This window comes from Triplophysa dalaica, chromosome 5 (assembly GCF_015846415.1).
Source record: "Triplophysa dalaica isolate WHDGS20190420 chromosome 5, ASM1584641v1, whole genome shotgun sequence".
In the NCBI taxonomy this organism is placed as follows: Eukaryota; Metazoa; Chordata; class Actinopteri; order Cypriniformes; family Nemacheilidae; genus Triplophysa; species Triplophysa dalaica.
The window spans coordinates 24,876,846-25,122,296 of NC_079546.1; the positions used below are offsets into that span (position 1 = coordinate 24,876,846).

The following is a 245,451-nucleotide window of genomic DNA, read 5'->3' on the forward strand; positions in this document are numbered from 1 at the left end:
TTTCACCTTTTGAAAGTTTGGCTCCCGGATACAAAGGCTGGTCACCATCATGGATAAAGGTTTGACCTGTGTTATTTCCATCCTCAGGATCGACTGACTCGCTATTCTTGAGATGAAAAAATAGAAGAAATTGATGTATGACTAATGAATGTGATTTCGTCAGAATACGATCTCCATTAAACTTATGATTTAGTAGAAATTAGGAATTAGCTTAATATAAATTGTAAATTCATTTTTTTAATTTCATTCATTCACTGGCCTATGATTAATGCCTATAACTATTAATTTCAGAGCTAAAAGCAATATTCTGCTGGTTTAAAAGTTAGGTTACTAATTGAGGGGTCTGCTCAGGTTCTAGAAAGAATTTAACTGGACAATGTGTAGGCATCAATATGATATAAGACAGTTTTGCTTGTCTATCAAATGAAATTTACTTTGTCAATGTGTATGAAATCATTAGTATGTACTAAATTGCCTTTGTGTTAAATATACTTTCTCCTGATTTCCTTCTAAATTCCCTATTTCTTGATAAATACAGATGCATAAAGAACAAATCTTTACATATGAATTAATGAATTAAAAATAAATATTGTAAATATTGTTTTTTTCAGAGCAAGCATACAACTGCAAGTCCACTCGTAATAAGTTCCCTAGATAAGAACACTTAACTCCTCATTGCATCAAGACCTGCTGTGTCATCTGGCTACATGGAGAAATATTTAAATGACACACAGCTTACAACAAATAGCTCACTACAGTACATGTTATAATGGCAAAATGTAAAGTAATTAGAAAAGAAAATACAGTACAGACAAAGATGTAAAGTAAACAATTAATTCCAAGAGAAAACTAAATTCATTTTCAGTGCAGCACTATTACCTCTTCTCTGTATAGTAATTGTGTGTCTTCAGATTCAGAGTCAGTACCTTCTGGTTGCTTTTCTGTATGTATCTTAGACAATCAAATCAAATGACCATTAAACTTGTTTAAATGTCTCCAGTTTTTATATGCATATAATTGCAAAATGCTAATTACAAAAACTATATAATATAATTATTATACTAAAGGAGCTGAATTAAACATAGACTGTTTCTTTTATTCGTATACTCAGATGACAGGCTACCACTTTCTCTGGTATATCGCACACTGGTGTTAGAGGAGTTTCTTCTTCGTCATCTTCCAAAAATATTTTGTACTTGTTTCTTCTGCTTTTTTTTATTTGGAATTACGCGGTCATCTTCTAAAAGGATTTATATTTTCGCCCTTTGGACATGTTTCACGTATATAGAAATCGTGACTAGATTTAGTTTTTCGCGCCAATGCAACAGTTGTCCTGACAACAAGTCTCGAGCGCTGCTATTTCAGTCAGTCCACAAACAAGCGTCTACAGTATCCTGCAGGATGGATATAAAATACGTATTAGTTGATTTCTTCACTGACAACACTATTCATATATGTGAACTATCGCAATTAAAACACAGATGTATGAAAAAACTGAATCCCGATGCCATTCACAAGTGGGACAAAAATGAAGAGGAGTACATTTTCTGGAAGAAGAGTTCTTCATGCGAGCTCCAGCGCTGGCCTTGTCGAGTCATCCAATTCAGTGGTGAGTAACGTTATAAGTGTTGTATCGTGTTCAAAACATTAGTTATAATTTTAGCGAAATGTGAAATATGTTTTTTTTTTGATAAAAATATTACAAATAAGAGAAATAAGCTTACCCAAACGGATGAAAGTGAGTTAGTCTGAGGAGCGCGAACTTAAAGAAACAGTTCCAATACAATTCTGAATGAAACGATGGTGATAGAGAATATTACTTTTTAAAGTGAACTATCCTTTCATGCGATTGAAAGACTACAGTTTAATTCACTAACCATGATTAAACTTTGTCATGTGATGCCCAACGAGGGATTTCTCCGTCAAATTTCATGCAACCTCAGACTGTAGCTAAAATGATGTCGGTGTTCACACAAAAAACCTAAACTGTCCACACTCAATGGACTGTCAATTGTAACTGCAGTTGCGGCATTACGCCATAATTGGGGCGCTGTTTCGTTATCAGCACAGACGCTGGAGAGTAGCAGAAGGAGCTGTATTAGCTGTATTTCACGGCTGTTCAGGTTTTGTTTCTTTTGCATTCAAGCACGTTCAATTTCTTGAAAATGTTCCTTAAATTAATGTGGCATACAGCATTGTAATGTTTCAGTTGTGCAGTTGGCTCGTTGAATCAGAGTCAAACTGTACACAGCGTTCGCCAATATGAACGCAGAACGAATCGCAAACAAATGACTCATTTGAACTGATTCGTTTAAACTGTTGAAACTTTTCAGTCACTAGCGGTTTTAAGAGATCAATTAATCATTCAAAGGACCGGTTAATTCAGTTGCCTGTCAATTGTAGGCTGAAAAGTTGGTTGAAAATGATAGAGCTTAATTTTTTTTGGTTGAATTAAAGTAATGTTTTAAATAACTTAATAATTGTCATTTTCATTTTATTCTAGAACTTGTTATATGTTGTTTTTAAAGTGCTTTGTTAATCCACTTAAAGGTACGGTAGGCCTACATGTGCGTTTGTGCACAAGAACAGGATGGCACCACCTCCGCCTCATTTTGACCAAGGAAAAACTCTGTATTATTAATCAGTCCAACCAGCTGTACACAAATTTAATTATGCAATTATAAATATGTTATGAACCTACACTGAATGTACTGTGTAATTTCTTTCAAGGAGAGCGCCAACCCCTAATTGACACTAGGAAAAAAATTGAAAAAGGGTGTGCCTTTGACAGAATACCCCTCTTTGCAAAAGAAGAATCGTTGGGGAAAGGGAGAAGAGAGAAAGTTAAAAGGAACTTCCCAGATGTTGGTGAAACTTCATTCCTGGACCAGGTATATATATTTATTGCTCCCTAGATTTAGTGATTCTAGAGCTATACATGTACACCTGATTTTAGATGGTGTTTAATCCAGATATTTATTTTACTTATATTGTTTGGTGCTTTCAAGAAAATGCACCAGTTACAGCTAAAAAAAGACCAAGAACAGTATTCAACAAAAGATAATGGGAGCTGTGAAAGAAAGTTGTTCTCAAATTGTGGTGAGCAGCAAGCTACTTTATTCGTTTGTTCTTATTATAGTAGTTTAGAATTCATAATTGATATTGTTCTTCAGGAACCAAGAGCTGTGAGAGGGCAGGAGGAATCATTTTCATCAAGTCCCCTGTCACCTAAGCCATGTGAGAGTTCGGACAAGACTGAGAAGATTAAAGAATTAAAAGATGAAATAAAAGAACTACAGGAAGATTTAAAATATGAACGGCGCTTCACGATAAAAGCAGAGAGAGAACTGAGGGAGTGAAAAGGTAATGAAATCTATAACATCACAACATTTTTTAATTTCTAACAACAATCTAAACAATTATTGTGTCCTACTTAAGTTATTAACATGTCCAAAGTAAACCAAATTTCTGATAATTCAGCATATTCAAAGTAATCATCCTTTCCCGGTAGGTTGGTAGTAGAGGCGCAGCTCAATCCCGTGCGGGGTTTCGTGAAACACGGAAGAGTAGTCCCGGGGCGTCAGATCGAGTTGTAGGAAAAAGCCCCACAGATTAGACGAGGAAGGCAGATGCCACCGGTTGGTGTACTCACAGGCAGGCGTGGAAGCGTGGAGAGAAGCTCGAGAAAAACTGTGACAAGGTAGTACACGACAGACTAGGCAGGAACAAAATAAAGACTTCTTTAGACGAGCCGCAGCTACGTCTAGGGCAGTCTGAACTGGCAAGATACAATGCAACGGCCAGACAACGGACAACAGATACAGAGGGATAATATAGGAAACTTAACGAGATAACATGGTTAACAGGTGCGATGGAGTTAATGAGCTAGAAGTGAGATTCTAAACAGGTGTGTGAGCATGAGTGGAAAATCACCCGTGTTGGGGAATCCTAAGGAAACACGGGGGCGGGGAGAGAGACGTAGACACTGAGCACGCGGTTAGCGGGTAGCCAGCCTCGTGCTCAACAAACAACAACACACCCACGTGCAGAAGAAGTCCCGATCCGACCTGGGTCATGACAACTTTACTGTAGCAAATTCTTAGCAAACAATACTGAATGGCTGTTTTTTTCATTATTAAATCATCCAATTAAACAATTGCCACAATGTTACATTGACCTTTACAGAAAAATATTCTTTCTTCCAGAAATCCATGCTGTTGTGCAGGAGCTAAAATGTACAGTTGGGGAAATTATGGTGATGTGCAATTCAAAAAAGAAACCCGACATAATGCATTTGCCATCATCTTTTGAGGACACTGCTGGTCAAAACCAAGAACCACGCATTGCTCAAGAAAGTGGGCAGGTAAGTGAGTCTCAGTGTGTGTCTCAGTCAGCTCCCAGTTAAGTAGTCAGTGCATTGATCAGGGAGTTGGCCATTTTAAGGGCTACACACACCTTACTATGTGTCACTGTGTGTCAAACCTTCATAATAATTACTGCAAACCTGATATTTCCTGAAAGGTAACTGATTACATCAACTTAGGAGAGGTGGTGACAATAAAGAGAAGCCAATTTGGGAGGATCAACACCCAAGATTTAAAAAAAATTACAAGTGAGCTTCTCTTGGTGACCTTTGGGAGAGAAACTCTTGCCACACACTCTCTAAATGGAAGAAAGGCGCCCAATGCCGATACCAGCAATGAGGCACTTCCGGCTAACAAAGTGTCTGTCTTAATAGGTGACTTCTGGTTTAATTTTTCAGAATAAATGGGTTATTATTTGTTAATTCAGTTTGTTTCTGTTTCTTTTTTTTTACAGGCTACATCCAAAAAGGGTTTTGTGTTTCCACATCGGAGATAAAGGCAGTCATAAGAACAAAGCTAAACAATGAGGACAAGCTCTTAAAAAAACGAAACCTCGCTGATTGATGCGAGAAAACAAACATGCACAATTTGTTGATATACACTGTTATATAATGCATGTTATTTAAGGTTAAAAAAGCTATTTACTCACATCTATTGTTGCAGTTTCTATGTAAATTACATGGATTATATCCAGTATTGGGGGGCACGGTGGCTTAGTGGTTAGCACGTTTGCCTCACACCTCCAGGGTTGGGGGTTCGATTCCCGCTTCCGACTTGTGTGTGTGGAGTTTGCATGTTCTCCCCGTGCCTAGGGGGTTTCCTTCGGGTACTCCGGTTTCCTCCCCTGGTCCAAAGACATGCATGGTAGGTTGATTGGCATCTCTGGAAAAATTGTCCGTAGGGTGTGAGGGTGTGAGTGAATGAGTGAGTGTGTGTGCCTTCTGCTTCTGGCTACTCAATGGTTGTATTTCAATGATTAAGCAGTTTACTAGCATTTTACTTCACTAGCAGTGTTATTGAATTGCAGCTGTATTGCAGTAATACTGCACTTGTATTTTAGTTGTACTTCAAATGTATTGTAGTACTATTGCAGTGGTATTTTAGAAGTACTTTAAACGTATTGCAGTACTGCAGTAACTCCATTAAAACTCTTCAAATGACATTTATTACTATATACTGCAAAATTGATTTTTTTTTGTGTCCAAAAAACAGCATTTTTCTACATGTAATAAAAACTGTAGTGTTACTTATAAAAAACTTCAGTTTTCTTTTGTAAGGGTAAGCTTCAATCGGTTCAGAATTCTGCAGCTCGTGTTCTCTCTAGAACACCTTATACTGAGCACATTTCTCCAGTTCTCCAGCAATTGCACTGGCTTGCGGTTAAACATAGAGTTGAATTCAAAATCTTGCTTCTCACTTATAAGGCACATCATAATCTTGCACCACAATATCTTACTCAACATCTTCATGTTTACACTCCTATACGTGCACTCAGATCTTTATCCTCAATTTCTCTTGTGGTACCTCGGATTCGATTTACTACTATGGGTGCCAGATCTTTTAGTAATGCTGCTCCCCGCCTATGGAACTCTCTTCCTCTTGATGTTCGCAATAGCGAATGCTTGTTGACTTTTAAAAAGGCGTCTTAAGACATATATTTTTCAACAGGCTTTTTTATAACTTTTTAATATGATTTATTGAGACTTTATTGCACTTTATATGTATATGCTGTTTGTTTGTTGTGTGTTTTGTTTTATGTAGTTACCTGTATATTGCTTGTGAGGTGACCTTGGGTGTTCTGAAAGGCTCCATGAAATAAAATGCATTATTATTATTATTTAAATCTTTCAATTTAGGATCTCACAATTTTCACACATTTATAAAACAGCCCTGAGCAATTATTGAAATAACCACACAAAGATTATAGTCACCAATCACCTGATTGCAGGGAAACATAGCTTTCCTTGCCTCAATAAATGTCTTTTAAATGAAACTGGAAAAAACCTGAGATTCGGAGGCACCCCTGGCCGGTTGTCAAGGCACCCCACTTTGGGAACCACTGCTCTAAACCTAACATTTATTTGTTTTGCTAAATACAAAGGAAGATATTTGGAAGAATGTTACCAAATGGGGAATGAGATCTGAGATCTGGTTCAACGATTCAAGTGTTTCCTGAACCAATCGTTCCAACGACCAAACGCAAGCAGCATCTTAAAGTTGTACAAATTTAATTTGACAGCCCTGGGTGGAGTGACTTATGAATTAATGAAATATCATGAAATAAAATTTTGGATAACAAAAGTTGACGTTAAATGCATTAATGTTATTTACAGCAAGAATTTTACATTAATTTGAGCTGAACGTTTTATTAGTAGACGTCATTACTCCATCACCTGTATGGCCTCATAAACTAGATTGCTGGGTCAACATGGTTGAAAGGATTGATCTCTGACAGAATTACTACAGTAATTCGGAAACAGTCGTAACTACGTCAGTAATTTCCCAATGATGCATCGTACTATGGTGGTTAACCAGCGAGTTATGTCATTGTTCGGGAAACACACCCCTGTTTGGTTAATGATATTCTAACAAATATCTTGTGGCTAGAACCAAGAAATGTTTACAGGTTTGGAACAACCTGAGGGTGAGTAAATGATGACAGAATTCTTTCCCTTTAAGTGAGTTGTGTTATTAATGTGTGAGTGTTTTGTGATAATACAGTGCTCTGACATCATAGTTTCAACTAATCAGTAACAAACCCTCAGGGTCCTCTAGACCCTCAGAGATGACCAAAACTACGTAAAAAACGTTTTCAATGAAAGTCTGTTGCTTTGCCCCAATAGAACAGGTCTGTTCCACCTCCTGCAGTGCTGCTCCGCGTATGACTGTAAAGTATCATGAGAGTAGTAAGGGAGCAGTCTGCTCTCGTGATACTGTGATGTCATCCGCTGAACAGTCACTGCTCTGACGTAGAGGTCTAGCTATGAATGAAATAATGACCAAGCCATAGTAAATCAATAAGAGATTCATTTTAAGTGACAGTGAAACTAAACAATTGTACGTTCTTTCTAAACAGGGGACAAATTTCAGCTCTCAGTGGACCGTCAGCCTAAAATATTTTTGAAAGCATTAAAGATCTCATAATAATTGAATATAGATTTACAGTAATGTCTCTACGACATTTAAATCAAACGTAAAAGCAGAAACACAAACTCACCAATGACAAGAAGACTGAAATACAGAATCTGAGCCATTTCTGAGGAAGAAACACATTGAAAACCTCAAATGTTAAACTTCTGTTTGTAAAATCAAATAAATCTGTGTGTATGACATAAAAGTTTGCTTCGTTTCTGCCATGTATAAAAGTCATTGAAGTTATGAGTCAACATTTCTATCACTACTGTATCTCTTCAGTAAATCAGTTCTTGATAAAGTTTCATTAAAAGTTATTTTCAGATCAATTCACAAAAACAGAGTCATATCAAAAGGATAATATTAATAGAAATGAGAATGTAAATAGTTCTTAGTCTTCATCTCTTGTGTGTTTCTCTCCTGAATCTGCTGCTGTTTCTCTCTCTCTCTGTGTTCATGTGTTGTTATATTACTTCTGGTCTTCAGCACCTCCCATCTTTTGGTTATTTCTGTAGAAAGACTCATTCTCATACTTTACATCCTGCTTATTTGTATCCTTGTTCACTCAAATGAGAAGAAACAAGGTGTGTGTTCTCTTATTTGCATGTGTGATGTGTGTCAGCCAGCGAACACAAGATAATAAGAGACACAGCAGAAGTTGATGTGGTGAGTTACTAAATATATATTTAAAACAACAAACTTATAGATTTTAGGCATGACTTTAAAAAAACAGGTCTGATAGACTTTTGTACTACAGTCAGCGAGCTGTTCAGCTGTTCCCTTTTGAGATCGATGATCACACTATGGGGAACGCCTCTGCTCTGGGGGTCTCATGCTTCCAGAGGGACGACTTCCTTTGGCCTAACATCAGGTCTTATTTAAAGAAGGAGGTCACATTGATGTACGGCCCTGCGTGAGAAAACAGATTTGTGGTGTGAGATGTCAACATTTGCTCTTTTGTCATCTCATGTGTGTGATATAGAAAAATAATCTTGAATTGAATGAATAAGATAAAGTTAAACCTTAATTCTAGATTATTTTTCTTACCCCATTTGCTTGTTTTAAGCACAAATTCACTGAAATTTCATGTTGTTTTTTTTACTAAAAACAAGACTTATTTTTTAAGGTCATTTTGCTCAACAAGAAAATGCAAATTGATTTAAGAATGTTAAGACATTTTTACTGGAAAACAAGAAATAAAGACTAAGTAAGAAAGTCATTTTTTGCAGTGTGACGTTCAGGAAGCAAAAGGAATAATTCTAATATGATGAGGCTCTCATATCTTGTCTCCATACTCACTTAGCTTTATTCCTCTTTATTCCATCAGTCCATTGTTATTATATTAATAGAACTGTGAGTTTTCATTATTTCTTATGACGATAAATATACTTTTAAACGTCTTACTGTGAATAAATGTAATGCACTGCAAAAAATGACTTTCTTGCTCAGACTTTTTTTTTCTTGTTTTCAAGTAAAAATGTCTAAAAATTCTTGAATCAAGAAGCATTTTCTTGATGAGAATACTGACCTAAGAAAATAAATCTTGTTTTTATTAAAATATATGAAATTTCATAGAATTTTTGTTAAAAACAAGCAAAAAAATCTGCCAATGGGGTAAGAAAAATAATCTTGAATTGAGCATCTAAGAAAAAGGTCAACCTTAATTCAAGATTATTTTTCTTACCCCATTGGTAGATTTTTTTTGCTTGTTTAAAGCACTAATTCACTGAAATTTCATATTTTTCCCCAAAAACAAGACTTATTTTCTTAGGTCATTTTACTCATCGAGAAAATGTATTTTTATTTAAGAATTTGTAGACAGTTTAACTGGAAAACAGGAAAAAAAGACTAAGTAAGAAAGTCATTTTTTGCAATGTGGTTACCAAGTATTGCTATACCACCCATTAAATCCTCCTCAGACCTTCACTACGACATATGTGTGGCTTAAAAGTGTTTATAGGTTCAGGTTTGACTATATTAAATGCAAGTAGTTAAATGCGTTTTCTAATAATAAATTCTAATAAAGAAACAATTTACTTGTTTATTTGTTATTTTAAAACGATATGTTCACGTGTTCAGGTCTCTTTCTGATTTAAATGTAGTTTGCATGCAGCTCTTGACCAATAACTCTCTGTATCCAAATGTTGATGTCACAGGGGTCCGTTCATGCTTATTTTTGTGAGCAGTGTTGTTATGGTGGTTAAAATTCAAATCCATACAAATGTTTTTCCAAACAAACAAAGCGCACATGTTTTTTCCTGAAGTAGGAAGATAATCTGTGCACAGATGTCTAATATTGTGGCCTTTTGTTGTTGTACACTGTAAAAAAATCCCTTGTCTTACATTTTTTTGTTATCTTGTTCCTTTGACTCAGTTATTTGTGAGGCACAGAAAGGCTAAAATCTGTCAGAATCTGCTTCTTCAATACAAACGTTGTGTCAGTAAATGATGATTGTGTGGTGTCAGCCCACTCCCGCTTAGATCAGCTCTGAGTGAATGTGTTTGAATAAAAATTCTGTTAAATATCTAAATGCATACAGCACCGCTATCACTATATAAACATGACGATGAACTAGACTGAAGCTCAGAGATACTGCAGAGAGAATTACACAGATCTGGCCACAGTCAACAACATCAATGACATGAACGAGCTGAAGAAGACTGTAAATAACAATCAGAAGGTCTGGATTGGACTGAAGAGAACAGGTGTTAATATATGGAAGTGGTCTCTGGGTGATCCTGTGAAATATATGAACTGGGAAATTTAACAATCAACTGACAATTATATACTGGCTATTATAAGAAATGGAAAATTGCATCATCAGGACTCTAATGTGCCATCACAGTTCATCTGCTACAATGGTGAGTGACAGCAAACCTTCACTTCACAAAACATGATCATAAGAAAACAATAATAAACATCACAGTTAAAACACAGAAGACAAGTGGGACAGATGAACAGGTTGGAGCTGAACCCTGCAGGATTAGAAGGGCCACTATCCCAGAACAATGTGATGTCACATTGATTACGCCCGCCCATGAGCGCTCACAGACTCCGCCTTATGAGTGCTTAGGTCCATGTCATGAAATGTGGGGAAGAACCCAATTGCAGACAGCAGTTTCAGGGGGTTAACAAAAAGGATTTGTTAACATAAAACACTAAAAGTTTATAGCAATAAGCACAGGTAAATAGAAACGAAGACTAACTAAACACTAGACTAACCAAACACTAGACATGAACTAAACTCAACACTTACTGAGACAAGACGGAAAAATCCTACAACAGGGACACGAGCTTGAGGAACAGGTAAGTGTAATGAATACAATGAAGCACAGTAGTACATAAATCCACAAGTAAGCACAATGAACGAGTACAGGACATTGAACACGAGGGTTATAAAGGGGATCAAATCAAGTGGGGACAGGTGTGGGGCATGAACTAATAAACAATCAATAACGAGAAATACAAGAGGGCGGGAACAAAGAAGAGACCGGAGAGAGCATAAGGAACAAGGGATGATGACAGAATCATGACAGTTCTACCTTCTGCCAGAAACTGATTGTTTAGAGTGGACCAGTACCAGCTGTTCGCGATCAAGCTTCATCTCTGCAAGATGTAAATATATCTAGACATTTTGTAATGTATGGTTGAAGTAAGTATCATGGTTTTCAACGAGGACCCAGGTGCAGACAGGAAAATACGGGGTTATCAGAAAACTTTATTTAAAAGGGAAAAATGTAAACCCTCGATGAGGGAACAAAAACAATAACAAAAAGACTTCTCCAAAACGCACAGAAAAACGTCCCACTATGGGGCAAAACAGTAACTAATGCAAAACTAACAAAACATACTTTAAGGGGCAAAACAAGGCAAGGCAGGGCAAGACAATGCAGGGCACGAACAGGAAGGAAGCATGAACACAAGGTATCACAAAACGAACCAGCACAAGACAGCAAATACGAGGGCTATATATAGGGAGACTAACAAAGGAAAATAACAACAGGCAGGTGTGGGTAATGGGACACAGGTGGAAAGCTTTACAAGGCACGAGAGGGGTGGGCCAAAGATGAGAACAGAGAGAACACATTAAGTCATTATTGACAATAATATAATTCTCTCCACACAAAACCTAAGACTTTGTCATGACTCTGCACCACAAGATCAAGATAGACATTACATGGAGAGGCAGAATCATGACATAAGCAGTTACTGATCAACATTATATCAATTTAAACTCCACCAAATACATGAAAAAACAACTGAATTAAAACAATGGTTAGGGCAGGCCTATTCTAATTCATAGATTCCGCCCTCATTTACACATTTTTCATTTGTCAGTTCTAACTTATACATAACATCATTTAACAGATCACCAGTGATTTTGGCTTTGTTCTTTCTCACAACTTCCAACTAGGTAACCATTTGCATATTTACAGACGAGCTGTGTTCATGTTTGTATATCAAAACAGTTGATAAAAGTGACAGGTTGTTGCAGGTCCGGCGCTATGGTGGGCCATTTGAGGGCCGTGCCCACCCCCCCCCCATAGTTGTCACTGATGCCCCTCCTGTCCCTTTTAGTTATTCTTTTAATATTTAATGCGAACAGTAACTTAAACGAAATAAAATGAAATTAGTGGGGAAAACACATAGTTTTATTTATTCATGATATGTTACTAAGCTTGATCATCATTGGTCAATGCTTATTGGTCACTGAGTAGACTTTTACACTTGATTTGTAGCACAAAGAATGCATTTCAAATTGTTGTCTGAATCGTGTATTTGAATCCATGCCCAGTGTGCTGACTGCTTTCAAACATGCATTAACATTTGGCGCTTCCACAGCAATATGTGAGAATTCATTCTACACTCTGTTCCGAAAAAACATTTTTCACAGACGCACAATGCTACACGAGAGAAAGCCAAGGTTGGTGCGGCTTGCATTTGAGAAAGACTTGACACGCATATGCACAAGCGAATGGAAGGACAAAGTCATCTGCAACTCTTCTGAGGGTAAGTCGTTTGTTCATTTCACTTATTGCAGCCAGCCCTGGCTTCAGGATAAGGCCTACTAAGCAGATGAATTGTTGATGAATGTTTGCTGGCTCTATCTGCATTTGTGTTTTATACTTGGCTGCCTGTAAGATATGTCAGCTTATGTAATTTCTGCCTGGTGCGTGCCTTGTCCAATAGGCTTCTTGATGCCTGAATGCATGCCTCAGTTATGTCAGCGGTCATGTCATGTTACTTCTATGTTGTCCAGGGGTGTTTCTGATGATGGTGGAGGCTGGTGTTGTCTAATGTTTATGACCTAGGTAGGCCTACTTAATGGTTTTCTGGAAGTGCATAAACTGTTGAGAGGTAAACAAACTATTTCTGACATGTGTTGTGGGAATATGGGCATTGTCCCTTTAAGAAGTTTTTTAGTCCTGGCTGTACTGAATGATGGGAAAAAGTAGTGCGGGTGCGGGGTATTCACATGTGTGAGAGAAAAGTAGCAGACAGAGAAAAAGAGAGTAAGCTGCTTTAGAGGTTTTGTTGTTTTCTTTGTAAGTTCGTGAAACCACCCGGGAGTTCAAGTGATTGTCAAATGGTATAGTGATGGATGGAGCTTTCGCTGACGAGATTAAACAACGTGCGTCGTAATAACTTTGTCGGGTCATCATTGTGAGAAATAGACCAGAGAAAACTGACACGGTAACATTATCTGTGACCGGAGTGGCGGATTAACAAAAAGGTAACACATGTCAGAGATGGGTAAACTGCATTTATTTGTGTTTAGCCTCCACAAAAGGAGTATAGAGAGTGTTCGATAGCAAAGTTTGTGAAGGTTGGACTGTATTAGGTGAAGGTATGTATCTAGCATTCCTCAATGGGGTGCCGATTAGAACACAATAAATCCAATCAGTTCCATGAAAAAGGTGGCGTTTATTCGAGAAACTGGGAGGTACACAACCCAGCAGTACACAGGCTAGTTGTTCAAATCTCTGTTTCTGTGTGGTCTACAAAGGAAAAATGAAGTTATATATTAACATATGTAGTAAGCATTATTACACAATATGATTATAATAACAAGCCACAAATAAAGAAGTTCTCATGCTATGCTAAGAGTAAAATAAAGAAACCAAATACAAGCATTAACATTAACATTGTATTATACTGCCACCCTTTGGTATAATCGGAAATACACTTTAAACCGTAACAATGATTAAAGGATTTAGACGTCTGTGCGCAATCTGAAAACATTGCATACATGAGCAATAAATTCGCTAGCATGTCAGCGACCAATGCTATGTTTATACACGTACTAAGCAGTAGTTGCAAGATACAAAATACAGATGGCAGGTAATACTGAACATAATCAACACATCCACGTGCGCTCAGAAGCACGCGATAAATGGCATCAACACGCATAAATAACCGTCAGATAGAAACCGGATGACATTCTATAGATGCTCAACAAACAATAAGAGTAATATTTATCTTCCGTTGATTAAACAAGAAACTTACATTTGTTCATTAACGCACACTTTGCGCACACAGTCCCGCTAGCATCCAATGCTTAGTCACTCTAACCGACAAAGAAGACTGACGCAATCAGCGCATGCGCACAGGACTCAGCCTTTCTAACAGAGAGCATAACTTTACCACACCCCTTTCGGCCTTTTATTATACATAGCTTCGACTAAGAGACATGATATGGAAATGAACAAGAACAAGAATAAATGAAATTAGCAAATTATTATTAATAATGTAATTATTAAATCGTTTTTTAAAGAATTCCTGCTGTGTTGGACTATGATTTCGCTGTCACCACTGCGTCAAATGCCGCCAGTGACCCAATGCCTCTCCAGTAGACCTGCTCTGGCGCTGACTCTGTGTTGTTGGGAAACGCTGTTATGCTCATTCCATTTCAAATGTATAGATTATAAAAGGGAGGAACAAGACCAGTGGTATAATAATAAACTTAACTAAGCTGTGGACATGCTGCTTTTAGTCATTTCAGGTGACATTATGGCATAGTTTGCATCTCTGCATGTTCCCAGACACAAGGCTTTTTTCCAGGACTTTTTTAACCGCCCTAAATAAGCGAACAGGCTGGTGATATTTTTTTGTGGTAAAAAAAAAAACTTAAACAAAACTTAAAGGGACCAAAGTACATAAAAAAGGCAACAAGCCACTTTTGAAAATTCATGTAAATTCATGTAAATTACGTTCAAACTGGCATTCTGTAAATGTACATTTTAGTGGTGAGTCCACAGGGACAAAAAAAAATAGCACATTTGTTACCTGTTATTACAGCTTGTAACCCCTGCTGAAAAAAACACAGAACCATGGCCAAGAATAATAGACAATGCCGTGGTTATAATGGTCATTGTATTGGTTTTAATGGAAAGCATAAAGTTGTTTACTGGTATGTGATGGCATCTATTGGCGGGGTGTTATCTAGCAGTGAAACACACTAAGTATCATTTTTGTAATGGTTAAAAATAGAAAAAGCTACATTTCTGCAATGTTTCTATTGTTTTTCAGCAGAAATATGCAAATTATGTTAATCGTGTGAAACAACAGCAACTGAGCAATATAAAACTGGCATGTGCACCTCATTTGCAGCTTTAAACTGAGATATCGGGACGTGACAGGGGTGATAGTGAACAGGGCTGACAAAGTATGAGGAGATGGGTGGAGAAATTCACAGATACTTGTGGAAGACTGGAGACAGGATCTTCAAGAGGTCAGTAATAGCAGGCTAGCATTCAGTCTATAACCCAAAGAGAGACCAGACAATGATCGAAACTGTAGCTGATTGTGGTTCTGATGAGTTTATTGATTGTCCTGTAGGCAAGCATTAGTGACTTGAATCTAATACGGGCTTCGACCGGTAGCCAGTGGAGTGAGATGAAAAGGGGAGTCACATGAGCCCTTTCGGGCTGTTGGAAGACGTGCTGCTGCGTTCTGAACCAGCTGAAGTGGTTTGATAACTTTTGGGGGAAGACCAGCAATGAGAGCATTGCAGTAGTCAAACCTTGAGATCACCAGGGCCTGGACAGTGAGTTGTGCTGCATGGTCAGAGAGATAGGGTCTTACCTTTCTAATGTTGAATAAGGCGTATAGGTGTGACTGGAAGTAGTGAACAGCATACGGCCCCTTTAAGGGGGCGGGGGAAGTAAATGGTCCAGGGTTTTTAGTCTCGCGGTAGTAGACAGGCTATCGTTTGTTCTCATCTCTGCGAGTGCACGCGGCAGTTGTTCTCCCCTGGATTGGCGATTGGAAGAGCTGTAGGTGACTTCTGTTTGAGAACGTATGTGTGGGATTTGCATACTTTTAAAGTAGTTTTATAAAAACATCTTTTAAATACACTGTAAAAAATGCCTGTGAAATTAACGGTAAAATCCTGTTGTTTTCACACAAAAAACCTGTTATCAGAAAGTGTCCGTAAAAAATACAGAGAAACACTGTGAAATTGTCTGTAAAATTAACAGCAAAATTCCATTGTTTTTACGGAAAAACCCTGTAAAAAATGCCGTGAAATTAACAGTAAAATTCTGAAGTTTTCACAGAGAAAACTGTTGTCAAAAAACGTTTATAAAAATACGGATGACACTGTCAAATTCTCTGGGAAATGAACAGTGAAATTCCAAAGTTTTCACAAGGAGTTTTTTTTCAACCCCACAAACACTTTTATCACCTTCACTTACAGACACCACTGTCACTTTATTTCTGTTGCACGTCTACAAAAGTTCTAATTGAAAATGAACACAAGTTTACATGTTGATGGTTTTGTTGAGTCACCATTATGGTGAAGAGTGTTTGCTTTAGTTGTGGTCTTGACCCTTTGCTTTCCATGTGAAGAAGTCTTTCCCCAGTATTGACATCTATGAGTTGAAACACACTGACTCATGTGGGTGGAAAGCTCAGATAAAGCTAACGCATTACATTATTTGTGTTGGTGAGTAAGTACATGTTCAAGAGTTTAGGTAGTGGTTTAAAGTTACTTGTTGTCCTCATTTATGATATTGAATGAAATTAATTAATATACTGAATGTATTTAACAGCACATCTAAGGCATAATAAATGTTCTAGCATACATCTAGAATACAACAGTTTGTCTCAACAATGGTGACAACAGAAAAAACCCTGATACAACATGCAGCTTGACATCAGAATATCTTTGCCTGACCGTGAGTTAAACACAGACTCCACTCTTCAATGAAAAGCTTACAGCCGCAATGCATGCTGGGAGTCATTGATGAGTTTTGTGCTTTGATGATACCCAGAATGCATTGCGTTTATCTTTAGAGGGTTTTTTCTGTTGTCACCATTGTTGAGACAAACTGTTATATTCTAGATATCTGCTAGAACATTTATCATGTGTTAGATGTGCTGTTAAAGACATTCAGTATATTAATTACACTCAATATCACAAATGAGGACAACAAGTAACTTTAAAGCACAACCTAAACTCTTGAACATGTACTTACTCACCAACACAAATAATTTAATGCATCAGCTTTTTCTGAGCTTTCCACCCACCTGAGTCAGTGTGTTTCAACTCATAGATGTCAATACTGGGGAAAGACGTCTTCACATGGAAAGCAAAGGGTCAAGACCACAACTAAAGCAAACACTCATCACCATAATGGTGACTAAACAAAACCATCAACATGTAAACTTGTGTTCATTTTCAATTAGAACTTTTGTAGACGTGCAACAGAAATAAAGTGACAGTGGTGTCTGTAAGTGAAGGTGATAAAAGTGTTTGTGGGGTTGAAAAAAAACTCCTTGTGAAAACTTTGGAATTTCACTGTTCATTTCACAGAGAATTTGACAGTGTTATCCGTATTTTATGGACGTTTTTTGACAACAGTTTTCTCTGTGAAAACTACAGAATTTCACTGTTAATTTCACAGCATTTTTTACAGGGTTTTTCCGTAAAAATAATGGAATTTTTTCTGTTAATTTTACAGACAATTTTACAGTGTTTTTCTGTATTTTTTACGGACACTTTCAGATAACAGGTTTTTTATTTGAAAACAACAGAATTTTACTGTTAATTTCACAGGCATTTTTTACAGTGTAAATGATTAATAAACTCTTTGAATGCACATTTATGCATCTTATTATTCTGACATATAGTAACAGTTACTTAATTTGATAATAAATGCTTTTTTAACAAACATTCCTGCTGTAATTCATGATTAATTAAGGTAATTATAAAACATACTAGTTGTTAGATACACTGTAAAAAATGCCTGTGAAATTAACGGTAAAATCCTGTTGTTTTCACACAAAAAACCTGTTAGAAAATGTCCGTAAAAAATACGGAGAAACACTGTAAAATTGTTTGTAAAATTAACAGCAAAAATTCCATAGTTTTTACGGAAAAACCCTGTAAAAAATGCTGAAAAAAAAAATGCAAAAAACGTCCATAAAATACGGTAACACTGTCAAATTCTCTGGGAAATGAACAGTGAAATTCCAAAGTTTTCACAAGGAGTTTTTTTCAACTCCACAAACACTTTTATCACCTTCACTTACAGACACCACTGTCACTTTATTTCTGTTGCACGTCTACAAAAGTTCTTATTGAAAATGAACACAAGTTTACATGTTGATGGTTTTGTTGAGTCACCATTATGGTGATGAGTGTTTGCTTTAGTTGTGGTCTTGACCCTTTGCTTTCCATGTGAAGAAGTCTTTCCACAGTATTGACATCTATGAGTTGAAACACACTAACTCAGGTGGGTGGAAAGCTCAGATAAAGCTAACGCATTACATTATTTGTGTTGGTGAGTAAGTACATGTTCAGGAGTTGAGGTAGTGCTTTAAAGTTAATAGTTGTAATCATTAATGATATTGAATGAAATTAATTAATATACTGAATGTCTTTGACAGCACATCGAACACATAATAAATGTTCTAGCAGATATCTAGAATATAACAGTTTGTCTCAAAGATGGTGACAACAGAAAAAACCCTCTAAAGATAAACGCAATGCATTCTGGTTATCGTCAAAGCACAAAACTCATCAATGACTCCCAGCATACATTGCGGCTGTAAGCTTTTCATTTGTTAGTCACCACTGTTGAGATTCATACACTGATTCTTGATGTCTGAGTCAAAGACAAAATGCAAGCTTTTTAACGGTTCAAATACTTTTTAGATTGATTGTTGCATGAAACATGAATTTTAAAACTAAATTCATTGAGGCATTTGTAACAAGAAATACAATAAGTAATTAAACAACATCCCAGATAAAGAGTAAATACCTAATCACACTTTCATTTGATGTGATTTTCTACTAGACTATGTTTTATATAAAACAATGTCATAGCAGCACAAAGATAACTGTAAACTTATTTATGACGGCTGAAAGAGGCCAACTAAAGCAAACCCTGATCACAATAACGGTGACTTTGAATAAACCAATAAAGCATCATGTCATGGCTGTTATGCTGCAGTCCCTGTGAAGCAGAAGTGATGATCGACTTCAGTATTCTGATGTATTTACAAGATGAATAGTGGGTGTGGCTCATGTTTTCTACTGTGAATTGATTGGATGAATAAAAACAGGATGTTCCCGTAATTTTACGGTAGTTTGCTGGTAACCACAGCTGCCGGTATTTTTCCGTAAAAACTACGGGATTTGTATTTTCTCTTTTCTTTTCTGATATTAAATATTTTGTGGGTCACCACTATGCTGAAGAGTGGAGTCTGTGTTTAACTCACGGTCAGGCAAAGATATTCTGATGTCATGCTGCATGTTGCTTTGTTTAAAAGTGACTTTAATAATGAATTACAAAGAAATAAATTAAGTAAATGTAATTTTATCACTTTTATGCATTTGGACCAAGTTTTCATTTTCTATAAAGAAATGTTGTTGATATAAAATACTCAAATGTATTAAGTTCATACACAGTTTGAAGTTTGTGCCCTGAAGTTTTAAACTGCAAAGCTGTTTACATTCTTTTCCTGTATTTTTTACAGAATTTTACTGGTAACCACAGCTGCCGGTATTTTTCCGTAAAAATTACGGAACATTTTTACAGTGTAACTATTTTTTGTGAGCTCATCTAAAGTGAGGACTGTGTATGCCTTGTAAAGCATTTACAAATGAGAGTTGCATATCACTTCACAGTTATATTTTTTCTGGAGGTGTGCAGGAATTAATTTTTTTTTCAGAAGTTTATTTTTCATTTTATATCAGTTCATTTAATGTTAATTTATATGTGCGGTTGTACAATTTTAATTTTGCAGAGGTTTATTATTTATTTTAAATTAAATCGTTTTATATTCATTAATATGTACAGTTGTACAGTTTAATTTCTTTTGCATCTTGAAATAAATATTTATTCTTTATCTTTAAACTTTATGTTCTTTATCCCTCGGTGTTGTGTTTTTCCTATTTCTGTTTAGAAGATAACTGAGCCTTTAACTCTCATTTGTAAATGCTCTACAAGGCATACATAGTCCTCACTTTAGATGAGCTCACAAAAATAGTTAACTAACAACTAGTAAATGTTTTATAACCACCTCACTGTAAAAAATGCCTGTGACATTAACGGTAAAATCCTGTTGTTTTCACACAAAAAACCTGTTATCAGAAAATGTCCGTAAAAAATACGGAAAAACCCTGTAAAAAAATGCTGAAATTAACAGTAAAATTCTGTAGTTTTCACAGAGAAAACTGTTGTCAAAAAACGTCCATAAAATACGGTAACACTGTCAAATTCTCTGGGAAATGAACAATGAAATTCAAAAGTTTTCACGAGGAGTTTTTTTTCAACTCCACAAACACTTTTATCACCTTCACTTACAGACACCACTGTCACTTTATTTCTGTTGCACGTCTACAAAAGTTCTTATTGAAAATGAACACAAGTTTACATGTTGATGGTTTTGTTGAGTCACCATTATGGTGAAGAGTGTTTGCTTTAGTTGTGGTCTTGACCATTTGCTTTCCATGTGAAGAAGTCTTTCCACAGTATTGACATCTATGAGTTGAAACACACTGACTCAGGTGGGTGGAAAGCTCAGATAAAGCTAACGCATTACATTAGTTGTGTTGGTGAGTAAGTACATGTTCAAGAGTTTAGGTAGTGCTTTAAAGTTACTTGTTGTCCTCATTCATGATATTGAATGAAATTAATTAATATACTGAATGTCTTTAACAGCACATCTAACACATGATAAATGTTCTAGCAGATATCTAGAATATAACAGTTTGTCTCAAAGATGGTGACAACAGAAAAAACCCTCTAAAGATAAACGCAATGCATTCTGGGTATCATCAAAGCACAAAACTCATCAATGACTCCCAGCATGCATTGCGGCTGTAAGCTTTTCATTTGTTAGTCACCACTGTTGAGATTCATACACTGATTCTTCAAATACTTTTTAGATTGATTGTTGCATGAAATGTGAATTTTAAAACTAAATTCATTGAGGCGTTTGTAACAAGAAATACAATAAGTAATTAAACAACATCCCAGATAAAGAGTAAATACCTAATCACACTTTCATTTGATTTGCTACAAAACTATGTTTTATATAAAACAATGTCATAGTAGCACAAAGATAACTGTAAACTTATTTATGACGGCTGAAAGAGGCCAACTAAAGCAAACAATGATCACAAAAACGGTGACTTTAAATAAACCAATAAAGCATCAAGTCATGGCTGTTATGCTGCAGTCCCTGTGAAGCAGAAGTGATGATCGTCTTCAGTATTCTGACGTATTTCCAAAATGAATAGTGGGTGTGGCTGATGTTTTCCACTGTGAATTGATTGGATGAATAAAAACAGGATGTTCCAGTTATTTTACGGTAGTTTACTGGCAACCACAGCTGCCGGTATTTTTCCGTAAAAACTACGGAATTTGTATTTTCTCTTTTCTTTTCTGATATTAAATGTTTTGTGGGTCACCACTATGCTGAAGAGTGGAGTCTGTGTTTAACTCATGGTCAGGCAAAGGTATTCTGATGTCATGCTTGCATGTTGCTTTGTTTAAAAGTGACTTTAATAATGAATTACAAAGAAATAAATTAAGTAAATGTAATGTTATCACTTTTATGCATTTGGACCAAGTTTTCATTTTCTATAAAGAAATGTTGTTAATATAAAAAGCTCAAATGTATTAAGTTCATACACAGTTTGAAGTTTGTGCCCTGAAGTTTTAAACTGCAAAGCTGTTAACATTCTTTTCCTGTATTTTTTACGGAATTTTACTGGTAACCACAGCTGCCGGTATTTTTCCGTAAAAATTACGGAACGTTTTTTACAGTGCAGCTGAACCCTGCCAAGACCGAACTACTCGTGTTTCCGGCACACCCTACGGTCCAACACGATTTCAACATCCATCTTGGCAATACCACGATCACCCATTCCAAAACAGCCAGGGACCTCGGAGTCAAATTTGATGAACAGCTGTCCTTCAATGATCACATTGCACAGACAACACGGTCATGCCGATATGCCTTATTCAACATTAGAAAGATCAGACCATATCTCACGGAGCATGCGGCACAACTCCTTGTCAAGGCCCTGGTAATCTCAAGGTTGGACTACTGCAATGCTCTCCCTGCTGGTCTTCCTGCAAAGGCTATCAAACCACTTCAGCTGGTTCAGAACGCAGCAGCACGCCTCGTCTTCCAACAGCCCAAAAGGGCTCACGTGACTCCCCTTTTCATCTCTCTTCACTGGCTACCGGTTGCAGCCCGTATCAGATTCAAGTCACTAATGCTTGCCTACAGGACTATCACTGGATCTGCACCGGCTTACTTCCACTCTCTCCTGCACTCCTACACCCCATCAAGATCCCTGCGTTCAGCAAACCAGCGGCGTCTTGTATTGCCTTCCCATAAGGGCAGTAAATCGCTCTCCCGCTCTTTCTCATTCACAACTCCTTCCTGGTGGAACATTCTTCCTATCTCTATCCGTTCAACCACATCTCTCACAACATTTAAAAAAACTACTTAAAACCCATCAGTTAGTGGTCTAGCTTTTGTTGAAACCAGTAACTCTGTATTGGCACCTAATGTATTATGGCTCCTGTATGAACTATCGCTTATTGCTCCTGAACTCTTTGTAAGTCGCTTTGGATAAAAGTGTCTGCTAAATGTCTAAATGTAAATGTAAATGAAATAATACAAATAAGACTAAATGGTCCCAAAGATATACCCAAAATGAATGATATCAAATCTTAATAACTGCTAATATACAACTACAAATATCAGATAAGGCTGTTTTTTATATAATAAATATCCTTTTTTTCACAGTGATGGTAGAGGATGTAAGCCAGTCCTGTTAAAGCTCAGCGTTCACTGCCAGTTTAAGGGATCTTTACGGCACGGCCAGACTCAGACCTGCAGCTGATAAAGCTGAGCAAGACACCTCACCCCTACATGCTCCCCGGGCCCGTGTCAGTGCTCTTTGTGAGGATGTTAATGAAATGTTTGCACACATTTCAAAAAAGATTATTTCTAACAAACGTCTTTGAGATTCATGTGTGCAGTGGTGAATATTTCCACACACTGTTTAAGCTTTGAGGCTTTCATTCAAATAACGTTGCAAAGTTTAAATGGAAATGAGCACCTGTTCCAGTAGACTGGGAACACTTTTGCATAAGGATGACCCATTAACATTAGTGTAGGTAAATAAAGGCAATGAAGGACGTACTGACACAAACTAAATATATAAGCTTTGAACAAACAGAGACACTTCATGTTGATCTTCACCTCTGACTGTTGTTACAGGTAAACTGAACTGCTTCATACTATCATTTATCAGAGTGTGTCTTGTTCTGTACTTCCTTTTACACTTGCAATCATATTTACTTTTTTATTCAATATTTGTACTGTTTCAGATTCATTTCATACTGTAAAAGCCGTCAGCAATGGAAAGACTGATACATGTGCTGCTGTTCTCAGGTCAGTGTTTAACTTTACACAAGTCTAAGGTTCAGTAATGACTGTTGAAGTATTCGCAGTAGTTGGCAGCGTTTTCTGAACTCAATCAGTGTTTTCAGAGAGAGAGAGAGAGAGAGAGAGAGAGAGAGAGAGAGAGAGAGAGAGAGAGAGACAGAGAGACAGACAGAGAGAGAGAGAGAGAATTTATATTTTCTATTTGTCAGCCCTCGTGTTCAGCCCCCTCGTGTGAAGACCGACGAGAGTAAAGACCTGCGACTCTACCTGCGTGACTCCACCGAGCAAAGACACCTGCAAAGCACATCAGTATATTTTACATTTATACATTTTGCTTTCATTTAATTGTCTGCTAACATGTTGTAGTGTATTTCGGGGAAACTATGAATTCGATCACAGTAAAAGACGTATAATTAATGATGATTAACTATACCTATTTTATACACTTTGTCGGATTCGGCAGACCAAATAATAGCAACGAACTTAATGCACTCGTCCAGCGTACATCGTACATCGTACATCAAATCTAAGAAATATTACTTTTCTGGCCTTGGATAACCAAGGCCAGGCTCATCATAAGGGTCAATGGGGAAGATGTGTTTCCTCACTGAGGAAACGTGCCACAGTGACCACTTCCTACCGTAGGGAGGAGTTCAGTGGAGACACCAACATGGCCTTGCCGGTAGGGGAGAACTCATGGGAGGAATGTGCGGACTGAAGGAAGTACACTGTATGTATTCGTCCAGAAAATGTCACCTCCCTTTTGTAATTATCCATTGTTAATTAATCCCTATTTCTATCCCTTTAGTGTCATAAAAAACCTTAGTTCTTAACACTTTTCCAGATGCCTTACAGAGACAGATGATTAACGGAAATGGACTTACGGAACAGAGACTTATGGAGATGGTGGTCTAGTGGGTTAAACCACTGAACTGGTAAATCAAAGGTTGCTGGTTTGATCCACTGCCACTGCGTCTCTGTTGGTCAGGAAGTGAGGTTTACCTTGCAGAGCACTCTCTCGCTGGCCTCCATTACACAGGCAAGCCCCTTACTGCTGAAAGGCTACAAGTTTGTTTTGGTACTCGCCCGACTTAGTTTTCTAAAGTGTTTTTTGAGAAAATGCTAACCCTGCCTTTACTGACTGGATGTCTGCTGAACCATCAAATCTATCCATCTATGTACTGACATTTTTGCCGTTATATTTCCAACATTTTGTCAGTAAAATAACCACAGAGTAAAGCAACCAAGATGTTTGTTCCATTGTTGTGCTCTTTTTGTTTCAGACTTCATGCATTCATAAAAAGGTTCAATATTTTAAAATTGAAAAAAAGAATTAATAGAGCAATTATTTGTAAATTATAAGAGAAATTAAAATAGCACTGTGGAGGGATGCCAAGAAATTACTATAGAAATGGCAGTTAAGTACTAACAGTGTACTTTACCACACTGTTAATTCTTCCCTGATTACCCAGTCAACACTGTGATGTCACAGCAATCTCACAGTGATGTCACAATGAGTTTACAGAAAGCTCACGATGAGGTCAAACTGTAACCTCACATCAAACTCACTGTGTTCTCAAACTGTGATCTTAGAGGTTTAGATGTGACTCTGGTTTGTCATTTGAAGTCATCATTATGATGAAGAGTGTTTGCTTTAGTTGAGCTCTTGACTCTACAGTGTTTGACTTCTCTTCCTCTGGCTGCTGTAACTGTGTGTTTACTATGGTAGAGCACATTTGTTATATCGAGTTATATCAAAGGAGTCTTGGATGATAATATAATAATTGGTAAATGATTGTGAGAAATCTGTCGGTTTGTTTGATAGTAGAGAGTGAGATTCTACTAGTTTGATATGTGCAGATATTTTAAAGGTCTTTTAAATTAATTATGCACATATACTCTGTCTCTCTCTCTCTCTCTCCCTCTCTCTGTCTCTCTCTCTCTCTCTCTCTCTCTCTCCCTCTCTCTGTCTCCCTCTCTCTCTCTGTCTCTCTCTCTCTCTCTCTACAGTGCTCTGTCTGTTCATTCAGAGCATCTCATGTGAATATGTTCTGATACGGGAGAAGATGACTTGGAATGAGGCACAGGTTTACTGCAGACAGCATCACATTGATCTGGTCACCGTTCAAAACACTGAAGACTGGACGAATGTACAGAGAGAAGTTCAACCAGCATTGACTTCAGACATCTGGATTGGACTCTTCAATAACATTTCAAGCTGGCAGTGGTCATATCAAAATGAATACATTTCATTCTCCAGATGGTCTGGAACTGAACCAAACAACGCTTATGGAAAGGAGGAATGTGGCGCTTTATGGTCTGATGGTGGATGGGATGATAGAGACTGCTCTGCTGAATTTCCCGTATTTTGCTACAAAGGTATGACATAAGACCGACACATGTCAATCACATGAATATTTTAAGTAGTAAATGTATTGTTTTTGCATTAAATTCAACTAAGTAATATGATTCAATCCTCTCATTGACCAGAATGCCTTTAGCAGACGCTCTATTTTGAAAGATTTGAACTTACAAGAATTAATAAACAATAAAGTGATATGTTGTACAGAGACCTTTGCTTAAACCAATTTACAAGGAACAAAACTTGTTGAGAGAAAATGTTTTTCAGTGAATGAAAAAGCTAAAGGAAAGAGATTAAGAGTGATGTCACATGAGATGTTTTAAACTTCTGGAAGACACAGAAATGCTGTGTTTTGATTTACAGTTTTTCTCAATTGTTTACACACATTCTGTGAAAGCATGCCTCATATTCACAGAACTCTACACACAAATCCAAAAAAACACACACAATGGGCAAAACTCCTCAATTTTCCTGCAAAATGAAACTTTACATTCAAAACAATGTTATTTCTTCTCAAAATGGGATTTTGTTTTCAAATGATACACACAAGCCATCATATGTATAGACATTTATAAGAACCAGCTGAACACTAATGTGCTCAATGTAAAACACTATGATGAATGTAAAACACTTCTTCTCCATTCATCATAATGACTTAGAACTTTTTGTGGTTCATTGTTACACTTACTACAGACAGTACAAACATAAGCGTGTTGTAAAATATTTGAGAATATTGTTTTTATACTCAGAACACACAAATACACGGTACACAGTGTACAACCCATTCCCAACCAACACAAAGTTGGACATACACTACATACAAAACAACAGAAGAATCTACTACAGTAAAAGTAAAAAACGTTACAGTAAAAAAAAAAAAATATGCTGCATCCTCTCTTCTGTTGCGATCTGGCCACAGCACCTCATCCACATCACAAGCAATGTTTTCCCTGGCCAAGCAGCGGGGGAAATATCGTCTAGCATGGCGATTCCAGCCATGAAAAGCATAAGCTGCTATATCTCCACATATGTCCTCCATAGCTTGGAGAAGAGGTATACGCGTTTGTGGATTTCGATCATACACTTTTCATCTCCAGGAAGAAGAAAATTCCTCAATAGGATTGAGGAATGAAGAATATGGAGGGAGATACAAACTTAAAAGCGTGGGTGGGCAGTGAACCAGTTACGAACCAGAGTAGCCCTGTGGAAACTTACGTTCTCCCAAATGACAACGTACCTGAGCTGCTCTGGGCCATCTACCTAATCTGGTAGATCAGGAATGTAATTTCCCATAGACTTAACATTGGGACAAACTTTGACGGCTCATAACTCAAAATAAGGATGTCGTAGAAACTTACAAGTTACCACGTTTGAAAAGTCTGGCAGCCTCTATAAGAACATAACTCACAATGGGGTGTCAGTTGCACCCCTGGGGTGTAAGAGCCCCCCAAAATCCCCCTATACTTATAATGGAATAGGAAATATACCCATATAAGGCGCTATAACTGTCCCGTGTTCATTATCTTTGCAGTACAACCACTTAGAGACAAGGGGGTGGGCTCATTTTACTAAGGCAACAAATCAGTATCCCAGACACTTCATAAAGTTACGAAGCCACGCCCATAGCAACCATTTATAGCAACCTATCAACTGCTCCCATAGACTCTCATTATAAAAAGTCCAGATGCATATCTTTGCAGCACAGTGTCGTAGAGACAAGCGGGTGGGCTCATTTGACTAAGGCAACCAATAAGTATCCCTGAAACTTCATTTAGCTACGAAGCCACACCCACAGCAACCAAACATGTTAACTTAGCAACCATTTAACAATTCCTGTAACTCTATATCAGAACATCGTTGAGACACAGGGGTTGGTTCTTTCACTCATATATTAGAGTATCATCAAGTGACAGATGCTAAGCCAGGCCCATAGCAACCAAACAGGTTAGCCTGGCAACCGTTTTGCAATACCCATATCTCTGCATCAGAACATCATAGAGACACAGGGGTTGGTTCTTTCACTTATAGCTTAGAGTATAATCAAATGACAGATGCTTAGCCACGGCTGTAGCAACCAAACAGGTTAGCCTAGGAACAGTTTTGCAAAACCTATATCTCTGTATCAGAATTTCGTGGAGAGACAGAGGCTGGTTCGTTTCACTGACAGCTCAGAGTATCATCAACTGGCAGATGTTAAGCCACGCCCATAGCAACAAAACACTTAAGCCTAATAACCATTTAACAATACCTTTATCTCTGCTTCAGGACATCGTAGAGACACAGGGGTTGGTTCGTTTCAATCATAGCCTAGAGACCTATCATAATCTGTAAAATGATAAACCACGCCCATAGCAACCAAACAGGTTAGTTTAGCAACCGTTTAGCAATACCTTTATATCATCATCAAAACATTGCAGAGACACAGGGGTTGGTTCGTTTCACTCATGGCTTGGAGTATCATACTAGCAACATGCTAATCTTCACAAAATGAGGTCACATTATTTTTTCCATCATGTTAGAAAAAGTTTACCAATAAAACCTTTCAAACTATTTCAAACTCTTCAGGACAGGCTTTGTCAAGCCAACATATAGTTTATACTCGAACTTTCCAATCTTGTTTTATTTTATTATTTGTTTATTAAAAGTGAGTAATAACATATTTCATCATGAAAGATAATTAGTTGTAGTATCATCATATCCTCATGGCTCAGTGTTAACGGAGCTCTTATGAATCTGGTGCCTGGTTAGTTCCCAGTGTTAGTTGCTGTAGTAACTGAGTTTGAACTATTTCAAGTTTGCTCTATTTGTCATGATTCCACCTCTTCTTGTTGGGTAATTCTTGGTCTTGAGGTGGAATCGTACAGGATCCTTTGTTTTATGTGGGGAGATACATTTTTGGCCTTTTGGCTTTCCATACTCTCTCCCGAGTCTCGTCTGTTGCCGCCTTTTTGTCTCTCTAGCTTTCCCTTAGTGTTTGATCTGTGTCACCTGGTCCCTACCAATTATCCTGTGTTTGTTCCCCTTGAAATTGTCCTCATGTTTCATTTTCCTGTGCTGGTTCATTGTACGTCTTACCTGGCGTGTTTGATGTCCCTCGTTCCTGTTCTTTGAATGTACATGCCTTGTTACCTTGTTCCTGTCCCTCGAGTTATAGTAAGTGTCAGTTTAGTGTTTTGTTTCCAGTGTTAATTGTTCTAGTCTAGTTAGTCACTGTCCCTGTCTATTTATATGTCATCCTGTTTTGGTTTTCCCCATCGTGGGATTTATTTTGCTTTTTTGTATAGTCTTGCTTTTTTGTATAATAAATATGTGTTACTACTTCACCAAGTTGTCTGCCTGCATTTGGGTTCATACCTCTCCCGTGGCACAGTGGTGGAATAGAAGACTTTCACGCCAGAGACCTGAGTTCGATTCCCCACTCTTACACTATGAAACCGAATCCACTGACAATAAGTCCAACAGACTCAAATCAGCCTGGTTTATTTTCTAATCTTGTTTTATGAAACAGCCCTCAGAAAGACCAAGAAGACGAGCATTGCATTAGTCCAGTCTAGAGATTACAAAGGTCTAGACCAGAAGTTGAGCATCATGCTCTGTCTACCAAACAGTTCTTTAAGCTAATTATCAAATAATCAAAAAAGATCAATTCAATTGTCCAGCTTGTTTAGTGATGTTGAGTGTTGATCTGTTGATATGAATAGTTTGTTGATCGTCACCAGTGATGAGATTCATAAACTGATTCTTGGTGTCTGTCTGTCTAAACTATGAGATGAAAATGAATAGTAAAAAAGGAAATTAAACTCACATCAAAATGTTATTTCTTTGATGTTGTTCTCTAATGCTGTTTATCAATCTCATCTTTCTACAGAGAATGAAACAGAAGCTGACAGGTTTGTTTTTGTTAATATCCCAATGAGCTGGCATGAAGCTCTGAGTTACTGCAGACAACATTACACAGATCTGGCCGTCATTCACAATAAAACTGAGGATCAAGTCCTGCTGCACCAGATGTCAATGCTAGGCATTAGTTATTCATGGATTGGTCTGTTCAGAGACTCATGGAAGTGGTCAGATGATATAAATGTTGTGGACGTGTCCTCCATTAACTGGATGACTGGACAACCTGACTTGACGGGCGTGAACCAACCTTGTGGTGTTATACATCCTGATGGTCTTATAGATGATCAACTGTGTTCAAATACTTTTCCATTCATCTGCAAGACACGTAAGTTTTTATGTGTGATCATAAACTACTCACAACACAAACATCATAAATACACAGAATGAGAGAAGAGACGTTAGACAAACAAAGCTGTTGATAGTCAAAATAAATAGTTTGACCAAAAATTCCATTCCATTTTCTACCGCTTATCCGAACTACCTCGGGTCACGGGGAAAATATTGATTTCCATTTTGTATTAAACATCAAAGACAGTGAGAAAAACTGATGAAAAAGAGTCACATTGATGATCATCTGATGTTAAACAGTCAGGGTTTAATAAAGCAATAAGTCATGTGAAGCAATGGGTTACAGTGTATTTTATAACAGCTAAGGGCGTTGTTGTACGAAATGAAGCGGAGTCATTAAAACCACATTAGCTGTTTTAAAATGAACTGTAACCCACTGCTTCACGTAGGTTTACTGCTTAAATAAAACGGTTAATCCATATGTGTGTCAAGGTTTCAAAAAATAAAGTAAATAAATGATATTAAGGCTATGTAGTGCAGTCAGCCGTTATAAATCGGGGTATTTTATAACAGTTTAGAACTGGGCTCAGCCAATCAGAATCAAAGACCAGAAGTGTCCATTTAATAAATAATAATAATGTGTTGAGACTTGTCTTTTGTAACTATACCAGTTTAATAAGAAAGTCTCCTCGAACAACAAGTCAGCACAAGAGAAGAAAATCCTGTTTTAATGTCAGATGTGCAGCTATTGTTAGTGTTCTACTGTCTTGATCTGATTTGTTCTTCTGAAATGTATTTTTGGTTAAAACGTTGAAGGATTAGAAGGAGAATATGACTACATAAAGATTTATACATGAGCTCTGATTTTCTTAATCTGGTTGTTTTTTGGGTCGTGGAAGTTCCACCAGAAACACTCTGGAGACAATATGATGAATTAATGATTATTATTTATTCATTGTTCCTTAGTGTATCATAAAGAACATTTGCTATGAAAGCAAAATGAGAAGTTGACAAATTATTCTATTTGTGTTAAACACATGCAGCTGTTGTGTTAGAAAGATTGACTGTAGATGTGTGTAACTGTTGTGATGTTGTTTTCTTCACACTTTATATGAGTAGAAAATAAATACATCTTTTAATATTCCAGAGACCAAGAAACAGATTGTGAGATTTGAGCTGAAATCTGGTCAGAATGTCAATGATCCTGCAGTGATGAAGACCATCTTACAGTCGGTGAGTATTCAACTATTTGTGTTGAAAGTGTGTCCTACACAACACAATGAGCTGACACACATATAGTAGAGTTTTTCAGACTCACTCAAACATGTTTGTTACTGGATTAAGACACAATCACACTTGACTTTTTGTTCCATTGACTTCTATTAATTGTCATGCAAATTTGTTTGAAACACAGCGAAATGCAAAATATATTCTAAGTTCAAGTTTGGTGAACTCTGACCTATGAATTCATGTCACGTGAGTGCGTGAGACCAATAGAAGATCAAAATGTCACAGCGTGACCTCTCTGTACTGAAATGTAAAAGATGGAGGAATCACTGACACATTTTCACACCGTCTGTGTTATAATGTAGTCTGGTTTCCACTCTGGTTTTATGCAAATTGTGAACTTTCATATGAGAAATGAGTGATAACACAGAAGAGATTCTACAATCAGTCCTGGCCTACAGGCACATAAAGAGACATCAGGGCGGTACACTGACTTCATTGATCTATATGTGTGTATTTTAAGACTTTTACAGTTTAAATTAGATAACAATAGCTAACAGATAACCATGTGTGTCCTTTCATTATTATCAGCATCAATAAAAAAGTAAACTCATGTTCAACAAATATTATACAATCTATGTTGTCACAAAACTACAGGAGCCATTGAACAAATTGTTTATTTATTACAATTGTCATTCAATAAAACAATAAAATAAATTAATATTAACATAAATTAAATTAAATAGTTATATTATTAGACGATAGCCAGACTGATAAACAAACACAGACCGGAAGTTAACTCCAGTCCAAGCACAAACAGAAGATAAAACAGTCGATTCATGGCTCCAGTGAATATTTAACCCCCAAAACTTTAATTCTGTCATCATTTACTCACGTCAGATTGTTTCAAACCTGTTTAAATGTATTTATTCTGCTAAACACAAATGAGGACATTTAGAAGAATGTCAATCAAACAGATCTCATCCCACATTGACTCCTGTAGTATTTACAGAATGTTTCCTATTATGTCGATAAATGTGGGATGAGATCTGTTTGTTCGTATTTGGCTCTAGTTTGTCTGGTGTCTCTGAATTGTTATAAAAGGACACTCAAAATGATTGACGGATGTGAAAAACGCAGAAACAGGCAGTGTGTACATGTGATTGAGAACGTGAGGTCATATTTATGTTTTTAACGACTCAATGTGCAATGGGCTTAAGAGTGTGTGTCATGATTGTTTGTGTTGTGTAGATTCAGGAGAAACTGACAGATTTGAGCGTACACAATGACACAACAGTGACCTGGAGAGTGCAGCCTGATGGAAATGTTTTCACACCAAAACATGAAGATGAAGAGAAACAGAAAGTGTGTTCAGACTTCTGACCGATCACGACACAGTCGTTGTGTTTAAAGACGTCATTTTCATCATTTGAGAGAAACTTTGAAATACATGTTTTATAAGATTTGCAATAACGTAGACGTTTATAATAACTTCAGTTAGTCTCATTATTTTGTTATCCAGTCAAATATATTTAGTTATTCTTGATTGATCTTATAATTCAGCTTTGAAGATGTGTGTTATTAATGATATTATAGTGATAGTAGCGTGACAATCTATTAAACTACAATCTAATGATTACAGATTAACACAATGACATGTGACAATGTGAGTTAAATGTTTATATTCTGTGTGTTTAATCTTGTGTGTTTGTGTTTGGTGAGGTGTGTAGACTGTAGCAGCTGAACATGTAATGCTTTTAGATCAAAACTTTTACAACATACAGTAGTAGTATTCACAACATATAGTAGTAACATGTGTGATGAATCTATGAAAATGATCTATGAAAATAATTGTGTTGAAGTGAACTGTGCAAATACATAAATAAATAATAAAACATGTTAAACATATTGTTGAATGATGTGTTTCTGAGTCTCATCAATCGCTTCTGTCTCTCAACAACACAATAAGATATTTGTATATTTTGTGTAGCCGACTCTGTGCTGGTTTGTATTGGCCGCCTCCAGTTTTCCTTTGGTTTTTCCTCCAGCTAATGCTGTGACATAAGTGTGACGTTGACACTAAAAGGGTCTTTGGTTTACAATCTGCAAACTTAATAACTAAATAATAAAATAACAGAATAACATAATTATATTAGTGAAGGTTTTTAACAGGTCCCATATTAGATGAAAAGATAATATTCGTAACACAATTATACTTATCATGTGAGGCGACAAGTGTATCCCAAATAAACACCTACACAGTGGTCTTAATGTTTAATTCAAATCATTTCATGTGTGATTTAATCCACAACGTTTTCCATTAACATTTAACAAAGCAATCTTAGGTTTTTCTTACAATTTTTCACGTTAACAATAAGCTTTAAGATGATCGAATTTTCACGGGAAATCTCTTATGATGAGGTGTTTAAACTAAACATTTCCCCAAGCGCTTTATTTTTAATTAAAAGCTGTTGCATGTAGGCTCAAATTTTGCATGTCAACTTTTGATTAACTGTGTCTGTTAAGAAAAACATTTACTATTGTTGAATTGTTGTGTTGTAAGAAAAATTGTGAATTCATCAGACCACATAACAACTCGAAGTTTGCTTATTTTAAAACAGCATTTGAATGGAAAATGTCAAAACACATATTTTATTTGAAAAAAAGTGTATCTATTGACAACGTGTCCGTAAATATTTTTCACACCAGATGGGACGTGACAATCCCATTAGAAGAAGCCACGTGTCATGTCACATGGTAATGAAGCTAAATTACTAACTGGGCCTATATGTCGAAATAAGGACACATCCCCGGTTGAAAAAGTATGAAAATAATGTGTTATGAAATAACCCAGATTTTTTTTATTTAATTTTTTATTATTATCATGATCTCAGACTTTAAGGTTTGTGTCAAGGATTGCGTGGACGAACCCAATTGCAGGCAGACACGAGGGTGAAGTAAACAGATATTTAATCACAAAAAAAACAATACAAAAAGGCAAAACAAAACCCACGATGGGGGAAAACAAGACAGGCTTAAATATAATAGCAAACAAGGAGACGGACTAACTAAACTATAAAACAACACACTTGAACAACAATGACTAAACTCACTAAGACTGGTGAACACAAACCAGGAACAAGGAACATCCAAATATGGGCAGGGCAGGGCGAGGCGAGGCGAGGCGAGGCGAGGCGAGGCGAGGCGAGGCGAGGCGAGGCGAGGCGAGGCGAGGCGAGGCGAGGCGAGGCGAGGCGAGGCGAGGCGAGGCAACACTTACATACACACGGGTATCATATACAATGAACGAGCACAGGACAATGAAACATGAGGACTATAAATAGGGAGACAAACACAGGATAATTGATTAGGGGCCAGGTGAAACAGATCAAACACTAAGGGGAAGCTAATGAGACGGAAAGGGCGGGAAAACAGACGAGACTCGGGGAGAGTATGGAAGGCCAAAAGGTCAACAAACGTCTCTCCCCACATGAAACAGAGGATTCTGTTTCGGTTCTGCCTCAAGACCAGGAATAAATCAACCAAGATAGGCAGAACCGTGACAGTTTGCTTTTGTTAAACTAACACTGAAATATATGACTGCAATACATGCAGGATTTAAATGATTTAGGATGTTAAAAAAACAGAAAACACGCATTCATTACTGAAGACTAAAAGATTAAAACAGAAATAATTATTGTTGATTATAGTCCTTTATATAGTAATTGTGTGTGTTTGATTTTACTGATGTTTTACTCATTAATAAAGCGGTTATGTAAACTGGACATAAACAGAAGCCTGTAAAGTGGGCTCAGAACAATCCCCATCACTGGACGATCACTGCACAGTAAAGTCTCTGGTGTAAAAATGAGTCCATACCTATTAGTGTTAAACTTACACTGAAGCAGAGTCTTTCTGGTGTGAAATGTTTATTTATTCATTCAGTTAAATAATCAATTGAGTTCACATTACAAGTGATGATTGATGATTAATGATGAACACCTGCTGTTAACAAACACAATCACTGAAGAAACATCAACAATAAGAATTCACTCTGATAGTGTTTAGTGTTTTCTTCAGTGATTGTGTTTGTTAACAGCAGGTGTTCATCATTAATCATCAATCATCACGCTCAACAGGTTAAAATGTCGCCTATTGCAACCAAATAATAGCTGTTTGTTAACAGCACAAAACAAAATAAAACTGCAAAAGCTCCAGATATAATAAATGAATCAGACTTTACTGTACAATTATGTGTAAATGTTGTTTATAATAAACTCAAAGCAAGTGTGCAGTGCGTCTAAACATCCTTTGCACAGTATTTTTCTTTCTTATGTAGCTTCTCTGTTACAAACTAAAGCCGCTGTGTGAGTGAAAAGTGACGTTGATTCCAGTCAATAGACAAATACTGAATTTTTGGTGTTATTATTTTAATTCTCATTGGGTGGGCAACACATACGTTTAGGGGGTCTCATCTCACCCCTGCCCATGTCTGGAGCGTCTCTGTTAACACAATGAGTTTGTGTCACGGGTCCCGTCTGTGGAACTCGTAGGCAGATTAAAAACCTGAAATTTCAGGAGAAATAAATACAAGAAACACTTTGTGTCTTTCTTCAGATGCGTCTGACAGCGTCTGTTTATTAACATATTTAAACAGTTCAGTCATATGATCAGTTCTCTTCAGTTCATCTGTTTCATTTTTAACATATTCTTAAAATAACAAGAATAGTGATTCTTAGTACATATATCATCTACATGTTTATATGAAAAATAAGGTTTGTATTTAAAACCCTACATTACATTGTCCATAAATCTCTTCCTTGTGCAGCAACACATTGAAACGTTTCTTTAGTCCGACAATCTGTTTTCTGTATAAAAAATAAACTATTAACATATTCATCAATTTAACATCAATATGACCTGAAATACAACCCCAACTCATGTGACTAAAATATCCATTGTATCAAATACACACTTTTCTTATTAACGTGAACACAATATATACAAGTTTGAGCCCTTTTACCTGAAGAGATTTTACTGACATACATAAGTTAACTTACAGATGTTTCTATTAACAGTCAACATTTAAGATTCACAATCTACACAATACAAATATCAAGTAAGTAAGTTAAGTTATTTAATACCAAACACATAAAAACACATTAACTTACTCGGTATTACATGAATGTTTGGAAAACATATTTACTATTATAATAAAACCTGAAATTTCATGAGAAATAAACACAAGAAACACTTTGTGTCTTTAATTAAGATGCGTCTGATAGTGTCTGAGATAAACACACACACGTCACCATGACAACACATAGGCGCCCCCTTATGGCAGAGGCCGGTATTACACTGTTTTAAACTCAGTGTGTTACAGTAATTATTTAAACAGGCTCAGAACACACATTAATAAAACATAAATATTTACAAATACACATTATAATGTAGATACGAGTGTGTATTTCACATGTGGTTGCCACTTGTTCAACATTAGTTTGTTCTTCACCCACACTGTTAAATAATTGACAGGTTTTCAAAAGATTTGACTAAATATTGTATTTATTGTTAACACTAACATTACAGTATATTCCTGTGAAACAGTCATCTTGCTTTTGAGTTACGTTACACAGTAAAGATTAATGAGAGTGAATAATGAAGTGAAGATCCTTGATGAACATTTACTGATAACAAGCAGAATCACTGAAGAAAAGATCAACAAAACACAACAACTACAACTGACTCACAGTCACACAACTTTAGATGAACATCAAGTGTAAATAACAGATGAACACATGAAATCTGTCAAGATCTCACCAGATAATGAAATAAAACACCATTAACATCTTCACAGACACCACTTTCACTTTATCTGTCATTTATGTATACAAAAGCTCTTTTTAAAAATGAACAGAACTTTGCTTTTCAGAAAATGTTGATCAGTGTTTTCTTAAGTTAGACACTTGATTCTTAAAACTTGTTTATTTGTACATTACGGTTCTCAGTAACATCGGTGCTATGACGCTTTTGTCACAGTGCTCTACTTCGCCATCTGGTGGACAATAAAGATCCCTACACCGACTGTGTCACTCAGATGTTGTATTCATTGAATGTTATTATAATCTTTATTAGTATATTTAATTTATAATTTAACAATATATAGCTTTAGAACTCAGAGTAACAAATAAAAATAAGCACATACAGTTCTTAACATGAGTAACATGAATAATAATTTAATATATATGAATACTTCAAAAAAAATTCAATGGTGCATTCCAAAAAATTTAAAAAATACATCAATCTAACAGAAAACAATATGATTAAAAAAGTTTGAACCAATCTCTTCATATATATATAAATAAACAATGTATATATATATATATATATATATGATAAGTAATAAATTATTATATAGTGTGGATGTGGATACAATTTTAAAGTGTTTGGTTGGTGTTGCCCTGAAATCCAATTTTGCCTGTAAACGTTAAATACAACAGATTAACCCACAAAACTAACGGATACTAAAATACTCAGCGTTCTTAAATAGTGTAAACTATAACAACACATAAAAATGTAATAGAATATGAAAATCTAAACTTAAAACAGGTGACTTTTATTAGCATTTTATATACTTTAATTATCAATACAGTACGTAAATAATATAAATTAAACTAGATTGTAAAGTTCGAGTACAAACCTTATGTTGGCTTGACAAAGCCTGTCCTGAAGAGTTTGAAATAGTTTGAGAGGTTTTATTGATCAACTTTTTCTAACATAATTTAAAAAAAAACAGACCCAAGTGAGTAAAAACCGGGCTTAGTATGTTGTAAGCATGATTAGCATGTTTGCTAGGATAATTAGCATGCTGCTAGTCTGATACTCCAAGCCATGAGTGAAACGAACTAACCCCCGTGTCTCTATGATGTTCTGAGATATAGGTATTAATAAACGGTAACTAGGCTAACCTGTTTGGTTCCTGTGGGCTAGCTTAGCATCTGCCAATTGATGATGCGTCAAGCCCTAAGTGAAATGAACCAATCCCCATGTCTCTACGATGTTCTGATGTAGAGTTATAGGTCTTGTTAAATGGTTGCTAATTTAAAATGTTTTGTTGCTATGGGCGTGGCTTCGTAGCTTAATGAAAAATTAGGGTTACTGATTGGTTGCCTTAGTCAAATGAGCCCACCCCCTTGTCTCTAAGTGGTTGTACTGCAAAGATATTCAACACGGGACAGTTATAGCGCCTTGGGTATATTTCCTCTTCCATTATAAGTATAGGGGGGGATTTGGGGGGGTTCTTATACCCCAGGGGTGCAACTGACACCCCATAGTGATATATGTTCTCATAGAACCTGCCAGACTCTTCAAATGTGGTAACTCGCAAGTTTCTACAACATCCTTACTTTGAGTTATTAGCCATCAAATTTTTTTCCCAATGTTAAGTCTATGGGAAATTTGGTGGTTTTGAAAGTCCGGTTTTCAAAACCAGAACCTGGATCAGTTTAAAAAGATATAGCAACTCAACTCAGACCAGTTTGAAGGTTTGTGGAAAGTTTGGTGGATGTTGCTTGAAAGCTTAATAATAATAATAATAAAAATAATAAGCTTAGATCAAAGATCTCTGTCAAGTCAACGCAATAATGCACTATATGAATACCTCATTCATTCATTCAACATGAATAGATCAGTAAAGTGTTATGGTGGGTAGGGAGGGAGGACGGCACCATGGATAAAAGCAGGTGGGGAGAGTGAACGAAGGATGTTGAGATTACAGGGTGAGTTACAGTGAAGTGGATAAAGAAATGATCAGAGACATGAATGTTAGTAACTAGAACATGTAGAGGGAGAGGCTGTTCTGAAAGTGACACTGACGTCTATGTGCGCTCACAAGTGCACTTCCCAGCAACTTGCCACAAAACGGTTGTCGTTTTAGGTTTCAAATTTGGTGTTATAAATTAATATTTACTAATTTAAAAAGAAAAAGAAGAATAAATACGTTACCACGGTATTTTAAGTGTACGTTAAAACAATATAAAAATAGTATTAACCCACTTTATTATTTTGTTTATTGTTCATTAAAAGCAACTACTTTTTTACTTTAATTTTTAATGGGTAAATAAAATTTGTCACAATGTGAGCACCAAACCGAATCTTCATGTGCTCTCTTGAGAACCAGATAGAAAAACGTATTTGCACCCCTGACTATATTGCAAGCATATACTTAAATGTGGATTCCATGACTGCAAAAGTAGCATTTTAATCAAAGTTCTACTGTAGTGGGATTGCCCCTTTAAGAGTAGTCTGCTTGGCCCCTTTAAAAATAGTGGGGCATTGAGTGGGTGGGTACGTCAGGTAATCACGTACCTATGTAGACTCAGGTAAGGTAGGTGCTTCATGACATTGTATCGATGTGATCTGTTGGTGTAGGTCTTGTATCTCCTTCACTCCTCGAGAAAGTTAGGCTCTTTTAAACTGGTGGCTTATAGACGGGAGGGAAATATAAATCTAGAATATGGGTGTTCGTGGGAATTTAACTTAATTCACATGTTTGCTTAATGTGCTTGCTTGATGTAATTTTAGATTAGTCGGGTGCGTCCAGACATTGTTAGTGAGCATGTGTGAGTGAGTGTCTTGCACGTGAAAGGTAATATTGTGTTTCCTTTACCCGGTTTGTGTGACTATAAATCCGAGAGGAGTGGGGAGGGAGCAAACGAAAATGTCTATTTGTTTTTCAGAAGTACCAACTGCTGTTTTGCTGTGGTTAAAATATCGTTTCCAGTTTTGGACGCGGGATTCTCTTGTTGAATGGAATGCTCGTGATTGCCTTGAACGTCTGTACAATGCTCACGTTGGTTACTACGTCTGTACAACGCTCACGTTGGTTACGCTCTAAGCCCGTGGCCGTTGACTCGTGCGCCACTGTGTTCACTCATGTCACTGGCGTAATTTCATTTTTTTTAGTTTATTCGTTGTTTGTGTATTATTTAGAAGGATATGTAACCGAGTGGAATTGAACTTATGTTTAGTTACATTGCTTTAGTGTATTATTATTACTTTAGGTATTTATTTTTATTAACCAATTTATTTAGTTTGTTCATTTCGTTATTTGGGTTGGTTGTATCCTTTCGTTGTCTTGCTTTACATTTATGCTGCTCTATTACGGAGTTGAGTAATTATGGTTTATCTGTTCTGTTGCTCTTTTGACCTTAGTTTAAACCCACTCAACACCCATCAGATAAACCAAGTATATCTTTTGGGTTTGGTTGGTTTGAAGTGTTTTTGATTTAGATTTATTTTGTTTTCCGAATGGAGTGGTGAAATGTTGAACCAAAGACATCATAACAAAGGAAACCAACTTTTATTTTGTTGTGAATTATTCCTTTGTTAGTATATTTTGTTCTTTTTGGGTGCGTTTGGCCCGTGTATGGGTGGCCGGCCCAGGGGAACTGTCTAAACGCAACCCATTGGGATGATTCCTTCACATTGATTAAATTGTATCATTTATGTTGAGCTCCAGGTGTTTTTTTATAACTTGAATAAATGCATTTTTAGTCTGTGGTTTTGTCTCTGCTCGTCCTTTTCATTTGGTTGAAAGCCTGTAATTGGGGAGGCTCGGAAATTGGGCTTTACCATTGTAAGTTAATGATCGTCATTAGTTCACACTAATAACTATTCGATAATGAATCGAATAGAAATTGAATCCAATCGAAACCATAAAAACAAGAATCGAATCGCCAATTTGGTCGTAAAACCCAGCCGTACTAACCCATACCTTTCCGTCAAAGTCACCTGACATTATCAAGATGGTTTAGTTCTGACACAGTTTAACTCTGAGTTCTTGTCATATTTCATTACTGTTTTTTAAACTATAGTGGCTAAACTGTGATCATGTGAAACATGAAGACATTTCTTCTTACAGTAGCCTACATTCCTACTAAATGAGCACAAAAAATGTAACAATTAAAATGAACTATGTTTTGGTCTAAGAGACATCACTTCTCAATTTGTTGAATATTATTGCTTCTGGTTTCACAAAAGTACAACAATGTTGTCTTTCGAAAACGTGCATCATCTTTTTCACCAATTCGTTAATTTGTTGTTTTGCTGTTATACATCAGAAGACCAGTATAGCTCAGTGGTGGTGTGTTGTTGTGCAATGCATTGTTAAGAGAGAGTGATATACATGCACAGTGTCAGCTGAAGATCTTGAACACATCTTTATTATTTTGCCATATTTTCAGTATGATCAATAAAGTTATAAACCTAAACGCTTTCGAGGAAACAATATAACATCTTTCCTCTATTGAAGACTCATATAAAGACTGAAGTTTCCTGGTGTCTGAAGTCTATCATCAGATGTTTAGTGAATCACCTTGGTAATAGTGGAGTGTATAACCTTGTTTACAGGAAAATGGGAAAATTGTGTTTGATAAACTGTGTGATTGTATCAGGATTACCAACTCACACACATTTGCAGTGAGAGACACGTTATAAAAAGTGTTCTGGGAAAGTTGTGTTAGTCACTATACTAATGTTACAGGAACACTTTGTGTTTGCTGGAATCTCACGTTTTCACCAACTTAAATACAACATAACTAAACTGAATATACAGTGAGGAAAATACGTTTTTGAACACCCTGCTATTTTGCATGTTCTCCCACTTAGAAATCATGGAGGGGTCTGAAATTGTCATCGTAGGTGCATGTCCACTGTGAGAGACATAATCTAAAAAAAACATCCAGAAATCACAATGTATGATTTTTTAACTATTTATTTGTATGATACAGCTGCGAATAAGTATTTGAACACCTGAGAAAATCAATGTTAATATTTGGTACAGTAGCCTTTGTTTGCAATTACAGAGGTCAAACGTTTCCTGTAGTTTTTCACCAGGTTTGCAAACACTGCAGGAGGGATTTTGGCCCACTCCTCCACACAGATCTTCTCTACATCAGTCAGGTTTCTAGCCTGTCGCTGAGAAACACGAAGTTTGAGCTCCCTCCAAAGATTCTCTATTGGGTTTAGGTCTGGAGACTGGCTAGGCCACGCCAGAACCTTGATATGCTTCTTACAGAGCCACTCCTTGGTTATCCTGGCTGTGTGCCTTGGGTCATTGTCATGTTGGAAGACCCAGCCTCGACCCATCTTCAATGCTCTAACTGAGGGAAGGAGCTTGTTCCCCAAAATCTTGCAATACATGGCCCCGGTCATCCTCTCCTTAATACAGTGCAGTCGCCCTGTCCCATTCCATTTTCCATTCCATTTTCTACCGCTTATACGAACTACCTCGGGTCACGGGGAGCCTGTGCCTATCTCAGGAGTCATCGGGCATCAAGGCAGGATACACCCTGGATGGAGTGCCAACCCATCGCAGGGCACACACACTCACTCATTCACTCACGCACTCACACCCTACGGACAATTTTTTCCAGAGATGCCAATCAACCTACCATGCATGTCTTTGGACCAGGGGAGGAAACCGGAGTACCCGGAGGAAACCCCCGAGGCACGGGGAGAACATGCAAACTCCACACACACAAGTCGGAAGCGGGAATCGAACCCCCAACCCTGGAGGTGTGAGGCTAACGTGCTAACCACTAAGCCACCGTTCCCCCCTCGCCCTGTCCCATGTGCAGAAAAACACCCCCAAAGCATGATGCTACCACCCCCATGCTTCACAGTAGTGATGGTGTTCTTGGGATGGTACTCATCATTCTTCTTCCTCCAAACATGTTTACATTTACCTTTACATTTAGGCATTTGGCAGACGCTTTTATCCTAAACATTTTACACAGGCATTTGCAATCCCCTGGGATCGATAGTTATAAAAATAGTTAAAAAATCATACAATGTGATTTCTGGATTTTTTTTGATTGTGTCTGTGGGAGAGTGGGAGAACATGCAAAATAGCAGGGTGTTCAAATACTTATTCTCCTCACTGTATAATTGTCTTTCTGTCAGGATTGTTATCTCTCATATTTTCAGTGAAAGAGTAGCTGGACTTATCAATGTATTTAATACCTGCAAAACCAGTGAAGTTGGTCATCAAGTTTTGAGATAAAATCTCATCAAAATATTGCATGTTTAGGTTATTTGAAGTTGAGCAATTGTTTGTCTATCATCAGTGGTATCTATATTTAAAGACATCTTCAAACCATCTTTAAATTAAATACATATTATCAAGATTATCTGCAAGTCAGAACAATGTATACATTTGACTTTTAAAGGCTTCTAATTGAGTTTGATTGCAGTAAGTTTTACATTAGTGCCTGTAATGCACCAAAATAAATTATAACATTTTTTTAACTTTGTCACACAAATTAAATCCTTATGAAAATCAACAATTGCTATTTTATCTAAGTGAAACCAACAAATGTAAACATATTTGACATTCAATTTTTCATATGAAATCATCTCACTATGTCACATTTATACTTTATAGATCAATAGAATAAGAGTCAGTTCTGCACACGACTGTGTTTAGTTTTGTATGAAGATCAAACACAAGAGCAGTGAAGAGAGATGTTGATCATAAATACTATAGATGACATGACTGTGTGTGATGATAAAACACCTCTATGTCTTTAAAACACTACAAGAATCTCAACTAGACATCAAACACTTTCAGACTTTATTAAAGTTTCAGATAGAAACACAAACTGATCAAATCTGCAGACTGACACAGACTTTCTGTAACAAGTCCAGACTGAAAACTGAGCAAAAGTCTTGTAGTGTATTTCAGCCTTAAAACAGGTGAAGACCGAACTCTGATAGTTTATATCCGGTACAATACCGTCACCTTCTGCGATAATCGTCCAACAATAACTAAAGTCAAACCTTATATTTACTTTAAAACATGATTTCTTTATGATAAAACGATTGGTTGCCATTTTATACGCGTCATAATTTAAATGATAATACACATACACAGTAAATGCTTACAATAACAAGAATCTCTTTTAAAGGATTAAGTGTGTGGCTCTTAAAAGAGCCTTTGTGTGCGGCGGATGAAAGCGGCGCTTTACTTGGAGCTGGTGTACTTGGTGACGGCTTTGGTGCCCTCGGACACGGCGTGTTTGGCGAGTTCACCGGGCAGCAGCAGACGCACGGCGGTCTGGATCTCTCTCGACGTGATGGTGGAGCGCTTGTTGTAGTGCGCGAGACGAGACGACTCACCGGCGATGCGCTCGAAGATGTCGTTGACGAAAGAGTTCATGATGCCCATCGCCTTGGAAGAGATGCCGGTGTCGGGGTGGACCTGCTTGAGCACTTTGTACACGTAGATGGCGTAACTCTCCTTCCTGGACTTTCTGCGCTTCTTTCCTCCCTTAACGGCGGTCTTGGTGACGGCCTTCTTAGAGCCCTTCTTGGGCGCGGGTTTGGCTGGTTCAGGCATGATGCTTCTTCAAAAGTTAGTAAATGCTGAATGTTGAAGAGTCTCGTCGCTGTGGTATTTATTCACTCTCACATGCAAATGTTTAGCGTAACGGAGCCTGTTGTCTGATTGCGTGTCTTCATCGGCCGAACCCATAAAATGTGTTTATTGGTCAGCTCATAGTTTGACGGGTTGGATAGAGAGCCAATGAAAGCGTTTCCCGCCCACAGTCTCGTGTTTGAAGGTGACCCTCCCACAAGCGATTCAGTTTCCTTTGTTTGCACTTCCCGCTCTTTATCGAATTTGAATAAAACGTTTATTTCTGTATTAACTCTACACTAGAAAAGAATTACGTCATCGTGTCATCAAAGTCACTTAAAGAGTTCGAGCAGAAAATCATTTCACCCTTTTATGATTTATTCACCAGCTTTGGGCGTGTTTACGTTTATATTGTTGATATGATGGAGTTTCTTCTTCGAGCGAGAGAAGCGTTTAACACAACAGATTAATCTCATCAGTTAATAAAGAACGAGATCTCAGAAACAAAACCGGGATAATAAAACGTGACTTTCACAGCATTTCGTTTGATGATAAAACTTCTGAAATTAAACTCCTCGAGTGAGACAGTGGGTGGCTCTTAAAAGAGCCGTTGTGTTCAATGTTTTACTTCAGAATAAACGCGTTTAACCTCCGAAGCCGTACAGAGTGCGTCCCTGTCGTTTCAGCGCGTACACGACGTCCATGGCGGTGACGGTCTTTCTCTTGGCGTGCTCGGTGTAGGTGACGGCGTCACGGATAACGTTCTCCAGAAACACCTTCAACACACCGCGAGTCTCCTCGTAGATCAGACCGGAGATACGTTTCACTCCGCCGCGTCGAGCAAGACGACGGATGGCGGGTTTGGTGATGCCCTGGATGTTATCACGCAAAACTTTACGATGACGCTTCGCGCCTCCTTTTCCGAGTCCCTTTCCGCCTTTACCTCTTCCAGACATGATGTGCGAGAGTACAGATACAAACGTTATGCTTTAACAAAGGACAGCGGATAAAATTTGTATGTACCTACAGGACCTATTTGAAACACACGCGTGCGAGGGCGGTGCTAGTGGCACGTCACTTTTTTATTTTCCTCACCGCTCCTTCAGTAAATCAGTAAATATACATTTATGAATTTAGCAGATGATTTTATCCACAGTGACGTACATCACATTATCTTATACATTTGTTTCTGAGTGTTTAATCCCCTGAGATCGAACCCATGACCTCGGCGTTGTTCTATTCTACCCGAGTACAACATAATCTAATGTACAAAGAAGCGTGACTTTTAAGATTTTATAAGAAACAGAATAAAATTGAACTATAAATATTTCTCCTGACTTCTTATTTTATACTCGTGTCATTTTATCTGAACAGAAATTTGCAACTTTTGCAGATCAACAAACGTGACGTCACGATAAAAAGATTATCGCCTAAGATTTAAAATAACATTTCTTCACATCTCATCACAAGTGCAGCATGAACACATTTACTGACACAAGCGCTCAACTTGTATATATGAGAGCCGGTTATACATGACTCGGGAGACTACAAATATTCTTCAGCTGTTTGACTGACTCGATTAGTCGTCTCTGACCAGTAATAATCCAATACAGGTTTATGAATTGAAAGCAGAATGTGCAGTTTTAATCTGTAATTAACCGGCATGGAGACACAGGAATCGCATCGTTCTTTTATAGGTGAAGTGGGTGGCTCTTAAAAGAGCCTTTGGTTTGAAACGAACTGTCGCCCGTTTACTTGGTCTTGGCGGGCTTCTCAGTCTTCTTGGGCAGCAGCACGGCCTGGATGTTGGGCAGAACGCCACCCTGAGCGATGGTCACTCTGCCCAGAAGTTTGTTCAGCTCCTCGTCGTTGCGCACCGCCAGCTGCAGGTGACGGGGGATGATGCGAGTCTTCTTGTTGTCTCGAGCGGCGTTTCCGGCCAACTCAAGGATTTCGGCCGTCAGATACTCGAGCACGGCGGCCAGATACACTGGGGCGCCAGCACCCACACGATGCGCATAATTGCCTTTACGGAGGAGTCTGTGGACGCGGCCCACGGGGAACTGAAGTCCAGCTCTAGAGGAGCGAGTCTTGGCCTTAGCTCTCGCTTTGCCGCCGGTTTTGCCTCTGCCGCTCATTTTCTACAGCTGTGGAAGTTTACTTAGTCTGTGAGAAAGAAAGATGAAGCTTAAGCGCTGCAGTTCTCAATATTTGAAACCCTCTGCCTGTCGACTATTGGTTGGAGTCGGTAAAACTTTAAACCAATCAGTCAACTTCCCTCCAAACTCACAGCCCAACCCCCTCTTTCTCCTCACAGATGCTGTGTGACGCGCAACAGTTTTGATATAATGAGAAAACTTAAAGTGATAGTTCATCCAAAAAAAACTAATTTGTCATTATTTACTTACCATATGATTGTTCCAATGGGGGCACGGTGGCTTAGTGGTTAGCACAATCGCCTCACACCTCCAGGGTTGGGGGTTCGATTCCCGCCTCCGACTTGTGTGTGTGGAGTTTGCATGTTCTCCCCGTGCCTCGGGGGGTTCCTCCGGGTACTCCGGTTTCCTCCCCTGGTCCAAAGACATGCATGGTAGGTTGATTGGCATCTCTGGAAAAATTGTCCGTAGGGTGTGAGTGCGTGAGTGAATGAGTGTGTGTGTGTGCCTGCGATGGGTTGGCACTCCATCCAGGGTGTATCCTGCCTTGATGCCCGATGACTCCTGAGATAGGTGCAGGCTCCCCGTGACCCGAGGTAGTTCGGATAAGCGGTAGAAAATGGATGGATGGATGGATGGATGGATGGATGGATGATTGTTCCAAAATTAACACTAGACTAAACGCAAAGAAGGCTATTTGGAAGAATTTGAGTATTCAAACAGATCTCATCCCCAATTTGGTGCCACAGTACATCAAATAAATTCAATGGGAGTCAAGGGGGATGAAATCTGTTTGGTTAGCGACATTCTTCCAAATATCTTCCTTCATGTTCATCAGAACAAAGAAACGTACACTGGACAAACAACCTGTGGTTGGGTAAATGATGACAGGCTTTTCATTTTTGGGGTGAATTATCACTTTATGTTACATCTCTCCTTCTCATACAGAAAAGTATTTCCTCATTATCATTTAAAGACCCATCTCTCTTTCTCATTAAGTCAATTATTTCCTGATTATCATTTAAAGTTGAATCAAATCTTTCACATTTTTACACTTCTGCAATCTCAAGGCAGCTAAAGAGATGAAGGAAGTGAAGTTTATTGAAAAGGGTAATATAAATTTACAAATTGAAATGTACAATATTTGTAAGGACTATAAAGAAATGCCACCACATGCTTTTTGTCTCAACACACATAAAAGGGGAAATTCAATCAATGTCACACATCACTCCTCTCTTCATTCAGTTACATTGACTCCTGTAGTCGCTCTCATCAAACTCAAAGCTCTGCTCTCGGCCTACAAGACCACCACTGGTTCTGCAGCTCCATATCTTTACTCGCTCATACAGACTTATGTACCCGTCAGATCCCTGCACTCTGCACATGAATCACGTCTTGTGCTGTGATCACAAAAAGGTCAAAAATCTCTCTCACATACTTTCTCTGGATCTGTTCCACATTTGTGTAATGATCTGCCCGCTGCTACAAGATCATCAGATTCTGAGTCCATCTTTAAGAATCATCTGAAAACACATCTCATCTGTCAACACCTGATCCATCAGTTCTGACTTCTGTCTCTTTTCTACTATTTCAATCAAAAAAACAATCTTATCTTTGTGTTAGGCTATGAGCAGTGCCGGCCCTACCTAATAAGCGATATAGGCAGTTGCATGGGGCCTCCATGGCCACTAGGGGACCCCTTTACTTGCTCGTTGTGTCATTGTCATTCATCATGTGCGTTAGCTTTAAACTGTGCAAAGATTAAAAATTTAAGGCGGCAATATCTGTCTGGTGCAGAGAAGAGGAAGAAGAGGAATGAAGAAGAAGAAGAGGAAAGAAGAGTAGAAAATAAAGGATCAAGAAAAGGGTAAGCGTTCAATCCCTGTGACCGAACCCATGATCTCAGTGTTGCAAGAACCATGCTCAAACCACTGAGCTACAGGAAAGCTGTAAAGGGATAATAATGTGTTGTTAATTTGAAATTGTCAGATATGATTCAGTTTAGGGCCCCCAAAATGCTAGGGCCGTCCCTGGCTATGAGACCAGTTTTACTGCACATATGCTCTTTGTCCTGATGTTGTTTCAATTGCTTCTGTTGTTTACCTCATTGTAAAAGTGTCTGTTAAATGATTAAATGTAAGCACATTTTTATAAAAAGCAATTTACAATACTGGTCAAAAGTTTTCAAACACTTAATCACTCATTTATTCGTATTTTTTCCACATTTAGAAAAAGGCAACTGTGGACTGAAGATGTTGTGACTGAAAAAATCTTAACAATCAAATAAAAAATGTTATGTATCTGCTATAAACCTGTTATATACATCTTCAATGTAGTCATTGTTTGCCTGATATTTGCAGAAATTAATTTTATCATCAACTGCTTGAGGTTTCACCTAGAAGATTCTTTTCAAACAACACTAAACAAGTTCTCATGTGAGCTCTTATTGGTTGCTCTTTTGCATTATTTAGTCAATTCATCCATTTCAAACACTGTTTTATATACATATATACACAGATATATTAGTTGATAATGAAGATATTTAAATTAGCACATTTCCTGTCGATGTATAATTTCAGACATTTAAACACCTTCAGATTAAATCCTTTTTAAGACCACGAGAAACATTTCATTCAAGTGTTCAAACACGTTTGACTGGTAGTGTATAGTGACTGAATAAAGCAGTTTAATTAATAAAAGATTAATCTTTAAAACAAGTCAGTTTATGTACACATGCCAAAGACATCCAGATTCACAGTTTTCTTCTTTTTTGTTACAGACAGACTCAATAAAAACAATAAAAAGTACTTGTGTTCAATATGTCTGCGAAACAAAAAAAAGAATTTACAGATGATAAAACACTAAATAAAAGTAATAATAATAACTGCTTTAACGTTTCAATCATTCAGAACCCAAGACTGACTGCAGCAAACTTGCTTGTCTGTAAGAAAAAAAAGAAATAGATAAATACAACATGTCAATATTGGACAAAAATATTTCGTTTTTATTATATTTAATACATATTTATTATCAGTTTTATCGTTTGGTCAGTCTGAATATAAAACATTTACACATCAGTAACACAAACAGCCTTGTGTCATTCACACAAATACCTCGAGAGTATTCGTGTGTTTCAATCTGATCAAAACAACTTCTGTATGAAACACTTTACAAGTCCCTGAATGACATTAACTTAACTCAAGTCATTTATTACATGTATGTTAAATAAACAGAAAACATGTTTAATGTTTCATCAATGTTTACACAAACAAATCACATGAAATTCATGCGCAGCTTTTCTCCAGAGATCGATGCTGGTCGTGTTTTTAATGTAACAGTGAAATAATAAACCCTTTACTGTCGTGTAGTTTAGTCTGTGAATAAAGCTCTGGATCTCTGCTCTGTGTTCACGCTGTTTTCACTCCGTCAAATGATTTTAAAACTCTGATATTTACTCAAAATGTCTCAGGAGAAAACACAAGAGTTTGCGGCTCACAGAGGCACTGACAGGTCGAGCTGAGTCTATATGGTTCTCATGTAGTGTTTAAGAGCGCAGCGCCGCATTATTGATCAACTGTAGTGTGACAGTACAGATCTGAACAGAGAAATGGCAGAAACCGCTCCAGCTCCAGCAGCCCCGCCGGCGAAAGCGCCCAAGAAGAAATCTGCAGCCAAACCCAAGACAGCGGGTCCAGGCGCGAGTGATCTCATCGTTAAAGCCGTGACGGCCTCCAAGGAGAGAAACGGTGTGTCTCTGGCCGCCCTGAAGAAAGCTCTCACCGCCGGCGGATACGATGTGGAGAAGAACAACTCCCGCGTCAAGCTCGCCATCAAGAGCCTCGTGACTAAAGGCACACTGGTCCAGACTAAAGGAACCGGTGCTTCAGGATCTTTCAAACTCAACAAAAAACAAGTCGAGACTAAGAAGCCAGCGAAGAAAGCCGCTCCTAAAGCAAAGAAGCCCGCAGTGAAGAAGCCCGCTGCTGCTGCCAAGAAGCCGAAGACCGCAGCGGCAAAGAAGACCGCCGCAAAGAAATCTCCCAAGAAGGCCAAGAAACCTGACGCCACCGCCGCTAAAAAGGCAACGAAGAGCCCCAAGAAGGCGAAGAAGCCAGCGGCCCCCAAGAAGGCAGCCAAGAGTCCGAAGAAAGCAGCTAAAAGCCCCAAGAAGGTCAAGGCTGCAAAACCCAAGACGACAAAACCCAAAGCAGCGAAGCCTAAAAGGGCCTCCCCGAAAAAGAAGTAAATTACTTCTCCAGACTTTCTATTACAAAAGGCTCTTTTAAGAGCCACCACCAGCCCACTAAAGAGTTGTGTTTCAGACATATGTTGATATTATGGTTGTGTTCTCACATTTAAATCTATTTATTTGGCAGACGCTTTTATCCAAAGCGACTTACAGTGCATTATCCTTTACATTTATACATAGATATCTGGGCTCGAACCCACAACCTTGCTCTTCTAAGCTACAGGAAAACTCTTTATATATGAATATGCTGAGAAATCTGGTTCAAATTAAGAACACAAGTTATGATCGTCAGAGCATTTAATTCATAATCGGCACAACATCTGAAGTTATGTTGTCAGTATAAATGTTTTCTTTTGTTCATACTGTTGTTTCCTATAGACGTGTCTGTAAAGACCGCAGATATAAGATTTAATGTAGTGAAAGATCACGTGATCAAAAACTGAAACAAAACCAGGAAGATGGGAAGAAATGGGCGGGCTTTGGTTTTTGGAGGGAAGTTCAGTGATTGGTTTGAACTTTTCACAGACTCCAACCAATAAGCGAACGATAGGCACGTATGAATGCTGAAAACCAAAAACTATGTCTCACATTTCCTTCGTGTTTTTATAATCGTGAGGATTTTATATCTTAAGTAACAATGAGCGGAAGAGGTAAAACCGGCGGTAAATCAAGAGCGAAAGCTAAGACTCGGTCATCCAGAGCGGGTCTTCAGTTTCCCGTCGGCCGTGTTCACAGGCTACTTCGCAAAGGTAACTACGCACAACGCGTCGGTGCCGGAGCTCCAGTTTATCTCGCCGCTGTCCTCGAGTATCTCACCGCTGAGATCCTGGAGTTGGCCGGAAACGCCGCTCGGGACAACAAGAAGAGTCGGATCATTCCCCGCCATCTTCAGCTGGCCGTGCGTAACGACGAGGAGTTGAACAGACTTCTAGGCGGCGTGACCATCGCTCAGGGTGGTGTGTTACCCAACATCCAGGCGGTCTTACTGCCCAAGAAGACCGACAAACCCGCTAAGACCAAGTAAACGGGGGACAGTTCGTTTCAAACCAAAGGCTCTTTTAAGAGCCACCCACATTATCACTGAGAGAGCGACGAGGTTTCTGATTTAATCCATCGAGTTTGTATATTAATACATTATCATAGACCTGATATAAATGAGGTCGCATTCGAAACAGACCCCTGCCCCAAATATTGTACCAGATATACTTATGTTTACTCGTACGGTAGCTAACAAGATGTCTTTGACGTTTTATCAGAGTAAAATAATAATTGTTCAGCGTCTTGTTTTAACGGGTTTAAATTAAGAAAGGATTATTTTTATTTGATTTGTAGTTAAAGTCATTTCTATGTGAACTTTGTTCAATAGCAACGTGCAAACGTTTGATCAGAGGAATATTACACGATTATAAAATAAAAAAGCGTCAGCTAAATGACTAAATGTAAATAAAGAGTATATGATGATGATGATCTTGTCTTGCGTACGTAAAGCGTGATCTGAACAAAGGAAACTCAATGTCCCGCCAATTTCATTAGAACGTTATCCCGCGGCCATTGGCTCATTGTCTCGAGCGGACGTCACAGATCAGCCAATCGAGTGTCTCCGTGTCATTGACGCGCTGCGTGTTCTAGCCTTTAAAGCCAGGCACATCGCAATTGCAGACATATTCTGTACTGAACGCAGAAGAGAGCAAGTACCGCAGCAATGGCAAGAACCAAGCAGACCGCTCGTAAGTCCACCGGTGGCAAAGCCCCGAGGAAGCAGCTCGCCACCAAAGCCGCCCGTAAGAGCGCTCCCGCCACCGGCGGCGTGAAGAAGCCTCATCGTTACAGGCCCGGCACCGTGGCTCTGAGAGAGATCCGCCGCTACCAGAAGTCCACCGAGCTGCTCATCCGCAAACTGCCTTTCCAGCGCCTGGTGAGAGAGATCGCTCAGGACTTCAAGACGGATCTGCGCTTCCAGAGCTCCGCCGTCATGGCTCTGCAGGAGTCTAGCGAGGCTTATCTGGTCGGTCTGTTCGAGGACACAAACCTGTGCGCCATCCACGCTAAGAGGGTCACCATCATGCCCAAAGACATTCAGCTGGCCCGCCGCATCCGCGGAGAGCGCGCTTAAGTCCCGCTTTAAAAACAACTCAACGGCTCTTTTAAGAGCCACCACATCAACTGAACGACACGATTTCCACCGTTCTCCACAAACATAAATAGTAACGCAAGTTGTCAATGATGAATATTATTTTAGAAAACGTGATTGCTCAATATTAAGAATGATTATCTTATCAGTCTCTTAAACAGCAGATATACCCGTGTGTTTTTATTCAGTCTGCACCAAATCATTCCTCTTAAGAGCGTCTGATCACATGTAAAGTACACTCTCCTTCCTCAAACACACTTTTAATGCTCAGTTTGCTAGTAGATAAAAACGAAGTAAAATTTGACTAGTGGTCGTCTATCATTTCTAACTAATCTATTATTTTCTGAAATCAGTTTAGGTTAGAGGTTAGTTCACTCAAAAAGTAAAATTATATAATTGTCTTTCATTTTCTTCTGTTATGAATGTTTGCAATTTTCAGTTCTGTGACATAGTCAAATACCATAATATAAAAATATTTCTGTTGTACACAAAGTGAGATATTGTGAAGTATTTGGGATAAAAACCCTTTAGTGCACCTTTAACTACCATTGAATTGTTCCTATTGTGGGAGTCAATGTTGTAACAGAATTAAAAATGCTGACATTCTCACAAATATCTTTACCTGTGTTCGTCAAAACAAAGTAAATTAAAACAGGTTAGAAATATAAGGCTGAATAGATGATTACATCATTTTATTGGGTGAACTATCACTTAAAGTTTATTGTTTAGTTTCTTATAAAAACTTAAACATCGTGTTTTATGTAAGTTAAACTATAAAGAGATTTACTGAGAGCTTTGTGAGGGCAGAGGCGAAAAGAAAAAGCGTCTAAATGACGTGGGCTGGTCAAACGCACCTTCAAACACGAGACTGTGGGCGGGAAACGCTTTCATTGGCTCTCTATCCAGCCAGTCAAACTATGATCAGACCAATGAACACATTTTATAGGTTCGGCCGACGAAGACACGCAATCAGACAACAGGCTCCGTGACGCTAAACATTTGCATGTGAGAGTGAATAAATACCACAGCGACGAGGCTCTTCAACATTCAGCATTTTCTCATCTGTGAAGAAGCATCATGCCTGAACCAGCCAAACCCGCGCCCAAGAAGGGCTCTAAGAAGGCCGTCACCAAGACCGCCGTTAAGGGAGGAAAGAAGCGCAGAAAGTCCAGGAAGGAGAGTTACGCCATCTACGTGTACAAAGTGCTCAAGCAGGTCCACCCCGACACCGGCATCTCTTCCAAGGCGATGGGCATCATGAACTCTTTCGTCAACGACATCTTCGAGCGCATCGCCGGTGAGTCGTCTCGTCTCGCGCACTACAACAAGCGCTCAACCATCACGTCGAGAGAGATCCAGACCGCCGTGCGTCTGCTGCTGCCCGGTGAACTCGCCAAACACGCCGTGTCCGAGGGCACCAAAGCCGTCACCAAGTACACCAGCTCCAAGTAAAGCGCCGCTTTCATCCACCACACACAAAGGCTCTTTTAAGAGCCACCCATGACGTCACCAAAGAGCTTCTAATATTGGGTTCATAGTAGTCGTGTTGAATCTTTGCACGTCTCCTTGATAAACATTTATATTCTTTAATTATGAGAAGTACATATTCCGTCTCGTGCTGTATCATAAATGAGGAACACGAGTTTGTTTAAATCCTGACTATACATCAACTCTTGCATTGACAATATAGGTGCAGAACAATTGAATGTTCATGTGTCTGTGTAGGATGTCAACAAGTGGCAACCAGTCTCGTTGTTTTTAATCTCAACATATAGGCCCAGTTACTAATTTCGTTTCAATTCTTTTGTACAACTTCAAACTTATAGTTCCAGGAGCCAAACTTTGGCATCTTTTGTTCTCACATTTTTCATTCAAAGGCTGTTTGAAAACGATGAATATACAATTTTCCTTAGAACAAACAATTTGATTTTACATATTTTTCTTTATCTAATTCTCACTTTTGATGAATTGTGTCTAATGTAAAAGCTATTTTGTTCACGTCAAAATTATAAGAAAAACCTAACATTGCATTGTTTAAATAAACGGTTAAGGAAAATGTTGTTGATTTAATAACACATACAATGAGTATAAATAAACATTCAAACCACTGCGATCATTCAGACAACAAACTATTTTCGAGTTTTAAGTGTTTTTTTGGGATATATTTGTCACTTCATATGATCAGTACAATTGTGTTACAAATATTATCTTTCTATCTAGTTCAATTATTTAGTTTTAAGTTTGCTTCTATTTATCAAGACAATGTCACAATTACGTCACATCATATATAAAGGGAAACTGGAGGCGGCCAATACAATCCAGCACAGAGTCGGCTACACGAAATATACAAATATCTTATTGTGTTGTTGAGAGACAGAAGCGATTGATGAGACTCAGAAAAAACAATTCAAAAACTTGTTTAATATGTTTTAATATTCATTTAAGTATTTGAACAGTTCACTTCAACACAAATATTTTCAGAGATTATTTTGTCTATTCAGTGTTTATAAAGAAGCTTTAATTTAAATTCATGTTCTCAAACAACCAAATGATTCAAAACAGTTTTTAAAATGTTGATTTGCCCTTCAGACACGGTTACTAGTGTATGTAGTGAAACAGATTAAAAAGTTTTGATCTAAAAGCATTACATATTCAGCTGCTACAGTCTACACACCTCACCAAACACAAACACACAAGATAAAACACACAGAATATAAACATTTAACTCACATTGTCACATGTCATTGTGTTAATCTGTAATCATTAGATTGTAGTTTAATAGATTGTCACGCTACTATCACTATAATATCATTAATAACACACATCTTCAAAGCTGAATTATAAGATCAATCAAGAATAACTAAATATATTTGACTGGATAACAAAATAATGAGACTAACTGAAGTTATTATAAACGTTTACATGTAATTGCAAATCTTATAAAACTTGTATTTCAAAGTTTCTCTCAAGTGATGAAAATGACGTCTTTAAACACAACGATGTGTTGTGATCGGTCAGAAGTCTGAACACACTTTCTGTTTCTCTTCATCTTCATGTTTTGGTGTGAAAACATTTCCATCAGGCTGCACTCTCCAGGTCACTGTTGTGTCATTGTGTACGCCCAAATCTGTCAGTTTCTGCTGAATCTACACAACGCAAACAATCATGACACACACTCTTAAGCCCATTGCACATAACAATTCAGAGACACCTGACAAACATGAGCCAAATACGAACAAACAGATCTCATCCCACATTTATGGCCATTATAGGGAACATTCAGTAAATACTACAGGAGTCAATGTGGGATGAGATCTGTTTGATTACAGACATTCTTCTAAATATCCTCATTTGTGTTTAGCAGAATAAATACATTTATACAGGTTTGGAACAATCTGAGGGTGAGTAAATTTTGGGGGTTAAATATTCACTGGAGCCATGAATAGACTGTTTTATCTTACGTTTGTGCTTGGAATGCAGTTAACTTCCGGTCTGTGTTTGTTTATCGGTCTGGCTATCATCTAATCAAATAACTATTTAATTTAATTTATGTTAATATTAATCAATTTATTGTTTTATTGCATGACATTTGGATTAAATAAACAATTTGTTCAATGTGTATACTCATTTTACACAATCCAGACCAGCAGTCTCAGGACAGAAGGTGTTTTCTGACAAAGTCAAACACATTGACAGCATGAAGGGGAGCAGAGTGAGTTCTGACCAGTTTTTGCTTAGATTGTGAAAAATAAATGTATATATTAAGGTGTTTATCACAACTATAACGTGCACGTCTTTCACATGTCAATCTTTTTATTGGTTATTAATTCTTTGTAATTTTTATTTATTTAATGCATAGCTCTTTTATTTATGGTTTATGTGTTTGTAGTATGTTATTTTAAGGCACTTAACTGTTAGTTACTTTGTCAGTTTAGACAGTGAGTATGTGTGTATGTATTTTCATTTCATTTATTGTAGAGATAAACAACAATTCTAAGAGAGAAGAAAAGCCCTCAGCTGCAGCGCTGTATGACCTGTTTCAGTCTTTAACAGAGCTCCTTTAGCACAGCATTGACAGTGGATGAAGAGGAAATGATCTTCACAGTCTCATCATGAAACACCTGGAAGGTTCAAGTGAGCGCTTCACATTTGTGTTTTTAAGTGATTGTGTTTGTTAACAGCAGGTGTTCATCATTAATCATCAATCATCACTTCATTAATCACTTCATTATCTCTTTATCTTCAACACTGTTTCAGTGTTACTTTAACACCCTATAGGCTGGACACATGTAGACACCCAGCAATGTTCATTTGACACTGGCCTATTTGCTGTCTAAATGAATATTCTCGTTCTGTAATTCTGTTTAATTGTTACCTGTTTTAAATCATTAAAAATAGTATCTGCAACTTTTGTAATTTGATGTCTATGTTATTAGTCAAAAAGTTAAAGGGATAGTTCACTCAAAACTGGACATTCTGTTATCACTCATTTACTTTCATGTCATTTCTATCCCAAATGTTCTTTCATGACACATAGATTGTATAATATTTGTTGACCATGAGTTTACTATTTTACTGATGCTGATAATAATGAAAGGACACACATGGTTATCTGTTAGCTATTGTTATCTAATTTAAACTGTAGGAGTCTTAAAATGCACATATATAGATCAATGAAGTCAGTGTACCACCTTGATGTCTCTTTATGTGCCTGTAGGCCAGGACTGATTGTAGAATCTCTTCTGTGTCATCACTCATTTCTCATATGAAAGTTCACTATGTGCATAAAACCAGGATGAAAACCAGACTACATTATAACACAGAAAGCTGTGCCGCTTTAACAGTACACCCACTTCTCCAGGAACCACTACACAACTGATGGTGTTATTTAACTGTATATGTCATGGATGTAAATTTAAAGCTTACACATATTTTCCTTCTTGTTGGTAGTTTGAATTGAAAAGAACCAGTAAAGTCAGTGAAGTCACAAGACTGCTTTCTGGAGTTCTCTTTGTTCACTATCTGTAAACTCTTTTCTTAAGTAACGCACTGGTGACAACACAATAATCACAGTGACACAGTAATGTTGTGGTCACACTAGACTTGTGCATGTCTAATTCCTTCAGACGGTGTGAAAATGTGCGTCAGTGATTCCTCCATCTTTTACATTTCAGTACGGAGAGGTCACGCTGTGATATTTTGATCTTCTATTGGTCTCAGGCACTCACGTGACACAAATTCACAGGTCAGAGTTCACCAAACTTGAACTTTGAAACACAGCGAAATGCAAAATATCTTCTAACAAATTTGCATGAGTATGTGTGGAAGTCAATGGAACGAAAAGTCAAGTGTGATTGTGTCTTAATCCAGTAACAAACATGTTTGAGTGAGTCTGAAAAACTCTACTATCTGAGTGTCAGCTCATTGTGTTGAGTAGGACACACTTTCAACACAAATAGTTGAATACTCACCGACTGTAAGATGGTCTTCATCACTGCAGGATCATTGACATTCTGACCAGATTTCAGCTCAAATCTCAGAATCTGTTTCTTGGTCTCTGGAAGATTAAAGCTGTATTTATTTTCAACTCGTATAAAGTGTGAAGAAAACAACATTACAACATTTACACAAATCCACAGTAAATATTTCTAACACAACAGCTGCATGTGTTTAATATAAATAAAACAAATCATTTGTCAACTTCTCATTTTGTTTTCATAGCAACTGTTCTTAAGAAACCGAGACACAATCCCGAGTGTTCCTGGTGGAACTTCCAATAGCCAACAAAAACAGATTAAGAAAATCAGTGCTCATTCATAAATCTTTCTTATTACACTGGGATAGTTACAACAGGCAAGTCTCAACACATTATTATTATTTATAAAATGGTCAGTTCTGGTCTTTGATTCTGATTGGCTGAGCCCAGTTCTAACCTGTTATAAAATACCCCGATTTATAACGTCTGACTACACTACATAGCCTAAATATCATTTATTTACTTTATTTTATGAAACCTTGCTATACATATGGATTAACTGTTTAATAAAGCAATAAGCCGTGTGAAGCAGTGGGTTACAGTTCATTTTAAAACAGCTTATGTGGTTTTAATGATTCGGCTTCATGTCGTACAACAACGCCCTTAGCTGTTAAAAAATACACTGTAATCCACTGCTTTACACAACTTATTAGTTTATTAAACCCTGACTGTTTAACATCAGATGATCATCAATGTGACTGTTTTTCATCAGTTTTTCTCACTGTCTTTGATGTTTAATTCAAAGTGGAAATCAATATTTTCAACAGTACACTTGAGATCAAACTATTTATTTTGACAGCTATGTTTGTCTAACGTCTCTTCTCTCATTCTGTGTATTTATGATGTTTGTGTTGTGAGTAGTTTATGATCACACATAAAAACTTACGTGTCTTGCAGATGAATGGAAAAGTATTTGAACACAGTTGATCATCTATAAGACCATCAGGACGTATAACACCACAAGGTTGGTTCTGGTTCCTCAAGTCAGGTTGTCCAGTCATCCAGTTAATGGAGGACATGTTGACAACATTTCTCTCATCTGACCACTTCCATGAGTCTCTGAACAGACCAATCCATGATAAACTAATGCCTATCATTGACATCTGGTGCAGCAGCTCTTGATCCTCAGTTTTATTGTGAATGACGGCCAGATCTGTGTAATGTTGTCTGCAGTAACTCTGAGCTTCATGCCAGCTCATTGAGATATTAACAAAAACAAACCTGTCAGCTTCTGTTTCATTCTCTGTAGAAAGATGAGATTGAAAAATACCATTAGAGAACAACTTCAAAGAAATAACATTTTCATGTGAGTTTAATTTACTTTTTTTACTATTCATTTTCATCTCATAGTTTAGACACACAGACACAAATAATCAGTTTATGAATCTCAACACTGGTGACCATCAACAAACTATTGATATCAACACTCAACATCACTAAACAAGCTGGACAATTGAATTGATCTTTTCTGATTATTTGATAATTAGCTTTAAGAACTTTGTTTGTTTGACCGGTTCTTATCTCACAGAGCATGATGCTCAACTTCTGGTCCAGACCTTTGTAATCTCTAGACTGGACTAATGCAATGCTCGCCTTCCTGGTCTTTCTGAGGGATGTTTCATAAACCAAGATTTAAGAAAATAAGCCAATCTGAATTGAGTTTGTCAGACTTATTGTCAGTGGATTCGGTTTCATAGAGCAAACTTGAAATAGTTCAAACTCAGTTACTATAGCAACTAACACTGGGAACTAACCAGGGACCAGATTCACAAGAGCTCCATTAACACTGAGCCATGAGGATATGATGATATAACTCTATTAGTGAGTAATAAAATATTTCATCATGCAAGAATCACTATAATATACTCACTAGTCATTTTGACACTTTATCAACGCTGGTTCAAATCTGCCTTTTCTAATCGCTTTTCTACATTTTCACATCACATATCATACATTATAGCTGTTTATTTTCACTAAAATGAAGGAAATGTTTGATGAAAGGTGTTTAAGAATAAATCATAAGGTTAGGGGTAATATGGAGGTTATTACTGTTCCAGTTGGCATCCATTAAATCATTTGTATAAATCACTTACACAACTATTATTGTATGTTATACAGTAGGGCTGCGTTCAGCCCAGACAAAAAGTGTCAAAACTTTATCTTTACAACAGAAACGGTGGTGCAATTAAACACCTTGTTCTTATGAAGCAAGAGTTGAACTATGGCACCTGAGAAGGCAATTTTTTGTGTTATTTTTGAAGAACTTTTGGAGTCTGTTGAAATCGGTGTAAATACATGGTTAATACTGCAAAATACATGTCTTATATATTCAATTGTTGCGTGAACCGAGCAGCAGTGGACACATTTATATACGACTTGACTTGGACCCATTTTGCGAGCTGTTTCTTTAATACTGTGTGGGTTATATACAGCCTGTTGGGTGGACGGACATTCTTGACAAACACAAAGAGAAAACGGCTCTCACACCATGTTACTGCTTTAATCACTCCGCCACTAAACTAACTCTCAACTGCAACCCTATGAAGAAACTGGACAGCCAGCTAACAACAAATACACATGCAAATAGTAAATAAACTTGCAGACAGACTATATCTTTCTCCAGAGCAAAGATTGTTTGTGTGCTGATTTGAAACTGATGCTGCAGGTCGAGCGAGATCTAAATCAACACTGTGCAGTGTACATGTTTAACAGAGACTGCGGTCTTTAGTGTCCTTGATAGAGCGCCCGACTCCCATGCCGGACCGGCCCGGTGCGGAGCGTATCGGTTACACATGTATGGAATAACAGAGTTCAATACTGGAAAATGGGCTCTTGGTGGCGCCATGACACCAGATAATGGACGTAACACACATTTATAAAAGTGAAACTGTTAGCAGTGTCTCCATCCAGTGTCGAGCGTCTCGATCAAGCGCTTTAGAGAACAGAAATTGTTATGTCAACTTTCAACACTAAAACAAGGGCATGAGCAAAAAGAGCAAAGTCTCTCCCTTTCATTTCAACTATTTATTATATCGTTAAATGCAATAACAATACATTAACTACTTAAAATTTTCATCTGATTGACATGTGTTGGTCTTATTTCATACCTTTGAAGCATAAATTGGGATATTCAGCAGAGCAGTCTCTATCACACCATCCAATAGATGATATAAGGCCACATTCCTCTTTTCCATAAGCGTTGTTTGGTTGACTTCAAGACCATCCGGAAAATGAAATGTCTTCATTCCGATATGACCACCGCCAGCTATAAATGTCATCGTAGAGTCCAATCCAGACGGCTGAAGTCAATGCTGGTTGAACTTCTCTCTGTACATTTGTCCAGTCTTCATTGTTTTGAAAGGTAACCAGATCAAAGTGATGCTGTCTGCAGTAAACCTGTGCCTCATTCCAAGTCTTATTCTCCAGTATCAGAACATATTCACATGAGATACTCTGAATGAACAGACTGAGCACTGTAGAGAGAGAGAGAGAGAGAGAGTTTTAATACACTTTCTTAAAACCACTGAGTCAAGAGAGGTGATGGGAAGACTCAGGTGAAACACAAGATAATTCCCATAAGGAGTTTTATTAAGGCATATAAAGAGGTTTGAGGTCACAAGTTCATAAGTTATAGGAATCACATAACTGTACATCCAGGCTTCTAGATACACATTTTCTCAAACTGACTATGAACAAAACATCTGCTGTAACACAAAACCAGCACAAGGTTTAACACACTGACACCCTCCTCCTCTCTGGAGTGACTATAAGAGAGACTGACTCTAATAGACCAGATTCACCAGGTGAAGCACCAGAGCAGATCATTCTACCATCAGATACAATCCAAAAAGAGAAGAAAACATTACATAGATTGAAATCAGGAAGAATAAAGCATGTTTTAAAGCAATATAGTCTCCTAACCACTTATTCCTCAAACACATTTCCTGCCGCTTATATAAGAAAAAGGAGAAAAGCACCCCCACTGTGTGGAATAATGGTTTCCTCCAGAACTTTAAACATCTCTGAGAGCACCAGACCCCCTTAAGAGAACACACCACACCTGAAGCAGATGTCACTGGTGCTCACATCATGAGAACACAGGTGTAAACCAGCTCAATATACATCTGTCTGACTGCACAAATCAACACAATACATTGTCAAGTTAAAAGTGTTTTGTCATTATTTGATGAAAACTAAGACAAAAGCCAAAATCACATCTCATCATCAAGGTCCACTCGAGAGGCTCATGTTTCATCATGTGTGTAGTGATAGAAACACAGCCGCACACAATTAGTTTTGTAATTGAACAAACATAAATTCAAACATTTAACATTTAGATGAAAAGTGTCACACTGACCTGAGAACAGCAGCACATGAATGAGTTTTTCCATTGCTGATGACTTCACAAGTATGAAATGAATCTGAAATGATGAAAATAGCTTATGAATCATAACAAACACATGAAAATGAACAAAGTGACTCAAAGTGAAGTGACTGGTTTGAATTATAAGAAGAAAACACAAGTTTACCTGAAACAACACTCAGGAGTGAACATCAGACTGTCTTTGCTTGTTCAGTCTCAACATTTCAGCTTTAGTTTCCTTAAGGTTAAATAATCTTCAGTATATATGAGTTTAACTAGTAGACATGACAGGACTTGAACATCATAGTTTCCATTAGTGTCCTCTGCATATCATTTGTTTTTAAAACACGACGCTGTTTTTCATACATTAAAGGTCTTCGTGATCAGTGTCTGTCACGCTCAATTGAGTTTTACTCGCGTCATTTAAGATGCATATTAGACACATCTGTGAGTTTGAACCCTGATCTTCTCGTACAGCATTTGAGTAAAATAACTTCAGTTTAAAATAAAAAAAGTTTACTTATCAGACAAGTTTATATTGTGTCTCGTGTGACTTGACTCAGTCAAACTTGACTATAGGAGTACACAATACACTAAAAATAATTCTAATTATTTATGATATATAATATAATATGATGGAATTAAAGCCTATAAATAGTTTATTTTAATGAGTTGTGCCGACTAAAGCATGTTTTTTTTACTTCTGCTTCGCTCCTTCACCGTATCCCATGAGGTCTTCAACCTTTTCTTTGAGATTCCAAAAGTATAAATAGGAATTGGGTCAAATTTTTACCATATCCTCATTTCTTCTGTTATTTTGTACTTATGTTATTTATTGCATTTTGTTCATTTTATACTTTACTTATAGGTCATATATTAAAACATGCACATAAATAATGCATCCGGTATTTGTGGCTTTTCAAGATATTTAATTGAAATGGATATTGTCTTTTTAGATGTATTTTATATTCCTTGTGGCCTTAGTTTACTCAAAAATAACGTTGCTGTTCATTTATTCACCACATTTCCACTCAAGATGTGGGTGACATTGTTTTTTCAAGAAGATAACCTTTTTATGAAGATATTTGATTAAATTAATGAAAGTCATAACTCAGCCAGCTCAACAACATTCAGCACAAAAGTTATAACTTCCCCTTGATGTTTAACTGCAGGATTATTATGCAAATCTGTGTAGAAAACTGAACGCTATTATAAATTCTTAGGGGGATTCCAATTGCATTCATGTTCCCTACACACTTAGAAGGGCAGATCCTTTGAAGTAAGAGTTCTGCAGGGAAATGAACAGCTGTTTTTTGTAAATTTGTCCGTTTTAATGAATTCAGTAATAAAAACAACACAGTTTTCTCTTCATCTGAGACAACAGTTCACATGGAGAACCCTTCCTGCAGTTACTTTCAAGGGCACAAGACACATTTTGGTAAGTGGCCTATCCTTTGGCCGAACTGACTGCCTTAGGATTGCCTGTTATAATGTTGTAATTAAAAAAAAAATGTTTATACTTGAGTGTTGTTATCCGCGTCAACAAGCAATTGTCACTGTATATCAGTGTCCAGAGGCATGTCGCTTATTTAACCAAGACAAGAGCTGAAGAAGAAGAGGTTTGTTCTGTACACTGTCATAGAAGCATTTAGCAGTGAAAGCGACAGGTAAACAATGACATCAAGTTTTTAAATACAGAAAAGCATGGCATTTATTTAGAAAATACATTTGGAAATGCGTATTAGTAAACCCGCTCCATTGCTTTTTAATTTAAGGGAGGGAAATCAAGGTGACCAATCACAGGGCTGGCTGTCCACATTGATGCTGTTACATTTATGGAGAGTTGCGCGTCAGGCTACAGCGTAGAGTACATGTCTCAGCGTCTCAGCGTAGGTCTGATGCAGAAGTTTTTATTTTAATATGAAGTTATTTACCTCAAATGGTGTACGAGAAGATCAGGGTTCAAACTCACAGATGTGTCTAATATGCATCTTAAATGACGCGAGCAAAACTCAATTGAGCGTGACAGCGGTGATCACGAAGACCTTTAATGTATGAAAAACAGCGTCGTGTTTTAAAAACAAATGATATGCAGAGGACACTCATGGAAACTATGATGTTCAAGTCCTGTCATGTTTACTAGTTAAACTCATATAAACTGAAGATTATTTAACCTTTTAATTTCTTTAATACCATCAAGTGAATGGAATTCAGACTTTCACTTATCTATGCAAATGATGTATCACGTAAGTGTTTTTCCTAATGTCTGTCATTAGATGCATTTGCATTGACTCATAACGCAAATCACTTGCTTCTGTGTCTATAAAGATGTGAGATTATTTCTGGGAGAAATTGTTTAGTGATTATAAAATCTTGTGACAGTGTGATCATAAAAGCATCATTTACTTGATTCTCCTCAAGAGACTTCTGTAGGGTCTCCATTAAGAGATCTTTTAAATTATTATCTAAAAATAACATTGAAACAATTCATATTTAGACAAAATCTACCACTTTTCATTTTACGGCCACATTTTACGGCCACTGCCATAACATTAAGAGGCAGACAACACAAAGCTCGTTCTAGGGTTTTATTTAAATAACATAAGGTAGGAACTAACATTGAAAGGGAAGAAATTAATCAGGTAACAAAAATATCCAAAGGAGCACTGCTCTGCCAGGACGATCGCTCCAGTCTCGCCCTTGAGTTTAACGAAGCGGCTTCCTTTAAGCACACCGTAAAGGGTCCACAGCTGTAAGGAATTAGTTTAATCAAACAAACAGGTAAACGCCATGCCGGCCCCTAAGGGCAGACAGAGCGTTACAACCAAAATAAACATTAAATGTAACACATGTAACACAGAGTAAAATCATTTTCACAAAATTAATCAGTTAGACATAAATAATCAGTGTATGAATCTCAACAATGTTGACAATCAACAAAAGAAAGCTTCATGCTGCAATGCTTTCTGGGTAACATCATAGAACAAAACTCACTCATGACTCCCAGCATGCATTGCAGTTGATCTGCAGTCAATAGTGAAGAGCTCAACTGCCAGCACAAGCTTGTTTGAAGGGTTCACCTGTTTACATGCATCTTAATGCTGAAACAGATGTACACAGACACATGTGTCCCAGTGAAATCCAGGCTTAAGTTTCACTCCAAACTAAATACAAACACGAAAAGAGCCAAAAGAGGTTGTGCATTGAAGCAAATGCTTATATTTGAGTAAGAAATCAAAGCTGTGAGACTGTTGAGACTGAACAAGCAAAGCCAGTTTGATCCTGCACTCCATACTGTTGATGCAGGTGTAATGGGTTGAGGCCGATTATCTTGTGTGGGTAGAAGGGAGCGGACGAATGAGAAGCTTACGGCCACTTTAAAAAGGGCTCAACATCTTTTACTTCCGTTCTTTCATCCGTTGTGGTGGCTTGTATGTAGCAAGTGGTGCAAAGACTCTCCTTACCTGTTTTGAATATTGAGCTCATAGCAGCAGATTTTGTATCGTAGTCCGGCGGCATCTTGCGTAAATCGGGTACGCAAATTAAACTGTGGAAATCCGGACAAGGCGAAATCTCTCGGCCTGGGCCTGAAGGTGCTCGATCAGAGTAGCACATCAGTCTGGGTACGACGCAGATGTTTGGCGCTGTGTCGCGTTTGACGTTTTACTGCTCTGTGCGGTGCTGTGGAGGAGCCTTCAATCTTCTCTCTCGTGTGTGTGTGTGTGTGTGTGTGTGTGTGTGTGTGTGTGTGGAGAAATGTTGTTACAGAGGTTAGGATTTGAAGTCATGAAATTGAGTAAACCCACTGGGTGCCGGTCAGAGCACAAATAATGAAAACACAGGTTTGTGGGTGTTATGTGGTGTATTGAAGTCAGATGAATGACAGAGATATCAACAATCAAACTGTATCCTCACAGGCAGAGGTCTCCGTTTAGTCTATGAATAAAAGTACAATAAATAATGAATAAACTAACTGGGTCTTAATAATGTGTCCACATTTAAATCAGTGCAGTTGTAATAAATGATACTGTTATGTGCACAGTTCTATTATCAGGAGTTATCAAAAGATTATCTGAGTAACAATATCTTACAGTTTAATGCACTGAAGCTATAGTTTCACATTTATCATAAATAACATGCGAGTTATACATAATGAACAGAATATATAACAGAACGCAACCATTACAGTATTTATCTGTAATATCAATATTATTCACTGTAAACATCTGTATAATGAACTGAATTAACAACAGTTTCAATTATATTCCAGACCGAGAAAATATATATAAACCGATCAGCACATGTCCATGCGAAACGAAAGTAGGTAATATAACATCACCAAGAAGACATAATAATAAATTGACTTACTTCTTCTTCAATGACTAATACCTTCAGGATACACTTGTGCAAAACCATCAGATAATCAAAATATAAACTTAAATACGAACTATAAACTTCTGCCCCAGCCGACTGCCGCAGTAGAATAGATCCGCCACAGCAACACTGACTACCGGATAGAGCCCAACTGTTACCATAGCAACGATTTCAACGTAAGAGTCCTCTGAGGAGGCTTTACCACAAATGTGTTTCTTTCTTTGTGAGTGTGGACGGTTTCTTGTGTAGTTGCGGGTATTAATTTGTTGTTTTGCGTGAATGTGGATTATATTGGGTAGATTTAAATTTTGAATACATAGTTTGCTCGTTTTTATGTATTTATATATTATTTGCGGTTTTTATACCGCACATGACTCCTACAGACTCAATTTCCTCTGGTGGTCCATCTTCCTTGTTCGTAGATATTACTTGTTGGGTGGGTTTTCATTCATGAATCATTTTTTCTTTTGTGTTTTACTTTGTGGAGGTTGGTTTTAAGTTACTGAAACTCGATTGAGATTATTTCGTTTTTTGTTTATTATAATGTTTCTGGGGTTTTCATGCTTGAGTTCTTTTTGTCCTCATCCAATATATAAAATCTTTGTAACACCTTGAGGTTGACGGCCGTGACATGTTTGTCTAGTGGGTAAATGTGTGAAGTGGTGACTGTTTAAATCATTATTTGTATGTTATATTATTGTGAGAAATATTGTGGACCCTTAAAGGTGAACAGCTATAGTGTAAAGCACAGTTTGAGAAAATAAAGTGTAAAACACACACCTCTGTTTATTGTCCTCTATTTATTTGGAGGACCTCCAGTGGGGAAATCGTAGTAGCGTGAGGTTCTATGAAGGATTGAACTAATAACCTTCCCTCTGGCCCGGTCACACAGGTAAACATGTGTTTTCATCATATAATTCAAAAGAGTTTCTTCACTTTGAGTCACTTTGTTCATTTTAATGTGTTTGTTATGATTCACTCTGATATTTTCATTGTTTCAGCTTCTATAAATCCATCAGCAATGGAAAAAAAAACATTCATGTGCTGCTGTTCTCAGGTCAGTGAGAGACTTTACACAATGTGTACATCTTTGTATCTGAATGATAAATGTTTGAATTTATGTTTGTTCACAATATAATTGTGCCAACAACACAATAGAAATACGGATAACGGAAATATAAAAAACTAATACAAAGTAAATGTCAGATGTGTGTTTATGTCTTAAACAGTATTCAAAATTGCACACAGTTAAAGGAACAATAATGGGTTTTTAGGACAATCTATTGACAGAAATGCAATATAATATACAAAACTATGTCTCTAGAGGAGTATAAAGACCTTACGTAATGAACTGTTATATTTCTAATACCTTAGAATAAGTTGTTTATATCTACATACATTGAATTCGCCGCCATGTACAGCAGCTCTAAACGGACAAACAACTCTACAACACGCGTTTCCCCTTCCTCTCCACTGCGATATCGAACATGATCCGTATGGATTCAAACTCTACGGTTCAGAACGCATACACACTAACTCGTGAGCACGCAAAAAGTTTCGCGTGCGCACGAGAAAGTCTTCTGGTTTTTTTTTCGCCAATCTGTTTTTTTTCCCGTCAATGTCCCTTCAACGGCTCCGTACTTGGCTCCGTCTGAACATGTTAAACAATGATTGTTAAATGAAACAACAATATTGTCGATTATAAATTCAAAATAAATTTCTACTTTTTTCAAAACGCTACAAATCCATCCTTTTTTTTTTAAATATTGGTTTATTTCTTTTTAAAAACAAACAAACAAGAGAACATGAAACATAAGACATCAGGGACTCTAATATAGATCAAATAAATGCAAATGCATGAAATAAACAACAGCCAAATAAAATAAATAGTAACAAACTAAATAGTCCACTAAATTAAATATTTTCAATTTAATGTTTCAATATGTTCCACCACATACAACAAACAATTTAGAAATAAAACATACAAATACCACTAACGAGCGAATTCTGAGGACATATCGCATTTAGGCTAAAAACAATAGCGTTTTGGAAAGAAACTGCATCTTGCAGTACATTTTAAACGAGGAAATATAGCGATTTGGCATGAAACATTGATGCAGTGATTAGGTTTAGTACAAACCAAGATGGCAATACAAACTAATTTTTTTTAAATGTGGCGTTTAATGCATTTTGGAAGAGAGCTCTTCATATCTTGGTTTTAACAAACAGAAAAAACAATGTTACTCACATACTTATCCGAATCAAAGCAACCTCACCAGGGGTGATTTTAGGACAATCTTTCTCTCAAATGCTCTCTGCTGGAAATTATCTCCATAGATATATGTGAGTATATCTGCTAAAAGTCAGCAAAGACACATGGGGCCCAGATGGGTTTGATGTGGACTGTGTTCTGGGTCTCAGCTGGTTTTGACCGCGGGTTCCATGTAGGCCCCACATGGGTTACCCTAGATGAAGTGAACACTTCCTCATTTCCGAGCCTTTGAGTTGACTTCTTCACCAGGTAAGATGTTGCCCTGGTTCAGCTTGAGGAACTGGTAGATTTCTATCCACTTGTGGCCTACACAGTTGGTTCCAGACGTTTAGTTACCCTGAAGGGACACATCCCCATCAAAAGATTTGTTTTGCTTTCAATGTAAGTGATGAGCAACTTTACCATTTGAGATTTGTGTTTATTCATGTTTCATTAATTAATACATTTATAAAGTGGGATGACAGCACAAGTCAGCTTAAAAGCACTTTTTGGATGTGAAGATGATGCCAGAAATCTGACCATTTCACCTGGAATGCCGGCATCTGTGGATCAGTTGGCTCTTGAAAGTAAGACTTTCTTTGGAGAAACAAAGCCATCTAGGCTTCATTTCAAAGATTCTTTGATCAATTTCAGACATTCAAGATCACAGTACTTTGAAAGTGGTATACTTGCCTTGTGAGACAACCAGCTCTTTAATATCCTCAATTAATGCATCTTCCAGCACCTCAAAGCATGAACCAGGGCCTCATCTGTAACCGTTGCGTACGCACAAATCATGGCCTGAAAGAGGCGTACGCCACTTCCCTCACAAAAGATGAGATTTGTAAATAGAAACTTAGTGGAAAAATTTTGGGCACCTGCACGCAAACTCTGGCCCTTGCATACGGACATTTTGGAGACAGAGCAGTTTGGCGACACCGATGGTGAGTTAGTGAACTCAAGTTAGATTGCAGAAAGTAAGTGTGATAAAAACGATTATAAGCATTAATGCCTCTCACACATTTTATTTTAGCTTAAATATCCTCACTATCACAAAGATTAAATCTGCAGAGGTATTTGTGCTTGTATTGAGTGATATTTGTTTCATGCACCTCTTGTAAAATCTAATTTAAATCTTCAATAAAAATTAAATCTAAATATTTAATGTTTAAAAGTGATTTTAATGAGTTGTTTACGATCAGTCTCAATGCTGTAAACATGTAAATGTTGCAGAGATCTTCTTTGCCTTTAATATAATTATTATCATAATTATAACAATTATTAATATGGAAATCTCAGTGAATCTCATGTGTGGCCATTTTTGATTTTGTTACGGAGATAAAGGATGGGATCAGGGTTTACATTATTCTATTTTATTTTTCTATGGCATCTGATAGATGTTGAACCAGAAACGGTACACTTCCATAATGGTGCGTGACGTAAAGCTTAAGGGGACTGGATGGCAGACTTATTAAATACGAATAAGCATTCATGAGGTGCTTTGCATTGACTATTTATTGGTACAAAATGGGTGTGTACAGGGCGGGATATGAGGCTGATTCACGTACGCACACTTGCAGGTAATCTGTGATTTATAAAGGGAAAATTGCATTCACGTGTCCTTGCACAAGTTTTATAAATCTCAATTTTTGTTTGCATACGCCCTTTTCAGCATTCTGGCGTACATTCACATTTTAAGGTTTTATAAATGAGGCCGCAGATGATTTGCCATCTGTTGACTCATGTAGCAGCAATGATACCATCATATTGTCATCTCCTGAGTCCTGGTCTTGCACTTGGCCTCAGGTATTCATAGTGACACGCTTTTCATATTGTGCAGATATGCAGCTCCAGAAAGGAAATGATCAATTTCTTGTCAATGGAACTCTCCTTTCTCTTACCCCGAAAGGCCTCACAGAAGAAATAATTAAGTACAAAGTTTCTGAGGCCTTGATTCAAAACATCCATGTTTGCATGAGAAAGGAACTCAGACTGGGTGTTGTGGATGGACGCACTACATTAAGATTAAAATGATGAACTTCCGCACAAAACTTGGCCGAGCTGGACACCCAGAAGTCACTGTCAACTCACTTAAGAACAAACAGAAAGATCAGGGGAAACCAGCTGCACACATAAAAAAGTCCAGAAAGGCAGAGATTCATTTCTGTTAAACCATCCAAGCAGTGAAACCACAGATAGTCTGGAGGAGGAAAGAGTTTCTCTATTGAGTGAGGTTAATAAAAGAATAAATAAGCTGTGATACAGGAAAAGATGCTTCATACTTTCTCATACCGTACACCAGGGCTAGTCAAGAGGCCCACCAATCATCTTTACCAAGCCCACCTTAACATTTCTAATAACTGGAGAGAGTTTAAGAATGTTGTGCTTTAAGAAATCCACGTCCTGAGACGCCACGACTTTAAATCCAAAACGCTGCTATAATCAATACGAAAGTAATTTCCGTGGCTCGATTTCCATCTCATAAAGCGATTTGATCGAAGAAACTTAGTAACGCAGGAAGAGTACTACACCACGTGAACTGTTGTCTCAGATAAGGAAAAACGATATTGTTTTTATTACTGCATTCATTATGTATGATTTAACAACTTTGTTTATGAAAACAGCTGTTCGTCTTCTTCCAGAACTTACACTTCAAAAGATCTGCACTTATAAATGTGTGGGGCACATAAATGCGATTGGCATTCACCTGAATATTTGATAATAGTGTTATGTTTCCTGCACAGACCGATTGATTCGCTTTATTAGACGCCAGCTTAACATCAAGGGACAGAGATAACTTTTCTGCTGAATTTATGAGCATTTTTTACTTTCATTAACTTTCATTAATTCAATATCTTCATAATATCTTCCTGAAAAAAACAATACCACACATATCTTGGAAGTATCGGGGGACTGGGGGTGAGTAAATAAACAGTAATTTCATTCAGTGTATTAGTCAATATAAAATACAATTATAAAGACACTATCCCTTTGATTAAATATGAATAGGTATATACTGGATGCAATATTTGTGTGCATACTTTAATATATGACCTGTAAGTAAAAGCAACAAAAACAGTATAAAAGGAACAAATGCAATAAATAACAGAAATACAAAATAAAAGAAATTATGATATGGAAACTGGCCCGCATCCTTTTTATACTTTTGGAATCTGGTCCTCAAAGAAAAGAAGTTGAAGACCCCTGATGTACACAGTCAGAAGTACACAGTCAGTGCTCATAGACTAACAAACACATACAGCCAGACTGTGTATAGTTATGAAACTCTGACTGACCTCAGTCAAAATGATAAGTCTTGTAAACTTCTTATGTCCCCTTGTCTAAACAATATTCTACGGTTGAAGAGTCTAATCGACTGAACACACAGAGTTTCAGGCCTGGAGACAAAGTTTGACACAGACACAAGTGCTTGTTCAATCAGAGTCCAATGTTTATTGTATTAAGGACTAATATTTATAAGTTTGCACCAGGAGGCGTCATATAAAACCACCAAAACAGTGGAAACTCACCAGACTTTCTGTTTAGTCTTTCCTCCTGAATAATCAGATATGATTACATATTTAATATTACAATAACAAAACAATTGTCCATAGGCATCATTAGGAACCTTGAGATGGAGAACAACAGATGCTTATATCAACATAAGACAGCATAAGATACGATACAACTTTCAACGAGGTTAAACAGCAAGAAAGTAAGGCACATCTTATGTGAATAGAAGCTAATATTAATAGGATTGAATACGAATGAATACATATGATATATGAACTTTGTATTAAACACAGATTCAATATTTGTAGAGGACAGGACGAAATCCAGATTCTCACAATACAGAAAACTAAAACGTATGATACAGTCAGTCGCATAGCACATACAAATCAGGAGCAGGTTCATATTTTTAAATTAAAGAAAAAAAAGTCAAAGTAAGAAATAATTTCTTATGCAACCCCAATTTGATCATGCAAAGTATTAACACGACCTATGGAAATTCATTAGACATGTTAGAATCCAATAACATCAAAAAATAAACAAAAAGACAACTAACAGAAAACAAACAAACATTCAAAAGCTGACCAAAAATACATCAAATAAATCAAATCTTCACTTGAGTTTGTTTGTCAAAGGAAATATAAGTCACTGACTGAAACCTACTAAATTTGTGTTTAGTAGGTTGTTTAGTTGTGTGATTTGTATAATTATGTGTGTTTGTTTTTTATTTGTGAGTGGTTTTGTTCAGGGAGGATTAAACATCTCTTCAAGCGTCTTCAGGTTCAGTTTTTCCTCCTTTGATGACGGCATAAGTCACATCACCAGCAGACTGAACCTGAATGAACATCACAGAAACCATCACACATGTTTAAAACCCACATAATTTATTAAAGCAAGATGTTACATCTACATATTACGGCAATATCTCTGGATCAGGAATGTATATAGAGCTCTTATATCAGCATGGCTGTGATTAGGCCAGAGGCACGAGCTCAAGGACAGGAGACAATCACACTCGCTGATACAAGAGCACTATATACACAACTCAGAGAGCAATAATGCATTTATACAACAGCTTGACAGCACACGTCTGTAGGTAAATCAGAAATGACAAAGGAGTGTCTTTAAAACCCTCTGGTTTCTGTATATCATGAAGATATTAGATATGAGTAGTTTCTACTCACAATGTTGTTCTTCTGTTGTTTTTTACTGCCAATGGTCACCTCAGAATAAACCACATCATCTTTCTGCTCCTAAACATCAACACAGATATAAAGATGTGATAAACTCTCCATTCAGTGTTCATTAGACAGACTAAAGTGAGTTGTAGTGGTGACCAGTGTTACCAACATGGTGACTTTGTCACTAGATTTAGTTACTTTTCATGCGCCTTTAGCGACTTATATTTTCACAAAGTTAACTTCTAGTGCCCCGTGAGAGCAAGTTTTGTTTTCCGTGTGCAGCACCGCCTCTCTCTGTTCTGTTCACATCAGACCGCACTGACATGAGAATGAGATCCGCAAGTGCAAACAGTGTTTTCAAGAACTAATCACTTATTGGCTGCATGGACGCATAAACAAAGATGCATTTTAGCTGTTCAACAAAAGTGACTATTGGTGTGTAGTTTTAAGTGGTCGAGTTCACTCACTATTAAAACCTTTTTGTTTTCTATCAACAGAAACATAAGTAATTAAGAACCTATATATTGTGCATTTGGGTGTATTGTTTTAATATAACACTGTATATGACAGCTCAGAGAGTAGATATATCTGTATGAAGTAGACCTGAAGAGTTTAGCTCTTAGACAGATACGTCACTGATATGCAAATGAGCGAATGATGTCATCTGGCAACATTTTGTGACTTCTCAGGCAGGCTTAAGCTACTTTCTATTGAAAATATTTGGCAATATGATGGTGACTTTTAAAATCACTGTATGTATAACTCCGGAGAAAAAAAGTCTTCAAAGATTGACATTAAAGCCTTGTTTTGAGAACTTTTAAGATTGTATAAAACATATTAAACTTATACCGATACAGACCAAAGAAAAATGACCACAGTGACTGTAAATATTCACAAATCTCATGAACCTTTGAGTTTATAACAGATGAAGGAAACTGTTTACTAACGTTTGTGATAGGAGCAGGAGGAATTATGCTGATGGTGTCATATGTTCCATTATTGTCATTCTTAGATGCGACCTAAAGGAAAGGAAATGTACAACAACACAATGTATCAGATTATTTTTATCCGACATGAATAAGACGCCAGTCTCAATGGTGATATCTCACATATCAGCCTGTTACTATACTAACACTTGTACTATACAGACAATCTTTGATCTGAAAAAATAAACGTGTCTCATTGCATTTTAGTCATTAAATTGGTCAGCAAAATACATTATGCTTTAAAGGCATACCAGTTAGTCAATATTGAGTGATGGAAAAATCCATCACAAACAGCAGACTACGATTGCAGGTAAAGGGAAAAAAATTGAAAGTCATCAGCATAACAGTGGCAGACTATGACAGCCGATAATGTCACAAACATGACCACTGAGTGCTGCGACTTCCCTAAATGGACTTTGCTCTCAGCCGTTCTAACAGCTATGAATGACCAAAGACTAACAGTATTTGATGTAAGTAGAGTGATTGAAGACCAGTCACAGGCAGGTGCAGAACAAGGCCTCTTGAAATCATATTCAAATAACATAAAACTGATGTTGTAAACTCACCTTTTCTTTTTCTATAAATCACACAAAGAACAGCAACAGTAAGTAGAAGAAGTAAAGGAGCGATCACAGCAATAGTCACTGTATGAGAGCTGGTCACTGAGAAGGACAAATAAGAATATAAATAAATGAATGAAAGTCACAAATAGGTGAACTATGACTTGAGTTTGGGATCAGCCCCAGAAAAATAATCAATTAGATTTAGAAACTGATTATATATCACAATCTGTGACAGACACTGCAACACATTGACAGAAGATAAATAAAAATAAACATACATACCATGTGCTTTATAATGTGGTGATGGTGAAGAGCTTGAACTCTTCTCTAAGCTTTGTGTTGTTTTAGCTGATGATATAAAAACAAACTTCAGATTAGCTCATCCTGGAAACAACACGCACACACTGAAGTGAGACAGACAGTGATGATGTACCTTGTTGTTGTGTAGTTTCTGGTGCGTTAAGAGTTGAGAATCTCTCAGGGTTTGTGGTGGTCACTAGAATCTTGTTTGAATCTGTAGAAGATGATGAATGTTCAGAGACATCATACTGTAGAACATCACAATCATATTTCATGTTTATGTCATTTCTTCATCATCAGTACAGAGTTTAATGACTGAAGTCACTTTGAGTTCAGGACACTCCTGTCAGAGTGATGTCTTACCTGTAAATCTGACAGTATATGTGACTGAGGTCTTGATGTCATTCTTGTGTTTGAGCACACATCTCAACTCTATGTTTTCGTCTTCATTCACGGGTGTTGTAGTCAGAGAGATGAGACAGAGTTTATCTGATCTAATCTGATATCTGGAGTCTGTCTGTAGATCAACATCAGTCTGATTCATCCACACCAGCTGAAATCCATAATAACTGAACAAATAATCACAGTCATATGTAAACAGCTGACAGGAGAGAGTGACAGATGTGTTTGCTCTTATCTCAGTCTGTGATGATGATGATGATGATGAAGACACTGAAACACAAATCACACAACACACTCTCAGTACTCATGAGTTTCAGTGAAAACACAAGAGATAAAGAGAACTGTGATCTGAAGTTAAACATGTGTTCATATAAATGAAGAGAAACACTGACCATGAAGAACATGTAGATAAACATGTGAATCAGGTTCATGATGATGTCCATTCACATATTGTCTGCAGGTGTAAAGTCCACCATCATGTTGTGTTGTTTTATAGATGTTGAGAGAGCAGTCAGATGTCAGACTCAGTCTCTCATATCTCTCTGTGTTATTCTTATTTATTCCTCCAGTAAACACTTCTACTGCAGATGATCTTGTATAATTATTGTAGATCCATGTAGTTGAGGAGCATTGATGAAGAGCATCATTACAGGACAGAGACACACTTTCACCAGAACTGATGAACACATCTTGTGCTCCACTCACACCTGAAACAGCAGATGACATCATTTATATTAATACATCACAATATACTAAAACAGTTCAATATTTATCTCTTAAAGGCGGGGTGTCCGATTTCCGAATTACGCTTGTTTAGCCAAAATTGGTCCGAGTACCAAAACAACCTTTGTAGCCAATCAGCAGCAAGGTTCACAGTTCACAGGACGGACATTAGTCGAGCCGAGCGCTGAAGAAAGCGAAAGATAAGGGTAGGTGTGTGTCTGTTTTGGTGATTTGAACACCAACAACGGCTATGAGAAATTTGACATCCTGCCGTTTATGACGGATAGACTTTTATTATTTTTTCATCACATAAATCAGAAGATTTGACAGAAAAAAATGTTATCTAGTTCCTCTATCATTGTGTGCATTTATATTTGGCATTATTATGTGATCTCGGTGATCCGAACAAGAAGATCTTCAGACAATCAGGACACAGTGTGTTTACACATGTCAACATCAAGTGTTCAACATCTGGCTATCTGATAGTATCTCTATAGTTTCCTGCCCATTATTTTAATAAGCCTGCAATTTAAAAAGAGCCCAGGTGCGGTGATATTTCACACAACATGAATAACAGGAAGCATGTTATAGATTTGATACACTGGAAACTATCTGCTGTAGCCATGTAGAAATCAAGGCAGCGGTGGGAAGTAAACCACCATTAAGACGATTAATGATCTTATATGTGAAAGTATAAGTAGAGGACGTTTGTAAATGTACACAAACTTTCTGACTTGAGCTGTGGTGGGTTTCAATCGCGCACTGACACACAAACACACACACCTACACATGCGCGCACACACACACACACAGCCTCTCACTGTGTTTTTAAACACATCATTTGTTTATTCATGTCACAGACACATAAAATAAACACATAAGTACGCCGCAGTTACAATGATCAAAAGTGACCACTTACATCGTTCTCACACAGCAAAGTCCTGGTGTCAAATGTACACCCGCTGGTGTATATATGAGTCTTTAGCTACGAGTGTACATATTTACACTGAAGCAGAGTCTTTCCGGTGTGATATGTTAATTTATTCATGCAGTTAATGAATCAATTGAGTTGACTTTACAAAAGATGATTGATCATTAATGATGACACCTGCTGATCATAAGTCCACTTAAGAAGTGAAGAAGAACAGGAAAATAAAGACTGTAGCCACACAGACTCATGTCATATAAATACACAATCAGATATGCTAATAAAATATATATTTACATGTAACTAAATGAAACTCTTGTGACGAAAATTAGTGTAAATTATTATAATAGATTCAGCTTGAATGATAAAATGCAATTTTAAAGATTTGATCAGACAATCCTTAAACATTTCTCACACATTTTAAGACTTCAACACTCATTCTACAAAACTCAACAGTGCTGGTAAAAATACCAAAATGCATGCTAGTCTATTACCCAACATGCACTTGTAACCCGCATAAGGGTACTGGAGTTTAATTCTCTATTCTGCCTGTTGGTGGCGCATACACCCTAGGACATTTCCCAAATGAGTAAATCAACACACCTTTCCGCCGGAAAAGACGCTGTTAGGAAGAATCACGGACTGGTTGGAAGCTGTTGAGGAACAACTGTCAACAATTGTTAAGCCGTGTTGACACTGCGAACCCTTAAGATACCTCCGATTGGTTTTAAGAGAGGGATAGATCATCTGAATCTGACCCTTATGAGGGTCAGTGGCGAGCCAACCGCAGAAGTCAGAAAACGGACCAAGAGCCTGGTGTGGCCAGCCGTGGCATCTTTGGAACCATCATCATCCCGTGCCTTCGTTTGAAGTAAAGATAAGAACACACGTAAACCTACCCGGGTAGTGAAAAGAACATACATACTCCAAGAAAAACACACACACACCAAGAACTTTCATGGACTCTTCCTTTGTTTGACGTTGTTTATTTTGGGTTTTATTGTGCGCTTGTGCACTCAGGAAGCCGGCTTAGGTAGGCAGGGATTGTATATAACTGTCTTTAATTTTGTGTAATACACTTCTAAAACGTATCTGTTTTGTGGTATTTGTTGTCTGACTTTTTACTACTTCAGGCTCCGTAGTCGTACCTAGATTTTCTGATTTTAGCCCAGTTTCAATTTATAGCTAATTCAATTAGTTATCGGTTACACTAAAGCGAGCAGAGGGTTACACACTGCAGCATGTGCGTTTTATTGATTGTAACCGTTATTATGTTGGCTTGACAGAGCAAACACACTGTTCTTTGTTCTAAGCTTATTATTATTATTATTATGATCCCCAACATTTCTGACTGCTACTCTTTTAAGTTACATGAACCGAACTTTCCACAAACCTTATTTTTTAACTGATCCAGGTTCTGGTCTTCAAAATCAAGTCTCTCAAAACCACTAAATTTCCCATTGACTTAACATTGCGACAAACTTTGACGGCTCATAACGCAAAGCGAGGATGTCGTACAAACTTGCAAGTTAACACATTTGAAGAGTCTTTGTAGGCTCTTTAAGAACATCACAATGGGGTGTCAGTTGCACCCCTAGGGTGTAGGAGCCCCCCAAATTCCCCCTATACTTATAATGGAAGAGGAAATATACCTGTAACAAGGTTCAAATTATATAGAAGAAAGGAGGCGGGTCGGCGTGGACTGGGTGACAAGATTATTTATTCTCGTATCTCACAAGACGTAGCGTCAATACACATCTCTTAACACAAAATAATAATAACAGTTCTGCTTCAGCTTTCTCGGCTTGCAGTCCGTACAAATCACTTCCGGGTTACAACCCACGGCAGTATCGGCTCCCAGGCTCCCAGGCTCCCAGGCTCCCAGGCTCCCAGGCTCCCAGGCTCCCAGGCTCCCAGGGAGCCTGGGAGCCTGGGATGAGGGAGTTATGAGTTATGAGTTATGAGGCTCCCTCATAACTTTAATGCTGCTATTACATTGTTTACACTGCACTACAGGGCTGCCATGCATGACTGAACTGTACACACCAGTACTTCATGTTATCTGCTCTACCGGACTGTTTACACACACACAGCATCATTTGCACTCTATACTGCTCACTTGCACACCAGGAATATTATACTGAATGCTCATTTGCACTAATGGACTACTCTCATAACTGCATTACCTCATCTACTGCACTGTAACTTCAATAACTGCACCAACTTCTCTACTGTACTGTAACTCATCTATTGCATCACTGCATCTATTGCATAACTAACTGCATCTACTCATCTATTGCACTATAACTTCAATAACTGCATTAACTCATCTACTGCACTGTAACCTTAATAACCGCATTAACGCATCCACTTTACTGTAACTTCAATAACTGCACTAACTCATGTACTGCACCGTACCTTTAATAACCGCATCAACTCATCTACACTGTAAAAAATGCCTGTGAAATTAACGGTAAAATTCTATTGTTTTCAAATAAAAAACCTGTTATCAGAAAGTGTCCGTAAAAAATACGGAGAAACACTGTAAAATTGTCTGTAAAATTAACAGCAAAAATTCCATTGTTTTTACGGAAAAACCCTGTAAAAAAATGCTGTGAAGTCAACAGTGAAATTCTGTAGTTTTCACAGAGAAAACTGTTGTCAAAAAACGTCCATAAAATAACGGAAAATATTGCCAAATTCTCTGTGAAATGAACAGTGAAATTCCAAAGTTTTCACAAGGAGTCTTTTTTCAACTCCACAAACACTTTTATCACCTTCACTTACAGACACCACTGTCACTTTATTTCTGTTGCACGTCTACAAAAGTTCTAATTGAAAATGAACACAAGTTTACATGTCGATGGAGTCACCATTATGGTGAAGAGTGTTTGCTTTAGTTGTGGTCTTGACCCTTTGCTTTCAATTTGAAGAAGTCTTTCCACAGTATTGACATTTATGAGTTGAAACACACTGACTCAGGTGGGTGGAAAGCTCAGATAAAGATAACGCATTACATTATTTGTGTTGGTGTGTAAGTACATGTTCAAGAGTTTAGGTAGTGCTTTAAAGTTACTTGTTGTCCTCATTTATGATATTGAATGAAATTAATTAATAAACTGAATGTCTTTAACAGCATATCTGACACATGATAAATGTTCTAGCAGATATCTATAGAACAGTTTGTCTCAACAATGGTGACAACAGAAAAAACCTCTAAAGATAAACGCAATGCATTCTGGGTATCATCAAAGCACAAAACTCATCAATAACTCCCAGCATGCATTGCGGCTGTAAGCTTTTCATTTGTTAGTCACCACTGTTGAGATTCATACACTCATTCTTGATGTCTGAGTCAAAGACAAAATGCAAGCTTTTAAACAGTTCAAAAACTGTTTATATTGACAATTGCAGGAAATGTGAATTTTAAAAGTAATTCATTGAGGCGTTTGTAACAAAAAATACAATAAGTAATTAAACAGTGTCCCAGATAAAGAATAAATACCTAATCACACTTTAATTTGCTACAAGACTATGTTTTTATATCAAACAATGTCATAGCAGCACAAAGAAAACTGTAAACTTATTTATGACGGCTGAAAGAGGCCAACTAAAGCAAACACTGATCACAAAAACGGTGACTTTAAATACACCAATAAAGCATCAAGTCATGGCTGTTATGCTGCAGTCCCTGTGAAGCAGAAGTGGTGATCGTCTTCAGTATTCTGACGTATTTCCAAGATGAATAGTAGGTGTGGCTCATGTTTTCCACTGTAAATTGATTGGATGAATAAAAACAGGATGTTCCTGTAATTTTTCGGTAGTTTGCTGGTAACCACAGCTGCCGGTATTTTTCCGTAAAAACTACGGAATTTGTATTTTCTCCTTTCTTTTCTGATATTAAATGTTTTGTGGGTCACCACTAAGCTGAAGAGTGGAGTCTGTGTTTAACTCACGGTCAGGCAAAGATATTCTGATGTCATGCTGCATGTTGCTTTGTTTAAAAGTGACTTTAATAATGAGTTACACAGAAATAAATTAAGTAAATATAATGTTATCACTTTTATGCATTTGGACCAAGTTTTCATTTTCTATAAAGAAATATTGTTAATATAAAAGACTCAAATGTATTAAGTTCATACACAGTTTGAAGTTTGTGCCCTGAAGTTTTAAACTGCAAAGCTGTTTACATTCTTTTCCTGTATTTTTTACGGAATTTTCCAGGCAACCACAGCTGCCGGTATTTTTCCGTAAAAATTACGGAACATTTTTTACAGTGTATCTTTAATAGCTAATGTCTGTAACTAATGCACACTCAAGTCACTTGCACTATTGTATAGTCTATATTGTTATCTGTTCATAACCTCCTGTACATTAATGTTCACAGTATATAGCCTTCTGTTTATATTGTTCATAGTACATACCGACTTTCATATTTTCATAGTACATGCCCATTGTATAGTATTTTCCTAATATTGTATTCTGTATTTATTCACACTGTATATCCTGCACTTGCTAATTGCACTTCTGGTTAGACCTAAACTACATTTTGTTACACTGTACTTGTATATGTGTTATGACAATAAAGTTGAATCTAATCTAATCTAATCTAATCTAATCTAATCTAGCAACATGGCAATTATGCTAGCGAACAACAACATACTAAGCCCGGTTTTTACACACTGGGGTCATATTATTTTTTCCTTCATGTTAGAAAAAGTCTAGCAATAAAACCTTTCAAACTATTTCAAACTCTTCAGGACAGGCTTTGTCAAGCCAATTTAAAGTTTGTACTCGAACTTTACAATCTAGTTGATATTTGTATTCTGAGTTTTGATGTCTGTGTGTTACAGTTTAAAACATCTTACAGTGGGTCCATTCATTCTCATAATCCTTGATATGGTTCTACACCTTCATTTGAGTCCAGCTGTCTTTGAATATACTGATTGGACTGGATTAGGAAAGCAACACACCTGTCTATATAAGACCTCACAGCTCATGAGGTCAAAGGACCTGCCTGAAGAACTCAGAGACAGAATTGTGGCAATGGACAGATCTGGCCAAGGTTACAAAAAGTTCTGCTGCACTTACGGTTCCTAAGAGCACAGTGGCCTCCATAATCCTTAAATGGAAGATGTTTGGGACGACCAGAACCCTTCCTAGAGCTGGCCATCCGGCCAAACCGAGCTATCGGGGGAGAAGAGCCTTGGTGAGAGAGGTAAAGAAGAAACCAAAGATCACTGTGGCTGAGCTCCAGAGATGCATTCGGGAGATGAGAGAAAGTTGTAGAAAGTCAACCATCACTGCAGCCCTCCACCAGTCAGGGCTTTATGGCAGAGTGGCCCGACGGAACTCTCTCCTCCATTGCAAGACACATGAAATCCTGAATGGAGATTGCTAAAAAACACCCGAAGGACTACAAAATGGTGACAAATAAGATTCTCTGGTCTGATGAGACCAAGATAGAACTTTTTGGCCCTAATTCTAAGCGGTTTGTGTGGAGAAAACCAGGCACTGCTCATCACCTGGTCAATACAGTCCCAACAGTCAAGCTTGGTGGTGGCAGCATCATGCTGTGGGGGTGTTTTTCAGCTGCAGGGGCAAGACTACTGTTGCAATCGAGGGAAAGATGAATGCGGCCAAATACAGGGATATCCTGAACGAAAACCTTCTCCAGAGTGCTCAGGACCTTAGACTGGGCTGAAGGTTTACCTTCCAACAAGACAATGACACTAAGAACATGGCTAAAATAACGAGTGAGCGGCTTCACAACAACTCCGTGACTGTTCTTGAATGGCCCAGCCAGAGCCCTGACTTAAACCCAATTGAGCCACTCAGGAGAGACCTAAAAATGGCTGTCCACCAACGTTTACCATCCAACCTGACAGAACTGAAGAGGATCTGCAAGGAGGAATGGATCCCCAAATCCAGATCTGCAAAACTTGTTGCATCTTTCCCAAAAAGACTCATGGCTGTATTAAATCAAAAGGGTGCTTCTACTAAATACTGAGCAAAGGGTCTGAATACTTAGGACCATGTGATATTTCAGTTTTTCTTTTTTGATACATCTGCAAAATGTCAACAATTCTGTGTTTTCCTGTCAATATGGGGTGCTGTGTGTACATTAATGATGAAAAGAATGATCTTAAATGATTTTAGGAAATGGCTGCAATATAACAAATATTGAAAAATGTAAGGGGGTCTGAATACTTTCCGCACCCACTGTATTTACAATTGTTTACAAAGGCAGTATCTGTTTATCTTACACACCACTGTTTACAAACATCGACATCTCTAGCTTGAATAAAACATTTCCTTACATTGTTATCATTTTCTGATGACTTCAAGCAAAGTCTCGTAAGCAGTTCCGTCGCTCGTCCTATTATGCTCCCGATTTCCTCCGTGAGATATGCGGAACCGGTGTGCGCACAGCTGATTCCAACTATCAATCCTGTCACCGGCCCCGCCTCATGGCTCTCGTCACACCAGTGTCCAAGCAACACACATCTTAAACCACAGGCTGTGTGTCTGTTTAAGTAATCTTGCAACAGCAAAAGAAACAGGTACCCCAAGTACCCCACTAAAGAGAATCCTTATCACCCTAATGATGACGTCACATCTGAAATATTTCAAACTTATTCAAACTCCAGCAACAACTATAACTCTACATGAACAACTTTTACACTCAAACTTCTTCGAATAAGTGATCTTTGGAGCATTTTGTTATTTTGTGATATCAAGTGACCACATTAGTTGTACACATAGATTTGCTGTATTTGGTTTACATCAGCTGTGTATCTAAACACTTCATCAACAGCAGATGTCATCACTAAAGATCAATCATCACTGTAAAGTCAACTCAATTGATTCATTAACCTCATGAATAAATGAACATTTCACACCAGAAAGAATCTGCTTCAGTGTACATTTAAACATCCATAGGTATGGGCTCATAGATACACCAGCGGATGTACATTTTTCACCAGGGACTTTCCTGTATTACTTGTGTTGTTTCAGCTGAAACTGACGTTGTTTCTTTGGTCTGCACCCTAAAGAGTGTGTTTACTGACATCAGCTATAAGGAACACTATACAATCTTGTTTCTGTATGTAAGTGTTATATACGGTGTATTCAGAGCTCCGTTTCAAGCTGCGCGCCAGCCGCTTCTGTCTTCCGGGGACGGGACGCTACACCACAACAGCCCTCAGGACAGCAGGAAAATGAAGAGTATTTACACCGTAGACTTTACAGTAAATAAACACAAACAAGTAGACTATGTTGGAAACACGCTGGTATAGTGTTGCTATTCGTTTCTTTGGCATAAAAATTAAATATTGACATGTTTAAAAAAACAGTGGCGCTGTGTGTGCCAGTAAAACCCATTCATGGCAGTCAAAAATAGCCTATGAGAAGTATAAACCTGAAGTGGTCAAGTAAAAGATCTTGTGTGGTTTTGACATACTCTTGACATCATACTTTTAAATGTGAGAATTTAACCATTGTGTTGTGAGGACCATTGTGTAAATATATTAAGATATATTAAATAATACATAAGGAATTGCCGCTTTTCATATATTGAAAAATATTATGACCATAATATATTTACCTATATGTCCCAATACATGTAATTTTATAATCAATAAAATACTTTATAATATAATGATCCACACGTGATAAGATAAGGGACTGAATGTGTACAAATATATTGAGCATAATATTTCTTATGTTAAGAATTACAACATACATGTTTCATATTTTTAAACATAGCCACTTCACAACAGCCTAAGCACTCCTGTTCAAACTGAAGCACTTATTGAAAATTGCTTTACTGAATAGCGCACAATAAAGTAATATATGATCTTCAAGATGTTCAGTCAATCGCTATCCTAACCACAGACTCTTCATCACCACGGTAACCGCACATATTTACATACTAGAGACCCTTCTACATTTCAAAGTAATACAAATTAAAACACTATATGTGTAAACTATACAATCACATCTATATGTGAACATTTTTAAGGTTTATTTTTGTCTTCGTTTCTAAATATATTTTATGTTCAATATGTATACATATATTGTCAAGGTATATATTTCTTTATATCAAAAACGTTAGCACCAGCTTCAAATATATGGAAATGTATGATGTAAAATAATTTATTATATTTGACAGTATATTCATAAATTTTTGTTCCATAAGTGAAGACACATGAACTCTATGATAAATGTGACATGAGATGAAACTGAACATGTTTGTCAGAATGTCAGTGAGAGTAATGAAATGAAATCTGATGAAATAAATGTGTTGTATAGTTTACCTGTGAATAGTGAAGAGAGAAGGATCAGTCCCAGCAGACATATATCACTCTTCTCAGTCATGTTGTGTTTCTCTTACTGAGTCTTTTCTCATCATCTACTTATATTTCTTCATGACAACATTTGTAGCTCTTCCTGTGTTTCTCATTTCCTCTTTTCTCATCGACTGAGTCATGACACTATTATAGACTAGAACACATTCTGTAGTTTAATGGTCTTATTTGTAAAATACTTCTGTTGTCTTAAAATAATTGGACACAGTGCTCAGTTATGACTTTTGTTATCAGAGACTTTAACAGGACTAACATGATGAAGGTTTTCTCCAAATTCATTCAACACAAGACTTTCCTGCTCGAGCAGAGCAGACGCACAAACTTCATTAAAGCTGATCACACCTCCGTTCTTCTTCTGTCTCCACACACACACAAAAGCAGGACATGAGTGAGGTCACCTTCACACTTCTTACAAACCAGAGATTAGCAGATTATCCATGATGCAGCAGTCACAGACATTAATAAACACACTAACTCTGTCACAGATTATATAATGTATGTTCACTGCAGTGGTAAAGACAGAGTGTTTGTTTTTCCATTAATATGACAATGAATACAGTCAAATTTCATTTATATATATTATATATACATATATATATATTTCAGTTAAATATGTCATTTATTCATAATCATGCAAAATTCTTCAGTTATGCTTAATTATGAAGTTACAACACTGGAAAATAATAATTAGTAGTAATAATTTTTTAACACGTTCACATACACGGGATTAAGTAAAAACATGCAGGATTTAACTTTGTACAGATAAGGTTACAGATGAAGACTAACTGCCAACACTGACATCTCTGTGGGAATAATCGACAAAACATACTTGATATAAAGTCGACTTTATTTTAAATGTAGAAATGAATAAACACAATGAGGATGTTAAAAACAACTGCAGCTTGGAAAACAAGCGAGTATATTAAGAGTACGCTAATATAGATCTTTAGAAGTCGTTATACACAAACAGCGCTGTGAAAAAGAAGGCAATGTTATACGTGCGTACACACACACAAAAGCAGGACATGAGTGAGGTCATCTTCACACTTCTTACAAACCAGAGATCTGCAGATTACCCATGATGCAACAGAAACACACATTAATAAACACACTAACTCTGTCACAGATTATATCATGTATGTTCACCGCTGAACCCAAATGACCAAATAAAACCAAGTGTTTGATTTTCCAGGAACATGACAATTATAACAGTTAAATATGACATTTATTCATACAAAGAAACCTTCACTTATGCTTTAAATATGAAGTTATAACACTGGAAAATTATAAGTAGTTGGAATGATTTTTGACACATTCACATGTGCACTTGTGCTGTTCCGGCAGAATTGTGTTTCCATTGTTACAAATAACATTAACGCAAAATCATAAAATATATTTATTTTGTTGCTTTGAAACTAAAGTGTTTCAATAAATTCATTTGAACTGTAATGACTTGTGACTGTTGGTGTAAAAGCAGTCGGGGTCTATCAGCGGCGGAGTCTGAGGTGCGGTCCAGACTTGCGGAGGCTCTGCTCCAGAGGTCTTTTCTCATGATGGCTAATTTTTTTAAGGGGGTCATAGACGAGATGCAGTTGTGTTGGGGTTGTGCAGACAAGAGACGAAGGAGATCTTGCGCTTAAAGCATTGGTCACATATAGGCTTCTGATACATTTTGTTTACATTCACTTGGATGTAGTGACTGCGCGAGTTATTTTGAGCAAGACGTAAGTGGGAACGGCACGCTATGAAGAGAACTCATGCACACTGAATACATGATACAGACATGTTGTAGTTAACCAGCAGTCGCTATTGGAAGCGTCGTTTATACTTTCTATTCTCCAGTAAGCTTTCAGTCGTCTGACTGCCACTAACTAAACAGTACAGATGCTTAGAAAAGTGCACACCTGCTGGCAAGAGATATTTCAGCTCAAATGCAGCAGTGGTGACGTGAAGTCAGAAGATCGAGCTAAATATATTTTTTAAATTTAGAGAGATTGTACTCACCCAGCTTCTGCTCCTGCAGTTAATGTGTGAACTAATGTTTACGCTTAAAGAGAAAAGTAATAACATTACAAATTGGGGTCAGCATTATGTGTACTGTTGTATAAGATGCACATGTTAAAAAGGGATTGACAAAGAATGTGTATATGTCCTTTCACCATGAACCCATAAAGTATGACACGCATGATTTGATTGTTCAAGGTCTCCAAAGAAAACAGGAGAAAAAGGAGGAGAGGAAGAACAAGCGTAGAACCAACCCTTCTGAAATCAATGAGTGATATGATTTACAAAGCTACACAAATGATAAGGTTGATTCGTCACCAAGAACGTATCAATAAAAACTTACTGAAGCTTACAAGGGAAATATTAATAGATAATAACCTTTAGATTAGAAGTGACCACAGCCGAGGTTGATTCATTGGCTTCGCCTGAAGAATTTTTGCTTATGCTTCTGCAACATTTAGATAGATGCAGACTATTATCTTGACACCTCCGCTCAGAGGAATGAGGGTGTAAAGGTCAGCGATGAATTCCTTGGAACATAGTGTGTGTGAAGCCATTTATATGTTCATTTATGGGGGAAACAGATGTCAACTGTGATAAACCAGAGATCTTATCTCCATTGTGGTTAAAAGGTGTCGCTGCTTCATGAGATCTGTTTATGTTTAGGTAAGAGATGTGTGTCAAAGTGTGTAGTGTCCATATAAGGGATGTATATCCTGGCACACGACCCCTTTGTATGACGGGGACGGTATAAAAGAGGAACTCACATGTTGTACGAGGCTGAACCTTGTGATGAAGACTTATCGCTGTTATGTTTGTATGATTACTTTTGATAATTTATCAATAAACCAAAACCATATATTATTGTGATGGTCATTTTTGGTAATTTCATGACTTACCAGCTGACTGGCATGTCCCAGGCACATCATTTCATTACCATTAAATGACCAATTCATGATGTCGCCTGCACGAACACCTGATGATACAAGATAACCAAGGATGGGACATTCGTACTATATTCCTAACGTATTGATAATAATATGACCTACAGGTAACATAAGTGGCACATAATGTTATTACCAATACATTTTTGATTAACATGAATGATTAACATGCCATTTAGTATTTAAATATGCATGTTTAAAAAGTTTACAGTCAGGACAGTAAATTTATTGATTAAATAAGCCAATAAATATTTAATTGGCTTCATGCAGGCAGGTCTCTGTTGGGAATGTAACAGTGCTCTCCTCCTGCGCGCTCAAGTTCAGAAGAGCGTGTGCCCAGCAGAGCTGCGTCTAAAGGTGCGTTCCCACCAGACGCGAATGAAGTGTTAAGTGCCAGTGATTTACATGTTAAGTCAATGCTAAGACGTGATAGACATCCGGTGGAGTGAATTAAGTGTTTCGGGCGTTTGACGTGTGAGTTGAAAAATCTGAACTTTGGCGAATATTCGCGCCGCTCTAACCAATCAGAAGCTTGCTCTAGTAGTGACGTGATTACATTGTATAAACAACAATGGAGGACTCACCAAGATGGGTGAACCTCAAAAGGACCCATTGACATAAAGCTCAGTCTTCCATATGACATAAAGCTCAGTTACCCTCTCAACAAAATCCATGTCAGCCGTTTCGCAACTGGCAGAAGCCCCTCTCATGACATTAATTCACATCTGTAATGAAGAGAATTTCACACATGAATGAAGTGCAGAAAATTACAGAAATACTTGAGGACTGCTCGGATGTTTAAGAATGACCATAACAACATTTCTGATGCTTTGTAACAAGATCAGTTCTCTGGTTAGTCAGGTTAAATAAAACATCTCATGGTGTATGGAATTGACAATTTTTTTTATATTGAAAAAAAAAAAATGTAAAAAAGCAAAAATAAATGAGTATTTATATTTCCTTATTTATGTGTAATTAAATGTGTAAAAAAAACTCCTTATTTATGTGTAATCCCGGATCCCTAAATCCAATAGATAAATCAGTATCTAAGAGCAGCATCTATGAAATATGTGTTATATTTTAAGCATTTGACACGTGTTATTCAGTGCACAGTAATGAAACATGAATGTAAACTGTATTTGTAGATGTGTTTCAAATGCGTTGATCATAATTCATGTGTAAGACTTCAGTAAAATTACAACTACAACACAAAGTGACAATATGCATTAGGTTCATATGTTTATCATGCAGACTTGAAGTCATATTATAACTGAACTGAACTGTCACATACTGTAATACAACTGAACAAAAAAGCTTTTTTACATTTATGTATTTTTTTTGTCTCTGTTGTGAAGAAAGGAAACAAATATAAAAACACATTTACATTTAGTCATTTGGCAGACGCTTTTATCCAAAGTGACTTACAGTGCACTTCTTACAGGGACAATCCCCTCTGGAGCAACATGGAGTAAAGTGTCTTGCTCAAGGACACACTGGTGGTGGCTGCTGGGATCAAACCAGTAAAAATTGTGGCAATACCACAATCACCCATTCCAAAACAGTCAGGAACCTCGGAGTCATATTTGAGGAACAGCTGTCCTTCAATGATCATATTGCAAAGACAACACGGTCATGCCGATATGCCTTATTCAACATATCAGAAAGATCAGACCCTATCTCACGCAGCATGCGGCACAACTCCTTGTCCAGGCCCTGGTAATCTCGAGGTTGGACTACTAGAGCTGTCGCGGTAACCGCTGTATTGTACTACCGCGCTACTGACAAGCGAACCGCAGGGACAGGAACACAACCGCAGACACCGCGGCAACCACCTTTTTTTCAGTATGGCATCAGGGTATGCTTTTCTTTTTTACACCTTTGCATTCGGCAATGAATGTTTAATAAATCAATGATGAATACAAGAGTGTTACGTGTATCATTGTCCCGCCAATTGTTCGTAACGGTTGTTTTTAAAGATGGACGCAATGCAGGCTCTCTGGTCCCAAAACCTAATGTAACGTCGCCAGTTTGGGAATACTTTGGGTTTGAACCGAATGTTAAGGGAGAGCCAGCTAATTTAGATGAGCCGATATGCAAAATTTGCAGAAGAAAGGTGCTTGTAACACACAGCAATACGTCGAATTTGAGGTCTCATTTTACATACAACCTCCGCATCAGCGTCCGTACCTAGGAGAGTTTGCGCAGATAACGAGCTCATGTGCTAATAGACTCTAGCGCAAATCCACTCTCCTGGTGGCCCAAAAACCAGGGCAGATTTCAGATTCTCGCAAATCTGTATTTGTGCGACCAGCACACCATCAGAAAGAGTCTTCAATGCCGCCGGAAAAATTATTATGGCTGTGTTCGTCCCTGAAACCACATAATTTTTATACGTTAGTTTTTCTAGCACGAAACAAGGACAAGATAACCCAGGATTAAATCACATTTCTTGACGCTCAAGTGAGTGAAGTCACATTTATTTAGTTTTTATTATTTATTTGCTGTATTTTCATTTACACTGTTTTCATGTGATACTCGAGTTCTTTCGTTTTTCAGATTGAATGCATGTTATTGTTATAGCTTATTGCTGTGTTCGGCAGTTAGCATTGGACAAAAAAACATTTTATAACCCATCTCTCTTTCATTTAAAAAGTTAATGCTCAAGTGAAGATATAGCCTATTTATTATATTTTTATTTGCTGTATTTTGATTTAAACTGTTTTTATGTGATAGGCTAATTTAGTTTTTTCGTTTTTCAGATTCAAGGCATGGTTCGTGGTGTTCTGTTCTGCATTTAACAATAAAAAAATATATAACAAAAAATATATTTACTTCAATGTAACAACTGATCAATAAATATTTAAATGCACTAAAATAATGATAAATCACTCAAAAAATGTGGGTGGGTGCGGTAATACCGCCTACCGCGCTATTGTGCCACCCATATTTACCGCAAGGGAAATTTCCTAACCGCGACAGGACTATGGACTACTGCAATGCTCTCCTTGCTGGTCTTCCTGCAAAGGGTATAAAACCACTGCAGCTGGTTCAGAACGCAGCAGCACGCCTTGTCTTCCAACAGCCCAAAAGGGCTCACGTGACTCCCCTTTTCATCTCTCTTCACTGGCTACCGGTTGCAGCCCGTATCAGATTCAAGTCACTAATGCTTGCCTATAGGACTATCACTGGATCTGCACCGGCTTACTTCCACTCTCTCCTGCACTCCTACACCCCATCGAGATCCCTGCGTTCAGCAAACCAAAGGCGTCTTGTATTGCCTTCCCATAAGGGCAGTAAATCGCTCTCCCGCTCTTTCTCATTCACAACTCCTTCCTGGTGGAACATTCTTCCTAACTCTGTTCGTTCAACCACATCTCTCACAACATTTAAAAAACTACTTAAGACCCATCTCTTCTGTGAATACTTGACAAACAAATGAAAAAAAAAAAACTTGACATTTACTCTTGTCCTTTTAAAGTACATTTGTAATAGATATTGAAATGATGCTCTGATCAATGGTGTTGGTTGATGGACAGTGAGATATCTACCATGTTTACATTTGAATAAAGTGCATTTAAACATCTGGGAATTTGATTAAATTGTCAGTCTACAAAAATTTGTTAAAAAATTAAATGCTCAGAATTTAGACCCACAGACATGAAGAATCAGTTTATGAATCTCAACAATGGTAAGAATAAACAAAAGAAAACTTCATGCTGTGTTGCATGCTGGGTAACATTATAGCACAAAACGAATTTATAATTCCCAGCATGCATTGCGGTTGATCCGTTTATCTGAGTTATTTGGGTGTTCCTCACCATTGCTGAGATTCATACATTGATTCTTGATATCTGTGTGATTCTAAAATGCTGTATGATAAAAATACATCTGTTTTTCACAAATCTTTCTAGATATGTTAATACAGTCAAACCCTAACTCTAACCCACCCACATTCAGCAGATCAAACTAAATTTTGCTCAGGGTTCAAGACCTCAACCCAAGGTCTCTAGCGACAGCTGGACATCAGGTCCACTTTGCATGGGATGTTTTTTCCAGTTTATAAATTCTACCACTGCAGGATGTAGCGTTGCTAAGAACTCGTCGAATGTTGTGACACATGACACTTCCTCTTCAGCTAGATGGACGCTTGCCAAAACAAAACAAACACTCACTTTCAGTCAGCATGCCACACACTTGTACCACCAGTTTGAATCTGCTCTTTCTGAAAGAAACTATCTTCTGAATCGTCTCTCACAAATGTCTCCATGGTTGCAAGGCTCATTGTGCAAACTGTTGGTCACGTTGAATATGACAATATAGTATTGCGAGAGTGATTGTAAAGCATACGGAGTGGTCTGGACTTGAATCACACTCACGTTACTTAACACAATCTATCTGCAAGTCCTTGTTTACTTTTGTTCAGATGTGTTTTAGAGTAACACTGAAATAACATTCTAAACATTAAGGGGCGGTTTTCCCGGACAAGGATTATCTGAAATCAGGACTAGGCCTTAGTTAAATGAGGATATTTTAGTCAATTTAAAAAAAGTATTTTAAAACAACTTTACAGGCCTGCATCTTGAGATAAAACAATGGGTGGGTGTCCTGGAGGCCAGTGCAGGGAGCACAGGACATGGTGGGATGGGAGATCTCCAGGACGATACGTCCAGGTCAGGGACCCTGGAGGGCGCCGGCCGCACTGAGAGCCCGACGACCGGTCTAGACGATCGGGCTATCCCTCCCATATGACTCCCCCAAAAAAACTATTTTGGCTGCGTCCAGGAGCTCGTACGGAGGTTGGTTAGCGGGACGGGCTTGAAGGGGGCAGGATTACTGCGGGCTCTGTCTCCGGTGGAGGACTCCAGGGTGAGGTGAGTTGGGTTGCTCGACCCGTGTTTGGATGGGCTTGGATGATCAACTCCTCCCACCACGTTTCCAAATTAGGTTATGGTTCCGACCAGATGCGTTGAATTGATAAGATCGTTGCTATATTGAACCCATGTTTTACTTCCGACGTTAACATCGATGTACAGACAAAATACTGAACATTGATTCAACATCGATATATGATTGACGACCGATACTGACCACTCTAACCAAAAAATCAACATTGATTCAACGTTAGTTTGCTATCTGAGATATCACAGGGTTTTAAATACATTTTTTGTATGTTGTCTGGGATTGAGTGTAAACCATTCCACATTCATTCCACATCCAGGGTTTTTTCATGATGATATTATCAGTGGACCAGTTGTGAAGTTGGGGCCACACGCACATATACAACATTTGCATACCTTTTCCAAAGCGCTGTTTGTGTATAACGACATCTAAAGATCTTAGCGTGTATCCTTCCTATGCCCGCTTGTTCTCCTGCTTAAAATGTCTCCAAGCTGCAGTTGTTTTCCTCATTTTCCTTTTTAACGTCCTCATTGTGTTTATTCATTTCTACATTTAAAATCAGATCGATTTTATATCAAGTATGTTTTGTATTCCCACAGATATGTCAGTGTTGGTAGTTAGGCTAAATCTGTAATAGTATCTGTACAAAGTAAAATCCTGCATGTTTTAACATAATCTCGTTTATGTGAACGTGATAAAAAATTACTACTACTAATTATTTTCCAGTTTTATAACTTCATAATTAAAGCATAACTGAAGAATTTTGCATAATTATGAATAAATGGCATATTAAACTGTTTTAATTATCATGTTACCTGAAAACAAAACTGTCTTCTTTTGATCATTTGGGATCGGAGGTAATATCGTTGTTCACCACTTTTTTTGGTAGGCCTACACCAGTGGACATTTTGATATAATCTGTGACAGGATGAGTTTATTAACGTGTGACTGCTGCATCATGGGTAATCTGCCGATCTGTGGTTTGGAAGAAGTGTGAAGATGGCCTCCCTCATGTTCTGCTTTTGTGTGTGTGTGCAGACAGAAGAAGAACGGAGGTGTGATCAGCTTTAATGAAGGCTGTGCGTCTGCTCTGCTCGGGCAGGAAAGTCTTGTGTTGAATGAATCTGTAGAAAACCTTCATCATGTTAGTCCTGTTAAAGTCTCTGACAACAAAAGTCATAACTGAGCACTGTGTCCAATTATTTTAAGACAACAGAAGTCATTTACAAATATCACCATTAAACTACAGAATGTGTTCTAGTCTATAATAGTGTCATGACTCAGTCGATGAGAAAAGAGGAAATGAGAAACACAGGAAGAGTTACAAATGTTCTCATGAAGAAATATAAGTAGATGATGAGAAGAGACTCAGTAAGAGAAACACAACATGACTGAGAAGAGTGATATATGTCTGCTGGGACTGATCCTTCTCTCTTCACTATTCACAGGTAAACTATACAACACATTTATTTCATCAGATTTCATTTCATTACTCTCACTGACATTCTGACAAACATGTTCAGTTTCATCTCATGTCACATTTATCATAGAGTTCATGTGTCTTCACTTACGGAACAAAAATATATGAATATACTGTCAAGTATAATAAATTATTTTACATTATGGGTCAATGACAAATAAGAAAATGTCAGGTGGTGCGACCATATATTAATTTAAAATAATATACATTTAATGTATTTAGCACTGAGTATTTTTCCCCTCATATATAAGAAATTTAACATAAAATCATGCCAAAATATTTTATTAAGAATTTTATTGAGAAAATTAACATTTATTTCTTAGTTTTGTTCTCTGTTTGTATGTTCGGACGGTCGCACCACCTGACATTTTTGGTCTTTCAAACACCAAAACTCAAAAAATCTATTGAATTTCAATAAAATGAAAAGGGTTTCTTATAAAGGACATATTGTAGATCCATTTGATAAATGACATGCATTTATTCAAATTCTTTTTAGGAAAATAATGAATTTGGACACAAAACACGTCATTGACCCTTATACATTTCCATATATTGGAAGCTGGTGCTAATTTTTTTTTGATATACAGCAATTTGTGCATTGACAATATATGGATATATATTGAACATAAAATATGTTTAAAAACAAAGACAATAATAAACCTAAAAATTTTCACATATAAATGTGATTGTATAGTATACACACATATATGAACACGTTCACAGAATGAGTTAAAGCAGATTTATATTTCCCAGCATGCTTTGCTTCTGACTGTTAAAGAGAGTAAAATTGTTTAAATGTAGGTGTTATTTTATGTCTTTTTGCTGGATATTAACATTGGTGGAGATCTGTGAGTGTTTAAAGTTGTATTACTTTGAAATGTAGAAGAACTCTAGTGTGTAAATATGCGGGGTTACTGTGGTGATGAAGAATAGAGTCTGTGGTTATAACGATTGAACAAACATCTTGAAGATCATATATTACTTTATTGTGCGCTATATTAAAATGTGAAACGTTGAAACACATGTAAAATGTTGTAATTCTTAACATAAGAAATATTATGGTCAATATATTTTTACACATTCAGTCCCATATCTTATCACGTGTACATCAATATATTATAAAGTATTTTACTGGTTATAAAATTACATATATTTTGATATATAAATGAATATATTATGGTCAATATATTTTTCAATATATGAAAAGCGGCAATTCCTTTTGTATTATTTCATATATTGTAATATACACTCACCTAAAGGATTATTAGGAACACCTGTTCAATTTTTCATTAATGCAATTATGATGGTGGTGTAATGGTGTGGGAGATGTTTTCTTGGCACACTTTAGGCCCCTTAGGACCAATTGGGCATCATTTAAATGCCACGACCTACCTGAGCATTGTTTCTGACCATATCCATCCCTCTATGACCACCATGTACCCATCCTCTGATGGCTACTTCCAGCAGGATAATGCACCATGTCACAAAGCTCTAATCATTTCAAATTGGTTTCTTGAACATGACAATGAGTTCACTGTACGAAAATGGCCCCCACAGTCACCAGATCTCAACCCAATAGAGCATCTTTGGGATGTGGTGGAACGGGAGCTTCGTGCATCCCACAAATCTCCATCAACTGCAAGATGCTATCCTATCAATATGGGCCAACATTTCTAAAGAATGCTTTCAGCACCATGTTGAATCAATGCCACGTAGAATTAAGGCAGTTCTGAAGGCGAAAGGGGGTCAAACACACTATTAGTATGGTGTTCATAATAATCCTCTAGGTGAGTGTATTTACACAAATAATTATTATATATATTTTCTCATATACCATCATGTCATTTAGTATATTTTAAATTCATATATTAGGAAATATATTTTCTTCCCGTAAGGGTTAAAAGTGTGATGTCAAGAGTATGTCAAATCCCACGAGATGTTTTAATTAACCACTTCAGCTTTATACTTCTCATAGGCTATTATTGACCGTCACAAATGGGTTTTACTGGCCCACACAGTGCCATTGGTGATGGTTAACGTGTCATTTGTTTATTTTTATGTCACAGACACGAATAGCAACACTATACCAGTTCGTTTCTAACGCAGGCTACTTGTGTGTGTGTGTATATTTACTGTGAAGCCTACGGTGTAAATACTCCTGCTGTCCTGAGGGCTGTTGTGGTGTCTCGCACCGTCCCCAGAAGACAGAAGTGGCAGCCACGCAGCTTGAAACGGAGCTCTGAATACACCGTATATATCATTTACATACAGAAACAACATTGTACAGTGTTCCTTATAGCTGATGTCAGTAAACACTCATTAGGGTGCAGACCAAAGAAACGACGCGCTGTCACTTTCAGCCGAACCAACACAAGTAACACAGGAAAGTCCCTGGTGTCAAATGTTCACCCACTGGTGTAAATATGAGTCGGTACCTACGGGTGTACAAATTTATTGATTCATTGATGATTGATAAAAAAGATCAATCATCACTTGTAAAGTCAACTCAATTGATTCATTAAATGCATGAATAAATAAACAGTTCACACCAGAAAGACTCTGCTTCAGTGTACATTTGTAAACCCGTAGGTACAGACTCATATACAGTATACACCATTTTCTGTGTCTGTGACATGAAAAACCAAATGATGTGTTCAAAAACACAGTTAGAGGCTGTGTGTGTGCGTGCGTGCGTGCGTGCGTGTGTGTGCGTGCATGCATGTGTGTGTGTGTGTGTGTGTGTGCGATTGAAACCCACCACAGCTCAAGTACAAAAGCTTGTGTAAATTTACATGCGTCCTCTACTTATACTTTTACATTTTAGCTGTGGTTTACTTCCCACCACTGCCTCGATTTCAACATGACTGAGGCGAATTCTTTCCAGTGTATCAAATCTATAACATGCTTCCTGTTATACATGTTGTGTGAAATATTCCCGCACCGGAGCTCTTTTTAAACTGCAGGCTTATTAAAATAATGGGCAGGAAACTATAGAGATCCAATCAGATATCCTGATGTTGAAGCCACATGATGTTGACATGTGTAAACATACTGTGTCCTGATTTTCTGAATATCTGATGTGCTTGTTCTGATCACCCAGATCACATATTAATATCACATATAAATGTACCCAATAAGAGAAGAACTAGATTTTGTTCTGTCAAACCTTCTGATTTATGTGATGAAAAATAATAAAAGTCTATCTGTCAATAAAAGCGCGATTTCCGATTTATATTAGCCATTATTGATGTTCAAATCACCAAAACAGACACACACCTACCCCCATCTTTCACTTTCGTCAGCGCTCGACTCGACTAATGTCCATCCTGTGCCCTGTGAACCTTACTGCTGATTGGCTACAAGGTTGTTTTAGTACTCGGCTCGACTTTGTCTAAACAAGCGTAATTCGGAAATCGGACACCCCGCCTTTAAGAGATAAATATTAAACTGTTTGAATATATTGTGATGTATTAATATGAATGATGTCATCTGCTGTTTCAGGTGTGAGTGGAGCAGAAGCGACTCATGTGTTCATCAGTTCTGGTGAAAGTGTGTCTCTGTCCTGTAATGCTTCTCTTCATCAATGCTCCTCAACTACATGGATCTACAATAAATATACAACATCATCTGAAGTAGAAGTGTTTACTGGAGGAATAAATAAGAATAACACAGAGAGATCTGAGAGACTGAGTCTGACATCTGACTGCTCTCTCAACATCTATAACACAACACAACATGATGGTGGACTTTACATCTGCAGACAATATGTGAATGGACGTCATCATGGACCTGATTCATATGTTTTACTACATGTTCTTCATGGTCAGTGTTTCTCTTCATTTATATGAACACATGTTTAACTTCAGATCACAGTTCTCTTTATCTCTTGTGTTTTCACTGAAACTCATGAGTACTGAGAGTGTGTTGTGTGATTTGTGTTTCAGTGTCTTCATCATCATCACAGACTGAGATAAGAGCAAACACATCTGTCACTCTCTCCTGTCAGCTGTTTTCATATTACTGTGATCATGTGTTCAGTTATGATGGATTTCAGCTGGTGTGGATGAATCAGACTGATGTTGATCTACAGACAGACTCCAGATATCAGATTAGATCAGATAAACTCTGTCTCATCTCTCTGACTACAACACTCGTGAATGAAGACGACAACACAGAGTTGAGATGTGTGCTCAAACACAAGAATGACATCAAGACCTCAGTCACATATACTGTCAGATTTACAGGTAAGACATCACTCTGACAGGAGTGTCCTGAACTCAAAGTGACTTCAGTCATTAAACTCTGTACTGATGATGAAGAAATGACATAAACATGAAATATGATTGTGATGTTCTACAGTATGATGTCTCTGAACATTCATCATCTTCTACAGATTCAAACAAGATTCTAGTGACCACCACAAACCCTGAGAGATTCTCAACTCTTAACACAACAGAAACTACACAACAACAAGGTATATCATTGCCATGTGTGTGTGTGTGTGTGTTTTCACATTACGACTCATCTAAACTAAACTTTGTTTTTTACAGCATCAACTAGACATCAAATAGTTTATGTGTTGCAGACGCAGAAAAGCTTATTCATGCATTTGTGACCTCACGGCTTGACTATTGTAATGCTCTACTTAGTGGTTGTCCTGTATCATCGATAAACAAACTACAGTTAGTTCAGAATGCAGCTGCCAGAGTTCTTACTAGGTCAAGAAAATACGATCACATAACCCCAGTTTTATCATCGCTTCACTGGCTACCCATTAAGTATCGCATTGATTTTAAAATTATTTTAATTACTTACAAAGCCCTGAACGGTTTAGCACCTACTTACTTAACCGAGCTTTTATCACGTTACAACCCATCACGCTCGCTGAGATCTCAAAACTTAGGACTTTTGACAATACCTAGAATAACAAAATCCACCAAAGGTGGACGAGCTTTCTCATACGTAGCACCTAAACTCTGGAATAGCCTCCCTGATACTATTCGAGGGTCAGACACACTCTCCCAATTTAAATCTAGATTAAAGACACATCTTTTCAGCCAAGCTTTCACTTAATGCATAGTTAATGAACAGCAGCTACGCTAATTATTCTCTTTATTCTCTTTCCGCCTCTGCCTCGGGATGCCCATCCCGAGGTAGGAAGAAGTTCCACCATGTCCAGACGACCGACAGATGCCCATCCCGAGGTAGGAAGAAGTTCCACCATGTCCAGACGACCGACAGATGCCCATCCCCAATTTGAGATTACACCAGATACAGCTGCAGACTGACTGACCATCCCAGCTCCATCTAAGGCAATTCCACCAGCTGCCAAGAGAAATATGACCATCGGACCATCCCAGCTCAGACCACTACATCCCCAACCAAGAGCAAAGACGGACTATTTGTCTTATTAATGCTGAAGTTACAATATTTGGTATTAAATGCTAAACTAAAATCACATGTCACCAGTCTGAGTGCAGCTATGACACGTCAGAGGGGATCTGGCCCTCCCGGTTGAGCCTGGTTTCTCCCGAGGTTTTTTTCTCCATTAATCAATCATTGGAGTTTGGGTTCCTCGCCACAGCAGGGCAGTGTTGGCCTGCTCACCGGGAGACTGCATTCATTCATTTATTTATTTAGAAATTAGATGTTATTTATTAGAATGAACTTACTCGTTGTATAAATACCATGCACTGTGCTGTGTTTTAACTTTTCTGTTTTTCTTGTTTGCCCCTGTAAAGCTGCTTTGAAACAATACACATTGTGAAAAGCGCTATATAAATAAACTTGAATTGAATTGAATTGAACTACAACATCAATAATAATAAGAGGTATGAAGTGTTGATTGTGATCCATGTGTCCTGTTACATAAGTACATGAGTGAAACTCTCACTGAACTCATCTTGTGTTTGTTTCTCATGTGTTTGAGAGTTTGATGGATTTAATGGTGTTCTTGTGTCTTCTAGTGATTCTAGTGATTGTTGAGGTGTCAGTGTTTGCTGCTCCTACTGTCATTCTTCTTCAGATCATCTGTGCAGGAAGAGCGCGTGAGTTTTCATCATCATCATCATCATCATCATCATCATTCACCTGAAACAATCCAGAAAACAAACAGCAGAACTTCATCACTTTTATTGACTTTTATCTTCTCAGAAAACAGAAGAAGGACTCAGAACGCTCATCCAGAAGACACAGTGATGTCAGCAGTTTAGGAATAAAATCTCAAGGGCACCTCAGTTGTTAGCCGCCGGCCCTAAGAATTGAACCTGCAACCTTCTGGTCACAAGTCCGACTCCCTAACCATTAAACCACAACTGTCTATAATATCTTCTTTTCTATATTAATGTGATAGTTCATCCCCAAATGAAACATCTGTCATCATTTACTCACCTTCAATAACCTGTATTTTTTTCCTTTATACACAAAATAAGTTATTTTGAAGAATGTGGGGAAGTAAACAATTCTGGGTCAACATTGACTATAGTAATCTTTTGTTTGGTTACACACATTCTTCCAAATTCTTTCTTTGTGTTCAGCAGAACAAAGTATTTTACACAGATTTGAAACATCTTGAGGGCGAGTAAATGATGACAGAATTTTCATTTTTTCCTGAACTATTACTTTAAATATGTTAACAGAGTCTGACGGTTTGTGTAACTGCATGTGTGTTACTGCATTTGTGTAACGTAGTTAAATTGTGTGTTGATTTATATCTGTTAATTCTGGCTCAAACATGTTTTGATATTGCATAATAGCTGAATAAAATGTCTGATAATGATCTCTGTCACGGACTCAGATGCTCTGTTAGCCACGCCCCCAGCACCAGACCTCACCGCACATTTCAACATACTATGATGACACACAAACTGTTCCTCATTCACTCATTGTCAGGACTCAATAACTGTGTCCCAATTCTCAGGCTGTGACCTTATATTGTAAGCAGCTATTGCAGAGTGTTTTGCCACTCAAGGGGGCGTGTTCTGGCATGGTCACATGGGAAGTGACATCACTTTTATACCCTCTATTGCAGTGCTTCTCAAACTTTTTAGATCTTGTACCACCTTTAATAAAATTAGTTTCAAGGATCACTTCATGACCGCCATAGAAAATCACATGAAGAGATGAAGAGACACAAATACTTTTCAGTAGTGCACAGTAAACACGGCTCTGTAAACTCTCATGGGGGATTTATTATCCCCCAATTTGTGGGGACTTCCAGAAAGCCTACAAACTTATATTAAAGACAAACAATGTGGAAAGAATATGTAAATGCAGCCGGTATTTTGAATATATTTGAAATACTCATGTACTTTTATTTTGACATTCCGAAAACCGGAAGTAAGCCCCGTAACCAAAGCGCAGGGACCAAGCGCACATGTAGCGATTCATGCTAGTTTAATTCTTTATACTCCCTGTTTCAACTGCGTATAAGTTTAAGTATATTTGACTTTGAAGATTGCTTCTGGGAAATGACTCTGCCGTTGGTTGAGAAGCAGGCTAAAGTGGTCAGTATTACTGTATTCTTTATTTGTCATTTATGTATTGTTTTGCAATATTTGATGTCTTTTATTTTGTTTACTTGAACTTTTAGTTCTACGGTGTTAAAGTGTTAATAAACATCTGTGTATGGAACCGGAGTCTCGCATTCAATCGATGGGCGGCATAGTAGAACACTTCTGCAACGGTAAAGGCTCTGAGCGGACGAATACGGGCTGGCTGCGACCGCGTGCGGTAAACGAGAGGTCACCTTGTGAATGGTTCGTGTGAATCCAAAGGGGCAAGTGGACAAGGCTACACAAGCAAGCACGTCGAAAGGAGTGTGTCGAAAGTAGCGCAAGTACTGCCATGATAGCACACGGACGTTTCATTTGTGTTTTTTCCTCTTAAATCAGCAGTCGTCATTATTTTGTGCTGCAGTTTGATTATCTAGTAAGAAACAAAGAAACTTAGCAGATATGTAAATGAACCATTCTCCCAGTTGAATCTAAGAAGTTCTAAGTTAAATTCAAAGTTTGTTCCAACAAGTACGTTTTCATATTTAAACTGTGACGAATTATTATTATTTCTCACTTTGTTAATTGCCTTTTATTGCTCATTTATTGAAGTGTGTTATTATAAGACTGTAGTGTGTTGATGTGCAATATTCAAAGGTTAAGCTAAGGGAAGCAAAGAGATTAGTTTTGCATTTAATTTTATTTCATATTTGCACACATTAGACAACAGAATACAGTTTAATCAAATACATCACATGCATTTAATATGTCACACTCAAAGGAAATCACCTTTCTTCCTACTGAAGAGGTCACTCATGGAGACTTTCAAGAAGATAGTGACGCAGAAAGGACTACCCTATCACAGCAAGCTGACGCTGATGAGCAAGTTGAAGACACATCGCAGGCCACACAATCTCAGGTTGGTGTGGATGACACACAAATGATTCCTGGAATTAGGAAATCTGGACGCATACAAAAGCTCACTGAAAAGGGCAAAGCTCTGTTAGATGACAAATTGAAAGATCTAACTGTAAGTTTTGTAAAGATGTACAGAAGATGGAAGTATCATATCAATGGCTTAAAACGGTCCATTAAGAATAATGATGCTGATGATCTGATTGAGGAGATTGTAAATGCAATCAATACCGCACAAGTGGACATGGACATTACTTACCTCAAAATAAGAGCAATTTCAACTCCTGAACCAGACATTCGGAGAATGAATGACACATGCCAGGCATTTACTAGGATTGCAAATACAAATGTTCAACATTTCCGCAGTGATGATGATACACAAATCATAACTTGGCCTGATGCTAAATCAGTATTTGAAAGCACAGTGTCTAGTGTTTCCTCCGTTCAAACCGCTAAGTCAAAGGTTCCTTCCCAAGTATCCAGACACTCTTCTATCCTGTCCCTTAATGCAAAACAGGCGGCAGCCGAAGTTGTGGCTACGCAAGAAATGATGAAGAAATTCAAAGACTTGAGGTGGAAGATCAAATCTTGAAGGCTGAAAGAGAAGCTATAGAAAAGGAAATTGAAGCAGAGAGTGCTAAAAAAAGAGCTCAGTTCATAGCAGAAAGTGCTGATAGAAAAATGAAGCTGGAAGGAAAAAAGAGAGAAGTACAAAGGCTAGAAGAACTTAAAGGGCATGTTGCGGCTCAAGCAAGACTGCAGGTTTATTCAGAATCTGTCGATCCACCACTAGCACTTAACCCTTTAATGGATCAATTTTTTCCCTCTCAAGCACCAGTCTCACAAGCTCTACTTGCGCAACAAGCCAAGCCCAGTCAAGTCCAGCACCCTCATGAGGTTACAGCCACTAAATCCCCTCTCCTATATCCCTCCATGTACACCTCATGTTCTGTTCCACAGCCAACCACTCAAGCCTTTTTAACCTCTCATGAAGCTACCAATGACCTTGTGAGAACTCTTGCTGAAGCAATCACAGCTAATCGAGTTCCAATCCCAGAACCTGAAGTTTTCAAAGGAGATCCTCTCAAGTACAATGATTGGAAGCTTTCCTTCTTTACTCTGATTGAGCGCAAGAACCTGCTAGCTCAAGAAAAGCTCTTCTTTCTACGCAAGTACGTTGGTGGCCCAGCCAAGAAAGCTATTGAAGGCCATTTCCTTGTAGGAACAGAAACCGCTTATCGTGCTGCCTGGGACATACTTGAAGACAGATTTGGTAATCCATTCATAGTTGCCAAGTCATACCGTGACAAGATACATACATGGCATAAAATTGCCCCCAAGGATAGCGAAAATCTTCGTGAGTTTGTTGATTTTCTGAGCAGTGTGGAATCAGCTATGCCATATGTTCAAGGTCTACAAACTCTCAACGACTGTGTGGAAAACCAAAGGATTACTGTCAAGCTCCCGGATTGGTTGAGCTCACGCTGGAATAGAGAAGCAACAATCTATCAGGATGGACACAAAATGTTCCCGGACTTTAGATATTTTGTAAGATTTCTCAATATGGAGGCTCGTATTGCATGCAACCCCATCACATCATTGTATGCTGTGAAGTCAACTGACCAAGAAAGATCAAAGCCAACAGAACGAGAACAGTCTAAGTATCAACGAAATCAAAACTTTAGTGCTAAGACTTTCACCACTAATACAATTGAGAAGGCAAGCAGCACATGCATGTTTTGTAAGAAGAAAGGCCATACTCTCCATAGGTGTCTCAAGATTAGGGAAAAACCTGTTGAAGAAAGAGTTAAGTTTGTACAACTGGAGAAATTGTGTTTTGGCTGCCTTAGGATAGGCCATAACTCCAGAGCGTGTACATCCAGGAGTGTGTGTGACTTATGTGGAAAACATCACCCTACTTGCCTACATCAAGATCGTGGGAAGAAAAACCAAGAACAAGCTGTAAGAATAAAACCAGAAAGGCCAAATGAAAACGGAGGACACACCAACCAACAGTCTGAATCAATTGAAATACAGCAAGCTACCTCTAACAGAGTTGTTCAAGAGAAAAGCAGCACTCACACTTCATCTATTGTTCCAGTCTATGTCTCCACGGCAATGGAACCAGACAAGGAAGTTTTAGTGTATGCGTTACTTGATAGTCAGAGTGACACAACCTTCATCCTGAAGGATGCAGCTGTTACATTGGGTGCCAGGAAAGAGTCAGTAAAACTTAAAGTGTCCACAATAACATCAAAAACAAAAGTGGTGAATAGCCAAAGGGTGCAAGGACTACAGGTAAGAGGCATCAGCTCTGACACTAAAATCAAACTCCCAACAACTTATACCAGAGATTACATACCAGCAAACAGATCCCATATACCCACAAGAACTACCGCAAAGTCTTGGCCTCACTTAGAACATTTGGCAGATGAAATGTCTCCTGAGCTTGATTGTGAAGTGGGATTGTTAATCGGCTATAACTGTCCACAAGCCTTACTTCCCAGAGATGTCATCTCGGGCAATGAAACCCAGCCATATGCACAAAAGTCTGTGTTGGGTTGGAGCATTATCGGCTACAGCAGCACTGGTGTGGATTATGATCATGAGGATGAAATCGGTGTGAGCCACCGTATCATCATAAAGAAAGTTCAGCCAGCTACCAAGGCTTTTACTGAGCTCAAGTCTGAGGTACATTTTGTTTATAGAACTCAAGTCAAGGAAATGATCACTCCAGCAGATATACTCAAGGTCTTTGAGGCAGATTTTACTGAGAAGTTCAGTGAAGAAGTTCTAATATCACAAGAAGATATTAAGTTCTTGGTGAAGCTGAAAGAAGGAATCAAGCAAAAGCAAAATGGACATTACAAAATGCCATTGCCTTTTAAGGAAGAGAAACCAAGCCTGCCAAACAACAAAGTGTGTGCACAACATCGACTCAGATGTCTGGGAAAACGTCTTAAGAAAGATAATCAATATCACAAGGATTATGTGGCTTTTATGGAGGACATCATAACAAGAGGTGATGCTGAAAAGGTTCCAGAGTCAGAGTTAAACGATCGGACCACGTGGTATATCCCTCACCATGGGGTTTATCATCCCCAAAAGCCAGGAAAGATTCGCGTGGTATTTGATTGCTCGGCTAAGTTTCAGAATACATCGCTGAATGAGCATCTACTCACCGGGCCAGACCTTACAAATACCCTTGTAGGGGTCTTGTGTCGCTTCCGCAAAGGACGAGTAGCCATCATGTGTGATGTAGAGCGGATGTTCCATCAATTTCATGTCGCACCAAGTGACCAAGACTATCTCAGATTCCTGTGGTGGGAAAGAGGCGATATGGAGGCTCCACCTTCAGTGTTCCGCATGAAGGTTCACTTGTTCGGTGCTGCATCGTCACCTGGATGCGCAAACTTTGGGCTCAAACACCTGGCTGCAGAAGGTGAAGGCAAGTTTAGTGAAGCTACAGTGAGGTTTATTCAGCGCAACTTTTATGTTGATGATGGATTAACAAGTTTGGACAGTGAAGAAGAAGCTATCGAGCTTGTTAGAGAGGCAAGAGACCTCTGCAACACTGGTAAACTCCACTTACACAAATTCATTACCAGTAACAAGAAGGTGCTTGCCACAATCCCAAAGCAAGAACTTGCAGAAGTTGTAGCTGACCTGGACATGGCCTTGGGTGAGCACAAGATGGAGCGGGCTCTCGGGGTCCAATGGTGTATTAGCTCAGATAAGTTCCAGTTCAAAGTGAGGGTAAAGGATCATCCTTTCACCAGAAGAGGAGTATTGTCAACAGTGGCCTCAATTTTTGATCCTCTTGGATTTGTGGCACCTATCATTCTAAAAGGTAAACAGATTCTACAAAGGATGTGCCAAGACAAGGTGGGATGGGATGAGCAGCTTCCTGATGATCTCAGGCCGCGTTGGGAAGCGTGGCTCCAAGACCTTCATAATCTTTCAGTGGTAGAGATACCACGGCACTACATGCCATTGGCAGCTAAGGAAGTTCAACAGTGTGAGCTTCACCATTTTTCCGATGCCAGTGTTTCCGGCTATGGAATGTGTTCTTACCTTAGGGTTGTTTCGAAGTCTGGAGAAGTCCAGTGTGCTCTTGTTATGGCAAAGGCAAGGGTTGCACCGACAAAGTTAACAACGATCCCAAGACTGGAACTCTCAGCTGCAGTCGTGGCCACAAGGTCGAGTGACCTGCTAAGGAGAGAAATGGAGATGGAAAATCTACAGGAATACTTTTGGACCGATTCCAAGGTCGTCCTTGGTTACATTAACAATAATGAAAGGCGATTTCATGTATTCGTAGCCAATCGGATCCAGCAGATCAAATCGAGCACAGAACCAAGTCAATGGCGATATGTTTGCTCAGAAAATAACCCGGCTGACCATGCCTCTCGCGGACTCATGGCAAAGGAGCTTGTAGAGTCTAACTGGTTTACGGGACCTCGTTTCTTGTGGCAAAAGGACCTCCCTAAGGAGGAAGAGTTTAAGGTGAGAGAACTCAATGAGGATGACCCAGAAATCAAAAGAGCACAAGTTCACACAACTGAAGCAAATGAGGAAAAGTCCCTATTAGACCGACTTCAGAAGTTTTCGGACTGGAAAAGAGTCGTAAGAGCCATAGCAAGACTTAAGCGTCTTGCAAAGGAGGTGAAAGGTCTAAAAACAAGATCCAATGAAGTTACGACACTTGAAGAAAGAATGGAGGCTGAACAATTCATAATCCATGCAGTTCAAGAAGAAGCGTTCAGTGATGAAATCAAGGCTCTTAAACAAAAGAAAGAGGTACAAAGGAACAAGTCAACCAAACTGCACAAGTTGAACCCTTTCAAGGACAGTCAAGATATCCTGAGGGTGGGAGGTAGATTGACGCAAGCAACACTCCATCCTCATGTCAAACACCCAGCTATCCTCCCCAAAGGACATCATGTGTCTCGATTGTTGATAAAGCACTATCATGAGAAGGTGAAGCATCAGGGTCGTGGAATGACCATCAATGAATTACGCTCCGGTGGGATTTGGATCATGGGGTGTAGTAGTGAAGTTTCATCACTCATTTTCAAGTGCATCAAATGCAGAAAATACAGAAAATGTAATCAAGAACAAAAAATGGCCGACCTTCCCCCAGAGAGAATGGAAGCTACCCCTCCATTTACCTATAGTGGTATGGACTGTTTCGGACCATTTTATTGTAAAGATGGAAGGAAAGAACTAAAGAGGTATGGGCTTCTATTCACCTGCATGTGTTCACGTGCCATCCACATTGAGGTATTGGATGACCTTTCCACTGATGCTTTCCTAAACGCGTTGCGCTGTTTTATTGCTATAAGAGGCAATGTAAGTCAACTACGAAGTGACCAAGGCACAAACTTTGTGGGGGCACGCAATGAATTCCAAGAATTAATGAAAGGAATGGATCAAGAACGTGTGAAAGAGTTGGGATGCAACTTCTTCATGAACACACCTGCTTCCAGTCACATGGGTGGGGTCTGGGAGAGGCAGATTCGGACTGTGAGAAATGTTCTCACAGCCATTCTAGACCAGTCTTCTGGAAGATTAGACAGCTCTTCATTAAGAACATTCCTGTATGAAGTGATGGCTATAGTGAACAGTCGACCATTGACCACGGAACATCTTAATGATCCTTTAGGTCCTGAACCCCTAACTCCAAACCATATATTGACAATGAAGTCGTCAATAATCGCACCACCACCTGGTGAGTTTGTAAGGGAAGATCTCTATCTTCAGAAAAGATGGAAGAGAGTTCAGTTCTTGTCTAATGAATTTTGGACCAGATGGAGAAAGGAGTATTTGCTGAATCTGCAGCAGAGGAGCAAATGGAACAAGGACAGGAGAAATGCTAAAGTGAATGACATTGTCCTGTTGCAAGATGATGACGCACCAAGAAATAAGTGGAAGCTGGCGAAGGTAGTTGAAGTCTTCCAAGGATCTGACGGAAGAGTCAGAAAACTCAAACTGTTACTTAGTGACACAGCACTAGACATTAGAGGCGCACGCTCACATAAGCCAGTTTATTTAGAAAGGTCAATACACAAAACAGTACTACTGCTTGAGGCCGAATAAGTAGCCTAGTTCTTCATTGTTTTGTTTATATTTGAATGTATATGCGTTTATTTACATCATTGTTTTAGAATGTTCTGTTTAGAAAGTCTATTTTTGTGATGTGAATCACACATTGTGTGATGGTGGGAGTGTAAATGCAGCCGGTATTTTGAATATATTTGAAATACTCATGTACTTTTATTTTGACATTCCGAAAACCGGAAGTAAGCCCCGTAACCAAAGCGCAGGGACCAAGCGCACATGTAGCGATTCATGCTAGTTTAATTCTTTATACTCCCTGTTTCAACTGCGTATAAGTTTAAGTATATTTGACTTTGAAGATTGCTTCTGGGAAATGACTCTGCCGTTGGTTGAGAAGCAGGCTAAAGTGGTCAGTATTACTGTATTCTTTATTTGTCATTTATGTATTGTTTTGCAATATTTGATGTCTTTTATTTTGTTTACTTGAACTTTTAGTTCTACGGTGTTAAAGTGTTAATAAACATCTGTGTATGGAACCGGAGTCTCGCATTCAATCGATGGGCGGCATAGAATATTTAACACAGAAGATAAATAAATACACATATACTTTAAGAGAACAGATGTATATAAACAACAGAATTACACTTTACTGCAGCGGCTTTTGTCAATGTTGCGTTTCCAAAGAACATCTCAACGCACGCTTCATTGATTTAACCTCGAGTAGATGCACACATGTTGAATGAGCACTTTACAGCAATAACAACAGCTTTAAACAACGCTTCAAGTGCAGAAATACACAAGAAACTTCATTTACACGCAGCTCATCTGAAGAGAGAGAGTCAGATACTCACAAGCGTCTGTCTGCTCCCGCTCAGTGTTTGAGCTGCCCGTCACATCCACCAATGATAAATAAACAACAATAATACATACTATATAACTATTTATAATTACACATAGGATGAGATGTATACCATATTTATCAATCATGGAGGCTTGTTAAACAACTGAAATTGTATTGTAGTTTTGCATTTTCTGCTGTTTCACATCACGTACCACTAGTTGTATAACCACAGTTTGAGGAGACGTGTGAAACCTTAAAGCAAATAAAACTTTTCCTTCTTCAATTTTGTAGAGAAAGGACCTTTAGGACAAAAGGCTACATTCAAAGGATTAGAGTGACAGTTTATCTACTAATTCTCTGAAAACGTCTTGATCAACAGCACAGTCAATCTTTGTAAATATATCATCAACTAACTTTGGAACATACTGAGTAGATGACGTGCAAATAAACTGAAGCTGTTCCACCAGGTCATCAATGCATTTTCCAGAGACGTTATAGATGCTTCCCAGTTTTAACAAGAGAGAACCAATATATTTTTCGCTATTTTGCTTGAAGCATCCCTTTCACAATCCAATTATTCGGTGTTATCTATGTCCACATGGTCATGTGACACTGGAGAGCTGATTTCATAGTCAGTAGAAGCTGGCTGTTTTGCAATCAAATCAGTCTCAAAATCTTCCAATGACCAGGATTTGTGATTTCTGTGTGTTGCATAAGCTGCACATATGTTTGTCTTAAAATTGCATCCTTTGAAAACACATTGTACAGTTTCGTGACTTCAAATGGGAATTGATGTGTTTAAAGTAGTCTTTTGTGTTGAAATAAAGTGAGTCACAAAGTTTACATTTTAAAGATTCCACTGATAGCACTTCACAATCCTTAGTTTCCTGTTAATTGTGACATCGATGCAAGTGTATACGCAGGCCACCCCATGTCTTAAAGGAGCATGGACAGTTTAAATGAAGACACGGTACTGAATATCCACGACCAAAGGTACCATGATTCAGCCGTTAATGCTTGAGAATAGCACCTTTACGTGTAGCCACAAAAGTGCAGAGCTTACATTGCCATCCCATAAATCACAAACTAAAGAAGGGATGAAAACAGTGTTACCAAAATTTCACATGCTTTTGTGCAGATGCAAGTTGTAATGTTACCCTTATTTTGTGTATTTAGGATATCCAATTATTAGTCAAAAAAATTCATAAAACAGGCTTCAGGGCTGTAACCAATTCTGAAATCGAAATGGCTTCGAATCTGTGTTTTATGCACAGCTCTTCCGTAAACTACATTTGGTTGATCAGTAGGAAGTACTGGACAATCTGAAATCACTAAGAGATTGAACTGTTTATTATGTGCAGTTGAAAAAGCAACTGTTGTCAAACAAAATCATAAATATACTGAAATAAAAACCTGAAAAGGTTTAAAGAACAGCTATACAACATGCACTTTTGCATTTCCTAGAACTACGTGTGTAAATTGTACTAATTCTGTGACCCATATTTGGAGTTTCTGAGTGAGAGTGCCCACATGCTTTCGGGTTTCACAAAACTCTGTTGTTCGTATGCATTAATTACAATAAATATTTCAAATGCATTGAAAGAATTACATAACTGCCAAAAGCCTCAATAACAGCTGTCCATTTGTCCTCATTTCTGTACGTTTCGGCAGTGTGTTTGGCCATTGAATACAGTGGCGAATCAGAGACCTGAAGCCATTAGTTTTAGATTTTTTGTAGCAACATAACCCCCACAATTATTATTTTCTTCAAGAATATGACATGCAGCTGCATCATTAAGTACAACATTTTTAAAATTCAATGTAAAATCAATTAATCAACAATAATAATTGCTATTACAATATTGAGGTAATAATCAACACTTGTTTTTTGTCATAATATAACAGCCCCTTTTCAATGTTTGCACAATAATATAATATATATAATAAAACATGAATGACACTTACCTCCAATGTTTGAACTCTTTGGCGTAGGTGCTGTAAAAGAGAAATTTAATATATTTAATAATACAATTAAAATTCATAAGAAAATGCAAGTAAGTTAGCTCTTGAATTAACCTCTATTATAAGATGACTATCTACGCCACCATAGCTGCATCTCAATCTACTCCCTAGGTTGTGAATCAGAATATCAGGTACATGAATTTGGGAAATGGATAGGACCCTGACTCACTACAGAATCAAAAAATAAAATTTAGGGGCACACCTTAAATCACCCTAGAATTTAATTATTAGACTTAACTCACAGAAATTATGATGTGCAGTTTTATTTTCATTTCAGTGGGATATTACATTACTCAATACGACGGTCATACGGAATCTGTATATGTTTTTGTTAATTATGTGCTTAAATTTTGGAAAATTTGCAGAATTCTGTGGAACAGTTTTAAATGTGTTTAAATTTGTACAGAAATGTAAATATGTGTAAATGTGTTAGAATAGTTTTAAAATACTACCTGTCTTTGCATTAAACTTCAAGTGACAGCGGTCTGGGTTTCTAAACATCATTTAAAAAGAGGCAGAGCCTAGAAGCTTTAAGAGCGAAGTAAAGAGACTGTTTAAACTCTGAATACACCGGACCAAATTATAACTGAATTAATTTGAACCAACAGAAAACGTCCATATCCTTTTGTATGAAAAGCATATGTATTATTGTTCATAGTGTTCATGCAGAATAAAGGGCTCATATTAAGACTTCCTTATGATGATTTGACTGTGTATTAAGGACATTTACATTTTGTTCACAATGTTCTGGCAGTTTTCAGAAAGGTTCGGTTTCACTGGACGGGTACTGCGTCTGCGTGTGGAGGAATTGTCAAACAGTATAGAAAACACCGCGGTTTTGAAAATATCGTCGTTTGTGTGTTCGCGTCCCCATAAAGGTTGAGACGCACACGATGAAAACTCCACAGCGCCACTAATCCTCGGAGTCCAGTATATCACACGAATATCAAACGGGCCCTGTTATGTAATGTTGGCCTATACAGCTGATGAGACCCACGTCTAGTTGTAAGACCATGATAAACAGGACGTTATATAATCAAATATCCTGTATTTACTTTTGTCGGTTGAAATAATAAATATAAGGTGATTCAAAGAGTACCAAGTTACCCATTAAAAAAATATGTCACTAGTAGCTTACAATACAAACGGCTGCGACAACATTGTGAAAACTATCGTAACACTGCTGTGTAACTTATACACGAACATGAAGCCACAGTTGATTTATATTTTGATGATAGTTTTCCTAAAATATGCAGCTGATTAACGTAACTTACCAGGATTTTCAAGAGAGACCGTTCAGCTCGCTCCCGCTTAGCCGCGAAGTGGAGGTAGTCGATGTTCCTTAGCTGAAGTAAAATACAAAAACCGTTAATAGTAATTTCTTAATATTAAACTATTTGAAAAAGTACTACAAACATTCGTATAATTAACGTTAGCCGACTAATTGTTACTTACCAAGATTTCCGAGGCGCGGAGAGCAGATGTGTAGACTTGTTGCTGAGGAAAGCGCGCAGACGTGTAGCGCACGTGATCACTTTAGCCGCGAATGTTACTCGATTTTATTTGTTGATGTTAAATCAATAAGATCATTTATAGGATTTACTTAATATATTTAGATTTTAACACGGATCAGTACAAGTAAATGATCTTCAAATATATCTATTAGATTTCACCTCAATATTAATGGTATATTAAAAATATAATTTGTTAGTTAAATACTAATTTATTTTCATTAAAAAAAACATTAAAAATCCAACAGTTATTTTTTCTAAAATGTACATTTATGTTTTTTTAAATATGTCCTACTAAAAAAACACTTAAATGATTTTAAAAGATTTTAATAAATTAATATAGCTGTTTTGTGAAATTTACATAGCAACTGGATTATTTTTTTCACAAGAATCTCAACTAGACATCAAACACTTTCAGACTTTATTAAAGTTTCAGTTAAAAACACACAAACTGATCAAATCTGCAGACTGACACAGACTTTCTGTAACAAGTCCAGACTGAAAACTGAGCAAAAGTCTTGTAGTGTATTTCAGCCTTAAAGCAGCTGAAGACCGAACTCTGATAGTTTATATCCGGTACAATACCGCCACATTCTGCGATAATCGCGCAACAATAACCAAAGTCAGACATTACATTTACTTTAAAGCATGTTCTTTATGATAAAACAGTTGGTCAAATTTTCAAACGCGGTCATAATCTAAATGATAATACACAAACACAGTAAATGCTTACAAAACAGAGAATCTCTTTAAAGGAATAAGTGTGTGGCTCTTAAAAGAGCCTTTGTGTGCGGCGGATGAAAGCGGCGCTTTACTTGGAGCTGGTGTACTTGGTGACGGCTTTGGTGCCCTCGGACACGGCGTGTTTGGCGAGTTCACCGGGCAGCAGCAGACGCACGGCGGTCTGGATCTCTCTCGACGTGATGGTGGAGCGCTTGTTGTAGTGCGCGAGACGAGACGACTCACCGGCGATGCGCTCGAAGATGTCGTTGACGAAAGAGTTCATGATGCCCATCGCCTTGGAAGAGATGCCGGTGTCGGGGTGGACCTGCTTGAGCACTTTGTACACGTAGATGGCGTAACTCTCCTTCCTGGACTTTCTGCGCTTCTTTCCTCCCTTAACGGCGGTCTTGGTGACGGCCTTCTTAGAGCCCTTCTTGGGCGCGGGTTTGGCTGGTTCAGGCATGATGCTTCTTCACAGATGAGTAAATGCTGAATGTTGAAGAGTCTCGTCGCTGTGGTATTTATTCACTCTCACATGCAAATGTTTAGCGGAACGGAGCCTGTTGTCTGATTGCGTGTCTTCGTCGGCCGAACCTATAAAATGTTTCTATTGGTCAGCTCATAGTTTGACGGGTCGGATAGAGAGCCAATGAAAGTGTTTCCCGCCCACAGTCTCGTGTTTGAAGGTGACCCTCCCACAAGCGATTCAGTTTCCTTTGTTTGCTCTTCCCGCTCTTTATCAAATTTGAATTAAAATAAAACGTTTATTTCTGTATTAACTCTACACTAGAACAGAATTACGTCATCGTGTCATCAAAGTCACTTAAAGAGTTCGAGCATTAAATCATTTCACCCTTTTATGCTTTATTCAGCAGCGTTGGGCGTGTTTACGTTTATATAGTTGATATGATGGAGTTTCTTCTTCTTCGAGCGGAGAAGCGTTTAACACAACAGATTAATCTCATCAGTTAATAAAGAACGAGATCTCAGAAACAAAACCGGATAATAAATCGTGACTTTCTCATATTTCGTTTGATGGATAGAACTTCTGAAATTCATCTCCTCGAGTGAGACAGTGGGTGGCTCTTAAAAGAGCCGTTGTTTCAATGTTTAACTTCAGAATAAACGCGTTTAACCTCCGAAGCCGTAAAGAGTGCGTCCCTGTCGTTTCAGCGCGTACACGACGTCCATGGCGGTGACGGTCTTTCTCTTGGCGTGCTCGGTGTAGGTGACGGCGTCACGGATAACGTTCTCCAGAAACACCTTCAACACACCGCGAGTTTCCTCGTAGATGAGACCGGAGATACGTTTCACTCCGCCGCGACGAGCAAGCCGACGGATGGCAGGCTTGGTGATGCCCTGGATGTTATCACGCAACACTTTTCGATGACGCTTCGCGCCTCCTTTTCCGAGTCCCTTTCCGCCTTTTCCTCTTCCAGACATGATGCACGAGAGTACAGATACAAACGTTATGCCTTAAAAAAAGGACATCGGATATACTTTGTATGTACCTACAGGACCTATTTGAAACATACGCGTGCGAGGGCGGTGCAAGTGGCACGTCACTTTTTTATTTTCCTCACCGCTCCTTCAGTAAATCATTAAATATACATTTATGAATTTGACAAATGATTTTATCCACAGTGACGTACATCACATTATCTTATACATTTGTTTCTGAGTGTTTAATCCCCTGAGATCGAACCCATGACCTCGGCGTTGTTCTATTCTAGACGAAACGTACAACATAATCTAATGTACAAAGAAGCGTGACTTTTAAGATTTTATAAGAAACAGAATGAAATTGAACTATAAATATTTCTCCTGACTTCTTATTTTATACTCGTGTCATTTTATCTGAACAGAAATTTGCAACTTTTGCAGATCAACGCAGTAACGTCACGATAAAAAGATTATCGCCTAAGATTCAAAATAACATTTCTTCACATCTCATCATAAGTGCAGCATGAACACATTTACTGACACAAGCGCTCAACTTGTATTTACGAGAGCCGGTTATACATGACTCGGGAGACTACAATTATTATTCAGCTGTTTGACTGACTCGATTAGTCGTCTCAGACCAGTAATAATCCAATACAGGTTTATGAATTGAAAGCTGAATGTGCAGTTTTAATCTGTAATTAACCGGCAGGGAGACACAGGAATCGCATTGTTCTTTTATAGGCTAAGTGGGTGGCTCTTAAAAGAGCCTTTGGTTTGAAACGAACTGTCGCCCGTTTACTTGGTCTTGGCGGGCTTCTCGGTTTCTTAGGGCAGAAGCACGGCCTGGATGTTGGGCAGAACGCCGCCCTGAGCGATGGTCACTCTGCCCAGAAGTTTGTTCAGTTCCTCGTCGTTGCGCACCGCCAGCTGCAGGTGACGGGGGATGATGCGAGTCTTCTTGTTGTCTCGAGCGGCGTTTCCCGGCCAACTCAAGGATCTCAGGCGTGAGATACTCGAGGACAGCGGCCAGATACACTGGGGCGCCAGCACCCACACGATGCGCATAGTTGCCTTTACGGAGGAGTCTGTGGACGCGGCCCACGGGGAACTGAAGTCCGGCTCTAGAGGAGCGAGTCTTGGCCTTAGCTCTCGCTTTAGCCGCCGGTTTTGCCTCTGCCGCTCATTTCCTTCAGCTGTGGAAGTTTACTTACTCTGTAAGAAAGAAAGATGAAGCTTATGCGCTGCAGTTCTCACTATTTGAAACCCTCGGCTTGTCGACTATTGGTTGGAGTCGGTAAAACTTTAAACCAATCAGTTAACTTCCCTCCAAACTCAAAGCCCAACCCCCTCTTTCTCCTCTCCTCACAGATGCTGTGTGACGCGCAACAGTTTTGATATAATGAGAAAACTTAAACTCTCTTTCTCATTAAGTAAAGTATTTCCTGATTATCATTTAAAGTTTAATCAACTCTGTCACATGTTAACACTTCTGCAATCTCAAGGCAGATAAAGAGATGAAGGAAGTAAAGTTTATTGAATAGTGTGATATAAATTGTGTTCTTTACAAATTTAAATGTACAATATTTGTAAGGACTATAAAGAAATGCCACCACATGCTTTTTGTATCAACACACATAAAAGAGGAAATTCAATCAATGTCACACATCACTCATCTCTTCATTCAGTTACATTGACTCCTGTAGTCGCTCTCATCAAACTCACAGCTCTGCTCTCGGCCTACAAGACCACCACTGGTTCTGCAGCTCCATATCTTCACTCGCTCATACAGACTTATGTACCCGTCAGATCCCTGTGCTCTACACATGAATCACGTCTTGTGCTGTGATCACAAAAAGGTCAAAAATCTCTCTCACGTACTTTCTCTGGATCTGTTCCACATTTGTGTAATGATCTGACCGCTGCTACAAGATCATCAGATTCTGAGTCCATCTTTAAAAATCATCTGAAAACAAATCTCATCTGTCAACAGCTGAACCATCAGTTCTGACTTCTGTCTCTTTTCTACTCTTTCAATCAAAAAAACAATCTTATCTTTGTGTTAGGCTATGAGCAGTGCCGGCCCTACCTAATAAGCGATATAGGCAGTTGCATGGGGCCTCCATGGCCACTAGGGGACCCCTTTACTTGCTCGTTGTGTCATTGTCAATCATCATGTGTGTTAGCTTTAAATTGTGCAAAGATTAAAAATTTAAGGCGGCAATATCTGTCTGGTGCAGAGAAGAGGAAGAAGAGGAAAGAAGAAGAAGAAGAGGAAAGAAGAGCAGAAAATAAAGGATCAAGAAAAGGGTAAGCGTGCAATCCCTGTGACCGAACCCATGATCTCAGTGTTGCAAGAACCATGCTCAAACCACTGAGCTACAGGAAAGCTTTAAAGGGATATGATTCAGTTTAGGGCCCCCAAAATCCTAGGGCCGTCCCTGAGACCAGTTTTACTGCACATATGCTCTTTGTCCTGATGTTGTTTCAATTGCTTCTGTTGTTTACCTCATTGTAAAAGTGTCTGCTAAATGATTAAATGTAAGCACATTTTTATAAAAAGCAATTTACACTACTGGTCAAAAGTTTTCAAACACTTAATCGCTCATTTATTCGTATTTTTTCCACATTTAGAAAAAGGCAACTGTGGACTGAAGATGTTGTGACTGAAAAAATCTAAACAATCAAATAAAAAATGTTATGTATCTGCTATAAACCTGTTATATACATCTTCAATGTAGTCATTGTTTGCCTGATATTTGCAGAAATGAATTTAATCATCAACTGCTTGAGGTTTCACCTAGAAGATTCTTTTCAAACAACACTAAACAAGTTCTCATGTGAGCTCTTATTGGTTGCTCTTTTGCATTATTTAGTCAATTCATCCATTTCAAAAACGTTTTTATATATATATATATACAGAGATATATTAGTTGATAATGAAGATATTTAAATTAGCAAATTTCCTGTCGATGTATAATATCAGACATTTAAGCACCTTCAGATTAAATCATTTTTAAGACCACGAGAAACATTTCATTCAAGTGTTCAAACACGTTTGACTGGTAGTGTATAGTGACTGAATAAAGCACTTTAATTAATAAAAGATTAATCTTTAAATCAAGTCAGTTTATGTACATATGCCATAGACATCCAGGACAGATTCACATTTTTCTTCTTTTTTTTGTTACAGACAGACTAAAAAAAAAAAAAAAAAAGTACTTGTGTTCAATATGTCTGCAAAACAAAAAAATTTTTTTACAGAAGATAAACACTAAATAAAAGTAATAATAATAACTGCTTTAACGTTTCAATCATCCCAAGACTGGCTGCAGCAAACTTGGTTGTCTGTAAGAAAAAAGAAATAGATAAATACAACATGTCAATACTGGACAAAAATATTAAGTTTTTATTATATTTAATCCATATTTATTGTCCGTTTTTACGTTTCGTCAGTCTGAATATAAAACATTTACACATCAGTAACACAAACAGCGTTGTGTCATTCACACAAATACCTCGAAAGTGTTCGTGTGTTTCAATCTGATCAAAACAACTTCTGTATGAAACACTTTACAAGTCCCTGAATGACATTAACTTAACTCAAGTCATTTATTACATGTATGTTAAATAAACAGAAAACATGTTTAATGTTTCATCAATGTTTACACAAACAAATCACATGAAATTAATGCGCAGCTTTTCTCCAGAGATCGATGCTGGTCGTGTTTTTAATGTAACAGTGAAATAATAAACCCTTTACTGTCGTGTAGTTTAGTGTCTGAATAAAGCTCTGGATCTCTGCTCTGTGTTCACGCTGTTTTCACTCCGTCAAATGATTTGAAACTCTGATATTTACTCGAAATGTCTCAGGAGAAAACACAAGAGTTTGAGGCTCACAGAGGCACTGACAGGTCGAGCTGAGTCTATATGGTTCTCATGTAGTGTTTAAGAGCGCAGCGCCGCATTACTGATCAACTGTAGTGTGACAGTACAGATCTGAACAGAGAAATGGCAGAAACCGCTCCAGCTCCAGCAGCCCCGCCGGCGAAAGCGCCCAAGAAGAAATCTGCAGCCAAACCCAAGACAGCGGGTCCAGGCGCGAGTGATCTCATCGTTAAAGCCGTGACGGCCTCCAAGGAGAGAAACGGTGTGTCTCTGGCCGCCCTGAAGAAAGCTCTCGCCGCCGGCGGATACGATGTGGAGAAGAACAACTCCCGCGTCAAGCTCGCCATCAAGAGCCTCGTGACTAAAGGCACACTGGTCCAGACTAAAGGAACCGGTGCTTCAGGATCTTTCAAACTCAACAAAAAACAAGTCGAGACTAAGAAGCCAGCGAAGAAAGCCGCTCCTAAAGCAAAGAAGCCCGCAGTGAAGAAGCCCGCTGCCGCTGCTGCTGCCAAGAAGCCGAAGACCGCAGCGGCAAAGAAGACCGCCGCAAAGAAATCTCCCAAGAAGGCCAAGAAACCTGCCGTCACCGCCGCTAAAAAGCCAACGAAGAGCCCCAAGAAGGCGAAGAAGCCAGCGGCCCCCAGGAAAGCAGCAAAGAGTCCGAAGAAAGCAGCTAAAAGCCCCAAGAAGGTCAAGGCTGCAAAACCCAAGACGACAAAGCCCAAAGCAGTTAAGCCTAAAAGGGCCGCCCCGAAAAAGAAGTGAATTACTTCTCCAGACTTTCTATTACAAAAGGCTCTTTTAAGAGCCACCCACCAGCCCACTAAAGAGTTGTGTTTCAGTGATCTGTTGATATTATGGTTGTGTTCTTATATTTAAATCTGTTCATTTGGCAGACGCTTTTATCCAAAGCTACTTACAGTGCATTATCCTTTACATTTATACATAGATATCTGGGCTCGAACCCACAACCTTACTCTTACCAATGAGCTACAGGAAAACTCTTAATAAATGAATACGCTGATAAATCTGGTTCAAATTAAGAACACAAGATATGATCGTCAGAGCATTTAATTCATAATCGGCGCAACATCTGAAGTTATGTTGTCAGTATAAATGTTTTCTTTTGTTCATACTGTTGTTTCCAATAGACGTGTCTGAAAAGACCGCAGATATAAGATTTAAAGTAGTGAAAGATCACGTGATCAAAAACTGAAACAAAACCAGACAGATGGGAAGAAATGTTTGGAGGGAAGTTCAGTGATTGGTTTGAACTTTTCACAGATTCCAACCAATAAGCGAACGATAGGCAAGTATAAGTGCTGAAAACGACATACTCCATCTCATATTTCTTTCGTGTTTCTATAATCGTGAGGATTTTATATCTTAATCAATAATGAGCGGAAGAGGTAAAACCGGCGGTAAATTAAGAGCGAAAGCCAAGACTCGGTCATCCAGAGCGGGTCTTCAGTTTCCCGTAGGCCGTGTTCACAGGCTACTTCGCAAAGGTAACTACGCACAACGCGTCGGTGCCGGAGCTCCAGTTTATCTCGCCGCTGTCCTCGAGTATCTCACCGCTGAGATCTTGGAGTTGGCCGGAAACGCCGCTCGGGACAACAAGAAGAGTCGGATCATTCCCCGCCATCTACAGCTGGCCGTGCGTAACGACGAGGAGTTGAACAGACTTCTGGGCGGCGTGACGATCGCGCAGGGCGGTGTGTTGCCCAACATCCAGGCGGTCTTACTGCCCAAGAAGACCGACAAACCCGCTAAAGCAAAGTAAAGGGGGGAAAATTCGTTTCAAACCAAAGGCTCTTTTAAGAGCCACTCACATTATCACTGAGAGAGCGACGAGGTTTCTGATTTAATCCAACGAGTTTTGTAAAATAATGCATTATCATACACCTGCTATAAATGAACTCTCACTTTACAGATCAATATGTGAGACCTCTGCCCCAAATGTTATATAAGATATGCTTATTTTTACTCGTACAATAGCTAACAAGATGCATTTGACGTTTTATCAGAGCAAAATATAAATTTTTAAGTAAATAAATTACGCGGGAAAGCTGAACGTTTCTGTCCTTATAAACTTTGTTGCTGCGCTTGTGATTTAACGTGAAGGATTATTTTAATTTGATTTATATGTGAAGACCTTTCTATGTGAACTTTGTAAAATTGCAACGTGCAAATGTCTGATCAGAGGAATAATACACGACCCTTAAATAAAGAGATGAAGAGAAATTATATGATGATTTTGTCTTGTGTACGTAACGCGTGATCTGAACAAATGAAACACAATGTCCCGCCAGTTTCATTTGAACGCACATCGCGCGGCCATTGGCTCACTATCTCTAGATGACGTCACACATCAGCCAATCGAGTGTCTTCGTGCCCTTGACGTGCTGCGTGTTCTAGCCTTTATAAACAGGCACACCGACAGCGCAGACATATTCTGTACGCAACGCAGAAGATTTAGCAGCGATGGCAAGAACCAAGCAGACCGCTCGTAAGTCCACCGGTGGCAAAGCCCCGAGGAAGCAGCTCGCCACCAAAGCCGCTCGTAAGAGCGCTCCCGCCACCGGCGGCGTGAAGAAGCCTCATCGTTACAGGCCCGGCACCGTGGCTCTGAGAGAGATCCGCCGCTACCAAAAGTCCACCGAGCTGCTCATCCGCAAACTGCCTTTCCAGCGCCTGGTGAGAGAGATCGCTCAGGACTTCAAGACGGATCTGCGCTTCCAGAGCTCCGCCGTCATGGCTCTGCAGGAGTCCAGCGAGGCTTATCTGGTCGGTCTGTTCGAGGACACAAACCTGTGCGCCATCCACGCTAAGAGGGTCACCATCATGCCCAAAGACATTCAGCTGGCCCGCCGCATCCGCGGAGAGCGCGCTTAAGTCCCGCTTTAATAACAACTCAACGGCTCTTTTAAGAGCCACCACATCAACTGAACGACACGATTTCCAACGTTTTTTCCAAACATAAATAGTAACGCAAGTTGTGCCAATGATGAACATTATTGCTGTAAACGTTATTGCTCAATATTTAGAATGATCTTTATCTTCTCAGTGTCTCTTAATTAACGGAGATATCTCGTGTTTTACTTTAGTCTGATCTAATCATTCCTCTTAAGGGCGTCTGATCACATGTCAATAACACTTCCCTTCCTCAAACACACTTTTACTCATTTTGTTTGTAGATAAAAACGAAGCATTTTATGGATAGTCGTCGTCGATCATTTCTTACTTATCTATTATTTTCTTACAATCAGCTTAAAGCGCTAGTTCACCCAAAAATGAAAATTCTATCATTTACTTTAATTTTCATTGTTCTATTAATATTGGCAATTTTCACTTCTGTGACATCATCCACTACCATAGAATTAAAGATATTTCTGTTGAACACAGAGTGAGATATTTTGAAGTATGATGACAGAATTGTTTAGTTTCTTAAAAAATCTTAAACATCGTGATTTTTTTAAGTTACACTATAAAGCGATTTACTGAAAGCTTTGGGAGGGCAGAAGCGCGAAGAAAAAGCATGTACAAAAAGTGCACTGGTTACGCCCTCGATTGCGTGTTTCTACTAGGTCCTATAAGCACATTTTTAAAACCTCCACTCACTGTTTCAACTCATTGTTACTCTCTGCTGATCGAAGTTAGCATCATGTCTGGAAGAGGCAAAGGCGGAAAGGGACTCGGGAAAGGAGGTGCGAAGCGTCATCGCAAAGTGTTGCGCGATAACATCCAGGGTATCACCAAGCCTGCCATCCGTCGCCTTGCTCGCCGCGGTGGTGTTAAGCGTATTTCCGGTCTCATTTACGAGGAGACCCGTGGTGTCCTGAAGGTGTTTCTGGAGAATGTTATCCGTGACGCCGTCACCTACACCGAGCACGCCAAGAGAAAGACCGTCACCGCCATGGACGTCGTGTACGCGCTGAAACGACAGGGACGCACTCTGTACGGCTTCGGTGGTTAAACTCTTTCATTTTTAAAGATTTCTGAAACCCAACGGCTCTTTTAAGAGCCACCCACGTTTTCACCCAAAGAGTTGTAACTTAATTTATTGCAAATTTAACCGATTTAGTCTGGTTGTGTATTGTAATGGTCAGAATAGAAGCCAAGACAATCTGATGGGCTCGGAGTTTTTTATTGGACCTGTAGGAAACGCACAGGACACGATACTATTTCTAGGCAATTATCTCCACTCACATGCTAAACAAAGAAAGCTAATGAGTTGACCGATCACAGTGAGCATACACAATGAAACTCACACGGGGACATATTTAAACAATCGGTGTGAACTTTACGATTCAAACATTTCATTTCAGAGATGATGATTACCAAAACTCTCGCCAGAGATGTGAGAGAACACTTAACCCCGTCGGCACACAATGTGCTTCTGAGGAGAGCCTATAGAACCACAGCAAAAAGCCGCTAGTGTTCCGCTATTTTGTGCCCTGACGGAAACAACATACAAATGAATGATTCTTACATAAAACATCAAATATAATCACAATTGAACATAGAACATTACAATTGGGAACAAGTTGAAGAAAGTTCACAAAATAAAATAGAATACAATACATTTAGAAATGTTTTATCCAGCTGCACATTATCACGTGTGTTGCTGTGTATGACGTACAACGAACTAATACTTCTACCGGCATCATTGCGTGTTCATGTTGTGCACCGCACAGCCGCAATGCACACCGCAACAGAAGACACAATAAGTACAAACCTTAAAGTGATAAAAAATAGGTTTCAATATACAATAATGGAACGTAAAGTATATGTAATTAAACAAATTGACTGAAACAGAATGTATATGAAAGCGAGGAGACAAACAATTGCGGGAAAATTATATTTTTTTGTAATTTGTCTTCAGAATTTAAGTACGTGTTTTAGAAATATAAAAAAAAAGTGACGTTCTCATATTATTACCAAAAACACCTCAAACACATTTACGACCAATGCATGCCGATTATTTCATGGTGTAGAATATGACCAAAAATCAAGAAATAAGAAAAAGAGCGAGAAGTATATACAGAATCGCGGGGGGGGGGGGTCACTTCAAATTTCACACACTGGGCGGGAAATGATATCATTGGCTCTCCTTCCGACTCGTCAAACTATGAGCTGACTAATAGAGGGTTTTTGGTCGACGACGACACCCAATCAGAGCACGCGTATGTATCGCAAATATCTACATGCGGGAGTGAATAAATACCCCTGTGCAGTTAGTGTCATTTATTATTAGTCTTGACTTCATACGAGCACTATCATGCCTGAACCAGCCAAACCCGCGCCCAAGAAGGGCTCTAAGAAGGCCGTCACCAAGACCGCCGTTAAGGGAGGAAAGAAGCGCAGAAAGTCCAGGAAGGAGAGTTACGCCATCTACGTGTACAAAGTGCTCAAGCAGGTCCACCCCGACACCGGCATCTCTTCCAAGGCGATGGGCATCATGAACTCTTTCGTCAACGACATCTTCGAGCGCATCGCCGGTGAGTCGTCTCGTCTCGCGCACTACAACAAGCGCTCCACCATCACGTCGAGAGAGATCCAGACCGCCGTGCGTCTGCTGCTGCCCGGTGAACTCGCCAAACACGCCGTGTCCGAGGGCACCAAAGCCGTCACCAAGTACACCAGCTCCAAGTAAAGCGCCGCTTTCATCCGCCGCACTCAAAGGCTCTTTTAAGAGCCACACACTTATTCCTTTAAAGAGATTCTCATGTTTGTAAGCATTTACTGTGTTTGTTTATTATCATTTAAATTATGACGCGACATACAGCGTTTGGATATAAACTATCAGAGTTCGGTCTTCACCTGTTTTAAGGCTGAAATACACTACAAGACTTTTGCTCAGTTTTCAGTCTGGACTTGTTACAGAAAGTCTGTGTCAGTCTGCAGATTTGATCAGTTTGTGTGTTTTTATCTGAAACTTTTATAAAGTCTGAAAGTGTTTGATGTCTAGTTGAGATTCTTGTAGTGTTTTACAGTCATAGAGGTGTTTATCATCACACACATTCATGTCATCTATAGTATTTATGATCAAGATCTCTCTTCACTGCTCTTGTGTTTGATCTTCATACAAAACTAAACAGTCGTGTGCAGAACTGAATCTTATTCTATAGATATATGAAGTGTAAATGTGACATAGTGAGATGATTTCATATGAAACATTTAATGTCAAATATGTTTACATTTGTTGGTTTCCCTTAGATAAAATAGCAATTGTTGATTTTCATGAGGATTTAATTTGTGTGACAAAGTTAAAAAAAATGTTATAATTTATTTTGGTGCATTACAGGCACTAATGTAAAACTTACTGCAGTAAAACACAATTAGAAGTCTTTAAAAGTCAAATGTATACATTTATCTGACTTGCAAATAATCTTGATAATATGTATTTAATTTAAAGATGGTTTGAAGATGTCTTTAAATATAGATACCACTGATGATAGACAAACAATTGCTCAACTTCAAATAACCTAAACATGCAATATTTTGATGAGATTTTATCTCAAAACTTGATGACCAACTTCACTGGTTTTGCAGGTATTAAATACATTGATAAGTCCAGCTACTCTTTCACTGAAAATATGAGAGATAACAATCCTGACAGAAAGACAATTATACAGTGAGGAGAATAAGTATTTGAACACCCTGCTATTTTGCATGTTCTCCCACTCTCCCACAGACACAATCAAAAAAAATCCAGAAATCACAATGTATGATTTTTTAACTATTTTTATAACTATCGATCCCAGGGGATTGCAAATGCCTGTGTAAAATGTTTAGGATAAATGCGTCTGCCAAATGCCTAAATGTAAAGGTAAATGTAAATGTAAACATTTTTGGAGGAAGAAGAATTATGAGAACCATCCCAAGAACACCATCCCTACTGTGAAGCATGGGGGGGTGGCATCATGCTTTGGGGGTGTTTTTCTGCACATGGGACAGGGTGACTGCACTGTATTAAGGAGAGGATGACCGGGGCCATGTATTGCGAGATTTTGGGGAACAATCTCCTCAGTTAGAGCATTGAAGATGGGTCGAGGCTGGGTCTTCCAACATGACAATGACCCGAAGTACACAGCCAGGATAACCAAGGAGTGGCTCTGTAAGAAGCATATCAAGGTTCTGGCGTGGCCTAGCCAGTCTCCAGACCTAAACCCAATAGAGAATCTTTGGAGGGAGCTCAAACTTCGTGTTTCTCAGCGACAGGCTAGAAACCTGACTGATCTAGAGAAGATCTGTGTGGAGGAGTGTGCCGAAATCCCTCCTGCAGTGTGTGCAAACCTGGTGAAAAACTACAGGAAACGTTTGACCTCTGTAATTGTAAACAAAGGCTACTGTACCAAATATTAACATTGATTTTCTCAGGTGTTCAAATATTCATTTGCAGCTGTATCATACAAATAAATAGTTAAAAAATCATACATTGTGATTTCTGGATGTTTTTTTTAGATTATGTCTCTCACAGTGGACATGCACCTACGATGACAATTTCAGACCCCTCCATGATTTCTAAGTGGGAGAACATGCAAAATAGCAGGGTGTTCAAAAACGTATTTTCCTCACTGTATATTCAGTTTAGTTATGTTGTATTTAAGTTGCTGAAAACGTGAGATTCCGGCAAACACAAAGTGTTCCTGTAACATTAGTATAGTAACTAATACAACTTTCCCAGAACACTTTTTATAACGTGTCTCTCACTGCAAATATGTTTGAGTTGGTAATCCTGATACAATCACACAGTTTATCAAACACAATTTTCACATTTCCCTGCAAAACAAGGTTATACACTCCACTATTACCAAGGTGATTCACTAAACCCCTGATGATAGACTTCAGACACCAGGAAACTTCAGTCTTTATATGAGTTTTCAATAGAGGAAAGATGTTATATCGTTTCCTCGAAAGCGTTTAGGTTTATAACTTTATTGAAAATACTGAAAATATGGCAAAATAATAAAGATGTGTTCAAGATCTTCAGCTGACACTGTGCATGTATATCACTCTCTCTTAACAATGCATTGCACGACAACACACCACCACTGAGCTATACTGGTCTTCTGAGGTATAACAGCAAAACAACAAATTAACGAATTGGTGAAAAAGAGGATGCACGTTTTCGAAAGACAACATTGTTGTACTTTTGTGAAACCAGAAGCAATAATATTCAACAAATTGAGAAGTGATGTCTCTTAGACCAAAACATAGTTCATTTTAATTGTTACATTTTTTGTGCTCATTTAGTAGGAATGTAGGCTACTGTAAGAAGAAATGTCTTCATGTTTCACATGATCACAGTTTAGCCACTATAGTTTAAAAAACAGTAATGAAATATGACAAGAACTCAGAGTTAAACTGTGTCAGAACTAAACCATCTTGATAATGTCAGGTGACTTTGACGGAAAGGTATGGGTTAGTACGGCTGGGTTTTACGACCAAATTGGCGATTCGATTCTTGTTTTTATGGTTTCGATTGGATTCAATTTCTATTCGATTCATTATCGAATAGTTATTAGTGTGAACTAATGACGATCATTAACTTACAATGGTAAAGCCCAATTTCCGAGCCTCCCCAATTACAGGCTTTCAACCAAATGAAAAGGACGAGCAGAGACAAAACCACAGACTAAAAATGCATTTATTCAAGTTATAAAAAAACACCTGGAGCTCAACATAAATGATACAATTTAATCAATGTGAAGGAATCATCCCAATGGGTTGCGTTTAGACAGTTCCCCTGGGCCGGCCACCCATACACGGGCCAAACGCACCCAAAAAGAACAAAATGTACTAACAAAGGAATAATTCACAACAAAATAAAAGTTGGTTTCCTTTGTTATGATGTCTTTGGTTCAACATTTCACCACTCCATTCGGAAAACAAAATAAATCTAAATCAAAAACACTTCAAACCAACCAAACCCAAAAGATATACTTGGTTTATCTGATGGGTGTTGAGTGGGTTTAAACTAAGGTCAAAAGAGCAACAGAACAGATAAACCATAATTACTCAACTCTGTAATAGAGCAGCATAAATGTAAAGCAAGACAACGAAAGGATACAACCAACCCAAATAACGAAATGAACAAACTAAATAAATTGGTTAATAAAAATAAATACCTAAAGTAATAATAATACACTAAAGCAATGTAACTAAACATAAGTTCAATTCCACTCGGTTACATATCCTTCTAAATAATACACAAACAACGAATAAACTAAAAAAAATGAAATTACGCCAGCGACATGAGTGAACACAGTGGCGCACGAGTCAACGGCCACGGGTTTAGAGCGTAACCAACGTGAGCGTTGTACAGACGTCGTAACCAACGTGAGCATTGTACAGACGTTCAAGGCAATCACGAGCATTCCATTCAACAAGAGAATCCCGCGTCCAAAACTGGAAACGATATTTTAACCACAGCAAAACAGCAGTTGGCACTTCTGAAAAACAAATAGACATTTTCGTTTGCTCCCTCCCCACTCCTCTCGGATTTATAGTCACACAAACCGGGTAAAGGAAACACAATATTACCTTTCACGTGCAAGACACTCACTCACACATGCTCACTAACAATGTCTGGACGCACCCGACTAATCTAAAATTACATCAAGCAAGCACATTAAGCAAACATTTGAATTAAGTTAAATTCCCACGAACATCCATATTCTAGATTTATATTTCCCTCCCGTCTATAAGCCACCAGTTTAAAAGAGCCTAACTTTCTCGAGGAGTGAAGGAGATACAAGACCTACACCAACAGATCACATCGATACAATGTCATGAAGCACCTACCTTACCTGAGTCTATATAGGTACGTGATTACCTGACGTACCCACCCACTCAATGCCCCGCTATTTTTAAAGGGGCCAAGCAGACTACTCTTAAAGGGGCAATCCCACTACAGTAGAACTTTGATTAAAATGCTACTTTTGCAGTCATGGAATCCACATTTAAGTATATGCTTGCAATATAGTCAGGGGTGCAAATACGTTTTTCTATCTGGTTCTCAAGAGAGCACATGAAGATACGGTTTGGTGCTCACATTGTGACAAATTATATTTACCCACTAAACATTAAAGTAAAAAAGTAGTTGCTTTTAATGAACAATAAACAAAATAATAAAGTGGGATAATACTATTTTGATATTGTTTTAACGTACACTTAAAATACCATGGTAATGTATTTATTCTTCTTTTTCTTTTTAAATTAGTAAATATTAACTTATAACACCAAATTTGAAACCTAAAACGACAACCGTTTTGTTTTGTGGCAAGTTGCTGGGAAGTGCACTTGTGAGCGCACATAGACGTCAGTGTCACTTTCAGAACAGCCTCTCCCCCTACATGTTCTAGTTACTAACATTCATGTCTCTGATCATTTCTTTATCCACTTCACTGTAACTCCCCCTGTAATCTCAACATCCTTCATTCACTCTCCCCACCTGCTTTTATCCATGGTGTGTTCATCCCTCCCTACCCACCATAACACTTTACTGATCTATTCATGTTGAATGAATGAATGAGGTATTCATATAGTGCATTATTGCGTTGACTTGACAGAGATCTTTGATCTAAGCTTATTATTATTATTATTATTATTATTATTATTATTAAGCTTTCAAGCAACATCCACCAAACTTTCCACAAACCTTCAAACTGGTCTGAGTTGAGTTGCTATATCTTTTTAAACTGATCCAGGTTCTGGTTTTGAAAACCGGACTTTCAAAACCACCAAATTTCCCATAGACTTAACATTGGGAAGAAATTTGACGGCTAATAACTCAAAGTAAGGATGTTGTAGAAACTTGCGAGTTACCACATTTGAAGAGTCTGGCAGGTTCTATGAGAACATATATCACTATGGGGTGTCAGTTGCACCCCTGGGGTATAAGAACCCCCCCAAATCCCCCCCTATACTTATAATGGAAGAGGAAATATACCCAAGGCGCTATAACTGTCCCGTGTTGAATATCTTTGCAGTACAACCACTTAGAGACAAGGGGGTGGGCTCATTTGACTAAGGCAACCAATCAGTAACCCTAATTTTTCATTAAGCTACGAAGCCACGCCCATCGCTACAAAACATTTTAAATTAGCAACCATTTAACAAGACCTATAACTCTACATCAGAACATCGTAGAGACATGGGAATTGGTTCATTTCACTTAGGGCTTGACGCATCATCAATTGGCAGATGCTAAGCTAGCCCACAGGAACCAAACAGGTTAGCCTAGTTACCGTTTAGCAATACCTATATCTCAGAACATCATAGAGACACGGGGGTTAGTTCGTTTCACTCATGGCTTGGAGTATCAGACTAGCAGCATGCTAATTATCCTAGCAAACATGTTAATCATGCTTACAACATACTAAGCCCGGTTTTTACTCACTGGGGTCTTTTTTTTTTTAAATTATGTTAGAAAAAGTTGATCAATAAAACCTCTCAAACTATTTCAAACTCTTCAGGACAGGCTTTGTCAAGCCAACATAAGGTTTGTACTCGAACTTTACAATCTAGTTTAATTTATATTATTTACGTACTGTATTGATAATTAAAGTATATAAAATGCTAATAAAAGTCACCTGTTTTAAGTTTAGATTTTCATATTCTATTACATTTGTATGTGTTGTTATAGTTTACACTATTTAAGAACGCTGAGTATTTTAGTATCCATTAGTTTTGTGGGTTAATATGTTGTATTTAACGTTTACAGGCAAAATTGGATTTCAGGGCAACGCCAACCAAACACTTTAAAATTGTATCCACATCCACACTATATAATAATTTATTACTTATCATATATATATATATATATATACACTGTTTATTTATATATATATGAAGAGATTGGTTCAAACTTTTTTAATCATATTGTTTTCTGTTAGATTGATGTATTTTTTTAAATTTTTGGAATGCACCATTTAATTTGTTTTGAAGTATTCATATATATTAAATTATTATTCATGTTACTCATGTTAAGAACTGTATGTGCTTATTTTACTTTGTTACTCTGAGTTCTAAAGCTATATATTGTTAAATTATAAATTAAATATACTAATAAAGATTATAATAACATTCAATGAATACAACATCTGACTGACACAGTCGGTGTAGGGATTTTTATTGTCCACCAGATGGCGAAGTAGAGCACTGTGTCAAAAGCGTCATAGCACCGATGTTACTGAGAACCGTAATGTACAAATAAACAAGTTTTAAGAATCAAGTGCCTAACTTAAGAAAACACTGATCAACATTTTCTGAAAAGCAAAGATCTGTTCATTTAAAAAAAGTTTTTGTATACATATATGACAGATAAAGTGAAAGTGGTGTCTGTGATAAGTGAAGATGTTAATGGTGTTTTATTTCATTCTCTGGTGAGATCTTGACAGATTTCATGTGTTCATCTGTTATTAACACTTGATGTTCATCTAAAGTTGTGTGACTGTGAGTCAGTTGTAGTTGTTGTGTTTTGTTTATCTTTTCTTCAGTGATTCTGCTTGTTATCAGTAAATGTCATCAAGGATCTTCACTTCATTATTCACTCTCATTAATCTTTACTGTGTAACGTAACTCAAAAGCAAGATGACTGTCTCACAGGAATTTACTGTAATGTTAATGTTAACAATAAATACAATATTTAGTCAAATCTTTAACAGTGTGGGTGAAGAACAATCTAATGTTGAACAAGTGGCAACCACATGTGGGATTCATACTCGTATCCACATTATTAAGTGTATATGTACTAAGAATCACTATTCTTGTTATTTTAAGAATATGTGAATGTTAAGAATGAAACAGATGAACTGAAGAGAACTGATCATATGACTGAACTGTTTAAATATGTTAATAAACAGACGCTGTCAGCAGCATCTGAAGAAAGACACAAAGTGTTTCATGTATATATCCATCCATCCATCCATCCATCTTCTTCCGCTTATCCGGGGTCGGGTCGCGGGCAGCAGTCTGAGCAGGGATGCCCAGACTTCCCTCTCCCTAGACACTTCCTCCAGCTCTTCCAGGGGGACACCTAGGCGTTCCCAGGCCAGCCGGGAGACATAGTCCCTCCAGCGTGTCCTAGGTCTTCCCCAGGGTCTTCTCCCGGTAGGACATGCCTGGAACAGCTTTCTGGGAAGGCATGCAGGGGGCATCCGGAAAAGATGCCCGAGCCACCTCAGCTGGCCCCTCTCGATGTGGAGGAGCAGTGGATCTACTCTGAGCTCCTCCCGAGTGACCGAGCTTCTCACCATATCTCTAAGGGATTGCCCGGCCACCCTGCGGAGAAAGCTCATTTCGGCCGCCTGTATCGGGGATCTTGTCCTTTCGGTCATGACCCACAGCTCATGACAGTAGGTGAGAGTAGGAACGTAGATTGACCGGTAAATCGAGAGCTTCGCCTTGTGGCTCAGCTCCTTCTTCACCACGACAGATCGGTACAGCGACTGCATTACTGCAGAAGCTGCCCCGATCCGTCTGTCAATCTCCCGTTCCATCCTTCCCTCACTCGTGAACAAGACCCCCAGATACTTGAACGCCTCCACTTGAGGCAGGAACTCTCTACACTGTAAAAAGTAATACCTAGATCTAACTTATAAAAATTGAGGCAAGTGGCTGCATTGGACTTTTTATGTTGAATCAACTTGCAGCCTTTTTTAAGTATAATAAACAATTTAATATTACTTAATACAAACGCAACAAAATCAAGTTGAGCTAACCCAGATAGCAAATTTTTGCGGCCCAAATCTGGCCCTCACCTTACTCCCCATACTTTACTCATCTGGCCCACATATGGCGTGGAATGATGGCACTTGTGCGGTCCGCTCCAGATTTGGGCCACAGGCATGCCAAAGCTATGCCACATTTCAAACATCAAAACAAATAAAGCAGAACTGAACCAAATATAAACAACAGTTCATTTCAATTCTGGCCCAGATTATCCCAAAACCATCAACTTTCTGTGCTCCAGTTTGACAGAATTTGTAATGAGTTTCATTATTATTATAGTGATGATTGAGTTATTAGTGATGAACATCTGCTTTTAACAAACAGCGTCACTGCTGAAAAATATTTACCCAGAGAAACATATCAACTACAACCTGAAATACAGCCTGGAATACAACCCAGCTAACAAAAATTTGTTATAAGAACGTTCCTTAGAGGTTTTTCACATGTTTGAATACGTAAAAAAATGTTTTAAGCGTTTTAAGAAAGTTACCATCATGGTGATCAGTGTTTCCTTGAGTTGGGATCTTGACCCCTGAGGAAATGTATGTTCGAACTGCTGAAAATGCTCATAAAGTGCACTTGTCACGGCAGAGCAAATATGAACCGAACCTGAGTTTATTTGGGAAATATTTGTCGCCTCACATGATAAGTATAATTGTGTTACAAATATTATCTTTTTATCTAATATAGGACCCCATTAAAAACATTCACTAATATAATTCTGTTATTCTGTTATGCTGTTATTTAGTTATAAAGTTTGCAGATGTTTTTTCAAATTATGAAGTAAACCAAAGACCCTTTTAGTGTCAACGTCACACTTACGTCACAGCATCAGCTGGAGGAAAAACCAAAGGAAAACTGGAGGCGGACAATACAAACCAGCACAGAGTCGACTACACAAAATATACAAATATCTTATTGTGTTGTTGAGAGACAGAAGCGATTGGTGAGACACAGAAAAACATCATTCAACAATATGTTTAACATGTTTTATTATTTATTTATGTGTTTGCACAGTTCACTTCAACACAGATATTTTCACAGATCATTTTGTCTATTCAGTGTTTATAAAGAAGCTTTAATTTATATTCATGTTCTCAAACAACCAAATGATTCAAAACAGTTTTTAAAATGTTGAATTACTCTTCATACATGGTTACTACTATATGTTGTGTTACTACTACTGTATGTTGTAAAAGTTTTTATCTAAAAGCATTACATGTTCAGCTGCTACAGTCTACACACCTCACCAAACACAAACACACAAGATAAAACACACAGAATATAAACATTTAACTCACATTGTCACATGTCATTGTCTTAATCTGTAATCATTAGATTGTAGTTTAATAGATTGTCACGCTACTATCACTATAATATCATTAATAACACACATCTTCAAAGCTGAATTATAAGATCAATCAAGAATAACTAAATATATTTGACTGGATAACAAAATAATGAGACTAACTGAAGTTATTATAAACGTTTACATGTTATTACAAATCCTACAAAACATGTATTTCAAAGTTTCTCTCAAGTGATGAAAATGACGTCTTTAAACACAACGACTGTGTTGTGATCGGTCAGAAGTCTGAACACACTTTCTGTTTCTCTTCATCTTCATGTTTTGGTGTGAAAACATTTCCATCAGGCTGCACTCTCCAGGTCACTGTTGTGTCATTGTGTACGCCCAAATCTGTCAGTTTCTGCTGAATCTACACAACACAAACAATCATGACACACACTCTTAAGACCATTGCACATTGAGTCGTAAAAAAATAGATATGACCTCACGTTGTGTCAATCACATTTACACACTGCCTCCGATATTTTCGTCATTCATAAAACAATTCAGACTGGGTTTGATTTTCTGCGTTTTTCACATCCGTCAAGTATTTTGATTGTCCTTTTATAACAATTCAGAGACACCAGATAAACGAGAGCCAAATACGAAAAAACGAGATTGGGTAGTCCATACCACAAACTACAAGAAGTGATGTACATATTACATCAAATTTGACACTAATGTCAGTACCAAAACAGATCTCATCTCACATTTATGGACATAATAGGGAACATTCTGTAAATTCTTCAGGAGTCAATGTGTGAGGAGATCTGTTTGATTGACATTCTTCTAAATATCCTCATTTGTGTTCAGCAGAATAAATACATTTAAACAGGTTTGGAACAATCTGAGGGTCAGTAAATGATGACAGAATAATTTTTTGGTGGGTTAAATATTCACTGGAGCCATGAATCGACTGTTTTATCTTCCGTTTGTGCCTGTACTGCAGTTAACTTCCGGTCTGTGTTTTCTTATCAGTCTGGCTATCGTCTAATAATATAACTATTTATTTAAATTACGTTAATATTAATTTATTTTATTATTTTATTGAATGACAATTGTATTAAATAAACAATTTGTTGAATGTCTCCTGTAGTTTTGTGGCATTTAAAGAGACCGTCTGGTACACTGACATCTAGCGGTTGATCTACCTCAGCTTTCTACAAGCGCTCATGAATCTAACAGAGATAAACAATCAAATGAAAGAAGACGAGAGTTGCTTTTGACAGAAGTCCAGCTGCAGACGCACAGTTACTCATTTAACACAATCCAGACCAGCAGTCTCAGGACAGAAGGTGTTTTCTGACAAAGTCAAACATATTGACAGCATGAAGGAGAGCAGCTTGAGTTCTGACCAGTTTTTGTTTATGTTTGTGTATATTTGAATGTATATATTAAGGTGTTTATTAAAAACTTGAACTTTGAAACACAGCGAAGTGCAAAATATCTTCTAACAAATATTCATGAGTATGATTGGAAGTCAATAGAACACAAAGTCAAGTGTGATTGTGTCTTAATCCAGTAACAAACATGTTTGAGTGAGTCTGAAAAACTCTACTATCTGTGTGTCAGCTCATTGTGTTGTGTAGGACACACTTTCAACACAAATAGTTGAATACTCACAGACTGTAAGATGGTCTTCATCACTGCAGGATCATTGACATTCTGACCAGATTTCAGCTCAAATCTCACAATCTGTTTCTTGGTCTGTGCTGGAAGATTAAAAACTGTATTAATTTTCATCTCATATAAAGTGTGAAGAAAACAACATCACAACAGTTACACAAATCTACAGCCAATCTTTCTAACGCAACAGCTGCATGTGTTTTGTTTTCATAGCAACTGTTCTTTAGAATACACAAAGGAAAAATGAATAAATAATAATCATTAATTCATCATATTGTCTCTCGAGTGTTTCTGGTGCAACTTTCACTAGCCACAAAACAGATTATATATATGTAAATCTTTATTATGATTTTTTTATTTCATTTCTCCTTCTTTACTTCTTCATCTTTCAACATTTAAACCAAAACTACATTTCAGAAGGACAAATCAGATCAATACAGTAGAACACTAACAATAGCTGCACATCTGACATTAAAACAGGATTTTCTTCTCTTGTGCTGACTTGTTGTTCGAGGAGACTTTCTTTTTACACTGGGATAGTTACAACAGACAAGTCTCAAGACATTATTATTATTTATAATAATTTATAAATTATTTATAACGGCTGACTGCACTACATAGCCTCAATATCATTTTATTTACTCTATTTTATGAAACCTTGCCACACATATGGATTAGCAGTTTTATTAAAGCAATAAGCCGTGTGAAGCAGTGGGTTACAGTGCATTTTAAAACAGCTAAAGTGATTTTAATGACTCCGCTTCATGTTGTACAACAACACCCTTAGCTGTTATATAATACACTGTAACCCACTGCTTCACACGACTTATTGCTTTATTAAATCCAGACTGCTTAGTGTCATATGATCATCAATCTGACAGTTTTTCATCAGTTGTTCTCACTGTCTTTAATGTTTAATACAAAATGGAAATCAATATTTTCAACAGAACATTTGTGGTCAGACTATTTATTTTGACTATCAACAGCTATGTTTGTCTACAGTCTCTTCTCTCATTCTGTGTATTTATGATGTTTGTGTTGTGAGAAGCTTATGATCACACATAAAAACTTACGTGTCTTGCAGATGAATGGAAAAGTATTAGAACACAGTTGATCATCTATAAGACCATCAGGACGTATAACACCACAAGGCTGGTTCACGCCCGTCAAGTCAGGTTGTCCAGTCATCCAGTTAATGGAGGACACGTCCACAACATTTATTTCATCTGACCACTTCCATGAGTCTCTGAACAGACCAATCCATGATTCACTAATGTCTGTCATTGACATCTTCAGCATCAGCACTTGATTCTCAGTTTGATTGTGAATGACGGCCAGATCTGTGTAATGTTGTCTGCAGTAACTCTGAGCTTCATGCCAGGTCTTTCGGATATTAACAAAAACAAACCTGTCAGCTTCTGTTTCATTCTCTGTAGAAAGATGAGATTGAAAAACACCATTAGAGGACAACATCAAAGAAAATACATTTTCACGTGAGTTTAATTTACCTCTTTTACTATACTTTGCATCTCATAGTTTAGACACACAGACACAAAGATCAGTTTATGCATCTCAACACTGACGATCAACAAACTATTCATATCAACAGATCAACACTCAACATCACTAAACAAGCTGGACAATTGAATTGATCTTTTTTGATTATTTGATAATAATCTTTAAGAACTTTGTTTGGTAGACCGGTTCTTATCTCACAGAGCATGCTCCTCAACTTCTGGTCCAGACCTTTATAATCTCTAGACTGGACTAATGCAATGCTTGTCTTCCTGGTCTTCCTGAGGGCTGTTTCATAAAACAAGATATAAGATAATAAGACAGGCTGATTTGAGTTTGTCAAACTTATTGCCGGTGGATTCGGTTTCATAGAGCAAACTTGAAATAGTTCAAACTCAGTCACTATAGCAACTAACACTGGGAACTAACCAGAGACCAGATTCACAAGAGCTCTGTTAACACTGAGCCATGATGAAATGATGATATTACAACTAATTCTCTTTCACGAGGAAATATTTTTTTACTCATTATTAATAAACTAATTAATACTAATTAATTAAACTTATTAATAATTAAATAAAACTAGATTGGAATGTTCGAGTACAAACTACATGTTTGCTTGACAAAGCCTGTCCTGAAGAGTTTGAAATAGTTTGAGAGGTTTATTGTTAAACTTTTTTAACATGATGGAAAAAATAATATGACCCCAGTGTGTAAAAATTGGGCTTAATATATTGTTAGCATGATAAGCATGTTCGCTAGCACAATTAGCATGCTGCTAGTATGATTTTCCAAGCCATGAGTTAAACGAACCAACCCCTGTGTCTCTATGATGTTCTGATACAGAGATATAGGTATTGCTAAACGGTTGCTAGGCTAACCTGTTTGGTTGCTATGGGTGTGGCTTAGCACCTGTCATTTGATTATACTCTAAGCTATGAGTAAAAGGAACCAACCCCCATGTCTCTACGATGTTCTGATGTAGAGATATAGGTCTTGTTAAATGGTTGCTAAGTTAACATGTTTTGTTGCTATGGGCGTGGCTTTGTAGTTTAATGACGTTTCAGGCATACTGATTGGTTGCCTGAGTAAAATGAGCCCACCCCCATGTCTCTAAGTGGTTGTACTGCGAAGATATTCAACACGGGACATTTAAATTACATTTACATTTAGTCATTTAGCAGACGCTTTTATCCAAAGCGACTAACAAAGAATTAGGGAGCAACAAGAGATATGTCATACAGGAGCCATAATACATAAGGTGCCAATACAAAGTTACTGGTTTCAACTAAAGCTAGACCAATAGCTGTTGAGAGAAAGGGTTAGTGAGTTTTTTTTTATTATTTGTCTGTCAGGTATTCACAGAAGAGATGGGTTTTCAGTAGTTTTTTTTAAATGTTGTGAGAGATGTGGTTGAACGGACAGAGATAGGAAGAATGTTCCACCAGGAAGGAGTTGTGAAGCGGAATGAGCAGGAAAGCGATTTACTGCTCTTATGGGAAGGCAATACAAGACGCCGCTGGTTTGCTGTACGCAGGGATCTTGATGGGGTGTAGGGTTGCAGTAGGGTTTGTAAGTAACACGGTACAGATCCAGTGAAAGTCCTGTAGGCAAGCATTAGTGACTTGAATCTGATACGGGCTCCGACGGGGAGCCAGTGGAGAGAGATGAAAAGGGATGTCACATGAGCCCTTTTGCGTTCTTGACCAGCTGGAGCAGTTTGATAGCCTTTGCAGGAAGACCAACAAGGAGAGCATTGCAGTAGTCCAACCTTGAGATTCCCAGGGCTGGACAAGGAGTTGTGCCGCAGTTGTAACGCCTTATATGGTCATATTTCCTCTTCCATTATAAGTATATGGGGAAATTTGGGGGGCTCTTACACCCCAGGGGTGCAACTGACACCCCATTGTGATATATGCTCTTATAGAGTCTGCCAGACTCTTCAAATGTGGTAACTCGCAAGTTTCTACTACATTCTTACTTTGAGTTATGAGCCGTCAAAGTTTGTCCCAATGTTAAGTCAATGGGAAATTTTGTGGTTTTGAGAGTCCGGTTTTCGAAAACCAGAACCTGGGTCAGTTTAATAAGATATAGTAACTCAAGTCAGACCAGTTTGAAGGTTCGTGGAAAGATTTGTGGATGTAGCTTGAAAGCTTTAGGAGGAGTAGCAGTCAGAAATTTTGGGGACGATAATAATAATAATAATAATAATAATACTAATAAGCTAGAGTGTCTGCTAAATGCATTCTGGTCAATGAGAGGATTGAATCATATTACTTAATTGAAATAAATCCAATAACAATGCATTAATTAAAATATTAATGTGATTGACATGTGTTGGTCTTATGTCATACCTTTGAAGCAAATAAAGGGATATACATTAGTGCAGTATTTGTCATACAATCCACTAGATGATATAATGACACATTCCTGCTTTCCATTACTGTTGTCTGGTTCAGTTCCATACCATCTGGAGAATGAAATGTCTTCATTTTGATATGACCACCGCCAGCTTGTAATGTTATTGTAGAGTCCAATCCAGACGGCTGAAGTCAATGCTGTATGAACTTCTCTCTGTACATTTGTCCAGTCTTCATTGTTTTGAACGGTGACCAGATCAAAGTGATGCTGTCTGCAGTAAACCTGTGCCTCATTCCAAGTCATCTTCTCTCGTATCAGAACATATTCACATGAGATGCTCTGAATGAACAGATAGAGTACTGTAGAGAGAGAGAGAGAGAGAGAGAGAGAGAGAGAGAGAGAGAGAGAGAGAGAGAGAGATCAGTGTTAAACCTGCAATTTATTTTTTGACAACAGACATTAACATTTCATTGTTTTAAATGGTTATAAACAATAATAACCCAGCCAACATGATGATGTCACAACAATCTCACAGTGATGTCAACATGAGTTTACAGAAAGCTCACGATGAGGTCAAAATGTAACCTCACAGCAAACTCACTGTGTGCTCAAACTGTGATCTTAGAGGTTTAGATGTGACTGGTTTGTCATTTGAAGTCATCATTATGATGATGAGTGTTTGCTTTAGTTGAGCTCTTGACTCTACACTGTTTGTATGTGGATGAGAACAGTGTTGTGCTGCTGCATGTATGATAGTAGAGAGTGAGATTCAGCTGTTTTGAGACAAACATATATTATAAATATCTTCTAAATGAATTACACACGTAAACATTACAACCGTTTATAAATAAGACACAAATTCATCAAGACTCAGTGTATCAACCTTTTAATATGGTGATTCTTGATGAATTTGTGTGAAACCCAATGGTAAAGTACACCGTTAGCCCTTACCTGCCATTTCTTAAGTAATTTATTGGCAGACAAATGTTCTTTGAGTAGACAGTTAAGGACAACCGTTTTAAATAATTCGAGCCAACAGTACAACTAAAATAACACAGATCACACTAATGGTGACTTACATATTTAACCTCAAGAAGATATTTTGCAGATGTATGATCTACAGTAACTATCTGTTAACAGTGTTGACAATATACTACTGTAGAAACAGCAGATAAGAGCTAACAGTGTAAAGCACTGAGTGAAGAGAGGTGATGGGAAGACTCAGATGAAACACAAGATAATTCCATAAGGAGTTTTATTAAGACATATGAAGAGGTTTGAGGTCACAAGTTCATAAGTTATAACTTGAATAAAAGAAAAATGAATCACATAACTGTACATCCAGGCTTCTAGATACACATTTGCTCAAACTGACTATGAACAAAACATCTGCTGTAACACAAAACCAGCACAAGGTTTAACACACTGGCACCCTCCTCCTCTCTGGCGTGACTATAAGAGAGACTGACTCTAATAGACCAGATTCACCAGGTGAAGCACCAGAGCAGATCATTCTACCATCACATACAATCCAAAAAGAGAAGAAAACATTACATAGATTGAAATCAGGAATAATAAAGCATGTTTTAAAGCAATATAGTCTCCTAACCACTTATTCCTCAAACACATTTCCTGCCGCTTATATAAGAAAAAGGAGAAAAGCACCCCCACTGTGTGGAATAATGGTTTCCTCCAGAACTTTAAACATCTCTGAGAGCACCAGACCCCCTTAAGAGAACACACCACACCTGAAGCAGATGTCAGTGGTGCTCACATCATGAGAACACAGGTGTAAACCAGCTCCATATACATCTGTCTGACTGCTCAAATCAACACAATAAATTGTCAAGTTAAAAGTCTTTTGTCATTATTTGATGAAAACTAAGACAAAAGCCAAAATCACATCTCATCATCAAGGTCCACTCGAGAGGCTCATGTTTCATCATGTGTGTAGTGATAGAAACACAGCCGCACACAATGTGATATGTTAATTCCTGAAGCCTTTGTGTGTCTAATCAATTTAGTTGTTACATAACAGTTTGTGAATATGTGTGTTGATTCTTATGAAAATATCACAGCCATTAAACTGCTTTAGCCTCATGTTGTAGTATCACAGACATCACAGGACAAATGTTACACATTAATAGACATTCAGACAATGTGCATCATCACTTAGACGTCATCATCTGATCTCATTGTGTTTAAACCACAACACATTCATCTTAACACACTGTTACAATAGCAGAAATAAACTTAACATTAAACCACAAGAGTCAAGAGCTCAAGTAAAGCAAACTCTGATCACAATAAAGGTGATTCAATGAAATTTCAATATTTTTCAACATTAGTAGCAGGTGTGAAAGTGATACTGATTAAATGTAAATAACATAATTCCAACAAATAAACAAATAAAAGTCTTGCTGCATTCAGATCATTTAACACAATTGATTTCAAACCGCCTCATTAAATTGATTTATTTCTATGTGAAAAACTGAATTAAGTCTGAAAAACATCACATTTGAACCAAATTTAAAAATATGAACAATAATTGAATATAAATAAATAATTTTAAGTTTTAATGAACTTTGTATTAGTTTTTTTCCATAAATAGTTTTTGGTTTCTTACAACAAATGGTGATTTAAATGACAAACTGATCAAATATTCACATGTGGCATCAATCCACGTATGTTTTAAAGTTTATTCACTTCATATTTGTATTTTATTTTGAGTTTAAAGTTCAATTAGTTTTGTAATTGAACAAACATAAATTCAAACATTTAACATTTAGATGAAAAGTGTCACACCGACCTGAGAACAGCAGCACATGAATGGGTTTTTCCATTGCTGATGGCTTCACAAGTATGAAATGAATCTGAAATGATGAAAATATCTTATTGAATCATAACAAACACATTAAAATGAACAAAGTGACTCGCAGTGAAGTGACTGGTTTGAATTATAAGAAGAAAACACTAGTTCACCTGCAACAACACTCAGGAGTGAACATCAGACTGTCTTTGCTTGTTCAGTCTCAACATTTCAGCTTTAGTGTCCTACACAAATGTGTGCATTCACCTAAATGCAAAACCTGTTTTTGGTTTGTACATAGTGACACTGATTTGCATTTTGTGTGCAGTGAGTCTGCAGGATTGGCTCATATGTGTGTCTGTGTACATACGTGTGACCCTGGATCACATAAGCAGTTTTAATGCGTAAATTATTTGAATTTTGTACATAATCTGAAACCTAAATAAATAAGATGTCTTTTGATGTATGAGATGCTAGAATAGGACAATATCTGACTGAGATACAACCGTTTAAAATCTGAGAGTACAAAAAAATCTAAGTATTGAGAAAGGGTCTTTATAGTTGTTCATCAGGGGCACTGTGGCAGGACATCCACTCACAAAAATAAAGTTTGTATATATTTAAGTTAGGACATAAATATCTTCATCGAACATGATCTTTACTAATATCCTAATGATTTTAACCAAAACAATGTATTTTTGTTTTTAATAAAAATGTTTCTGTGCTACTCAAGACTGCTTTTGTGATCCAGGGTCACACATGTGTTTCTGGGTATTAAAAGCATGTACTTCATGTGGATTTAAGCAGGGAGGGATATGGTAGGTGTGAAAGATCGATCGCTGGAGGCCCAACAGGAGTCTTTTGAAGAGAATCAAATAAATGATGCTCTTATCATCAGACTGTCACAAGATTTTATAATCCATAAACACTCTTGATAGAAATAATCTCACATCTTTACAGAGACAGAAGTCATTTTGAGTCAATGCAAATGCATCTCATTACAGACGTAAGTAAAACATTTTTTGCATTGTTCAACAAATATCTGAATGCCATTCACTTGATGGTATTAAAGAAAATAAACGGTTAAATAATCTTCAGTATATATGAGTTTAACTAGTAAACATCACAGGACTTGAACATCATAGTTTCCATGAGTGTCCTCTGAATATCATTTGTTTTTAAACATGACGCTGTTTTTCATACATTAAAGGTCTCTGTGATCACCGTCTGTCACGCTCAATTGAGTTTTACTCGCGTCATTTAAGATGCATATTAGACACATCTGTGAGTTTGAACCCTTGTCCTCTCGACACCATTTGAGAAAAAAACTTCAGTTGAAAATAAAGAAATTTACTTATCAGACAAGTTTATATTGTGTCTTGTGTGACTTGACTCAGTCAAACTTGACAACATGAGTACACAATACACTAAAAATAATTCTAATTATTTATGATATATAATACAATATGATGGAATTAAAGCTTGTAAATACTTTATTTTGATGAGTTGTGCCGACCAAAGCATGTTTATTTTTTTACGTCAGACCTAAACCGTAGCCCATGAGGTCTTCAACTACTTTTATTTAAGAGCCAGATTCCAAAAGTGATCAAATTTTTACCATATCCCCATTTCATCTGATATTTCATATTTCTGTAATTTATTGCATGTTGTTAATTTTATACGTTACATATTGGTCATATATTTAAACATGCACACACAAATTGTCTTCCAATATGTGTGCCTTTTCAATTTATTTAATTTTTAGTTTACTCAAAAATACAATTGCTGTTCGTTATTCACCACCCTTCCATCCAAGATGTGGGGGACATTGTATCTTCAAGAAGATAGCCTATTTATGAAGATATTTGGTTGAGTTAATGAAAGTCAATAGTTCTACTACATTCAGCACAAAAGTTATCACTGCACCTTGATGTTTAACTGAAGTATTATAATGTGAATCAATTGATCTGTGCAAAAACTGAACACTATTGTAGCATCTTCAGGGGAATCCAATCGCATGTTCCCTACGTACTTAGAAGAGCAGATCCATTGAAGTGAGTTTTGGAGGGAGATGAAAAGCTGTTTTTCATAAATTTGGCCGTTTCAATGATACATAATGAATTCAGTAATAAAAACACTTCAAAATCTGAGACAACAGTTCACATGGTGTACCCTTCCTGCAGCTACTTCAAGGGCAAAAGACGAGTTTTGGTAGGTGACCTATCCTGTGCCCAAACTGACTGCCTGCTGTGGATTGCCGGTTATAATGTTGTAAATAAACATAAAGTTGTTTATACTTGAGTGTTGTTGTCCGCGTCGACAGGCAATTGTCACTGGATATCAGTGTCCACAGGCGTGTTGCTTATGTAACCAAGACAAGAGCTGAAGAAGAAGAGGTTTGTTGTGTACACTGTGGGAGAAGCATTTAGCAGTGAGAGTGACAGGTTAACAGTCACTTTTGCAGGTTAAGTTGATTTAAATACAGAAAAACACGTAATTTATCAAGAAACTACCTTTGGAAATGTGTATGTGTCCTGACACCATCGCCACAGCGCTTGTTGTCCACATTGACGCTGTTTTATTTTTGGAGAGTTGCACTTCAGACTATGGCGTAAGTCCCGTGCAGAAGTTTTTATTTTAAGATGAAGGTATTTTACTCAAATGTGACCCTGGATCACAAATCCAGTCTTTAGTAGCACGAGAACATTTTTAGTAAAAGACAAAAATACATTGTATGGGTCAAAATCATTAGAATATAAGGTTAATATCATGTTCTATGAAGATATTTAGTAAATTTCCTACCCTAAATATACAAAAACTTTATTTTTGTGAGTGGATTGCCTTTCACAGGCAAATTTCTCATTATTTAGATTTCTTTGCTCTCTCTTTGCTTTTAAATGGTTGTATATCAGTCAGATATTGTCCTATTCTATAAACTCTTACATCAATAGATATTATTTATTCAGTGTTCAGATTATGTAAGTCTCAATTTCAAAAATTGACCCATTTTTTTGTTTTGCTGTCCAGGGTCACAAATGGTTTACGAGAAGACCAGGGTTCAAATACACATATGTGCCTAATATGTATCTTAAATGACGCGAGCAAAACTCAATCGAGCGTGACAGCCGGTGATCAGAGAGACCTTTAACAACAGCTCCGTGTCTGAAAAACAAATGAGGCCACTAATGGACCCCGAGAATTAGCTCACTGGCCCCTAGGACTGGCCATACATGTGCAGCCATCACCTCATCCCATAATGTTGATTACTAGAAAGGTTTTCAACTTTTGCACTCGCTATTAATGTTGACATTTCAACAATCTATCATTACTGTGATCAGTGTTTGCTTCAGTTGAGCTCTTGACTCTTGACTGTGATTAAGTTGGTGTTTAAAAACTAATTCAAACTCTTTAAACTAATTCAGATAAACAGATCAACTGCAATGCATGCTGGGAGTCATGAGTGAGTTTTGTACTATGATGTTACCCAGCATGCATTGCACCATGAAGCTTTTTTTCTTGATCATCAACGTTGTTGAGATTCATACGCAGATTATTCATGTCCAACTGATTCAGAAACATAAGATTTAGTGAAAATGATTTCCAAAATAAAACAATCTTTTACTTTGTGGTAATGAAAAGTGGAAGATGTTGTCCAAATATGAATTGTTTCAATGTTATTTTTGGATAAGAATTTAAAATATCTCTTAATGGAGATTCTACAGAAGTCTCTTGAGGAGAATCAAGTAAATGATGCTTTTATGATCACACTGTCACAAGATTTTATAATCATTAAACAATTTCTCTCAGGAAATAATCTCACATCTTTACAGACACAGAAGCAAGTGATTTGCAGTATGAGTCAATGCAAAGGAGTCTAATCACAGACATTAGGAAAAACACTTACGTAATACATCATTAGTATAGATTAGTGAAAGTCTGAATTCCATTCACTTGATGGTATTAAAGAAATTAAAAAGGTTAAATAATCTTCAGTATATATGAGGTTAACAAGTAAACATTATAAACATATGAACATCATAGTTTCCTCTGCAGATCATTTGTTTCTCAAACGCGATGCTGTTATTAAAGGTCTTCGTGATCACCGGCTGTCACGCTCAATTGAGTTTTGCTCGTGTCGCTTAAGATGCATATTAGACACATCTGTGAGTTTGAACCCTGGTCTTCTCGACACCATTTGAGTCAAATAATTTCAGCCTAAAATAAGAACTTCTGCATCGGGCCTACGCCATAGCCTACCCACCCAGCACTAGACGTCATTTTTTTTGGGCTAAATCAAGTCGGCCCGTGCTGGCCGTCTTTTAGCCTAAAAATCGACATCGAAATTTGGTCCTTTTTTGGTCCGTCAAAAATTGGTCGAAATTAGCCAAAAAATCGACGTCGAAAATTTGTCTTCTTTTGGTCCGTATAAATTGTTTTTTTTACGTCTGTCTTGGACCACATTAAGCCCTAATATTGACATGAAAAGATCACATTGCAGTTATTGTTATTCTGTGATTCGACTATTTCTTAACATGTTCATCATTACAGTTCAACAATGTAGGCCTAAAGCATGCAAACAAATATTTATATAATGAACCAATATGTTTATAATGGAAGTATGCCGTAAAAATTTACTTAAGTTATGCCTTACAAATAACGACTGCTTACTCACTTTTATAAAGTATTTTCCCCGCTGCTTCATGATGCAAATAATTTTCAGACATTTCTAAAGGTAGGTCGATTTGTTTTAAGAGTTGCTAACAATGTTCCTAATATTTTAAAAAAATATTATAAAATAGAATTTCAAGGACTTTTTCAAATGTAAAAAAAATAAGTAAAAAGCAAATGCATACAGGTGGCAACTTCCATCCATCCATCCATTTTCTACCGCTTATCCGAACTACCTCGGGTCACGGGGAGGCTGCGCCTATCTCAGGAGTCATCGGGCATCAAGGCAGGATACACCCTGGATGGAGTGCCAACCCATCGCAGGGCACACACACTCACTCATTCACTCACGCACTCACACCCTACGGACAATTTTTCCAGAGATGCCAATCCCAGATAGCATACGGATGTGGGCCACTGTAGGCAATTATGCGGCACTGGTGGTCTCCTTCCGGCCCAGACTAAATGGATGTGAGCCAGAAGTGGCCCACCTGTTTAATAAAAAATGTGGGCCAAAGATCCCAAATCATATGTGGGCCATTTAAGGCAAAGATGTGGCACTAATGGCAAAGTGTAATCTGGATGTGAACCTAATGTGGCCCATGTATTAAATGGTGAATTTGGCCCAAATGTCAGAGAACAAATCTGGGCCACCTTTGGCAAAAATGCGGCATAGTCATTTAAGGGTAATCTGGGTCTAAACCCAAAGTGGCCCACATATGTGGCAGCAAATATGGCCCAGTTATTATAAAACATATGTGGGCCAGTTTTGGATAAGATTCGGCACAGTTAACTCTGGCAAATGTGGCAAGTGGCCCAGATAAGACATGACAAATAAGGCCCAGTTATCTTAAAACGTATGTGGGCCACACTTGGCAAATATTCGGCACAGTAAGCTATGGCTTATGTGGCTGTAAGCCTTAAGTGTGCCATATAAGACATGGCAAATGTGGCCCAGTTATCTTAAAATGTATGAGGGCCACACTTGGCAAATATTCGGCACAGTAAGCTATGGCTTATGTGGCTGTAAGCCTTAAGTGGGCCATATAAGACATGGCAAATGTGGCCCAGTTATCTTAAAACGTATGTGGGCCACACTTGGCAAATATTCGGCACAGTAAGCTATGGCTTATGTGGCTGTAAGCCTTAAGTGGGCCATATAAGACATGGCAAATGTGGCCCAGTTATCTTAAAACGTATGTGGGCCACACTTGGCAAATATTCGGCACAGTAAGCTATGGCTTATGTGGCTGTAAGCCTTAAGTGGGCCATATAAGACATGGCAAATGTGGCCCAGTTATCTTAAAACGTATGTGGGCCACACTTGGCAAATATTCGGCACAGTAAGCTATGGCTTATGTGGCTGTAAGCCTTAAGTGGGCCATATAAGACATGGCAAATGTGGCCCAGTTATCTTAAAACGTATGTGGGCCACACTTGGCAAATATTCGGCACAGTAAGCTATGGCTTATGTGGCTGTAAGCCTTAAGTGGGCCATATAAGATATGGCAAATGTGGCCCAGTTATCTTAAAACGTATGTGGGCCACACTTGGCAAATATTCGGCACAGTAACCCAGGTGAAAAATACGTAGAATTAATTGTATTATAACTATACTTAAATTTCAATTAGTACGTTTATAATGCATTTGTATTTTCAACATGCTTATTCGAAGTGCAATAAATATATCTTGAATTGTATTTGAATACATTTGTAAAAAGTGTACTTGAAGTACTCTGGTAATAAATGTATGCTTCATTACACTTTAAAGAAATGCACTATACACAAGCATACTTTCAATGTCATCTTTAAAAGTGTACTTGAAGTACTCGTTATAAATATATGATAAATTGCACTTTTATGAAATGCATAATACACAAGCATAATTTCAATGTATTAATAAAAAGTGTACAAGAAGTATGTTGGTAATAAATATATGCTAAATCACACTTTTACGAAATGCACTATAGACAAGTACTTTAACTATTTTCTAAAAAGTATATTAGAACAATTTTGGGTATTAAACATATACTTAATTAAATATTTAATAAATAAAAGAAAGCATATTTTTGCAACACTTCTGAGTACTTGTATCATATTTATATATGACAGACGCAAAATGTGTAGTTTTCATTTACTTTATTGGTTTGCTACAATTATATATTTTTCTTTTCATTTTCAACAACAAAATGACTTTTAGTACTTTTGAAATATCGCACATTAAAAACATATACAATATATCATGTAAATGTATCAAGATGTCAAATTTTAGCCAAATATTTACATTTACAAGTAACAACAATGTTCACCATACATTTTACTCACTCAAGACACTTTCATTTAACATCATGACTTTCAATATTTAAATCACACAGCCAGTTTGAAAAATCCAGTTCAAACTTGAATCCGAACCCTAGTTCCCATTTTTCCCCACAACAGTATAAAACATCATATACACACCAACAAAAAAATAAATCTTAAAGTTTACAATTTATGTGCTCTACACATGAATGGCCAATAGAAAAAAATGATAAAGCATTTTACATATACTATAAATTAATTAATTAAAGTCTTTCAGTAATATAACTGAAATCATTTCAGTCTCTTTCAATATTATTTGGCAGAGCTATGACATACTTTTTGTCTTTCAACTCAATCATAACACATTTCCGTTTTAAAGACAGTGTACACACTGCGTAAATAGTGTTTGACACTTTAACCTCATGGATAAACTTGGAAAATATGTTAATGTCCGAATCCCTACAAAGCTGTCTTCCAGACCTACAAAGCTCCTTAACCAAAACACAACTCATTTGTTCGTTACAACCTTTAGGATTAAATGCCACAATGCTCAGAATCGTGCATAACGTGCCATCAGCTAATTCTACAACAGAGTTGTTTCTTTTTTGAAGCCTTGTGTAAGTTTCTGTGTGATAAAGTACACCGTCAATAAGAAAACGATCATAATAAAGGCCTTGCTGTACCCTGATACCAAAGAGATCCTCTATAGCAAGGATGTGCCGTACTGGAATTGTCACTAAATGAGGATTACCAAAAACCCGAACTTTCTCTGACAGTTGTGCTGATTTTGCTGTTTCTTGGATGCTGTTCTGCATATGATAGAACAGTTTTTTGACTGTGTCTTTGGCATTCTTCATGTGCTTGTCAGCCTTGGTTGTAAGGTCTCTCCATTTGAGGAATCTCTTGACTATCTGTTGTTGGACATGTGTGGTTCCATTAAAGAACTTCAAGAGTGTGCCATTAAAAGACTCAAAAGAAAAGGTGGATGTAGCCCACAAAGGTCCCCAGTTTCTCACACTTGCAGAAATGTGTGTCATCAAGTGCACATTAAATGTCATATTTTCTTTGCCATACAACTTCTCAAATTCCCTAACAAATTTCTTTAGTGCGTTCTCTGCCCTATCAACCTCAACCATTGATATATTTTCCTGAAGCAGAGAATATATACCAAAAACAAGAAGGAAAAGATGGTTCCAGTATTTCTTAGGAAGAACACCACAAAGCACTGGTAAAGCATAGAACAGGAGAAACGATCTCCATTCAGAGGCCTTCCAATATTTACGTTCTTTTACAGATCTTGGAACTCTAGTTAACTCTACTGGAGGGTGGATTGATAGTAACTGCTTATCAATGACTTCGGATTTTGTGCCAAGGTACCATGGTTTGTCATGATTAGTTGAATCCAGCCATAATGTCATTAGCTGCCGTGTTACTCCTAGGCAAACACTGTGCTGGTATTCAGGCACAAACCCATTAACCATCTTAAAGTTTGCTAGTTTCATTAAAGGAGAGGGACCTTTCACTCCCATTACAGGCTGCTGAGGAGTTGCAGCCATAGCATGTTGAAAATGCTCAGATTCGCATCTGAGAGATGGTTCAGTGTTATGAATCTCAATGGGAACCCAATTGCAAGGCAGGACAACAGGAGGTGAAGGGAGTAAACAGATCTATTTATTACAAATAACAAGACAAAACAAAACCCACAATGGGGAAAACAAGACAGGAGAAACTATAAACTTTAACAAGGACACTAACTTACTAAACTACAAAACAAACACTGGGAACAAACACTAAACTAAGACTTACTAGACACAGGGTTGATAAACAGCATACAAGGAACAATGACTAACAGGAACCAGGCAAGACCTCATCAGGAACAAGGTAAACATCTACAGCATACAGACACGTCTAAAACATGCAAGGTAACACTTACAATGAACGCGCACAAGACAGTGAAACGTGAGGACTCTTATAGGGAAGATAACAAGAGGGAACAGGTGCAAGGGATTACAATCAAGGAAAGCTAATCAACACAAACTAGGGAACAGGAGGGTAGGAACGATGACGAGGTTCAGGACATGTGTAAGAGTATGATCTCCCACCCTTATGATAGCAAAAGTCACAGCCATATATGCCATTAAATTGCTTTGTGTTTCGAATTTGGGGACGAGCCACTGAATCTGAACTACAGATCAGGGCATGCACCTTAGATGAATGTTGCTCGTTCTGTGTGTCTGTCCATTTGATTCCAGTTTGCTCCAGTTCTTGAAGCTCATCAACAAATGGAGTTAACAGAGTTGCCATGTTAGGTTTCTTCTCTCCAAACCAAATACAAGGAATGCAGATATTATTTTTCCGTTCTTTTGGATCCAGTTCAATGATCTGGCACTGAATGGGCCATAGCTGAGACTTTGAGCTCTTGAAAACTGGGATACCATCACAGTTCCACAATAAACTCACATCCTCTTTATCAATTTTACCAGCCCTGATTAGCTTTTCATACTCCATTCCTGAATTTATGTCATTTATAATGCCATTAGTTGACATTTTTCTCTCTAAAGTATTCTTCGGACTTTCCAGAATGTCCTTAATTTGTCCAGATAATTTTAAAACCAGAAAATACGACCCGTTTTTTAAATTTTTGTCTGCATCAAACGTCATGTGACATACAGAACACTGTGTCTGACCATTAACCTTACCTATATAGTTTGTGCATCCAGACCAGTAAAAATGTGATTCATATTGTCCAAACTGACCATAAGCTTTATGAAATAGGTAAGAAGTAGCTGGCACAGTTCCTGGGAAATGTTCATTAAACAACTTGAGGAGGTCTTCCAGAGCTGTCCCTGAGAGGTTGTGTCTCAAAATAAAGGACATTAAAAGCATCATACTATGACCTCTGGAGATAGGTGCTCCTGGGTAAAGTAGCTCATCCACCTCTGATCCCTACAACAACAAAAATAAATAAATGAATTAACAAACAGATTAGTAACTAGATGGACACTTGCACAAAGCCTGTGATAATGCAGAAAAACAGTGATCTATCTAACAGTTTTAACGAAAACTGTCCAGGATCCATCTCTTTACCAATTTCATTTAATTTTGCACCAAACTGACCTGAAACCCTCCATTGGTTCCAGGTACTTGGTAGATAAAATTCTATAAAGAATGTAATGTGCAACTATATTATTTAAGTTTGTGTTTAATGCAATTATAAATTATTTTCCAATGGTGTGGGCCAATCGTAATAATTAGATTCCTTTTATGTAATGCAGGATTTTAGCCACACCCATCAATAATTTACCTGCGATGGATTTGAGCTTGGTCCTTGGTTCAGGTGAGGTATCTCAGGTGCTAGTTGCAAATCAGTATACTCTTGGTGTCCACCACAGACAATATCAGGCCTGTCCTTAATTGTCTGTTGAATAAAGATTTGTATATCTGAGTGGCAAGTTCTGCAAACAACTTTTATTTGAACAAATTTAGAGACATGTTTAGAATTTTAAAATGACCCATTTAAATGACCTGCAATAGTTCTATAAATATTTCAAAGCCACTTCCTCTAGCTGTAACAATTATGTCTGTATTTGTACAGACATGTACAAAAATAAACTCATCTAACCCTCACAGTTCCAAAACCCAATTTATAAAAGCCAAGTCATATAATATTGTCATGTTGTGACAGTAGTCTATCCAGCCACATACAGTATAATGTAATTGTGGATGTACATAACAAATAATAATATATTTACCTGAGAGTGTAAGTCGGCTTCCTGATGATGAATCTCAGGAGACTGGCACAAATTGGTCAGGTGAGGCAGCCCTCTGCTATCATTAGTAGTCACTTCATTAACACTCTATAAAACATACATATACATATGCAGGCCAAATGATGGATTACTGTTTTTTTCATTATATGACATATAACATTATATGTTGTTTGATTTTAAATCTGTGACGTAAAAATTTTAAAATAAAAAAACTGATGTTGATAAACGTTTACCTACCCACTCAAGTATTTCCTGCTCTTGGTTATCCGATTTGAATCGCTTTGCTGGTCTTGGGCACTGAGTATAATGAACATTGTTATTTTCCTTGCTGGACTCATTGTTATTGAAATTGACTGGGAGCTGAAAAATATCAAGTTACTGTAAGTATCATAAACTTTACCTTGCAGCTTCATGAATCAATTAATAATAATATAAATCTCTAGTACTAGCAGTAGGCTTTGAAATACTCAAAAAAAAAAAAAAAATCACAAGATGCAATACCCTAGGATCCAACCCACAAGCTTACGTTGTTAACACAATGCTCTTACCACTGAGCTACAGGAAAACTACAGTCTATAGATACTTATGCCTATTTACCAGTTTTTTCCTTCTCCTGTATTCAGTTGTTCTTGGTAATTCAGAATCATTGCAGCACACATAGTCTTTGTAACCACCTCGGCGTGAATTCTGCAAAAAAGAAAATGACAAAGATGTAGAAATACTGTGTACCACAGACAGACGTGCAAATACAGCATGTTGTATGTAGCAGGAATACCATGCAGAATAAAGAAAATAATATATATAATTTGTTGCAAGTCTGGCTACAATTTTCAAACTGTGCTGGAAAATAATATTTAACTAAAAAAACATTCAAATAAAACATACCTCTTTATTTGCAGCCAACTTCTTAAAGCGGTGATTTGTCGTTTTTGGAATCTCATTATCTTGTGAGTCCAGGTAAGATTTATATTTCTTCTTTATTGTCATTTCAGCGCCAGAGGCATTCCAACTGATGTTATGGCGACGGAAGTAGCAATTATTAATACTATCAACGGTAGTTTATACTATTTTTGAAGTGAATGCAATTTCGCAGGGCATTCAGTTTGACCAATAAGAGTAAAGCCTTTCAAATCATATTAACACTAACTGTCCAATCAGAGACAGCCAATTGAAAACTGACGTTTTGAGCGGTCATTTCGGCTGGGCGACCAACGGAAAAGAAATGTCAGCAGGAGCCATGTCGTTTCCAAAGTATGCTTTGTTTTATTTCCCTGACTCTGATATCTTGAAAGTGGACAGCACCGATATCATTTTAGGAGAGCACAGACTATCAGAGTTCGTGGTCGGTTCACGCGAGCAACTTCGAAGCGAAGAGGGCTATGTAGAGGTGCGTCTGTCAAGTCGCAGCAGACATGGACAGACCAAGACACTGCCAGCAAAAATTCTACTTCTTAGTGGTAAGCTGATTCATTTTATCGATGAGTGTGACTAGCTTTAAGATCACTTTGGGTTTAGAAACTATTTTCCCACGCAAACATCATTTCAACGTTTGTTAGCATTTAGATCAATGATAGCTAAGTTACGTGGATTACTGACACAATACCGACTTGCTAGCATTAGGTCTAGTAAATTTAGGCACCTATTGTTGATGCTTCCTAGAAAGTGTCTTTTTCTGTTTGATATAACCGCTATAAAACGTTGTCCACTCTTTGCATTAAAAATAATGCTTGCTAATTAATCGGCCTTAAGCCTTGTTACAATATTATTATATTTATTAGTAAAGTTATTGTAGTGGAAAAGTAATTATTTATGACAAGTATTTGAAAGTATTTAGATATACTCAGGATGCTGGCGCAGTCGATTCGCCTCGACCTGGGCTTGTTGGATGTGTGCATGGACGTGATCTATTTCTCAGTTTAAAATGTTCTTATATTATAATTTTGTTATTTAACCTTTTGTTTTTAATGACAGATGTTTACAAAGACTTAATTGTGAAGAGAGATGCTTTTAAGAGAGGAGAAGACATCTGGAAGACAACCACACAGCAGGGGAAAAAAACAGCTGAGGCCTTAAAGGTTTTGGATTGTCCTTACTTTCATAATAATGAATGGCCTTGCCTGATCCTTTTTCAGTTTCTTTATAAATATTATTTTTGCTGGTGAAATGTAACATAAGAATGTATTATTTTTAGATTGCAAGTACTTCTCAAGGTGCAGCCGATGTTGCAATGGGAGACAAACTCAAAAGAGACCTTCAGAACTTACAAAGAAAGAAAGCAGTACCCGTAACCCCCACTCCAATGTCCGATGATTCAGATAACACAGACATTGACATGTTTGAAAAGAACGAGCAGAGAAGATCAAGGAAAAGAGTAAGCAATGTTTTAATTTCATATCAAATTATTTCAAAGTTTTTTTTTCACTATGATCTATTTTTCATTACAGTGAAGTATCAAAGTATCAAGGTAATGCGGCTTTCACACAGGACGCGGAATGCGCTGTGCTAGGAAACCCATTCATTTCAATTGCTATCTCCATGAATGGGTGTTTTGATTTGATGACATGTCAATTCAAGTTGGCATGTCAGGTGTGTTTTAAGTCAGGTAGCTTGCTTTAGGTAGGTAATATGCCTGTGAAATTCTCGTCTAGCCTCCTCCACTACTTTGAAATAAAGCTCTTTTGCTATAGAAACCGTGTAGAATTCCTTTCGCTTTAAAACTCTGCATACTTTGCTCCTGCCAGCGCAGCGCAAATAGAAGGGCTATGCTGAACCTAGCGGCCAGTGTAGCGCATTCCGTGTCCTTTGTAAAGGCCGCATAACTTTTGGGCTACATTCACCTCAGTTTTTCAACTTTGTCTGAAAAGGAGATTCATAAAGCATCTTTTAGTTTTCCTTTAATAAGACTTGAATCAAATGTTAAATGTGTCCCTGTGAAATCCAGGCTAAAGATAAAAAATCTTAATTGGGTGATAAGCATCAAAGTTTGATTTCAGCTATTTATTTAACTATGAGTTAATCTGTTTACACAGCTTTACTTTTTTCATAATGTTCTTTACATTGTGTGGAATGATTTTATGTAAGAAAAACAGCACATCACCCACAATGACTTTTTACATGCAGGGTCACAACTATGTAAAACATTTTTATGGGAGCTGCAGTGAGTTTGGGATAGTCACCCTTCTTTTTGCATGCAATTTGTGTGTTTCATCTGGTCCCTAAATCTCTGCCGAAGAGTTGAATCGTTTAGATTTCGCATGAAGCCCTGGCGTCCCAGTAAACACAATAATTAAAAATATAAATTGTAATTATGCAACTATTAACATAACATTTCATGTTATCTAAACTGGTTACATAAGTGAATACAACATCAGTAATTTACTGTAGGTGTTTGTCGAGCTTCTTCTAACCTTGTGTCAAATTTAACACACAGACTGCAGTGGACAGTGACAACGAACAAGATTGTGATAATGGAAGCAAGGAATTTGAGAACAGTCTTTTGCAGAGCACACCTCCGCAGAACACTGTCAAGCTTGATGGTGATGTTGTCAAAGCTTTAAAAGGTAAATTATTAGTTAATTGAAATGTAAATATGACGTTTTTATTTAATGATTTAAGCCGACTGAGTCAAAAATATTTTTTGAACAGTTTTTTTGTCAATCAGGTGAACTCAATCTGAAACATACTTTTTAATCTTGTAGAGCTTCCTGGGATAGTATCATCTCTCAAAGATGTCTTAGAGTCCATTAAAAGAGGCTCATACAGCTCAAGTTCCAGTTCCAGTGAGATGTCTCTTGCTGAATCCTCAGAAATGGTTAGAAAACTTTATTAAATGATAATAAAAAAGTCATAGTAGTATTTATCATATATTTTTTAGCTGTCTTTGTTTGCTCATGACCACTTTAGAAAATCCAGTAGCATACACTAAATGAATTTCATTGATGCCATTCAATTTTTTTCCTAATACTGCTTGTTTATTATTACCCAGATTTCTATAGCCGATTCTGATGTGAAAGTCCCAAAGAGGATGTATGACAGACTGAATAAGTCACGGGTTTCTCTTTTTGCACAAGATTTGGCAACTCTAATTTTTGGAAAAGATAAACTGGCAAGATGTACTCTTACTGGGAAATCAGGAAACATCAAAAGACCAATTGGACCCTCACAAGGTCACCGTTCTTATTGGTATGTGTGCTTCTTGTTCATCATCACTTTTTTGCCCCCTTCACAAGTCACAAGGGACTGACCACAACTTAAAGTATGCCAAAAAAGATTTGTCATGTATTATACAGTAATTGATGGCAGGCTACTTTTCACTTAAACTTAAATGTTTTTTTATGTTTTTTCATGAATCAAGTTCACAGTTGTTCAGCAAGACTTGTATTTCTGTCCATTTTAATTTCACTAGCATCTCATATTTAATATCTATTTTTACATTAAGAGGTGATCAATACATACGGTTGCCATGTAAAAGAACGTTACATTTATATCAATTAACAAAATATAAATTTCAAAACATTCTGTTCTGTTGCAAAAATAGTTTTTCTTAAATTGTGCTTTAATATTTAAAAAGTTTATTTTCCTCCTATTCACAGACACTGTGATTAAACAGTTCCCGAACACAACAGTGTCTGAGGTGCGAGCGCTCATTCGCAGGAAATGCAACAACGAGTCAAACTCAAAGAACAGTCGCTCTCCACTGGAAGGATGAAGACAGTGACGTTTCAGATGATACAGTCCTTGGTAAACTGTTTGGTTATTGCCAGTTTGTTGAAATAAATTCAATTTATTGACTTCCGTGGTTCTTCATTTGATTCAGCTGTTTGCAGCTTGTATAAATGCACTTTGATTTATTTAAGTTTTTATTTGTTAATTTATTTTAAGTTTTGCTTATCGAAGCCAATTAAGTTTTAAGTTACATATCTGTATGCCACTACATTGAATGTCATTGTGGAGTTTACATTTGCTGGTTTTTAATGTATGCTTGATGTAAAAATGACATTAAAGTTTTGTAGTTTCAAAATGCTTGTGTGTAATTTACAGTATTTTTACTGTCTGTTAATGAGTATTTTGCATTATATTTTAATAAATTGAAAATATAAATTGTCATAATAAATAACCATTTGTGTAATACATTTTTAGTATATAAATAGTACCCCTTTAGTGATCTGCAAATAAATTATCAAGGAGCTTTAAAGACATTTAAAGTATACTGGTAGCACAATAATGATCAACTGAAATTATATTTTCATTATAGTTCTAGTACAGCAATAAAGTGTACTATAAGTATAATTTAAAGTAATTCAGTTAAATTGCACTTAATGTGTTTAAAATGGGTCCAATTTAACACAATTTCAATATATTAAATATATTGAAAGTAGCTTTAAATTGATTTTTAAACTAACTTTAAGTATACTTAATATACTCAAAGTTGTTCCAAAATAATACCTTTAATATGTACTTTTTAAAGTATAATTTAAATATAATAAGTATGTCCAAAAAAGCTCAATTTAAATATATTTCCTTTTCACCTGGGTAACTAAACTATAAAACCAAAACACTTGAACAACAATGACTAAACTTACTCAGACTGGGGAATACGAAACAGGAACAAGGAACATCCAAATAGGCAACAAGGTGGGTACAAACAGCTACAGCAAGGGTAAGACATACAACAACGTCAAACCTCAAACAATGAACGCGCACTAGACAAAGAAACATGAGGACTCTTTATAGGCAAGGTAATTAACACAAACTAGGAAACAGGAGGGTAGGGAAACAATGACGTGACTCGGGGAGAGTATGGAAAGCCATGAGTGTCAATACCATATGGAAAGCCAAAAGTGTCAAAACCATCTCTCCCCACAAGAAACAGAGGATTCTGTATGATTCCACCTCTAATCCAAGAAATACCAGACAGGGAGAGGTGAAACCATGACATGTTAGTATATGGTAAATCAAGAGTAGCTCCACACGAATGAGCAACTGGTCTTCTGCTGAGGCCAGATTCTGCATTGAAGCTTACCTTAATTTGATCAACACATATGACAGAAGAACCTGTACAGAAGCGTAGAAATTTTTCTGCTTTGCTTTGGTCAGCATTTCTGACTGAATGTTGCAGATGATTGAATACAGTGTGTTCTTTCTGAGAGCGAATCATCTGTGATGTTTGAAGTAGCTTTACTACCTTTTTTCCAGTTGCCTTCTTTGTGTCATACAGAGACAGTAGTCTTTCCTGGTCTGGTACTTTGGGCAGTGCAAATTGCATGGTTTTGGAGAAGCAATCTATTATGTATTTGGGCTCTTGAAGAATTGCTTTATGGGCAATTGTTTGAATGGCAACTTCCATGTTGTTTTTCAGAGGGATGCAGTGAGAGCCCATTCTTGTGAAGAGATCAAGCAAATCCTCTTCATCACATTCCTCCAGTATGCGTTGACGAGCTTTTGCAACAGCAGATCGTTCAGTCACAGAAAGGTTGTTGTGGAAAGATGACATCAGGAGTCAATTCCATGCATGCATGCTAAAATGAAAGCACTGGCAAGTCTAACGGGTAGTTCACCGAGGTCAAGTAATCATTTTACCCATATCCTTCTAACTGCTTCCCATTCAACTTCAGAGAAGTCTGGCCTTAGTCTAGGAATCCGTTCATCTTCGCCTTCACACTGTTCGAGGAACTGATCCCAGAATGCAGTATAGACTTCTCTGGACACTCCAGCATCATCTACAGCACTCTCATTCACAAAGTCCATTTTCAGAGTTGATAGAATTATGTTGCTATCCACGAACACTGCCAAAAGATCTTCTACAACCTTAACCCTGTGTATAAAAGCATGCATATCTTTTGGATTTGCTACGTTTCCAGATGACATTGGATGAGAAAGGTGGTTTCTTGAATGTGGCACATCCGATGGTGAAGCCATTTCACTACCTATCTAGAAAAAGACCATTTACAACGATTATTTCAAGATTTCTTTACTTTTTTCCAATAATTATTTAAGTTAGAAGAATTAAAGCATCACGCTGTTCTATCCTAACAACATTTTCTGTTTTGTCACTCTAAAATAGCACATTTTAGATTAGATTAGATTAGATTAGATTCAACTTTATTGTCATTACACATATACAAGTACACTGTAACGAAATGTAGTTTAGGTCTAACCAGAAGTGCAATTAGCAAGTGCAGATATACAGTGTGAATAAATACAGAATACGATATTAGGAAAATAATTTACGATGGGCATGTACTATAAAAATATGAAAATCGGTATGTTCTATGAACAATATATACAGAAGGCTATATACTGTGAACATTAGTGTACAGGAGGTTATGAACAGATAACAATATAGACTATACAATAGTGCATGTGACTTGAGTGTGCATTAGTTACAGACATTAGCTATTAAAGTTGCAGTGCAGTAGATGAGTTAATGTGGTTATTAAAGGTACGGCGCAATACATGAGTAGATGCAGATATACAGTTACAGTGCAGTAGATGAGTTAGTGCAGTTATTGAAGCTATAGCGCAATAGATGAGTAGATGCAGTTAGTTATGCGATAGATGCAATGCAATAGATGAGTTACAACGCAGTAGGTGAGTTAGTGCAGTTATTGAAGTTACAGTGCAGTAGGTGAGTTAATGCAGTTATTAAGGTTACAGTGAAGTAGATGAGTTAATGCAGTTATGAAAGTTACAGTGCAGTAGATGAGTTAATGCAGTTATGAAAGTAGTCCATTAGTGCAAATGAGCATTCAGTGTAATATTCCTGGTGTGCAAGTGAGCAGTATAGAGTGATATAGCAGCAAATGATGCTGTGTGTGTGTAAACAGTCCGGTAGAGCAGATACATGAAGTACTGTGTAGTAGAGTAGTCGGGGCGAGACCGTGGTTCGAGTCCGGTGAGTAATTGTGAATTAGCGCCAGCTGTGCGCACACCGGCCTCGAATCACGTAGGAGATGGGAGCATATAAAAGAACGAGCGACCGGACCGTCGAGGAGAGAGGACCGGGCCCGAACTTATGTTATGTTTGTATTTATATTATGTTTTGTTCGCCGGCGGTCGTCCGTGAGGGGCCGCCGCCTGTTATATTACTTTATTAAATGTTTAAATGTTTGCCGGTTCCCGCCTCCTTCCTTCCATGTTATTGAGATTTGTTACATTGGTGCCGAAACCCGGGAGGAAGGAGAGACATGCTGTCGGAGAGTCCTCGCCGCCGAGTGGCCTCGCGGTGCCGGAGAGTTCGGGCAGCGCGGACGAAGGGCGTCCGCCAGTGGCTGCCCGAAGCGGTGGCTCTGGGGAAACGGAAGTGCACAGTGCGGCCACCGTCAAAACTTCGGTGGAACGGCGACCTTTGCTGCCGCGCCCCTGGGTCGAGGTGGGGTGGCTTTCGTCCAATTGGGAGCGGGGGGGTTGCCGCCGTCCGCCAGAGGCCGGAGCCTGTGTCCGTCCCCCGAGGGGGAGGAGCAGGGGGCGGAAGTGCCGGGTGAGCCACCGCCTGCCAGAGGCCGGAGCCTGCGTCCGTCCGCCCAAGGGGGAGGAACAGGGGACGGGGAACCCGCCCCGACTCCCGGATAAAGGAGGAGCCACCGCCGGCCGCCAGGGGGCGGACGGTCGAGCCGTCCACCGAAGCCCCAGGGCCACCGCAAGGCACCGCGAAGGAGAGTACTCCGGCTGGTTGAGGAACGAGCGGCAGCATGTCGGGGAACCGGATTTATTTATTTTTTTCCTCTCTCCCCTCTCTCTTTCCGGTCGCTCCGAGGGCTCCCGTCTCCGTTGTCTCGTCTCGTCGCTGCATACCCCCCACCCCCCCCCGAGGGAGGGGGAGGGAGCTTGCACAGTCGCGGGGGTACCCCCCGGCCTGTGAGGGGTGATGGGGGTATGTAGTAGAGTAGGCGGGGCGAGACCGTGGTTCGAGTCCGGTGAGTAATTGTGAATTAGCGCCAGCTGTGCGCACACCGGCCTCGAATCACGTAGGAGATGGGAGCATATAAAAGAACGAGCGACCGGACCGTCGAGGAGAGAGGACCGGGCCCGAACTTATGTTATGTTTGTATTTATATTATGTTTTGTTCGCCGGCGGTCGTCCGTGAGGGGCCGCCGGCTGTTATATTACTTTATTAAATGTTTAAATGTTTGCCGGTTCCCGCCTCCTTCCTTCCATTTTATTGAGATGTGTTACATACTGGTGTGTACAGTGCAGTCATGCATGGCAGACCTGTAGTGCAATGTAAACATTGTAATAGCAGCATTAACTTAAAGTTATGAGAGGTAGTGGAATCAGTGGGGAGCAGAGTTCAATAATGAAACAGCTCTGGGAAAAAAGCTGTTTCCTAGTCTGCTGGTTCTTGTCCGGAGGCACCTGAAGCGCCTACCAGAAGGCAGGAGAGTAAACAGTCTATGAGCGGGGTGAGAGGAGTCCTTGAGAATGCTGCGAGCTCGACGCAGACAGCGTTTCTTCTGGATATCCTCAATGGAAGGAAGTGTAGTTCCTGTGATGTGCTGGGCTGTTTTCACCACCCGCTGCAGTGCCTTGCGCTCAGCAACAGAACAGTTCCCGTACCAGACTGTGACACAGTTGGTCAGGATGCTCTCCATCGTGCAGCGATAGAAGTTCACCAGGATAGTTGAAGACAGTTGGTTCTTCTTCAGTGTCCTCAGAAAGAAGAGACGCTGGTGAGCCTTCTTGACCAGGCATGAGGTGTTGGTGGTCCAGGACAGGTCCTCCGAAATATGGGTCCCCAGGAACTTAAAACTGGAAACACGTTCAACAGCCGTCCCGTTAATGTGGATGGGGTCGTGTGTGCCTCCTTTCGCCTTCCTGAAGTCCATGATGATCTCCTTTGTCTTTGAGGTGTTAAGGAGCAGGTTGTTGTTTGAGCACCATGTGGCCAGGTGCCGTACCTCCTCCCTGTAAGCAGTCTCATCGTTGTTGCTGATGAGACCAATCACTGTAGTGTCGTCTGCAAACTTGATGAGGGAGTTAGTTCCATTCACAGGCCTGCAGTCGAGTGTGAAAAGGGAGTAGAGAAAGGGGCTCAGTACGCAGCCCTGTGGTACACCAGTGTTGAGGGTGGTTGTGGTGGAGCAGATGTTGCCTAACCTAACAAGCTGAGGCCTGTTCGTCAGGAAATCCATAATCCAGTTGCAGGTTGAATTGTTAATGCCTAGGTTTCCAAGTTTGATGATTAGCTTGGAAGGGATTACGGTATTGAATGCAGAACTGAAGTCTACAAACAGCATTAGTGTTGTCAAAAATATCGATATTTCGATAAGTATCGATACTGAAATATTTGAACGATACCAATACTAATTTCCCGAAGTATCGATACACCGATCCTAGCCGAGCTGTCACTTTCACTTATCTCCAAAGGCGCGTTGACAAACACCACACGTGACCGCAGTGCCTGTCACGTGTCTCGTCTCATTCGGTCTGGTTAAATAGCAAAAGTGAAGTGATTATAAATATGGCGCGTGCGGCGCCTCCGCAACCGGCTTTGGTTGATAAAGAACACAGCAGGAGTGCTATCTGGAATATTTTGGATATGAAGCAAATGAACATGGAAAGCCGAAGGACACAAACAAGCCAATACGCAAGAGTTGCTACAGAGCAGTGCTAACAAAAGGCGCTAACACCTCTAATATAGCAATATAAGAGTTGTCTCGTTTTTTTCACCTTAATTCTTAAGGTTAATATTATCCGATTGAACGAATCTTTAACTGTGAATCTTTAAATACGTTAACTGTTGTCAAATGTAAATTAACTTGTGCTTAATTAACTTAATTCAAAAAATGATTACTTCTATTCTGTAATTTGTCTTCATGTCGATCCAGTGAGCATTGTTTTCGTGTGCTATGCACGCAAGTTTGGGTGTTCGGTGGATCGGTGATATGTGAATCCCGCATTAAAATATGTTCAACAAATAATGTTATGTATTAACCAGCATTTATGAACGATGAGCAATGCATTTGCTACAGTATATTTTAATCTTTGATGACAGTACGTAATAAAATACAACGGATCATGTTTGCTTTGGTCCAATGAAAAAAAATATTTACAGATAGAACTTTGGATTTTAATTAGTACATGTATTAGTAAATGTTAGTTTAAATTAACTTTTAACTAAGATTAATATATGTTTTGGAAGTATTTTTCATTGTTTATTCATTTAACAAATATCTATTACCATTAACTTAAGTTCTAAGATTAGTTATATAGTTCAGTTCATTTTAAAAGTGTGGTCAAAAAAAAAGTTTATTAAAATTTGGCATTCTCTTGTAGCACCAGAAGGAAGTTGAGACTCGACCTGCAACAGTACATAATGCGTTACAACACACATTTTGAAGAATTATAATGCATTTGACCCTTTGATAACTTTTTATAATACATTATACATTATATATGTTATATTTATCTTTAAATAATAATAAAAAAATGTACCCCCTTAATGTTGTGGCAGTTTTTTTTCTCTGTGGTATCGAAAATGGTATCGAGTATCGATATTTTTCAAGGTATCATATCGAAGTTAGAAATTCCAGTATCGTGACAACACTAAACAGCATGCATGCATAAGTGTCCTTATTGTCCAGATGTGTGAGCACGGAGTGCAGCGCCATGGACACCGCATCATCTGTGCTCCTGTTTCTACGATAGGCAAATTGGTATGGATCTAGTGTGGATGGTAAAGAGTCTTTTAGGTGTGACAGGACCAGCCGCTCAAAGCACTTCATAACAATGGGTGTGAGTGCTACAGGGCGGTAGTCGTTCAGGCATGTCGGGCTGGAATGTTTTGGAATGGGCACAATGGAGGTGGATTTGAAACATGCTGGTACCACTGCTTGGGCGAGGGACAGGTTGAAGATGTCCGTGAAGACCCCAGCGAGCTGCTCCGCACATGCCCGGAGTACGCGACCAGGGATGCCATCAGGGCCAGCAGCCTTGCGCGCGTTTATCCGGCTTAGTGCAGTGTAAACATCTTTGGAGTTAAGTGTGATGATTGGGTGATCAGTAGAAGGTGTGAGCCTTGTGGTGGGTTCCTTATTGTCTCTCTCAAAGCGTGCATAAAAGTCATTAAGCTCATTCAGAAAGGCAGCATCTGTGGTTATGGGGATGGAGTGGTTGGGTTTGTAGTCACTTATGGCCTGGATGCCCTGCCACATGCGTCGAGGGTCAGAATTGGTAAAATGCTCCTCCAGCTTCAACCAGTAGCAGTGCTTGGCCTTTTTGATGCCCCTCTTCAGATTTGCCCTGGAAGTACTATAGGCCTGTGCATCACCTGATCTGAAGGCGGTGTTGCGTGCTTTCAACAGGAGGCGCACTTCCTTGTTCATCCATGGCTTCTGATTAGGGTATATGGTGATCTGCTTTTGAGCTGTGACACTATCAATGGTGGTATTGATGTAGTCCAATACAGAGGAGGTGTAGCTGTCTATATCCGAGTCAGAGCCACTGGTGGCACACCTTGATGGTCTTCACTGTCGATCATAACATACTTCTTGACAGGCTGGAAAACTGGGTGGGGCTTTCTGGGATAGTCCTAAAATGGTTCAGGTCATACTTAGATGGGAGAGGTTATTATGTGAGTATAGGAGATCATAAGTCTGAGTGGACATCCATGACATGCGGAGTCCCTCAAGGCTCAATTCTTGCGCCAATCCTGTTCAACCTGTATATGCTCCCACTGAGCCAAATAATGAGAAAGAACAAAATTGCTTACCACAGCTATGCAGACGACACACAGATCTACTTAGCTCTATCGCCTAACGATTACAGCCCCATTGACTCCCTGTGCCAATGCATCGATGAAGTCAACAATTGGATGTGTCAAAACTTTCTTCAATTAAACAAAGACAAAACTGAAGCAATTGCATTTGGAAACAAAGATGAAGTTCTCAAGGTGAACGCATACCTTCACTCTAGGGGTCAAACAATTAAAAATCAAGTCAGGAATCTTGGTGTGACACTAGAGTCAGACCTTAGTTTCAGTAGTCATGTCAAAGCAATAACCAAATCAGCATACTACCATCTGAAAAATATTGCAAGAATTAGATGCTTTGTTTCCAGACAAGACTTAGAGAAACTTGTTCATGCTTTCATCACCAGCAGGGTGGATTACTGTAACGGACTCCTCACTGGCCTTCCCAAAAAGACCATTAGACAGTTGCAGCTCATACAGAACGCTGCCGCCAGGATTCTGAGCAGAACTAGAAAATATGAACATATCACACCAGTCCTCAGGTCTTTACACTGGCTCCCAGTTAAATTTAGGATTGATTTTAAAGTATTATTACTGGTATATAAATCATTCAATGGCCTAGGACCTCAATACATTGCAGATATGCTCAATGAATATAAACCCAACAGATCACTCAGATCACTAGGATCATATCAGCTAGAAATACCAAGGGTTCACTCAAAGCATGGCGAATCTGCTTTTAGCTATTATGCCAGCCGCAGCTGGAACCAGCTTCCAGAGGAGATCAGATGTGCTCCTACAATAGTCACTTTCAAATCCAGACTCAAAACGCATCTGTTTAGCTATGCATTTAATGAATGAGCACTGTTGCCAATGTTCGTCCGACTGTCTGTACTGTACTGTATTTTACTTTTATAAACTGTTTTAATTACTCTTATTTCTTTTTATTATTTTAATTTCTTCTATGTAAAGCACTTTGAATTGCCACTGTGTATGAAATGTGCTATATAAATAAAATTGCCTTGCCTTGCCTTGCCTTGCCTAAACTCTAAAACTAACACAGCAATTCATTAAATTAGATAATCATTAAAATACAACAATTCCCCATTTTCAACGTTTGTCAGAGCTTGTCTGGACAGCAAGTCTGCTCTCACATTCATATGCCCCGGGATGTGAATTGCTCTGAGGGACAGAAATTTGAGATGGTGATGGTGGTCTAGTGGGTTAAACCACTGAACTGGTAAATCAAAGGTTGCTGGTTTGATCCCAGCAGCAACCACTAGTGTGTCCTTGAGCGAGACACTTTACTCCATGTTGCTCAAGGGGTATTGTCCCTGTAATAAGTGCACTGTAAGTCGCTTTGGATAAAAGCGTCTGCCAAATGACTAAATGTAAATGTAAATGTAAATATGCCCTCCGCCCAGGTCAGAATTTGCTGGACCAATTTGTTCAAGTGGCCTGACCGCAGTCCGCCCTGGTGATTTATGTACGAGACTACTGAAGTGTTGTCCACCCGCACTAGGACATGGTATCCTCGAATGGTATCCTTCATTTCAGGGCCCGAAATACAGCCATCATTTCGAGGCAATTGATGTGCCAATCGAGAAGATGACCTCTCCAGATCCCTTGGGCTGGACGGCCATTTAAGACCGCACCCCAACCCGTGAGGGATGCGTCTGTCGTTAGCATCTTGCGACGACAACACGGAACGAGAGTGGGACCTAAAGTCAAAAACCGAGGTCTGAACCACATAGAAAGGGTGCGAAGCCCCCGGCGCGTCACCCTTATATGCCTCTGGGGGTTGGCCCATGGATGAAACCCCCTGGCTCTGAGCCACTGAAACGGTCTCATATGCAGGAGGCCAAGAGGTATCACTGTGGAAGCCGCCGCCATGAGACCTAGAACTCTATGAAAGTAATGATTTGTCACTTTCTGGCCTAACCTGATGCTCCTCAGGGTGTTTTGTACGGACTCGACACGTGCCGGAGACAAATGTGCCTGCATTTCGATCGAGTCCCATATGACCCCGAGATACGTTGTATTTTGCGCAAGGGAAAGAATGCTCTTTTTGACATTGAGTCTCAACCCTAGAGCTTTGAGATGAGCTAGGACGACATCCCGATGTCGAAGCGCTAGCTCTCGAGACTGAGCTAAAATCAGCCAGTCGTCTATGTAATTCAAAATGCGGATGCCCTGGAGTTGCAAAGGAGCCAGAGCTGCATCCATGCATTTTGTGTATGTGCGGGGTGACAAGGCGAGGCCGAATGGAAGAACCCGATACTGGTAAGCTTCGCCCCCAGAACTCTGAAATCAAAAACATCACAGAGTTCACATTCTCCCTCAAGTCCCTGGGTGGGATGGTCAGCCCCCAAGCATTCAAAGCAGAACTCATGCTTGTCGAAATCGGAGAGGATCCTCTCACAAGGAGGATCACATCTCCGATCTGAGTCAGTCATGGTTTGGTTTAGTTTTCCTTATTCTTACACTAGGCTAAGTAACTCAGAGAGTGCTTGGTCACTAGTGTAAGAATCTAGGTAATATCTTCTTTTTTTTTTCTATATTTGTTTGTAATAATAACAGAGAGGGAGACTTCTCCATCACAACACACGCACACACAAAGAGGTCCTTGAAGACAAAATAACCTGATGACGCGTCCGCATTCACGCGTATTTATAATCGGCAGGTGCAGGTATAATTAGTCACGTCACCTGCCGAGGTTATTTAAAGCCAAAATAATTTTTGGCGTGTTTGACACACGTGCTTCACAACCGGTCGAACAAAGACTGTTCTCCCATAGCGTTTGAAACGCAGCATCGAGTGTAGCTTTTGATAGGGAACTGCGATACACAAATAAGAATTGAAAAGCACCCTTGTGTGCAAAAGAAAACCCAGAAGTGCACAAAGCGCCAGACAATACTCTGAAACATCATTGGTCAGCTACAACCACATAACACATTCTCATTGGCTAATCCACTGCCCAAGAAATAAAGATACCTTGGCTCAGATATATTAACAGTTATGTGTTAATGTTATTTGTAAGGGATACTCAATTCTCCTGGAACAGTGCAAGCGAACATGTGAATGTGTCAAAAATATTCAAACTACTTGTTATTTTCCAGTGTTATAACTTCTTAATTAAAGCATACGTGAATAATTTTGCATGATTATGAATAAGAGGCATATTTAACTGTAATAATTGTCATGTTACTGGAAAGGATAAAAACTCATTATTTGGTCATTTGGGTTCGGCGGTAGTAGTGTAGTACACCACCTTTTTTGGTAGGACTACACCACTGCTGTGGAGTTAGTGTGTTTATTAATGTCTGTGTCTGCTGCATCATGGGTAATCTGTTGATCTGTGGTTTGGAAGAAGTGTGAAGATGACCTCACTCATGTCCTGCTTTTGTGTGTGTGTGGAGACAGAAGAAGAACGGAGGTGTGATCAGCTTTAATGAAGGCTGTGCGTCTGCTCTGCTCGGGCAGGAAAGTCTTGTGTTGAATTAATTTGTAGAAAACCTTCATCATGTTAGTCCTGTTAAAGTCTCTGACAACAAAAGTCATAACTGAGCTCTGTGTCCAATTATTTTAAGACAACAGAAGTAATTTATAAGTAACAGACTAAACTACAGAATGTGTTGTAGTCTGTTATTGTGTCATGAGAAAAGAGGAAATGAGAAACACAGGAAGAGTTACAAATGTTCTCATGAATAACTATAAGTAGATGATGAGAAGAGACTCAGTAAGAGAAACACAACATGACTGAGAAGAGTGATATATGTCTGCTGGGACTGATCCTTCTCTCTTCACTATTCACAGGTAAACTATACAACACATTTATTTCATCAGATTTCATTTCATTACTCTCACTGACATTCTGAGAAACATGTTCAGTTTCATCTCATGTCACATTTATTATAGAGTTCATGTGTCTTATTCTCACGTTCAAAAGTCTGATGTCAAGAGTCAATAGTCGCTTTCACACATACAGCCTTTACTGGTTAATTGCAAGAAAATTGCAGTTAACAGATCATGTGTGAACAGGACCTTTAGGGTAAATCGTACTTCCATTTTTCAGATATAAAATCATACCGTCACCATATTTTCAAACATAGCTACGGTTGAACGTCCGCCTGATGACATCATATTACTGGCTGTGTGAACGCTGTCTTACTCTTAATTTAACAGAATGCCATTGTTTGTGTGAACAGGACATTACCTGAATGACTTTACCAACTAATTTACCAGCATTTCTGAGTGAAAAGGGATAAAGGAACTAGATCACATGATTTACTGTCAAATCTTCTGATTTATGTGATATTAAAATAAGAAAAATGTATCTGTCATTGAGAGATAAATATTGAACTGTTTGAATATATTGTGATGTATTAATATGAATGATGTCATCTGCTGTTTCAGGTGTGAGTGAAGCAGAAGTGAATGATGTGTTCATCAGTTCTGGTGAAAGTGTGTCTCTGTCCTGTAATGATGCTCTTCATCAATGCTCCTCAACTACATGGATCTACAATAAATATACAACATCATCTACAGTAGAAGTGTTTACTGGAGGAATAAATAAGAATAACACAGAGAGATCTGAGAGACTGAGTCTGACATCTGACTGCTCTCTCAACATCTATAAAACAACACAACATGATGCTGGAAGTTACACCTGCAGACAATATGTGAATGGACGTCAACATGAACCTTATTCATATGTTTATCTACATGTTCTTCATGGTCAGTGTGTCTCTTCATTTATATGAACACATGTTTAACTTCAGATCACAGTTCTCTTTATCTCTTGTGTTTTCACTGAAACTCATGAGTACTGAGAGTGTGTTGTGTGATTTGTGTTTCAGTGTCTTCATCATCATCATCATCATCACAGACTGAGATAAGAGCAAACACATCTGTCACTCTCTCCTGTCAGCTGTTTTCATATGACTGTGATCATGTGTTCAGTTATTATGGATTTCAGCTGGTGTGGATGAATCAGACTGATGTTGATCTACAGACAGACTCCAGATATCAGATTAGATCAGATAAACTCTGTCTCATCTCTCTGACTACAACACTCGTGAATGAAGACGACAACACAGAGTTGAGATGTGTGCTCAAACACAAGAATGACATCAAGACCTCAGTCACATATACTGTCAGATTTACAGGTAAGACATCACTCTGACAGGAGTGTCCTGAACTCAAAGTGACTTCAGTCATTAAACTCTGTACTGATGATGAAGAAATGACATAAACATGAAATATGATTGTGATGTTCTACAGTATGATGTCTCTGAACATTCATCATCTTCTACAGATTCAAACAAGATTCTAGTGACCACCACAAACCCTGAGAGATTCTCAACTCATAACACACCAGAAACTACACAACAACAAGGTATATCATCGGCGTTTGTGTGTGTGTGTGTGTTTGTGTGTGTGTGTTTGTGTGTGTGTGTGTTTCCACATTATGACTCATCTAAACTAAAACTAAACTTTGTTTTTTACAGCATCATCTACAACATCAATAATAATAAGAGGTATGAAGTGTTGATTGTGATCCATGTGTCCTGTTACATAAGTACATGAGTGAAACTCTCACTGAACTCATCTTGTGTTTGTTTCTCATGTGTAGTGTTTGAGAGTTTGATGGATTTAATGGTGTTCTTGTGTCTTCTAGTGATTCTAGTGATTGTTGAGGTGTCAGTGTTTGCTGCTCCTACTGTCATTCTTCTTCAGATCATCTGTGCAGGAAGAGCGCGTGAGTTTTCATCATCATCATCATCATCATCATTCACATTCACCTGAAACAATCCAGAAAACAAACAGCAGAACTTCATCACTTTTATTGACTTTTATCTTCTCAGAAAACAGAAGAAGGACTCAGAACGCTCATCCAGAAGACACAGTGATGTCAGCAGTTTAGGAATAAAATCCTCTTTATGATTAAATTACAGCGAGGTTTATTTGATCAGATTTTACACATATGTGTGTAATGCTTTTAGTAGAAACCAGAATCTTTGCTGATTTGATTCCTTCACTGAGGTTTATATTATTCGGTTAAGTTACCTTTCCTTTAGTTTTGATTTCAGCTGTATTTGTTCATTTGTATATTTTGATGTGTTTAGTGATATGTGGTAAATGTAATGTATGTTTGGTTGTCCCCTCTTGTTTAGAATGGGCCCATCTTTTTCTTTATAATGTATTTGTTTGTTCGTTTGTGACCCTGATTGACAAAACGTTAAGTAGCACGGGAACATTTTTAGTAAAAGACAAAAATACATCGTATGGGTCAAAATTATTGACAGTAAAGATCACGTTCCATGCAGATATTTTGTACATTTCCTACCTTAAATGTATAAATGTATATTTTTCTTGTTTTCCAGTAAAAATGTCTAAACATTCTAAAAATCAAGATGCATTTTCTTGACAAGTGAATTAACCTAAGAAAACAAGTTTTTTTTTAAACATTTTTTTTTTTGAAATTTCAGTGAATTTTTGCTTAAAACAAGCAAAAATCTGAGAGTGTAAAAACCTAAATATTGAGAAAATTGCCTGTGAAGTTGTTAATGAGAGACACTGTGTACTGCAAAAAAATAACTTTATCACTTAGTCTTTGTTCTTGTTTCTCAGTGAAAATGTCAACAAATAAACTTGAATCAAGATGCATTTTCTTGATGAGCAAAATTACCGATGAAAATAAGTCTTGTTTTTAGTAAAAAAATATGAAATTTCAGTGAATGTTTGTTTAAAACAAGCAAAAAAAAAATATGCCAATGGGGTAAGAAAAGTAATCTTGAATTAAGGTTTACATTTTAGTAAGTCACTCAATTCAAGATTATTTTTCTTACCCCATTGGCAGAGAATCCTGAGTTTTCTGATCCAGAGAAGAGCCTGACAGCGTGTGTCCCACCCTGCGTTAGAGTTAGTGTAACCAGAACGCTCCGCACCACTCTCAGCGGGCCTCGAACCGGGTTGGTCCTGCATGGGAGTCGGGCGCTCTAGCGAGAAGGTTAAAGACCGCAGTCTCTAGCATCTGTCGCTAGAGCGTCCTTGAGGCCGGGGAGTGAGGTTTACATACTGCAAAGCTCTTCACTAGCTTGTCTCCGTTACATTAGCAACCCTGCTAATACTAACTAAATAAGAAAGTGATTTAAGTACAAGCACTACATAAAAAAAAAAAAACAGAAAACTGCATGCAGATCTGTCTCTTATCTGCTGCACTGTCTTCAGTATCAGCTTCCTGGTCAGGGAGCTGTCAATCAAAAACTCACTAGCCAATGAGGGTAAAGTGGCCATAAGTCCTCCACACACCTCTGAAAGTGTAAATAAGAAAATCTAGCCAATCAGTCTAGACCAAGATTTAACTAAAGTAAACATTTAACTGAGCGACTGCCTCCACAAGCTCCTCATAGGCGGAACACAAGATGTGTGTGACTGGTCTACATCCCCTGAATCCATTCTCACCACATCTCATCTACCTCCTCAAAGCTAGAGGAGTGAAACACAGAAGCACAACCACTCACTCCTGTGAGAGACATGAGTCTAACCTAACACAAACCTTTCTGTCAAAGTCACCTGACATTATCAACATGGTTTATTTCTGACACAGTTTAACTCTGAGTTCTTGACATATTTTATTACTGTTTTCTAAACTATAGCGAATAAACTGTGATCGTATGAAACATGTTGAAGGTGTCTGAATACCTTTTGGTTTGACGTATATTTCTAATAAATGAGCACAAGAAAACTGAACATAATACAATTAAATACGTTTTGGTCTATGAAGAGACATCACTTCTCCATTTGTCAAATATTATTGCTTGTGGTTTAACAGAAATTCAACAATGTTGTCTCTCGAGAACATGCATCCTCTTTTGTCACCACATAATTCATTCATTTGTTGTGTTGTGTTATTGTTATACCTCAGAAGACCAGCAGAGGTCAGTGGTGGTGTGTGTTGTTGTGTAATGCATTGTTAAGAGAGAGTGATATACACTCACTACCATTCATTTTCTCCTACTATGACAGGCTATTGTAAAGTGGCTTTGTTTTAAAATATGAATCATGTATGTTGTAATTCTTAATATAAGAAATATTATTGTCAATATATTTTTACACATTCAGTCCCATATCTTATCACGTGTACATCAATATATTAAAAAGTATTTTATTGATTATAAAATTGCATATATTGGGACAATAACACTCACCTTAAGGATTATTAGGAACACCTGTTCAATATCTCATTAATTCAATTATGGTGGTGGTGTAATGGTGTGGGGGATGTTTTCTTGGCACACTTTAGGCCCCTTAGGACCAATTGGGCATCATTTAAATGCCACAGCCTACCTGAGCATTGTTTCTGACCATATCCATCCCTCTATGACCACCACGTACCCATCCTCTGATGGCTAAGCAGGATAATGCACCATGTCACAAAGCTCCAATCATTTCAAATTGGTTTCTTGAACATGACAATGAGTTCACTGTACTAAAATGGCCCCCACAGTCACCAGATCTCAACCCAATAGAGCATCTTTGGGATGTGGTGGAACGGGAGCTTCGTGCATCCCACAAATCTCCATCAACTGCAAGATGCTATCATATCAATATGGGCCAGCATTTCTAAAGAATGCTTTCAGCACCTTGTTGAATCAATGCCACGTAGAATTAAGGCAGTTCTGAAGACGAAAGGGGGTCAAACACACTATTAGTATGGTGACCTTATAATCCTCTACGTGAGTGTATAATCAGTGTCAGCTGAAGATCTTGCACACATCTTATTATTTTGCCATATTTCAGTATGTTCAATAAAGTTTTAACCTACACACTTTCGAGTACAATATACAAGAAAATCTTCTGCTTTCCTCTATTAAAAACTCATATAAAGACTGAAGTTTACTGGTGTCTGAAGTCTATCATCAGATGTTTAGTGAAGTTGTCATTCAGTTGCTCATCAAGTTTTGATATAACATAAAATAACATGTTTAGTTTATTTGAAGTTGAGCAATTGTTTGTCTATTTATCAGTTGTATCTATCTTTAAAGACATCTTCAAACCATCTTTAAATTAAATACATTATCAAGATAATTTGCAAATTAGAAAACTGTATCCACTTTTCTATCTAAAGACTTCTAATTTTGTTTTACTGCAGTAAGTTTTACATTAGTGCCCATAATGAACCAAAATTAATCTTAATATTTTTAATAACTTGTCACACAAATTAAGTCATTCTGAAAATCAAAAATGGCTGTTTTGTCTAAGGGAAAACCATCAAATGTAAACATATTTGACATTAATCAAATCGTTATTTAAATCATAACACTAATGAAAAAAATACAGCTCACAACTTTACAAACATGAAAATCTCTTTTAAAAGAATAAGTGTGTGGCTCTTAAAAGAGCCTTTGTGTGCGGCGGATGAAAGCGGCGCTTTACTTGGAGCTGGTGTACTTGGTGACGGCTTTGGTGCCCTCGGACACGGCGTGTTTGGCGAGTTCACCGGGCAGCAGCAGACGCACGGCGGTCTGGATCTCTCTCGACGTGATGGTGGAGCGCTTGTTGTAGTGCGCGAGACGAGACGACTCACCGGCGATGCGCTCGAAGATGTCGTTGACGAAAGAGTTCATGATGCCCATCGCCTTGGAAGAGATGCCGGTGTCGGGGTGGACCTGCTTGAGCACTTTGTACACGTAGATGGCGTAACTCTCCTTCCTGGACTTTCTGCGCTTCTTTCCTCCCTTAACGGCGGTCTTGGTGACGGTCTTCTTAGAGCCCTTCTTGGGCGCGGGTTTGGCTGGTTCAGGCATGATGCTTCTTCACAGATGAGTAAATGCTGAATGTTGAAGAGTCTCGTCGCTGTGGTATTTATTCACTCTCACATGCAAATGTTTAGCGTAACGGAGCCTGTTGTCTGATTGCGTGTCTTCGTCGGCCGAACCCATAAAATGTGCTTATTGGTCAGCTCATAGTTTGACGGGCTGGATAGAGAGCCAATGAAAGCGTTTCCCGCCACAGTCTCGTGTTTGAAGGTGACCCTCCCACAAGGATTCAGTTTCCTTTGTTTGCTCTTCCCGCTCTTTATCGAATTTGAATTAAAATAAAACTTTTATTTCTGTATTTACTCTACACTAGAACAGAATTACGTCATCGTGTCATTAAAGTCACTTAAAGAGTTCGAGCAGAAAATCATTTCACCCTTTTATGCTTTATTCACCAGCTTTGGGCGTGTTTACGTTTATATAGTTGATATGATGGAGTTTCTTCTTCGAGCGAGAGAAGCGTTTAACACAACAGATTAATCTCATCAGTTAATAAAGAACGAGATCTCAGAAACAAAACCGGAATAATAAAATGTGACTTTCTCAGCATTTCGTTTGATGATAGAACTTCTGAAATTAAACTCCTCGAGTGAGACAGTGTGTGGCTCTTAAAAGAGCCGTTGTGTTCAATGTTTTACTTCAGAATAAACGCGTTTAACCTCCGAAGCCGTACAGAGTGCGTCCCTGTCGTTTCAGCGCGTACACGACGTCCATGGCGGTGACGGTCTTTCTCTTGGCGTGCTCGGTGTAGGTGACGGCGTCACGGATGACGTTCTCCAGAAACACCTTCAACACACCGCGAGTCTCCTCGTAGATCAGACCGGAGATACGTTTCACTCCGCCGCGTCGAGCAAGACGACGGATGGCGGGTTTGGTGATGCCCTGGATGTTATCACGCAACACTTTACGATGACGCTTCGCGCCTCCTTTTCCGAGTCCCTTTCCGCCTTTGCCTCTTCCAGACATGATGGGCGAGAGTACAGATACAAACGTTATGCTTTAAAAAAGGACAGCGGATACATTTTGTATGTACCTACAGGACCTATTTGAAACACGCAAGGGCGGTGCTAGTGGCACGTCACTTTTTTATTTTCCTCACAGCTCCGCCCTCCGAAGCCTTCAGTAAATCAGTAAATATACATTTATGTATTTAGCAGATTATTTTATCCACAGTGACGTACATCACATTATCTTATACATTTGTTTCTGAGTGTTTAATCCCCTGAGATCGAACCCATGACCTCGGCGTTGTTCTATTCTACCCGAGTACAACATAATCTAATGTACAAAGAAGCGTGATTTTTAAGATTTTATAAGAAACAGAATAAAATTGAACTATAAATATTTCTCCTGACTTTTTTATTTTATACTCGTGTCAATTTATCTGAACAGAAATTTACACATTGCAACTTTTGCAGATCAACGCAGAAACGTCACGATAAAAAGATTATCGCCTAAGATTCAAAATAACATTTCTTCACATCTCATCATAAGTGCAGCATGAACACATTTACTGACACAAGCGCTCAACTTCTATATATGAGAGCCGGTTATACATGACTCGGGAGACTACAAATATTCTTCAGCGGTTTGACTGAACATTAGACTCGGTTTGTCGTCTCTGACAAGTAATAATCCAATACAGGTTTATGAATTGAAAGCAGTATGTATAGTTTTAGTCTGTAATTAACCTTCAGGGAGACACTGGAATCGCATCGTTCTTTTATCGGTTAAGTGGGTGGCTCTTAAAAGAGCCTTTGGTTTGAAACGAACTGCCGCCCGTTTACTTGGTCTTGGCGGGCTTCTCGGTCTTCTTAGGCAGCAGCACGGCCTGGATGTTGGGCAGAACGCCGCCCTGAGCGATGGTCACTCTTCCCAGAAGTTTGTTCAGTTCCTCGTCGTTGCGCACCGCCAGCTGCAGGTGACGGGGGATGATGCGAGTCTTCTTGTTGTCACGAGCGGCGTTTCCGGCCAACTCCAAAATCTCAGCGGTCAGATACTCGAGCACGGCGGCCAGATACACTGGGGCGCCAGCACCCACACGATGCGCATAGTTGCCTTTACGGAGGAGTCTGTGGACGCGGCCCACGGGGAACTGAAGTCCAGCTCTAGAGGAGCGAGTCTTGGCCTTAGCTCTCGCTTTGCCGCCGGTTTTGCCTCTGCCGCTCATTTTCTTCGGCTGTGGTAGTTTACTTACTCTGTAAGAAAGAAAGATGAAGCTTATGCGCTGCAGTTCTCAATATTTGAAACCCTCTGCTTGTCGACTATTGGTTAGAGTCGGTAAAACTTTAAACCAATCAGTCAACTTCCCTCCAAACTCAAAGCCCAACCCCCTCTTTCTCCTCACAGATGCTGTGTGACGCACAACAGTTTTGATATACTGAGAAAACTTAAACTCTCTTTCTCATTAAGTAAAGTATTTCCTGATTATCATTTAAAGTTTAATCAACTCTGTCACATGTTAACACTTCTGCAATCTCAAGGCAGATAAAGAGATGAAGGAAGTGAAGTTTATTGAATAGTGTGATATAAATTGTGTTCTTTACAAATTTAAATGTACAATATTTCTAAGGACTATAAAGAAATGCCACCACATGCTTTTTGTATCAACACACATAAAAGAGGAAATTCAATCAATGTCACACATCACTCCTCTCTTCATTCAGTTACATTGACTCCTGTAGTCGCTCTCGTCAAACTCAAAGCTCTGCTCTCGGCCTACAAGACCGCCACTGGTTCTGCAGCTCCATATCTTCACTCGCTCATACAGACTTATGTACCAGTCAGATCCCTGTTCTCTGCTCATGAACCACGTCTTGTGCTGTGATCACAAAAAGGTCAAAAATCTCTCACTCATCTTCTCTGGATCTGTTCCACATGTGTGTAATGATCTGCCCGCTGCTACAAGATCATCAGATCCTGTGTCCATCTTTAAGAATCATCTGAAAACACATCTCATCTGTCAACAGCTGATCCATCAATTCTGACTTCTGTCTCTTTTCTACTCTTTCTATCAAAAACAATCTTATCTTTGTATACTGAGGTAGACTATGAGACCAGATTTACTGCAATGATGCTTTGTGTAGTCGTGATGTTATAATTGCTTCTATTGTTTTCCTCATTATAAAAGTGTCTGCTAAATGATTAAATTTAAATGTCAGTACATATTTATAAAAAGCAATGTACACTACTGGTCAAAGGTTTTCAAACACTTAATTCCTCATTTATTTGTATTTTTTCCACATTTAGAAAAAGGCAACTGTGGACTATGTTGTGACTGAAAAAATCTAAACAATAAAATAAAAATGTAATATTTGTTTGCCTGAAATTTGCAGAAATGTATTTTATCATCCAACTGCTTGAGGTTTCACCTAGAAGATGCTTTTTAAACAACACTAAACAAGGTCCCATCTGAGCTCTTAATGGTTGCTCTTTTTCATTATTTAGTCAAAGTCATCCATTTCAAAAACGTTTTATATATAGGTATATATATATATATACACAAACATATTAGTTGATAATGAAGAAATTTAATTTAGCACATTTCCTGCACATAAAAAAATGGGGTGTCAAATTAACACTTAAAGCGTTAACACTACTTTGGAGCACATATGGTCCCAATCTATCAAGAGTAAAAATGTCACCGTTTGTAGTGTAGACTTGACAGTGTTGATACAGCACCATTAAGTGTTAAAGTACACTTTGAGTGTATAGTATTACACTTGTTATAGTTGTGCAAGTTTAACAATATGGGGTATATAACACCGCCGGTGTACTTTCTAATCCTTAAAATTACTCACAGCGTTTTAAGGAGTACACTATTTGACCTAAAATAATGATTATTTAGACAGATGTTAACATTCAGGTGTTTATTTAACAAATAGGCAATGTGGCTACATTAAAATATGCCATGTGTACAGGTCAACTTGTCACATATTGCACAGATATGAAGTCATTAATAAAAGACATGAAATCATCCATTTTTCAATGAAACAATGACAATCACATTTTGACCAGATTGCAGTAATTACAACAAACCAAAATAAATAATCAGACCCATAGGACATCTGAAGATCAAAATGTTTATAATACATGAGTTCAGTGGCATTGAACACTTTCAAAGAATCAGTACATTATGGATCAATTCTGTAGGCATATAGATGAACATAAAAAAAACTGTTTAGAGGTGCAATGCAACCAATACCACAAATACATTTCTAACAACAAAATCTTGGATTTTTTAAACCACTGGCAAATCATTGTCTACTTCACACAAATACCTCGAGAGTGATCGTGTGTTTCAATCTGATCAAAACAACTACTGTATGAAACACTTTACAAGTCCCTGAATGACATTAACTTAACTCAAGTCATTTATTACATGTATGTTAAATAAACAGAAAACATGTTTAATGTTTCATCAATGTTTACACAAACAAATCACATGAAATTCATGCGAAGCTTTTCTCCTTAGATCGATGCTGGTCGTGTTTTTAATGTAACAGTGAAATAATAAAGCCTTTACTGTGGTGTAGTTTAGTCTGTGAATAAAGCTCTGGATCTCTGCTCTGTGTTCACGCTGTTTTCACTCCGTCAAATTATTTTAAAACTCTTATATTTACTCGAAATGTCGCAGGAGAAAACACAAGAGTTTGCGGCTCACAGAGGCGCGCAGACACTGACAGGACGAGCTGAGTCTATATGGTTCTCATGTAGTGTTTAAGAGCGCAGCGCCGCATTATTGATCAACTGTAGTGTGACAGTACAGATCTGAACAGAGAAATGGCAGAAACCGCTCCAGCTCCAGCAGCCCCGCCGGCGAAAGCGCCCAAGAAGAAATCTGCAGCCAAACCCAAGACAGCGGGTCCAGGCGCGAGTGATCTCATCGTTAAAGCCGTGACGGCCTCCAAGGAGAGAAACGGTGTGTCTCTGGCCGCCCTGAAGAAAGCTCTCACCGCCGGCGGATACGATGTGGAGAAGAACAACTCCCGCGTCAAGCTCGCCATCAAGAGCCTCGTGACTAAAGGCACACTGGTCCAGACTAAAGGAACCGGTGCTTCAGGATCTTTCAAACTCAACAAAAAACAAGTCGAGACTAAGAAGCCAGCGAAGAAAGCCGCTCCTAAAGCAAAGAAGCCCGCAGTGAAGAAGCCCGCTGCTGCTGCCAAGAAGCCGAAGACCGCAGCGGCGAAGAAGACCGCCGTAAAGAAATCTCCCAAGAAGGTCAAGAAACCTGCCGCCACCGCCGCTAAAAAGGCAACGAAGAGCCCCAAGAAGGCGAAGAAGCCAGCGGCCCCCAAGAAGGCAGCCAAGAGTCCGAAGAAAGCAGCTAAAAGCCCCAAGAAGGTCAAGGCTGCTAAACCCAAGACGACAAAGCCCAAAGCAGCGAAGCCTAAAAGGGCCGCCCCGAAAAAGAGGTAGATTCATCTATTAAGGTGTCAGACTCAACAAACGGCTCTTTTAAGAGCCACCACCAGCCCACTAAAGAGTTGTGTTTCAGTGATGTGTTGATATTATGATCGTGTTCTTAAATTTAAATCTATTCATTTGGCAGACGCTTTTATCCAAAGCTACTTACAGTGCATTATCCTTTACATTTATACATAGATATCTGGGCTCGAACCCACAACCTTGCTCTTCTAAGCTACAGGAAAACTCTTTATATATGAATATGCTGAGAAATCTGGTTCAAATTAAGAACACAAGATATGATCGTCAGAGCATTTAATTCATAATCGGCGCAACATCTGAAGTTATGTTGTCAGTATAAATGTTTGCTTTTGTTCATACTGTTGTTTCCTATAGACGTGTCTGAAAAGACCGCAGATATAAGATTTAATGTAGTGAAAGATCACGTGATCAAAAACTGAAACAAAACAGGCAGACGGGAAGAAATGGGCGGGCTTTGGTTTTTGGAGGGAAGTTCAGTGATTGGTTTGAACTTTTCACAGACTCCAACCAATAAGCGAACGATAGGCACGTATAACTTCTGAAAACCACATACTCCATCTCATATATCCTTCGTGTTTTTATAATCGTGAGGATTTTATATCTTAAGTAACAATGAGCGGAAGAGGTAAAACCGGCGGTAAATCAAGAGCGAAAGCCAAGACTCGGTCATCCAGAGCGGGTCTTCAGTTTCCCGTCGGCCGTGTTCACAGGCTACTTCGCAAAGGTAACTACGCACAACGCGTCGGTGCCGGAGCTCCAGTTTATCTCGCCGCTGTCCTCGAGTATCTCACCGCTGAGATCTTGGAGTTGGCCGGAAACGCCGCTCGGGACAACAAGAAGAGTCGGATCATTCCCCGCCATCTACAGCTGGCCGTGCGTAACGACGAGGAGTTAAACAGACTTCTGGGCGGCGTGACCATCGCTCAGGGTGGTGTGTTGCCCAACATCCAGGCGGTGTTACTGCCCAAGAAGACAGACAAACCCGCTAAGACCAAGTAAACGGGGGACAGTTCGTTTCAAACCAAAGGCTCTTTTAAGAGCCACCCACATTATCAGTGAGAGAGCGACGAGGTTTCTGTTTTAATCCATCGAGTTTGTATGTTAATTCATTATCATAGACCTGATATAAATTAACTCTCATTCTCCAAATCATTATTAGAGACCTCTGCGCCAAATACTGTACAAGTTATATCTATGTTTACTCGTACAGTAACTAACAAGATTCATTTCACGTTTTACCAGAGTAAAATAATAATTGTTAAGTAAAGAAATTGCGCGGGAAAGCTGAACGTTTCTGTCGTAAAAACGGTGTTTCTGCGCATGTGATTTAACGTGGAGAATTATTTAAATTTTGTTTGTAGTTGAAGACCATTCTATCTGAACTTTGTTAAATATCAACGTGCATATGTCTTTATTGAATAATACACGAGTATTAAATAAAGAGATAAAGAGAAATTATATGATGATCTTGTTTTGTGTACGTCTGAACAAAGGAAACACAATGTCCCGCCAGTTTTATTTGAACGCATATCGCGCGGCCATTGGCTCACTATCTCTAGATGAAGTCACACATCAGCCAATCGAGTGTCTCCGTGCCCTTGACGTGCTGCGCGTTCTAGCCTTTAAAAGCAGGCACACCGACACTACAGACATATTCTGAACTGAACGCAGAAGATTCAGCAGCGATGGCACGAACCAAGCAGACCGCTCGTAAGTCCACCGGTGGCAAAGCCCCGAGGAAGCAGCTCGCCACCAAAGCCGCCCGTAAGAGCGCTCCCGCCACCGGCGGCGTGAAGAAGCCTCATCGTTACAGGCCCGGCACCGTGGCTCTGAGAGAGATCCGCCGCTACCAGAAGTCCACCGAGTTGCTCATCCGCAAACTGCCTTTCCAGCGCCTGGTGAGAGAGATCGCTCAGGACTTCAAGACGGATCTGCGCTTCCAGAGCTCCGCCGTCATGGCTCTGCAGGAGTCCAGCGAGGCTTATCTGGTCGGTCTGTTCGAGGACACAAACCTGTGCGCCATCCACGCTAAGAGGGTCACCATCATGCCCAAAGACATTCAGCTGGCCCGCCGCATCCGCGGAGAGCGCGCTTAAGTCCCGCTTTAATAACAACTCAACGGCTCTTTTAAGAGCCACCACATCAACTGAACGACACGATTTCCATCTTTTTTTTGCCAATGATTAACATTATTGTGTTAGGCGTGATTGCTCAATATTAAGGATCATTATCTTATCAGTGTCTCTTTAATCAGCAGAGATATCTCGTGTTCGCTCGCTAAATCATTCTTCTTAAGGCCGTCTGATCACATGTAATTTACTTCCCTTCCCTCAAACACACTTTAATATTCATTTTGCTAGTAGATTAAAAACGAAGCAAAATTTGGCTAGTGGTCGTCTATCATTTCTATATAATATATAATTACAATTTAAAGGGCTAGTTCACCCACAAATAAAAATTGTATTTACTTTATATATATATTAATTTCTTTGTTCTGTTGGGAAGTTTCAGTTCTGTTACATCATCCACTCCCTTAGTATTACAAATATTTCTGTTGAATAAATTGACATTTTTTGAACTATTTATGAAACAATCCGTTTAGTGCACCTTTGACTACCATTTAATTGTTCCTGTTGTGGCAGTCAATGATGTCAAAGGATTGAAAATTGCTGACATTCTTACAAATATCTTAATCTTTGATTGTGAGAACACAGTTAGTCATTTAAAGGGATATGAAATATCATGAGGCAGAGTAAATGATGACATCATTTTGTTGGGTGAACTATCATTTAAAGTTTATTGTTTAGTTTCTTAGAAAATCTTAAACTTGTTGTTTTTTTGTTTTACTGAAAGCATTGGGATGGCAGAGGCGTGAAGAAAAAACATGTAAATGACGTGGGCTGTTCCCGCCCTCGTGTGCATGTTTCTATTAGGTCCTATAAGCACATGTTTAAACACTCTGCCGACGGTTTTCTCCAATTGATAGACTTTAGTCTAAATTATCAGCAATCATGTCTGGAAGAGGTAAAGGCGGAAAGGGACTCGGAAAAGGAGGCGCGAAGCGTCATCGTAAAGTTCTGCGTGATAACATCCAGGGCATCACCAAGCCTGCCATCCGTCGTCTTGCTCGACGCGGCGGAGTGAAACGTATCTCCGGTCTCATCTACGAGGAGACTCGCGGTGTCTTGAAGGTGTTTCTGGAGAACGTTATCCGTGACGCCGTCACCTACACCGAGCACGCCAAGAGAAAGACCGTCACCGCCATGGACGTCGTGTACGCGCTGAAACGACAGGGACGCACTCTGTACGGCTTCGGAGGTTAAACGCGTTTATTCTGAAGTTAAACATTGAACACAACGGCTCTTTTAAGAGCCACCCACTGTCTCACTCGAGGAGTTGAATTTCAGAAGTTCTATCATCAAACGAAATGCTGTGAAAGTCACGTTTTATTATCCCGGTTTTGTTTCTGAGATCTCGTTCTTTATTAACTGATGAGATTAATCTGTTGTGTTAAACGCTTCTCTCGCTCGAAGAAGAAACTCCATCATATCAACTATATAAACGTAAACACGCCCAAAGCTGGTGAATAAAGCATAAAAGGGTGAAATGATTTAATGCTCGAAATCTTTAAGTGACTTTGATGACACGATGACGTACTTCTGTTCTAGTGTAGAGTTAATACAGAAATAAACGTTTTATTTTAATTCAAATTTGATAAAGAGCGGGAAGTGCAAACAAAGGAAACTGAATCGCTTGTGGGAGGGTCACCTTCAAACACGAGACTGTGGGCGGGAAGCACTTTCATTGGCTCTCTATCCGACCCGTCAAACTATGAGCTGACCAATAGACACATTTTATGGGTTCGGCCGACGAAGACACGCAATCAGACAACAGGCTCCGTGACGCTAAACATTTGCATGTGAGAGTGAATAAATACCACAGCGACGAGACTCTTCAACATTCAGCATTTACTCATCTGTGAAGAAGCATCATGCCTGAACCAGCCAAACCCGCGCCCAAGAAGGGCTCTAAGAAGGCCGTCACCAAGACCGCCGTTAAGGGAGGAAAGAAGCGCAGAAAGTCCAGGAAGGAGAGTTACGCCATCTACGTGTACAAAGTGCTCAAGCAGGTCCACCCCGACACCGGCATCTCTTCCAAGGCGATGGGCATCATGAACTCTTTCGTCAACGACATCTTCGAGCGCATCGCCGGTGAGTCGTCTCGTCTCGCGCACTACAACAAGCGCTCCACCATCACGTCGAGAGAGATCCAGACCGCCGTGCGTCTACTGCTGCCCGGTGAACTCGCCAAACACGCCGTGTCCGAGGGCACCAAAGCCGTCACCAAGTACACCAGCTCCAAGTAAAGCGCCGCTTTCATCCGCCGCACACAAAGGCTCTTTTAAGAGCCACCCATGACGTCACTAAAGAGCTTCTAATATTGGGTTTATAGGAGTCGTGTTGAATCTTTGCACATCTCGCTGATAAACATTTATATTATTCTATTATACGAAGTAATTAATATTCCGTCTCGTGTTGTATCTCAAATGAGGAACACGAGTTTGTTTAAATCAAGACTATAGATCGTCACGTGCCTTGACAATATAGATGCAGAACAATTGAATGTTCATGTGTCTGTGTAGGGGGTCAATAAGTGTCAACCAAACTCGTTGTCTTTAATCTCAATGTAAAGGTCCAGTTAGTAATTGTTTCAATTCATTTGTACAACTCCAAACTGAAAGTTCTAGGAGCCAAACTTTGGCATGTTCTGTTCTCACATTTTTCATTCAAAGGCTTTTTGAAAACGATGAATATACAATTTTTCTTGCAACAAAACAATTTGATTGTACTTTTTTTTTCTTTATCTAATTCTCACTTTTGATGAACTGTATCTAATGTAAAAGCAATTTTGTTGACGTCGAAATTATAAGAAAAACCTAACATTGCATTGTTTAAATTAATGGTTAAGGAAAATGTTGTTGATTTAATAACACATCAAATGAGTAGAAATAAAGAATCAAACCACTACAATCATGCGGACAACAAACTATTTTCGAGTTTTAAGTGTTTATTTGGGATATATTTCCCACTTTATATGATCAGTATAATTGTGTTACAAATATTTTACAAAACTTTTTCTCCAATTAAATTATTTAGTTAGTAAGTCTGCTTCATTGGTGATGGTGGTCTATTGGGTTAAACCACTGAACTGTTAAATCAAAGGTTGCTGGTTTGATCCCAGCAGCCACCACCAGTGTGTCCTTGAGCAAGACACTTTACTCCATGTTGCTCCAGAGGGATTGTCCCTGTAATAAGTGCACTGTAAGTCACTTTGGATAAAAGCGTCTGCCAAATGACTAAATGTAAATGTTCTATTTATTAAGACAACATCACAATTACGTCACATCATAAATAAAAGGAAGCTGGAGGCGGCCAAAACAAACCAGCACAGAGTCGGCTACACAAAATATACAAATATCTTATTGTGTTGTTGAGAGGCAGAAGCGATTGGTGAGACACAGAAAAACACAATTCAAAAACTTGTTTAATATGTTTTATTATGCATTTATGTATTTGCACAGTTCACTTCAACACAAATATTTTCATAGATCATTTTGTCTATTCAGTGTTTATAAAGAAGCTTTAATTTATATTCATGTTCTCAAACAACCAAATGATTCAAAACAGTTTTTAAAATGTTGTATTACCCTTCACACATGGTTACTACTATATGTTATGAATACTACTACTGTATGTTGTATAAGTTTTTATCTAAAAGCATTACACGTTCAGCTGCTACAGTCTACACACCAAACACAAACAAACAAGATTAAACACACAGAATATAAACATTTAACTCACATTTTCTACCCAGGTTTTGAGGCCCGCTCTACAAACGCTCGGTTTTTATGGGTGTGGCGCATTGAAGGAACTTTAAAGTAAACGCCCACTGCTTTGATTGGATAACAGTTTGCGTAGTTGGAGCCTTCTGTGAATTTGGTTTGAGACATAGTGTTATGTTACACATTAGCACCATTCAGAGTATTATCTGAAGACCTCCTGTGATTTATAAATGACCTCCCCACACCAGTATTTCATGTGAAGCATTTGCACAGGATGATTTTACTCAAATTTATTGACTAATTTCCTAGATGTGATGGCAAGGCTTTGCTTACAGTTTGTCTAGTCTATAGTTGTGTGGTGTTTAATGATCTATGACTGTACCTGTCAACATTTGAGACCCGTGATCCCGAACCGGACAAAAGATCACCATGTTCCATGTTTACCCACTTTAGCTGGAACGTCTTTAAAATTAAACTTTAACCACGCATTCCTAATATCGGAATCCAAAGGAAGGTTATGCAGCGTCTGTATTCTTCCACAATCAGGGATGTCTCAATATTTAGATATCTTTAACGGCATGTTTGTTTATTGCCCTCGCTCGTATCTGGAACCGGGCTACTTGTGGCATTTCAGTTCTGTAATGCGCGAACCAGTGGGCGGGGCTAGAGAAGTAGTCGTATGACGGCATTACAATGCCAAAAAGAAACGCAAATAACTTCCGCGAGAGGACAACGGATCTACACGCGAGGAAACGGGATCCCACGATAATCGTTGATATTTTTCTATGGAGGTGGTGCTCCACCAATGTATCTCAGTAACAAGGGCGTTGTCAGTTCTAACACTGACATGATGTTCGGTGAATACGATTCCCTCTTACATAACAAAAGCTTGAGTTAAAATTGTGATTTTTTAATTCATGCCTCCTTTAAACTGTACCAGTGACTGAGGTGAGCAGCGCCTGACACAAACTTGTTTGTGTTCGTGGCACTATTTGGTCGGAGTGTTATAGTAGATAATTGGTGTCTGTGCTGTCCGTAATTTACAGTTATTTTACAGATACGATTATTACAGTGTACATTTTACAGTTTTAAAGATTAAATTGACTGTTGTTGTGAAATGAACCTCCTTCTTTATGTTTGTCAACATTATTCCACCTACATTTCTACATTTAATTCATTCAGCTTCCTATTAGATACTCTGCAGTCTACATTACCCATAATGCTTTGCGCCATGGCTATAAATAGATCTCACTTCCTGCCATTGTCCTCTGAAAATGTGATGTGGGAGTGCTACAGCTGAAGCCACTCGTCCTCAAATCCTCCTAGAAGGATGTGTAATGTATGTTTAGATTATTATCCTCATTGGTGTATATTACTGTTAACAATGTTTATGCTTGTCTTTGAATTGTTGTTGCTTGTGTGTTTTCCATATGATTTGTTTGGTTGAGTATGCTCTGATAGTATTGTATTGATTTGTAGTGACATCAAACATTCCTGTCCAACCTATGTCCATGTATTCCAGTAGCTGCTGATCTCCTCAATTGACGTGCCTACATGTTTGAGGATTATTTGTGCACCTGCTATTCACTTGATCTTGCATATCAAATTGATGGCTATTTAATAAAGAAGAGAAAAGGAATTGGTTTTCCAGTGTTTTTGATGGAACACCCCACCGAGTCCTACATATTCGGAACTACGGATACAAGTAACAACTAGTATTCAACACTGTATTTCACTGTGTAACGGTGAACATTCACTGTTCAATGTTAAAGATCTGCAAAGTTGTTCATCAAAACAGTCCATGATAAATTATGATAAACACTCCAAAAATAAACACATCTGCATAATGCCCGCGAAACACATACACTCTGATCAGTGTGTTTACATCCTGTAGCGGAGACGATGTGTTTTTTTATGCACACCTACAGCAGCTATTACTGTTCTTCTGAAATAGTTCTGATAATCAGGTGTGAGCCCAATACTGTCTAAAAATGTGTCGTTTAATGTAGAGTGTCTGTTGTTTATATTATTCTTGATTTATGAAAAAGGATATGGATAGATTTTGTTGTCAGTCATGTTAGAATTGCGGCTAATGCATTAACATGGCTTTAATATACTGTGTTAGCTGTGGGTTATTTCGCATACAGAATTGTCATTATTTTTATAACACAAATAGTTAGTGTAGTATCTCCGTGTACTAATAATCTCTGTGTAGGTAACTATAAGCCTCCAAGGGCTGAAATGTACTTGTGCGTCTATGTGGAAAGACAAATCGTAACAGACTGGGGTGGCTGACCAATCAGAGCACAGTGGACTTGTGGAACGGTGGGGTTTAGAGAAACTGAATCATGAACTGCTTGAAGGGAACTGTTTAGAGATATTTGAGAAAAGTTATTATAAAATTCTAGCGTTATTTGACCGTGGATGCATTTAAACCTGCATTTAAAATAGAACATAAAGGTCACTTTAGTTGTTATGTTTTTTCAAGCACTTTAAGATAATTATATAATTTGTTTCATTTCTGAATCATCTACATTCTTAGATCACAGAGTGTCACTTTGGAATGAATTGAAACGATTGCAAATCCAGGATAGAGTGGTTGAGTGAATATGGTGTTGATGCTGAGGATGAGGGTCATATTTGTGTCCGAGACGCTGTAGAAGGACAAAGTTCCTGCTCTCTCATCCACATACACTCCGATTCTATCAGAGCTGGACACTACAGGGAGATTAATCCATTTGTCATTATGACTGAAAGAGAATCTGGATTCAGAGCAGTACAATCTCCAGGATTTATCATTACGTCCAAAATGACACACATGGCCCAATTCCTTCCTCCCGATGCTCTTATATGCCACTGATATATCTACACCACCAGTCCACTTGATCTCCCAGTAAGAGCGTTCAGACACACTTTCCTTACACAACACCTGACAACAGTCGAATCTGTCTGGATGATCAGGGCACCGCTGGTCTGTGCGAGAGAATTGGATCACTCGGTTCCTCTCAGACAGACGGAGGTGTTTATACAGTGTGTTTGGATCCAGTGTCAGCTGAAGAGAGTCTGTGGAACATAAAACACACAGGGAACCGATATTGTAGTAAATAATCATTACTGATTCACTTATATAATTTCAAAGCATTGGATGCAGTAAGAAAATCACTCGGTAGAATGTTAATTCGGTAGAATTGTGTGTCGTCTAAGCAGAGCGTGTCGTAGTTTTAGATTGTGCATGAGGTGTACATTTTATCACAGGTCTGGATGAAGTTCAATGTAGTCCAACGGTGGGCTTACACCAAACATGTTTATGTCCAGGAGGTCTACTAACACTAAGACTAAAGTCTACAAACGTTTGTTGTATTTTGTTGAAAAAATTAATCAAATTTAGGTTAGAATTGATTCTTACACATGCTGCTATTGACCGTTTAGAAGTTTCAGGATTCATTTACATTTATGGATTTGGCCAACACTTTTATCCAAAGTGACTTACATTGCATTATACTAAACAATTGTTTTGAAGTATGTGTAATCCCTGGGATATAACCCACGACCTTCGCAGCACCATGATCTAACCACTGGGCTACAGGAAAGCTCAGAGACATTTATCTTTTAGCAGAAGCTTCTATCCAAAGCAACTAACAAATGATGGAGCATTTAACATTTAGTGTAAAGAGTCAACAACAAGCATTTGTCCATAAAGTCAGTAGAATTCAGTCTGTTTTATGATCTATAGGAGATAAAATGAATGTATTCATGCAGTTATAGTAACTTACACTGAAGGAACTGATCTCTGGTCTTGGGTTCAGGACTGGAAATAATCTCTGTGCATTTAATTTGAGAAACAAACATGTAAGTGAGAATAATGTACATTGAAACCATTTGTATTTCTACAATTCAACACACTGAAAAGAGATGATGAATAAAAACTTCACGTCTATCAGGGGTATTTTCCATCTCTTGTATTTAGAGATGCTCCAGTCTGTCTCTCAGATTTGAGCACATCATCAGAAGAGCGGTCACTTGGTCACAAATTGTGAAAATAAGTTTCACAATGACAAGGTAGAGCCAGTTGCAGTAAACATGATGTTAAGACGTAATAAGTAATTGACTATATGCTGCATTCACTGGGGAAAAGAAGTATTTTTGCCGACAGGGCTGAGAGCGTGCTAACATTAGCAGCCTATTAACGTTAGCTTAAAAAGTTATAACATGGTGACAAAAATACAAGCAGAGATGTTTAAATGGTATTATTGTAACTATGGATAGGCATTTGTCAGTTTTTTGTGTGTGTGTGTGTGTGTGTGTGTGTGCGCATGTGTGCATGTGTGTGCGTGCACAAAATCTGCCTCCGAAATAAAAACAGATGACAGAGACAGCATCAACGACTAATGTTAATGACGTTTGTTTTAATGTAAACAAACACGCATGTGAACAGGACAGTATATATTGTAAACTATTACAATGGATCCTTCATTCTGCTAGTCTGCTGCCAAGAATGTTTTAAATTATTTACATTTTAGAAACTACCTACTTAAAGTTTTGTTTAAATCATACAGTTCAAATAAATCAAAAATATAGTTTAGTGGTTCAAGCAACGTGTTCTTTGATGTAATACACTTCATTGCTAATTTACTTTGTGTTTTTTTATTTGAAATAAACCATTACAAACTATTGGTTATTCATCTGCATAGGTAGATACTGACCACCTTGGTTATCATTATCGGCAAAATCCAATATCGGTTGACCTCTACTCTCAGACAGGGTTTACGATTGAAGTAAATGTTAGAGTTGTCAAAACTGAAAATGGCTTGTAGTGAATTCTTTTTAAATTATATACGTGCCCTTGTTTAATCTCAAAATGCACACCAGTAAAGCTTTTTAAAGCTTCTTCTAGATGTCTATTTGATGTCTGACAGCGGACATCTACAAGACGTATTGAAGATGAGCAAACTATGTATTGTAGATGTCTTGCAGATGCAAGTGCTGACATCAAATAGACATAAGACAGTTGTATGTGTGCTATCTCGGAGTACCCCAAAAAGGTTGAGAACCACTGCTTTAGATGATACAGCAGGTGTCAATATTTATTAATATAGTTAAACTCAACGAAGGGGGGTACACCCATTTATTTAATGACCAGCTTGTGCTAGGAGTCCTAGTGTGGATTTTATGTTCTCATTCATGAAAGAACTTACGGATGTCAGGTGGAAGAGGTATCTTTATAAACAATAAACTACACAAACTGTGTGATTTACCCTTACAAATTAACTTTCTGTATTTTTTAACAGATCTAAATAAAATGATTTTTGGACTTAGATTCACATTCAAAGTGTTTTTTTTATTAAGTCAACGTGTTGAATGTAAAACTCTGTCATTTATTTATCTGTGGCCAAAATATATCAAAAAGAACTACGGACAATGTTTATACACTCACAACTACCATTGAAAGACATTAGGAACTCCGGTCCGAGTTAGCAACAGTATCTAAGGGGGGCGGGACTTACCAATAGGTCAATTGTAAAAAAAGTTGTGGTAGCAGATTATCTCTAAAGTGAACACAAAATGAACATCAGTTTTAAAATAAATCATTTGATTTAAAGTTGTTTAAGTGGCCCCTGCATAAATATAAAGATAAATACTGTATATTGCCCGAATTACACTGAATCAAGCAATGAGTTGAGCACATGATCTTGAGTATAATCAACATTTCTTTTACAGGGTAACTGTGTCCCAACACCAATTATTTTAGATTTTTAGAGTAAATAAAATTATGAATATATAGTACAGTAATCCGTAAACATAAAACCTATACTACTATACTGAAAATATATATGTAAAAAACATCATTATTCAAACAAAACATCATGTTAAATATGATATGGATTTAACCATAACACTAAGATTAATTGTTCATGTCTAATTAAAAACTTAAAAAATAATTATACCGGAAGTGCCTTGGACCAGTGTTTACAACAGTCTATATGTTACATTATTTATTTTACAGTAAAACTAACACGAAATCTCTCTAGAAAAGAAACAAATAAAACTTGTAAATATATAAGCGACACCTCATTATATAATGTATGGACACACATATATGTCGTGTATGTGCGGTGTTCACATTAACTAATAGTAAATCATGACAGGACTGCACTGATGTTGTGTGTCCCCGAATATAACAAAACGACACGCAACGTCAGAAACTCGATGACTTATTAAACAATAATGAGTGAATAATGTGAAAATGACAATTAAAATAATTAAAAATAAATCATATTTCAACAGAAATGCACTAAGATTCAAGCTTAAAGTCACACGGACTTTAGTTTCACTTCTACGACGTAGTTTGTGATTCGATTGTTTGGCGAATTAATGATCAAATCTGGAACAATAACATAAACAACAGATGAATAAAAACTCACACGTGAACATAAACAACAGATGAATAAAAACTCACACGTGAACATAAACAACAGATGAATAAAAACTCACACGTGAACATAAACAACAGATGAATAAAAACTCACACGTGAACATAAACAACAGATGAATAAAAACTCACACGTGAACATAAACAACAGATGAATAAACTCACACGTGAACATAAACAACAGATGAATAAAAACTCACACGTGAACATAAACAACAGATGAATAAAAACTCACACGTGAACATAAACAACAGATGAATAAACTCACACGTGAACATAAACAACAGATAAATAAAAACTCACACGTGAACATAAACAACAGATGAATAAACTCACACGTGAACATAAACAACAGATGAATAAACTCACACGTGAACATAAACAACAGATGAATAAACTCACACGTGAACATAAACAACAGATGAATAAACTCACACGTGAACATAAACAACAGATGAATAAACTCACACGTGAACATAAACAACAGATGAATAAAAACTCACACGTGAACATAAACAACAGATGAATAAACTCACACGTGAACATAAACAACAGATGAATAAAAACTCACACGTGAACATAAACAACAGATGAATAAAAACTCACACGTGAACATAAACAACAGATGAATAAAAACTCACACGTGAACATAAACAACAGATAAATAAAAACTCACACGTGAACATAAACAACAGATGAATAAAAACTCACACGTGAACATAAACAACAGATGAATAAACTCACACGTGAACATAAACAACAGATGAATAAACTCACACGTGAACATAAACAACAGATGAATAAACTCACACGTGAACATAAACAACAGATGAATAAAAACTCACACGTGAACATAAACAACAGATGAATAAACTCACACGTGAACATAAACAACAGATGAATAAAAACTCACACGTGAACATAAACAACAGATGAATAAAAACTCACACGTGAACATAAACAACAGATGAATAAAAACTCACACGTGAACATAAACAACAGATGAATAAAAACTCAAACGTGAACATAAACAACAGATGAATAAAAACTCACACGTGAACATAAACAACAGATGAATAAACTCACACGTGAACATAAACAACAGATGAATAAAAACTCACACGTGAACATAAACAACAGATGAATAAAAACTCACACGTGAACATAAACAACAGATGAATAAACTCACACGTGAACATAAACAACAGATAAATAAAAACTCACACGTGAACATAAACAACAGATGAATAAACTCACACGTGAACATAAACAACAGATGAATAAACTCACACGTGAACATAAACAACAGATGAATAAACTCACACGTGAACATAAACAACAGATGAATAAACTCACACGTGAACATAAACAACAGATGAATAAACTCACACGTGAACATAAACAACAGATGAATAAAAACTCACACGTGAACATAAACAACAGATGAATAAAAACTCACACGTGAACATAAACAACAGATGAATAAACTCACACGTGAACATAAACAACAGATAAATAAAAACTCACACGTGAACATAAACAACAGATGAATAAACTCACACGTGAACATAAACAACAGATGAATAAACTCACACGTGAACATAAACAACAGATGAATAAACTCACACGTGAACATAAACAACAGATGAATAAACTCACACGTGAACATAAACAACAGATGAATAAACTCACACGTGAACATAAACAACAGATGAATAAAAACTCACACGTGAACATAAACAACAGATGAATAAACTCACACGTGAACATAAACAACAGATGAATAAAAACTCACACGTGAACATAAACAACAGATGAATAAAAACTCACACGTGAACATAAACAACAGATGAATAAAAACTCACACGTGAACATAAACAACATATGAATAAAAACTCAAACGTGAACATAAACAACAGATGAATAAAAACTCACACGTGAACATAAACAACAGATGAATAAACTCACACGTGAACATAAACAACAGATGAATAAAAACTCACACGTGAACATAAACAACAGATGAATAAAAACTCACACGTGAACATAAACAACAGATGAATAAACTCACACGTGAACATAAACAACAGATAAATAAAAACTCACACGTGAACATAAACAACAGATGAATAAAAACTCACACGTGAACATAAACAACAGATGAATAAAAACCTCACACGTGAACATAAACAACAGATGAATAAACTCACACGTGAACATAAACAACAGATGAATAAACTCACACGTGAACATAAACAACAGATGAATAAACTCACACGTGAACATAAACAACAGATGAATAAAAACTCACACGTGAACATAAACAACAGATGAATAAACTCACACGTGAACATAAACAACAGATGAATAAAAACTCACACGTGAACATAAACAACAGATGAATAAAAACTCACACGTGAACATAAACAACAGATGAATAAAAACACACACGTGAACATAAACAACAGATGAATAAACTCACACGTGAACATAAACAACAGATGAATAAAAACTCACACGTGAACATAAACAATAAACAACAGATGAATAAAAACTCACACGTGAACATAAACAACAGATGAATAAACTCACACGTGAACATAAACAACAGATGAATAAAAACTCACACGTGAACATAAACAACAGATGAATAAACTCACACGTGAACATAAACAACAGATGAATAAAAACTCACACGTGAACATAAACAACAGATGAATAAAAACTCACACGTGAACATAAACAACAGATGAATAAAAACTCACACGTGAACATAAACAACAGATGAATAAAAACTCACACGTGAACATAAACAACAGATGAATAAAAACTCACACGTGAACATAAACAACAGATGAATAAAAACTCACACGTGAACATAAACAACAGATGAATAAAAACTCACACGTGAACATAAACAACAGATGAATAAAAACTCACACGTGAACATAAACAACAGATGAATAAAAACTCACACGTGAACATAAACAACAGATGAATAAACTCACACGTGAACATAAACAACAGATGAATAAAAACTCACACGTGAACATAAACAACAGATGAATAAACTCACACGTGAACATAAACAACAGATGAATAAAAACTCACACGTGAACATAAACAACAGATGAATAAAAACTCACACGTGAACATAAACAACAGATGAATAAAAACTCACACGTGAACATAAACAACAGATGAATAAACTCACACGTGAACATAAACAACAGATGAATAAAAACTCACACGTGAACATAAACAACAGATGAATAAAAACTCACACGTGAACATAAACAACAGATGAATAAACTCACACGTGAACATAAACAACAGATGAATAAAAACTCACACGTGAACATAAACAACAGATGAATAAAAACTCACACGTGAACATAAACAACAGATGAATAAAAACTCACACGTGAACATAAACAACAGATGAATAAAAACACACACGTGAACATAAACAACAGATGAATAAACTCACACGTGAACATAAACAACAGATGAATAAAAACACACACGTGAACATAAACAACAGATGAATAAAAACTCACACGTGAACATAAACAACAGATGAATAAAAACTCACACGTGAACATAAACAACAGATGAATAAACTCACACGTGAACATAACCAACAGATGAATAAAAACTCACACGTGAACATAAACAACAGATGAATAAACTCACACGTGAACATAAACAACAGATGAATAAACTCACACGTGAACATAAACAACAGATGAATAAAAACTCACACGTGAACATAAACATTAGATGAATAAAAACTCACACGTGAACATAAACATTAGATGAATAAAAACTCACACGTGAACATAAACAACAGATGAATAAAAACTCACACGTGAACATAAACAACAGATGAATAAACTCACATGTGAACATAAACAACAGATGAATAAAAACTCACACGTGAACATAAACATTAGATGAATAAAAACTCACACGTGAACATAAACATTAGATGAATAAAAACTCACACGTGAACATAAACAACAGATGAATAAAAACTCACACGTGAACATAAACAACAGATGAATAAAAACTCACACGTGAACATAAACAACAGATGAATAAAAACTCACACGTGAACATAAACAACAGATGAATAAAAACTCACACGTGAACATAAACAACAGATGAATAAAAACTCACACGTGAACATAAACAACAGATGAATAAAAACTCACACGTGAACATAAACAACAGATGAATAAAAACTCACACGTGAACATAAACAACAGATGAATAAACTCACACGTGAACATAAACAACAGATGAATAAACTCACACGTGAACATAAACAACAGATGAATAAAAACTCACACGTGAACATAAACATTAGATGAATAAAAACTCACACGTGAACATAAACATTAGATGAATAAAAACTCACACGTGAACATAAACATTAGATGAATAAAAACTCACACGTGAACATAAACAACAGATGAATAAAAACTCACACGTGAACATAAACAACAGATGAATAAAAACTCACACGTGAACATAAACAACAGATGAATAAACTCACACGTGAACATAAACAACAGATGAATAAACTCACACGTGAACATAAACAACAGATGAATATAAACTCACACGTGAACATAAACAACAGATGAATAAAAACTCACACGTGAACATAAACATTAGATGAATAAAAACTCACACGTGAACATAAACATTAGATGAATAAAAACTCACACGTGAACATAAACAACAGATGAATAAAAACTCACACGTGAACATAAACATTAGATGAATAAAAACTCACACGTGAACATAAACATTAGATGAATAAAAACTCACACGTGAACATAAACAACAGATGAATAAAAACTCACACGTGAACATAAACATTAGATGAATAAAAACTCACACGTGAACATAAACATTAGATGAATAAAAACTCACACGTGAACATAAACAACAGATGAATAAAAACTCACACGTGAACATAAACAACAGATGAATAAAAACTCACACGTGAACATAAACAACAGATGAATAAACTCACACGTGAACATAAACAACAGATGAATAAAAACTCACACGTGAACATAAACATTAGATGAATAAAAACTCACACGTGAACATAAACATTAGATGAATAAAAACTCACACGTGAACATAAACATTAGATGAATAAAAACTCACACGTGAACATAAACAACAGATGAATAAAAACTCACACGTGAACATAAACAACAGATGAATAAAAACTCACACGTGAACATAAACAACAGATGAATAAAAACTCACACGTGAACATAAACAACAGATGAATAAAAACTCACACGTGAACATAAACAACAGATGAATAAAAACTCACACGTGAACATAAACAACAGATGAATAAAAACTCACACGTGAACATAAACATTAGATGAATAAAAACTCACACGTGAACATAAACAACAGATGAATAAAAACTCACACGTGAACATAAACAACAGATGAATAAAAACTCACACGTGAACATAAACAACAGATGAATAAACTCACACGTGAACATAAACAACAGATGAATAAACTCACACGTGAACATAAACAACAGATGAATAAAAACTCACACGTGAACATAAACAACAGATGAATAAAAACTCACACGTGAACATAAACAACAGATGAATAAAAACTCACACGTGAACATAAACAACAGATGAATAAAAACTCACACGTGAACATAAACAACAGATGAATAAAAACACACACGTGAACATAAACAACAGATGAATAAAAACTCACACGTGAACATAAACAACAGATGAATAAAAACTCACACGTGAACATAAACAACAGATGAATAAACTCACACGTGAACATAAACAACAGATGAATAAAAACTCACACGTGAACATAAACAACAGATGAATAAAAACTCACACGTGAACATAAACAACAGATGAATAAACTCACACGTGAACATAAACAACAGATGAATAAAAACTCACACGTGAACATAAACAACAGATGAATAAAAACTCACACGTGAACATAAACAACAGATGAATAAAAACTCACACGTGAACATAAACAACAGATGAATAAAAACACACACGTGAACATAAACAACAGATGAATAAACTCACACGTGAACATAAACAACAGATGAATAAAAACACACACGTGAACATAAACAACAGATGAATAAAAACTCACACGTGAACATAAACAACAGATGAATAAAAACTCACACGTGAACATAAACAACAGATGAATAAACTCACACGTGAACATAACCAACAGATGAATAAAAACTCACACGTGAACATAAACAACAGATGAATAAACTCACACGTGAACATAAACAACAGATGAATAAACTCACACGTGAACATAAACAACAGATGAATAAAAACTCACACGTGAACATAAACATTAGATGAATAAAAACTCACACGTGAACATAAACATTAGATGAATAAAAACTCACACGTGAACATAAACAACAGATGAATAAAAACTCACACGTGAACATAAACAACAGATGAATAAACTCACATGTGAACATAAACAACAGATGAATAAAAACTCACACGTGAACATAAACATTAGATGAATAAAAACTCACACGTGAACATAAACATTAGATGAATAAAAACTCACACGTGAACATAAACAACAGATGAATAAAAACTCACACGTGAACATAAACAACAGATGAATAAAAACTCACACGTGAACATAAACAACAGATGAATAAAAACTCACACGTGAACATAAACAACAGATGAATAAAAACTCACACGTGAACATAAACAACAGATGAATAAAAACTCACACGTGAACATAAACAACAGATGAATAAAAACTCACACGTGAACATAAACAACAGATGAATAAAAACTCACACGTGAACATAAACAACAGATGAATAAACTCACACGTGAACATAAACAACAGATGAATAAACTCACACGTGAACATAAACAACAGATGAATAAAAACTCACACGTGAACATAAACATTAGATGAATAAAAACTCACACGTGAACATAAACATTAGATGAATAAAAACTCACACGTGAACATAAACATTAGATGAATAAAAACTCACACGTGAACATAAACAACAGATGAATAAAAACTCACACGTGAACATAAACAACAGATGAATAAAAACTCACACGTGAACATAAACAACAGATGAATAAACTCACACGTGAACATAAACAACAGATGAATAAACTCACACGTGAACATAAACAACAGATGAATATAAACTCACACGTGAACATAAACAACAGATGAATAAAAACTCACACGTGAACATAAACATTAGATGAATAAAAACTCACACGTGAACATAAACATTAGATGAATAAAAACTCACACGTGAACATAAACAACAGATGAATAAAAACTCACACGTGAACATAAACATTAGATGAATAAAAACTCACACGTGAACATAAACATTAGATGAATAAAAACTCACACGTGAACATAAACAACAGATGAATAAAAACTCACACGTGAACATAAACATTAGATGAATAAAAACTCACACGTGAACATAAACATTAGATGAATAAAAACTCACACGTGAACATAAACAACAGATGAATAAAAACTCACACGTGAACATAAACAACAGATGAATAAAAACTCACACGTGAACATAAACAACAGATGAATAAACTCACACGTGAACATAAACAACAGATGAATAAAAACTCACACGTGAACATAAACATTAGATGAATAAAAACTCACACGTGAACATAAACATTAGATGAATAAAAACTCACACGTGAACATAAACATTAGATGAATAAAAACTCACACGTGAACATAAACAACAGATGAATAAAAACTCACACGTGAACATAAACAACAGATGAATAAAAACTCACACGTGAACATAAACAACAGATGAATAAAAACTCACACGTGAACATAAACAACAGATGAATAAAAACTCACACGTGAACATAAACAACAGATGAATAAAAACTCACACGTGAACATAAACAACAGATGAATAAAAACTCACACGTGAACATAAACATTAGATGAATAAAAACTCACACGTGAACATAAACAACAGATGAATAAAAACTCACACGTGAACATAAACAACAGATGAATAAAAACTCACACGTGAACATAAACAACAGATGAATAAACTCACACGTGAACATAAACAACAGATGAATAAACTCACACGTGAACATAAACAACAGATGAATAAAAACTCACACGTGAACATAAACAACAGATGAATAAAAACTCACACGTGAACATAAACAACAGATGAATAAAAACTCACACGTGAACATAAACAACAGATGAATAAAAACTCACACGTGAACATAAACAACAGATGAATAAAAACACACACGTGAACATAAACAACAGATGAATAAAAACTCACACGTGAACATAAACAACAGATGAATAAAAACTCACACGTGAACATAAACAACAGATGAATAAAAACTCACACGTGAACATAAACAACAGATGAATAAAAACTCACACGTGAACATAAACAACAGATGAATAAACTCACACGTGAACATAAACAACAGATGAATAAACTCACACGTGAACATAAACAACAGATGAATAAACTCACACGTGAACATAAACAACAGATGAATAAAAACTCACACGTGAACATAAACAACAGATGAATAAAAACTCACACGTGAACATAAACAACAGATGAATAAAAACTCACACGTGAACATAAACAACAGATGAATAAACTCACACGTGAACATAAACAACAGATGAATAAACTCACACGTGAACATAAACAACAGATGAATAAAAACTCACACGTGAACATAAACATTAGATGAATAAAAACTCACACGTGAACATAAACATTAGATGAATAAAAACTCACACGTGAACATAAACATTAGATGAATAAAAACTCACACGTGAACATAAACAACAGATGAATAAACTCACACGTGAACATAAACAACAGATGAATAAACTCACACGTGAACATAAACAACAGATGAATAAACTCACACGTGAACATAAACAACAGATGAATAAACTCACACGTGAACATAAACAACAGATGAATATAAACTCACACGTGAACATAAACAACAGATGAATAAAAACTCACACGTGAACATAAACATTAGATGAATAAAAACTCACACGTGAACATAAACATTAGATGAATAAAAACTCACACGTGAACATAAACATTAGATGAATAAAAACTCACACGTGAACATAAACAACAGATGAATAAAAACTCACACGTGAACATAAACATTAGATGAATAAAAACTCACACGTGAACATAAACATTAGATGAATAAAAACTCACACGTGAACATAAACAACAGATGAATAAACTCACACGTGAACATAAACAACAGATGAATAAAAACTCACACGTGAACATAAACAACAGATGAATAAAAACTCACATGTGAACATAAACAACAGATGAATAAAAACTCACACGTGAACATAAACAACAGATGAATAAAAACTCACACGTGAACATAAACAACAGATGAATAAACTCACACGTGAACATAAACAACAGATGAATAAAAACTCACACGTGAACATAAACAACAGATGAATAAACTCACACGTGAACATAAACATTAGATGAATAAAAACTCACACGTGAACATAAACATTAGATGAATAAAAACTCACACGTGAACATAAACATTAGATGAATAAAAACTCACACGTGAACATAAACATTAGATGAATAAAAACTCACACGTGAACATAAACATTAGATGAATAAAAACTCACACGTGAACATAAACATTAGATGAATAAAAACTCACACGTGAACATAAACATTAGATGAATAAAAACTCACACGTGAACATAAACATTAGATGAATAAAAACTCACACGTGAACATAAACATTAGATGAATAAAAACTCACACGTGAACATAAACATTAGATGAATAAAAACTCACACGTGAACATAAACATTAGATGAATAAAAACTCACACGTGAACATAAACAACAGATGAATAAAAACTCACACGTGAACATAAACAACAGATGAATAAACTCACACGTGAACATAAACAACAGATGAATAAAAACTCACACGTGAACATAAACAACAGATGAATAAACTCACACGTGAACATAAACAATAGATGAATAAAAACTCACACGTGAACATAAACAACAGATGAATAAAAACTCACACGTGAACATAAACAACAGATGAATAAACTCACACGTGAACATAAACAACAGATGAATAAAAACTCACACGTGAACATAAATGATGTTTAATTAACAAAGTTCGGGAGGAGCCGGAGCATATAATCAGCCGGCTGGTCTATAATCAGCAATCACAGCTGTACACATTTAGCCCTAGCAAGCTCGCTAATAAATAGGGAAACCATCTTACCTGCTCGATCTCCTAAGATTAAGCATCGATACGCTTCTTTCGAAGCCATGTCCGAGGATTCTCTATGAGTAGGCTAATAATCATGTCTCGCAACTGCAATGCCCATCGACGCACACGCAAAACAGCAGCTTGTTTACATTATACATTTATTTCCGCTTTTCGACAAACATTTACAATGAAAACCAAACTCTTAATGGGTTCATCACGACAGGAAGGACGTCATGTATTCAAGGGACCTTACGGATCTTTAAACGCCGACCAGCCACGCGACAGGCCCGATCCGTAAAGTAACATTTCAAATACTTCTTCCCCGCAGCTTCGGGACGTGATAACGTATTCCCGCTGGAATAAGTAGCGCTCGTCACCTCTTTCGTTCCCTTATGCAAGTGCTGCCGGCATGCTAGCTCGCAACACAACGCCAGCTCGATGATAAACGCCGGCTCGTTGTAAACGCCAGTGCTGCTAGCGAGAGCTCACTGCTAAAGGGACGACAGTGTTTCAGACGCAGGCTGTTGGCTACCACTAAGCATTTGCTATTAAGGCTCGCATGGTCGCCGCATTTTGAACCGATCAATAGGATACGCCAATACGATGTCGTTTCAACGGGCGTACATTTTTTTTTTTTTTTTTTTCTGCGAAGAGAAACAATCAACTTTGGGGAAATAATTAATTCTTGTTCCATGCAGTCACTCGGATTAACCCCAAATTAAATTGTGATAAATCACAATGTATTTATAAACTGAGTTTACTTGGTTTTGAACAGCCGAAACGCAAGAAGCTGGGTGAGTACAATCTTTTTACTCGAAAATACATTTAGTTTCATCCACCGTTATGCCGTTGCCTCTGCTGCGCTCGAGAATGGTATATCGCTGGCCGGCACGAGCACACTCACTTGGTTGTTTGTTTTACAGGGACAATGTTTTATGTATGAACTCTGTGCCCGTGCTGTCCAGTGAACCAGTGTTGCCAATTCCTTTCATTTGATAGTAACTAAGCCTGCCCGAAAAATAGCTAAATGTCGCCAGATGACGTCAAGTGCTAAATTGCACATCAGTGACGTCACCGCGTAATATCGGACTAGCCATGCACTTTAGTTCCGCTTCATACTCTCTCAGTGGTTGTATAGAGCTTTGTTTTAAAGCAATACAGCCAAATACAAAATAAATATGTTCTTAATGACTTATTTTCTGTATCTGTTGGGCAGACAACAAGGCTTTGTAATGTGTACTAAACCTCGTTAACTGTACACCAGCAGTCTGTTTATGCGTCCATACAGTTATCACGTTTTAAATCGTAGATGCTCGAACAAGGTCAATGCTTGCCGCTGTTACTTTAAGTTAGACAGACAGCAGCACGCCTAAGCATATTTACTAGTTGCTTCACCGTAAGATCTCCCTCGTCTCTCTACATGAACACAACCGCATCTTGGAATAAAACCCCAGCTGCTATGTTGACTCCGAAATAATTAATTGTGTTCAACCCATACAGTGTGCACAGCAATTTGAAGTTAAAACAGCAATTTATTGGGGTGTCCGTAAAACGCTCACCCTCCACAGCTAAGCATCTTGCACACTCCGGATTAACTCCATCTGCAAGCAGAGGTTTCAGAGGCATTATACGTTCACAAACCTCGCCATGCGTAACTCAACATCATCACATGCCTGCCAGCCATATGGGCTCTCGGGGAGTCCCTGGTCAGAAGCAAACAAGTCCACAGACTTCTGCATCAGATTCCGGCCGCACATGTCGACATTCCCTCACAAGAAAGAGCCACGATCGTCAGGTTGCAGTAGCAGGCCATCGGCAAGCGTGGGTAGCACCACAGATTCCCCGGATGCTATGGAACCCCTAGGCGGGACGTCCTTCACTCCGCATTCCAGCACAAGTCTCCCAATAATGCCCCGCCAGCAGCCGGCAATGCTAGTTACCCAGGAGACATAAGCTCACAAGCACCCGGAGCTCCGGTGCTTTCCCACCCATTCCCTGCCCCTGGCTCTTGACCCACGGCTCCTCCATCGACCACTAGCGCGAGGCTGCCTCAGCTAGCGATGCAGGTGCCGGTCCTCAGCCATATCACCGCCCCCTTAGAAGCCGCCGCTAGCGCGAGCATTGCTCCGCTAGCCGCTCAGGCGGCTGCAATCCCCTCCCTTTTCTCTCTCCCACAGAGGAGATCAAGCTTCACATTGGCCACGGCGACAGCAATGCCAGTGCCAATCAACGCACCAGCGTTGGAACCGCCCCCAGTCCCAGACAACATCAGATCTTGGCAGAAGTTCAGGCGGCTGGCACCCGAAGCAGACCCTTTGCCAACACCGGTACCTCCCTATTCAGAGCTGATATTCCGGTTAACCACCCCCTAAAAACTCTCCTCGATGCTTCTCTAAACTCCATCATCCAAGCCGTCTCCCTCAGGACCCTCCAATCTTATCTCACTGCATGGAAAAGCTTCAAGTCTTTTCACCTGGCGTTCAACATTCCCTTTCCCGATTTTCTGTCCTCACCATCACCTCCTTCATCTCCTTCCTAAACTCTTCAAAAACCTCCAGGCCAGCGCAATTAAAGGCTACATGAGTGGAGTCCAGTTCTTCCACAAACTCGTATTCAATTCACCATCTGCACCCATAGCCAGCTCCCAAACATCTATGCTTATCAAAGGCATTCAACTTACCCAGCCTGCTCGCCAGGATGCAAGGCAACCCATAACCCTGGATATACTGACCAGATGCATTTGCACCCTCCGTAAAGGATACCACTCCAAACGTCGATCGCACACTCGACACCATGTTTATCCTAGCATTCTTCGGATTTCTAAGATGTTCAGAAATTTCCACAACATCCACTTTCAACCCCCTAACCCATCCAACGGTATCCGACCTGTCAGTAGTCGATTCAGAGAGGATATCATTCTCCATTAAACAGAGCAAGACGGACCAAACCAGGAGAGGACATTTCATCTATATATTCAATCTCCACTCACCAATTCAACCTTACCAGACCCTCTTAGCCTACCTCCACTTCAGGAAATCCCAGACCAAAACCACAACGGATCCTCTATTCGTCAACGAGTCTAACCGCCCAGCTACACGCTTCTGGTTCCAAAAGCACCTAAAAGCTGTCCTGCTCCTATCCGGTATCCCCGCAGACCACTTTTCCGGCCACTCCTTCCGCATAGGCGCAGCAACCACAGCAGCCCAAAAAGGCCTCTCGCAGTCTCAAATCCAAGCACTAGGGCGCTGGACATCGGAAGCTTTCAAGAGCTACATCAGGTCAGATCGCTCTATCATCAGGGAAGCCCATCGAACGCTCATTTCCAAAATCATCTAGAGAATCCATACGCGAACATCCTCCATGCCAGCCTAAATCTCTCTAACAGGAGATCTCACCACTGCTTCAACCGGCTCAGGGGCCAGTGCCCAAGTCTCAGGCTCTGCAGCAGTAGATTTAACAGCAGGAGCCAACATCGCAGCAGCGACTACCCTGGCAGAGACCAGCACTCCCATTCCAAGCAAAGAAGTCAGCGTCACAACAGCCTCAGCCAAGGCCAGCATTTCCACTTCAGGCATGGAACCAAGTGCTGCAACTAGGAATCATCCGCAGCACTTCTGTCACAAGCGCCAAAGCCAGCGTTGCAGCAGGGATCGGCTCCACAGACGCCCATGGTTCCATGTAAGGCGCAGAAACCAGCGTTGCAGAAGGGATTGGCTCCTCAGACGCCCATGCACCTACCACAAGCACCGAAGCCAGCATCGCAGCAGCGATCGCCTCCGCAAAGGCCAGTGCTCCCACCTAGGGCGCAGAAGCCAGCATCACCGCAGTGACCGCCTCCACAGAGGCCAGCGCTTCCATCTAATGCGCAGAAGCCAGCGTCGCCGCTGCGATCGCCTCCACAGAGGCCAGCGCTTCCATCTAATGCGCAGAAGCCAGCGTCGCCGCAGCGATCGCCTCCACAGAGGCCAGCGCTTCCATCTAATGCGCAGAAGCCAGCGTCGCCGCAGCGATCGCCTCCACAGAGGCCAGCGCTTCCATCTAATGCGCAGAAGCCAGCGTCGCCGCAGCGATCGCCTCCACAGAGGCCAGCGCTTCCATCTAATGCGCAGAAGCCAGCGTCGCCGCAGCGATCGCCTCCACAGAGGCCAGCGCTTCCATCTAATGCGCAGAAGCCAGCGTCGCCGCAGCGATCGCCTCCGCAGAGGCCAGCGCTTCCATCTAATTCGCAGAAGCCAGCGTCGCCGCAGCGATCGCCTCCGCAGAGGCCAGCGCTTCCATCTAAGGCGGCGAAGCCAGCGTTGCCGCAGCGATCGCCTCCGCAGAGGCCAGTGCTTCGCTTCCTGCCACCTACGACTTTCCACGGAAGCAAGCATTACAGCATGATCACCCCAGCAGGAGCCTCCATCAGGCGCTCCACTACAGCCGGCTCCCTCCTTCAGTCGCCTGTTTCCAGTATAAGTCTCAACAACAGGGACACACACAAAGACATGTTCATTTTGGACGGTTCCCGAAAAATCCATATTAGGAACTCTCCCTACGCACTACTACCAGCCACTCGTGGACAAACTTCTCATCACTGCAGCAGACACCTTTCACCTTCTCAGTCTCAACCATCCTCGGAGGAACCCCTACCCCTTCTTGTCTCATAACGAACCTCATCTCCTAAGGAGCCCACATCCTCTCGTCTCAACCCGAACGCAGGCCACGCCTCCGCAGCGCTCAGCATTGCTTTGGGGGTATGCGTACTCCGGCGGCTGTCCCACTTTCTCGCTTTATGGGGGTGTGCTCTGGGCTCAGACCGGTTCCGAGCTCGGCGCACTCACTCGTACCAAGGTAGAGTGTTTCGGGCTCGGATAGATCTGGCGAGCTCTGAGCCCGCTTCCCGGACAGCACGCCAAATACGCATAACCTTCATAACCAAGCTCTATCATTATCCCTATCAACATCACTGTTATATGTGTAGGTGAACTCGTGAAATGATGTTTAATTAACAAAGTTCGGGAGGAGCCGGAGCATATAATCAGCCGGCTGGTCTATAATCAGCAATCACAGCTGTACACATTTAGCCCTAGCAAGCTCGCTAATAAATAGGGAAACCATCTTACCTGCTCTATCTCCTAAGATTAAGCATCCCTCCTCCACCCCTACTCCTCTCCAAAGCTAAATATCCCGCAGGAACCCCGGGGGGTGTGCTCTGGGCTCAGACCGGTTCCGAGCTCGGCGCACTCACTCGTACCAAGGTAGAGTGTTTCGGGCTCAGATAGATCTGGCGAGCTCTGAGCCCGCTTCCCGGACAGCACGCCAAATACGCATAACCTTCATAACCAAGCTCTATCATTATCCCTATCAACATCACTGTTATATGTGTAGGTGAACTCGTGAATTGCTACGTGGCAAATAAGTTACCAGTAGGTTCAGTAGATTCTCAGAAAACAAATGAGACCCAGCATTCATGATATGCACGCTCTTAAGGCTGTGCAATTGGGCAATTAGTTGAATTAGTTGAAAGGGGTGTGTTCAAAAAAATAGCAGTGTGGCATTCAATCACTGAGGTCATCAATTTTGTGAAGAAACAGGTGTGAATCAGGTGGCCCCTATTTAGGGATGAAGCCAACACTTGTTGAACATGCATTTGAAAGCTGAGGAAAATGGGTCGTTCAAGACATTGTTCAGAAGAACAGCGTACTTTGATTAAAAAGTTGATTGGAGATGGGAAAACCTATAAAGAGGTGCAAAAAATGATAGGCTGTTCAGCTAAAATGATCTCCAATGCCTTAAAATGGAGAGCAAAACCAGAGAGACGTGGAAGAAAACGGAAGACAACCATCAAAATGGATAAAAGAATAACCAGAATGGCAAAGGCTCAGCCAATGATCACCTCCAGGATGATCAAAGACAGTCTGGAGTTACCTGTAAGTACTGTGACAGTTAGAAGACGTCTGTGTGAAGCTAATCTATTTTCAAGAATCCCCCGCAAAGTCCCTCTGTTAAAAAAAAGGCATGTGCAGAAGAGGTTACAATTTGCCAAAGAACACATCAACTGGCCTAAAGAGAAATGGAGGAACATTTTGTGGACTGATGAGAGTAAAATTGTTCTTTTTGGGTCCAAGGGCCACAGGCAGTTTGTGAGACGACCCCCAAACTCTGAATTCAAGCCACAGTACACAGTGAAGACAGTGAAGCATAGAGGTGCAAGCATCATGATATGGGCATGTTTCTCCTACTATGGTGTTGGGCCTATTTATCACATACCAGGGATCATGGATCAGTTTGCATATGTTAAAATACTTGAAGAGGTCATGTTGCCCTATGCTGAAGAGGACATGCCCTTGAAATGGTTGTTTCAACAAGACAATGACCCAAAACACACTAGTAAACGGGCAAAGTCTTGGTTCCAAACCAACAAAATTAATGTTATGGAGTGGCCAGCCCAATCTCCAGACCTTAATCCAATTGAGAACTTGTGGGGTGATATCAAAAATGCTGTTTCTGAAGCAAAACCAAGAAATGTGAATGAATTGTGGAATGTTGTTAAAGAATCATGGAGTGGAATAACAGCTGAGAGGTGCCACAAGTTGGTTGACTCCATGCCACACAGATGTCAAGCAGTTTTAAAAAACTGTGGTCATACAACTAAATATTAGTTAAGTGATTCACAGGATTGCTAAATCCCAGAAGAAAAAAAATGTTTGTACAAAATAGTTTTGAGTTTGTACAGTCAAAGGTAGACACTGCTATTTTTTTGAACACACCCCTTTCAACTAATTGCCCAATTGCACAGCCTTAAGAGCGTGCATATCATGAATGCTGGGTCTTGTTTGTTTTCTGAGAATCTACTGAACCTACTGGTAACTTGTTTGCCACGTAGCAATAAAAAATATACTAAAAACCTTGATTATTCTGGTTAGTCACATTGTACTGCTATTATTTTGAACAATACTTTACTAATAGTTAAAATTAGTATAGTTAAACAATTAAATATAGTATAATGTTACTTACAGCAGAAATACTGAGATTTTTTGTAATGTTAGGTTATACCTTAAAGAGAAAATTCGGCCAAAAAATTAATTCTCTCATAATTTACTTATCCTCAGATTGTTCTGAACTCTGTGTACATTACTGTGTATAACCATACAGATCTCATCCACCCATTGACTCCCACTAATTATCTTCCCTACTATGGCAGTAAATGGGTAATGACATCTGTTTGGTTAATGACATTCTTCCAAATATCTTCCTTTGTGTTCAGCAGAACAAACACAGAGCTGTGTCAGAGTCCCCCCCACCAACCTCCCCCCAGTATACCTTCTCTGGATCGGTTCCACATTTATGGAATGATCTGCCCGCTTCTACAATATCAGCATATTCTGTTTCCATCTTTAAGAATCGTCTGAAAACACATCTCGTCCGTCAACACCTGACTGATCAGTTCTGACTTTTATCTCTTTTCTACTCTTACAAAATAATGTTTAGATCTTTTTTCAAACTGGGGTTGCATGCTGAAAAGCCAGCAAAGAAAGGTGCTGCAAAACGGCCCTGTTCTTCCCAATAATGTTGCCATGAATTTAGACTATAGGCACACGGACCGGGAAATGCCTGATGGTTTTTGGGGTCAATTATCAGTTGATTATAATGTTTTCTCTTTCTGGGATTGTATGTGAATTGCTTACTGGGGCAATGCTTATGCAATCCAGAATCCCTTTAGAAGATAACATGGGTGAGACCTTTTGTTTTTTGGGGGCTTTGACTTTTTCCAGCTGGGATTATTGTTCTTTTTTTGTGGACTTTTATTTTTAGTCGACTCATCTTGGCTTTTATGAGCCTTCACAAACTGTTAAACTGGACTGATTTAGAGAAATTTTGTTTGATTGGTGAACTCATGTGCTTTGGTATTTTGTCTAACAGGTTTTTGGATGGTTTAAAGGTGATGTATTAATACAAGCAATTATTGATTAATTCCATGTGTCTGCTTAATGTTTTATGATTCTTGTAAAGTGTAATTTGTTTACATTAATGTTAACCTTAAAGAACCCTGTGGTAACGATAAAGCTTAAAGAAGAATAAGTGGCATCTGTTACATAGTGTCATCACAAACTCTAAAATTTACACTATCCCCTGGAACATGGATATGGTAATGAGCAGACATCTCAAACACACACTCTTAGCGGGAGACCGATCACAACAGACTATGTCATCTTGAGCGTCATCGAGGGATGTACTTTCTGAGATTTGAAACTGTGTAGAATAAAGATGAAATATGTAAAATAACAAATGAAACAAATATAACAGTCAAATTAGACAGGTTTTTAAAATGTGTTTAATGCAAACAATATGTAATAACTGTAATGAATGTTATTATAGTGAAAAGGAAAACAGTTGCAATGTAAATTGAGGTTAGATTAAGACCTAAAATCACAACTCAAATAAAAAAATCAAGAAAAATTATACAGCTCAACATTATAATCCATACTGATTTACAAACTAAAGCTTTCCTTAAAATATCAAAGACATAAGCACATATTTTAAACATTTTATATTTTACTAGATTTGTATGAATATTGTCAGATCATTCATTTCAACAAATAAATCACTTTCATGCTGTCAGTGTCTGCCACAGGATCTTTCAAAATGATGCATGGATCAACAAGTGCGTGTCCACCTTTAGTGTGATCATTTAATCTGTACAAAGAGAATTTATATTAATATTGTGACAATGACATCACTGTATATGTGTATGTGTGAAAATGTTTTTCACTGAAAGAGACACGGATCCAAATTGGTCAACCTGGTCTAATAGGAAACATATAACTCTGTACACTTTGCAGCGCCACAAAATTCATATCATCAGGTACACATTGCTACAGTTTTGAGACACAAAAGTCCACTGGGGAACTGTACTGGTGCAACAAGTCAATTTACAGCACCATGTTAAACATCCCGATATGTGCACGCAGCTTATTTTTCAGGCTCGAAGTTCTATTTGTCGAAACGAATCGTTGGTTAATATCGACCGAAGACAACGCATGGAGGCCAGAGGAGGAAGGAGGAGAAGCACTGTAGTCAGAAAAGCCATCAACCTCAGTTACAAAAAGAGACTGGCTTTTGCATAAAAAGGTCAAGGTCTAGCATGTTTGATGAAATTTGATATTCTGTAGTTATAGTTCATGGTTTATGTGTATAACAACAAGTAATGAATAAACTACTGTACAAAAATATTATGTTAGACTGTGTTCTTTTGTGTTGTCATTATGCACATGTTTGGATAGACCTAATAAGTGCATGTGCGCAGTTGCAGAACTATTTGTATAATTTAACTACCTCAGAGGAGTGAAAGTGAAAAGATGTCATGTCGCTCAGCCCTTTCCTCCTGTCTCCGGAAATCAGTTTTATCTCGATCACCTGCTGTCACCTCCCTTTGTTATTATCCCTTGTTAGTTGTTCCCTATTTAAATCCCTTTTGTTTCGCTGTTCCTTTTAGTATTGTGGTCTTATTTTAGACTTGTTCCTGCATTTTTCCATCGTTTTTGAAAAGGGGTTTGGCTTTTGTTTGTTTTCAATTCCTCAGTTTGTTCCCCTCGTGGAAAGTGTTTAGTTGTTTTTAAGTTTTCAAAAGTTTTTCTACAATTTAACTCTGTAGTACAAGTAGTATATTATTATATTAGCTATGGCCTTTTTTCAGTTAAGTCATCTTAGGAATCACATGCCACCCATAGGTGGAACTAGTGTATGCTACGAATTAAAAACAATTAATATTAGACATTCTAATTTTAGGTATTATTAAATAAATTGATTTGTAACATTGGGATTGAACTTTGGCATTTAAGGAAAACATTATATAATCAATAACATTAAGAAAGAAGTTATTCTTAACATTAACGTTAAGAAACATAGATTTATTTGATTGATATATTTAAATGTGACGTTGAAGTTTATTGGTTAATCATAAGTCATTTGTTACCGAATACATGGCAAACTTTATAATAGAAAGTAGTTTTAACTCACTTCTACTTGAAGATCCTGTTTCTTTTCGCTGTGAAGAAAAGAAAATTGAGGTCCTTATAAAGAGTTTCACGGAACAAACAGCCTCAGTCACCACACCGACCCCACGTGACCAATACCCATACTTCAGATCACCATCACCTGACACTCATTTACCCTCATCATGATCGCTATATATTCCAGCACACTCTCTCACACATTCTCTGATCTTGTTTTAACGTGCAAGCGCCAAGTATATGGACTTTTCCTGAACCATCTTCTGGCTACTTGTTGATAAGTAGTTTTCCCTAGTCATCTAAGTTTGTCCAGTATACCAGCATCATCTCATAACCCCTGTTTATCAGATTACCTTCCAAAGATCAGAGATTCTACAATCTCCTGTTCCCAAGGACAGTATTATCTTTATTCTTCTATTTACCTAGACTTTGATTTCCACTATTGATATCTACTCATTTATCACTGTGTGTGCGAACAAAGCTTACTAACTTTACGTGCCTTCTGTCTGATGAGTCATTCAGTTACAATGAGATTGCTTGTATATTTCTACATTTCTAACACAATCCTAGGAGGCATTTTTGAAAAGTCTGAAAATATAAGTTAATTGACACTTCATAGTTGCAAAGGCTCATAAATGATTTGTGTATAAACTTATTTCTATATACCAAACTATCTGACAGCTGTTTCTGTTATGAATTATATGCTCGCACGTTTTTCTAGACTTATAGATTAAAGCATTAAATAGGAATCTCTCACCTGTGTCAAACTTAAAGGGCCAACTAACTGAACGGCTGCCAGACGACTCATCTGTTTAAAAAATTGAGAGTTGAAAAAAGTTAAAATTGTGCTAAGAGCTTCCTTACAGAAAAGGTTAAAAAACTTAACTGAGATTAAATCATACTTTAACCTACTTTTACAGGCATGTATATTGAGTCCCCTTGAGTGCCCCTAAGGAAAACAATTACAATGTGAATGTAAAGTGTAAACCGTGACCTGTTTTAAAATTATTTTATCACATTTTAGAAAACACTTACTTAAATTCTTGTTAAATACCTGCTGTATTAACCAGTTCACAACTTTGTCGATTGCATCATCATTCCTCTGACACTGTAGTAATCCTGTGTCTTCATAGAACAGACAGTCCACTGTCAGTATATCTGTCCTGTTGACACATCTGCTGCTGTCTGGTACAGTTTTCTCTGGGTCAAATGTGTGATGTAGCACCACTAGAACATTCAGTTTAGAGGCTGATCAAATAAACAGAAAAAAATGTCAGAAAAATTGCCTGAATCTTCGAATGTATGACCTTGACCAAAAGTATTTGAAAAATGAGACAATTCAGTGTAATAAATAATGATGTGATAATTAAATCACCTGGAATGGCTGTGCATATTTTTAATGCTGCTTCCATGTTAGTTCCAGCTCGAGAAACAATAGGACTGAAAACCACAACAATGTCACTCTCCTCCACTGAAGAAACTTCCTTCAAATTCTGAATTTGATTTTTCAGACTGTCAATAAATCTTTTGTGCAGGTTATTTGTATTTCCAGCCTGAGTTGAGCAGATTTTGATTATCTCTGGAAAATACATTTTCTCACAAAATTAGTAAAACAGGTTTAATCTTACAAAAGTGAGTAGACTTCTATGTGTATGTGTAGTGTAATAGACTTCTATGTGTATGAAAAGGCCTGTTTTTTTATTAGACAACAAAGAATTTATATTTACTGCTTTCAAACTGCTTAAATCCAGACGAACTCTCATTCTTGTTGGACAATTGGCTCACATCACTGTAGTTGCCAGATTCCTGTGGATGTTTTTCTTGTTCTTTTTTTGGACTGGTAACCGGTGTATCATATTCTTGTGAAAGATTTGGATTTTTTTATTCAAATCACACAAAGCAAACAAAAACACTGACGTGAGATCAAACAAGGACCTTAAGTACATAACATGTCTCATTAATAAGTGTGATAATCATATTTATCATATAATCATATAATTCATATTAAATTGTTCTGTTTTGAATAAAGTGAATGACTCCAACAGTTAACACAGGCAGCAGCTTGTGAGATTCTCGCTCTTACTTTCAACCCTTACACATCAGACTTTTACTAGTGCCGATTTCTGTCGATCATGTACACAGACTAACTTCATAATTTAACTTTATTAATATCATAAGTGAAAAGAAACCCCTTTTAAAGTTCTTGACTGGGATAAATGTAAATCTATAAATCATATTGGTTATACTAAATAAGACTTTGGTAGCTTTAACCTACTCAGAGATTGACAAACGTCGACATCCTTTTTCTTTCTCTGTAAAAAAATGTTTTTTAGTAAACATGTTAATCAAATTATACAGTTTTAAGAATTTGTATAGTTTTAGAGCATCTTGTTAAATACCTGATGTTTAATCCAGTTCACAACTTTGTCGATTGCATCATCATTTTTCTGACACTTTAGTAATCCTGTGTCTTCATAGAACAGACAGTCCACTGTCAGTATATCTGTCCTTTTGACACATCTGCTGCTGTCTGGTATAGTTTTCTCTGGGTCAAATGTGTGATGTAGCACCAGTAGCACCACCATCTTAGAGGCTGTTCAAAGAAAAGAGAAATGAATTTAAGATTTGATGACAATTAAACACCTTTTATCTTTTAAAATACTGTGGTGGAGATGATGATCATCAATAAACCTGTAGAGTCAGTAAATCTCTTAAGTGCTGATTCTATGTCAATGTCTCGTCGAGAAACAACAGGACAGTAAACCAGAACAATGTCACTCTCATCCTCTGTAAAAACTTCTGTCAGATTCGGAATTCTTTTTTTCAGAGAGTCAATAAACCTCTTATGAATGTCATTTGTTTTTCCAGCCAAAACAGCAAACACTTTGTTTCCACCTGCAAAATGAATTGGATTGGCAGTAAGAAAAAAAGGAGAAGTACAAATATGATGATTTGAAAATCGATCCATTTCAACCCACACAAAACTTAGCATAATTGAAACAATATTTTGTCATGAGGACCTTTATAATTTATGTAGCCCATTGGTAAACTTGGGTAATATAGTGTAATGGAAACAGGGTAGGTTATGATTAATCTCTTACTCAAAAATGAGTCACAATTCTATTAAAAAAAATTCAACGTTTATTTAATTTAAATAAATAATCGGAGACATTGATTTCTAAAGAGGGAAAAATTCAATTCATTTTACGTAATTCAAAGGAGATCAATATTTGTGATTTTATTTCATGACAGTGATTAAAATTCAAGTTTAATTTAGCTAAATAATATTATCAGAGTTTTCATAAAGTAAGCCTTTTATTACTCAATTATTATTATCGTTTTCATGTTACTATTTTTATTGGTCATTTGGGTATTAATGCTGTATAGTCAATAGTGTTTGGCTTGTCGGTATGACAACGTATACACGAGACCCGTCTGACGGAGCGGGAGAAAAGGACCGGACGCGTGATCGGAGGTAGCCGAGATATCTAGCCGCAGTGAGTTTATGCTGGCGAACCTGTCTGTGAATCGCAATGCCCGTGAGCATCCGGACCAAAGTATTTCCACGATCTCAATGGGTTGCAAGTGTTTGTTCAGCGCACTCAATATTTTGCAAGACCAACACAGGCCTGCACGTGTTTTTCTCTCCGTTTAAATCAGTACCGTGAGTGAACTGTAACGTGTGTGAATGTGTGAGTGGGCCCACCACTGCATTTGCTAGGGAGTGTTTCAGTACACGTGGCGACGTTTTTTTGTTTATTGCAAAGTTCTCTGTGTATTCTCAACTGTTAGGAAAGATATAAGGGAGGGGAACTCTTAGATCATTTATTCTGGGGTAAAAAGTGTGATTGAAACTATTGAGGGTTCTAGCTAATTTTAAAGCGCCCTATCATTTAAGCATTTGGGGAATTTTTTGGTTATTTATTTTGTATATTGTTTGATATTTTGATTTGGGGAAAGCTTTTATATTCCTGTTGCCAAATTCTGTGGTTTAAATAAACCAGGGCATTACCCTATTTTTGTTAAACAAAAAACTATCTCTGGGTCTCATTATTTTTACATATTTTATTGTCAAAAGATTTCACAATTTATTAGAAACTTTTTAGGTGCACCTTCCTGGTATCCACCTGAACTACACCGAACCCAAGCACCCACCATTCTCACTTAAGTAACAATCAGAGTGGCTGTATGGGTGCTACATTTACATTATGTGGACATGTTTGTTTTATAAACATACTTGTGAATTATCTGAATAAATTAGAACTGCAATATAAGATCCAAATATTCACCTGAAAACCAGTTATTTTCTGAATTTCTGAACATCAGCTGTTTCATTCTCGTGGTCCTTGTCCCCCCCTAAAGGAAGCATTAAAAATTATTATAATATTAACATGATGCTGCCTGGTAATAATACTTACCAGGGCTCAACAAAATGGTCACATTTTTGCAGTTTTTCAGTCAGCGCACGCATTTTTTACAAGTACTCGTGCATGTGTGACATGCAAATTTGGAACAGAACTACGGTGACCACAATGTTGCCTAGTAACGTTATATCAATATCTGGTTTACAAAAAAGGACAGAGAGAAAAGAGAGAGAGGAAAGACAAAGGAAAGTTTCGCATATGTTTCTTGCTCTACAGGTGTTTCATCGGTGTTTCATTGGGTTTGGGCTCCGGCTGGACCAAACGGGTTTGCCTTGCTGCAGGCGGGAGTGGGCAGGCAGGCAGAACATTTTGTAGGAGACCCATGGGCCCGTTGGGATTTGGCGTGAAATAAAAATGAAGTGTAATCATCATATGAAGTTGATAAGAAAATTAAAGCAGCTGTTTACTTGACACAAGAAAAGCAGGGCAAGTCAGACATCTGGAAACAAAAGTTTGCTAATTTTATTTTGAGCATTACCGCATCTAGTGCCATCAGAGAGGGCTTTCAATAGATGTGGGAGGATCGTGGAAGAAAGATGCACAAGTTTAATATATTTATTTAATATATGTGCCCCTAAACGTTCTGCTTGTGCTCCTAAAATGAGTTGGTCTTGTGCCCTGTCTACAGTAGTACAGAATAAACGCATGCAGAAGAAGTAGTTTTTTGTCTATTTTTGACAACTCTACTGCACATAGCATAAAAAATATACTGTACTGGCTATACCTGCATACACTTTTATCATAATCATTTTATCGTCAATACATTTTATTTTAGCTATAGAATTTTGTGAATAAGAATCATACCTCTTCAACTCTGATTACATCACTGTCTGTGGTGTAGTTGAGTTTCCCAACTGCAGTATATTTAACATCATACTGTGTGTCTGGACTGAGATCTTCTAGAGTTACTGTATCTTGGCTCTTATCCACATGTTGAGATTTCCATTCTCTCTCTTCCTTCATTTTGTACAGTAACTTCAGCTCTACTGTAACAGGACACGGTGAAGGCATCTCAAAAACTACACTGTGACCTCTGACCTGTTTAATGATTGGACAGGCTGGTTTTGATGGAGGAGTAAAGCAAAGAGCTTCATGAGATCCATTTTCATACAAGAGAATGCAGGAACCTGGATGGATTGTGTGGTCTTTTGAAGAAACCAAAAACTTTGTGGACTGACTGCCATGTGAAGTCATTATGTCTTTAAATAGTTTTAAATGTTCTCTCATTTTTTCTGGGACTGTTCCTTGGAGCCATGTCCGAGACACTGCATCAGGCATCTTCTCAGAATCTCTCCTTATCAATTGATGTTTTAGGTAATTTTCCTGATCAGAAAGCAACTCATCTGGCTCCTCAAGAGAACTGAATGTGTAGCACACCACATTCTCCACATAAATATCTGACAAAATTTCATCCAGGTTAATATGTTCCTCTGCTCCAGAGTCCAGAAGTTGTTGAAAAATTGTAGAAACTACATTTAATTCTTTTTCTTTTATAGTGATCCAGTCTGTAAGACTTGTGGCTTTAAATGGAGATTCCTCATGAGCTTGTAGAAGATATTCCAAATCAGAGATGCCTTTTTCACAAGCTTGAATCGAGTGGATCAAGGATTGAATTCTGGTGCTTAAGTCTTGTCTGTAGGTTTGACAGTGTTTCATCATGTCTTGAATCTTTTTGTCAAATGCACCAAATTTTTTGGATCTGCTGTCATCCACAAGTTCACTGCACGTTTTTTCAGTCAAAGTCAGACTCTCTAAGACAGACTCTGTGGCACGTATGAGCTTCTTGTCTATGACTCTGATGTGGATGACATCACTGTCTACGGTGTAGTTCAGTTTGTCAACTGCTGTATATTTAATCTCATACTCTGTGTCTGGACTTAGATCTGTCAGAGTTAATGTTTCTTTGCTCTGTTGTACATGTTGAGATTTCCAGTCTTTATCTTCCTTTATTTTATACATTAACCTGAGATCTTCTGTAGCTTGAAATGTTGAAGGTATATACAAAACTACACTGTGACCTCTGACCTGTTTAATGATTGGACAGGCTGGTTTTGATGGAGGAGTAAAGCAAAGAGCTTCATGAGATCCATTTTCATAGAAGAGAATGCAGGAACCTGGATGGATTGTGTGGTCTTTTGAAGAAACCAAAAACTTTGTGGACTGACTGCCATGTGAAGTCATTATGTCTTTAAATAGTTTTAAATGTTCTCTCATTTTTTCTGTTACTGTTCCTTGGAGCCATGTCCGAGACACTGCATCAGGCATCTTCTCAGAATCTCTCCTTATCATTTGATGTTTTAGATCATTTTCATGATCAGAAAGAAACTCATCTGGCTCCTCAAGAGAAGTGAATGTGTAGCACACCACATTCTCCACATTAATATCTGACAAAATTTCATCCAGGTTAATATGTTCCTCTGCTCCAGAGTCCAGAAGTTGTTGAAGAATTTTAGTAACTACATTTAATTCTTTTTCTTTTATAGTGATCCACTCTGTAAGACTGGTGCCTTTAAATGGAGATTCTTCATGAGTTTGTAGAAGATATACCAAATCAGAGATGCCTCTTTCACAAGCTTGAATCGAGTGGATCAAGGATTGAATTCTGGTGCTTAAGTCTTGTCTGTAGGTTTGACAGTGTTTCATCATGTCTTTAATCTTTCTGTTAAATGCACCGAATATTTGTGATCTGCTGTCATCCACAAGTTCACTGCACTTTTTTTCAGTCAAAGTCAGATTCTCTAAAACAGAGTCTGTGGCACTTATGAGCTTCTTGTCTATGACTGTGATTTGGATGACATCACTGTCTACGGTGTAGTTCAGTTTGCCAACTGCTGTATATTTAATCTCATACTCTGTGACTGGACTGAGATCTTCTAGAGTTACTGAATCTAGGCTCTTATGCACATGTTGAGATTTCCATTCTCTCTCTTCCTTCATTTTGTACAGTAACTTCAGCTCTACTGTAACAGGACACGGTGAAGGCATCTCAAAAACTACACTGTGACCTCTGACCTGTTTAATGATTGGACAGGCTGGTTTTGATGGAGGAGTAAAGCAAAGAGCTTCATGAGATCCATTTTCATACAAGAGAATGCAGGAACCTGGATGGATTGTGTGGTCTTTTGAAGAAACCAAAAACTTTGTGGACTGACTGCCATGTGAAGTCATTATGTCTTTAAATAGTTTTAAATGTTCTCTCATTTTTTCTGGGACTGTTCCTTGGAGCCATGTCCGAGACACTGCATCAGGCATCTTCTCAGAATCTCTCCTTATCAATTGATGTTTTAGGTCATTTTCCTGAACAGAAAGCAACTCATCTGGCTCCTCAAGAGAACTGAATGTGTAGCACACCACATTCTCCACATTAATATCTGACAAAATTTCATCCAGGTTAATATGTTCCTCTGCTCCAGAGTCCAGAAGTTGTTGAAAAATTGTAGAAACTACATTTAATTCTTTTTCTTTTATAGTGATCCACTCTGTAAGACTTGTGGCTTTAAATGGAGATTCTTCATGAGCTTGTAGAAGATATTCCAAATCAGAGATGCCTTTTTCACAAGCTTGAATCGAGTGGATCAAGGATTGAATTCTGGTGCTTAAGTCTTGTCTGTAGGTTTGACAGTGTTTCATCATGTCTTGAATCTTTCTGTCAAATGCACCGAATTGTTTTGATCTGCTGTCATCCATAAGTTCACTGCACGTTTTTTCAGTCAAAGTCAGACTCTCTAAGACAGACTCTGTGGCACGTATGAGCTTCTTGTCTATGACTCTGATGTGGATGACATCACTGTCTACGGTGTAGTTCAGTTTGCCAACTGCTGTATATTTAATCTCATACTCCGTGTCTGGACTTAGATCTGTCAGAGTTAATGTTTCTTTGCTCTGTTGTACATGTTGAGATTTCCAGTCTTTATCTTCCTTTATTTTATACATTAACCTGAGATCTTCTGTAGCTTGACATGTTGTAGGTACCTGCAAGACTACACTGTGACCTTTGATCTGTTCAACAACTGGACAGGCTGGTTTTAATGGAGGAGTAAAGCAAATGTCTTCATCAGATCCATTTTCATAAAGGAGAATGCAGGAACCTGCAATATTTTTCACTTCTTTTGATGCGACAATAAATTTGGGCGGTTTACGCTGTTTTGAATTGATCAAGTTTTTAAATATAGTCGTGTTGGTCCTCATATTCTTTTTGGCATCAGAGGAAAGCCCCGTCATCCATTTGGCGCTGGGTGCACTCTCTTTCTTTTGCCCCTTTGGACTCAAGTAATCCTTCTGTGTAGAAAGGAGCATATCTGGACCCTCAAATGATGTGAATGTGTAGCTAACCAAATGTTCAACTTCCAGATTCATCAAGATTTCATCTAGATTCACTTCCACTTTTGCTCCGTAATCATTCAGTTGTCTGATCAATGTTTTAATTACGACAGATTCTTTTTCTTTCTCTTTCACCCAATGTTCAAGATCCTGACGTCTGAATGGAGATTCCATATGATCACGCAGAAGATCATTTAACTCTGTTTCCTTTTTCTGATCCCCACGGATTTCTGGCAACAGAGAGCCAAGTTTTTTCATGAGACTAAACTTATAGCTGCAACAGTTTTCCCTCATCTGCATTATTTGACCATTAAATGCTGCAAATGCCAAAGCAGGTGGTTCCTTCAGAAGATCACCGCATTTCATTTCGGTTGTACTTAAACTCTCAAAAACTGATTCCACAGCTTTGATTAGACCTGTGCTGATGTCTTTTTGAACTTTTGCTGCACTTGTGTGTAGTTTATCTAAAGGATAAAGCCACACTCTTAATGGAACTGCAAGCTCTTTCTTCTCTCCTAACAGTTTTGGAAGATCAGCAAAAATCTTCAAAGCATCTTCAAAAGAGGTTGGATTAGATGGCAACTGAAAGTCACCATAAAACGTACAGCTGAATTTTTGAACGGCAGTCTTCTGATTGTCATTCATGTTCAGATCAATCTCTGCGCCCAGTGAAATGCCCTTCAGCTTATCAAATGTAGCTTTTACTTCCCCCTCAATAGTGGTTTTGTCCTCATCTGATGAAACTTCTCTGTCAAAAACAAAGCAAGCATTCGCCCCATACAGCACAGCGGTCACCACATGTGTGGCTGCATCATTATCAAACGCTTCATAGTGAACAATATTTCCAGAAGCCAAGTGGTTCATGGTCAGTTCTTCAAACTTGGTGGTTGAATGGTAATGTAGGGTCAGTCTTTGTTGTTTAAAGGATTTCTTTGTGTCGCTGAGATATTTTGCTGCTCCTCTCACATTGACAAGTCCACCTAAAAGACTCAATTTCAGAGAACCATCAATGTTCAGTAAATTAGATTTTTCTTCAATAGAGTCTGAAGCTGTGACATTGAAATCTGTATTAATTTGGGCATGACTGCGTATACTCTGCTGAAGCTGCTCTTTATCCCATAGTGTGATTCCTATAATTGAAAATAACAATATGGCATTTTAAATAAGAACATGCGGTTCATGCATCATAATATTTTCCCCCCAACTGTTTAAATTAAATTCAATAGATCAGCTTGTCTGGAACAAGCAGTCAAACTATTTTTTGGTACCTGGTACTAGGGCATCTTTTCTGCAGTCATACAGCATCCCCAGCTGGAAGGGTCTCCCAAGAGTAGCAGTTTCTATGACGTTCACTCCCACTGCATCCATTTTATCTCTAAGATCTACATGAAGGAGATTTACATTTAGACATTTAGCAGATGGTTTTATCCAAAGCGACTTACAAAAGTGAAGAAACCAGTGAGACCCTGAATTCCAGACACTATAGAAGCGCACAATATAGCAACACATTTGAAGAGACGTGCAATAAAAGAATGTAAAGATGGTTTGAGTAGATTGGACTTGTGAAATAGGCCTATAAAATGAAAACTCGATATAAATGTCCTATTCTTCAAAATACTGTCAAATTGACATATTATTGGAAGAGATGTATAGTACTTGAATATTTACTCCCAGGGATCAAGTATCTTTTTATTAGAGTTTTTACTTTTGAAAGTGTTTACTTCCATACATTATAAAGCATGGCATCTATCATACTTTTTACTCAACTACATTTACAAACTACATGGAAAATTTTACATTTAAAAAAGTACATCAAAAAGTAATTTATTCAACAATCGTTTTACTTGAGTAAAAGTGAGATGGTAGATTGTACTTAAGGTATGCTTTATAATGTGGTGGAGTAAAATTTCCCAAAACGGAAAATCCTTAAATATATAAAGATACTCGATAGAGTTTACCTCTTACCCTACTCAAACAAATCAAACACACCTATAAATAACTCATCAACATCTTCAGGATCAATGGAAACACAGTCGGCAAGCAACCATTGAATCCATGTTAAAATGTGTTGATTTGTCAATATGAATGGCATTTAATCAATATCACTTTTGACTTGCTATTAATGTAGAAAAAAAGAGTTGACATTTTATCAAAACACCATTACTGAGATCTGTGTCGCTCCTCTTTCAGCGCTTACAGTAGGGTATCTGTGATAACACGTGTGCATTTATAAATTAAGAGATGATTTAAATAGATATGGTGGATCCTTTCATTGTGAATCGATTTTAAAGATGACAACTCTTACAATATAATCTTGCAGCTGATCATTCATGACTGATTTAAATGTTGCGGTTTACAAGTGAAAAGATACTGTGACCACATTATCCCCAATTAATCCCCAATTAATTCTGATAAACAGATCAACTGCAATGCATGCTGGGAGTCATGAATGAGTTTTGTCCTAAATGTGACAAAGCATGCATTGAAGTTTTATTTTGTTGATTGTCACCATTGTTGAGTTTCATACAATGATTCCTTCGGTCTAATTGACTCAGCAACAAATGTTTTCTGTAAATTGATACAAATCTGATGCCTCACCAAGGTTTTAATCATTTAGAAGTCTCACACGAATTTCAAACATTAAAAAAGCATCACTCTAATGAGCAGTATATAACTTTGCAACAATAACAATCACAGAGAGAGAGAGAGAGCCACACTCTAATCACCACATATTGTATACATTACTAAAATAAATAATTAAGAAGGAATATGCAGAAAAGCATAGATACAAATTATTGTTTTTCTGACGCTTCTACTGCCTCCGTAGCCCCGCCGGTGGTCCGCCGACTCATTGCTATCTGGGAATCGGTCAATCTGCAACATTTATATTTCAAAGTGACAACAGCAGCCACAAATCCATAAAATAAATGTCACAATCAACTGCTGAATCATTATTTAATAAGAATAACTTAATATGTTTCCCTGCCATTCATTCTGTTTAGCACTAGCGCTGTCACTCTCTGCATGACTGCGTGTTCATCTATTACCTCCACGATATGTTTTCAATCATTGATAAAAATACTGAAGCGTCTGATAAACGACATAGAGCTTCTGTACACTTTTATTTCCTCTGAACTCAGAACAATGAATAACACTGCCGCACCGGGCTGATACAGTAACTCTAATCTGACGGTCCTCTTTCTGTAGCTGTCAAAACTACCGTCACCTCTCTATAACGATAGCACATCATCATTAATGACACTTTCTGTGCGCTACAATATCATCTGTATCGTCGAAGTATGCTGTCATTGGTGTTTAGTGATTTCATTTTGCTTGAGGTAAAGTTAACAAATAGTTAACGAGGGGTGAACGCACATACAATTTTTAAACAATGGATGTGAAAGGGTCTTGTCTCACTTCCACATCATATTAGAATGCATTTATAACAAAGAATGGCAAAAATGCAGATGTCATGTTAAAGAACACACCTTGTAACGTTACTCTGCTATTGATGTTAATCCAATGTCTTGCTGTGTGAACTGAAGAATGCGCTAAATAACGCAGCCTAATGCCGTTTTCATAATAAGAGTTTTAAAGGGGAATATAAAGCGTTCTCGATTTCTTTTACAGATTACATTATTACACAAAAATATTTTAGGGGGGCTAAGATAGTACTTTAGGGGGGCTTTAGCTCCCCTAAAAAGGGCCTAGCAACGCCACTGCAGCAGACAATAAAACTTGACAAAAATGAGAGTCTAGAACCCAACTAAAGCAAACACTCATCACTACAACGGTGGCTGACAACATAACATTGAGGAATCAATATTTTGTAACATTGATTCTATTGTTATCATCTGCTTTCTTGCTATCAATACAGGTGTGATTGATTTGTATGATTAAGGTTGAATTGAAACTCTGGAGGACAGCGGCCTCAAGGACTGAGTTTGGGCACCCTTGAGCAAAAATAATGAAGTACTATACACCTCTGATTATTGGTTATTTTTTGCACGGACACCGGACCTAACTCGGTAGAGCGCAAGGTTTTTTGACATAATGGCGGGTGAGGTCACGCACGCACAGACACGAGAGTTTGAGGAGAACACGCGCGTGCACGCTCGCACCTAAGAATCAGGAAAGAGAGAAGACACAGATGAACCGATTATTCACTAGTTAATTCCATTGCGGACAGAGTAATCATAACGAATGATTAAAAAAACATTGCGTCAAATACTTGAGTGGTCACAGCCGACGCAATGCAGCTGCAATGGTAATGGCTCAAAGTTAACTTCCTGTTGCGTTGAAACTAGCTTAAATAAGTAAATATTATTACAGGCTTACTAGCTATAGCCTATATAAGGGGAACATTATGTCACGTGTCACATCAATACGCCAAGTAAAAGCACTATAATATTAGTCCAAATTACTTGAGAATGAAGTTATATGCTCTGTTATATAGTGGAAAACCTGCCGTACTTACATTTTCTTGCTTCAACTCTAGTACCGCCTCTTCTACTTTCACTTTGGAAAGACTTCGAAATGGCCCGTTAGACTTGTCTCACGTCAGTATAAGTATTTTAGTTCATACTATGCTATAAAAAAATAAAATTAGACTTTCACACAAACGCCCTGTGACTTTGAACACGGAACCGTGTCACACAAGCTTTCACTTTCACTTTCACCGTCAAACCACCACACACTCACAATTTCTGCTGTCGCTATAATATACGGGATGTAGAATGTAGCCTTTAGGTCTTCATGTTGTCCAAACAAATATATATTTAGCCTGGTTAAAAATAAATTCAGGTCAAGGCAAAATGTTTAAAACTTTTCATGTTTAATACAATTATTTTTTGTTGTTGCTATATACTAATAGTTAAAATTAGTATAGTTAAACAGTTAAATATAATAAGTATAATGTTACTTACAGCAGAAATATTGAGATTTTTTGTAATGTTAGTGTTATACATTAAAAAGAAAATTCTGCCAAAAATGAATTCTCTTATATTTGACTTAACCTCAGATTTTTTTGAACCTGTGTACATTTCTTTTTACTCCTAAACACAAAGGCAGATATTCGGAATCATACTTATTTATGTATGATTCACATTATTTATCTTCCCTACTATGGCAGTAAATGGGTGATGACATCTGTTTGGTTAATGAAATTCCTCCAAATATCTTCCTTTGTGTTCAGCAGAACAAACACAGAGCTGTATCCCCCCCACCAACCTCCCCCCAGTACCTTCTCTGGATCGGTTTCACATTTATGGAATGATCTGCCCGCTTCTACAAAATCAGCATATTCTGTTTCCATCTTTAAGAATCGTCTGAAAAAACACCTCTTCCGTCAACACCTGACTGATCAGTTCTGACTTTTATTTCTTTTCTACTCTTTCAAAATAATTTTTTAGATCTTTTTTCAAACTGGGGTTGCATGCTGAAAAGCCAGCAAAGAAAGGTGCTGCAAAACGGCCCTGTTCTTCCCAATAATGTTGCTATGAACTTGACTATAGGCACACGGACCGGGGAATGCCTGATGGTTTTTGGGGTCCATTATCAGTTGATTATAATGTTTTCTCTTTCTGGGATCGTATATGAATTACTTTTGCTTACTGGGGCAATGCTTGTACAATCCAGAATCCCTTTAGAAGATAACATGGGTGAGATCTTTTGTTTTTTGGGGGGTTTTGACTTTTTCCGGCTGGGAATGTTGTTCTTTTTTTGTGGAATTTTATTTTTGGTGGATTCATCTTGGCTTTTATGAGCCTTCACAAACTGTTAAACTGGACTGATTTAAAGAAATTTAGTTTGATTGGTGAACTCGTGTGCTTTGGTATTTTGTCTAATGGGTTTTTGGATGGCTTAAAGGTGGTGTATTATTACAAGCAATTATTGATTAATTCCATGTGTATGCTTAAAGTTTTATGAAACTTGTAAAGTGTAATTTGTTTACATAAATGTTAACCTTAAAGAACCCTGTGGTAACGATAAAGCTTAAAGAAGAATAAGTGGCATCTGTTACATAGTGTCATCACAAACTCTAAAATTTACATGAACACTATCCCCTGGAACATGGATATGGTAATGAGCAGACATCTCAAACACACACTCTTAGTGGGAGACCGATCCCAACAGACTGGGTCAGCTTGAGCGTCCTTGAGGGATGTACTTCATAGAACCAGGAACTCAACAGCCTGTTTTCTGAGATTTGAGAATGTGTAGAATAAAGATGAAATAAGTAAAATAACAAATGAAACAAATATAACAGTCAAATTAGACAGGTTTTTAAAATGTATTTAATGCAAACAATATGTATTAACCATAATAAATGTTATTATAGTCAAAACAAAAACAGTTGCAATGTAAATTGAGGTTAGATTAAGACCTAAAAATCACAACTCAAATAAAAATAAAAAAGCAAGAAAAATTATACAGCTCAACATTATACTCCATACTGATTTACAAACTAAAGCTTTCCGAAACAGAATCAAAGTCACAAGCACATATTTTAAACATTTTATATTTAACTAGATTTGTAGAAATATTGTCATTCATTTCAACAAATAAATCACTTTCATGCTGTCAGTGTCTGCCACAGGATCTTTCAAAATGATGCAAGTGTGTGTCCACCTTTAGTGTGATCACTTAATGTGTACAAAGAGAATTTATATTAATATTGTGACAATAACATCACTGTATATGTGTATGTGTGAAAATGTTTTTGACTGAAAGAGACATGGATGCAAATTGGTCAACGTGGTCTAATAGGAAACATATAGCTCTGTACACTTTGCAGCGCCACAAAATTCATATCATCAGGTACACATTAGAAGAAGATATTATACAGCGTGTGTCAAAAATTGTGATTTATTACCCTAATTTATGGCCCCCTGCTGTGTTTATGATTATGACCCCTTTGATTGTGTACCGTGTATACATTTATGACCCCTTGTTGTTGATCATAAAAGATGTTTGTAATGTCCAGACCTCGCTGTCTCACACGGAAGAGCGGAAGAGATAAGGAATTGGTTTGGTCAATGTTTGGTCAATGACCTCCTGTGAATGAGGGCAATAAAAAGTTAAAGAATACAAGAAGCACTGATGTTTAATAAAATAGATACAAGATGAAATAAGATAAAATAGTCAGGTTGAGTTTTTTAAGCTTTAAAAATAACTTTTTAAAAACATTTGGAACTTTTTCAGAACTTATGGTCTTTGACCATAATCTCTATGTATGAAATGACACAAAATGAGTTAAAGAATTAAGAAGCACTGATGATAGATAAATAGTGTTTAACTGAAATAAGATTAAATATTTTGAAAATCAGGTTTTAAGTTTTAAAAATAACTTGCCTGTGTTGAAGTTTGATGCATGCAGTCAATTGATAAAAATGAAGTTCCAGCTATGTTGGAGGATTCTCTGTTCCCCGTCCTACCCACACACACACACACACACACACACCTCCACCTCCACAGACCTCCCAACCCCAGACCAGGACAATGCTTTCAGACATGTCTCCCATCCCCAGTGTGTAGTCCATCTGATGTGTGTGATTAGTATATAAGAGAGAGAGAGAGAGATAAATTAAATGTTTATGCGTGTGATGTTTCTTCTAAGATCAATTAAAAATGTTTAAAAAAGTCTTGCTCTGGTTCCTGGTTAATATATAGCCTATCTGACACCCCCACACCACCTGGAAAAAAATGTTGGTCCCATCCTGCAGGATTTACAGCAGGTGTCTGTCTCGTAACCCAACATGACACTAGGGGTCGGTCTTTCTTGTCTACATTACCCTAAAAAAGTTTATTATTGTGTGTGTTTTTATGGACTGGTAATGAAAGGTTTAGTTGAGTATAAAAAATAACTTGCCTTTGTTGAAAGCTGTTGCAGTCAGGTGCATCCATCATGCATTTATGACACCCTTTTTGTTGTTCAGGATTTTTGTGTGTGTAATTTCCAGACCTTGTTGTTTCCCACCCCCCCTTCTTTGTAGAAGAGATGAGGATGTGGTTTCAGAATGCTTGGTCTTTGGCCGTAATGTCTGTGAATGAAGCAATACAAGATGAGTTAAAGAAACAAGAAGCACTGATGTAAAATAAAATTGTTTAAAAAATGAAATAGAATAAAATAATATTTTAAAGTCGGGTTTTCAGTTTAAAAGAACTTGCTTGTGTTGAAGTGTGATGCATACAGTTAAATGGTCAAATGAAATGAAGTTCTAGCTATGTTGGAGAATCCTCTGCCCCCCTCCTTCCTCCCCACACAAACCCCTCCACCCCAAACCAAGAGCTAGCTGTGACCCTGGCTGTCTTTTTACCTGGTAACATGATGATCTGTGGGTGATTTGTGAATTAGAAAGAAATAAACTTAATGTGAAAGTGGGTGACGTTTTTTCTAATAGCGAGTTGGTTTTGTGACAAATGATGAAAAGTGTTTGAGACTTTGAGGTTTTGTCTTCTTATCAAAGGGTTCCAAACAAAGGTAATGTTTGTGTGTTTTAACGACCTGGAAATTAATGTTAAGGTTTGTGTTTTTTTTGACCTGTTGTTGTGTACCCACTGTCGCTGCCAAGTTTCTACCACCATTCCAGTTGGTAAAAGGTGGTTCCACCGTGTCAGCCGGGATGTCTGTCTCCACATCCACTTTTTCACAGCTTAACTGACAATTTATTGTCACGATAGACTGCTGTGAGACTAGAGTTTCTTTTTAGTGCAAAACCTCTACATTGACAAATTGTGTGTTGTATATCTGATCTAGCAAGGAAATCAAAGCAGTCCACACAGTAAGTGTTTCTGTTTTACATTATTTTAAGGGCATTTAAAATGTAGGGGTTAAACAAATGGTTAAATGTTTTTCATGGTTTGCTCTAAAACTTCTGAACCGGGCAGGTTTTATTTAATTGTCAGCATTTTCTTAAATCGCATGCTTCTCACTCAAAACATGTCTTGAATATACATTACTTACTAAATAAACACATGCCGACTGTTATTGGTGTTTTAAATGTTTCAAAAACACAATGAGCCTCCACGATAGATGTGCTCTAGTTTCGGCTGTTACAAGGTTCTTCATTTAAAAGATTGTAAATTACCTCTAGTTTCAGCCTTTGGTCTTCTCATCTTCTTTTCTTGATTGCTCTATAAGTACTGGCAAACATGCATATCAGTAGAATTTAAATTGACCTTTGACTTATGTCTCTCAGCGGTGTAGACCTGCTCCAACAAATGGTACATTCACGTGCATTACCCAATCCAAAACTTGCCTGTTACTTTAGGTATGGATTAATGTCATATATACATTACAATGCATGTACTCTATAAAGATGTGATTTTGTTAATGCATCTGTTGAGAAAGAGTGAAATACTTGAACGATGAATACGTGTCTTGTGTTACCATGTTGTCTCAATAAATAGAAATGCTTTAAAAAAAGAGCAAATGATTTAATCCTACTAGGCCTATAACCTAAAATACACAACATGAAAGCAAACTAACTATAACTAATGAAAGCAATCTCACTAACAACAGTTTTTGACACATAAACAGATTTGTTTACTACAGGAGTTAGTAGCATCACCATGTGAGTATCAAAAACATTTTCCCTTATCCTAAATCATTCTGCTGGTAAACATGAGTATAGTTTTAACACCTGCGTTTAGTCAGTACAACGTTTTACACTTGCATTACATAGAAGTAGGTTTGTTTTGGTTCTCACTGTTTTGTAAATATTAAAAGAGCCCTTGTGATTTGTGTTTAGAGTAACGTAATGTGATGTGCCAGTGATCTTTTGTTAGTTTCATTGTTTTACAAAACCTATAGAATTAAACAATGATCCTCGTTTCAACTGCTTGCCAGTAAATGTAGGACAGCTTTTTCATTCTCTGAAATAATCTACAGAAAGCTATAACACAAACATGATTTCTATTTATTTATTTTAGTTTTTGAAAAGATGTTAATTTGAACTTTTTCATGAGTTTTGCCATCTATATTTCCTTCTTTACCGATTTATAATTAGCTGGACGTTTTTCTTTGACGTTTTTAGTTATAACTGTGCAGATTTTAAATATTCTAAAGAAATATAGCTGAAAAGTTAATAAAGTTGTCGTTCCAAGCAATTTTCAAACCAACACTTCTGGGTTAGACTTTTAAATGTAAAACTGGGCAGACACTATAAACAACTTCCTACTTAAAAGGAAAAACTAACCTAAATCGATCTGTTGTTAGATGATTTGTTTGGTAAAATACAACTGAGCTACAGGATAGCACCCTCTTTTTTCAGCCCATAGGGACTGCATGCAGATTTAGGGCCAAACATTGGTGGTAATGTATAAGAATAAACATTACATACATAATTATTCAAATTACTAGAAGACTCATAAAATGAATAGAGACATTAAGATGAAGAAGGTTTTGGATGAAAATACGTTTTTTTTATTAAATGAGGGCAATCATACGGTACATCAAATGGAAAAAACGTCCAGCTAATTATAAATCGGTAAAGTAAGGAAATATAGATGGCAAAACTCATGAAAAAGTTCAAATTAACATCTTTTCAAAAACTAAAATAAATAAATTAGTGGTGGGCATAGATTATTTTTTTTAATCTAGATTAATCTAGATTAATTCCAAGATTAATCTAGATTAATCTAGATTAAAATGGCTCATTTGAATTCTGCCGAAGGCATTCAGAATATGTGTGCTACCCAAATAATGACTAAAAGTAAGTCTTTGAGAACGGGTTTCTCAAGCCAGGTGCCGCAGACCAGGGGCTCATCTCCTGTTTCCAAAATGCATCACAAACTGCTTGAGAAAGCTGTTCTACTATGATAATTGGTGATGAAAATTAAATTATGTTCAATAAAATGAACTTGTAGTGTGTGTGCCCTGCGATGGGTTGGCACTCCATCCAGGGTGTATCCTGCCTTGATGCCCGATGACTCCTGAGATAGGCGCAGGCTCCCCGTGACCCGAGGTAGTTCGGATAAGCGGTAGAAAATGGATGGATGGAAGATGAACTTGTGTTTACTTCCGCATTAGCTAAGGGATGATTTGCGTTTAGGTGGTACTTGAGACTGGAAGAGCTCCAACAGTACATTTACATTTAGTCAAGTAGCAGACGCTTTTATCCAAAGCGACTTACAAAGAGTGAAGGAGCAACAAGCGATATGTCATACAGGAGCCATAATACATTAGATTTCAAAACAAAGTTACTGGTTTCAACTAAAGCTAGACCACTACCTGTTGAGAGAAAGTGTTTTTTTTAAACCAATTCCGCATTGCACAAGGTGCAAACAACCTTAGTCTTGTCGATGTTTCTATTGGGAAGCTTCTTAAAATTTAATATTCCCTGAAGCAAACCCGGCGGCTTCATAGCTGCATCCATGTTAGCACGTCACGTTTGATGCGGTAATTTCACAGTAACGTTATGTTGTGTTCAGACCAAACGCGAATGCCGTGTCAAGCGCGAGTGATTTATATGTTAATGCAAAGAGCCAATAGACCTACTTGCTGCGCGAATCGCGCGAATGAAGCCCTGGTTATGAGATGATGAGGCGGCTTCTGCTTCCGCGAATGACGCGAATCACGCCCCGTACAGTGCAGTTAAGCTGGTATACATCCGCGCTAAAATATCAAGGTGAAAGTCATCATAGCTTGCGTAGTATAGACCCAGCTCCCAACCCATCTTTGAGAATAGATTAACGGCGACATTTTTTTTATCGCGCGATAAGAGTCTCACTGCCGTTAACGGCCCACCACTAAAATAAATAGAAATCATGTTTGTGTTATAGCTTTCTGTAGATTATTTCAGAGAATGAAAAAGCTGTCTTACATTTACTGGCAAGCAGTTGAAACGAGGATCATTGTTTAATTCTATAGGTTTTGTAAAACTATGAAACTAACAAAAGGTCACTTGCACATCACATTAAGTTACTCTAAACACAAATCACAAGGGCTCTTTTAATATTTACAAAACAGTGAGAACCAAAACAAACCTACTTCTATGTAATGCAAGTGTAAAACGTTGTACTGACTAAACGCAGGTGTTAAAACTATACTCATGTTTACCAGGAGAATGATTTAGGATAAGGGAAAATGTTTTTGATACTCACATGGTGATGCTACTAACTCCTGTAGTAAACAAACCTGTTTGTGTGTCAAAAACTGTTGTTAGTGAGATTGCTTTCATTAGTTATAGTTAGTTTGCTTTCATGTTGTGTATTTTAGGTTATAGGCCTAGTAGGATTAAATCATTTGCTCTTTTTTTAAAGCATTTCTATTTATTGAGACAACATGGTAACACAAGACACGTATTCATCGTTCAAGTATTTCACTCTTTCTCAACAGATGCATTAACAAAATCACATCTTTATAGAGTACATGCATTGTAATGTATATATGACATTAATCCATACCTAAAGTAACAGGCAAGTTTTGGATTGGGTAATGCACGTGAATGTACCATTTGTTGGAGCAGGTCTACACCGCTGAGAGACATAAGTCAAAGGTCAATTTAAATTCTACGGATATGCATGTTTGCCAGTACTTATAGAGCAATCAAGAAAAGAAGATGAGAAGACCAAAGGCTGGAACTAGAGGTAATTTACAATCTTTTAAATGAAGAACCTTGTAACAGCCGAAACTAGAGCACATCTATCGTGGAGGCTCATTGTGTTTTTGAAACATTTAAAACACCAATAACAGCGTTTCACAAGAAACATTGTCTGCAGAAGTTGCACAATTCCCTGCATGATAAAGCCATTTTTTGTTTATTTGTACATTTATTTCAATTTTAAGTCTTGATTTTACATGTAAAAAATTATTTTAAATGTAAACCAGTTTTACCATTTACGTGTAATTCCCAATCCAGAACACAATCTGTCAGATCTGTCTGGAAAAAACATAAAAAAGCACTTTACAAATAGAGAAAATATAGTGGTCCTTAAAAACACAATATGTATTTCGTAATGCATTTCTCTTGCTATTTTGATATGTCCAGTCGGCATGTGTTTATTTAGTAAGTAATGTATATTCAAGACATGTTTTGAGTGAGAAGCATGCGATTTAAGAAAATGCTGACAATTAAATAAAACCTGCCCGGTTTAGAAGTTTTAGATCTGTAGCAAACCATGAAAAACATTTAACCATTTGTTTAACCCTTACATTTTAAATGCCCTTAAAATAATGTAAAACAGAAACACTTACTGTGTGGACTGCTTTGATTTCCTTGCTAGATCAGATATACAACACACAATTTGTCAATGTAGAGGTTTGGTACAAAAAAGAAACTCTAGTCTCACAGCAGTCTATCGTGACAATAAATTGTCAGTTAAGCTGTGAAAAAGTGGATGTGGTTGCCCCCTCAAAATAAAAACTCTTTACCAATTAACATAAACACATCCTTACATTTAGACATTTAGCAGACGCTTTATCCAAAGCGACTTACAAAGAGTTTTGAATCCTTAGCTTCAACTTATTTAACAGAGCTATAAACATAAAGAAAACATTGTGACACTGTCTGTACTCAACAGGATGCAAATAAGTTATTAGACTAAACCTTATATTTTAAAAAATAAAAATAGATATCATTCTTGAATTTTGAAAAGAATGCTCAACAATTATATTTTAACCTAGGGTTAGAACTAAACTAGGGGACTATCCTTATTTTAGATCTTTTAATATCATCTTAAACTAAACATTCATTAAATAAAACAGTGTAGAACTAAACAAAATGGAGATGTAGATATATGTTTTTCCTATAATTTCAGGTTTTTAAAGTTTAACCCTAAACCAGATTTTGACATGTTTAGTTTTTAATGTGAGGATCGAAAGAGATCCTTTATCTGCCTAAGTTGCCGGAATTTCTTCCGCCCCCGTGGTTGGTAGGCCAGTGGCCTCTTCAGGCAGAAGAAAGTCAGCCAGGACAGAACCTCACAACATTGTTAAGTCCTTGACTTAACTCCTAAAGTCTATAGTTGTGTTAAACTGAAAGTTTAGAGGTGCTAAGGCATGTGGATTGCCTTCTTTGCACACGCAGAGAGAACATGTCGGGCACGTGCATTAATCAAAAGCTAATTGACGAGTGTTGTTAAGAATGCAGAACAGTAATATACTTGCTCTACATGCCTAGCAGACACCCTCCGACATCTTCCACAGACAGAAGAACATCAGGCAGGATGAAAAACACATATTTTTTAATTGAATCTTTGACCTAACCCTTGCGCAATAAACCTTTGTCAGAGCACCTTGTTTCGTCTAACAAAAACTCACATTCGGACCCACACTCCATGACCAGGAAGAACATGTCGGGTAATTTCCTTTAATTAAAAGATAGTTCATGGCACATTGATAAGAAGGCAGACCCCCAAAGTCTCAAACACTTTCATCATTTGGCAGGTAAAAGACTTAAACATGGAACCAACAGATTCTTAAATGAAAACGTCACAAACATAAACATTTCATCTATCTCCCTATATTATAAACACAACCCCAACAGACAGGTTTCACTCTGTCTTTGGAGACAGACATCCCGGCTGACAGGGTGGAACCACCTTTTACCAACTGGAATGGGGGTAGAAACTTGGCAGCGACAGTGGGTACACAACAACAGGTCATAAAAAACACAAACCTTAACATTAATTACCAGGTCATTAAAACACACAAACATTACCTTTGTTTGGAACCTGTTGATAAGAAGACAAAACCTCAAAGTCTCAAACACTTTTCATCATTTGTCACATAAAAGTTAAAACAAACTCGCTCTTAGAAAAAACGTCACCCACTTTCACATTAAATTTATCTCTTTTGAATTTACAAATCACCCACAGCACATCATGTTACCAGGTAAAAAGACAGCCAGGGTCACAGCTAGCTCTTGGTTTGGGGTGGAGGAGTTTGTGTGGGGAGGAAGGAGGGGGGCAGAGGATTCTCCAACATAGCTAGAACTTCATTTCATTTGACTATTTAACTGTATGCGTCACACTTCAACACAGGCAAGTTCTTTTAAACTGAAAACCCGACTTTAAAATATTATTTTATTCTATTTCATTTTTTAAACAATTTTATTTTACATCAGTGCTTCTTGTTTCTTTAACTCATCTTGTATTGCTTCATTCACAGACATTATGGCCAAAGACCAATCATTCTGAAACCACATCCTCATCTCTTCTACAAAGAAGGGGGGGTGGGAAACAACAAGGTCTGGAAATTACACACACAAAAATCCTGAACAACAAAAAGGGTGTCATAAATGCATGATGGATGCACCTGACTGCAACAGCTTTCAACAAAGGCAAGTTATTTTTTATACTCAACTAAACCTTTCATTACCAGTCCATAAAAAACACACAATAATAAACTTTTTTAGGGTAATGTAGACAAGAAAGACCGACCCCTAGTGTCATGTTGGGTTACGAGACAGACACCTGCTGTAAATCCTGCAGGATGGGACCAACATTTTTGCCAGGTGGTGTGGGGGTGTCAGATAGGCTATATATTAACCAGGAACCAGAGCAAGACTTTTTTAAACTTTTTTAATTGATCTTAGAAGAAACATCACACGCATAAACATTTAATTTATCTCTCTCTCTCTCTCTTATATACTAATCACACACATCAGATGGACTACACACTGGGGATGGGAGACATGTCTGAAAGCATTGTCCTGGTCTGGGGTTGGGAGGTCTGTGGAGGTGTGTGTGTGTGTGTGTGTGTGTGTGTGTGTGTGTGTGGGTAGGACGGGGGACAGAGAATCCTCCAACATAGCTGGAACTTCATATTTATCAATTGACTGCATGCATCAAACTTCAACACAGGCAAGTTATTTTTAAAACTTAAAACCTGATTTTCAAAATATTTAATCTTATTTCAGTTAAACACTATTTATCTATCATCAGTGCTTCTTAATTCTTTAACTCATTTTGTGTCATTTCATACATAGAGATTATGGTCAAAGACCATAAGTTCTGAAAAAGTTCCAAATGTTTTTAAAAAGTTATTTTTAAAGCTTAAAAAACTCAACCTGACTATTTTATTTTATTTCATCTTGTATCTATTTTATTAAACATCAGTGCTTCTTGTATTCTTTAACTTCTTATTGCCCTCATTCACAGGAGGTCATTGACCAAATTTTGACCAAACAAATTCCTTATCTCTTCCGCTGTGAAGGGGGGTGTGAGACAGCGAGGTCTGGACATTACAAACATCTTTTATGATAAACAACAAGGGGTCATAAATGTACACACGGTACACAATCTTTTTTTGTCACACGGTATATAATATCTTCTTCTTACAGATGCTCTACACACAGACTTCTAGCCAATGGATAATTTTGCAGCCCCAGTCCCTGGTTAGGCATTTGAAATACAATAACATAAAAACATAAAATTGTAAAATGACAAAAACAGTAAATATTACAAAAATCTGAAACTGTATACAACCATAAATGTTCACAATCATGCTTTTATTTTAACCATTAAATACATAAGGCTGATTCATGCATTAAAATCATAATTTGTGTAATTGTGAACGTTTTAGGTTTCTATCAAATTCTATGAGGCGTATTCAATTTTCCAGCATTGGATTATTTTAACCCAGCAGTGTGTTCTGTCAAATATTTAGTCATGGGTCAAAAACAACCCAGCACGTCTTAGAGTGTTTATATATACACTGCTCGAAAAATTCACACAGGAGATCCCCCAAGGCAAAAGATCTGACAACAGATCTGAGCATTTCGTCCCCATATAGTCCTCCACAGACCCTTGCTGTTGCCTCTCCAGTATACCTGTTGTCACTTTTATTTGCTATATGCAAGTGAAACTAATTCACTATCACTTATGCTTTATGCTGTGCTGATTATAAGTTTTCCCTTATTTTTTAGCAGTACATACAATATATATTAGGCAGGGTGACTTCAGTTGATTAAATTATTATATATAGAGGTTAAATGAGGGTTCATAGGTATATTAAAACTTCATCATTATTTACTCTTCAGTTTAAATGCACAGGGTTTACTCCATATTAAGGGTCTAAACTGAAAGTATTCCGTTTTTACGGTTTGGTGAAGTTATTAAATAGGAACGTAATGCCATATTCCATCATCCTATACCACTGGATATTTTCATATTTGGGCAATTCCAGCGTTAAGGACACGACACTTTGCGTTATGGATGTGATATAAAAATGCTCAGAGAATCTATTTGCTATGAATAAATAGAACCATCAATTATGTTTTACTAAACTCTTGTTGATAGTCTAAACATCAGGCACATGTCAGTCTATTAATAAAATTTACTTAAAAAAAAAGGATATAAACATGGGTTATGGATGTCACAAAAAAATGGACACAGTTTTTGGGAGACGCCAACCTTTGAAGGATTTCTGTGAATTAAAATGCACAATCCTTAAGCAATAATACCCAATTAATGGAGAAGGGATGCTTCTTCAAAGAACATCAAATAGTTACTAAAATGTTCTTGTGTCCATTTATCAGGAATATGTAACGATATGGATGTGACAATCCTGAAAATGCACTAAAACTTAAACAAAATCATGCACTTAAACAAATGCTTTTAAAACTCTGAGAGACCTCACATGGGTATTTGAACCATCAAATGTTGATATCTTTGCTGTTGGCATAATAAACCCGTTGGTAAAACAAAAAATTTGAATCGTAAGGTTGATATTTTAAAGGAATTTCCCATATTCTTTAGTTTATATTTTTATGGTATATTAACGTGCCAATTTAGCCGGCAGATTTGTAAAATTTTCATTTATACTTTAACTGTTACTTTAAAATTTTCAAACAGAAACCCGCTGTTTACGTCTCCTGGGCCCGATTTTTCAAAAGTAATCCACTAGGATTTTGGATAACGGATTGGATAAAATCTTGAAAATGTGTTTTTCAAATAAAAAAACAGATTACATAATCGGATTAGATAACATAATCCAATCTTGGTTTTGATCCGGATCAAACCTTTAGTTTGGGTTTTTCAGAACTTTTTTGTAGGATTTGGATCACTTTGATCCAACCCCCCCGGCCAGGCAGATAGTGCAAAACAATATGCAAACGGTGGTGAGGAACCCAAAACTCCCATCGAGAAAAAAAACCTCAGGGGAACCCAGGCCCAGCCAGGGGATTCCAGTTCCCCTCTGGCAAAAGCTGCTGCCTCTGCACAAGCTCAACAGTGCTTGCACAACAAGGCTTAATAAAAATATAAAAATTAAGGATTAAAGATTATCATTAACAATCTAATAGCATTTGAAATGTTGTAGGAAAAACAAAGTTGTCACGTCCTTTATCCAGCTCTATCCTCTTAGCACTTGTCATGTCACCGCTTCCCATTCTCAGCTCTGCCATCAGGTCTGGGCATGAACTGCATCCTGCGGTAACCTTGGAACAAAGAGACAAGACTGGCTGAGAGTAGAGTACTGTTCTGCACTCTTTGATGCAACAAGTACATCATTTGTTGTTGGATGTGTTCCTGGTTCCGGTTGATCTAAATAATGCAGCCTAAATCCTCTGAGGATTAATATTATGGAGGTGTAGTGTATGCAAGATTAAAAAGATGCGTCTTTAGTCTAGATTTAAACTGACAGAGTGTGTCTGCCTCCCGGACCGTGCAGGGAAGAATATTCCAAAGTTTAGGCGCTAGATAAGAAAAGGATCTACCACCTGCACTTGATTTTGAAATTCTAGGTATTACCAACTGACAGGACCCCTTAGAGCGTAATGTACGTGGAGGTCTGTAATACAATAGAAGTTCATTCAAATACTGCGGCGCTAGACCATGTAGGGCTTTATAGGTAATAAGCACCATCTTAAAGTTAATGCGATGCTTTATAGGTAACCAGTGCAAGGTTGACAGAACCGGGGTTATATGCTCATACTTTTTTGTACGTGTAAGAACTCGAGGCCCGCAGGGCAACCACCTAGAAGTGCATTACAGTAATCTAGTCTTGATGTCATGAATGCATGAATTAATTTCTCTGCATCTGACAGTGACAGCATATGACGTAATTTAGATATATTCTTAAAATGGAAAAATGCAATTTTACAGGTGTTTGCGACATGGCTTTCAAATGAGAGAGTACTGTCGAATACAACGCCAAGATTCTTAGCTGATGACGAGGATTTTATGGAGCATCCGTCAATCGTTAAGCAGTATTCTTGGTTGTTACGCATAGCAGTTTTCGGTCCAGTAAGTAACACTTCTGTTTTGTCCGAGTTTAGTAGTAAAAAATTGTTACTCATCCACATTTTTAAGTCAACTATGCAATCCTTTATTCGATGAAACTGCTGGGTTTCATGAGGCATCGAGGAAGTATAAAGTTGAGTATCATCAGCATAACAGTGAAAGCTAATTCAATGTCGCTTTATTATGTCTCCTAGAGGTAGCATGTATAATGCGAAGAGCAGGGGTCCCAAGACTGAGCCCTGTGGTACACCGTACTGGACTTGTGATTTGCGGGACACCTCATTGTTTATTGCTACAAATTGAAAACGGTCGGATAAATAAGACTTAAAACATTTCAATGCTATTCCGTTAATGCCGACGTAATTTTAGAGTGTATGTAGAAGTATGCTGTGGTCAATGGTGTCAAATGCAGCACTGAGGTCTAGCAGCACCAATAACAAAATACAGCCACGGTCAGACGCTAAAAGCAGATCATTTGTAACTCTGATCAAAGCAGTCTCTGTACTGTGACATGCTCGAAATCCAGACTGGAATTCATCATTAATGTCATTCCTTTGGAGGAAGGAGTATAATTGAGTTGAAACTACTTTTTCCAGAACTTTAGATATAAAAGGTAAATTCGATATAGGCCTGTAATTCCCTAGTTCTTTATGGTCGAGTTTGGGTTTTTTTATAAGAGGCCTTATAACAGCCACCTTAAATGCTTTAGGCACATGTCCTAATGTCAGAGATGAGTTAATAATACTAAGAAGAGGATCTATAATTTCGGGGAGCATTTCTTTCAGTGGTTTTGTAGGTATAGGGTCTAGCATGCATGTTGATGATTTAGATCATCTAATGATTTTAGACAGTTCATCGTGATCTACTGTAGAAAATAATTTCAATTTCTCCTTAGGGGTGCTGTAGTTAGTTTGTTCAGCGGATTTCACTACAGGTTGTATTGTTATAATTTTTTTCTCTTATATCTTGGATTTTACTCGTGAAGTAGTTCATAAATTCATCACTGTTATGCTGATAATCAGAATCTGACGTCGATGACGACTTATTTTTTGTTAATTTAGCCACGGTGTTAAATAAGAACCTAGGGTTGTGATGGTTTTCCTCTATTAGTGTTGAAAAGTAGGCGGATCTAGACGTTTTTATTGCATTCCTGTAATTTCGAGTACTATCCTTCCATGCTATACGAAATACCTCTAAATGCGTTTTCTTAAAGTTGCGCTCCATTTTACGGGATGCTTTTTTTAGAGTCTGAGTGTGTTCATTATACCACGGTGTTGGGCTGCTATTTTTAATTTTCTTTAAACGCAGAGGAGCAACTGTGTCTAATATTTCCGAGAAAGTAGAGTTAAAATTTTCAATAGTAGTGTCAAAATCGTCAACGTTATTACTCATGCTAGATATTTTAGACAATTCAGGCAGATTATCGAGAAACGCATCTTTGGTAGTTGAAGTAATCGTTCTACCATATTTGTAACAAGGAGTTTGATTTGCAGCCGTAGGCCATTGAAGCAAACATAATATCAGATAATGATCCGAAATATCTTCACTCTGCTGAACGATTTTAACATCGTCCACATTTATACCATAAGAAAGTATTAAATCTAAAGTATGATTACGAAGGTGAGTGGGTCCTGACACATGTTGACTAACGCCCATGGAGTTAAGAGTGTCTTTGAAAGCCAGTCCCAAGGCATCTGTATCATTGTCTACATGGATATTAAAGTCACCGACGACAAGGACTCTATCTGCGGCCAGTACTAGTTCTGATAAGAACCCACCAAAATCTTTAATAAAATCTGTGTGGTGCCCTGGAGGCCTATATACAATAGCTAGAATAAATTTAAAAAATGTTTTGTCCTTAGTATTAGGTGTCGATACGTGAAGTACCATGC

The 245,451-nt window shown here is 37.9% G+C and overlaps 25 protein-coding genes, 5 long non-coding RNA genes and 1 pseudogene across 31 annotated transcripts; 15 read left to right on the forward strand and 16 right to left on the reverse strand.

Moving 5' to 3' along the window:
* Positions 1-13,241: 13,241 nt before the first annotated feature.
* Positions 13,242-14,056, reverse strand: LOC130421284 (uncharacterized). Its single transcript, XR_008906779.1, has 2 exons — positions 14,005-14,056; positions 13,242-13,496 (listed from the first exon to the last, which is right to left on the reverse strand). It is a non-coding gene; the product is annotated as an uncharacterized LOC130421284 (long non-coding RNA).
* Positions 14,057-23,208: 9,152 nt separating this feature from the next.
* LOC130420447 (putative C-type lectin domain family 20 member A) lies at positions 23,209-32,932 on the forward strand. Its single transcript, XM_056747734.1, has 6 exons — positions 23,209-23,250; positions 23,361-23,424; positions 25,429-25,797; positions 29,649-29,933; positions 31,116-31,201; positions 32,918-32,932. Exons 2-6 carry the CDS (start codon positions 23,391-23,393, stop codon positions 32,930-32,932), a joined length of 789 nt encoding a protein of 262 aa, XP_056603712.1. The 5' UTR covers positions 23,209-23,250; positions 23,361-23,390.
* Positions 32,933-43,674: 10,742 nt separating this feature from the next.
* On the reverse strand, positions 43,675-45,247 carry LOC130420478 (histone H2B-like). The gene has a single exon (XM_056747763.1). The coding sequence runs from the start codon at positions 44,592-44,594 to the stop codon at positions 44,220-44,222; it is 375 nt and encodes a 124-aa protein (XP_056603741.1). The 5' UTR covers positions 44,595-45,247; the 3' UTR covers positions 43,675-44,219.
* Positions 45,248-45,254: 7 nt separating this feature from the next.
* On the reverse strand, positions 45,255-45,574 carry LOC130420479 (histone H4). The gene has a single exon (XM_056747764.1). It carries the CDS (start codon positions 45,566-45,568, stop codon positions 45,257-45,259), a length of 312 nt encoding a protein of 103 aa, XP_056603742.1. The 5' UTR covers positions 45,569-45,574; the 3' UTR covers positions 45,255-45,256.
* Positions 45,575-46,363: 789 nt separating this feature from the next.
* On the reverse strand, positions 46,364-46,752 carry LOC130420477 (histone H2A-like). Its single transcript, XM_056747762.1, has one exon. It carries the CDS (start codon positions 46,748-46,750, stop codon positions 46,364-46,366), a length of 387 nt encoding a protein of 128 aa, XP_056603740.1. The 5' UTR covers positions 46,751-46,752.
* A 3,567-nt stretch (positions 46,753-50,319) lies between these two features.
* LOC130420506 (histone H1-like) lies at positions 50,320-51,014 on the forward strand. The gene has a single exon (XM_056747807.1). The coding sequence runs from the start codon at positions 50,376-50,378 to the stop codon at positions 51,012-51,014; it is 639 nt and encodes a 212-aa protein (XP_056603785.1). The 5' UTR covers positions 50,320-50,375.
* An 80-nt stretch (positions 51,015-51,094) lies between these two features.
* LOC130420507 (histone H3-like) lies at positions 51,095-53,130 on the forward strand. Its single transcript, XM_056747808.1, has 2 exons — positions 51,095-51,113; positions 52,706-53,130. The coding sequence occupies exons 1-2, from the start codon at positions 51,095-51,097 to the stop codon at positions 53,128-53,130; spliced, it is 444 nt and encodes a 147-aa protein (XP_056603786.1).
* On the forward strand, positions 51,655-52,041 carry LOC130420508 (histone H2A-like). Its single transcript, XM_056747810.1, has one exon. It carries the CDS (start codon positions 51,655-51,657, stop codon positions 52,039-52,041), a length of 387 nt encoding a protein of 128 aa, XP_056603788.1.
* Positions 53,131-54,225: 1,095 nt separating the features above from the next.
* Positions 54,226-54,600, forward strand: LOC130420905 (histone H2B-like). Its single transcript, XM_056748441.1, has one exon. It carries the CDS (start codon positions 54,226-54,228, stop codon positions 54,598-54,600), a length of 375 nt encoding a protein of 124 aa, XP_056604419.1.
* A 10,638-nt stretch (positions 54,601-65,238) lies between these two features.
* Positions 65,239-67,549, reverse strand: LOC130421145 (uncharacterized). Its single transcript, XR_008906768.1, has 3 exons — positions 67,416-67,549; positions 66,042-66,983; positions 65,239-65,797 (listed from the first exon to the last, which is right to left on the reverse strand). It is a non-coding gene; the product is annotated as an uncharacterized LOC130421145 (long non-coding RNA).
* An 8,313-nt stretch (positions 67,550-75,862) lies between these two features.
* LOC130420294 (uncharacterized) lies at positions 75,863-76,416 on the reverse strand. The gene is made up of 3 exons (XR_008906621.1): positions 76,346-76,416; positions 76,195-76,260; positions 75,863-76,011 (listed from the first exon to the last, which is right to left on the reverse strand). It is a non-coding gene; the product is annotated as an uncharacterized LOC130420294 (long non-coding RNA).
* A 19,445-nt stretch (positions 76,417-95,861) lies between these two features.
* On the forward strand, positions 95,862-102,739 carry LOC130420864 (uncharacterized). The gene is made up of 6 exons (XM_056748371.1): positions 95,862-95,929; positions 99,463-99,783; positions 99,906-100,205; positions 100,355-101,792; positions 101,928-102,008; positions 102,115-102,739. The coding sequence occupies exons 1-4, from the start codon at positions 95,869-95,871 to the stop codon at positions 100,519-100,521; spliced, it is 849 nt and encodes a 282-aa protein (XP_056604349.1). The 5' UTR covers positions 95,862-95,868; the 3' UTR covers positions 100,522-101,792; positions 101,928-102,008; positions 102,115-102,739.
* Positions 101,808-116,403, reverse strand: LOC130420865 (histone H2B-like). Its single transcript, XM_056748373.1, has 2 exons — positions 115,619-116,403; positions 101,808-102,051 (listed from the first exon to the last, which is right to left on the reverse strand). The coding sequence occupies exons 1-2, from the start codon at positions 115,987-115,989 to the stop codon at positions 102,048-102,050; spliced, it is 375 nt and encodes a 124-aa protein (XP_056604351.1). The 5' UTR covers positions 115,990-116,403; the 3' UTR covers positions 101,808-102,047.
* On the forward strand, positions 107,268-110,998 carry LOC130420863 (uncharacterized). The gene is made up of 2 exons (XM_056748370.1): positions 107,268-110,838; positions 110,925-110,998. Exon 1 carries the CDS (start codon positions 107,370-107,372, stop codon positions 110,466-110,468), a length of 3,099 nt encoding a protein of 1,032 aa, XP_056604348.1. The 5' UTR covers positions 107,268-107,369; the 3' UTR covers positions 110,469-110,838; positions 110,925-110,998.
* On the reverse strand, positions 113,060-114,802 carry LOC130420866 (uncharacterized). Its single transcript, XR_008906721.1, has 3 exons — positions 114,748-114,802; positions 114,567-114,638; positions 113,060-113,265 (listed from the first exon to the last, which is right to left on the reverse strand). It is a non-coding gene; the product is annotated as an uncharacterized LOC130420866 (long non-coding RNA).
* Positions 116,404-116,657: 254 nt separating the features above from the next.
* LOC130421420 (histone H4) lies at positions 116,658-116,975 on the reverse strand. Its single transcript, XM_056749266.1, has one exon. It carries the CDS (start codon positions 116,967-116,969, stop codon positions 116,658-116,660), a length of 312 nt encoding a protein of 103 aa, XP_056605244.1. The 5' UTR covers positions 116,970-116,975.
* An 822-nt stretch (positions 116,976-117,797) lies between these two features.
* On the reverse strand, positions 117,798-118,156 carry LOC130421417 (histone H2A-like; annotated as a pseudogene).
* A 2,817-nt stretch (positions 118,157-120,973) lies between these two features.
* Positions 120,974-121,678, forward strand: LOC130421409 (histone H1-like). The gene has a single exon (XM_056749255.1). The coding sequence runs from the start codon at positions 120,981-120,983 to the stop codon at positions 121,623-121,625; it is 645 nt and encodes a 214-aa protein (XP_056605233.1). The 5' UTR covers positions 120,974-120,980; the 3' UTR covers positions 121,626-121,678.
* A 578-nt stretch (positions 121,679-122,256) lies between these two features.
* LOC130421412 (histone H2A-like) lies at positions 122,257-122,677 on the forward strand. Its single transcript, XM_056749259.1, has one exon. It carries the CDS (start codon positions 122,257-122,259, stop codon positions 122,641-122,643), a length of 387 nt encoding a protein of 128 aa, XP_056605237.1. The 3' UTR covers positions 122,644-122,677.
* A 667-nt stretch (positions 122,678-123,344) lies between these two features.
* On the forward strand, positions 123,345-123,805 carry LOC130421411 (histone H3-like). Its single transcript, XM_056749258.1, has one exon. The coding sequence runs from the start codon at positions 123,345-123,347 to the stop codon at positions 123,753-123,755; it is 411 nt and encodes a 136-aa protein (XP_056605236.1). The 3' UTR covers positions 123,756-123,805.
* A 719-nt stretch (positions 123,806-124,524) lies between these two features.
* Positions 124,525-186,578, forward strand: LOC130421408 (uncharacterized). Its single transcript, XM_056749254.1, has 5 exons — positions 124,525-124,817; positions 137,064-137,071; positions 149,853-149,876; positions 184,642-184,977; positions 185,968-186,578. Exons 1-5 carry the CDS (start codon positions 124,525-124,527, stop codon positions 186,282-186,284), a joined length of 978 nt encoding a protein of 325 aa, XP_056605232.1. The 3' UTR covers positions 186,285-186,578.
* Positions 126,130-126,528, forward strand: LOC130421419 (histone H2B-like). Its single transcript, XM_056749265.1, has one exon. It carries the CDS (start codon positions 126,142-126,144, stop codon positions 126,514-126,516), a length of 375 nt encoding a protein of 124 aa, XP_056605243.1. The 5' UTR covers positions 126,130-126,141; the 3' UTR covers positions 126,517-126,528.
* Positions 154,531-156,108, reverse strand: LOC130421421 (uncharacterized). The gene is made up of 4 exons (XR_008906807.1): positions 155,595-156,108; positions 155,235-155,357; positions 154,980-155,084; positions 154,531-154,645 (listed from the first exon to the last, which is right to left on the reverse strand). It is a non-coding gene; the product is annotated as an uncharacterized LOC130421421 (long non-coding RNA).
* On the reverse strand, positions 176,519-177,498 carry LOC130421416 (histone H2B-like). Its single transcript, XM_056749262.1, has one exon. It carries the CDS (start codon positions 177,496-177,498, stop codon positions 177,124-177,126), a length of 375 nt encoding a protein of 124 aa, XP_056605240.1. The 3' UTR covers positions 176,519-177,123.
* LOC130421418 (histone H4) lies at positions 177,549-178,487 on the reverse strand. Its single transcript, XM_056749264.1, has one exon. The coding sequence runs from the start codon at positions 178,474-178,476 to the stop codon at positions 178,165-178,167; it is 312 nt and encodes a 103-aa protein (XP_056605242.1). The 5' UTR covers positions 178,477-178,487; the 3' UTR covers positions 177,549-178,164.
* Positions 179,284-179,680, reverse strand: LOC130421414 (histone H2A-like). Its single transcript, XM_056749260.1, has one exon. It carries the CDS (start codon positions 179,678-179,680, stop codon positions 179,294-179,296), a length of 387 nt encoding a protein of 128 aa, XP_056605238.1. The 3' UTR covers positions 179,284-179,293.
* Positions 182,286-182,931, forward strand: LOC130421410 (histone H1-like). Of its 2 annotated transcripts, XM_056749257.1 has the most exons (2): positions 182,286-182,670; positions 182,719-182,931. In XM_056749257.1, exons 1-2 carry the CDS (start codon positions 182,293-182,295, stop codon positions 182,929-182,931), a joined length of 591 nt encoding a protein of 196 aa, XP_056605235.1. In that variant the 5' UTR covers positions 182,286-182,292. The 2 variants fall into 2 exon arrangements, with proteins under 2 accessions (XP_056605235.1, XP_056605234.1); XM_056749256.1 differs by having other exon boundaries at positions 182,286-182,931.
* On the forward strand, positions 183,574-183,960 carry LOC130421415 (histone H2A-like). Its single transcript, XM_056749261.1, has one exon. It carries the CDS (start codon positions 183,574-183,576, stop codon positions 183,958-183,960), a length of 387 nt encoding a protein of 128 aa, XP_056605239.1.
* A 370-nt stretch (positions 186,579-186,948) lies between the features above and the next one.
* LOC130420909 (histone H2B-like) lies at positions 186,949-187,702 on the forward strand. The gene has a single exon (XM_056748447.1). It carries the CDS (start codon positions 186,953-186,955, stop codon positions 187,325-187,327), a length of 375 nt encoding a protein of 124 aa, XP_056604425.1. The 5' UTR covers positions 186,949-186,952; the 3' UTR covers positions 187,328-187,702.
* Positions 187,703-190,705: 3,003 nt separating this feature from the next.
* On the reverse strand, positions 190,706-192,764 carry LOC130421275 (stonustoxin subunit beta-like). Its single transcript, XM_056749076.1, has 3 exons — positions 192,736-192,764; positions 192,577-192,624; positions 190,706-191,866 (listed from the first exon to the last, which is right to left on the reverse strand). The coding sequence occupies exons 1-3, from the start codon at positions 192,755-192,757 to the stop codon at positions 191,334-191,336; spliced, it is 603 nt and encodes a 200-aa protein (XP_056605054.1). The 5' UTR covers positions 192,758-192,764; the 3' UTR covers positions 190,706-191,333.
* A 21,162-nt stretch (positions 192,765-213,926) lies between these two features.
* LOC130421111 (uncharacterized) lies at positions 213,927-227,922 on the reverse strand. The gene is made up of 14 exons (XM_056748828.1): positions 227,860-227,922; positions 225,640-225,753; positions 220,856-225,501; positions 219,917-219,983; positions 218,319-218,522; positions 218,027-218,220; positions 217,903-217,939; positions 217,355-217,486; positions 217,003-217,206; positions 216,682-216,875; positions 216,540-216,576; positions 216,385-216,435; positions 215,635-215,662; positions 213,927-214,311 (listed from the first exon to the last, which is right to left on the reverse strand). The coding sequence occupies exons 2-13, from the start codon at positions 225,737-225,739 to the stop codon at positions 215,637-215,639; spliced, it is 5,892 nt and encodes a 1,963-aa protein (XP_056604806.1). The 5' UTR covers positions 225,740-225,753; positions 227,860-227,922; the 3' UTR covers positions 213,927-214,311; positions 215,635-215,636.
* Between the last annotated feature and the right edge of the window lie 17,529 nt (positions 227,923-245,451).

Bases quoted from the DNA above. Each gene is read 5' to 3' on its own strand.
- LOC130420447 (XM_056747734.1), top strand. From the start codon at position 23,391: ATGGAAAGACTGATACATGTGCTGCTGTTCTCAG. The intron at 23,425-25,428 runs GTCAGTGTTTAA...CTCTCTCTACAG, and splicing joins ACATGTGCTGCTGTTCTCAG to TGCTCTGTCTGTTCATTCAG. The intron at 29,934-31,115 runs GTGTTATACATC...TTAATATTCCAG, and splicing joins GGGCGTGAACCAACCTTGTG to AGACCAAGAAACAGATTGTG.
- LOC130420478 (XM_056747763.1), bottom strand. From the start codon at position 44,594: ATGCCTGAACCAGCCAAACCCGCGCCCAAGAAGGGCTCTAAGAAGGCC.
- LOC130420479 (XM_056747764.1), bottom strand. From the start codon at position 45,568: ATGTCTGGAAGAGGTAAAGGCGGAAAGGGACTCGGAAAAGGAGGCGCG.
- LOC130420477 (XM_056747762.1), bottom strand. From the start codon at position 46,750: ATGAGCGGCAGAGGCAAAACCGGCGGCAAAGCGAGAGCTAAGGCCAAG.
- LOC130420506 (XM_056747807.1), top strand. From the start codon at position 50,376: ATGGCAGAAACCGCTCCAGCTCCAGCAGCCCCGCCGGCGAAAGCGCCC.
- LOC130420508 (XM_056747810.1), top strand. From the start codon at position 51,655: ATGAGCGGAAGAGGTAAAACCGGCGGTAAATCAAGAGCGAAAGCTAAG.
- LOC130420905 (XM_056748441.1), top strand. From the start codon at position 54,226: ATGCCTGAACCAGCCAAACCCGCGCCCAAGAAGGGCTCTAAGAAGGCC.
- LOC130420864 (XM_056748371.1), top strand. From the start codon at position 95,869: ATGACTGAGAAGAGTGATATATGTCTGCTGGGACTGATCCTTCTCTCT. The intron at 95,930-99,462 runs GTAAACTATACA...CTGCTGTTTCAG, and splicing joins TCTCTCTTCACTATTCACAG to GTGTGAGTGGAGCAGAAGCG. The intron at 100,206-100,354 runs GTAAGACATCAC...CATCTTCTACAG, and splicing joins ATATACTGTCAGATTTACAG to ATTCAAACAAGATTCTAGTG.
- LOC130420863 (XM_056748370.1), top strand. From the start codon at position 107,370: ATGGAGGACATCATAACAAGAGGTGATGCTGAAAAGGTTCCAGAGTCA.
- LOC130420865 (XM_056748373.1), bottom strand. From the start codon at position 115,989: ATGCCTGAACCAGCCAAACCCGCGCCCAAGAAGGGCTCTAAGAAGGCC.
- LOC130421420 (XM_056749266.1), bottom strand. From the start codon at position 116,969: ATGTCTGGAAGAGGAAAAGGCGGAAAGGGACTCGGAAAAGGAGGCGCG.
- LOC130421409 (XM_056749255.1), top strand. From the start codon at position 120,981: ATGGCAGAAACCGCTCCAGCTCCAGCAGCCCCGCCGGCGAAAGCGCCC.
- LOC130421412 (XM_056749259.1), top strand. From the start codon at position 122,257: ATGAGCGGAAGAGGTAAAACCGGCGGTAAATTAAGAGCGAAAGCCAAG.
- LOC130421411 (XM_056749258.1), top strand. From the start codon at position 123,345: ATGGCAAGAACCAAGCAGACCGCTCGTAAGTCCACCGGTGGCAAAGCC.
- LOC130421408 (XM_056749254.1), top strand. From the start codon at position 124,525: ATGTCTGGAAGAGGCAAAGGCGGAAAGGGACTCGGGAAAGGAGGTGCG. The intron at 149,877-184,641 runs GTGGCCCAGTTA...CAGAAGATTCAG, and splicing joins CCATATAAGACATGGCAAAT to CAGCGATGGCACGAACCAAG. The intron at 184,978-185,967 runs GCGCCATCCACG...CTAAATTATCAG, and splicing joins GTTCGAGGACACAAACCTGT to CAATCATGTCTGGAAGAGGT.
- LOC130421419 (XM_056749265.1), top strand. From the start codon at position 126,142: ATGCCTGAACCAGCCAAACCCGCGCCCAAGAAGGGCTCTAAGAAGGCC.
- LOC130421416 (XM_056749262.1), bottom strand. From the start codon at position 177,498: ATGCCTGAACCAGCCAAACCCGCGCCCAAGAAGGGCTCTAAGAAGACC.
- LOC130421418 (XM_056749264.1), bottom strand. From the start codon at position 178,476: ATGTCTGGAAGAGGCAAAGGCGGAAAGGGACTCGGAAAAGGAGGCGCG.
- LOC130421414 (XM_056749260.1), bottom strand. From the start codon at position 179,680: ATGAGCGGCAGAGGCAAAACCGGCGGCAAAGCGAGAGCTAAGGCCAAG.
- LOC130421410 (XM_056749256.1), top strand. From the start codon at position 182,293: ATGGCAGAAACCGCTCCAGCTCCAGCAGCCCCGCCGGCGAAAGCGCCC.
- LOC130421415 (XM_056749261.1), top strand. From the start codon at position 183,574: ATGAGCGGAAGAGGTAAAACCGGCGGTAAATCAAGAGCGAAAGCCAAG.
- LOC130420909 (XM_056748447.1), top strand. From the start codon at position 186,953: ATGCCTGAACCAGCCAAACCCGCGCCCAAGAAGGGCTCTAAGAAGGCC.
- LOC130421275 (XM_056749076.1), bottom strand. From the start codon at position 192,757: ATGGAAAATACCCCTGATAGAC. The intron at 192,625-192,735 runs GTGAAGTTTTTA...TTAAATGCACAG, and splicing joins GGAAAATACCCCTGATAGAC to AGATTATTTCCAGTCCTGAA. The intron at 191,867-192,576 runs GTAAGTTACTAT...TATGTTCCACAG, and splicing joins CAGAGATCAGTTCCTTCAGT to ACTCTCTTCAGCTGACACTG.
- LOC130421111 (XM_056748828.1), bottom strand. From the start codon at position 225,739: ATGGATGCAGTGGGAGTGAACGTCATAGAAACTGCTACTCTTGGGAGA. The intron at 225,502-225,639 runs GTACCAAAAAAT...TTTCAATTATAG, and splicing joins AAAAGATGCCCTAGTACCAG to GAATCACACTATGGGATAAA. The intron at 216,436-216,539 runs GTAGGTTAAAGT...TTTTTTAAACAG, and splicing joins CAATATACATGCCTGTAAAA to ATGAGTCGTCTGGCAGCCGT.